The sequence below is a fragment of the Schistocerca serialis genome, chromosome 1 (assembly GCF_023864345.2).
Source record: "Schistocerca serialis cubense isolate TAMUIC-IGC-003099 chromosome 1, iqSchSeri2.2, whole genome shotgun sequence".
Lineage (NCBI taxonomy): Eukaryota > Metazoa > Arthropoda > Insecta > Orthoptera > Acrididae > Schistocerca > Schistocerca serialis.
In genome coordinates, this window is record NC_064638.1 from 38,366,046 (window position 1) to 38,654,403 (window position 288,358).

A 288,358-nucleotide genomic window follows, 5' to 3' on the forward strand; every position below is an offset into this window, starting at 1 on the left:
TCCCATTTCATCTTCATCTACATCCTCTTCCATTTCCATAATATTGTCCTCAAGTACATCGCCCTTGTATAGACCCTCTATATACTCCTTCCACCTTTCTGCTTTCCCTTCTTTGCTTAGAACTAGAGCTCTTGATATTCATACAAGTGGTTCTCTTTTCTCCAAAGGTCTCTTTAATTTTCCTGTAGGCAGTATCTACCTTACCCCTAGTGAGATAAGCCTCTCCATCCTTACATTTGTCCTCTAGCCATCCCTGCTTAGCCATTTTGCACTTCCTGTCGATCTCATTTTTGAGACGTCTGTATTCCTTTTTGCCTGCTTCATTTACTGCATTTTTATATTTCCTCCTTTCGTCAATTAAGTTCAATATTTCTTCTGTTACCCAAGGTGTTCTACTAGCCCTCGCCTTTTTACCTACTTGATCCTCTGCTGCCTTCACTACTTTATCCCTCAGAGCTACCCATTCTTCTTCTACTGTATTTCTTTCCCCCATTCCTGTCAATTGCTCCCTTATGCTCTTCCTGAAACTCTGTACAACCTCTGGTTCTTTCAGTTTATCCAGGTCCCATCTCCTTAAATTCCCACCTTTTCGCAGTTTCTTCAGTTTTAATCTACAGTTCATAACCAATAGATTGTGGTCAGAGTCCACATCTGCTCCTGGAAATGTCTTACAATTTAAAATCTGGTTCCTAAATCTCTGTCTTACGTTTACCTTCTAGTATCAGTTACTGTTACAAACGGTAGTTACTGTTATTCTGAAGAAGGTTGGGTTATCCCGACTGAAACCTAGGTAAATTGTAGGTAAACGGTGCAACTGAGGCTGTTGACTATTAAAATTAAAATTTTAATAAATCAAACGCAGAAATAATCCTTAGAATGTGATCTATAATTACCAATATTCATTTTCCCACTTGATCCCCAGTTAATTGTATACATTCCTGCCAACGATGAAGTCGACGATTCGCCTCCTCTACTATCGTCCTTACGTGCTCTTTCCATTCCATATCGCTCCGCAGCGATACGTCCGGACACTGACCCGACGTGACTGTCAAGCAGCACACGAGTGACACTGTACATGGACATCGTGGGATTGCCTTTCCTACTCGCCTACATTAACTTACATTTTTCTACATTCAGAGGAAGCTCCCATTCATCACACTTCTAGAAATTACCTCTGAGTCACTTTGGATCCTCCTACAGTCCTACAACGGCGGCTCCTTCCCGCACCCCACAGCGTCACCAGCAAACAGCCGCAGGTTGCTGCTCGCCCTGTCCGTTAGATCGTTTATGTAGTACACTGAGGATAAGAGCAGGCCCGTCACACTTCATGGGACACTTCTGACGCTACCCTTGCCTATAACCATACAGAACAACGTACCGGTTTCTATTAGTTAAGAAGTCTTCGAGGCACTCACATATTTTTCGAATCTATTCCGTACGTTTGTACTTTCCTCTGGGCACGCTTATCCCAAGTAGAGTCAAAGACATTAACACCGGCCGTGGATTCCTACATATTTAAGCTCTCCGTGTGTCAGGTTATCTTCTTTGGCAGGTTCTGGTAAAACCACTTATGCTACGTCCTCCTAAGTGGAGCCAATGACCAAGGTTGTTTTTCCTTAAAAACATCTCCTGCCAGAAAATATCCTCAGACCACTGAAATGTAGTTCATGGTGTGGGTTCCTGTTGTCATGTCCTAGTTCATGAACCACGGGCAACGTACGAGTGGCCAAGTAAGTGGTCCCGACAGTCGGGATACCAGTTACTTTGGAATAAGGCTGGGTATCTCGGACATATTCTGAGTCGTGGTCACCTTTGTGCTCATACGGCAACTGTCAAACCAGGGAGTCCTAAGATACAACTTGGCAAACAAATGGTAATGAGATGGGGAGCTATTAATATCAAAGGGGGCTACTCTGGGAAGACGGTAGAGCAGGCAGAGGCTGCAAGTAAGATGGGGCTGGACGTTTTAGCTGTTAGTGACATTCGGGTAAGGGGTGAGAAAGAAGAGGAAGTGGGAGAATACAAGGTCTACCTGTCAGGAGTCAAAGCAGAAATAGCACAATGCGGTGTAGGGCTTTACATCAGGAAAGAAATGGAACCCAGTGTAGTTGCAATAAGGTATGTAAACGAACGGCTGATGTGGATAGATTTGACAGTGTCTAGCAAGAAAATTAGGATTGTGTCAGTATATTCGCATTGTGAAGGGACAGATCAAGATAAGATGGATAGTTTTTATGATGCACTCAGTGATGTAGTTGTTAGAGTAAAGGACAAGGACAGTGTTCTGCTCATGGGTGATTTTAATGCCAGGATTGGAAATCGAACAGAAGGGTATGAAAAGGTTATGGGTAAATTTGGAGAGGATATGGAGGCCAACAGGAACGGGAAACAACTCTTGGATTTCTGTGCCAGTATGGGCTTAATAATCACAAACTCCTTTTTTAAACATAAGAACATTCACCGGTATACTTGGGAAGGCAGGGGAACCAGATCTGTCATTGACTATATAATAACAGATCAGGAATTCAGGAAGGCTGTGAGGGACACACGTGTATTCAGGGGATTCTTTGATTACACTGATCATTATTTAATCTGCAGTGAAATTGGTATTGTGAGGCCGAAAGTGCAGGAGGTCAGGTCCATATGTAGGAGGATAAGAGTGGAGAAACTTCAAGATAAGGAAATCAGGCACAAGTACAAAACAGTGATCTCAGAAAGGTACCAGTTAATTGAATGTAATCAATTTCAGTCATTGGTAAAGGAATGGACAAGGTACAGGGACACAGTACAAGAAGTGGCTAAAGAATGTCTTGGAACAGTAGTGTGTAAAGGTAGGATGAAGCAAACAGCTTGGTGGAATGACACAGTCAAGGCAGCCTGTAAAAGGAAAAAGAAGGCGTATCAAAAATGGCTACATACTAGAACTCAGATAGACAGAGAAAGTTATGTTGAAGAAAGAAACAAAGCCAAACAGATAATTGCAGCATCCAAGAAGAAATCTTGGGAAGACTTTGGAAACAGGTTGGAGACTTTGGGTCAAGCTGCTGGAAAACCATTCTGGAGTGTAATTAGCAGTCTTCGAAACGGAGGTAAGAAGGAAATGACAAGTATTTTGGACAGGTCAGGAAAACTGCTGGTGAATCCTGTTGATGCCTTGGACAGATGGAGGGAATATTTTGAAGAGTTACTCAATGTAGGTGAAAATACGATCAGTAATGTTTCAGATTTCGATGTACAATGGGATAGGAATGACGATGGAAATAGGATCACATTTGAGGAAGTGGAGAAAATGGTCAATAGATGGCAGTGCAATAAAGCGGCTGGGGTGGATGAAATTAAGTCGGAACTAATCAAATACAGTGGAATGTCAGGTCTTAAATGGCTACACAGGATAACTGAAATGGCGTGGGAGTCGGGACAGGTTCCATCAGACTGGACGAAAGCAGTAATCACACCAATCTTTAAACATGGAAACAGAAAAGATTGTAACAACTACAGAGGTATCTCTTTAATCAGCGTTGTGGGTAAAATCTTCTCAGGTATTGTTGAAAGGAAAGTGCGAGTATTGGTTGAGGACCAATTGGATGAAAATCAGTGTGGGTTTAGGCCTCTTAGAGGTTGTCAGGACCAGATCTTTAGCTTACGGCAAATAATGGAGAAGTGTTACGAGTGGAACAGGGAATTGTATCTATGCTTTATAGATCTAGAAAAGGCATATGGCCGGGTTCCTAGGAGGAAGTTATTGTCTGTTCTACGAGATTATGGAATAGGAGGCAAACTTTTGCAAGCAATTAAAGGTCTTTATATGAATAGTCAGGCAGCAGTTAGAGTTGACGGTAAATTGAGTTCATGGTTCAGAGTAGTTTCAGGGGTGAGACAAGGCTGCAACATGTCTCCACTGTTGTTCATATTATTTATGGATCATATGTTGAAAACAATAGACTGGCTGGGTGAGATTAAGATATGTGAACACAAAATAAGCAGTCTTACATATGCGGATGACTTAGTTGTGATGGCAGATTCGATTGAAAGTTTGCAAAGTAATATTTCAGAGCTAGATCAGAAATGTAAGGACTATGGTATGAGGATTAGCATCTCCAAAACGAAAGTAATGTCAGTGGGAAAGAGATATAAACGAATTGAGTGCCAAATAGGAGGAACAAAGTTAGATCAGGTGGACGGTTTCAAGTACTTAGGATGCATATTCTCACAGGATGGCAACATAGTGAAAGAACTGGAAGCGAGGTGTAGCAAAGCTAATGCAGTGAGTGCTCAGCTACGATCTACTCTCTTCTGCAAGAAGGAAGTCAGTACCAAGACTAAGTTATCTGTGCACCGTTCAATCTTTGTTGTATGAGAGCGAAAGCTGGGTGGATTCAGGTTACCTTATCAATAAGGTTGAGGTTACGGATATGAAAGTAGCCAGGATGATTGCAGGTACTAGTAGATGGGAACAATGGCAGGAGGGTGTCCACAATGAGGAAATCAAAGAAAAATTGGGAATGAACTCTATAGATGTAGCAGTCAGGGCGAGCAGGCTTAGATGGTGGGGTCATGTTACACGCATGGGAGAAGCAAGGTTACCCAAGAGACTCATGGGTTCAGCAGTAGAGGGTAGGAGGAGTCAGGGCAGACCAAGGAGAAGGTACCTGGATTCGGTTAAGAATGATTTTGAAGTAATAGGCTTAACATCAGAAGAGGCACCAATGTTAGCGCTGAATAGGGGATCATGGAGGAATTTTATAAGGGGGACTATGCTCCAGACTGAACGATGAAAGGCATAATCAGTCTTAAATGATAATGATGATGATGATGACCACTGAAATGCGAGACAATTTCTTCCTCTTAGAAATGCGAGGCATGATACAACTGTGAGTTACGAAGCTGTTGAAGCTGGCATGGTTTAGGCATGTTTACGCCGAGTAGATAAAAGATGGAACAAATTTTCGAGCTACAATGGTTAATAAAATTAGGACAGTTAACTTGTTTAATGCAGTTCGCAGAAATGCTAGGTCACTCTGCACAACATGTGTACGTGATTTTGTTTACGATGTCTAGAAAAACTTTTGGAAAGTATGGACATTACAAGCGTAATCGCAATCTGATTTATAGTTGTTGCCCATACCTGTATGTGGTGATATATGGGTCCAGAAGAAAGCCAGTTGGAGGAAAGGTGATGGTGTCGGTGAATCTGCTCAGAATATAGCTCTCAACCAGGAATTGATGTCGGTTTGGAAGAAACAGTGGATATACTATTGGAGGCAGTATTTAGCAAAGCTTTGAAAGAACTGCTCACGAACGAGGCGGACCGAATACATAACATACCTACGGAAATTCTTAAATCATTGGGGTAAGTGGCAGCCAATCGATTTTCAGATAACGGTGTACAATCCATAAGACTGGAGATGTACCATCCAGCTTGTGAAAGACTATCATTCGGACAATCCCGAAGATACCAAATCTCGATATGCGACAAGTACCGCATAATCTACTTAACAACTAATACATTCAGGTTTATGACAAACATAAAATACAGAAGGATGTAAAACAAAAATGAGGATCTGCCAGATGAGGAGCGCTTTGGCCTTAATAAACATAAAACCAGTTCTGACGTTGTGCTTCATAAAATAAGTAAGACTTAAGAAAAACCAAGACACATTTGTGGATTTGTTGACCAACAAAAAACCTTTCAACATAAAACGGTACAAGATGTTGGAAATTCTCAGAAAACTAGGCATAAGCATAAATAAAGAGGGAACAACAAGAATGAAGACCAAGAGAAGAGTGCTTGGATAGAAAAGAGCGTAAGGCAGGAATACAATCTTTGAACCTATACATCGAGGACGCAATTACGGAAATAAGGAGTGGAAGCAATAAATTTGAGAGAAAAGGACATCAACGTAAGATTCACTGATGATACTGGCATACTTAGTGAAAATGAGGGTAAACTACAAGAGCTTTTGAATAAAACGAACAATGTAACGAGTAGAACACAGGGGCTGACAATGAAAGTAAATCGAAGAAAGACGAAAGTAATGAGTAAGTAAAAAAAAGGAGTTTAGCGACAAACTTACAATCAAAATTAGGGACCACGAAGTGGACAAAGTAAATGAATTCTGCTACCTCGGAAGCGAAATAGTGCAAGACAGACGCAACAAGGGCATAAAAAGCAGACTAACATAGCACAGACAAAGGCGGTATTCCTCTCTAAAAAAGCTTGATAGATCACACATTGGACTTAATATCAGGAAGAGGTTTCTGAGAGTGCCCTGCTTGAGACAGTATTGTATGGAAGTGAATTGTGGATGCGGGAAAACCGAAAATGCAAAAAATCGAAGCGTTTAACATGTTGTGTTGCTGAAAATTAAGTAGACTGATAAAGTAAGAAATAAGGTGATCCACCAGAGAGTGAAAAAAGAAGTTGTGGAAAACAGAAACTAGAAGATGAGACGGTGTGATAGGACCAGCAGGGAATAATATCCACGGTATCAGAGGAAAACTGTACTTAAATGCAGACGCCAACACAGTCATAGTGGCCCACGTGAGACCAGCCTGAAGACTGAGGAAACGGAAACAAAACAATAATACTAATCCAAGACTACAGCCCAGGAGACATGACATTTAGTTCAAAGGCTACAGATGTTAAATGAATCTCATTTTTGCCACATGATGGAGAACGGCAAAACAATGACCTGAGTGGAAAGACCACACGCCTCGACAAAGTTGCTAGTATTACATTATTGAAGCGGACGTAACTATACACAGAGGAGACGAGCGGAGACGTTCGACACCTGGATTGACCGAGAGACTATGGCTAAACAGCTAAGTTGACCATTCCTCCTCACTGCTGCACACCTAAATTTGAAGAACCATTCCGCACAGTGGTTTTCTTAATTTTCTGCTATCGTATTAAAACACGATTATCAGTTACGATGACATTTCATTTGTGCATCAGTTTCCAAATCCTATCTCTGTATATGGAACTGCAGAATAAAAGCCATTTCATAAAACATAAATATATACAAAGAAAGCAGACTCCCGAGGCCGAGGTTGTCAGCGGCACGCGGTCCAGAATAAGCCAGTTCGAACCTAGGTGGTGCGAAAATTTTTTATTACCAGTATTTGGCCAGCAAGGGCAGTGAAGGTGGAGGAGTAAAGTTCCTGGTCATCACGCTTTTATTTATTTATTTACTTATTTATTGCTCTTAAAAGCCGGCCGAAGTGGCCGTGCGGTTAAAGGCGCTACAGTCTGGATCCGCAAGACCGCTACGGTCGCAGGTTCGAATCCTGCCTCGGGCATGGATGTTTGTGATGTCCTTAGGTTAGTTAGGTTTAACTAGTTCTAAGTTCTACGGGACTAATGACCTCAGCAGTTGAGTCCCATAGTGCTCAGAGCCATTTGAGCCAGCTCTTAAAAACTGGATATACAATTTTTATGCCTAATGGAGCTTGTTAATGCAAATTGTACTTGTTCCAAATGATATAACGTGTTCAAAAAATTATATATAAGTGTTGAATTTCTTGTTTACAATTAAAACAATATATTCAAAAGCCGAACAATCTAACCCTTTAAAACTAAATATCAGATTTGGATAATTTAAGTAGATATGCCTTGCTACACAGAAATTATGACGTGGTATTTCTGGAAATGTGCTGCTCCAGCGCTCAGATTCTGTACTAACCATTTCAAAGGTGACCAAGTAGAGCTACTCACCATAGCTACAGACTACATTACAGCAAAGAGACTACTGTAGAATTTCGCTCATCCATTTTATATCAATGAATCCGCTGGACGTTATTCTTTCTTTCCTTGAGTGTGAGATGACTACCATCTCAATAGGAAAACTATCCTCCTATCACATCGGTGGCACGACACCATCAGAGTGCCTCCCGAGTCTATCAGAGAGGTGTGGTGTGAGAATCGAATACCGCATCCTCACCGGACCCACCAGGAGACATCTCATTTCTCTTGGAATGCAGAGGAGATCGCAGCATTGGACGCAAGGCTACCGCCCTCTCAGTTAAGTCCAAAAGATTCGTTTTCTGTCATTGCCTCTGCTCTTCCGTTTGCACTTCGTTGCTAGTATCGTCTGAAAGGCCACGTCTTCATCTTGGCATACCTCCTATCGACGTTTGTCCATCTTGCTCAGCTTTCATCTCTAGTCAACTGTTCTGACAGCTCCGACTTCACTTGGCTGCTCTACATTACTCATGTACTCTGATACTCGTCTAATTAAGCTTTGGATATATTGTTCCCTGGAGTATCCAGCTGCTGCCTCTTCTCCTCATTCTAAATTATGACATACACCCTGCCATATAGTGTCCACTCCTTGTGTAAATTCACTACATATGTCGCATTTAAACAATGTATGTCCACCAGAGGTTGAAAATACCGCTTCAGTTGTAAAGTTCTTTTACTATCACACGACCGGGTTCAAAATGGCTCTGAGCACTATGGGACTTAACATCTGAGGTCATCAGTCCCCTAGAACTTAGAACTACTTAAACCTAACTAACCTAAGAACCTCACACACATCCATGCCCGAGGCAGGATTCTAACCTGCGACCGTAGCAGTCGCGCGGTTCCGGACTGAAGCGCCTAGAACCGCTCGGCCACCGTGGCCGGCCACACACGACCGGTTTCAGGCTCTTATAAGCCCATCTTCGGGTTTCGTAACTTTCGTAACTTGGTGCTGTGGCCCCCGAGCGCTCGGGGGCTACAGCACCAAGTTACTACACCTGAAGATGGGCTTATAAGAGCCCGAAATCGGTCGTGCGATAGTAAAAGAACTTTACAACTGAAGCGGTATTTTCAACCCCTGGTATAATGCACAGTTGCGCATCTCCCTCCAACAGGATTGTTTGTAATGTTTGTTCAGGTGTGCCTACCAATCCACAGTTGCATTCCACTGTGCTAATATTATGTATTACACATACACATGCGTAATGTTGACGGCGTACACTACCTAATCAAAAGCATCCAGCCACCTATTAGTGGAGTTTAGTATGGGGCGTGTACACACTTTGCCTTTATGCTTGAACTCTGCTGGAGACACTTTCAATGAGGCGTCTGAATATCTGTAGAGGGATGGCAGCCCATTCTTCCACTGGAACCGAAACCAGAGGAGGTAATGACGTGGGACGCTGGGGTGTGAAGCAAAGTCAGCATTCTAACTCATTCCAAAGGTGTTCCATTGCGTTCGAGTCACGGCTCTGGGCAGGTCAGTCCATTTGAGGGATGTTATTGTCCACAAACAACTGCCCTGCAGATGCTGCTTTATGACAGGGTGCATGATAATGCTGATATAAACACTCATCGTGTATGAACTGTTCCTCTACTGTGTGCTTGCCACTATGCTGTAAATGTGTCCATATTCTTCAACATTTAGCGCTTTCTTAAGCAGAGTAGTGGAACCACACTCTAACCATGAAGAACACCACATCATTGCAACATTACCTCCTCTGTGCTTCAGTGATGGCACTACAAAGGCACTTCCATCGGATTGCCACATTGTACAGCGTATTTCATATCTCCAAATGGCTCGTTTCCAGTCATGCACTGTCCAGTGCTGTACCACCTCAAACGTTGCCTAGCACTGGCTATAGAAAACTGTGGAGTGCGTACTGTAAGACCTTCGGTACACACACCATCAGGTTATTTGACTTGTCGCTGTAACGAAGTAGGCGAGTGTCAGCAATATGTCTCGTGGTCTTATCGTGGCGTGTTCATCTTCTGCCATTAGGTCAGACGATAGAAATGCCACTCGCACGCTTAGGGTAGCAGATTGACGGTGACCAACTTTAAACAGAACTTGATTAATTTTCACACGCATTTATTAAAATAATAAAAATCATAGAAATTACTTAACTTGATTCTGGATGCTGTTTACAATTGACAATATGAAGTTCCTTTGGTCTTGGTACGTTAATCTTATTCTCACATATCTCTGATACTTGACAAAGTGTCTGTACATTTTTCTTCGTGGCTATGTACAGGAATATGATAATCTTATTAGGCGCAGACTGAAACTGGACTATAGACTAATGCAGACTGACTAATCGGAGGTCTGTACACTCGTTATAATACCTCGAGCGTTCAGGTATCACTGCACGAGTGTGATCCGCGAGGAGAAAAGGTTCTACGTTAGCAGCAATCTCATTGGCTGCGAGACATATTAATACGCAGATCGGCGGAAGCAGAATTTGGTCCGTCTCTAAGGCAGCGCCATCTCGTAGTGCGGAGACGGACGAGCGCTGCGCCTGCGCTGTTGTGCTTAGCGGGACGCGCTCTAGTGGGAAAGTTGTGTACGCGCTGACTACGCGGAACTATGTACACAACAAAAACTGTGGCTTATGTAACTCTCTACGCATAGTCATTGTGCTAATTGGACTGCTGATAATATTTATTTCACCGATTTTACGCGATTTTTACAATCGCCCTTTGCAATGCTATCGTCCCCTGTCTGTCAGTACATTAGGTGTGTCTGGTCTTCGTTTAGCTGATGTTGTTCCATCGCGTTTCCACTTAACAATGACACCAGCGACAGTCAGGCAGCTTTATAAGGGTTAGAATGTCCCTCATGGATTTGTCACTCAGGTGACATCCAATGAGTAGTCCATGATCAAAGTTACTAATCTCTCTTCACCACCACGTTCTGTTGTCACAGCTTCTGTACTGACAACATAATACTGCCTGCCTCGTTTCTGGACGCTTTTGATCAAATAAAATTCCGTTAAAGTATTTGTATGGAGTGTAGCCATGTATGGAAGTGAAACATGGACGATAACCAGTTTGGACAAGATGAGAATAGAAGCTTTCGAAATGTGGTGCTACAGAAGAATGCTGAAGATAAGGTGGGTAGATCACATGACTAATGAGGAGGTATTGAATAGGATTGGGGAGAAGAGAAGTTTGTGGCACAACTTGACTAGAAGAAGGGATCGGTTGGTAGGACATGTTTTGAGGCATCAAGGGATCACAAATTTAGCATTGGAGGGCAGCGTGGAGGGTAAAAATCGTAGAGGGAGACCAAGAGATGAATACACTAAGCAGATTCAGAAGGATGTAGGTTGCAGTAGTTACTGGGAGATGAAGAAGCTTGCACAGGATAGAGTAGCATGGAGAGCTGCATCAAACCAGTCTCAGGACTGAAGACCACAACAACAACAATATACCGTTAAAAATACGCATTTTTCGTTTGGAATGATTTATATAATTGAACTGGAATACTTCATTGACATTTGGAAAAAAAATGTCTACTCGCTGTGCTGTGTTTCTAGCGTCTCAGTCACATCGTCATTCAGCAAACATTAATTCGAATTTCTTGTGAGTCATGTTCTGGCAGTAAAGTCTTGTATGATCCCGAATGTATCTAATGTTACTCTCGTTTTCATTATGCATTGTGTGAGATCTTTCTTGTTACATTGGCTTGAAATGTGAATTGTAAATGTTGTAACATCATAGATGTCACATTTATTGCAGCGTGTTCCTTTGAAATGTTGTAATTGTATCATAATGTATTTGGATGAGGTAGGTATCTAGAGGAAGTATTATATAAAACTGACATGCAATGTAAAAATTAGGAGATGTGTATGGGTTGACTTAGGCAGGAAGAGGATGGATTGGGGCCTTCAATGAGGGTGGGACATTCAGAGTGCAGTACAGTTGGTAGGAATGATAGATATTAGGGATCATGTTGGTTGGTTGGTTGATTGATTTGGGGGAGGAGACCAAACAGCGAGGTCATCAGTCTAATTGGATTGGGGAAGTATGGTGATGGAAGTCAGCTGAGCTCTTTCAACGAAACCATGCTGGCATTTCCCTGAAGCAATATAAGGAAATCACCAGGTGCCGGTTTGAACCATCTTCCCCTCAAATGTGGGTCTAGTGTGCCACCTCACTCGGTAGGGATCATGTCATGGCTTGGGAGAGAGAGAAAGGATGTGAAGTGTTAGAGTGAAATGTGCCGATATGCTAGCAAAGCACCCCAGGTTTTCGTGCATAGGGCTGCAGTGGGGTGTTGGGATTAAAGAATTCTGTAGGCATAGGCGAATTTGTTCTAGGTCTGTGACGAGATGTCGAACTCTTATGAGCTAGTACAGTGTATGGGAAGAAGAAAGTAGTCAGGTATGGGAAGGAGTGTGGAGTTTGGGATGATGATGATGATGATGATGATGTTTGGTTTGTGGCGTGATCAACTGCACAGTATCAGCACCCATACAAAGTCCCAATGATTACACGGTACAATTTTTTCACAATCCAATGTAGCCACCGTCATAAATGATAATGATGATGATGAAATGAGAAGGACAACACAAACACCCAGTCCCCAGGTAGAGAAAAAATCCTTCAACCCGGCTGGCAATCGGACTCGGGACCCCGTGATCCAGAGGCAGCAACATTAGGGAGTTTGGGAGGAGCAGAGATCCATATGGGGATAGATAGGGTTGTGGTGCAGTAACCTTGCACAGGTAGATGGACGGTCTTTGGGTCTACATAGCATCTTCAGCCTGTTTTTAGTTTCAGAATATTGTGGGCTTTCTTTTCCAAGATTTCTAGTTAGCTTTGAACGAGTGGTTTTCCTAGGCAGTTATCTTTTTATTTCGGTGTATTGGTAGGCTTTTTTTTTGTTTGCCAAAGGTATCTGAGGTGGAAGTATCACCTGGTTTTTTGCATTAATCACTGAAATGTACCATGAGTTATATTCGGATATCAAACAGTTGAGATGGAGGTACCATTTGGATGAATTAAGGATGGGACTAGGTGGCAAGAAAGGCAGTATTGTCAGTATTCTGAATTATGTGGTACACAGGTGGGGAGGGTTTGTGAATGTCAGCTGTGTGTAGGGGATAGGATGGAGCCTCAAGCACACCGGCAGTTGGTTGGGAAATGTGAGAGAGTGTGTGTGTGTCGTTTGCATTGTAATTTGTCTTGTTAGTGTGGCCGTGCTGGTCGACTGGTAGTTCTGTGTGCCGGCAGACCAGCTGCGCACGCTGCAGTCGGCAGAGCGGCGGCTGGTGCCGCGGCTCAAGAGCAGCGACGACCTGGAGAAGCTGAGCGCCGCACTGCGTCGGGCCAAGCTCAACAACCTGCTGCCGCCGGGCGACCCGGCGCTCTGCACGCACGGCACCCACCGCTGCCACCACGCCGCCCACGCCTACACCGGCGTGCCCTGCGCCGCCTACAGTGAGTCTGTCCTCTCTCCGTCACAGCCGGCCACCTATATGGGGTGATCTTATCCGCCGTGTGCGAACTCTGGGGGTTGGTCGATGAGAGGATACGGAACAAAGAAGGTCAATGCGTCGTGTCCATGCTACAGACCATTTATGCAATCCTACTTTGCTGCATGCCACACTAGCACATACTGCAAGTAGTAGGGCAACCTATATGTCAGCTCACTCTGCATTGTTGCCAAATTTATTCAAAATGGCGGTGATGACGTCACCCAAGATGGCGGCGTATAGACTTGGCAACAGCGCATGACGTCATCCAAGATGGCAGATTTGGCGAGAAAATAGGCCAATTAGGCTATGTCCATTAACCTAATACTCGAGAAAAAATGGCGGGGATTTTGAATTTTGGCGGGAAAATAGACCAATTGGGTTACATCCACTAACCTAAGCCTTCATAAAAATAGGCGCCAAATTCAAATTCCAACAGGATAACCCATGCAAAACTGTACTTGTCTTTATTATTATTCATTATTATTGATTATCATTTATTAACAGTCATTATCATTCATTATCATTTATTATAATTTATTATTGTTTATTATTATTTATTATTATTGACCTGCCTCAACTAGAAAATTCCCTCCAAATTCAAATTCCAGCACGCTAATGGCTGCAAAACCTTACTTTTCTTTATTATTATTCATTATTATTCATTATCATTTATTAACATTCATTATCATGCATTGTCATTTATTATCATTTATTATTATTATTTATTATTATAGGCCTACCTCCACTACAAAATTGCGCCAAATTCAAATTCCAACACGATAATGTCTCGAAAACTGTACTTTATTTATTATTATCATTTATTATTTATTCAAGATGTCCCATTTTCTCGGCGAGAAAGCCATTTTCCTTGCATCCATAACAAAAATCTATCACAGTTCAAATCCGAGCAATCGATCGCATGTACGAACTTTCTCTTTCACTTATCCTTTTTCACTGGTAACCTATCAGAATCATATGTATGACTTCTGCTTGGAATTAGGTTTGTCTATTTGTTCTACCTGCATACTAATATATGCTTAGAAAGGGAGAATGTTTTTTATTATTAAGTGAGTTTTGGCAGGAGTGAATAAGCTTTTATATATGAGAGCGCTTAAGATTTGTGAGTGGAAATTGTCAGTGCAGCGTGAATCACGTTGGGTTCGCTGGCTGGGGGAGAGACAGTGTTTACATGTCGAGTTGGAGATGCAGGGGAGGATAGAGATCTGCGATATTCAGGAATCCATTTGTGCAGTGTATGTGGTTAGACAATAGCTGGAGAGCAGGTATCGAGAGAGCCCACTTCGGCATGCTGGTCCTGGGGCTGAGTGGACGGCTGTTTAGATGGACAGATATGTGGCTTTGACATGCCGCCGCCGGCGCTTGAATTTCAGGCGAATGGCCAAGACAAGGTCCTGTTGCAGTAACTGAGGTCATTCTGCTTGTAGACAGGCTGCAGAAGGTAACTGATATGTCTTTCTCCGACTTAAATTGCATATATCAGATGCGCAAAGATCTGGAAATGGGATCAGCTAAACGATGTGTAGGGTGTGACTAAAGCCAAGTTGGAATTTTACTGTAGCATGCAGGTTGGGGAAAAGTGAGACGTTTCACACTGGGTGCAGCCATCTTGAATAATGGTAATTGCGTAATCAACTGACGTGATGACAGAGCGCTCTGGTGATTGTGGTAGGAGCTAAACACAGTTGAACTTGGAGCAAATTTTGTTAGGTAAACGAATTGTATGAAGCGATCGCCGAAATTGTGGAACAATTGTGAGAGGGGCTGATTACCGCTGAGTGTCACGTGTGTAGAAAGAAAGAGTAGATTCACAGCGCTTCCTTAGGAATGGAGCGCATTGGGGCATATAGTCGGTGTTGTAAAATTACTGTGGCTTACATTGTGTAGGGTTTGCATATAATGGATTGTAAAGTTAGTATTACTGATATTATGGAATGAGTAGAGAGGATGACCGTGTGTGTGTGTGTGTGTGTGTGTGTGTGTGTGTGTGTGTGTGTGTGTGTGTGTGTAGATTGAGGGGGCTGTGGAGGTAATTTAGCGATCTCTGTAAAAGTAAGCTCAGAAAGAAAAGCAGTATGGTACTTCGATAACAGGTCCTTAGGAAATTAGACCTGTAAATTCGATAGGAAGGAATAAGAATGATTAATCGGTTGTTCTGGGATATAGGAGGATTGAGAACATTTGTGTATGTTGAGAGCTGGAAGGGTAGGAGGTTAGGAGCGCATTCAGTGTTATTTTCGTAAACAAGTTCTGTTAGGGTAAGAATTTGAATTTACAAATAAGCTGAGAAAACACGAAAGCGAGCATTAACAATTTCTGGGGGGGCAATATACAATTTTGGAGAGGTTGACTGGGCTCTTATTTTTTTTTTACATAGTATGATGATCGTTTTAAATTGTGAGGGTAGGGCAGCACTGGGATGTGTGTGGACGGTGCGTGTGTGTGAACTCGCTCTCGGCTATTCTGACAACAGGTGTGAAGGTGGAGATGCGTCGCAAATAGGCCGGCAAGCAATGGAATGCGGCCTTAACATGTGTGCTGGACCGCACTGAGTTAGGACGGTGACAGACGACGCGCGCGGCCTGGCTTGGATAGTCGTGTTCGGCGTGTAGGTGATATGAATTTCTCAGGTGTTAAGTGTGAATGCGGCTGTCATCAAGTCATGTTTGAGGGGTCGAACAGAGACTTTGGAGTGAATTGAGAGCTGTTGGACGTGTGACTTAGTGTGGGAAAGGTTCAATGCGTGCGTCTGTTGAGTTATTTTGCTATGCGTTATTTGGACAGATTAAGAGTACTGATGATGTTTAGAGTTATGTGTACTGCATTATTTAGGAGCAGTTCGATATTGTGCACTGAAATTAGGAGCTGTTTGCGTGTCTGCCGACTGTGCAACATGACACCAGGTACATCAGGGCGAGTGTTTTTTTGTTTGAGAGTGATAGATATACTCGATGCCAAATAAAATGTACGTTGAGTATTTGTGGGACGATATAGAATATGAGAGAGTTCGAGTTGGTTATTATTTTTTCTACTTGGAGGTTTTGTTACATCGAATTGCTATGGCAAGTAGCTACGAGAGTGCGAGGGATGTGATTGCAGCATATCTCCGTCTCTCGACGGTTAACTACAGGTGGGGCGAGCGATGTTCTTGGCTTAGGTACTGGGGGTGTGCTCTGGCCATGTCCTAGACCGTGTGGATTGAACAACAGTATTCGGGTCATAATTTAGCTAGAATATTTACAGAGGAGTATGTCCGACACGAGTATAAAGGTTCACGCTGTGACGTGGGCGGTCTCGCGCTCGTGGCGTGTGAAAGAGGCAAAGCCGACGATTTTGAATCATCACAGGTGACATAGTGGCTTCGTTTGCCACAATTTTCTTGTGTTGGTAGCGAAACACGAACTGACCATCAGAAGTCAAAGTTGGCTTATTTGTATAGAAAAATGTGATATACGTTAATGTAGGTTGGTGCACGTTAGTAAACGGCAGTACACTTTAGTACATGTTAGCCGACGAACGTGGGTCGGTAAGGGGCCGTGGTGGTCGGTAGGAACGTTAACTATTTCATTCCAAGTCCAGGTGGGTGTGGCACTGGTGGAATATTGATTCCCGCTCTAGGTGGACTTGGCAGTTTTCCGCATCAGAGAGGTTAATTAATTGATCAATTTAATTAAGTAGTCACGGGAACTTTGTTACATTCACTTGAGGAGATACTAAGCTCAGCGTGCGTGAAGGCTCACGTGCACGGGCGTGTGTTTTCGTGACGATCTTCGATTAGGTAAGTGCAGAATGTGGAATGAATAATGAGAGTCGGTTGATCAATTAACTTAGCAAGGGACATCGTGGCGAGCACATGTGCTGGACCACCTGTGTGACGTCATGGCGGATTCCACTCTCGAGCAAACTTTAGCGTCAATCGTGCGGCAGGGCATTCTTTGTCAACCAGGTGCTGGATCAACCGACCGACCGTTATGAAATCGGCAGGTTCCAACCTGTGCAGCGAACAGCTTTGGCGCCAACTGGTCGGTGGGGGTGGACTCCACTGTCCACGAAAACATGTTTACATCGCTGGACCAACGCGGGCCTGTGAAGCGAGTCGGCGGCACGTGAGGAGACCGCTCGCTTGCCGGTGGCGCCCGGTCCAGTGCGGGTCGGCGGCGACCATATGAACTAATTCAGTTGTACTGGGGACCTCATTGCGGCTGGACTGCGATCTCTAGAATGTGTACTAACTCTGTTGGAGAACAAGTGATGACGGTACTGTTTGAAATAAAGACTTCATTCCCTTTCCCCCTGCAAAATCAAAGGGTGTGACTTAGGTTGGTATAAGTGCACTTTATTATTTGACGCGATTCTGATAGGTTACCAGTGAAAAAAGATAAGTGACAGAGAAAGTTCGTACATGTGATCGATTGTTGGGATTTGAACTTGTGATAGATTTTTGTTATGGATGTAAGGAAAATGGCTTTCTCGCCGAGAAAATGGGACATCTTGAATAAATAATAAATGATAATAATAAATAGAAGTACAGTTTTCGAGTCATTATCGAGTTGGAATTTGAATTTGGCGCAATTTTCTAGTGGAGGTAGGCCTATAATAATAAATAATAAATAATAATAATAAATTATAATAAATAACAATGAATGATAATGAATGTTAATAAATGATAATGAATAATAATGAATAATAATAAAGAAAAGTAAGGTTTTGCAGCCATTAGCGTGTTGGAATTTGAATTTGGAGGGAATTTTCTAGTGGAGGCAGGTCAATAATAATAAATGATAATAAACAATAATAAATGATAATAAACAATAATAAATGATAATAAATGATAATGAATTATACTGAATGTTAATATATGATAATCAATGATAATAAAGACAAGTACAGTTTTGCATGCATTATCCTGTTGGAATTTGAATTTGGCGCCTATTTTTTCTGGAGGCTTAGGATAGTGGATGTAGCCAATTGGTCTATTTTCCCGCCAAAATTCAAAATCCCCGCCATTTTTTCTCAAGGGTTAGGTTAGTGGACGTAGCCCAATTGGCCTATTTTCCCGCCAAATCCGCCATCTTGGATGACGTCATGTGCAGTGGCCAAGTCTACATGCCGCCATGTTGGATGACGTCATCGACGCCATCTTGAATAAATTTGGCAACAATGCAGAGTGAGCTGACACATAGGTTGCCCTACTACCACCGCAGTAGTACAAGTTGATATGCCAACTGGCTCCATAGATGATGAAGGGATTGAAGAAATGTATGACGTTATAAGAGAAATTATTCAGAGAGTGAAAGGAGATGAAAATTTAATAGTCATGGGGGACTGGAATTCGATAGTAGGAAAAGGAAGAGAAGGAAAAGTAGTAGGTGAATATGGACTGGGAGTAAAGAATGAAAGAGAAAGCCGCCTGGTAGAATTTTGCACAGGACGTAACTTAATCATAGCCAACACTTGGTTTAGGATTCACGGAAGGAGGGTTGTATGCGCGGAAGAGGTCTGGGGACACCGGGAGGTTTAGATAGATTATATAATGGTATGACGGAGATTGGGAACCAGATTTTAAGTGTAGGATATTTCCAGTGGCAGATGTGGACTCTGGCCACAATTTATTGGTTATGAACTGTAGATCAAAACTGAAAAAACTGCAAAGAGGTGGGCGTTTAAGGAGATGGCACTCGAAACAAGCAGAGGTTGTAGAAACCTTCAGGGAGAGCATTAGGGAACGATTTACAAGGGCGGGGGAAAGAAATACAGTAGAAGAAGAATTGGTAGCTTTGAGAGATGAAACAGTGAAGGCAGCAGAGGATCAAGTAGGTGAAAAAACGAGGGCTAGCAGAAATCGTAGGGTAACACAAGAGATATTGAATTCAGTTGCTGAAAGGAAAATATAAAAATGCAGTAAATGAAGCAGGCGAAAAGGTATACAAACGTCTCAAAAATGAGATCGACCGAAAGTGCAAAATGGATATGCAGACATCGCTAGAGGACAAATATGAGTATGTAGAAGCACATATCAATAGGTGTAAGATACATACTGCTTACAGGAAAATCAATGAGACCTTTGGAGAAAAAGGGAACCACCTGTAAGAACATAAAGAGCTAAGATGGAAAACCAGTTCTAAGCAAAGAAGGGAAAGCAGAAAGATGGAAACTGGCAGGTGTGGCCGAGCAGTTCTAGGCGCTTCAGTCTGGAACCGCGCGGCCGCTACTCTCGCAGGTTCGAATCCTGCCTCGGGCATGGATGTGTGTGATGTCCTTAGGTTAGTTAGGTTTAAGTAGTTCTAAGTTCCAGGGGACTAATGACCTCAGATTTAAGTCCCATAGTGCTTAGAGCCAGAAAGGTGGAAGGAATATATAGAGGGTCTGTAAAAGGGCGATGTACTCGAGGATAATATTATGGAAATGGAAGAGGACCTAGATGAAGATGAAATAGGAGATATGATACTGCGTGAAGAATTTGACAGAGCACTGAAAGACCTAAGTCGGAACAAGGCTCCAGGAAGACAACATTCCATTAGAACTACTGATAGCCTTGGGAGAGACAGTCCTGACAAAACTCTACCATCTGGTGAGCAAGATGCATGAGACAGGAGAAACATCCTCAGACTTCGAGAAGAATATAATTCTAATCCCTAAGAAATCGGGTGTTGACAAGTGTGAAAATTACCGAACTATCAGTTTAATAAGTCACGGCTGCAAAATACTAACACGAATTCTTTACAGACAAATGGAAAAAATGGTAGCAGCCGACCTCGGGAAACATCAGTTTGGATTGCGTAGAAATGTTGGAACACGCGAGGCAATACTGACCCTACGACTTATCTTAGAAGAAAGATTAAGAAAAGGCAAACCTACGTTTCTAACATTTGTAGACTTAGAGAAAGCTTTTGACAATGTTAACTGGAATACTCTCTTTCAAATTCTGAAGGTGGCAGGGGTAAAATACAGGGAGCGAAAGGCTATTTACAATTTGTACAGAAACCAGATGGCAGTTATAAGAATCGATGGGCATGAAAGGGAAGCAGTGGTTGAGAAGGGAGTGAGACAGGGTTGTAGCCTATCCCCGACGTTATTCAGTCTGTATATTGAGCAAGCAGTAAAGAGGACAAAAGAAAAATTTGAAGTATGAATTAAAATCACGGAAGAAGAAATACAGACTTTAAAGTTTGCCGATTACGTTGTAATTCTTTCAGAGTCAGCAAAGGACCTGGAAGGGCAGTTCAACGAAATAGACAGTGTCTTGAAAGGAGGATATAAGATGAACATCAACAAAAGCAAAACGAGGATAATGGTTCAAATGGCTCTGAGCACTATGGGACTTAACATCTATGGTCATTAGTCCCTTAGAACTTAGAGCTACTTAAACCTAACTAACCTAAGGACATCACACAACATCCAGTCATCACGAAGCAGAGAAAATCCCTGACCCCGCCGGGCGAGGATAATGGAATGTCGTCGAATTAAGTCGGGTGATGCTGAGGGAATTAGATTAGTAAATGAGACACTTAGAGTAGTAAAGGAGTTTTGCTATTTGGGGAGCAAAATAACTGATGAGGGTCGGAGTGGAGAAGATATAGAATGTAGACTGGCAATGGCAAGGAAATCGTTTCTGAGGAAGAGAAATTTGTTAACATCGAGTATAGATTTAAGTGTCAAGAAGTCGTTTCTGAAACTATTTGTATGGAGTGTAGCCATGTATGGAAATGAAACATGGACGATAAATAGTTTGGACAAGAAGAGAATAGATGCCTTCGAAATGTAGTGCTACAGAAGAATGCTGAAGATTAGATGGATAGATCACGTAACTAAAGAGGAGGTATTGCATAGAATTGGAGAGAAGAGAAATTTGTGGCACAGCTTGACTAGAAGGAGGAATCGGTTGGTAGGACACGCTCTGAAGCTTCAAGGGATCACCAATTTAGTATTGGAGGGAAGCGTGGAACGTAGAAATCGAGAGGGAGATCAAGAGATGAATGCACTAAGCAGATTCAGGTTGCAGTAGTTGCTCGGGGGCGAAGAAGCTTGCACGGGATAGAGTATCATGGAGAGGTGCATCAAACCCGTCTCTGGACTGCAGACCACAGCAACAACAACAACAACTTTGCTGCACAGACTGCCGTCTAATACGTTCACATCAGCCAGGGTGCATCCGGACAGTGTCAAAGGCAGTGGGAATACGTTGCTCCAGTGTCGCCACGTCCGGAATGTGCTCTGCATACACGATACATTTGAGATGGTCCCATAACGAAGAATCACAGGGGTTGAGATCCATCGAACGAACAGGCCTTTCAACTAGGCCCCCTTGTCCGATTCATCAAGCAGGAAAGACACAACTGAGATGCATCCAGACGTTAACGGTGAAGTGGGCTGGAGCACCGTCGTGTAGCAGCCACATAACCTTTCGAATCATCAATGCCACTTCTTCCAGTAGGTGAGGTGAAGTCATCCGCAAGAAACGGTGATAGTTCCAGCCTGTTAGGCGACGTGGAGGAAGGACTGGTCCCAAAATATAGTCGCCAGTTATCCCGGCCCACACATTCCGGCTGCACCGATACTGGTGATTCGCTCGTTGTCATCATACCGTAGGGGGTTCTGCATACTATCCCACAGATGACTGTTTTGAAAGTTCGAAATACCACTCCGTGTAAAGGTGGCCTTCGGATATATAAATGGTGTAGTAGAAAGCATCAGATGCCCTTTAAGGCTACTCACAGATGATGCAGTTGCCTACACCAAACTAGCAACGCCAGAAGATAGTAAGAATTTGCAGTACGACCATCAGAGAATTGATGAATGATGCAGGCTCTGGTAGGTGACTCTGAACTTAAATAAATGTAACATATTGCGCATACATAGGAAAAGAAATCCACTACTGTATATTTGCATTGTTGATGACAATCAGCTGGAGACAGCGTCTGCCGTAAAATATCCAGGCGTAGCTATCCAGAGCGACCTTAAGTGGAATGACCGTATAAAACAGTCTCAGATTCATCGGAAGAATCTTAAGGAAATGTAACTCATCCACGAAAGTAGTGGCTTATAAGGCGCTTGTTCGCCTGATTGTTGAGTATTATTAATCTAACTGGGACCCCATCAGGTAGGACTGATAGAGATATAGAGAAGATTCAATGAAGAGCAGCGCGTTTCGTCACGGTATCGTTTAGCTGGCGAGAGAGCGTTACAGAGATACTAAACAAACTCCACTGGCAGACGTTACAAGAGAGGCGTTATGAATCACAGATGGAGTTACTATTGAAATTTCGGTTCAGCACTTTTCAGCATGAGTCGGACAAAATATTACTTCCCCCCACATACATCTCGCGTATTGACCACGAGGAGAAAATTCGAGCCAATACAGAGGCTTACCGACAATATTTCTTCCATTGGACTATTCGCGATTGGAACAGGGTTACAGGGATCAGATAGTTGTACCGAAAGTACCCTCCGCCACACACCATCAGATGGCTTGTGGAATATGATGTAGATGTAGCTGACACAGAGCCCGGAATCGTTGTTGCCTGGTGTAGAAACCAGTGACAAAACTGAAAAGTTTGTCGCTAGTAATCCCTGCACACGCTATAAGTGATGAGAGTAGTAACAATTGTCACGAAGAATATTCCACACGGATGTCTGGCTTACCCTGTACTGGCGGGCCAACTGCCTGGTACTGACACAGCGGTCGCCTTTCACAGTGTTAATCACATTATCCTCCAGGTATGGTGTCCGAACGTTTCGGGTACATCCTTCATGATTTCCTGCTTCCTGAAACGACCCTGTGTCAGACAAGCGGCGAAAAACTGATGCAAACATTGAATGCTGTGCTTGCTGTCGGCGAGGATAGGGCTCGTGATCCAACCGTGTTGGCCGCCGCCCGTTGCCATTTGCCTTTCCGTGTCGGCAAGCTCTCCATTCGAATACAGAACCACTGTGTACTGTGTACACGGTGAGTCAGCAAGAGAGGTGAATCGGACACAACATTACCAATTACTATGGCAAGAGAGGGCGCTAGGGCATGACGTATGAGGAACAGTTCCACCCTCTAGGAGGAAATCATGCATACCTCTGCATGGTACAGCGCGTGTTAGACCGCTGTCTGTGTAACAAAGTATGGTTGAATAAATGGTCTCTAGCATGGAAACCATCGTTTCCGGACATAAGTTTATTACACCTTTTTTTGTTCCGTATCCTCACATCGATCACTACTTAGTACACGGTTGAAAAAAATCACCCTATATAAACACCACAGGCGCCGCCATATTAGATGCCAATTGCATACTTAGCCGCCACGTTTTGCAAGGTCATGTCGAGTGGTACTGATCGTCTACTGGTAGAGAATTGTATAGCTTTGTTTGTTATACAAAGGGTCCCACATAAAGGCGGTACGCCACACGTACTTGTTAATCGTCTCTGGTCGAGCTGCTTGTGAAGCGGGTACAGTGTCTCGGAAGTTGGCTACACTGCATTTTATAGAAAAGTTGAGGGCAGTTGTACGTTCGTGTGTCAATTATTCTGAGAAGCTAGTACTGTTGAGTTGTTACAGGAATGTGGCAGTTTGCATTAGAACAGTGAACTGATATAGTAAAATGTTACATAAAGAAAGGCTCCATCGAGGAATGTTAAGAAATGTTAGAAGCGAAGTATTCCGGTAGAAAACTCCTCACGACCAGCACAATTCAAGATCTGTACAGAAAATGGATGGCTGCAGGATCCGTTTGGAATGTGCAGAAGAAAAGGCGACCGACAGAGAGGGCCCTTGAAACTACAGGCAGAAGTCCCGAGGGCATTACGAGAAGTCCCTGCAAGTCAGTAAGGAGTTTATTGCAGTAGGTTGGTGTACCTTGTACAACGTGTGCTGAAACACCTATCGTGTGTGTGTGGTGCAAAACTGAAATTTGAGGACCAAGAAGTTCATTATTGTAACTGGCTGTTAATATCAATTACTAACAGCTACTTGAACCCCTCGCTTTACTTCATACCAGATGAGGCGTGGTTTCATTTGTCAGCTTATGTATACTCCCTGGACTGTAGTACCAGTCGCAGGACAACCTAGGTATCTTGCATGAAGAACCTCTCCACTCAGAGAAGACAGGCGTTTAGTGTGCGTTGATCGGCATGCACATTAGTGGCTCCATATTTTTCTATTACACCTTAAACAGTACCAGATATCTAGAGATCTTTGACTCTTTCCATGCATAGTTAACAGATGCAGAAAAGCTGTATGTAATATTCCAACAAGAAGGAGCGACCGTTCATACATCGACCAAAGTACGGCCCACATCACCAACGTGGTCCCTGAAGACAATCTTGTCAGTAGAGACCTCTGGACCCCTCGGTCCCCGGACTTAACATCACGTGATTTTTATTTATGGCTCACACTAAAAAGCAAAGTGTATTTTGACAATCCTCGCATAACAGAAATCTTCAACGGAGCATTACTACAGAAATTAACAATATCACGTCCGCAGAATTACAGCATGTTGTTGGTAACATCGTCACATGAAATCAGCGATGCCTGGATGCCCACGGATACAACTGCCAGAATCTCTTATAAACAGGCAACTACGTATTTCTTTAGTATCTCTATTATTTATTCGTTTTTAGTTCGTTCAATGTTACTTGAATTTCCGGCGTGAGGTGTACCTGTTTTATGTGGAACGCCCCGTACAACAGCATTTGCTGCTGCTAGTGGCGATTTTTCCTTATTTCTTGCCCGCACAAAGTGTTTCAGGAAATAATTTCCAATAAGAAGCGCGTTTTTCCTGTATTATGGCTTATCGAGCGTGATGTTTGCAGTGCGCGAGTTGCTACGTCATTCTGATGACTTTAATGTAAGCACGCGCATTTGTGTTGCTATTGGCGACTTTCGTTATAATTTTGCTTACAGTTATTACACGTTTCACTTGAATGACATTTTGCGTATTTCAGGCTAGAGAAGTTCTGTCTTACGTATTTATCAAAGAGACATTTTTTTATAGATTGTTGATATTTATAAAGGGAGCAAACAATAGTAGACTTATATATCAATAAATAATTCAAAACTTGATTCGAAGGCTTAATTATCGTTGCGTTAGAGAGAATTCCAAATATGTGGGCTAAGAGTTTTTCGTTCTTGTGTAGCTTTCGGCAGTTCTAATCAAAGACGGCACTATCATGTGTGGTGTCACATTGAGTTCGGATTTTTATTTCTCCAAAAAGAGCAATTACCAGAACATCGAAGATAAGAAGAGCACGTATAATTATATTATGTATACCACCACTTGTTCACAGCTTATATATGTTACTCACCTTTGTGTTGGCTAGTAATTTTTCAGAGGAATTCAGCAGTAAAAATTAGGAGTAGCTTGAAGAGTTTATACGCATACATAGCCCTTATGCCTATTGTAGTTGTTATTTAACAAGTAATTTTACTCTGGACAAACGATGCACTGAGCTGCATCAAATGCAGTCGAGATATGTATTTTAATAAAGTCGTCTACCTGAGATCCAACATGCCTATCAAAATCTGAAAAATACGATGTAGAAATTTGGCATACACGACAGGTACGTACAAGAAATTTTAAAAGTGAAAACATGCTAATACTTACGTAATCATTACTATGATTAATACAGTACAATTGTACTCTGAACACACACTAGATGTGATGTATGACCAACAAAATAATTTTTAAATTATATTTCAATTGTAAACACATGTGATTTTCCAGCAGCTATTACATCTGTCCAGCTTCAGTATTTCGTATGTCTGGCGTTACAAAATATGGCGACCAGTGTTGTTTGTATCTGCCACCCAGAGCGCTGTAATGCATAGATACTCTCAATGAGGTTAGAATAAGAGTCCTAGAATCTTTTTCCCCATTAAAACCCTGTGTTATACATATCTTTTTGGCGTTAAGCACTTAATTGACAGTCAGTTCTGAGTATTTACTTTGAAACAATACACTTTTGTGGATGAATACTCATCATCAGAGAGTTAAAATCAATTTGTAATGCCAATTCTCAATCGTCGAGCAAGGCGCACATCGCAGCAAAACAACCAAACGTTTTGTTGCTGTTTTACTCGCAAATGAATGCAAGAGCAGCACAGCAATACCAGCACTCTAAAGACTCACCAAAATATGGCGGAGACAGGTTTCACTTTTTCGTTGTAAGGGCGACTCCCTTTCTCCTCTTTGGTCACAACCATTCCAGTACTCCTCCAGTTTACTCTTTGTACAGGGTGTCCCAAAAGTAACGATTCATTTCCATGAAAAAACGTATATCTCTACAACAAGGGTACATATGAAGTATCAAAAATTTTTAATGATCAATGTGGCCACGCTGCATGTCAACGCAGACAGACCGCCTTTCCACCGTATTCCAGAACACGTTCCGTATTTGATTATACCCGATTCAGATTAATAAAGTGATTGCTGTCTGGCTGCTCACAGGGCTGCAATAATAGAACGCTGTTGGACGCGCTCCTATTCCGTCCACCGTTGTCAAATCTCTCTGCTAGTGCAGGTAGCGGCTAGAGATGGGCCGTTCGCGAACTAACGGGTCCAAAGGAACGGTTCATCAACGGAACGAGCGAGGAACGAATTCAAAGGAACGGTCTTTCATAGTTCACTTCGGTGGCTGCTTTCTACTTATAGTTTCCGGTAACAGGAAACGGCCGGTCTCGTTCCCGCAACTGCACGTCGGCCAGTCTCGTTCCAGCCTCGATTCCGTTCTCGTCTCTGTCTCTGTCTCTGTCTCGGTTTCGGTTTCGGTCTCTCTCGGCCGGACTCGTCCTTCTTCGCGTGGCCACTCGTCGCAGTTCCACTGCCGAGAGCTCATAGTTCAGTATCGAGTTGTTCGTTTCGTACGTTGCACACGCCCATTCTAGGTCTGTTTCAAACCTTTTTTGAACTCTCAACTTCTGGTTCTGTTCGTGGTATTCTATTCAGAGTCGACGACTGGTAATTAAAATGCATTTTATAATTACGTTAATTACATAAAATTACGTTGTATGTAATACATACACCTTTTCAGGTAACAAAACGGCATATCAGCTTACTTCACTATTTAGATAAATAGCAGAAAAAATATTTGTAAAAAGGCAACATTTTTTTTGTTATTACACATGCAAAGGAAGTCGGCACGGCACACACCAGTGGCCATTTTCCGTCTTTTTATGATCCAAGGTAAAGGAGCATGTTCATTGTTGTGGAAGGCAGACCGACTTACAACCGAATGAAGTCCGCGCTCCATAATTGAGTGCCTGGTGTCACATTTTCTAAAGAAAATATCATAACTTCTTCAATATTATTTCCGTGGTACAGCGTGGCGCACGGAAAATCGGCCCCGAGTACTAGACTGCTCTTTGTCACCCACTAATCGTCATCTATTGTTTCGAAGTTGTTGTTTGCATTAGCTTATTTGTTATTTCTTCACTGCCTAATTGTTACATGTTTATCTATTCTGCTCGTAGCGGTCAACAAATCCTGCGTAATTGGCGAGCTGTCTGTACCCGGGACCGGTTTTTCGCGCGCCACCTTGTATTATTTCACTGCGATCAGCCACATAACGCTAGAGTTGGCTAAACGAGAGGTTTTACAGAATCACGAAAATTACAACTTTGTGAGAGTTCTGTTATGAATAAAAATTCCGTACTCCAGGGGGGAGGCAAGTGCCCCCTCTTGGCGCCTTCCATCTTCAGTCACGTATGCTACTAATTTTCAGTTTTTCATAAGAACCATATACCAAGCACAAATGAACGGTGAACGAGTAAATATGAATGGTTCCCAAAAAAGAGCGATCACCAGTGCACTAGTTCCCAAGGATGAACGAGTTCGCCCATCTCGAGTAACAGCTACTGTAGCCACTTGTAGACGACGCCCGCGGCCCGTCACGTAAACAGTTGTGGTCCGTTTCGTCGTGTGCTCTGTTTCTCTGTGCGGCGAATTTATTTTGCGCAACTGGTGCAACTCTGTTGCCTTTAACGAAGGTAGTCGAGAGAACGGCAGACGCCTTGAAGATGCACAAAAATACTGTAGTCAAAATTTGTAAGGAGAAAGGGGGAGAGCCTGGTTCGTCAAAACTGTGGGCACCCGGAAAGGAGAGGAGGACAGACTCACGTGTAACAAACTTTGACTCTTTTCAACAAGATGCTGTTCGTCGCCACATATATGGATATTCCGAGAGAAAAGAACATCCAGCTACCAAGAAACTGTGCGTTACTCTTCGCGAGGCAGAGTTATTCAGTGGCAACAAAACGCCTTTGTTTACGGTTGTCAGAGCCCTCAGTTCTCGCTATAAAATATTAACGACTGAATATTGTAATGGACAGAGGCGACATCGTAGAGTGGCGTTATCGATTTCTTAAGAACTATAGTTAAAGCGCCGTTTGAAGGCAAGAAACCTGGATAAACGCCGGTCATTTTGTCAGAAAAGACAGGCCAGATGGCAGCATATGTGGAAGTTCTGCTGGTCCAGTGCGAAAGGGTGCGAGAATTATTGTCTTGCATGCTGGAACTGCATATGGTTTCGTACCTGCCTCCTGGTTTACAAATCGGGAAAACCAAACACTACCGCGAGGAAATGAAGCACGATACTTTTCTGAAATGGTTCAAGGGGCAACAACTCGAAAACTTAAATGAGCCGTCTTTCACTGTAATGGATAGTCCTCCACACCATTCAATTACTAAAGACAAAGCTCCAACGATGGCAACGTAAAAAGCCGACATTCCAGAATGAGATTTTCACTCTGCAGCGGAGTGTGCGCTGATATGAAACTTATTGGCAGATTAAAACTGTGTGCGGACAGAGACTCCCGCAAGGTTCGCAGGAGAGCTTCTGTGAAGTTTGGAAAGCAGGAGACGAGGTACTGGCGGAAGTAGAGCTGTGAGGACGGGGCGTGAGTCGTGCTTGTGTAGCTCAGATGGTAGAGCACTTGCCCACGAAAGGCAAAGGCAAGTATCGGCCCGGCACACAGTTTTAATCTGCCAGGAAGTTTCAAAGACGACATTGTTGAATGGTTGAAACGCAACAGAACGATTTATTTAAGGCGGAGCTCGTGGAAATGGTAAAAACAAAATAAGCCACAGTTTCAGCAGTGTGTTGTGGACGAGGCAGGTAAAGAACATGGCCACGTGGTTCTTAGGCTTCCACCATACCACTGCCACTTTAACGCCACTGAAAATATTTGAGCGCAAATTAAAAATTACGTGGCAACAAATAACAAAAGCATGACTGTGGCAGAAATTCAAGACTGTTAGAGGAAGCTGTGGCAGAAATAACGCCAGAGAAGTGGGGAAATGATGTACGCCACATAGAAACGTTAAAGAAGCGTGGAAAAGTGAAGTGTGTGTCGATAGTAATACACAAAATACAAATATATCCTTGGGCAATTCCTGTGGCTCGTTCACGGACCAGAGCTCAGAAAACGACGTGTCGAGGAAGAAGATGATTCTGAACTAAGTGGCATTTACCCTTTGCCTTAATTCGCCTATAGTTTTGTGTTTGTATTTGTTTTATTGACTGAATGGAGTGTACTCCAGTTGCACGATAAATCTCATCTCATTATTAAGGAATACACCTCCGTACAAATATGACATTCTGCATACACACCACAGTGTAAGAACTCAAGGAGTTTATATTATCTTGATGTTGTTAGTTATTGTATTTACATGAACGATTCAGATCGTTTTTAACACACCTTACGCATCGAATGCAACTACTGAACGTGATTAATTCTGATTATCTTAAAAACCATGCTCTTCCTACCGCTTTTGTTGAGATAGACAAATAACACGAACACGGTATCGTTTTATATAACAGTCCTGTAAAGCGAACTCAATACCGAACAGTAAAGGCGGCGAGAGAAGGCAGTCCAGTAAGAAACTGCCCTGCTGTCGCTGCTACAGCCATCACGCGCACAGAGGCATCGGCGAACAGACATCGCCCCCTTCCACGCTCAACCGTGGTTCGCTGTAAATCACTTGGTTATTGTGATCCTGGTATAGGTGTGATTCTGTTAACCTTCTTCGCAGCTGATGCAGGATACTGATTTTAACCCTGTACACGCAAGGCTTGATTTAGCCGCAAGCGAAGAAGTTTAAGGAGCTAAAGTCAGGCGACTTCGAAGCTCACCGTCAAGAGAACATGAGGTTGAGGTAATCTCGAACAATGGGAGCAAAATGTGGAGGAGCTTGGAGCCTTATCCTGCTGACACACAACGGATTTCAGAATGCCATCAAATTCCGACTGCAGCTCCAGGAGAAGCTTAAGTATTTCAAGATAACTGGTACCTATTACTAATTTCTCTGTAAGAGAGAATGGTCCATACATGTTTCTCATAGTCTCCCCTAGCCATACGTTCATTTTCTGGGTGTTTCTTTCCCATTATTGCACCTCATTAGGATCGCTGTCGGTCTGTATCCAGCATTCACGAAACAGATGTGTAAAATGTGTCCTCGCATGATGAGAAATGGTTATCTAACAGGTTTTCATTTTTCATGGCTCCAAAAGGTCAGCACACATTTCCGTACGGCAGCATAATATTTCTCCTGCAGGTAATACATTGCCAGGATCCAATAGGTCGTCTTCTTCAGCAGAAAACGAAGAGTGCAGCAAACAGTGGACCATGCAGTGTTGCTCGCGGCTCAGCCGACGAATGGAAGCGCGTCTGCTCCTTTCTCTGGCCTCCCCAACGTCCAGACTGCACAGTCAGCTGTTGATTGCCGTCCAGGACGTTAGTCATTGGGCACACTTCCTCTTCGGCTGAATTCATTGACAGAAACTTGATAGTATTCCTTGTTGGTGGCTCCTTCCCATATCTTAGATGTTGCAGCTCACGCACCTTCTCAAATATTTTACAGGCAAATTTCGAAGGAACGTTGACTATTCTTTCTTCTACGGTACGCTAACGACACTGCCTTTCTCGCCCTGTACCCTACCCTCTAGAATATTCTTTCGTCTTAACCACAATCACTTTACCTGCTGGTGTAACCAACGCGTTATCGAGATAAATCGTTTCTAAAGTCTGCCAATAATTATTGGATGAGCTGCCGGCAGCTTCAGCCCAACCATGTATGACCATTTTGTCCTATTAAATAAAAAACTAAAATACCTCAAACTAATCCCCTACTGTAAAGTAACACTGTAGCCCCACCTAACTGTCCAACTAACCGCCTGCAATACACTGTAACTAACTAGTTGGCCGAACACGGGCGCCTGTATCCGTCCATCATTCTGCACATCTGCGAAGACCTGATTCGTCCCACCCTCTCCTGCGGATATCTTAATGAAAAGCCACTCCAGATGCTGATTAGAACTTCATTAAGTCCACGATCTGTTTCGGCCTTCATATTACGGCCATTTTTAAGTGGATCTTAATCTGCCATTGTTAACGCATAGCGTGATGGATAATAAACGTTTTACATAATAGGAGATAGGTACAGTATAAGTACAGAAAGAATATATGACTTAAATTGTGCTGTACAGAAACAACGTTAAGTGAAAGAAAAGTAAAAGTCACGTGGATATAAAAAGGTTATATAGCCATTCTCATGGCGAGAAAAATGGGCGTGCCAACTATGCAGTTCGATGCATTAAAAATATTGGCGTACTTTAGCTTCAAGGAGAATTACATTCGGAGACGTTGGAAATTTAAGTAGCATCTTACCAGTTTTTTGGCAGTGCGGGGGAAGGGGGGGGGGGGGGGAGTACACTCTCCGTCTACCCAGTTACGTCAGAAGGACCACCTGAATCCAGGCAGTTTCACAAGGCTACACCAGTCATTCCGCAGAACGTCTTTTAAATCGGTAGCGACGCAGTAGGCGGAAATGCTCTGGGAGTGTTTATTCTCCACTAAATGTGTAAATTCTGTATGGAATACAGAAATTAGTACCTAATGTAGCTAACATACATGAAATGAATCTTCGTAAATACAGCACGCTGAACTGCACTGCTAGATGGAAAACTGATTACTATATAGTCATCCTTTTTTGGCAGTTATAGTTCAGTGCACTTCCTCTACCATATGCTCTACTCGCTCTTCGGTTCACAGACTGACTTTATTTTATTGACCTTGTCGAGTATTTAACATGTGCCAAAATGTTTCTCCCTTGGCTTATTGTCACTTGTCAGGTACTTCGTTCCAGTGCCTTGAATGTACTATGACTTACGAGAGCAGTTGTGTCGGCCCTTATACAATCTATACCAAGCGCGGCTGGTAGTTAAGGACTCTGAGGGGAGCTGCCCCAAAAATATATTGAAATATATTCGTCAATAATGGATTATAGAATTTAAATTATCAGGACGCATTTCGAATTTAAACAATGACAGTGAATGTTTTTGGAGCTGTTGATAATCACTGACGTTTTTAAAATGATAGTAGATGGTCCTGAGATCGCACCTTGTCTAGTGTCGTTCAACTCTATGAAGTAGAGGTTTGGAGCCGTGACTTCTACGAAGTACGCATCTTATGGACCTCCCAAAGGCTCAGCTCGTTCAGGCTAAAGGTGTTGCTTTAACATCCATACGATTATCACGATTTTCTGTTTTTGTTTTTTTTTTAATCACTGTCTCTGTATATTTATATTATGCTATGATCCCCCATTAATTGACGGTTAATATTAATGCTTTGAAGTGCTGAAAATAATTTTTTGTTTCTGACATTAACTGTTATATAAACTGTAGAAAAGGCATGTGAAGTTTGTAAATGTCTCACCAGAGTCCACTTGGACATCGTAACTAAGTGCCACCACATAGAGAGAGTTTCACGAATGTGTAGAGGAAAAAAGCACGCAAAGCATTTCTTATTATTAAGAATCTCCTTTCCTGTTGACGTTCGTGAGATGAAATTTCTTTTTGTTAAGTGTGTCGTGCCTGGGTTATCGTGAGTTTTATTTTCTTGCAAATGACTACTGTATATCATGAGTCTGAAAACAGTACACTTGTAGTTTAGTGTGTACTTGATTAGTACAAAATTTGACACATGAGCTTAGGATGAAAGTGGAGGAACTTGTTGCGCCTAAACCTGATCTAAACATAAATCAAGACAGTGGCGGCTGGTGCAAAATTTTGTCAGTGTGCTACAATGAAACTTTTGACTTACAATGGTAGGAAACGTAACTTAACTCAGTATATTAATTTTCTGTATATAAATTGAATTGTTTGAATATATTTAGAGCTTATAATTAATAGTTTAACTTTGTGGGGAATAAAATAAAAAGGAAATGTTGGTAACAGCAGGGACCGAACCCGAGTTAGCTAAATGACAGTCAGAGCCCTAGATCACTCAGGCAAAACGCTATTACAAAACAGCTCCTAATAAATCCATCGTACTGTACGCTTCCACAATATGCTACACGCCATTTTTTACTGACCTGGTACTGTGAGCAGCGTATTACTCGTTGTGGCGGAAGGGATGACGTCACTTCAGAGCATGCCCAGGACCACGAGAAAGACGGGCCGCGGCGCGTACGTCACGAAGATAGGCCTGAGCTCGCACGCTCGCTTAACTCAAGCGGGAAAAATGCGTCTCTAAAGCTGTTAACTCGCAGCTGGGTGTGTACGTACTAAAGAGAATTGCTTCTTCTGATGGAATCTGCTGTCATGAAGTCTTACTGATTACTAGTCATACAACCAAATTTAAAATCAATTCTCGACATAAATAGTATAACGGTTTTTTTTAGCATTTAGTCTCTTTCTGCCTAACAGACCTCATTTCATAGAAGATGTGGTGCCTTATGCAACTGATAATCATTTTGGCATGATTTTAATTGTGTTGTACTCCAGAACAGCCGTAACAAATTACTAGTAGGCCTATGAGCTTCCTACCATGGCAGGATTAATAACAGTAAGATACCATGATAGATGCAATTCTCGTTTGTACGTGCACGCCTAGTTACGAGTTAACAGGTGCAGAAACGCAGTTTGTCTGCTGAGCTGAGCGAACGTGGCCTACCTTCGTGACGTACGCGCCACGGTCTGTCTTTCTCGTAAGCCTCGAGGGCAGGCTCAGTCAAAAACAACTGCGTTCCTTATTTGGGTTATCGTACCGTGACTGCGCATCATTCCAGCTCTCGACACTGGTTTCTAGTTAGTGCGGACAGAGTTCTACAAAATATGTTTTTGTGCGTTTCATGTGCAGGTACTTGCGGACACTGCATAACAGACACGCCTACACGCAACGTAACAACAATCTCCAGAGGATGGACGGCGATGCCCTCAGTGACAGCGAAAACAGTGACACTGAAGAGTAACAGGAGGAGGAAGAAGTGACAGTAAATAAGCATAAGGTGCTGGTGATCCAGCCAATCATCATCATTCAACAGTTCCAGTTTCCAGGTACTGGTAATGACCCTCTTCCACTTCGTCCTGTCCAGATACGCCTGTTAACGGAGAACATCATCCACTGTCCATCCTCTGGTCAGTAGATCAGCCTTGATCAAGTCCGTCCATTGAGTTTGAGGTCCTCCTTGAGGTCTTTTCCCATCCACCTGTCTTTCCAAATTTATTTTGGCTGTTCTGGTTGACGCCATTCTCATCACATGCCCGTATCATCGAAATCTAGATGCGCCAATTCGATCTAATAGGGATGTCTTTATTCTGGCTTCTTTCCTCGCCTCCTCATTCCTCATCTTGTCCATCATGGTCTTCTGGTTGGTGGCTCTAAGAAATTTCATCTCTGCTGCGTGCGGCCTTGATGATTCACTTTTTGTGAGGGTGCATGTTTCAATACCACAGGTCAATATTGGTATGAAACAGCTATTAAAAATCAACAGTTTGGCCGGTTTTGGGGTCAAGTCATCCCATAAAAGTCATTTTACTTGTTGGTAGAATTCAGATCCTTTTTTCACTCTGTTGAAGATTGAATTTCTGACCAAGTTATCACCGGAAATTACACTTCCAAGGTAAGGAAAACTGTCCACACACTCTAGATGGTGGTCTTCTACTTTTACACTTGCTGGTTGCCCATCTCTGTTGACTGCCATCACCATGGCCTTGGTGTTGCTGATGTTGAGGTTATATTTCTGGAACTAAGATTTCCATTCATCGAGTCTGATCTGTACTTCCTCTTCAGTTTCACCCCAAATCATGATGTCATCAGCAAAGGCAAATGCATTCAGTTCACCTGACTTCTCCTTGAAGTTCTTCATTATAGTAGCCATAACAGTTATGAACAGTAGAGGGGACAATGCACTTCCTTGCTGAACTCCAGTCTTGGTTTCAAACCATGACGATTGTCCTTCCCCAATTTGTACACAGCTAGTACAGTCTTTGTACAACATCTGAATTTTTTTTGTAAGTCCTTCAGGGACATTCTTTTTCCTCAAGCATTCCCAGATCTTATCTCTTATAACACTCTCATAGGCTTTTTCTAAATCCAGAAATACAATGACCAGGTTCTTGCCTTTCTCCCAGTACTTTTCTATCAACATGCGGGTGCTAAAAATTAGATCTATTGTTGATCTATTACTTCTGAAGCCTTATTTTTCCTCCTCCAGCTGTGGTTCTATGATAATTCTCAGTCTCTTTTCTATGATCTTCTCAAGTATTTTCAGCCCATGAGACAATAGGGTTATTCCTCTATAGTTGGTGGGTTTCCGCCTGCTGCCTTTTTTAAAGAGGGGAATTATTACACCCTTTCTCCAATCCACAGGTATTATGTTATCTCGCCCATATGGCATTGAGTGCTCGGTGCAGAAATTGTATGCCTTGGATACCTGGATACCTGCTGCCTTCATCATGTCTGCGTTCACTTCATCTACACCTGAAGATTTTCCTTTTGGCATAGACTTTAAGGCTGCCTCTGTTTCTGTTCAGGTGGTGGGAGGTTCCTCGCTGTAAGTATAGACTTCCAGTTCTGTATTTGGTTCTTCAACTGATCTATTTAATAGGTGGTCAAAATGGTTTTTCAAGACTTCTCTCATGTCACTTTCTGTCCTAACCAGGTTTCCATTTTCATCTTCAAGTGCTTTTATGGTATTCATTGGTTTCCTTTTACCTCTGATAACCTTATAAAACAGTTTCTTATTTTCTCTGTCGTCCTCCGCCAATTTCTTAATGAATATCTTCCAAGCCTTGGTCTTTCCTTCTGTGACCGTTCTTTTAACTTCCTGTTTCTTGATTCGGTACATTTCTTCGAGGTTTCTGATCTTTGTCTCATATTTGCGATCTAGCCAAGAAATCACCAAATTCTGTACACAGATGAGCAGGGTTAGTAATATATAGGATTAGGAATAAATAGGATTAGGAATACTTTTCTATGCTACTAACCAAACTTTTTTTGCGACTGGTGGTCAACACCTCAAAGAAATAATTGCGAGGTATTCACTGTCACTCACAATCGGAGATGGCGTTAACAAGTCTCTCCACTATCCTAACATGTTTCTATATTCTCCTTAAAAACAACAACATCTTATTTATATTTCAACCTTAAATTACTGTTTCTTTAAAAGGTATTATTCTTTGTAAAATGTTGTAGATAAAAACGAGACAAAACAAAACTGCAAAAAGATGAAAACCGAAAACTGTAAGATCTGTTTTAAAACATCAGGTAACAGGTCTATAATTTGGCAATAAATAAGTAAATAATAATAATAAATGCCAGCATGCATTCGAAGAGAAATAGCGTAATCTTAGTCCAGTTTCAGGCTCGAAGAGAAATGGCATAATTTCGAAATTTTAGTGCAACATCTAAATTGTTCTCCAGCACATTATCACGTGATAACTGGCCACCACTGAATCAAAAACAAAAACAGTGCAAATACACGCACAGATATATAGATAATTTCTACGGGCCAAGGAACATTAATATGTTTAACCACCGCTGTTTATTTTCCCGACACTTTAGCACAACGAAATGTACTGAAAATTATACGTTTTGGAAAGCTCTTTAATTTGGTAAATCACTTAAATTGGATACTTTCGTAATATGCAAGTGCAAATATGAATGCCAACAAATACAGCTTCACAAGTACTTAAAGCAACTTGGGAACTGCCTGTTTACTTTCGTCAGCCAATCACTGAGCCGTGACGTCACGGGATGGTGCCTAAAGTGTTTCGTCGCGTATAGCCGTAGACATGAAGCCAACACATACCGCATTAAAATTCTCTCCAAAACGCGTCGTTTCTAGTACGGTTTGTTGTGGTTGTCTCAAAGAAAGATAACGTCGGCGGCTAAATATGCCAACTATAGAGTCAGTTTTGATGTTATTCAGTAGATATTACGAAAAGCAAAGGAGATACCGTTTGCACACTTTTTATAGAGCCCTGGCACCACATTTACGATCCGCAGTCACGAGCCACGCATGTTTGGCCGGATACTGTTCTGTAACGCTGATGCGAGCTGGAGGTGAGCACTGCACTGGAGTGACGCGTGTAGCCGCGTGTTGCAGTCGCGCCGCGCCTCAACCACCACCAGCTGCCGAAGACGGCGGCGACACCCTTCCTGCCGCGCATCCACACGGGGGCGGCGCCCGGGGGCGGCGGCAGACCAGCGGGGGCGGCCAAGGGGGCGGCGGCGGGGGCGGCGGGGCGCGCGGTGACGCTGGAGCTGGGCGCGGGCGGGCGGCACGTGATCGCGCTGCCGGCGGAGCGCGGCCGAGACAAGCGCTACTACGTGTCCTTCACCATCAAGGGCGGCGGGGGCGGCGCCCCGGGGGCGGTGGCGGCGGCGGCGGGGGCGGCGCCGGACCGGGAGGACGGCCGGCACCGGCACGCCAAGAGTCTCTAGCGGCGGCGGCGCGCGTCGTGCGCTCGCTGGCCAACTCCGTCTACATGTTCCGTCAGCGCGGCACCTGGCAGACACGTGGCGCCGCCACGCGCCGGCCGGCCTCCCCGTGAACTAACGCGCAGGACGCGGAAAACGTTCACCCAAGTTCGCAGACGACGCTGAAGCTGAGCTCTTAGTAACAAACCCTACACTCTACAGCCTGTCCAGGATCTGAGCTAGGAGGGCTGGTTGTACTATATGTACAAATTTTGTGTTAAGAATGATGCGCTACTAGTCACTGTATCCATTATATGTTCCGACTTTCTTCAAAATAAAAATTGAAATATCTGAGTTTCGGAACAGGATTCGACTTTGACTTGTGAAGATCATTCTTTCTATCAGAGCACACCTCTGAACAAGCTCACAACATTGAAATGAGGATTGTAGAATGTACGTTAGATTCGTTTTTTAAACTTTGTAGGAGGATGGAAAAGTGTGTTGTTCCCGGTATACCTTTTAATTGCAGTTTCTAAAATTAAAAATCTGGAAAAACTTGTGTTATTTCTGCACTAAATGTATAACAGTAGGTTGGAGAAGAAAAAGAAAAAAACATTATGCTTGCATAAATTAGATGCATCAAAACATCAGCCAGTCTGTATTTTGTGGATGAAAAATAAACACGGAAACATTACAAAATATGGTACATTTTCAACACTTCTAAGAAAACACTTGACAAAAATAACATCTCATACAAAGCATCTCAGTAATGAGCCACTGGCAGAGATATTTGTAATATCAGTGGAAATTCTGTACAATATCTTCAACAATTTTCTTCAAATCCCTGAATGTCTTTTACTCATTACTCTTACTATCACTAGGACAACACCTTTCACTGGCCATGGCTGGACAGATTATGTCACATCTTATATATCAAAAGAACTACTACAACTAAGATAACAGACAAGAAGCAATACATATCGATGTTGTATACTATGGTCATAAACACCACTTTACAGCTCTTAAATGTTTCCAGTTTGTAGCTTCATATGTGATCCTATCATGTTGACCCATCTACAGTTCCACTTCCAGAGAAAAATTCTTTTACAGAGTGTAGTGGCTGTTGCTTGAGCACACACATGAGTGGCAATATTTGAACATCCGGTGGTAGGTGGTTGAATATCTTCAGAGCTGCCGTGAGAAAACTGTCCAGTGTCTTACTCAGGCGACAGCTTGGAATATCAATGTTGGCCTTATTTCGTGTCATAGTTGGGAATCTTTTGTCGCTTGCAAATGAATCCTCGATTTTCTTTTATATAGACAGGCGAGTTGAAAATGTACTGGCTAAATATTCTCGTTATTCCCAACTGCTTGAAAATGGATATACAGTGGACAAATTTCTTGCTGGAAGATGTTTTCTTACAGCCTTCTTTTGTTGGAAAATATGTTTTTATTTCCAGTAGTGTCCCCTCCAGTAGCCATCCATATGAAACAGTGCATTATAATTAAGTACTGGTCTGTTATCACACATTTGAGCTTCCTGTGTTTGTCCACATCAGCTTATGGTCAATTGTGACTCCTATGAGTTTGACGTTACTGACATTTGTTGAGGGTCCACCGTCACCGAGGCTGCATAATATTTTCTGGGTTTTATCTCCATTTAATTTCATTTTGTTTGCTTTGAACCACTTTTTATGTATTTAAAACAAAGTTTCGGTAACCTTTGTCACTCAGCACAGTTTCTACCCTTAGTCTTTAATGTATCACCTACAAAGAACAGTCTATGACCATCACAACTTAACTCTTTGACAAACATTAAAAGAGCAGAAGGCCAAATACAGAGCCCTGGGTTACACCATGTTCAAGTGGCATTTCATGAGGCGTCACTCCCTGGATACACTCTGCCACCTGTCTCTTAGGTAAGATGACAGGTTCTCAAAAATGACGCCCTTTATACCATGAGGTTTTAATTTTTCCCACATTATATTACGCTTAGATCACAAAGAATTAAAGCCACACAGTTCTGTCTTCAGATGCTTCCATTACTTTGGTTATTATGTCAAGCATTGCAATAAATGTAGATTTCCCACTTCTAAATCCATCTTGGTTATCCAGGAAGAATTTGTTGCCTTCAAAATAATGGAATAGTTGGTTCATCATTATAGTTCCAATCACTTTTACTAGTATAAATATTACAGAAATTGGTCTATAGCTGGATGGATTGTTAGGATCATCTTTTTATACATTGACACTGGCTTTCTCAATTTTAATAAGTCTGTAATAGTACCAACCTGAAGGCATTGGTTAATGACAGCAGTGAAAGGTTCGGCAATATCAGATACAGCATCCTTATCCCCAGAAGGGCACCTAAGATGGTTAGGAAGCCTGATGTTTTGTGGTGGTTGTTGTTTGATACAGAACTACCAGTATTATTTGAGAGTGATAAATCAACGAATATCATCTGCTGTATCCATTGTCTTTCTCAGTGCTAGGCCAGTGGAACAGATTTTCATATATTCATAAAATCAGCAGAAGTTTTGTCATATACATTCAACCACTTTGTTCAAACCCTTCAGTGATTGTTATCCACTTGCGCAGACCCAGAAGGGTAACACATATAACTAGGATTGGGGATTGGGGATTCAAATTACATCTTTTGAAACCCATTGAATTGTTGATTCATTGTGGTTTCTCTTCTAGATCATAAGCACAGACATATTTCCTTAGTTTTCTTTCCTTTTTGTTCCAGAATCTCAGTAATAAATAAGTGGACTTCAGTGACAAACTAATGGATTATCTTGTTGAATACCCACAGTCATATAAAAACAGGACTGAATCATTGCAAAAAAAAGGTAAGATTGGTTACTCCAGAATGTACATACTCATTTATATATGTGAACAACAAGCTGCAAACTTCATTAGCTCCTTTCTTGGTCTTCCCCTTCATGAGTGATGCAAAAAGAAGCCAGATTTTCTGATTCCGTCTACCAACTGGAGCAGAAACCACATGAACTGCTGACTTGTTTCTACAGTCATACCAGATTCCTATGGTCCTACATCTTCTATATAAGACACCAGACTAGTGTACGATCTACACTCATTGTATGCTGACCCTGGACAAGTCAGTTACTGCCATAAAATAAGAAAAGAACAATTCTAGACTTAAGTGATTTCTGCAATCATCAATTCAAATGTTTAACTGACATGCATAGTCATCAGTATTTTCTATACTCCCTGTACATAGAAACAATAACTGCTACAATATGATTAAAATTACTTGTTAGTTGACATGTCAAGCCTTGGAACTTAGTTTCTGAAGTCATAGTTCTCAAAATCATACACAAAATGTCTGCCATTGCTAAATTGCCACAGCGGATTGTCAGTACACTTGCAGTTTTTGAGTAATGCTGAGTGCACACAAAATCTGTTATCGGGCACTGCTGACCACTCATTTAACTATTATTGCAGAGGGTAAGCATGCTTTCTGCTAATGATGGCAATTATTTCCTGTTGTCGGAGCTTTAGTTCAGGCATAGCGGACTGTCAATAGTTAATGCAGTAGCACTAAGTGACACACATGAGCAGCAAATAGTTTGAATCAGAATGTAGTTACATGATGGTGTGTTTGCCTTCACTTGCATATTTAGTAATCTAGTAATGCCCACTTAGCTGCTTAGTGCAGTAGTCCCAAACAGATCTTATTTTGCAATCTGCAGGCTGTACCCTCTCAGAGATCATTGTATCATCTCATACATCCCATCTCAGCATCTTCCACTTCCTGATGACTCCAAAGTCTCTTCAGGAAACTTGCACTAAGCAGGGCTCAGCTTGTTGCCTTATGAATGTATATTTTGGAGAGAAATTATACAAATGTATAATCATATTAATTGTAGTTTCCAGAAGTGTAAATGGTTTGAAAATAGAGAGGGTCTGACACAAATAACCCATAGTCCTGATTAATCAACTTCATGTTCCAGTCCTGTTGCAACAATTATAGTAAACATATCAATAGTGCCAATTGTTCAACGGTATGTTCAGAATTTATGATTTGAATTCACAAAACATTGAAATTATAAATATGTGTACCATAACTGTTTGAAACTTACCTTCATATGTGGTGTATTTTGAAAGCCAGCAATTTGTGACAGAAAAATGAATAAGTTAAGGTTTGAAGCAGTATCAAACTAAAACTGCAGTTAACCTAGACAGGGTTCACATACAAGAGAAATGGTGCATTTAAGATTTCATAAAAGTGTTTCATTTATGACAGGTTAGCTTGCATTTGAACATTGCCATCATGACAATACTTCCCTGTGCAGCTTCAGGTAACAAAGTTACCATGATTAATCTGAGACAGAACTGAATTGTGTAAAGAAGCTTGAAGAGTGACCATGAATTTACTCCAAGGCTCTTGACTGTCACTTGGATATGGAAGGAAAGAAAAACATTTTGCAGCAAAGAAGTAACCATCTCTGTGAAAATAATTCCTTTCAATTTGTAATGTAAATAGAACACCTTCTTTGTTTTGTGTTATCAACTGTGAATCATTCTGTTGTAATATCTCTCTTTCAGTAGCTCATAAGTATCATTCCATTTCTCTGCACATTATAATTCTTTTATCTCAATTTTCAAAATGTTCTTTTATAAAAAAAAGTCATTTACTAAACAATGTGAACATTAATTCCAGATTTTTCTGCAGTTTATTCACTTATTGGATGACTGACTACAACTTATTTTCAAAGTGCACTACTTTTACTCTGTTCATTGGGATCTTATTGTTCAGCATTGACCCATGTGGTAAGATATTATTCTAAAGGATATGAAGGAGTGTAATAATACTTAGGAATATAATTAAAAAGAAGAGACTTCGAAATTGATAAATGTTCACTATTGTACAACTCTGCAAACTCTCTCATTCTAGACTTTGATATACAATTATTTTATTGTTTTCTGGCAGTTATTTGATGTGATAAATGAACAACAAAAATGTGTATTCAACCTCTGTTGATCCATCATGGCCAGGGGACATTGGCTGGTTAATACTATTTGTATGATGTTCCTAACCAAATTCGAGACAGTTAACTCGAGATGTTCACTGTGTTTATAACATGAGGAAAATCAAGAAATGTGCATCAGCTCAATGGTGTGTTGTATATAGAAGATAAATAAACAATAAAGTAATATTGATGTCAACTTTAACATGCTGGAATAATGTAGCCTAGTCCAGACTCTGAATGGTTGTTTATATGGAATCTTAATATTTGGCAGCTTTACTATTGACACACTAATAATGTCACTGAACTATATGGACTCACAAAAATTGAAAAAAACTGTAAAATTAAAAAATAATTGTAAAATAAACTGCTCCATGTGAAGAATTACATATTCTATAGTACAGTCATGCCTTTTAGTTTTAATCAAGATAGACTGTGAGAAATATTTTGTATGTGTAAATATTTGTAAATAAGATTAACCCATCTTTACGTATTAAATAATCACCACTGAACTGAAAACATGAAACTGCCAGTTTGACACTTTTAGTATCTTGTATGCTAATGTTAACAAGGCAATAAATTTTGTTGTATTATGCATGTTATCATTATTCTCAAAACCAGCTACATTCTTTGGAAGAACTACAGCTGATTCATGGTAAAAATCAATGTCGCAGGTGAAGAATTTTTCCCACAATCTTCTCAAGCATGTCTTATTGTTGTTACTGATCTCTAGCTGATTTTTGATAAAGAATGTAGTAGCAGCTTCTTATTAATATCACTTCTTATTAATCTCAGCAGTTCAGCATCACGATATGGTGAAGTCGCAATGACAAGAGGTTACTGTATAACTATATAAAAGTCAAATGACATTAACAGTTCCTACTAGTAACATTAATGACGATTGCATACAGTGTGTGACATGCCACCGCACACAACTCTCTCATTGTTTTCACCATTATCCAAATTGTTAAAATGATGGTATCTGACTTTTCGGGCTAATTTTTGTGACCTGCCTTAATGCTGTTAAACCATTTTATTTCTCAGTATAATAATACATGTGAAGACACGTACACACACAAAGTAGTTACAAAATCAATTTATATAATAAATGTGTAGTTTGTCTCTTGAGGAGGTGGCATTCTCATATGGGATGACTATCCAAAACATCACTTTCTGCTGTATCTCTCCCAGCCCATTGATGTTCATGGCTCTGCAAAGCTTCTGGAATGCCAGGAATTTTTCCAACTGGAGGGTGATGCCCAGCCAGAAGCCAATGGAATATCAAGGCCAGCCTCCCCATCCCTGCACTCCATGTGTTATAGGGACATCACAGTAGCCACCAGGGGTACCAGCCAAGAAGCAGAAGCGTTTTCTGACAGCAGTTCACACACAAGTTTCAAGGGCTTCAAAGGCACCAATTCTGGTACACAATCTTGCTTTGGGCAGGTTATGAAAGAGCTTTCAGTTAATACATTCTATCAAATTATAAAACACCCTATAAAGAAAAGTAACAAACTCCTAATACCAAACAATGCAAAGCCTTGGTTAGAATATCAACAATATTATGAAAAGATTGCTACTCACCATAAAGATTACATGTTGAGATGCAGACAGATGCAACAAAAAGATTGTTAGACACTTAGCTTTCAGCCAAAGCCTTCTTCAGAAAGGAAAATGAGTGCTACCTGACGGAGCATGCAGGGACTAGATGGTCACCAGGCAAGGTTGCTGGGTGTGGTATTGGGAGATTGTGGGGGAGGGCAGGGGAAGAGGAAAACGAGATCAGCAGAGAGGGAAAAGACTGGTGGCAATGACATACAGTGGAGCACAGTGAGTGTGGGAGACATGAATTGGGAGGAGGTGATTGGACAGAGAGGGTGGAAACTGTTGGGAAGAATGTGTGAACACAGTATGCTGAGGCTGTGATTATTTCAGGAGCAGAGAATTTCTTGCATGGATAACCCCCATCTGAGAAGTTCAGAGAAGCTGACAGTGAGGGAGGGAGAGGGAAAGGAGGAGGTGGAGATCCAGGTGGTCCAGGTTACGAAGCAGCCATTGAAATCATGAATGTTATGTTCAACTGCATGTGCCACAGGGTGGCCCACTTTGCTCTTGACCACAGTTTGGCAGTGGCCATTATTCCTGGTAGTCAGCTGGTCGGTAACATACCAATATAAAAAGCTATGATTGCAGCAGAGCTGATATATAACATAGCTGCTTCTGATGGGGTAGGACCCACCTGCAACAGGACTGGAATAGGACACACTGGGTGGATGGATTGGGTAGGTCCACAGGGACATGATCCTTACAGTCAGGGGCTGAGTTTAGGAATGGCGTAGTGATGGACTAGGATGTTGTGGAGGTTGGGTGGGCATCCTGGGTGTTGACCTCCTCCTCCCTGATGGCTCAATTTACACCTCTGTCCACATCAAACCCACGACTGCCAACAGTACCTGCATTTCCATAGCTGTCATCCCTTCCACACCAAAAAAAATATCCCATACAGCCTGGCCACCTGGGAATGGTGTATCTCCAATGACAAGAACTCCCTTGTACAGTATGCTGAAGGTCTCACAAAGGCCTTCACAGACAGACATTATCCCCCAGATGTAGGCCACAAAAAGATTTTCTGTGCCATATTTCCATATCCCCCCCCCCCCCCAATTCCTCCTAACACCCCCAAGAACCAGCTACAAAGGAGTACCCAGTTCATTACCTAATACCACCACGGACTGGAACAGCTGAACTACATTCTTCTCAGATCTTCAATTACCTACTATCATGCCATGAAATGAGGGACATCCTATCCAAGATCCTTCCCGCCCTCCTAACGTGATGTTCTGTCACTGGAATTAAAGTATCTTGTGCTAGGAAAAATTGATAGAAGACAAATTGGAAACAAGAGTATAAACTGCATTGACATAAATATTGCAAACTGTTGAAACTCACTAACAGTAGAGCAGACACATTTTGGTGAAAAAATCCACACAGAACGAATCAAAAGTAATCTTATGCCGTATTAAAAAATTTAAGATGCAAATATCAAAACTGTTGGTCACCAACTTAATTTTCCAACAGTGGTAAAAATACATAGATCTATCAATAAACGAGCAAATACAGATAAGTTACAACTGAGTCGGTGAGTTGGAAAAGGGGTCATGTCCACTTTTTTCTAATTACATTTGCCAGCAGTAACTGATCTTTATATCTGTATAGATTCTTTTGGAGAACAAGGGGTTATATCCCAGCAACAGAAGTGCTTGTTAGATGGGTACTGAGTTAGAGAAGGGGCCATGTCCAGATGAACAACTGTATGGCAGACCTGTTCAAATAGTGAACCTGCTAGCAACCAGCGAAGGATGGACAAGCTAAAGATGAAGTGCACCCACCATTGTTTGCTTTGCTGTGGTTTGATTGTGGCTGTATTTTGGGTACGTTATGAATAATGCTCATAATATGCTCTTTTATTTCTACAATGAATATGAATAATATAAGCTTTCATAATGCAATCCTTCCACTGTAAGCAGAATGCTAGTTGCCTCATCAACATCATCAAGTTTGGAAAAAGCTCACCTCCAGTACATTCATACTGGATCACTGACCACACTTGGTGGCTAAAGTATGTTGTAACTGTATATTTTGCATCACTCTGGAGCCAATTGCTACATGGCAACTTCATGACATCATGCTTAAACCCACTGAGTAGTAAAGCAATTTTTTTGTGTCTCCTGGAAAATTTACTTTCTGGGGCATGACCCTTTTTCCATTTCACCAATTCAGTTACAGTAACAGCAAATATGTCACAGACAGATATTAGTTCAGAAATGCAATCACAAGGTTACAAAAACCTTTAGCTGCTAGAAGAGGCAGTTTTTTTGGTTATGCTGATCTGTTAACTTGAGTCAATAATTCTCTATCCTGAAGAAAGGTAAATATGTTGAAGCAGCGGCCATTGACAAAAATTTTGATAAGCATATGACCTCTAATTATATCTTTTACATTCCTAACTTCTCCTATTATTGAGAATGTAGCCTAAAATGAAGTACTGCCCCACTTTACTGAGAAAATATTGCTAATGTCCTCTTAGTTTGCTTTTGTAAAGCATTTTGTGCAGAAAAAGCATTATATGACCTCAGAAATTAAATCCTGGAAGAACAAACAAAACAGATTATTCTAGTGTTATTTTTTACAACAAACTGCATCACAGGAGTATTATTAAAATCAAAATTGGGGGAGTGTGAAATGTGGAATACCACAAGGCTCAGTATTGGATCGATTCCTATTCTTCAATTATGTGAATAACTTCCAATATACTTCAAATGAGGATGTTCACTAACGACAAGCAGTTTGATAAATGCTAATATGCAACCATTGTTGTTGTTGTTGTGGTCTTCAGTCCTGAGACTGGTTTGATGCAGCTCTCTATGCTACTCTATCCTGTGCAAGCTGCTTCATCTCCCAGTACTTACTGCAACCTACATCCTTCTGAATCTGCTTAGTGTATTCATCTCTTGGTCTCCCTCTACGATTTTTACCCTCCATACTGCCCTCCAATGCTAAATTTGTGATCCCTTGATGCCTCAAAACATGTCCTTCCAACCGGTCCCTTCTTTTTGTCAAGCTGTGCCACAAACTCCTCTTCTTCCCTATTCTATTCAATACCTCCTCATTAGTTATGTGATCTACCCATCTAATCTTCAGCATTCTTCTGTAGCACCACATTTCAAAAGCTTCTATTCTCTTCTTGTCCAAACTATTTATCATCTATGTTTCACTTCCATACATGGCTACACTCCCTACAAATACTTTCAGAAACGACTTCCTGACACTTAAATCTATACTCGATGTTAACAAATTTCTCTTTTTCAGGAACGCTTTCCTTGCCATTGCCAGTATACATTTTATATCCTCTCTACTTCGGCCATCATCAGTTATTTTACTCCCTAAATAGCAAAACTCCTTTACTACTTTAAGTGTCTCATTTCCTAATCTAATTCCCTCAGCATCACCCGATTTAATTTGACTACATTCCATTATCTTCGTTTTGCTTTTGTTGATGTTCATCTTATATCCTCCTTTCAAGACACTGTCCATTCCGTTCAACTGCTCTTCCAAGTCCTTTGCTGTCTCTGACAGAATTACAATGTCATCGGCAAACCTCAAAGTTTTTATTTCTTCTCCATGAATTTTAATACCTACTACAAATTTTTCTTTTGTTTCCTTTACTGCTTGTTCAATATACAGATTGAATAACATCAGGGAGAGGCTACAACGCTGTCTCACTCCCTTCCCAACCACTGTTTCCATCTCATGTCCCTCGACTCTTATAACTGCCATCTGGTTTCTGTACAAATTGTAAATAGTCTTTCGCTCCCTGTATTTTACCCCTGCCACCTTCAGAATTTGAAAGAGAGTATTCCAGTTAACATTGTCAAAAGCTTTCTCTAAGTCTACAAATGTTAGAAACGTAGGTTTGCCTTTTCTTAATCTTTCTTCTAAGATAAGTCGTAAGGTTAGTATTGCCTCACGTGTTCCAACATTTCTACGGAATCCAAACTGATCTTCCCCGAGGTCCGCTTCTACCAATTTTACCATTCGTCTGTAAAGAATTCATGTTAGTACTTTGCAGCTGTGACTTTTTAAACTGATAGTTTGGTAATTTTCACATCTGTCAACACCTGCTTTCTTTGGGATTGGAATTATTACATTCTTCTTGAAGTCTGAGGGTATTTCGCCTGTCTCATACATCTTGCTCACCAGGTGGTAGAGTTTTGTCATGACTGGCTCTCCCAAGGCTGTCAATAGTTCTAAAGGAATGTTGTCTACTCCCGGGGCCTTGTTTTGACTCAGGTCTTTCAGTGCTCTGTCAAACTCTTCATGCAGTATTTTATCTCCCATTTCGTCTTCATCTACTTCCTCTTCCATTTCCATAATATTGTCCTCAAGTAAATTGCCCTTGTATAAACCCTCTATATACTCCTTCCACCATATGAGACCCAATTCAGTTGATAGTTGAACAGGCCTGCAATTGATCATCTCAAATCTCTGGAGATCAAACAATGGAAAATCCAGGATGGAATGTAACAATCGTGACTCAGCACCTCCGCTATATTGTTACAAATCTCTGGAGCCTAATTTCAAATCATAAATTGTGTCTTACTGAAAATACATTGCTTGACAGAAAAGGAAGTTTAGCAGCCAGAAGACATGGTCGGATGTCAATGCCTCTTTGCAGACATATACACTATTGACAGATATACAAATGATTACAGTTTCAGTTCTCTTTGACAGGTACAATGGCCGTCATAGTCCATTGGTTTTTTTCATGTTTACTGTTGTTACCAGGACTGATAGGGTACAGAAGGGGTCTGAAGAGTGTCAAATATTGAGTTATCATTCTGATGGACATGTAGATGCCTCATATGTGTGGGTAACAGCCTTATCAGCACCTGACATAGTTTGTTAAGAGCCTTATTGTGAGTCTCCATTTGGTTAGCTGATTGAATTGTGCAATATCCCAATTGCTGGGGCATTCAGATGTGACAGGGTCCGATGTTGAACTGCACGGGAAAGTGAAGGTAGGCACATTCATCGTCAAGGTTCCAGATGATCACAACTGACCACCACAAGCAAGGACTCCCATATTGTGCACTAAGCATACTGTAACCTCTTCACTTCTGAACCTGCCATCTGAGAACAAGTAATGGAATCCCTGCAAAATTTTATTCCAACCTGCACCACTGAGTGGAGACTAGCAGCCACCAGACTAGGGAATTACTGTGCCACACACAGGCTGCCATTAATACCACAACACAAAAGGCTGCATTTGGAGTGGAGCAATGACAGAGAAGCATGGACTCCTGATGAGTTGCATCGCATTGTGTTCAGGAATAAATCACAGTTCTGTACTGCCCCAGGTGATTGTCATCAGCGAGTAAGTGACCTGTGTCATGGCTGCTAGTCATTGAGGGAACTCTGATCGCATGACAGCACACTGTGGATGCCTGCATCCTCTCAGTCATCTCTCATACAACAGTATCATGGTGCCATTTTTCAATCAAACCATGCTCATCCATACAGCATGTATCTCTATGCTGTCTGTGCGGTGTTGAGGAATGCCCACTGCCAGTCAGATCCCCCGATTTGTCCCTGATGTAACATGTGTAGGAGCGGCTTGGACATCAACTCTAGCACTCTACCAGTATGTCAAGGACCGGTTTCAACAGTTGTGGGCCAGCTTACCTCAGGAGAGGATGCAACAACTTTATGACTCCCTTCTCAAACAAATCAGCACATTCATCCAGGCCACAATTGGTGCAATGTCATATTTACTAGTGGCTTCACACTGCTAAGTTCTTTGTAAATTTGATGCCATTTTGTAATCAGTGAAATAACATCACATACTCTCTCAACACGTGAAGTTTAATTCTTTTCCTCCTCTGCTTCTGGGGTGCATAATTTTTTTGGCAGGCACTGCAGCAATAGATGCTAATAATTTTGTAGTAAATGATACATTACATGCAGAATTTCTAGATTTCTAGCAGGATAAACAGTTAGAATCCACATATAAATTGACAAAGAAGCTCAGTTTGGCAACTTTAGCACTTAGAATTAGCTCCAATTGTGCTCAAAGGATGTAATGTCAGCTTACTTTGCCTATTCATACAGAATTATCATCTGGGGTAATAGAAAGTAAGTACATAAAGTATTTATCCCGCATAAGTGAACTGTAATCTTAGTATAAAGGAGATGATTGCACTTCTTACCCAGATGTTTTCAAGGACATTAGAATAATGTTTCCATTAAATTTACTCCTTAATGGTTTTTGCAGTTAATAATAAAAGTCTGTCCTACATTCTTGAATGATGATGTGATATGATCAGTTCCTGATGGGACATTATTAAATTGTTCAGGCAGTTGGCTTTATTGATACAGTTCATACACTTCATTTATGGTGAAGCTATGTTTACTTTTGGTGTTTACACACAATACTATTAAACAATTTTACTCAGGAGACAAACTGAAACACAAAATTCATATTTGCCTAATTAACAGGATGCTGATTCTTTTTATTTCTTGAGAGAAAGTGGTCCATGCTGAACTGATTCCTGGACACAGCTTTTGAGCAACTTTTGTATTGTGCCTGGTGATGATAATCTACATGAATATAGCGGACTCAGACCAGTCATCAATAGACTCTTTGGTGCATGTGTTATCAATCATTGTGTTTTGAAGAAAACCACTCAAGCACTATTTACAGAAAGTGTGAATTGCATTGCTGTCATTCTATAGCATGGCCCAAATACTAAACTCAAGATTTGCAATTGTTAGGGATGGAGAATTGTTTTATTCATTGAACAATTTACATATCATGCAGTGACCCCAAAATGAGGGACTGGTGTGGATTGTGTCCCTGTATATGTGACCCTTCAGGCTTTCCCAAAAGATCTGTTCAGTATATTGCTCTCAGACCTGTTGGCAGACCACATTTTGTACATCACAGAATATTTCTTCAAGGCAACTGCTCAGCATCATCAGAGCTTTTGGTTACTTCTGACGAGTAGCAACTGCCCGTGCCCACACTGCAATGGTCTTCTTGTGGAGGCCTCATCTGAAAGCTATGTATGCATGACCAAGATGCTTCCCATGGCATGTTAAGAGCCCCCTACTGGAGCAAAGCTGTGGCTTTCCTTCTTATGCCAGATCACTTGTGTTGTTGCCAAGTGTCCACAAGCCAACCAAAATTGGTAGCTAGGTCACGCCTTCACTATGTCACAGTGGAACCATTGTCAAAAAATCTTGTTTTTCTCTCACAAGTGTGGTTCCCGGCTGTACTTATTTGGAAAACTAAGATCCTATTTATTAGGTTATAACTATTTAAGTGCGTATTTCTGTCTTTATCACAGTTCAGAAAGACACAATTTAAAATATAATCTTTGTATTCTTGTACAGCGTGTGGTTCCCTGTACTAAAGCAGTGCTCTGTTATTCCAGTTTCATCCTGTTGGCTCAGACATGTATGACAATGGTATTTAACATGTCTGTCATGCACTTTACAATGTCTGGCCAATATACATCAGCACTCATTTTCTATAACCTTATATACACCTGTTTCCTGAGACTGAGATTGTCAGGCCCCAACAATTCTTCAGTTTAGCTGGAGGATGAAAGACACACACAAGATTGTGTCTGTATTGGACTCTATAGGTACTTAAGGGAGTATGGCCTAAGTATGGCTAGATATGGAGTGCTTCTGTTTTTTCATTTTGTTCCCTTGGATGGACTCATTTTTGCTGGACTGTGCAATGAATTTGCCTTTCAGAATAGCCCTTCTGTCAGAAAGCTGTCCAAAGGTGTCATTCAGATATGACATTACTAATATTTTATCTAGTTTAATGAACATATACTGCTTGTTTTAGTTGTCCTTTGTACTTTGGTAATCATTGTTGCCACAACTGCATCATGGTCACTGATACCAATTTTGATGTGGATGTCCTCAAAGAGGTCAGGTCTATTGGTTTGTGCCATTAGATCCAATATATTTCCATCAAGGTCGCACCCTTTCTAGCCATGCTAAGTAGCTACTACTTACCATTGCTTGGTTAATATTTATAAGAGAATACCAATTTGCATACTGTAAGAACAGAGCACTATTTAAAATGAGCAGTTTTATTTGAAATGTTGCTAACAGCCAATTCCACTCACTGGATATAGTTCATCAGATAATCTGTAGGAATAAGATATGTAAGATATGTTTTTATTTTGGTTACCTCTCAGTGTTCTAACTGTACACTGAGAGTTTTTTCTCCATACTAAAATATTTGATATGTTCTACAGCACCTCCAGCCATTTGCTACTATGACATCACAAGCAATTCTCATAAAATACTACACGATCTAGTAACATTAATGCGACCACCTATCTAAATACTGAATAACTTCTGTGCTGCAAACATGCAAAAAGAGTCAGTGAGGTTCTGCAGAGTACTGACAGGGATGTGAAGCCATGACAACTCTAGTGCCAGGGCCAGTTGTGCTAGGTTCCTCGGTTGAGAATTCATGGCACGAACAGCCCAATCGTGATGGTTCCACAAATTCTTGATTGTGTTTAAAACCGGAGAGTTTGGTGACCTGGGGAGTATTGTAAATTTATCCTGGCACTCTGCAAACCATAAATGTACACTGCAAGCTGTAGCTGTGTGACATGTTGCACTGTTCTGCTGGTAGATGTCATTGTGCCAACGATAAAACATTTTTAGTCCCCAAGGAAAGATGCATACTTGCGTTGACCCACTGTGCCTTCCAGAATGAAGAGATTGCCCAGGGAATGCCAAAAAAGATTCCCCAGACCATATGGTCTCTCCTCTAGCCTGGACCATTCCAACAATTTTAGCAGGACCATACACAGCCATCTGTCTGATGTTGCATAAACCGTGATTCATTTAAAAAGACCATCTGTTGCCAGTCTGTGGGCATACACTTGCAGTATTGGCATGCAAATTCCAGCCTTGCTCTCTATCACCAATGAACAGCAGTCAGCAAGGGTGTATGAACCAGGTGCCTGTTGTGGAGGCCCATATGCTGCAACATTCACTGAACGGTTGTTGAGGAGTCACTGTTGGTAGCCCCTTAGTACATCTGGGTGGTCAGTTGCTCAACAGTTGCATGTTCTGCCCATACACATCTCCGCAGCCATTTTCCATCCCTGTCATCTATGGTCTGTGGTGCAACAGTTGTCTCTGGTTTTGGATAGCACCATTCTGCCATGTTTGGTATACTTCAATCACAGCAGCATGCAATCAGTTCACAAACTTAGCCATTTCATTAATGCTTTCACAGTTGGTCCAAAAGCTAATGATCACGCCCTTTTGAACATTAGATACATAGCCCTGTTTCTGCATTATATGATTGCCCTTTTTTCTGTGTCCCTCCAACACCTTTCATATACCCTTCACTGCTAGACCTTCTGTCTGTGGGTTGTTACTGCACATTGTCATCAAACATAAATTGCGGTCACATTAATTTGACTGGACTGTGTACATTGTTAATGTACATTGCAACTGATGACTGCTTTCCTTTTAAAATTGGATTTACATACATACAAGAACACATGGGCCAATACATTGTTCCATAACAGACACTATAACAATATTATTTAACTTTAGTTCAGCATGTTGTTTATTACAAGTCAATTTATTAGACAGATATTTTCTAAAAAAGTATTTATTGATCATCAAAACAGTGAAAAAATATAACTCATATGAAGGTGCATGTTAACATCAGTACTGAGTCACTTCATTAGACAACACATGCCACAATGCATTTCTTAAATTGTATTTTATGATGCCTATCAATGGAACAATACACTTAACCATGAATAAGCACCACTATAAATGCTATGCAACAGAATACATGCCACAAAATCAAACTCCAACTTCACAGACATTTGCATTTGTACTTTGCAGTTTCTGCTTTGACCTTGGCATCAACATAAATTATAATTTAATTCCCTTATACTCTTCAGATTCCCTTTATTTTGTATCAAAAAGGGTAACTGTAAGTCTGAGAATACATATATTATCAGCCACTGGAGGAACTACACTTTTTTTAACCATTTTAATGATATACTCCTCTCTCTTCTCATAGATTAATTTTAAAAAATTACTAGCCATCAGTCCCTCCTTGAACTATGTTCTAGCTTCTGTTTTCTTTGCTCAGTCATTTATGATGAATTCTGTTGCATTTGACATTGACCTAACACATGAAACAAAATTAATTTTTCTAATGCAAACAATTTTTCAATTTTTACTAGCCAATGATCATCTACATAAAAAGTTTGTTAATTGTTTCTTTGGTGGTGCCTCTCCATTTGGTGCATACAATGGGCATTTTAATCATTTCCTTTGTCTCTGAATTTATGGATGAAATAAAAACTATCTGTATTGTTCAGTACAGTTTTTCATTCTTGGACACATTTTTTCACTCTTAAACATCCAATTTATGTGTAATAGAATGCTGAAAATCACAGTCCACATGTTTATTCTGATTCAGATGTCTTTATACTTCCATTAAGGGTGTCACTGCCATTTGTTACACCACCCTTGTTTGTTATATAGTTCAGAAGATCTATCGGTGTAACAATTCCAATAATTACTTCCCTTGTCTCAACCACATTGCTATTTGTGTCTGAAAGAGAAACAAAAATTAGAAAAATTAACACAGTAGTATCATGCACTTATACAGAAATACTGAGAAATATTTTAGAGAAGCTACTTGTTGTAGGCCTATATACCACTTCTTGTCCTATGCTATAGAGCTCTAGCAATTTGTCATTCTGACTGCACATTGTTTTACTAGTGAAAATGAGTAACAAATTTATAGTACATGTAACATAATATAATCACAGTCAATGATCAGTTCGACATCTTGACTGTATACATGAATGAGCATTTGAGAAACGGGGCTGTGACCTTGAAATTAAATGCAGGAAAATGAAACATAAGTAAATAAAATTTTAAAGTAAAGCATAGCAATAGAACTTCTGTTCTCAAAACAAATACCTTCTCCAACAGAAATTTGTGTTCAACACAGCCGGAGGATTTTCACAAGTTCCAGCAGATACTTACTGCAAACTATTAATATGGTATGGAAAATTCTTGGTGGAATATAAATAATTTATGAGTGCTCTTTATATTATTTCTGACAAACTATAGTTATGAAGGATATCTATGGTATTGTCCACAAATGTAAAGACAACTTGTTCAACTGATACATTGATTAAAAGACAAAGTGCCTTTTATTTATAATAAGAAATTGGTCAAAATGTTTCCAATCTTGGTTACCAACAGTTTTCAAATAGTTTGGAAAATACAGCTCATAGTGAGACCATTCTACAGTTGTTTACATTGCTAGCATCCCCTTTTTATGAAGTGGTTCTATGATGCGAATTTCATCCTTCCTGGGAATATTCCCTGGTACATTACCATATTATGGAAGGCACAACTCTACATCATTTACTAGTTGAGGTTTTCAGTAGCACATCACATATGTATAGAGTACTTCTGAAAAGTGTTTATTCTTTGATGAAGCAATGGTCTTCCTCAGTTCACCATGACTACAAGAGATTGGTAATTTGATCAAAAGTAATGAAAACTTCATTTTTGAGGATATCTACTGCCTCACACACAGCTGACTTGTCGGCTCTGTTACACTAAAAAAATGTTCAGTGAATATCTTGGCAATAATTTGCTTATTACAAATTTCAGAACAACAGCTGAAGCCCTGCTGAAAGTCTCTCCTGGCTCATTTTTACATTTTTATTTTTCCCTCACTTTATTCAGATCACTAAGAGAGATGAAAAGGTAACTGGGATGTGGTTTGGAATTTGATAGTCTGAAAAAGGAAGGAAAGGAAAACTGGTGGGACAAATTAGACTATGGTAAAGAAAAGAAAGGGGAAGCTGACTCGTATAATTCTTCACAGAGTACAATTTGGTCTTTGTTAACACAGTTTAAGAATCATGAAAGAGGGTTGTATATATGAAAGTGGAAGAGATCTGTACACACCATAAGGCTTCAGATAGATTACATAACGATAAGATTTTAAACTGCAAAACATTTTCAGTGCCAAATATGAACTGCAGATTAAAACTGAAGAAAATGCAGAAAGGTAGGGGATTCATCCTATTTATGACCTTTTGGTTCCCTTATGCCCAACAGGAAAAAGGAAATGTGTGACCAGAAATATTGCAAGAAGGATCTCACAAATCACTGAAAGCCCTAAGTCAAAACAAGACCCATGAGAGTAGACAATTACTTAGAACTTTGAGAGAACATACCATAATAAAACTATTCCGCCAGGTGTGCAAGATATATGAAACAAGTGAAATACATGTAGTCTTATAGAAGAAAGCAATAATTTCAATTCAAAAGAAGGTAGGTGGTGACTGGAGTGCATATTACTGAATTATCAGTCACATTAGTCATGACTGCAAAATATTGACACAATGTACTTAGAGAACAATCAAAATATTGGTAGAAGCTAACATAGGGTAGATCAGTTTGGGATCCAAAATGTAGGAACATGCAAGGCAATACTGATCCTGCATCTTAACGTACAAGATAGGTTGAAGAACGGAAAACCTATATTCATAGTATTTGTAAAAGTACAGAAAGCTTTTGAGAATGTTGAATAATGGAAAGCCCAGGATGGAATAACAACAATATGGAAAAGATAGATTGCTATTCACCACAGAGTAGGCATTGAGGTACGCGCGCGCGCGCGCGCACGCGCACGCACACACACACACACACACACACACACACACACACACACACACACACACACACAAGCACATCTCACATAGACATGGCCACTGTCTCTGGACTCATCCCCAGCCCCAGCACCTGAAGACAGTGGCCACGTATTGTTTCAGCTGTATTTGTGTGTGTGTTTTCTACTCTGGGACAAGGACTGTCCAAAAAGCTCACATATTTCACAATGGAAAATCTGGGATGGTATGTAACAGTTTTATGAAAAGGAAAGTTGCTACTCACCATATAGCTGAGATACTGAGTTGAAGATAGTTACAACAAAAACACACACACACACACACACACACACACACACACACACACACACACACACTCACTCACGCAAACGCAACTCACACACACACGTCTGCAGTCTCAGGCTACTGAAACCATACAAATATTTCACTAGGATATTTCATTGTGCCTGTCTGTGACTCAATTCCTCCTCTGTGTAGCAAGTAACAATCTATCCTTTCTATTTTGACAAAGTTGACTGAACTACATTTTTTGTAATTCTTAAGATATCATGGGTAAAATACAAGGAGTGAAAGGTTATTTACAACTTGGACTGAAAGAGGACCATACTTATAAGAGTCAAAGAATACGAAAAGCAAGCAGTAGTTGGGTAAGGAGTGAGACAGGGTTGTAGCCTATCCACAGTGTTATTCAATCAGTACACTGTGCAAGTGTAAAGGAAATCACCACCACCACCACGAACAACAACATCAATTTGTGAATAATATTTCAATACTTTTCAAGGAAGATGAGTTTTTAATAGCTGTTTCATGTCCTAGATTCATTATACAGGCTTGCTTTCTTTTAAGACATATCTTGGTGCTGGTATTTATCCATGGCTTCTTAACACGTTCTTAGAGGTGCATCTTGCTATTTATGCCATATATTAATGACCTGGTAAGCAATATTAGTAGCAACCTCAGACGTTTTTGCGTGTGATTTAGCTATCTATAGTAAAGTACTGTTTGAAAGAAATTCCACAAATATTCCATCAGATTGCAGTATGGTTCAAAGTGGTGCTAAGACTGATAACTCAGAAATGCAAAACTATGCACTTCAAAAAATGTAGAAATGTAGTATTTTATGACTACAACATCAACAAGTCACTACTGTAACCAGTCATTATACAATTAACTGGATTTAACAATTCATAAGAGTATGAAACGGAATTATTATGTAGGCATAATTGTAGGTAAAGCAGGTATCAGACTTCAGTACATTAGTAAGGTACTAGGAAAAGACAGTCAGTCTACAAAGAAGACTGTTTATAAAACACTCATGGGAGCCGTAGTAAAATATTGCTCAAGTGTGCATTGATGATGGGCTGTGAGTGCTAGACCAGTCACCTCAGTTTTATTGTACCAGGGTATGCACTCATTCAATGAAGTGTATGTCTACCATGTTGCATCATACCCCACTCACATCATACCCACAACTGTACCCAACTTCCACACTGATGACCCTAAGATTCGCAATGACTGTGTACAATCTAATTTTTGCATGAATATGGTTGCTACACTAGGACAATGCAACCTCTGTTAACTGATGGGTGCTGAAACTGGCATGTTGTGCCAACAGCTTCTGTTCTGGTCAGTGCAGTGCTTCTCAACTGATTTGTCCACCATCTATAGACATCAGTTATTCAACTGAAGTGCTCAACTACTCTGGTTCAACTTACAATGCCAGTCCTGAACAACTAAATACAACAAACAATCTGCTGTGGGACCTCATCGCCTTAACCTACTTGCAGAAATACTATGCAAAGACTGGACTGCAACATTCTCACTGGATAGATTCAGCACAGACAGCACATCTTCTGCACCACATGAAAATCTGTTCACTTTGCCTTTGTTGACGCCAGTTGCCCGGCTTTCATATGTGACCATGGAACATACCCAGTTTTGTTCAGACCAACCTCAAACCTGGCATACAAATGTGGACAACTTATTTCTAACTAGTGGTGTTGCAAATGAACAATCACATCAAGAATGTTCTGTGGATCACCGCTATGGTATTCACATTGTTGATGACAGTGTTGGCTGTCTTGAACCACAGCAACAGCCTTGGCACGCTTCCCTCCTCATAGGACCCGAGCCAAATCGATTTAACAAAATCGCTTCAGACTCTGGCATCACCACACCTGTCTGGATTGACAGCCTTTGCGCATCAACAAACCCCCACATCCCCGAGACCCGTACCACGCCTGCACAGCACATTCCCATCAGCACCGCACCTGTGCAGAACACTACCAAGCACGCTGCATTCTCACCTACACGAAACATCATCAATACGCAATGCCCGCACAACAGCTTCACACGACAAGTTGAGCCACACCCAGGCAGAACTGCTTTGTCCAGCAGCTTGCATCCCTGCCACAGTTCGACATACAACTGTCGACTAACTTGTGACAAGTCGACAGTGTCTGCAACAGGTTCACCTACCAAGAAGACCATACTAGTCATCTCCATGCTCTGCACAACAACGAATCTTTTCTCACACCACTGACAATGACTGCTACTGGACTTCAAATCTCCGATTGCACACATGAATGTCATCTTCTCATCAACCCAGTTTCTATGAGTATTTCGTGCAGCTTCCACCTCCATTTGTCCTACTTCTGGCAAGCCACTTTTTGGTAGACATCAGCTCTGACATCAAACTGCAACTACTCAATCTTTCATCATCAATGGACAAACCTATGGCATTGCAACCGCACGAAGTTGCCAGTTCGTCAATCGTAGCGCACAGACCCATGACCAAGATCCCATTACAATCACTATCCGACCACCTTATATGGACTTCTCTTTTAAGGAAATCATAAAACCAGACCTAGTGATGGAGCTCTTTATGCCAATTCCACCTCTCCTCAGTCATACAACACAACAACACACCACACTCTTTTACTTCAACAGGGCCCTGCATCCCAGGACCTTTCACCCTGGCGCCTCCAACTCTACCTGGTACATCGACCATTAAAGACAAACAACAGGAAGACAATTGTACATCCATCAACACAGTCAAGTAGTGTGCCCCCTCAGCTGAAGAGTTCTCGGTGATTCACCTACACTATGCTGACTGTTATTCATCATCAGATGCTCTCCATATGGAGAACACATTGGTCCTACAATATAAAGATGACACATCTGCTGCCCTTACCATGGCGGGCAAGCAGCTCATTGCTTTGACACACAACCATCATGATGATGCATGTGTGACCCTGGTCCTGCCAACTGGTCATGCCTACCTGACATCTGAAGTGCTGTCTCCCCACTTCAGGCAACATGTGTGTCAACACCAAACCCAGACATACAACAAAACACACACAATGGAACACTGTGCTTCTCCCTGCCAGCTGGCTACTCCACCACTGGCACCTTCAGGCACACCCTTCCAGCTGTACTACACACTTCCATCACGCCTCTTCCACATGACTCACCGAAATGCACCTCGATCACCATCGCTGCTGATCTTCACATGAAGACACCGACTCCATCGACTGTATTCTTCTGGTTCCACCATTAGATTACCACACACCTATTACAGGTCAACGATGCTCTGCATGCCACATTCAGGACACATCAGAGGAACTGAACACAACACAATGCCATTCTGACCACAGTCAGTTGCACTAATCACTTCGGCACATTTTCCCAACACGAGTTCACACAATAGTGCTGGACTCTACGACTGCATCTCCATCTACACAGACTTCAGCCATGACTCAAAACACATCAGCACTCAGTGTTTTTAACCCCTCTCAGCCTCCAGTCCATCATGGACAGTCACAACACAGGCCATATTCATTGAAGGTCACACCAGCTCAAGTCAATCATACCATTCTCTCAACGTACACCGTCCCTCTGGTACCCACAGCCTCCACATGCCAACATCTTCACCTTGACCACTGACACCCCACCTGGTATCAGCACCTGATGCTTCCCCCATCAGCTATACCGCATGTTAAGTGCTCATGCCATACTGTGAGTGCTATATCTGTGGCTTGACCAGAGACTTAAGTTCAGTATTAGCGTCCATGTTGTACAGTTGTGTGTCTTATGTGTGTATGCATTCATTCGATAAGGTGTATGTCTAGCATAATGTTTCATACCTCATTTATATCATACGTGCACCATATGCGACTTACACCAACCCATACCAGATAGGTCTACTAAGGAATACTGAACATATACTATGACGGGCTGGTAAAATGTTTCTTTGGCCTATGATAAAGCATCACAGAAATACTGAAAAACCTAAAACAACACACATATGATCACAATACACCAATATTGTTAATTTTCACTTGTTGACTATCTAACTGCAATTGAGTGAAACACAGCTTTCATGCCATATGCATTTTGCCTTACTCTCTGTAAGGCATCTTCAGTGGCAGGTTCTATGCACTTGTGATTTGTCTGGATGCTAGCAATGTGTCATCATAATGTGACTCACAGAATATTATGTATTATGTGCATCACCTTTTAGGATTTTACAAACAACCACTAGTTGACAATGTTCAGATGTGACATCACTGTTTGAAAATTTGTCATTTGTTATTGCTAAAACAATGGAAACTCAGAAATAGGAAATATAGTTTTTTTTTACATTTAAAGTTTCAAGAAACAGTGTTAAAAACAAATGGAAATACCATGTGAAGGTTCTTGTTGAGCAGGTTCTTATGATTTTTGTAAAGGCCTAATTCAATAACAACATCTCAAATCACTTCATTCAAATGTTAGTAATAAGTCACCTCCAAAAAAGACTATTTACAATTGGCTTGCAGTATTTCTATACAGTTGTGCTTTCTTCAGAAATTACTTAGGTGAAGATGGACCAAAATCAAATGCTGTTCCAAAAAAACACTGACATCGTGTGAAACATGATTGAAGAGAATCAGCATGTGACACCATGAGGCAGATGCATTCTTAATATATATCAAAGACAACAAAATATTTGACTTTTCATAAAAATATATCTTTGAAAAAGATCTGTTCCCAACAGACCCCACACAATTCGACCAAAGCTCAAAACCAGGCTTGGGTCATTTCGTGCACAGAAATATTCAAAAACCTTGATCAAGGAAATGGAAAATTTGTATAAGACATCATAATCAGATATGAAAATTGGCTATATTTATACAAGCACATAACTAAGCAGCAATTAAATGTTTCAGTCTTCCAAGGTGAACTGGAACCAACAAAAGGGCTTCATTTATTAACATTTGCACGTACAGAAAATTTTGCTTTTCTGGTGTTGGAAGGATTGTCCATTGCCCTTTATTGAAACATTTCCCTGGGATGCTGGAATTTGTAAAAGCTTCCAAGAAAATGATTGTTACTGTGACCATTATTGGTTTTGAGGGTCAAAGAATGATGAATGGTATGCAACAATTTGTTCACCACATGCCATCAATGACATCAGGAAAATGTCCACACAATTCTTCACATGATGATTACGACAGTCACACAGCACAATATTTTTGGCAGAGGAAAACCATAAAATCAATGTCTCATTGTCTACATTCACTCAGTTTATTGTCTAAAAACTTCTTTTTTTCCCCTATGTCAAACAAAAAATTGATGGAAGTAATTTTCAGCTCTATAAGAAAGTGTCAAATCCTTCCCAAACCATTTTTTCAAGGTGCCAACATTAGAAAAGTGGTTCCTCACTAAAAGAAATTTGTGTGTTCTAAGGTAGAGCAACACGATGATAACATATGATATAATGGCGCAGGGGAAATAAAGGGGTAGATGCAACGTAATCTGGTAAGGAAAGGAAGTCACAACTTTCTCTCAAGAACTGCCAGCCCAATTCCCCTGTGCTAGAATAATTTAAATTTACATCTACATTCTGCAAGTCACCTTATGGTGTGTGGCAGAGGGTACTTTGTGTCACTACACCACTTTACTGTTCCATTTGCAAATGGTTTGTGGAAAAAATGATTGTTGGTAGGCCTCTGTCTAAGCGTAAATCTAATTTTACCTTCATGGTCTTTTCTTGAGATACATGCAGGAGGAAGGAATATATTGGTTGTCTCTTCTATGAATGTACACTCTTGGAACTTCAATAGTAAACCACCCTGTCACACAGAACACCACTCTTGCAGTGCCTGCAACTGGAGCATGCTGAGAGTCTCCATGACACTTTTGTGTTTACTAATGAATCTGAAATGAAATATGTTGCCCTTCTTTGGACCATCTCTGTTACCTCTATCAATCCTTTCTGGTATGTATCCCAGACTGACAAGCAATATTCGAGTATTGGTCGAACAAATGTTCTGTAAGCTACCTTGTCTGTGGAAGGACTACAATTTGTGACTTCTTCTTATGGGGCAACTGCAACTGTATCAGTCCATTTTGAAAAATGAAGAAATTGCAGGACAGTTGCTTAATCCACAATTTTTATTGTGTGCACACAGCTGGTTTTAGAACAGTTAAAGTACCATCACCTGGTGTAAACTGTAATAATAAAAATGTTGTTATGCATGAATGGGAGGGGATACTCAAATCTGAAGTATGAGAGAAGGAACTATGTGCCCAAATCTTGTAAATTAAAACAAATGAAAAGAGCAGACAGGATGTTACAAATAAAATCACTTAATGAACTGAGGTCATCATCACCCCAATATTGTCATGAAACCAAAGGTTCCATATCACAAGGATAAAAGGGACAAAAATTAAATAATAAGCATTCCCCAAGGCTGTGTTCCCAGGAACACAAGCAGAAAAACACCTAACAGTTTGGTTTCAAGACAACATTTGCGTGATTTGACCTCAGTTTATTAAGTGATTTTATTTGTGAGTAACATCCTGTTTTCTCTTTTAATTTGTTTTAATTTATAAATTTCTGCCACATAGTTCCTTATCTGGTATTTCAGATTTGAGGATCCTATGCTATATGTATGTTACAGAACATTTTTACTATTACAGACTACATCATATGACAGAACTTTAACAGTTCTGAAACCAATTGTGTGAACAAAATAAAAAACTGTGGATTAAGAAACTGTTCTGCAGTTTCTTTATTTTTCAAAACACAATTCCTGAGCATTCTTCCAATGAATCTCAGGCTGGCATCTTCCTTACCTGTGGTCAGATTAGATTAGATTTACTTTCATTCCAATTGATCCCCTAGTGAGGAGGTCCTCCAGGATGTAGAACATGTCAGAAAAACAATAATACATGACAAATATTTACAACTAAAACAAATAATCATAATGTACCTTCCACAGGTCCCAAGTGGAATGATCATCACCCCCACCCCAAAGTAAACTGCTCCATGTTCATACTACTATATACTTCATGTATATAATTCAGCAACTGTTCTTCAATTGTATAATCATACAATAGAGGGTCTTGCTGCCTGTTTATTCACCTGAGTTTCTCTCAGCATGTACAGTGTTCAAATAATTAACAGGAATGCAGATGGATGACATTGTCGACAACAACCAATATTTGCCTTGAAAATGACAGATTGGTCACCTGTCAAAATGTTGTTGTTGTTGTCTATAATGTCACCTGCCTGCATTCCCATAAGTTATTAATACATTATATTTGTTTATGCTCAGGGTGGACTGCCAATCCCTGCACCAAGTGTCAATGCTCTGCTGGTCCTCCTGCATTTTGGTATAGTTTTCTATCATTGCAGCTTCTCTCTATATAACAATATTATCCACAAAAAGTAATACGGAACTTCTGACATTACCCACTAGATCATTTATATATGGCATAATCCGTGTCACTTCAGGCAGGGGGGTTACCTTCATAGTCTCAGATATTATTGAATTTAGCATATGTTAAAATTCAGTAGTAAGTAAGAAACACATTTTTTTCTCTCCAAAAAAATTCCTGTTCTGTGATACAGGCCACCAAAGATGACAATGCAAACACCATTTTGAAGATGCGAATTTCAGAAAAATTTCTTAAATGTAATCCCTGTAACAGTTCTATATAATACATTGGTAGAGTTTTTTTCATTTGAAAGATAGTTGCATTATGATTGTAATGGTATCCTCCACTTGGACATATCTGTCGAAGTTGGTTGGTAGCCCTGCACAAGGCCGCATGTAAGGAGACAGAGCTCTCGTGAAAGATAAGTAATTTAGCTTGTAATTAATTGTAGTTGAACACTTTTGACTAATTAGATACATTCTTTAGTGTACTCTTCAAGCCCACCATTAAAAGTTTTTCTCTTACTTGTGTAGTGTTCTAGTAATCGCGAAAAGTTCGTTTGTTTACTTATTGCTGCTTAGGCCTAATTTTTCGAGTGTGCATATTTAGCGTTATACCGCAATTGGAAGTGCATTTTCTGTAGTTTAACTGATTAAATACATTCATTAGGGTGCTTTTCATGCTCACCAGTAAAGGTTTTTATTTTATTTGTGTATTGTTCCAGTAATCACGAAAGTTCGTTTTGTTTATATTTCGTGGCTTTGCCTTACTTTCCGAGTGTGCATATTTAGCGTTTTACCACAATCTTAAGTGCATTTGATATAGATTAACTAATTAAATACATTCATTAGTGTGCTCTTCAAGCTTTCCATTAAAGGTTTTTCTTTTATTTACGTATTCTTCCACTTATCGCAAAAAGTTCGTTACATTCGGTTGTTTAGGCCTAATTTTTGATTCTGCATATTTAGCATTATACCACAAATTTAAGTACATTTGGTAATAGTTTACTCACATATTAGTTTCCAAAACATATTTATTGTTCTTTTGCATCTGCATTTAATACATTATCATTATCACTTAGTAAATCTCTTAACTAATTTCCAAACTACCATGGATACTAAGTGTGTGAGCTGAAGTAGGAAAGTTAGTTCAGGAGTTTTGTGCAGCTGTTGTGACAGGTGATTTCAGTGGCGAAATTTTAGCAGTGTGGGAATTGGGGAAGCAAACAAGACTCTTCCATTTGCAGGGTTTGCTCAAGAGATAGGATTATAGCTGAACAGGAGGAGAAAATTAGAGCCCTTCAGGCTGATTTGGACAGAGCGAGGGAGGAACTGAAGAGGTTAAGGGGGGAGGAGGGCAAACAGCAGTGAGAAGTGGCAGCTGGGAACAGGGGCCACAGAAAGAGGACAGTGTCTGACAGTTTCCAAATTGGCACAACCAATAGATTTGCCTTGCTACCACAGTTAAGTAAGGAAGAGGCTCCAGTAGAAGTAGAAGCAGTTAAGATGCAACAGAATCTCACTAGGAAACCAACTGTTTCAAAAAAAGTAGAAAGCAATAGGAAAGTTCTGTTGCTAGGTAGCAGCCATGGAAGAGATGTGGGCCAGATTTTGCAGGAAAAATTAGGTGACAGGTACCAGGTTACAAACTTTTTCAAGCCAAGTGCAAGTCTTAGCCAGGTGGTAGAGGATATAGGTTCCTTGTGCAAGGGATTCACAAAGCAGGATCATGTGATGATAGTGGGTGGAGTGGGAAACAGTATTGATAGGGATCAGGGCTACATTCCTGAGTGTGACCTGGTGAAAATAGCCTTGGCAACGACCCATACCAGTGTTGGGCTGGTGCCTGCTTTCATGCAGCATGATCAGCCCCAGTTGAACCGCTCTGTCAGGAGGGTAAATATGGAGTTGGATCAGATGCGTAGGGTGGCCACTCTGTCAGACATTGGATTCGTTCCTGTCGAGGCTATTGATAGGTGGTATTTCACAAGGCATGGCCTACATCTCAATAGGAAAGGGAAGGGTAAACTGGCAGGGTTGTTAGCGAAATCCATAAGGGGGAACACTAGCACTCATGGGTGTACCTCTTTTTTTAGACTAATTTCAGTGTCCAATGAGAAGTTCAGGCAGGCAATTGCTAAAGAGGTCCAAAACTCACAAAATTCTCACAACAGGGAAGTAAATAATAATGTTACCATATTTAACCAAAATATTGGTGGATTAAAGAAAAAAGTTGATTCTCACAAAAGTAAAGTAAAAAATAATGTTACCATTTTTCACCAAAATATTCCGGGATTGAAGAATAAAGTGAGCTCCTGGTTTGTTTAGATGACATTGAATCTGATAATGTAATAGATATACTATGCCTGTCTGAGCATCACATTGTGTCTGATATGGAAAAGGTAGATATCAGTGGTTATAAACTAGGTAGTTATAAACTAGCTGCACATATGAGTAGAGAGAATAAGGTGGGAGGAGGAGTTGCCATATATGTCAAAAGTTATCACTGTGTAGAAAGCTTAGATACAAAAAAGTTTTGTCTAGAGCAACATATAGAAGCATGTGCCTGTCAACTTAAACTGAAGGAGGGCTCTTTTATAATTGTAACAGTATATAGGTCCCCTTCAGGAAACTTTCATTTATTCCTGGTAAACTTGGATGCCTTGTTGTGCTATCTGTCAGATAGGGGAAAGCAAATTATTATTTGTGGGGACTTCAATGTTGATTCACTGAAAGAGTGTAATAGGAAGAATGACCTGGAAGTCTTGCTCGGTTCTTTCAATTTGACATCTGTCATTAATTTTCCTAGTCGGGTAGTAAAGGACAGCAGCAAATTGATAGATAACACTTTTATAGACCAAGATAGGTTTAAAAACATAAATTCTTGTCCTGTTGAGAATGGCCTTTCTGACCATGATGCTCAGCTAGTTACAGTATATGACATAGCTCCATTCAGTAATTCAAAACTACCCTCCAAAGTTGTGCGTTCAATTAATGACTCAACAATTAGAAATTTCAGAGAAAATCTTCAGCAGTTAGACTGGGATGAGGTGTACAAGGAACCCAATGCTAATTTAAAATATAACTTATTTCATGATACACTTGTAAGAGAATTTGAAAACTGTTTCCCCAAGAAAGTAGTTAAATCTAATTATAAGAAACCATGCAAAAAACCTTGGCTTACTAAAGGAATAAAAATATCTTGTAACCACAAAAGGGAACTGTATCTAACAACAAGAAAGAGTAATGACCCAGAAACAGCCAAATATTATAAAAACTACTGTGCTACATTAAGAAAGGTTATTAAAAAGTCCAGAAGCATGGCATCATGTCTGAGATTAATACCTCTGATAACAAAATCAAAACAATTTGGAATATTATTATAAGGGAGACAGGGCAACCAACAGTACAGGATGACGGCATCACCATCAAAGAAAATGGAAACTTGATAAACAACAAGCCGGAAGTCGAAAATATTTTGAATAATCATTTTTGAAATGTTGTAGACAAAATAGGATCTAAATGTTCATTAGAAGAAGCAAGGCAGTTAATGGAAGAGGTCTTACCCACACCATTTGATACAATTGAAATTCCACCCATCTCTCCTTCTGAAATTAGGAAGATAATAAACTCTCTCAAAAATAAAAGCTCACATGGAATTGATGGCATTTCCAGCAGAATAATAAAAGCTTGTTCCCAAGAAATAAGTGGGATTCTTAGCCACATATGTAATAGCTCTCTGAAGCAGGGTATTTTCCCAGATAGACTAAAGTATGCCATTGTTAAACAACTGCATAAAAAAGGGGATACGTCTGATGTCAACAACTCCCGCCCAATTTCTCTTCTGACTGCCTTATCCAAAATTCTTGAAAAAGTAATGTATTGTAGAGTAGCTTCACACCTTTGTAAACATAAAGTTTTAACAAAATGTCAGTTTGGTTTCCAGAAGGGTTTTTCAATGGAAAATGCTATATATACTTTCACTAATGAAATATTAAATGCTCTGAGAAACCGGAAGTCACCCGTTGGGATTTTTTGTGATCTATCAAAGGCGTTTGATTGTGTAAATCATGGAATACTTCTAGATAAGCTCAAGTACTGTGGTATGAATGGAACAGTGCTCAAATGGTTTAAATCACACCTAACTGGAAGAGTGCAGAAAGCTGAAATAAACAGTTCACATAATATGCAAAAAACTGGTGATTTCTCAAACTGGGGAACAATCAAGAATGGGGTGCCGCAAGGTTCGGTCTTGGGTCCTCTGCTGTTGTTAATATATATTAATGACTTGCCAATCTATATTCACGAAGATGCAAAGCTGGTACTTTTTGCCGATGATATCACACCCAACAGTCAAGAATTAACTGGTGAAATTGTAAATGATGTTTTTTCAGAAAATCATTAAGTGGTTCTCTGCAAATGGGCTCTCATTAAACTTTGACAAAACACAGTATATACAGTTCCACACAGTAAATTGAATGACACTATTAATAAATATAGACTTGAATCAGAAAGCGGTAGCTAAGGTAGAATATTCAAAATTTCTAGGTGTATGCATTGATAAGGGGTTGAACTGGAAAAAACACATTGAGGATCTCCTGAAACGTTTGAGATCAGCTACTTATGCTATTAGGGTCATTGCAAATTTTGGCGATATACATCTGAGTAAATTAGCTTACCACGCCTATTTTCATTCTCTGCTTTCATATGGCATCATATTCTGGGATAACTCATCACTGAGTAAAAGAGTGTTCATTGCACAAAAGCGTTTAATCAGAATAATTGCTGGAGCTCATCCAAGATCATCCTGCAGACACTTATTTAAAGAGCTAGAAATCTTCACTATACCCTCACAATATATATATTAACTTATGAAATTTGTTGTTAACAATCCGAACGAATTCAAAAGTAATAGCAGTGTACATGGCAACAACACTACGAGAAAGGATGATCTTCACTACTCAAGGTTAAATCTAACTTTATCTCAGAAGGGGGTAAATTATGCTGCCACAAAAGCCTTTGGTCACTTACCTAATAGCATCAAAAGTCTGACACATAGCCATATAGCATTTAAAAGGAAATTAAAAGAATTTCTTAATGGCAACTCCTTCTACTCACTAGATGAATTTTTGGATATAGTAAGTGGGTAATTTCCCTACCCCCACAAAAAAAGAAAAAAAAATTGAGTGTCGTGTAATATTTTGTGTAATGTAATATCTTGTATAGACACCTTTTATTAACCTGACACATTCCACATCATCACGAAGTGTTGTATTCATGATCTATGGATCAAGTACTAATCTAATCTAATTTAGTTCTTTTACTGTTGCATTTTGATTTTTTTTTTTTTTTATAATTTACATAAAATTTTTTTTTTCAAAAATGCCGATCCCGAAAAGTTAGATTTTTTTCTGTTCATTAGTACCATGCAGTACTACATTCTCTATAAATGATAGCTTCCACTTTTCAGTTGGAAGGTTTTATTTCAAAAAAATCATTTTTTTTAACTTTCAAGGGCAATATATGTCTTTTGTTTCTTACTAATTTCTTTGTTAAAATGTTTATTTCTATTGTCTTTGTTGCAGTTACTTCTAATCACTCTCTTTGTTGCAGTTACTTCTTATCACTTTTTTTGTTGCAGTTAGTTCTTTTCACTTTCACTGTTGCAGATATTTCTTACACTCTGTTGTAGTTTCTTGTCAGTTTCTTTGTCATAGTTGTTTTTGCATATTTCTGTATTGTACTTGTTCAGTGGTAATTTGTTTACTGAAGAGGCTTCTAAGAATCTGAGACCATCCAGTGAGTTCTGCATTTTCATGAGGAATTTTCCAGGTGACACAGCTGCGGTGTGTTTTGTGAAATGGACTGTTTTGAAACATCTTCTGACTGGGGCCACAGGAGAGCGAAGTGTGCTGACTATTTGCATATCCATAAAAGGGTTATATAACACACAAAAAAAGACTTTGTTCAGGTCGGGAATAAGTGTTCTCATTTGAAGAGTTTGTTTCAAAGTGAAGATGTTTACAGTGATGACTTTTTGTGTTCTAAATGTTTTGACAGAATAACAACAATGATAGTAAATGAACAAGGTGAAGCCTCCCATGGTGCAGATGATGCAGATTTTGCATCACTAGAGGAAGAATTAAATAGCTTGAATCAGTCAACTACAGAGCTAAGTGTTAATCCTCTTAGGAAACTGTGGTCAGTGAAGTCGAGTCATAAGCTCTATGCATCAGGAAAACACAGAGAAATTACTGAAGCTGTGGATGAACACACTACAGCAAAACTGACCACACTCTTCAAAGTAGAAATTCCATATTCAGAAGAAAATGAACCAAAGCACTCTTGCACCCCTTGCCAGGAATGTTTCACAAATATCAATTCAGCTGTTGAAAATTGTGCATCCTAAAGTGAAAAGTTGCAAGTTTTAACTATTATTCCAGAGACATTTTCAAAGAAAACGACTTTGAACCACATTCCATCAGTCTCAAAGTACATGGCAGACAAATCAAGAAATGTGAGGTCTGTAAAAGGAGTCTTTCGAAGATCGGAGCCCTATTATGGTCAGCCTGTAGAAGTAGCTCAACTTCAGACAGTGCAATCATTCTATCTGGAAGATAAGTGGGACTGTTCTCGCCGGAGTGCAAAAAAAAAAAGGACACTATAACTGTCACAGTAGGTCAAAAAGTTGTGAAAGTGAACAGGTACATGACTTGCAGTTTCAAAGGAACTTTTGCAATTTATAAGACCAACTACACAACTACACATTTTGGAAGATCAAAATTTTATGCACAATGAACTGAGTGGGTAGTTCCGCATCCACCTAGAGATGTCTGTTTATGTGTGTAATGCTTGAATTTTGAACTTTGTGTGGTAGCTTTGAAGAACTTACTGGAGCGTGTGACATATGACACCTTGGTTGGGTGCGTGAAATCATTAGTAGTCTGTGATGTAAAGCAAGAGACTTGTTTGTTTCAAGAATGTGATGACTGGAAAGGAAGGACTGTCTTTACAGGCACTTGGCCTGGAAGATGTAACAGGTAACTCTGCAGAAATTACATATGCGACATGGGAGGAAAATAAAATAATTAATAAATCTGTTGCCTTTGACAGTTTCATTGATGAACTTGTTAAGTGGTCAGTGAAAGCAGTAACACACCAGTACCTGAAGAAACTGCAACAACAACACATTGCAAAAGTGAAAGGGTGTGTACAGGCTGAAGAACTATGTTTAGTGCTTTAGTGATTTTGCTGAGAAATGGTCTGTAATTCTCCAACAAGAAGTACAAGGGTATCATTGGAGTAATGACCAGGTTTCAATTTTTACAGGAGTGACATATTTTCAAAACAAGACCACAAGTGTTGCAGTTATAAGTGATGACACAGGACACAACTCAGCACATGCTTTGATAGCAATGCACAAAATTCTTCAACTGCAAACAGGGGCAGAGAAGACCATCATTATTTCTGATGGTGCTCCTAGTCATTTTAAAAATCATTACTAGCCGTTTGAATTGAGTAAGTCGGCTGTGCCAACTGACTGCGTATACTGTGCTACTGGTCACAGGATAGGGCCTTTTGATGATGTAGGAGGCCTGCTGAAGCACCATGCTGCAAAACATAATCTTTCCAGACCAAATACATACAGCTGTGATTCTGAATGCTAAAGATTTTACAAGAGTCATGAATCTTACACACCCACAGCCCTCATTCTTTTATCCAAAGAGGAAATTGAAGAATTCCATGAAATGGAAAAAAAAGAATGGTCCAAAAAAAACTACTCCTGTGAAAGGAATTCAGAAGGCACCTTTTTGGTCACAAAGTGATGGGCAAACTCATATTGCACGCACTTTAAAGAGCAAGAAAGAAGAAAGTTCATTCATTCAGCCAAAATCTCGGAAACAGCTGGATAATATTCAGATTTACAGCCTGAGAAGGGGGATGTTTGTGGCATGCATTTATGACTGTGACTGATGGATGGCAGAGATTATAGACACCAGTTATGAGCTAAATGGAATTGTAGTGAACTTTATGCTACCACACGGACCAGCTGCTGAATATAGGTTTCCAGCTTAAGGACAGCAACAACACCATCAGGGCTCACTTCCTGTTCACAATGTTTTGAAGATGGTAAGTGTTCCAGTTCCTATTGGTTCAACAGGAAAGCATCACTCTATATCAAAGGAAGATTTTTAGTTCATTGACTGGCTAATTTCAGTACAGAACAGAGTGCACAGAAGTTGTATGAATTGAAACCTTTTAGTCTCTGGACCTTTCACATACATTTTGGAACCATTTAAAATGCTTGAAAAATGAGTCTCTTACTCATCTTTCAAAACTAAAATTATGTTAAATAAGGCTGGATTTTGATTTTTATGATACTGTTATGTCATGATGTGGTAATAAAACAGGTTTTACGTATGGCAAAAATTTCAATTGTTTATAAAACCTGTTCAACCTAAAAGTGGAAGCTCTCCTTTTAAGGAAATGTGGAACTATATGGTACTAATCAACAGAAAAAAAAATCAAAATTTTATGGATTGGCATTTCTGGAAAAAAAAAAATTCCATAAATTATAAAAAAGTTCAGAATGCTATAGTAAAAGAACTTTGACAGATATAAGTCCAAATGGAGGATTTCTTTGTAATGATCAAATAGTTATCTTTCAAATAAAAATAGTCCCAACAAAATACCCAGAACTGTTCCAGAGATACAGCAGTTTAAAAATTTTTTCAAAATTCGCATCTTCAAAATGGTATGCGCAGTGTCATCTTTGGGGGGCTGTATCTCAGAGCAGAAATTTTTTTGGAGAAAACAAAAAAAATACATGATCCTTACTTAGCCCCTCATTTTAACATATGCTAAATTCAATAATATCTGAGACTATGAAGGTAAGATTTTTTCCCAGCATGCCTGAATTGATATGGATTATGCCATGTATTGTGAAAAGCAATGGCCCCATAAAACTCTCTTGGGATATGATCAAAGTTAGTTTTACATCTGAAGATTTTTCTGTCTTGGAATGACATGCGGTGTTATATTTGATTGAAACTCTTCAATCCAATCATACAGCTGATCTGATATTCCATATACTCTCATTTTGTTCATTAGGCGGCAATGGGAAATGGTGCCAAACACCATCCAAAAATTAGAGAATATGGGTTCAAGCTGGGGGCCAGTATCTACTGCTTTCTGGGTCTAATGGTTGAACAGAGTGAGGTGGATTTTTGGTCTCCAGAAGTCTCATAATACCATGATATGTATTCAAGACAAGTTGTTATAGTTCTGAACTCTTAAAATGTGTTGTGGCCAAGGTATTAATATAATTTCTTCCTGCAAAACTTGATAATATGGATGAGAAAACAGAAAGTTTCAGTTTCTAAAATAAATAATTGAGGTGTTGAAAAGGCTGGGGGGAACTATTGAAAATAACTGATCTGAGATAATGTTCTGAGTGACACATACACACACACACACACACACACACACACACACACACACACACGAAAATGTATTTCAAATGTTTTATAAGATCCCAGAATGATAGTGTTAAAAGAATAGTCACAGAGACTTGAATAATATATAGATATAGAGTATTACTGTTGGTGTAAATGTGTCTGTTAGACAAGTGATGTACAAATAATGATATACCAAAATAAAACTATTTACTTGACTTACATAGCCTCTGTGAATGAGTGACAAGGACAAAATGATCTCTTTCGAGAAGACGGGATAGCTTGCCCAGTGATGTATCCAGTGTAATCTTCCGAAACTGGCGGTACAACACTTTTTCCACTGGATCAGTGGGTAACGCACGGCTGTTTACGAGACGTGACATCAGATTCCCCATTGTCACCATACCTTGTACACTTCTGTGAAATCAATATACAACACACATTAATGTTTGGTCCAACCAATTTTTCATATGTTCATGGCTATCAATGAAAATATTAAATTCTTGTAACATTTCCTTGCAGTCACTTACTTCTTAAAATTAGTTATTCATATAGCTACAAAAAGTGAAAATTAATTACAAAAATTTTCAATAAATGTAAATTAATACCAACCTACTATAAATATAAAACATAAGGAGCAAAATACAGTTAAGGCACAGTTGCCAAAGCATGCTGCAATAAACATAATGTCTCATTATTATTGGCAAGTCTTCACCTCTCTTTTAAAAGTAATGGGCACTAAAAGTGTACAGCACATGAGAATTAACTCTGCAATAGAATGTAACAAGGGGAGAGAACTAAATTGGTTCAGTACAAAGAGTAAAAACAGAAATTACAAGAAATGGGGTCAAATACTGAATGATAAATTTAACAACTGAATGTTGTTGCACTTAGAAGACTCTAGTACTATTAATTGCAATTTACAGTTTATATGAACACAATATGTGTCATTACTGTTCCTTCAAGAAGTGCAGCTCATGAAAATAACTGAGCTAGTAGAACAACAAACAAGAAATATATTTTTGCTTCATTATCGACACCATGCAATAATTCTGGGCCCAGTAATATCTGGAACGGGCTACACTATTCATACTAACTGAGAAAAATTCAGCTGCTTCAAAACAAGCATGTCATTCTTAGATGGAGACACCTGATAGAGTCTGTGAGCACACATGTAAGTACACATCAAATGAATGTGAAGACTAAAGAAGAGATATGGTGTCTGCTGTTCATGATACGCCTCTTCAAGAGTCAAAGACACATTCGCTCAGGATTTTCACTTGCATAACAGGTTACTAAGACCCCTCAAGCGAAGAACCCCCTGAATTTTGAACAATACTCTACTACTCCTCAAAGAATGGAGCACACTAAAGAAATGTGGCTTACAAACCTCTCAAGATGAAGAAGTATACAAAGAACTTTGGCGCAAAATACATGGCAGCTGCTGAATTGACAAGACACAGTATCTCATCAGTATTTGTAATGACATATAACAACATCAAAAACTAAATTAAACGCATAACCTACTCAAGAAGATAAACAGCATCACTCAAGAGTTCAAACTGCGCATGTGGATGGTAGGAGATATAGATGGCACTATTATTAGTGAAAAGCAATTAGCAATAGCTACGTGGAAGTAACATTGTGAAACACTGTATTGCAAAAGAAACAGCTGCGAAGAAGAGAACATTTGTATGGAATCAAATAAAGAACCTGATATCCTGTACAGTGAAATTGAAAATGCCATCAAGCATCTGAAAAACAAAAAAGCCCCAGGTATAGATGGTATTTCCAGAGAAACGCTGATTGATGGGACAGGAAGGCATGCATTCCCTACATTTAATATGTAATGTGTGGAAAATGGGTGAATGGCTTAAAGACTGGACTCGATCTGCCCTAATTCCTCTGCACGAAAAATGATCAGTTAGGGAGTGTTCCAACTACAGGACCATAGCATTAATATCACATGCTAGTAAAGTCCTCCTGCATATAATAAATCAATGCCTAAAACTTTTTCTGCAGTCTCAGATTTCCGCAGAACATGCGGGTTTCGTGTCAGGTAAAGGTACTCAAGAGGCAGTCTTGAATTTAAGGCAGATAATTGAAAAATGTTATGAGTTCTGTGTCAATGTACATTTGCTTCCTAGATTATAAAAAGGCGTTTGATTATGTCACATGGGACAAGTTGTGGAATGTGCTCAAAGAGTCTGGAGTTCCAAAACACCTGGTATCCTTACTAAAAGGTCTTTATAATAGCCATACTGCAACCATAAAAACAGATGGTGAATATTTGGAATTTTTTGATGTGACAAATGGCATCATACAAGGCTGCATAGTCACCTAAGCTCTACAATATCGTGCATGGAAAAACTGAGGGCAGAAGACCACGTGGGAGAGCAGCAAACAGCTGGTTGGATCAAGCGAAGAAGATTACCAGCCTGTCGCTTCACATCAAATTAAGAAAGGCCGAAGATCGCTGTGGATGGAGACATCTGTCTGAAGTTTCAACTATGTAAGAATGAATGAGGAAATGAGGTCACAACACTCAGCAATGAGTAAAATGCCTAATGATGATGATGATGATGAACACTTCTTTAACTACTGTACGGAAGTATGTGTATTATTCTGCAGCTTACATCTTCAGTGAGCTTCCAGTAGAATTGAAAAACTTAAGTAATAAATCCAAGATTTTTAGTTCTAAACTGAAAAGCTTCATCATGGAACATTAATTTTACTCTGTGTAGGAGTTCCTTGCAACAGTTTTGAGCACTGTACTGTAAAATATTTTTTACTATTTTAGGCCATTAAGGACAACATGAAATAAACTTCTTTCTTTCCAGTAGTTTTTTGTTCTTTCTGTATGTTGTTCTCTTCTTTCTTCAGTCCATTCTGTACCTTTCTCCTTGTTTTCTCCTGGAAGCCTTTGAAACATTTTACTTTTGCTCTGAAGTTCTCTCTTTCTCCTATTTCTTCCTCCATTATTTCATTTTCTCTCAGCTAACATATCATTTATTGAAAACATTTTTGGTGTTCTTTTTTAATATTATAGTCTTCTTGACTTAAGTTTATTTATTAGCTTCCTATTAAATAATCAGTGACTCCACAACCAAACAGCTTAATTCACATGGACCCACAAAATTTGATGAATTAATCTTAGTTAAATGAAAATTAAAACAACAATGGTCCTCCTGATCCCGGTGAATGTGCACTTGCAGATAACAGCTATGACAAAGAGACTGAATGTTGTTCAACAAATTGGTACATAATTGAGAATGAGTAGCATTGCTTTATGCAGAGTATATGCTTAGAAAATTATTGTGATAAATTAAAGCTATGTATTGGATTAGGATTTGAATACAAATCCTTGCCTTTTGCAGTTGATTGTAAAAAATGAACTGTTACCTAACAGAGAAGTTTTGACTGCAATGCAGTCCCAATGCAATTATGGTTTTAGTGGTCAAGGCTCAATGACAGTTGCAGATGCATATGATGAAAATACGAGCAACATACTATCTAAAACAGCTATAGGCTTCCTTGGTCTGTGGCTGTATTCAATTAGTACAATAACACTGAGTGATCAGTGGCAGCCATGTAATCCTTCCATTCAATTTGGTGATTGCAGTATACTGAGCTACATTATTTGTATGCACAACAGTTGGCTGACTGTAACATCCCAACTGTCCAACTTTACCGATAACTTGCACAGTACATGCAGCACCTAACAGTACAATAAATCAGCTAGTCACTTTTGTAATCCCTCATCACCAATTTTGTAAAGGCCTCATCGCTACTGCTGAGGAAGCCGAGTTTCAACTGTTGTTATGGGAGGCCATGTTTGTGCGTTGGTGAAACAGCTTCTGGTGCAGTACACCACTAAGATAATTTCTCCCTACCACTATTACACAGATATGTCACAGGGTCAGGTAACAGGGTAGAAAAACAAAGGTCCTACAACACTCTAACAAATTAATAACAAAGTCACACAAATGAGTTTAAAATGTTTACTTACCTTTGTGACTTGTCTAATAATGAAGTCTGCAACATTGCATATAATATAACACAAAGAATGTCCTAAACTGCTAAATGCAAGTAATCATAGATGTATTTCACAGTACATAGCAAATGCAATTTACAACAACTGTAAAGAGTTTTAATAATTTAATTGGATAGATAAAAAAATCTACTCAAAAAATGGCGGCAGAACACATACGTAAAAGAAGTTTATAATTAGGCAAGTTTTGGTAGCCAGTGGCTCCTTCTTCAGGTAGAAGGGTTGAAGGGGAAGGAAGAGGGGTGAAGGAAAAGGCCTGGAGATGTCTAAGAAAAGGTGTAGGTTTCAGGAAAGTCACCCAGAACCGCGGGTCAGGGGAGATTTACCACATGGGATGAGAAGGAAAGACTCATTGTTGGGGACTGCATCAGACGAGATTGGAAAACATCTTTTTCAAATCTCATCCAAAACAGCCCCAGCAATCAGTCTTTCCTTCTCATCCTGTGTGGTAAGTCTCCCCTGACCCCCAGTTCTGGTTGACTTTCCTGAAATCTACCCCATTTCTTATATCTCTCCAGTCCTTTTGCTTCACCTTTCTTCCTTCCCCTTCAACCCTTCTGCCTGAAGAAGGAGCCACTGGTTCCCAAAGCTTGCCTCATTATAACCTCCTTTTATGTGTGTGTTCTGCCACTGCTTGGTGAGTAGATTTTAAAGCACCAAAATAAAACTGGCCCAGGAAATGTTTATACATCTGACACGAAAAGTTACTCCACTTAATGAACAAGAGAGTTAATCTATATAAAAGATGTTAGAAATAGTAATAACTGAGACTGATTCATGACCTCTTTGCTTTTTAGATTACATTGTCACAAAACAGCAAAGATGCTTTTAAGCCAAGTTTTATTTTGCCGTTCTATAAATATAGTCTGTAAGTGCCACAGAATTAAGTCTAAGTACTAATGTGATTCAGAGGGAAGAAATCGTGATCTACTTCTTTTGAGAATATGGCCAGTGCAATCTGACTTCTTGTATAACATAGTAATTCTAAACATTACTTCGGTGGAGCACTGCATTATCAGAACTCTCAGACTATGATATAAGAAGCATTATTTTTGACTCACCCTGATTCATCCACTACTGGCAGCTGGTCATAACCTTCCTTCCTCAGTATGTCAACTGCCTCTTGGCAAGTTACAGATGGTAGTACAGTTAGAGGTGCTTTCAAGCCGAGACTAGAAACAGTTAGATTCCACCACCTAAAACACAGAAAACATGACTGTACTATGTAGTGCACAGACTACTATTACTCTGTAGCTTTTTTTATAGGCTTAAAATTATTTGTCCCTTCTCATCTGATAGGCTGCAGTTTGTCTGTTATTTGCAGTCTTCTGCACGAACAAACATACTGCAAGATGACAAGAATCTATTCACAACTGACAGCTCACATAGATTATTGGTATCAGAAATACCCCTACTGAAACTGTTTTAGTTGTAGAGGACTATCAGGCAGAACACAAGAATCTCTTTCTTTTCCTTGTGCTTATCTCTTAATCTTCTATCTTTGGCATGTTATTCTGGATTTGATAATGTTAGTGGTACACAGTGGCCAAGTTCCCCCCCCCCCCCCCCCCCCCCTCGGCTCGCAATTTGTATACCCCATCTGCCTGCACCTAGTGATATCCATGATAAAGGATGAGAAGACTTTCACAATGTTGAGAATATGTAACTGAGGCAGCACTTCAGGTCAGACAGAACACAAGAATATTAATTTAAAATATGTACATACTGAAGACCATAGTCATAAATCACAGAAAAATTTCAATACCTGTTGTCAAAAATCCTATTTTCCAGTGACAAGGGAATCTTGGAGTAGCTTTATTTCAATACAGCTTTAAAGAAAGTAAGAAAGATTAGGGTTTGATGCTGTACCATAATAACTACGAGAAGGACATGCTGAAGATGAAAGTGACTGACAGATGTAGCGTATGGAGTCAGGAGGCAAATCAATTGAACATATAATGGCTGATTACCCTCCATTTTCAGAAGCCGTGTACCTGTGTAGTTATAACAAGTTATTAAAATTAATACTTCAGCACATAGGTAATAGCAATGTACTATGGAGAGAGGGCATACCACTATATCATAAGTATACACCCACTTCTGTTTTGGAATACAATCATCATCCGCTGCATTAGGCCTGACCAGTGCTGACTGATAAGACCACTGATTTCAACAAACCAGATATACTGACACATGGCCATTTCTGCTTACAGTCATAAGTGGAAATAACCATGTGAGACCTGAGTTTCTCCTGACATATACAACTTTCAAATAATTTCCGGGAATTCAGCCAGGTAACACTGAAAGTGTTACCTGGCTGAATTCCCGGAAATTATTTGAAAGGAAATAACCATGTTCAATGATTACATGATGGCTATGGATCCATCAACATTAAACTAGGAATGATTATCAGAACAAAATAAGACTGGTAAAGTTACTGATATTGCTCTTACTCCAACACACAGTACAGAGAACGAAATGAAAAAAGTGAGAAAATTTGAGGAACTGGCAAATCAAATGAAAGATATATGGAATTTGCATGATTTTTAAACATAGAACATGATCATTGCAGTTGACAGAGTGGTTGCAAGGTTCTGCAAGACAAATATCAAGATCTTAAAGAGTGCAGTTTTTCCATGCACGATATTGTAGAGCTTAGGTGACTATGCAGCCTTGTATGATGCACATTTGAAAGTAGAGTAGCTTACTTATTGCCTTTATAGCACTGTATCACTGTAATTTAGGCATTATATAACAATCAATTCATTCGTGTCATGGACAAGGATTGTGCTAGAAATTGGTAAAACCTTTTAGAAGTAACCATCCTGGCACTGTCTCAAATGATTTAACAAAGCCACAGAAAACTAAATTTAAAGAGCTATACAGGAGCTTAATCACACTCCTTCCAGAAAGCACTCGCTCAGCCTCATCATCTCTGTCATTGCTTTTAAAACTGCAATACAAAAGCATATCAATAAGCAACACACAGTAATTCTTTAAAGAACACATTTGTTAGGCAAGACCAAAGAAATTATAGGTGATGAATACTTCTTCAACTATTTTTCAAAATACAAGGAAAATTGAGAACGAATATTTCACTTTGGATTGTTTCATGTGCCCACCTACAACAGGTATCAATAGTAGCAGTGACTCAGAGATGCTGCAAGTCATTTTAGGAGTGCCAATGCAGCCAGCTGCAAGGGACAAGGCAAGGCATGGGCAGTGCCACGAATACAGGTGTAAGCTAGCTAGCTGTAATGTCCTCAAGAAGTGAAGCTGTTTAACTACACAATGATGCAAAGCCATGAGCGGAGTAAAGGCTACTGCATTATTAAGATTATATGTTAAAGAATTTCCCACTTTCATACAAAAATGAAAATCCTTACAAACAGCTCACTCTCTCTCATTCTGGCAGCAACAGCAGACAGGCATATTGTTGAGTACTAGTGCTACATGTTGTTGTTGTTGTTGTGGTCTTCAGTCCTGAGACTGGTTTGATGCAGCTCTCCATGCTACTCTATCCTGTGCAAGCTTCTTCATCTCCCAGTACTTACTGCAATCTACATCCTTCTGAATCTGCTTAGTGTATTCATCTCTTGGTCTTCCTCTACAATTTTTACCCTCCACGCTGCCCTCCAATACTAAATTGGTAATCCCTTGATGCCTCAGAACATGTCCTACCAACTGATCCCGTCTTCTGGTCAAGTTGTGCCACAAACTTCTCTTCTCCCCAATCCTGTTCCATACTTCCTCATTAGTTATGTGATCTACCCATCTAATCTTCAGCATTCTTCTGTAACACCACATTTCGAATGCTTCTATTCTCTTCTTGTCCAAACTATTTATCATCCATGTTTCACTTCCATACATGGCTACACTCCATACAAATACTTTCAGAAATGATTTCCTGACACTTAAATCTATACTCGATGTTAACAAATTTCTCTTCTTCAGAAAAGCTTTCCTTGCCATTGCCAGTCTACATTTTATATCCTCTCTACTTCAACCATCATCAGTTATTTTGCTCCCCAAATAGCAAAACTCCTTTACTACTTTAAGTGTCTCATTTCCTAATCTAATTCCCTCAGCATCACCCGAGTTAATTCGACTACATTCCATTATCCTCATTTTGCTTTTGTTGATGTTCATCTTATATCCTCCTTTCAAGACACTGTCCATTCCATTCAACTGCTCTTCCAAGTCCTTTGCTGTCTCTGACAGAATTACAAAATTTACTGCTTGCTCAATATACAGATTGAACAACATCGGGGAGAGGCTACAACCCTGTCTTACTCCCTTCCCAACCACTGCTTCCCTTTCATGTCCCTCAACTCTTATAACTGCCATCTGGTTTCTGTACAAATTGTAAATAGCCTTTCGCTCCCTGTATTTTACCCCTGCCACCTTTAGAATTTGAAAGAGAGTATTCCAGTCAACATTGTCAAAAGCTTTCTCTAAGTCTACCAATGCTAGAAACGTAGGTTTGCCTTTCCTTAATCTTTCTTCTAAGATAAGTCGTAAGGTCAGTATTGCCTCACGTGTTCCAGTGTTTCTACGGAATCCAAACTGATCTTCCCCGAGGTTGGCTTCTACTAGTTTTTCCATTCGTCTGTAAAGAATTCGTGTTAGTATTTTGCAGCTGTGACTTATTAAACTGATAGTTCGATAATTTTCACATCTGTCAACACCTGCTTTCTTTGGGATTGGAATTATTATATTCCTCTTGAAGTCTGAGGGTATTTCGCCTGTTTCATACATCTTGCTCACCAGATGCTAGAGTTTTGTCAGGACTGGCTCTCCCAAGGCCATCAGTAGTTCCAATGGAATGTTCTCTACTCCGGTGGCCTTGTTTCGACTCAGGTCTTTCAGTGCTCTGTCAAACTCTTCACGCAGTATCGTATCTCCCATTTCATCTTCATCTACATCCTCTTCCATTTCCATAATATTGTCCTCAAGCACATCGCCCTTGTATAGACCCTCTATATACTCCTTCCACCTTTCTGCTTTCCCTTCTTTGCTTAGAACTGGGTTTCCATCTGAGCTCTTGATATTCATACAAGTCGTTCTCTTATATCCAAAGTTATCTTTAATTTTCCTGTAGGCAGTATCTATCTTACCCCTAGTGAGATAAGCCTCTACATCCTTACATTTGTCCTCTAGCCATCCCTGCTTAGCCATTTTGCACTTCCTGTCGATCTCATTTTTGAGACGTTTGTATTCCTTTTTGCCTGCTTCATTTACTGCATTTTTATATTTTCTCCTTTCATCAATTAAGTTCAATATTTCTTCTGTTACCCAAGGATTTCTACCAGCCCTCGTCTTTTTACCTACTTGATCCTCTGCTGCCTTCACTACTTCATCCCTCAAAGCTACCCATTCTTCTTCTACCATATTTCTTTCCCCCATTCCTGTCAACTGCTCCCTTATGCTCTACCTGAAACTCTGTGCAACCTCTGGTTCTTTCAGTTTATCCAGGTCCCATCTCCTTAAGTTCCCACCTTTTTGCAGTTTCTTCAGTTTTAATCTACAGGTCATAACCAATAGATTGTGGTCAGAGTCCACATCTGCCCCTGGAAATGTCTTACAGTTTAAAACCTGGTTCCTAAATCTCTGTCTTACCATTATATAATCTATCTGATACCTTTTAGTATCTCCAGGGTTCTTCCATGTATACAACCTTCTTTCATGATTCTTAAACCAAGTGTTAGCTATGATTATGTTGTGCTCTGTGCAAAATTCTACCAGGCGGCTTCCTCTTTCATTTCTTAGCCCCAATCCATATTCACCGACTATGTTTCCTTCTCTCCCTTTTCCTACACTCGAATTCCAGTCACCCATGACTATTAAATTTTCGTCTCCCGTCACTATCTGAATAATTTCTTTTATTTCATCATACATTTCTTCAATTTCTTCGTCATCTGCAGAGCTAGTTGGCATATAAACTTGTACTACTGTAGTAGGTGTGGGCTTCATATCTATCTTGGCCACAATAATGCGTTCACTATGCTGTTTGTAGTAGCTTATCCGCATTCCTATTTTCCTATTCATTATTAAACCTACTCCTGCATTACCCCTATTTGATTTTGTGTTTATAACCCTGTAGTCACCTGACCAGAAGTCTTGTTCCTCCTGCCACCGAACTTCACTAATTCCCACTATATCTAACTTCAACCTATCCATTTCCCTTTTTAAATTTTCTAACCTACCTACCCGATTAAGGGATCTGACATTCCACGCTCCGATCCGTAGAACGCCAGTTTTCTTTCTCCTGATAACGACATCCTCCTGAGTAGTCCCCGCCCGGAGATCCGAATGGGGGACTATTTTACCTCCGGAATATTTTATGCCATCATCATTTAATCATACAGTAAAGCTGCATGCCCTTGGGAAAAATTACGGCTGTAGTTTCCCCTTGCTTTCAGCCGTTCGCAGTACCAGCACAGCAAGGCCGTTTTGGTTATTGTTACAAGGCCAGATCAGTCAATCATCCAGACTGTTGCCCTTGCAACTACTGAAAAGGCTGCTGCCCCTCTTCAGGAACCACACGTTTGTCTGGCCTCTCAACAGATACCCCTCCATTGTGGTTGCACCTACGGTACGGCTATCTGTATCGCTGTATTATTATTGTGAGGAAGTATCTTTAAAACTTCAAATCAATCAGGTGATGGCATCATAATTTTATTATTTAATTATGATAGTATGAATCACAAACTAAATGAAATTCTGTAACCCCTAAGGCTTTAGCATCAACCTAGAGTAGACCCTGATTGGATGTTTCCTGCTAAGTAGGGGCCGACAACAACAAAGCAAGAGGTAAAACTTCAATTAATTTCCACTGAAGTTCATGAAGACTAGGAATCTTGAGCCCCCAGTAAAAGGAACATGAGATTTGGTCATCATGCTCCAGGACAAAACAACTTTGTTGAAATCTTTGAATCTGTATGAGAAGACCACATAATTGTGAGAAAAATATAAACGAAATATCAACTGTGACTTAAAACTGACTACATGACATTGGGAAAAAACGTATAAGAAGTTTGTGCTGAGTTAGACTTTAAGAGAGCTGAAGACACACACAACAGAAATTAAAAATTTAATACCACCAATTAGTGCATGCCAAAGAGCTTTTTCGGTAGACTTTTGTATAAAAATATCAATGAGTAGAAGCTTTGAGTGTAATGGCTGACAACAACTACAAGACAAGCATTGAGCATTGCTGAGCATCAATGGCTGAGGAAAGGAGCCATTAAGGAAAGTGTATGGAATCTTTTAATTTCAGAATTGGTGAAGGATAATTTATTTGATGCATTTATAATAATAAATTTGTGTTTTTCTGTGTTTTGAGAAAAAGATTTCAAGAATGGCTGCTACACAAGCTGACATTACTGCAAAGCTCAATGATCTTTTTCTTTTTTTTAAAAAAAAAAAAAGAAAAAAAAACTGAGTTAGTGTCTACTGAAGTGGCAAAATAAATTCAGTTTCGGAAGAAGTTAGAAAAATGAAATACAGTTCGGAAGAAGTTAGCAAAATTAAAGATATTTCAAAAGTTTATAAGACCAAGGACATACAGGAAGTGACCAATATTTTTACAGAGGTGGTAGGTAGGTTGAAGAAATGGACACAAGAATAGAACAAACATATGGAAGTAATGGACACAAAATTTACTGAATGGAAGATCGTACAAAACACACATTTGGAAAAGGCTATTGAGAAGGCATTTAAGCAGTACAAAGCAGAAACAGATCAAATCTAGAAGAATTATAGTTCAGAAATTTGAAGAATATGAAAGCAACCCCCAACACCAAGATCAGTAAAACTGAAGTCAAGGTAAATGACATAGCACATGCAACAGAAACAAAACTGAAAAACACGAGTTCATTTATAGCTTATAAAGTGAAAGCTATATCAAATTCCATGGGACAAATGAAGATTGGCATTCAGTCTACGCAAAGTAAATTAGACGAACTAAAGAGTAGACAGAAAAGTGAATGGCAACCTAGTTCCACAGAATGTATTTTCAATGGACACATGCCCAGATGTCATGCCACAACAGTCCGCCCCAAGTAGCTGAGTGGCCAGCGAGACGGAATATCATACCTAATGGCCCTGGTTCGATTCCCGGCTGGGTTGGAGATTTTCTCCCCTCAGGGACTGGGTGTTATGTCGCCCTTATCATCATCATTTCATCCCCATTGACATGCAAGTCACTGAAGAGGCGTCAACTTGAAAGACTTGCAGCAGACAAATGGTCTACCTGACGGGAGGCCCTAGCCACATGGCATTTACATTTATTTTTTACGCCACAACAGAATAGATACAACTTCATTCATCCACATACATGACCAGAGTCAACTTTGTTTCAGTCACTGATATGAGGGATTGAAGGTCCTAAACAAACTACTTACTTAATGGAGGACAGAATGCTAAGGTACTGGCACTTTGCAATATTCATATTAGAAAGGAAAGATGTACATCCAATCTTGTTAATAAAAGAATTTTATGGACTACCTACTCAGAGCTGAGTGACAGCCACAAAATTAAATTTTTGTGTGGATTTATGCAAGGAGATGCTGCATTATGGGCTGCTGAAGTTGCAGATATTTACAATAGATACGAGTTTGAGAAAGCGTGTCTACAAAAATACTCGCCAAAGGGAATACAGGAGAGATTAAGCGAGGAAGTATTGAATCTAGAACTACTTAATCTACATCACGGCAGTCACGAGCACTATTCTGAAAAAACATTTGAATAAGGTTAAATACTGAGAACAGGAGATTCCACAGAGCATCAATTTGAAAATTTTAAAGAACCAGCTCTCCATAGAGATCACAGGGAAACTCTTAACAATACTTGACAAAAATACTAGAACATTCTTCTCATTTAGATTCTTTGGATATGTTAGAAGATGATCAGACATACCACGGAATACCAGCAGCAGCCAACATATTATTATTGTGAAGGAACACCTTTTAGCACTTCAAGTAAAACAGCTGACTGCATCAGATGTTTGTTATAAAATTACCCATATTATGAATCATGAACTAAATGAAATTCTGTAGCCCTAAAGCTTTAGCAACAACAAAGGGTAGAGCCTGACTGGTTGTTTCCTGCTAAGAAGAATGCACACAACAATAAGAAAGTGGTAAGAGTTTGTGGCGACGTCATTTATCCACTGCGCCAAAAACAGCGGGTGAAAGCTGCAACTGATAGATATTTATCTTTGCCATAGTCGGCTTGGTTAAGAGTTGTTTATTCTTGTTAGTTTTTGATCTGTGCTTGAAAAATAAAATGTTTTCTCATTTCACGAAAAAGCTGTTACTTCCTAAAATACACTCCTGTAAATTGAAATAAGAACACCGTGAATTCATTGTCCCAGGAAGGGGAAACTTTATTGACACATTCCTGGGGTCAGATACATCACATGATCACACTGACAGAACCACAGGCACATAGACACAGGCAACAGAGCATGCACAATGTCGGCACTAGTACAGTGTATATCCACCTTTCGCAGCAATGCAGGCTGCTATTCTCCCATGGAGACGATCGTAGAGATGCTGGATGTAGTCCTGTGGAACGGCTTGCCATGCCATTTCCACCTGGCGCCTCAGTTGGACCAGCGTTCGTGCTGGACGTGCAGACCGCGTGAGACGACGCTTCATCCAGTCCCAAACATGCTTAATGGGGGACAGATCTGGAGATCTTGCTGGCCAGGGTAGTTGACTTACACCTTCTAGAGCACGTTGGGTGGCACGGGATACATGCGGACGTGCATTGTCCTGTTGCAACAGCAAGTTCCCTTGCCGGTCTAGGAATGGTAGAACGATGGGTTCGATGACGGTTTGGATGTACCGTGCACTATTCAGTGTCCCCTAGACGATCACCAGTGGTGTACGGCCAGTGTAGGAGATCGCTCCCCACACCATGATGCCGGATGTTGGCCCTGTGTGCCTCGGTTGTATGCAGTCCTGATTGTGGCGCTCACCTGCACGGCGCCAAACACGCATACGACCATCATTGGCACCAAGGCAGAAGCGACTCTCATCGCTGAAGACGACACGTCTCCATTTGTCCCTCCATTCACGCCTGTCGCGACACCACTGGAGGCGGGCTGCACGATGTTGGGGCGTGAGCGGAAGACGGCCTAACGGTGTGCGGGACCGTAGCCCAGCTTCATGGAGACGGTTGCGAATGGTCCTCGCCGATACCCCAGGAGCAACAGTGTCCCTAATTTGCTGGGAAGTGGCGGTGCGGTCCCCTACGGCACTGCGTAGGATCCTACGGTCTTGGTGTGCATCGTGTGCGTCGCTGCGGTCCGGTCCCAGGTCGACGGGCACGTGCACCTTCCGCCGACCACTGGCGACAACATCGATGTATTGTGGAGACCTCATGCCCCACGTGTTGAGCAATTCGGCGGTACGTCCACCCGGCCTACCGCATGCCCACTATACGCCCTCGCTCAAAGTCAGTCAACTGCACATACGGTTCACGTCCACGCTGTCGCGGCATGCTACCAGTGTTAAAGACTGCGATGGAGCTCCGTATGCCACGGCAAACTGGCTGACACTGACGGCGGCGGTGCACAAATGCTGCGCAGCTAGCACCATTTGACGGCCAACACCGCGGTTCCTGGTGTGTCCGCTGTGCCGTGCGTGTGATCATTGCTTGTACAGCCCTCTCGGAGTGTCCGGAGCAAGTATGGTGGGTCTGACACACCGGTGTCAATGTGTTCTTTTTTCCATTTCCAGGAGTGTATGAAGGCTCCCATAGTGGTGACCCCGAAAAATCGTAGCAGAAGCATAAAGAAAATATATATACCAACGAGCATAATAAATTCAGAGACAAAAGCATGGGGCAGTGGAATCAAGATTGAAGACTACAGTCTGTTCGACCAATGATTGCGGTCCACGCCCTTTGATTTGCCACAAAACGGAACGACAGATGGGAGTACCTACGCGCGACACGGAAATGTTAAGCTTTCCGCGTTCTGGCCGACACGCCCCCAGCTTTGGTTTACACAGGCTGAATGCATATTTCGGCAGCGTGGAGTGTCTAACAACATTGACAAATTTAATATAGTGGTTTCACATCTACATTTAGAAGTGATAGAGCAAGTAGAAGAAACCTTGTCACAACAAAATTACTTTGTGCTAAAGGAAGCTCTCACACAGCATTATACGTTGTCACCAGATTTGCGACTACAAAAAATTTTTGCATACGAAGATTTGGGCAACAAGACTCCGTCACAAGTACTCAAAGCCTTACGTACATTAGCCGGCCCGGAACTCCTACCTGAAGAGTCTTTACGTCTAATATGGCTTCGTAAACTTCCTGCCAACATCCATGCCGTCATTGCAGAAGAAACAGACTTACCATTGCAAGTCTTAGCAAAAAAGGCAGACACCATCGCAAACACCTTAACCGAAGTTTCTGCGTGTTCCGAATTCAACTACAGCCAGGATAGAGGCCCAAGAACGTGTAGTGTGATGGAAACTGACGTCAGTGAGCCAGGAACATGCAATAATACTTCCCAACAGCAGTGCTCATCGACCGAACCCACCATACAGCAACTGGCAGCAAAAGTGGCAAAACTCAACGTGCAAGTAACTTCACAACACCAGCAGCTACGAAGTCGCAGTTGGAAAAGACGAAGAAATACTATCCAACAGGATTTGACAGATCAATGGTGCTGGTACCACAGATGCTTCGGTAACACTGCCCGTCAATGTATTCAACCTTGCAGCTACCCAAACTTAAAAGGCGGGCGTTAAAGGGCTCTAACGTTCGTCAACAACAACATAGGCGCCCGAGTCATAGCGTGATTCAAAGAGGTGAAAACACCACGGTATCTCCAGTCAACCAATCACACCGATTGTTCATGTGGGACCTCTCTTCAGGTGAGAAGTTTCTGATTGACGCAGGTTCAGAAGTCAGTGTTTATCCAAGAAAGAGAGGTGATATACTCACGACAACAATGCAACATGTGCTGACTGTGGCAAACAATTCCAGAATATCTACCTATGGTGAGAAACAGTTGGCATTACATCTGAATTCCAACTTCCATCCAAAATGGACTTTTGTGGTTGCTGATGTGCCGAGTCCTATAATTGGAGCGGACTTTTGACGGAAATGCCGACTTATGCCCGACCTGGTTAATCATCGTTTGGTGACAGTTCCCACAGAAGGGATATTGCCTACTGCGTCTTCTGCGTCGGTTCAAGTGCAGTGCGATGTGCCCGTGTCTTTCCGCACGAAGGTTTCCGGCTCCTCTACCGCGTCATCCGCGTCGGGATATTGTGATACGATTTCGTACCCGCAACTAAGCGGGGCGCACACGTGTGCGTCATGCAAGAAGACACCCGACAGTCGTAATGATTCGTATACTGTAGGCAATATCAGAGCACTGTCGGAGGAATCACTTTTTTGTAAACTGCTTCAAGACTTTCCAGCACTTACCGAACCCATCAACGCAACCAGGAAATGCAGACACAATACTCAACACCACATCAGCACGACACAAGGTCAACACGTTGCCTTCTGCCTGCAGCGTCTGCCTCCAGAGAAGCTGCTCGCGGCGCGATCTGAGTTCGACAGACTTCTAAAAACAGGTATTGTAAGTAGGTCTGATAGTTCATGGGCATCTCCAATTCACATGGTCCTAAAAAAGTATGTGGAGACTACAGGGCGCTTAATGCCCGCACAATTCCCGACCGCTACCCAGTACCCAATGTGACTGATTTTAACAGTACGATTAGCAATGCCAAAATATTTAGTGTGATTGATTGCGCCAAAGCATTTTCCCAGATTCCCATGGCTCCATCTGACATTAAAAAAACAGCAGTTATCACACCATTCGGTTTGTATGAGTACAATTTTATGCCATTTGGCCTCAGAAACGCTGCCCAAACATGGCAAAGATTCATGCATGAGGTGCTTCGAGAATTACCATTCGTATTTTGTTATATGGACGATATTTTAGTATTCTCTGGTTCTGTAATCGGCATGTTGAACATCTGCGGCAGCTTTTCCGCCGTCTGACAGAGTAGGGCATAATTATTAACGAAACAAAGTGCACGTTTGGAAAACGCGAGGTTAAGTTCCTGGGATATTTGGTTTTAGCAGCATGCCTGTCACCTTTGCCTGAGCGGGTTGAAGCAGTACAACAGATGCCCCTCCCCACAACTTACAAAGGACTTGCAGATTTTTAGGCATGCTCATCTATTACAGACATCACTTACCTATATTAGCTGCCGCCCAAGAGCCACTCACAACGTTACTTGCAGGTAAAACTACAACAGGAAATCGTAAAATTCCATGGAGTCCAGATGCTGAAGCAGCTTTCCATGACTTAAAGAAATGTCTTTCTTGGGCAACACTACTTGGACATCCAAGATTGAGTGCTCCTTTAGCGCTCATGGTTGATGCGAGCCAAACAGCAGTGGGTGCAGCGCTACAGCAAGAAGTTGATGGCAGATGGCAGCCGCTTGCATTTTTCTCTAAAAACCTGACTCGACAGCAGCAAAAATGGAGTGCTATTGACCGTGAGTTGCTTGCTATTTACTTAGCCATAAAGCATTTTTGCACGTTTGTCGAAGGGAGGCACTTTGCAATTTTTACCAATCACAAGCCATTAGTAGCTATATTTCAACGAGACACAGAGTTCAATTCACCACGTCAGTGCAGGCAAGTCAAGTACATTGCACAGTTCACAACTGGCGTGCGTCACATTTCAGGAAAAGACAACCTGGTCGCAGATTGCCTGTCTAGGAATTGTGCCAGTTTAAATTCAATTCATTTGACCGAGTTAGCGTCTAAACAACGAGAAGATCCTTTCTTGCGCCGTCTAATAGAGGAACAGAGAACTGCGCTGCAGCTCAGACGTGTGTCTGTCCCAAATGTTCCAGACGGAATTTGGTGTGATGTAGCAAAAGGAAAGGAGCGACCTTACATACCAGAACAATATCGTCGCGAGATTTATAGTGCATTACATAACCTATCACATCCAGGAGTACGAGCTACAGCCAAGTTAGTTTCCTCCAAAGTAGTGTGGCCTGGAATACAAAAAGATTGTCGTGCATGGGCGCGTGCATGCCTAACATACCAGCGTAATAAAATCAGCAGACATGTCTTTGCACCTATTGCTGACTTCCCGACACCATCTGCCAGATTTTCACATATACATGTGGACATTGTGGGCCCGCTATCATGCTCTTCAGATCAACGCTATTTGCTCACAATCATTGATTGTTTTACCAGGTGGCCAGAAGTAGTTGTAATACAAGACATTTCTGCGGAGTCGGTTGCAAAAGCACTGTTGCATTCATGGTTCTCCAGGTTTGGCGTTCCGCAAAACATAACCACAGATCGCGGAAGGCAGTTTGAAAGCCAACTTTTCAATCAACTTTTACTACTGTGCGGGTGCAACCACCTACGCACCACAAGCTATCATCCATCTAGTATTGGAATGGTGGAATGACTACACCGCACGCTCAAAGCTGCATTAATGTGTAGTTCCACTTCATGGCCTGAAGCACTACCGCTAGTCCTACTCGGATTGAGAATGGCCATGAAGGAGGACTTACAATGCTCTTCCGGAGAACTGGTTTATGGCGAGCAATTGAGGGTTCCTGGAGAATTTATCGTTCCCGCATCTACACAGCCTTTCGCCCCTGAGCTATGCGTGCAATTCGCGAGACAACTCAGCGTCAGAATGAGAAACATCAAACCCACTAACCCTGTCAGACATGGAGACCGGAGAGTGTTTGTACATAAAGACCTGCAAGCAACGTCCCACGTGTGGCTTAGGGATGATACGGTGCGCCCGCCGCTTGTTTCGCCTTACTCTGGACCATACAGGATAATCACAAGAGGAAGCCACAGCTTCAAAATCGATAAGGATGGTAAAGAAGAGACAGTCTCAATTGAGCGGCTTAAACCTGCTTACACCGAAGAGGGTACACTCCTTCCTTGGTCTACAAAATCACCCTCAAACGTGGAGGCCAAAGAAACAGCAGATAGTCTCGCCGAGCCCTCGGTTTCAGAAGAGGACAACGAAGCAGCAAGTGCAGAACAGGAGCAGCCATTGCCTGCACCAGATGTTTTCATGAGAGCTGGTAGAAAAATCAAGTGCAAGTTTCCCCACATACCTGGTGCACCCGGTTTCAAAAGGAGGGGGGCTGATGTGGCGACGTCATTTACCCACTGTGCCAAAAACAGCGGGTGAAAGCTGCAGCTGATAGATATTTATCTTTGCCGTAGTCGGCTTGGTTACGAGTTGTTTATTCTTGTTAGTTTTTTATCTGTGCTTGAAAAATAAAATGTTTTCTCATATCATGAAAAAGCTGTTACTTCCTAAAATATAAAGGCTCCCATAAGTTTCATCAATATCCACTGAAGTTCATGCATTATAGGAATATTGAGCACCTAGCAACAAGGAACATGAGACAGCAGACAACATCAGCACTTGTTCTGTGGTGTATGAAGGATACAGTCAGTTGTCAGACAGCTACACCTACAATGACCCTGCTTTGTTTTTAGACTGTCTGGTTTTTGCTATTAATATACATGCAGTGTACAACTAACAACTCTGGCTATGTTTACCAGGACTGGACTGAAAACTTGAGTCGAGGACTTTACCTACCATGCATTCACACCTACCTCTACATCTACATGATTTCTAGCAATCCACACTTAAGTGCTTAACAGAGGATTCATCGAACCACTGTCAGACTGTTTCTCCGCCATTCCATTGCTGAACAGAATGTGGGAAAAATGAACACCTAAATCTTTCCGTGTGAGCTCTGATTTCTCTTACTTTATTATGATGAACATTTCTCCCTATTCAGGTGGTCATCAACAAAATATTTTTGCATTCAGGGGGGAAAGTTGTTGATTGAAATTTTGTGAAAGGATCTCGCCACAAGAAAAAAACAGCTTGTTTTAATGACTTATTACTCCAACTTTGGTGAAGGAATTTTGAGTAACCGCATTTAATAACTCTGCTATAGTGGCACTGTCATACATCACATCACTGTAGCTATTTTACAGAGAAGATAGTGATTGTGTCTTGGCTGCTGGTGTACTTTGCATATGAACAGAATCTCTTTAGATATTCTGCCAAAGTCTCATGATGTATCATGCAGCGTAACTTGCTGTGACAGTGCGAGAGAGAGACAAAGATATTGTTTATTACTCTGTGGTGGTCAGCGCTCACATAATTATTCTTAGGATATAGAGTTTTATGTTCTTGTTAAGAGTAATTTTAGGAGAGGAGAGCCATTCTTGTGATGCAAAAAATCGACACCATTGCGAGTTTTTGATTCACATTGTAAAATATAAGTGTATATGGAAGGAAATCAGTTAATATAACAATAAAGTCTTGTTCATTTCAAGAAGGTACGTCTTATTATACACCTAGCGATATACTGCTATTGTGATTTACTAATAAACACCAGCTTGAGAACAGTTCCGATGGGACCGTTCAGTTTTAGTGAAATAGTTCAATGTTTTCTTCGGAAAAGAAGTCACTTCATGGATCACTCAAATCCACAATAGTAACTGGACATTTATCAGAACTGAAAGCAATCTGATTGCTATGCAACAGAGCCTGAAGAATATTTCTCCGTACTTTGGTTACCGCTTTCAGCTCAACACGGTATCTGCAGCATCTGGAGCAGATTTCTACAACAGCAGAAGCATGTAATCGCTATCAGTTTCACACACCACCCTGTGTACGCTGTATGTATTTACCCACAACAGTGAACATACAGTTACTCACACATATAGCCCAGCCTCTCCTACTATGCCTGAGACCTCACATACCCACGGTCTGACAACAACAAAGGAGCATTCCTCTTGTAACTCACTATCACCCAGGACTGGAGCAACTGAATCACAGTCTCTGACAGGGTCTTGACTATGTCTCGTCATACCCTGAAATCAGAAATACCTTACCACTATCCTCCCCCACCCTCCTAACAGAAATATTCTGCCTTACACCAAACCCCCACAATACCCTTGTCTAACCCTACTTCATCCCCACTCCCAACCTCTTGCGTCATGGACCATATCCCTGCAATAGACCCAAATACAAGACTTTTTCCATACATTCTCCCATTTTCACCTACTCCAGTCTTCAGTCATGTCACAGGCATCTCACACCTGTGAAAGCAACCAAGTAATCTACAAACTAAACTGCAACCACTGTGCTGCTTTCTACGTGAGCATGATGACTAACAAGCTGTCTGTCCATTTGAATGGCCACCACCTAGCTGTGGCCAAGAGAGAGCTGGATCACCCAGTTGCTGAACATTATGCCCAACACGATGTGCTTCACTTCAATAACTGCTTAACAGCCTGCACTATCTGGATCATTGGATCATTCCTATCACCACCAGGTTTTCTGAATTGCACAGGTGGGAACTCTCCCTACAACATATCCTTCCTTCCTGTAACCCCCCTGGCCTCAACCTCTGCTAGTTCGTGTACTCCACCTATCTACCTCCTTACCTGCTCCCACTCCAGCACTACAAATGCCGTCTATTCTGCCAATGCATCTAAAGTCTTTTCCCCTTCTCTACTTCTCCCCCCCCCTCCCCCCCTCCCCCCCTCTTGCACATGCACAGCCTTTCCCAACTCTCCACCTAGGAGCCCTATTCTGAACCCACCACATTCCTGCACACTCTAACAGACAGCACAACATCTTCCCTTACACCTATCCTAATAACCCTCCCCTTCCCATTCCCATCCTGTGCCTCCTCATTACTCCACCACCCACCCCAGGTTGCCGCTCACATTAGACGCAATCAGAGCCCACACTCGGGCCACGGCAGCTGGAGACAGTAGCCATGAGTGTGCGACTTGTGCTTATATATCTCTCTCTCTTTGTGTGTGTGTGTGTGTGTGTGTGTGTGTGTGTGTGTGTGTGTGTGTGTGTGTGTGTTTGTGTGTTATTTCTGAATTCTGAAGGAGGACTTTTTGTCCTAAATCTTAAATATTTAGCAGTTTTTTCATTGCACCTGTCTGCAACTCAATGCCTCCTCTATGTGGCGAGTAGCAGTCTACCCTTTTCGTAATACTCTTAAATCCAATAACAAGTTAGAATTAACATACAGTCCTGTATTTTAACACTCTTATACAAATCCACTCGACAAATTTCTGGAGGTATGCAGACTGAAAATAAAATGTTAATAAGAAGTACATGCATGGTCCTTCTTAACAAAACAGGTGAAATTATTTGAGAGATAAATAAGGCAAACTGTGTGTTAATGACTACTCACTAATTTAGTAACCAAAGGCTCCTTTCCAGAAAACAGGATGAGAGAAGAAGCTAGTAATGTTTATTGTGAGGGTTATCTACAAAGTAAAGACAAATCAGTGAAAATTAACTATTGTTATTCATTCTTTTATGTGTACAATTTCACAAGTCACAAGATCTGTGCTGTGACACTGTCATGTTGGAAATAATACCAAGAAAATAACAGGGGACTACCAGGATGGTATTTTGGAAACTGAGATCAACAATAGATAGCATATTTTACATTAAGACCAGCAACAAAAAGTATGGGAATGCAACAACCACATCCATTACCTGTTCATTGACCATAAGAAAGCCTACAATGTAGTGCACAAAGCAATGGCATAAAAAACATAACAAATACAGAATCCCTAAGAAACTCACCAGGCTGGTAAAAATTTGTACGGAGAATGATAACTGTGGCTCATTATCGGACTGTTTTGAGAACAAAACTGGACTGGAGCAAGCTAATGCACTATCCCCACTTATCTTCAACCTCATCATGGAGAAAGCAGTAAGAGAAACCAAGCAAGCACCATCACAATAACCAACAACACATACTGGCCAATGCAGATGAGAGTTTTAATATGGAAAAACAGTGGTGAAACTGAAGTACTGTTCAAGAACTAAATTAAACCACTATGAAAATTTGCATATAAAAATTAATGAAGAAAAGACAAAATACATAACCAGACAAAGGGAAAAAATTAGTACAAAACAATGTAATGATCTTCATACAGAAAACTACACTTTCAAGAACACACTGAACTTCAAATACCTTGTTGTAAATATAAATAATGCAGCAGAAGTCAAATGCCAAATTATACTATGGAATGCAAACAAAGTTTACTTTTTGCTCCAGACACTTCTGTCCTCCACCTCCTGACAAGTAAAACTAAGCAAAAACTCTACAACACAATCACCAGACCTGTACTGCTATACGGAGTGGAATCATGGAGCATGAACAAAAGAGAAGGGCACCAACTCTCAGTATCTGAAAACAAAGCGCGCAGAAAAAGTTTTTGGCCAGCATTTGACCAGGTGACACAAAGATGGATTTGGAGATCCCACGATGAACTAGTTAAACTAGCCTGCCAATTTTTGGAAGCAAACATCAGCAAAAAGAGCCATTTGCAATAGACAAGCCTTGTTGTCAGAATCGACCTTGGCAGAATAGTCCCTCAAATATATGGCAGGAAGATGGATGATCAAGAAGTAGAGGCAAGGTGAGGCCAAGTGATAGGTACCACTGAATGGAAGGAAGTGGCAAGAGACATGAAGAACTAGAGGTAGATAGTATGACCGGCACAGAATGGTCGTGTCCCAAAGAAGCAATAGAGTGACCGAGTTCACGCCCAATCTCACAACATTTATAGACACATAATTAGATGTGGAAAAATGACTAAAAGTACACTCTGAACATACAACAATAAAAAATATAATTTTTTACCTATAATTTCTATACTTTTCCTCTCCTTTTTGAGTCTACCTATAGAAGTAGACAATTTACATTATTTTCACATGGAAGATAAATGCCAATTTTTATGAGACCTAGACTGTAGTCCATCAATATTGTGTCTGTGTATGTTGTCAAAACCCAATAATAAAAGTATAAATAAAAAATTCAGAGGAAGTATCAATATCTATTCTTCTTCATCCTCATTGTGTCATATTTAAGGAGGGTTAATCTTGGTCAATATATCCACATCACAAGGAAACATCATACATGGCAAATTGCTGGTAATTAATTATAATAAATTTTGTTACAATAATGGTCACACACAATATTTGCAATAACATGAGGAAGAAGAAACCAAATCAAAATATTCCATAAAAGATAATCCATCACACTTAAAATTCATATCACACTTAAAATGCAAAAGAGTTAAATGGTATAGAAAACAGTCTACTACCTAGATTTTGGAAAATTTGTCAAGAAAAATTCATTCCAGATATTTAATCAATCTGGTCTAGACTCTAATACACCTTTATGTAATTTGCACAATGTGTAAATACATAAAATATTTACACAGATGGAACTGTTACAACTGCTTACCAATGCTGACTGGAGCCATCATCTTCAAAAAATTCTCTTGCCTGCATCCACTGGTCACTAACAAACTTTGTCATATAATTTCGTAGCCCATCAGGAAGTAGTACCACACACCGCTGGCCTTCCTTTAATGAAGCAGCAGCCTTCAGAGCCCCTGACATTGCTGAACCACTGCTCCCACCTACAGCAAATGAGTTTAGTACATTCAGATGATCAAATAAAATTGACTCTACAGTGAAAAATTCATTGATAATGTGCCTTAAACAAGACAGTATTCTACCAGACAAGTACACCTTTGTCTTTCATCTACGTATGCACCATCTGGCCAATTGTGGGATGGATCTCACATCCTCTCCTTCCCTCTTTCCTGACGAAGCAACCGTTGGTTGCGAAAGCTTGAATTTTGTGTGATGTTTGTGTTTGTTTGTGTGTCTATCGACCTGCCAGCACTTTCGTTTGGTAAGTCACATCATCTTTGTTTTTAGATATATCTTTCCCACATGAAATGTTTCCTCTATTATATTCATACCATTAATTTGAACCCAACAATTACATTTGTTATTGTCACTGTTGCATTTCGAAATCTTTTCTGTCGTCTTATTTTCTCTTTCTGTTTTTGCCAGTAGTTTAACTTTGTATTCAGCTTCTCCTTTTTACCGGAATCTACTATACAATTTTATCCCGCCTATATATACTCAATAATACGTAACCCACTTCCAAACCATAAGCAAAAAAATTTTTTTCCGCTTTCAACACTACCGTTTCTAGTTCACAAACAGTTCCCTTCACCTATTAAACAACAATTTCGGCTAGTTCTAATAACTTTCGCTTTATTTCCATTTCCGTTTTTCCCACATCACTGATAATTTTTAGCCACATCACACAGGTTTTAACGTCATTATTTCTTCGTCAGACAATTGTTAGCCTCATTTTCATAATCTGCCATCACAAAACCACTCCTTTTAATACACTCCTGGAAATTGAAATAAGAACACCGTGAATTCATTGTCCCAGGAAGGGGAAACTTTATTGACACATTCCTGGGGTCAGATACATCACATGATCACACTGACAGAACCACAGGCACATAGACACAGGCAACAGAGCATGCACAACGTCGGCACTAGTACAGTGTATATCCACCTTTCGCAGCAATGCCGGCTGCTATTCTCCCATGGAGACGATCGTAGAGATGCTGGATGTAGTCCTGTGGAACGGTTTGCCATGCCATTTCCACCTGGCGCCTCAGTTGGACCAGCGTTCGTGCTGGACGTGCAGACCGCGTGAGACGACGCTTCATCCAGTCCCAAACATACTCAATGGGGGACAGATCCGGAGATCTTGCTGGCCAGGGTAGTTGACTTACACCTTCTAGAGCACGTTGGGTGGCACGGGATACATGCAGACGTGCATTGTCCTGTTGGAACAGCAAGTTCCCTTGCCGGTCTAGGAATGGTAGAACGATGAGTTCGATGACGGTTTGGATGTACCGTGCACTATTCAGTGTCCCCTCGACGATCACCAGTGGTGTACGGCCAGTGTAGGAGATCGCTCCCCACACCATGATGCCGTGTGTTGGCCCTGTGTGCCTCGGTCGTGTGCAGTCCTGATTGTGGCGCTCACCTGCACGGCGCCAAACACGCATACGACCATCATTGGCACCAAGGCAGAAGCGACTCTCATCGCTGAAGACGACACGTCTCCATTTGTCCCTCCATTCACGCCTGTCGCGACACCACTGGAGGCGGGCTGCACGATTTTGGGGCGTGAGCGGAAGACGGCCTAACGGTGTGCGGGACCGTAGCCCAGCTTCATGGAGATGGTTACGAATGGTCCTCCCCGATACCCCAGGAGCAACAGTGTCCCTAATTTGCTGGGAAGTGGCGGTGCGGTCCCCTACGGCACTGCGTAGGATCCTACGGTCTTGGCGTGCATCCGTGCGTCGCTGCGGTCCGGTCCCAGGTCGACGGGCACGTGCACCTTCTGCCGACCACTGGCGACAACATCGATGTACTGTGGAGACCTCACGCCCCACGTGTTGAGCAATTCGGCGGTACGTCCACCCGGCCTCCCGCATGCCCACTATACGCCCTCGCTCAAAGTCCGTCAACTGCACATACGGTTCACGTCCACGCTGTCGCGGCATGTTACCAGTGTTAAAGACTGCGATGGAGCTCCGTATGCCACGGCAAACTGGCTGACACTGACGGCGGCGGTGCACAAATGCTGCGCAGCTAGCGCCATTCGACGGCCAACACCGTGGTTCCTGGTGTGTCCGCTGTGCCGTGCGTGTGATCATTGCTTGTACAGCCCTCTCGCAGTGTCCGGAGCAAGTATGGTGGGTCTGACACACCGGTGTCAATGTGTTCTTTTTTCCATTTCCAGGAGTGTACATTTACACGCAGTTTTTTCGAAATTTTCCTGAATTTCTCCACCGTTTAACGTGTTTTGGTGGCAACACAACCACCTAACCTTTGTGCACATCGTTGTCTACCAATCCAAGTTCACCACAGGATCAACATAGCCCAGCTTTAACCAACACTTTTTCGCCTTTTTTCACACCAGATCTCCAGTTACTTTCTAGTTCACCTATATCTCTCCCCATATATTTTTATTTTCATTTTCATTTCAGCCTCATGTTACACCTTCCACCTTCTAATACCATGTCACCCTCACAACACCCCGCAATGACCCCATTAAGTTTTATTTACATTCCCTCCGCAAACATGCCTTCGCCCTAGCCAGATTACGCTCGCATATTTTATTTTCTCAGGCTTGTCTGACATTTGGCATTACCCCCACAGGCCTCACACTTAAAGTTCCCATCTCTGGCTGCAACCCTTCTTTCCATCAGTCCCTATACCAGTTCCAAACTGAACAATCCATTGCCCTCACCCACTTAAGCCTTCACCTACACATCAACTCAGCCAATGAACACACCCGTCAACTCCTATCCTTAATAGAAGTCCTCAATCTTTCCTCTCCCACATCCACACCGGCTGTTCAGAGCATCCTCCTACAGGCCAACAGCAAATTAGAACAGCATGCCACCCTCCACCTCAAAAAACTATCCAATCTCCTGGTTTCCCACCTACGGAAAGGCAACTCACTGACCCTTCACAACCTTTCCAGCAAACCTCAACCTCCTCTCACTGCACACAAACCCAGTCTCTCCCGTATACTCAATCTCCCACTTCCAGCTCCACTCCCTCCAAAACCTCAAAATTCCAATCAACACAATCTGGAACCATGACACCCTAATTCAGTAGTTAACCTTTCCTCCAAACCTCTCTCCCAATCTGAAACCTCAGTCCTATCCAAAGGCCTCACCTTCAGCCCCACTCCCAGATTCAACCAAACAGTCCTCGTCAAAGATTTACTGTCCTACACTCGTACTCTCTGCTGGAAATATCACTTTGCCACAAAGAAAAGTGATCCTAATCCTACTCCTAATAATCCAACTTCCCAAGACACTATCCAAATTGAACCCTGCCTGGAACAGTTCCGTCCTCCGTCACAGCGGGACCCACCTCCTCTTCCTCAAAATCACCCTCTCCAAACCTTCCAGGAATTTCTGACTTCCAGCCTTGCCTCTCAATCCTTCTTTAAAAACCTTAATCCTACTCCCAACATCACTACTGCTGACGAGCAGGCTATCCGTGATCTGAAGGCTGACCGATCCATCGTCACTCTTCCGGCGGACAAGGATTCCACGACCCTGGTACTTGATCGTCGGGAGTATGTGGCTGAGGGACTGCATCAGCTTTCGGACAACACCACATACAAAGTTTGCCAAGGTAATCCCATTCCTGATGTCCAGGCGGAGCTTCAAGCAATCCTCAGAACATTAGGCCCCCTACAAAACCTTTCACCTGACTCCATCAACCTCCTGACCCCATCGACACCCCGCACCCCTACCTTCTACCTTCTTCCTAAAATTCACAAACCCAATCATCCCGGCCGCCCCATTGTAGCTGGTTACCAAGCCCCCACAGAACGTATCTCTGCCTACGTAGATCAACACCTTCAACGCCTGGAATCCTTACCCGATCTGTTACCCCCGGAAACCATCCTTGTAACCATTGATGCCACTTCCTTATACACAAATATTCCGCACGTCCAGGGCCTCGCTGGATGGAGCACTTCCTTTCACGCCGATCACCTGCCACCCTACCTAAAACCTCTTTCCTCATTATCTTAGCCAGCTTCATCCTGACCCACAACTTCTTCACTTTTGAAGGCCAGACATACCAACAATTAAAGGGAACAGCCATGGGTACCAGGATGGCCCCCTCGTATGCCAACCTATTCATGGGTCACTTAGAGGAAGCCTTCTTGGTTACCCAGGCCTGCCAACCCAAAGTTTGGTACAGATTTATTGATGACATCTTGACATCTTCATGATCTGGACTCACAGTGAAGAAGAACTCCAGAATTTCCTCTCCAACCTGAAATATGGCTTCCCGGCTATTACACAAGTTGAAAATATGGTCACTATTTTTTATAAACTTAAATTTGCCATATTTCGTGACAGTACCTTTTCCATTAGACGTTTGCAAGCAAATATAAGTCTTGGCTTCAGTTGTCTAAGTATGATTCCACAATGCATCGTTGTCGGCTGCAGAAAATGACGTGGTTCAACGTGTTTCTCTCATTTTGGTGTTTCAAATACAGTTTCTTCAAATGTAGTTTCTTCTTTTTAGATAATACAAAAATAATAGTTAACATAATTCAAAATTATTTATGACTGCGACCTTCACATTGTTCTTCCGTCAACACACACCAAGAGTTAGCTTCCGACTCGGACTGACTATAGTCAAAGACTACTCCAACGTCAAAGATATTTTACACAATCAGTTTCTTTGCTATTCTTCGATACATTTTCTAATAGTAATCAATATGCTTTTACTCTCAAAAACAGAAGTAAATTAACATATAATAAGACAAATTATAATAAATTCTGACAAAAATATAAGAAAACATTTTCAATTCAGTATCGACAAATACGGTAAAAAAAATAACATCTCCCAGATCCATTACAAACCTCAGCTCCTTTGGTTCCATCAGATTCACCTGGTCCTACTCCAAATCCCACGCCACTTTCCTTGACGTTGACCTCCATCTGTCCAATGGCCAGCTTCACACGTCCGTCCACATCAAACCCACCAACAAGCAACAGTACCTCCATTATGACAGCTGCCACCCATTCCACATCAAACGGTCCCTTTCCTACAGCCTAGGTCTTCGTGGCAAACAAATCTGCTCCAGTCTGGAATCCCTGAACCATTACACCAACAACCTGGAAACAGCTTTCGCATCCTGCAACTACCCTCCCGACCTGGTACAGAAGCAAATAACCAGAGCCACTTCCTCATCCCCTCAAACCCAGAACCTCCCACAGAAGAACCACACAAGTGCCCCACTTGTGACAGGATACTTTCCGGGACTGGATCAGACTCTGAATGTGGCTCTCCAGCAGGGATACGGCTTCCTCAAATCCTGCCCTGAAATGAGATCCATCCTTCATGAAATCCTCCCCACTCCACCAAGAGTGTCTTTCCGCCGTCCACCTAACCTTCGTAACCTCTTAGTTCATCCCTATGAAATCCCCAAACCACCTTCCCTACCCTCTGGCTCCTACCCCTGTAACCGCCCCCAGTGTAAAACCTGTCCCATGCACCCTCCCACCACCACCTACTCCAGTCCTGTAAGCCGGAAGGTGTACACGATCAAAGGCAGAGCAAAGTGTGAAATCACCCATGTGATTTACCAACTGACCTGCCTACACTGTGACGCATTCTATGTGGGAATGACCAGCAACAAACTGTCCATTCACAAGAATGGACATAGGCACACAGTGTTTGTTGGTAATGACGATCACCCTGTGGGTAAACATGCCTTAGTGCATGGCCAGCACATCTTGGCACAGTGTTACACCGTCCGGGTTATCTGGATACTTCCCACTAACACCAACCTATCCGAACTCTGGAGATGGGAACTTGCCCTTCAATATATCCTCTCTTCCCGTTATCCACCAGGCCTCAATCTCCGCTAATTTCAAGTTGCCGCCACTCATACCTCACCTGTCATTCAACATCATCTTTGCCTCTGCACTTCCGCCTCGACTGACATCTCTGCCCAAACTCTTTGCCTTTGAATATGTCTGCTTGTGTCTGTATATGTATGGATGGATATGTGTGTGTGTGCGAGTGTATACCTGCCCTTTTTCCCCCCTAAGGTAAGTCTTTCCGCTCCCGGGATTGGAATGGCTCCTTACCCTCTCCTTAAAACCCACATCCTTTCGTCTTTCCTTCTCCTTCCCTCTTTCCTGACGAAGTAACCGTTGGTTGCGAAAGCTTGAATTTTGTGTGATGTTTGTGTTTGTTTGTGTGTCTATCGACCTGCCAGCGCTTTTGTTTGGTAAGTCACATCATCTTTGTTATTAGATATACATACACACATACATACATACACATCCAGTAGCCACAGTCCCTGCAGACCACATGTACCTTCCACGAACAACCTCCATTCCTTTCTGTTTCACGCTCAGTTCGGCCAGATCTCTTCAGTCTTCAGGGCTGCCAGGTCCTTCACCAGATTGTCCATCCAGCCACGTCTTTGTCATCCTGTGGGGTGCCTAGTGTTCAGTTTCCCCTCAAATGCTTTCTTTGTCTGTCTTTCTTCTGGCATGTTGGCTACATTGTCTGCCCACTGGATTCTTTTGCTCTTTGGCTTCTGTAGTATTGCTGATTGCTGCATCAAGAGGAGGGTTTCCTCATTCCTCCTCCTTCTCCATTCTCCTTTATCTAAGATTGGTCTCCATATTTTCCTTTCAAATATTAATAGTTTTTCCTCTTTGTGTTTTGTCAGGCTCCAGGTTTGTGAATCATATATGATTGTGTTATAGTTTCTCATCTTAGTAACATCAGACCACCTACCTCAAGAAATTCTTGTTGCGCTTGTCTTCTTCCTAATTGCATGAACTCAATTATACCTTGATTCACTCTTAGCCCAACCTTCTGTGCATAGTTGTCCATTTCCTGGGAGATTTCTTTGAACTGATGGATTGATTCACTTAGGACTAATATATCATCTGAATATGCAAAACAATTTAGATTACCATCCATCTGCATTCCAGCCCATTCCTGTTTCCTGCATTTCCTTACTACTTTCTGTAAGATGATATTGAATAGAACACATGAGAGACCTGTCTCAGTCTCTAACTTTTCTGAGGTGACCCTTTAGAAACACATAGCTGACATTGATCCATTCATACAAGTTTACATCGTTCTCACTAGCTTCTCAAGGCTTCTGAAGTCACACAGGGCATTGTAGAGACTATTCCTGTGGCACTGTTGTACGCATGTTGAAAAATCAACAAACAGACTACAAATATTTTATCATATTCCCAATGTTTTTCAGACAATATTCTTAGGATGAAAATGTGATCTACAGTCAACTGGCTGGGTCAAAAGCCAGCATTCTCTAGGCATGTTTGTAATTACAACAATGATAGACTGTACCTTGTAGATTACATTCAGAAAGCTTACACCTCTGTAGTTATCCCATTCCATTTTGCTTCCCTTCTTGTATATTGGGCATATTATGGTCAGTTTCTATTCTCTTGGCTGTGTCTCATTTACATCAACTGGATAAGTTTATATCTTTCTAAGTGCAAGCTTTCCCCTCCTCCTCTGATTAATACTCTTCCCTGGGGCCTTGTTGTTTCTGAGTTTTTTTATTACAGTCACTTCTTATTATTCTTCATCTTTGTTGGCATCAGACCCCAAGAACACTGTAACCAAGACAGAAGTTAAAAAAACCTATTCAAAACTGCCCTAACATACTGTCCCTGTTGGTCACTCTTGTGTCGTCCCCACAAGCACTGATCACTGATGAATGCTCCAAAAGTAGAGTGGCTCAGACACATTAAGAAGCTGGAGAAGGTTATGTGCAGCTGATTACATAGATATTTCCAGTGATTTTGACATCATGGAAATCAACAGATCCTTCGTGTGTTGGCTTACATTCACAGAAAATCGTATACAGAAAGAAGTATTTTTCTATTTAGCAGTATTTTCCAATAACAAAATTTTACAGTGGGAGGTCTATGTCTAATGCTTGTTATGCTAAGGAACCGTCTTTGATGCTGTGATACAGTTTTTGTGTGTGTGTGTGTGTGTGTGTGTGTGTGTGTGTGTGTGTGTGTGTAATTGAATTTATCATTCCATAACCTCATTCAATGAATTGTTAATATATTAATTCAACAGACTGTCTTGATTTGTAGCAGTACTCGTCATCAGAGAAACCAAATCTCAAATAGGAATTAATATTGCAAGTATACATAATTCCTGCAGAAACTGTTATCTTTGCTTGGTCACTATTACAACTTCATACAACACTCCTAGTGGAATTACAGCTGCTCTGTAGGTTGCAAGCATTAGACCAAATGTGGGGATCCACTTGTATGTACTAGTCATTAAAAGTTATTTTGTGTCCGAGCACTACTCACCACAAAGTAAGCCTTCTTCTTTAATCAGCTGCCTTGCCATGACAAGTGATTCCTTATCATTTGATTTGACCCATTTATCCACCACACTTCGATCTGAAATGATATTCCAGTCAGCAAAATAACAAACAAAAGCACAAGTGATAAAGTACCTTTCATCAGCTTTAAAATATATACATATACATATTTGTACCCAATACTGTGGGAATGAAATCGTATCCAATTCCTTCCACTTCATAGAAGGTAACATCAGTCTTGTTCAGTTCAGCTGGTTCAGCTAGGATGGAGCCTTCAGGATCAACTCCAACAACAATGCAGTTGGGACATTTCTCCTTCAGCTTACGTCCGACACCTGAGATCGTGCCTCCAGTTCCTGCCCCCATTACTACCATATCAACTTTTCCATCACATTGTTGCAGAATCTCTTCTGCTGTCAGATCATAATGTGCTAAAGGATTTCCTGCATTCCTGTACTGCAAAGATATTATTTAAAAATTACTGTTCAAAAATTTAAAAATTCTGCAGATACGTTTATAACTGTATACTTGATGTGTTACAGAGCCTAATGCACATTCAAACTGTCTATAATCTAAAACTGTGTAAATGAATGTGCAACAGCTCATTAATAGTTATACAGTTTTCTGTAGGCTCAGTGACACATCATAGCAACTGATATGCATGCACATTTTATTCTGCCACTAGAGTAAAATGCTCACAACAAGAAAATGCAGCTATGAAAATAGTTAACATGTAATGACTTTTTAATGAAAATTGAATTAACTCTATTTTGAAGAGACTGGCGTACTGTGAACAACAAATAGAAATGCTCAAAAATAATCATAAAACTGAAAGCTGTCCACAAATTAAGATGAAAGTAAAGTATAAAATCAAGACACAGTTCCCATTTGGGAATTCGTTGGTCATATTAATGTGCTGTAGTAGAAAGGGCCTACATATCAATTGGCAAATGGCGAAGAACCTTTCACATTCAGCACTATCCTTCAGAGTACCTGTTTATACCATGTAGACAAGTATGCAGGGTATAGTAAGCAGCATAATTCAGCTGGATATATGTAATGTCGGTCACAGTTGCCACTGTCTGCTGCATGTATTGTGATGTTTCGTATACTGTTCAGTTCATCTATCATGTTGTATGATTGACTGCGACTCGGAATATCAATAATAAACTGATGCTGTAAGTTATAAGGATTCACTTGCATTAGTAATTAACAAAATGAAATTAATGACTGCCCAAAAGCTCATTGCTCTTATTTACCTTTCCTAAACAGAAAGTTAAAAATGCAGTTTACTTGATTACTCCTCATGTTTGAGCAAAACAATACAGACTTGAAAGGTATTGTTATACCGGAGCCAAGGTAGCCCCTGAGGGGTGGCAACCCATATTACACCACAGAGGATGAGGTTGTCTATGCCCAAGGCGTACCAAAAGCACCATGGTAAACACCAACTATTTACATATAAGATAATGGAAACAGACATTCTGAGCACAAGAGTCCAGCCGAACTGCTCCATGGCCGCCAGCCTCGGACCCTACTCTATCTCCTCCTGCCGCAGGTTGGACCTCGCGCCCTGCCAGGTGCTTCCCGATATTCATCTGCCTCCAAGGTATGGGCGCGCAGTTTTGGGCCCCAGCTCAGCTGGCTTCCAGGGGGTCATTATACAGCCCCCTGGTCAACAAATGTTAGACATACACCTGGACGACAAGGTAGTTTCATGTCACTGCACCCAACTGTGTCTTCGTTTCCTCGAGCAGCCGCAGCCCCAAACGCCGGCTCCTCTCTCACTCCTATCACCGGTCCCTTCCATGGGGCCTATGTTGATGCCCTCCTCAGTTGGTGGATGATCTTCCTGGAGATAGCCAGCAGATGCCTACTGCTACCACTGCGTCGCCGCATACTCCAGACCCGGGACAGCTCCGAGACCTTCCCCTGAACCCACTTCCTGGCCCTTCTTTGGCACTGGCTCGGTTGGATAACACAGACGTCCCCATGCCACTTGCCCAGCCTGACGTCACCTCACAACCGCCACTGCTGCGGCTGCGGCTGCGGCTGCGGCTTTCCAGCCGCCTCGTGCGGAAAGTGGTGCCCTACTCTCCGGCGGCCGGGCACCATCACCTCCTTCAAGAGGACTTAGCTGCAGATCAGCCTATGGCACCGAGCTATATTGGTACTCTCTCCCCCACAGTCGCCCGTGCCACACCAGCTTTTCCAAGGGGTTATGGGTGTTATACCGGAGCCAAGGTAGCCACAGAGGGCCGGCAACCCATATTACACTACACAAGATGAGGTTGTCTATGGCCAAGGCATACCTTTGCACCATGGTAAACACCGACTATTTAGATACAAGATAATGGAAACAGACATTCCGAGCACTACTTCCTGCAGGGGGAGCTCAAGCTACAGCCTGCAGGAAGTATCACTACGCCAAAACCTGATTGGTTGGATACAGCTATTTAGGGGCTAGAACCAGCCCCAAAGTTCAGTTCATGCTGGACGCCGACTTTGTGTACTGCGACCACTGAAGATTATGTCTTTGTCTCTGAATTGGACTGTTACTAGTACGTGTGTGTGTGTGTGTGTGTGTGTGTGTGTGTGTGTGTGTGTGTGTGGTTTGTTACCACGAACCTTTGTGGAAAATCAAAAGTGAAATTTTGTTTGCCTCAATTAGGAGACTTTTACTGGCATCATTGTTGTTACCTTTCATTTGTTGTTCAGTCATCAACCTTGTGAACTTACATCAATCAAAGTTGTGTTTGTGAAAAATTGCGAATTGTCAGTCACAACAGCTATCTCATTTCATAGCATAGTGCTCAGTAACAGCTAAAAAAAAAAAAAAAAAAAAAAAAGGAGAAGGATTATAACTCTCAAACAGAATCCAAATTGCTTTATTTTTTTTTCCTCACCTGATCCAAAATAATAGAATTTGGTATTTCTTTATTCAGTCTTTGTGCAACAGCAATCAGACCCTCAGGTGAGTCAAAAGATGCAGCTGTTGGAGTTCTTATAATTTCTGCACCAAGAGCTCTCAAGGCATCCACTTTTTCATTTGACATTTTTTCAGGCATTACTATTATGCACCGATAACCTTTTACAGCTGATGCCATTGCCAAACCAATTCCTGCAAACAAATTCAAAGTGTCACAATCTTATACAACTGTTCACAGTATCCGACATGAAACTTCAGAAAATTTTAAAAATTCAGTGACTTCATTTCTATCATAGTTTAATAATGTGTAGATCACTTATGTACACATATCACAAGTATAACACAGTCTGCATTAAAATGGCCTAATTCTTCTCAAAATCTCACAGATATTCTGTAAACTGGTGTGGCTGGAAATTCCAGAAGCCTTTTTTAGTCGAAATACATTACAAGTATCCCAATCTGTGCATCTCAAAAAGTGGCTGCTTCCTATTTTTCAGTGCTGTATAGCTAAAACTAAATATGTCACAACATATAGGCATCAGTATGTCATATGACAGCTTTGATTCAGTATTTATATTCAGGTCTTGTTGGGTATCATCGCTTGAAACATCACTAACTGATCACCCCCAACCACCCGAGTCGACTATCACAGCTGTAACAGGTTCTTATTGCGCTGAATAATCCTGCACACAATAATCTCCTGAGCCAGTTCCCAAGCTGACAAAAAATTTCAACATTCAATTTTTGTGGTTTTCTTAATCACACTGTCACAGAAACAACTCATCAGACATTTTTAAATAAGAAGACTATTACCACTGGAGTATCTACACATCTTGTTGAACAACATGAATTAAATAAATCTGGTGCATAATGGAGACGACAGAGTATTAATTGTAAGTTACTGAGAAGTCTATCAATAAATGGTAATAATGACACCCCACTAGAAGAAAAGTAAATCACTTTTCAAACAGACCATATGCTAATCATATTTATACAATTGGGAAACTAATAAAATCTGCTATGTAAACACCTCTTAGCCATAGAAATCTTCCACTTCAAAAGTAAATTTTCATTAATAATACTACTTAAGTCTGAGAATGCAAATGTAATTTCTTGTGAAGAATATTCCATCATATCTCTGTTCTTTTTTGTTATATTCCACATCTGCATTTACATATCTACTCCGCAAGCCATGTTACAGTGTATAACAGTAAATGAATTAAAGTGCTGGAATGGTAATTCTGTATTGAGGCATTACTGCCTCTGAGGTGAAGTTTTCACTTCTCAAGGGGATTGTGGAACTAAATTGGGTGGTGGTGGTAGGAGGGCAGCGGAGGGTGGCATAGCAGTGAAAAGGGAGCTTTGGTATAGGCATTCTGTGTTTTCATTAGTCATGTTCATAGCTATTAACAGACAAAAATTAACATGAATTTAATTTCGTAGGTGTATGTACGGTAATGCAATACACCTGACACTAACACAAGGTGTACAGTGACAATGGTAAGTAGCGGTTGAAAGAAACAGATCGCAGATGTCAGGCAGTTAGCTTGGACAACGGTCAACATAAACTCACTCAGACATTAGTCAATTGGTGTCTGCATCATAAAGTTGTTCTTGATTGAAAATGTCAGTTTACGAGCCTAATTCTAGTCATTTGTGGGAGATGTTACTGTTTGGTTTCAATATGAAAAAAACAGCAGCTGAGTCTCATCGAATGCTCTCACGTATGTATGGTAAGGACGCTATTAGTGAAAGCACATATTGTGAGTGGTTTCAACATTTCAAGAACAGTGATTTTAATGTTGTAAACTGGCATAGTGGTGGAAGACAGAATGTTTTCGAAGACAGAGAAGCCGGCTGCTGTAGCTGAGCGGTTCTAGGAGCTTCAGTACGGAAACACACTGCTGCTGTGGTCACAGGTTCAAATCCTGCCTTGGGCATGGATGTGTGTGATGTCCTTAGCTTAGTTAGGTTTAAGTAGCTCTAAGTCTAGGGGACTGATGAAATTAGATGTTGTCCCATAGTGCTTAGAGCCATTTGAACAATTTTTTTGAAGATGCAGAGATGGAGACACTGCTGAGTGAAGACTCGGTCAAACTCAAGACGAATTGGCATGATTAGGGGGAGTGACACAGCAAGCCATTCCAAAATGTTTCAAGGCTATGGGCATGATTCAGAAAGAAGGAACTTGGGCCTTGTGTGAGTTGAAATCAAGAGACGTTGAATGGTGTCTGTGAACAGCTGCTTCAGAAGCAACAACGGAAGGGATTTCTGCATCGCATTGTGACTGGGGATGAAAAATGGGTTCATTATGATAACCCTAAATGCAAAAAATCATGGGGATATACCGGCAATGCTTCCACATCAATGGCCAAACCAAATATTCATGGCTCCAAGATCATGCTCTGCATTTGGTGGGACCACCTCGGCATCATGTACTATGAGGTGTTAAAACCTAGTGAAACACTCACAGGTGCTTGTTATCGAACACAATTAATGCGTCTGAGCAGAGCATTACAAGACAAACAGCCGCAGTACAGCGAGAGGCATGATAAAGTGATTTTGCAGCATGACAACGCTCAACCCCACGTTGCAACAAAGATCAAAACATACTTGGAAACTTTAAAATGGGAAGTCCTACCCCACACGCCATATTCTCCAGACATTTCACCCTCTGACTATCACCTGTTTATATCAATGGTGCATGGCCTGGCTGACCAACAGTTCCGATCTCATGAAGAAGTCACAAATTGGATCAATTTGTGGATCGCTTCAAAAGATTAACAATTTTTTCGACACAGGATTCGTACACTGCCTGAAAGATGGGAGAAAGTAGTGGCCAGTGATGGAAAATACTTTGAATGATACATGTGTAACCAATTTGTTTCATTAAAGCCTCAAATGTTGGGGAAAAAAGGTGGAGCCAAAGTTGTACACCTTGTAACATTGATTAAAGTGATATTTCTATTGCCAGCTGGTTTAAAAATGAGACCAATATAGCTTTTAAGATGTACAAGTACTAAATGCTTTTTATTTTTCTAACATTTATTTCATGTTGGTCAATAGCCAAGTGTCAGTCTTTCAATTGAATGCCACTTCGATGAGTTGCCCGTCCTTAATATACTCCAGTTGTTCAACCAGAAAAATGGAAGCTACAGTTTAGTATGGAATCTAAACCACGTATTATTACTGGCAACTCTTCACATGATTGAGAGTTGAAGGCCAATTTAAAGGTAGACTGAAAATTCCCATGATCTGGCCGGAATTGGATCCTGCAACCTCTCAGTTTGTAAGCATATACTTTACTGCTACACCAGCAGGCCCAATTTTCTAACAGTTAATACTTCATCTTCCACAAGCTGCTGTAACATCAGCAAGTGTTCTGTCTAGGATGTTGTATGAGTGCACAAAGTGGAGTAGCTGGGACTAAGACAAAGCTGTAACAAAGAAGTCATGAAAACCAATTTCACAGTGTCCATTTCTTTAGCAGCAGCAAATCCCCAGTACTTGCACTACTGAGGCAGCATGTGTATTGTGGTATGTTGGGCCCATATTTGGTGGAGTCCAGTGAAAATATTTGACATCCCATTAGTGGTATAAGGCCGGTTCCCACTAGAGCGCGGCAGCGCGTCGTGCGGCAACGGCAGCGGCAAGCGTTTTCTGCTTTGACGCGGCGGCTCGCGGAATTGGCGTTCCCACCTGGAAGCGGCAGACGCTAGCGGTAGCCAATGACGGACAGCCACTGAGGTACAGGGTGGGAACCACTGAAACGCCCGGTGCGTTTGATTAACTGTATCTTACACCTACATGAAGGAAAGATGAAGTTGGGTGAAGACATACCAATTTTTCATTTTCTGTACAATGTACTCTTTCACATATTTCATTATTCAAGTTTTCTCATTTCACCATAAACAGATTTCAGGACTACCGTTCATGATTGTTCACTATCTCCTAACACATTGAAACAATGTACGACAAAAGATAATTCAGATGGTTAAGTGAGACGAAAAATTAAAATGTGATATGGTAGCATGTACAGGAAAACAGTAAGAACACAAAGGCTTGGGGGAAGGGATGAAAGTGGAAGCCACCTGATAGAATTTCGCACAGAGCATAATGTAATCATCGCCAGCACCTTGCTTAAGAATCATGAAAGAATAATACATATTTGGAACAAAGTTTTCGAAACCAGATTTTAAATTATAAGACATTTCCCGGTGCAGACGCTAACCTACAATAATTTATTGGTTACGAGCTGCAGTTTACAACTAAAGAGACAGTAAACGGTAGCAAATTAAGGAAATGGAACTTGAATAAGTCAAGACCCACAGTTTTTCGATAATCTTAAAGTTACCGTAATGCAACGACTGACTGAAACAAAGGAAGGAATCCGCTAGAATACGAATGGATATCTTTGAGAGAAGAAGTGGTGAATGCAGCAGAGTATGTGAACGGGAAGAGGGTACAGTAGAAATCGTTAGATAAAACGTGATATATTAAATTTGACAAGAGGGAAAAATATAAAAATGCAGCAAATAAAGTAGGCCATGGGAAATAGAAATGTCTAAACATGACGTTGACAGAAAGTCCACAATCGCAACGCGATTTTGTACTTGGAAAACATAGGGCAATGAAAATGAGAGCAAAGAAAACTTTGCTCAAAGGACAAGCAACTGTCAAGAACTCATTTGGCAAGCCAGAACTAAGCAAATAAGAGAAGGCTAGAAAGTGGAAGGAATATATAGAGAGGAGAGGTGGAGGGGTTGTACAAACTAACGTAAGCACAATGTTAGATTCCTGTGATATGTCTGAACACGCAAGGCAATACTGGTCCTACCACTTACCTAAGTAGACAGACTGAAGAACTGCAAAACTGTGTTTACAGCATTTGCATGTTTAGAGAAAAGTTTTGACAACCTTAATTAAAACATTCTTTGAAGCTCTGGAGATGTCATCGATAAAACACAGGGCCACAAGATTATCTACAACTTGTACAGAAACCAAACTGCATTTCTAAGACTTCAATGACTTTGTTCACATCGAATATAAATTCTAATGATTGGGTACAATTTTACAAAGGTATTTGTGTGGAGTGCAGCCTTGTATGTAAGTGAAACGTGGGCTATGAACAGTTCTGTCAAGAAGACAATGGACACTTTCAAAACGTGGTGATCAATAAGAATGCTGAAGATTAGATATGAGGAGCGTGTAACTAAAGAAGAGGAACGGAATTAGAGCAAGAAGAGGAAGAGGAAATTACGGCACAACTTTGACTACAAGAGGGGTAAGTTGACAGGACATATTATGAGGCGTCAAAGATTGAGGACAAAGGGGTTGGGTGATAGTATTCTGATAATAATCATCTGTTGAAATGCTATTCTGCTATTTTATCGATTAATGTAAGCAGTGAATTTACTATTCCATGCACTTCTCCACGAAACATTTAAACCAGAACTGAAATCAGCTGAACACCAAATCTTTCAACCACTGTCTGACTACTACTGCATTCTCTTTCAACTTTCTATAACAATCACTGGCTAGCCATACACACATAAAGATATAAGGAGGACAGAAATAAACAAACATTAGTTTTCAGCATATAATTCTTTAGATTGGCAACATGCACATAAACAAACCAAACAAGAAGGGACATGAGGTGAACACACTGTAGTTATGACTTCAAATCAGTGTTTTCGGTAAAATGTCTACAGCTAGTGACAGAAGAAAAAAGAGCGAACATGAAAATGTGCTTATGTTCCATAATCTAAGTTTTAGTTCAACCTCCAGCATGTGACCAGGTGAGGGGAAACGCAGATGTCCGCCAAAAACTCGATTCACTGTAAGTAATCAGTTGTTGTTGTTGTGGTCTTCAGTCCTGAGACTGGTTTGATGCAGCTCTCCCTGCTACTCAATCCTGTGCAAGCTTCTTCATCTCCCAGTACCTACTGCAGCCTACATCCTTCTGAATCTGCTTAGTGTATTTACTCTTGGTCTCCCTCTACGAGTTTTACCCTCCATGCTGCCCTCCAATACTAAATTGGTGATCCCTCGATGTCTCAGAACATGTCCTACCAACCGATCCCTTCTTCTAGTCAAGTTGTCCCACAAACTTCTCTTCTCCCCAATTCTATTCAATATCTCCTCATTAGTTATGTGATCTACCCATCTAATCTTCAGCATTCTTCTGTAACACCACATTTCGAAAGCTTCTATTCTCTTCTTGTCTAAACTATTTATCGTCCACGTTTCACTTCCATACATGGCTACACTCCATACAAGTACTTTCAGAAACGACTTCCTGACATTTAAATCTATACTCGATGTTAACAAATTTTTCTTCTTCGGAAACGCTTTCCTTGCCATTGCCAGTCTACTTTTATATCCTCTCTACTTCGACCATCGTCAGTTATTTTGCTCCCCAAATAGCAAAACTCCTTTACTACCTTAAGTGTCTCATTTCCTAATCTAATTCCATCAGCATCACCTGATTTAATTCCACTACATTCCATTATCCTCGATTTGCTTTTGTTGATGTTCATCTTATATCCTCCTTTCAAGACACTGTCCATTCCGTTCAGAGTAATCAGTTATTCACGTAAAAAAAGATGTGAACTGTTTTATAATCAGCAAGTATCACATATCAAAACAAAACTGAATCATTCTAGATTCCACCAAAGATGCCTTAAAGTAAAAGGCGAAACGCGTCTTGAGCCAATAAAGTACACTGGATAAAGAAAAAAACGTTTGTTACTTCCAAAGGAAATAATCAATAGCTGTAGATAATTAGCAAATTATGTCTTATGACATACCAGCAAATTAGTCTCGGTTTAACTTCTCATTACACATGCTATTAAATGCTGTTTAAAAAAATTCATCTATCCCTTCCGAAAAAACTGTAGTTTCTTTCATATCTTGGTAGGTAAACAGATTTTGGATATTTATCATGCGACGAAATACATCAGTTTTTACAAGTTATCGTTTGCAAAAAAACACGTTTCGATTTCTTGAACCGTTTACGAAATTTGCAGTTGATACAACCACATGGTTTACGACGAGCAGGACGAAAGTATCGGTCGCGTCGCAAGCGACCCGCACGCGGTCACCGCACAGCCCGTCCGCCGACATATCATTCAATATCTCGAGAATGGTGATAGCTATCGTTCTGCTCTCAGCTTTAAAAACAATTTCGATATGTTGACTAAATTTCATACGCAATAATGTATTACCTAAAATGAACTGTACGCAAAGTCCACGCAATGCGTTTTTACCTCTGCACACTCATTCAAATTTCGTGTAAAGGTTTACGTAAATGCGATACAGCAAGTAACCACGACGAATAACGAAAAGAAATTCGGTCCTTATCGAGAGAAGATATCAGGCTGTAACATGCCCAAGAATCAAATTTTTCTACCGAATAGTTTCCTTGGATCGGATGATAAGTATTTCATAGCTGCCGCCGCGTCCGCGCCAGGGGTTCGGCGAAAGTTCGTGTGGCCCGGGAGTCCGTACCTGACGTCACGCTCAGCGCGTTCTGTGATTGGCGGCGCGCACCTGGAGCGCGGCATGCGGCAGCGGAAGCGGTTCGACATGGTCAAACCGCGACGCAGAGCCCGCCGCGCCTTGCCATTTCCATGGCAACCACGCCGCTGACGCGCCGTTTTGACGCGCGGCAGCCCTAGTGGGAACCGGCCTATAACCAACACACTTTGAAGCATATTTTCTCATAGTGGCTAAGAAATAAAAGTGTCATACATATTCAAACACTACTTAAAATATGGATTCAAATGGACAACTTCCTTTGTGTTCACTTGTGAAAAATCATTTTCAAATGAAGCTGCAGAACATTCTAGAGGAAGTGGTCACTGAGGAAAACTGCCGTCTAACAAAGTGAGTCAGTTTATTTCATTTTTCCATGCTTTAAAATCTAAGTTTGAAAAAGGCAAGATTGTAGCAAATTATGTGAATAATCTACTCTCAGCACTGACAAAGGCACCCTTACTTCCATGAAACTTCATTATTAATAGCGGAATGAAGCGATTCACTTACCAACACTTATATTACCCACAGTTAAAAGCATTGTCAATAATATGCTGGTGCCTGATGCATATCCCATAATTTATATCAATTTCTTTGAGTAATGAAACTGTTTTGAGAACAATGGCATTTGATTGGTAGTAAAGACTTTTTAAAAACAGAATTTGCAATAAAAATTTATGTATGAATAGCTACTGACACAAAGCATTGCTGTCAAGGAATTGTCAAGTAATGGTAACACTGTCATTTGTCAGAAATTTGACCACTAAGGTGAAAGAGATTTTCCTAAGGAAGAATATGGAAGTTTTTTTCAAAGGGAAAAGAAATATTCCATTACCAAACAAACTGCATGAACAACTGATGGAGCTGCATCCATGAGGGGTTGATAAATTGGATTTTTAGTCTGTTTAAAATCTGCTATACTTGAAATTATTATAACAATATCATAAAAAAGATAGTTCCTACTCACCATATAGCAGTCACAGATAGGCACAACAAGAAGACTGTAACAAAATAAGCTTTTGGCCAACAAGGCTTTTGCCAAAAATAGACGAACCACACACACACACACACACACACGCTTCGGCTACCACAGACTATGGTCACGTGCGTGCGTGTGTGTGTGTGTGTGTGTGTGTGTGTGTGTGTGTGTGTGTGTGTGTGCGTTCCATTTGCATGAGTGTGGGTGTGTGTCTGTCACCTATTTTTGACAAAGGCCTTGTTGGCCGAAAGCTTATTTTGTGACAGTCTTTTTGTTGTGTCTATCTGCGACTCAACATCTTCGCTATACGGTGAGTAGCAACTATCCTCTTCATAAATTGTTACATTCCATCCTGGATTTCCAATTGTATGATTGTGTCAAAGGGTAGATTGTTAAGATTGTTACGACCTAGCACATAGGAATTAGTATCTCAGAAATGTGGAGTTCAGAGGTTTGTCCCATCTTAAAGCAGAATAGACAAAGTTCTGTGACAGATCTGATGACAGGGTACAATGCTGGTATACACACAAGTGTTTCAGAGTACACCATGCAATACAAATTGTGGAATATGAGAATCCACAGCAGATGGGCCATGTGTGTTCTCCCACTGATCCAACAACATCATCAATTATGATTACAGTGAGTATGGGATCACTGAGATTGGGTCATCGATCAATGGAAAATCGTTTCCTGGTCGGAAGAATCCTGATCCTTGCTACCTGTATACACAGTCATCCAGTGAATAGCTGCTCAAAATAGGCACCATGCCAGGAACACATAATGACTGAGTTAAAAACATGAGTTTCAATCAGGAAAACGGTGGAACTGTGATCTCCCTCACTATTTTCTACACATATGTTGCCCATGTTACATTTCTGCCACTCCCTTCCTCCTACATCAATTCTCTCACTGCTCTTTCAGTTCAACTCCTTCTCACATACATATTCCAAGATATACTTCCACTAATGTTACATTAAGAGTCTCTTATGTGAGATTATCTGTTGCAGCCTCAGGTGTTGCAAATGACTGTGGACCTGAAAAATTCACATTTGTGGTAAACATGAATATAGATGTGATTCTTGAGTTTCTCCCGGCATATTTGATAATCAAAATAACCACAGGTGTACTGCCGGTCTACAGTGTCCAATGGGCACAATATTACGGCGATCATACATGTTGCTATCATCAGGTGAACTGACGGACTGAGCTCCTGCGAAAGTGCCGGCATGGAGATCCATACGCTATGGCTGCTCAGAGGGAACTGGGTTCGGTCGCAGCGGTGGCCGATTTAAATACCCTCCACCTGCGGCGCGCTCCCTCTGCTGTCCGCGCCCCGCGCCACGGTCACGCGGTGGAACAGATTGCGACGGCATCTGAGATGACGTCAGAGTGATGGCTCTGTCCACCATGGTCGTCACAACTATACGTTTGCTCGATTTACTCTTGATTAACCCAATTGCTGGTTCCCAAGCCTTTCTAAGATTATAGCCACAGTCACGGTTTGTGAGGTCGTCATTGGTGCAAATTTCTATGGTCTCTCTAACAACGCTGTCCCAGTATCTCGACGTCTGTACCAGAATCCTCGTGCGTTCATACTCCATAGTGTGATTCTCCGATAAACAATGTTCAGCGACTGCCGACTTGCTCGGATACATCAGTCGAGTGTGCCTCTGGTGTTCACGGCATCGATCCTCGACGGTATGCATTGTCTGACCAATATACGACTTGCCACATTGACACGGAATCTGGTACACGCCGGCCTTCCTCAAACTGAGGTCATCTTTGGCACTCCCCACCAGTGCACAAGTTTTATTCGGAGGACAAAACACAGTTCCGACCCAGTGTTTCTTCAAAATGCGGGTGATTTTCCCTGAGAATGCACCTGTATATGGAATAAACGCATTGCCTACCTCCTCCCTCGTGATTTCATCCATCTCCACAGGTTGTGCTGTAGTGGTTGGGCGGAGAGCATGTAGAATCTGCCACTCTGAGTACCCATTTTTTCGAAATACAGTTCTCAGATGTTCCAATTCCTGGGGTAGACTCTCTGCATCAGAAATAGTGCGCGCCCTATGTACTAGGGTTTTAAGTACCCCATTCCTCTGTGAAGGGTGGTGGCAGCTGTCTGCGTGCAAACACAGGTCAGTGTGCGTTGTCTTCCGATACACCCCATGACCTAGGGTGCCGTCAGCCCTTCTCTTGACCAAGACGTCAAGGAAAGGTAATTGACCCTCCGTTTCAGTCTCCATAGTGAATTTGATGTTGGGGTGTATGGAGTTTAGATGTGTAAGGACGTCAAGGAATTTATCCATACCATGTGGCCAGATGACGAACGTGTCGTCCACGTAACGGAAAAAGCAAGTAGGTTTCCATTCGGATGACGACAGGGCTTCCTCCTCGAAGTTATCCACGTACAAATTCACTGCCACCGGTGACAGTGGGCTACCCATGGCGACTCCCTCTGTTTGTTCGTAGTATTCTCCATTAAATGCCTTGATAGCTTCAGGTTGGATGACTCAGATATCATGGTGAGTTTTGACGTCGTTTCCTTGTTTACAAGGGTAACCCTGTGAGAGTCACTAGAATTGATTAGTCATAAGTTAGACGAGAAGACCACTGAACTTTTTAGGCATGTCTTGACTTCCACGTATTTTCTTTTTAATGGAGAAAAGTTCTTGTTTATTTATGTTCACGGTGACCAGCGATGTTACAATCTCCACACTACAATGACCATGTTGAGAGCCTGCCTGTAAATTTCAATTATTTTTTGATTCTACTACTCCTTTAGAGTACCTTGTCAGTTCTATCTGTAGTATTATCACGTATGTATTACACACACATGAGAGGGTTCTGCAATATACTAATCAGGGCTTACATGCTACAGATTTGAAATCAGTGTTCTGCAGATTTTGTAAGAAAAGAAAGATAATGTCGAGAAACACCTAAAATCAGAGGCATTCTGCTCACCAATGCTAAAATAATGTTACTTCTCAACAGAAACATTTACTGAAACACAACTGCAGAAAAAAAGCTTTTGAAGTTTCTGCAGAAGTAAATATTCTACTCAAAAAGCTCTAGTTATATAGAATAAATACTATACTATTTTATTATTATTTTATCTATGATTACTGCTTTTTCAATTTTTAGTTTTTTATTATTTTTCTTTCTTTGTAATCAATTTTGAGTTCATGAATATAGTGAGCGAAAGTTTTAAATTTGCACATCAAATTATTTACAAAAATAGATGCTTGTTTTGTCAAAAACAAATACTATTTTCACCATACATAGATGCTAATTTTGCTACAAACAGATGACACATTTTCAGGTTCCTACAAATGACATTCAAAATATGAAGCTATCCGTTAAGAAAGGAAGACTAAGGATTAATGTTGCACCAATAACAATGTCATTTATGACAGAACTCAAGTTCATGGTGGACAATGATTAGACAAGAAATTGGCCATGGGCTTTTGAAAACAAAAATATCCTGGCACTCACTTAAATTGACTCAGGGAAACCATGGAAAGTTTAAATCTGAATAGCTGGATGGGGTCTTGAATCCTGTTCCTGGAATGTTTACTACTCTTTCACTTCTCTAATTTTAAATAACAGAGATCATAATTACAAAGAAATAATAAAAATTACCAGTGTTTCCTGACGTTGGTTCAATAAGAACATCTCCTGGCTTGAGAATTCCCTTTTTTTCAGCATCTTCTATCATTCTGTAAGCTATTCTGTCCTTTACACTTCCTCCAGGGTTAAAAAATTCACATTTAACCACTGTAAAAAAAGAATATATATTGAAAGGCTCACACAAAAACTTTAATTTTTTTTAAAATCTAAGGCAAGTAATGTAGCTATCAAAAACACACAAATTTAGATAGTAAAAATAGTTATATATGACCTCCTTTAGTAAGAGAAGGTTAATCAATATTCCTGTAGTTTCCTCTAAAGCATAAAGTTATCTACTATTATATGTCATATTTTGTTTTCTTAAGCACTCTTACCTACACTAAAGCATCACAGAGTTCTTTACGCTATTTTTTAGTGTTATAAACTACAATCCAGCATGTTAACATCATGACAAATAACACTGGTTTTGATATCTTATTTCACCTAACAGTGCTTAAAGTTTCCATACCTCATGTTGTAGAGATCTCTTGTTCATCTCATTTTTACAGTTGGTTAAAACACTTATGATTTCTCTTAACAAATAGTCTTCAAAGGCAATATTTGTTTTTTTTCTTTGGTGTCTTTCAGCTGTTTTCTCTGAGTCTCACTTTGAGCCTGAACAGTCAGCCCTAACAAATTAATGTTTTTGATTGGATGTAAGGAACGTTTCCCTTTTGACACCTTACAAACAAACCTGGAGATTTATGAGCCATACTGCCCACAATTCCTCCCAATTTGAATAACAGTAGACAATTTGTCTCAGAGAAAAACAGATATTATCTCTTCAGAGAAAGTAGTATTGGTGCACCATAGGATTCTGTCCTCAGCATTTTTTTTTTCCATTATGGCGGTCAGTGATCTGTCCTGTTACATATCTGAGTCTGTCATCTATTATACTGATGATACAACCATGCTTACACTGATGATACAACATCTCGTAACATCTCTGGCCTTGAAGAAATAATAATCACTTGACTGCATTGGGTTGGTTTCCAGCCAATAAGTTGATTTGCAACACGAAAAAGTCAACTGTTTCTATTAGGTTTGACTGGATTTTAGAAATTCCTAAAGAATTAATTCTTAACTGAAAAGAACATACTATGCAGTCATGCAAAAAGATCTCAGAGATTGTTTATCACATGTGGAAAATTTGAGGTGTGGTTTGTAACAATTATCTCTCCAAAACATTTTTCAGACTCTTCCATTCACGTATTTCATGCGGTTTACTCATATGGGGACATTCTTCTTGCATCATCAGCATTATTATAATATAAAGAAAAGTGCTGTAAGTAGGGTGTCTAAGATTGGTTATATGGAACACAGCCCTTGTTCTGAGTATTAACAGTTTTCAACCGGTATATTTAATTTTGTTCTTAAACTAGAAATTCAGTCAAAGTGAATGCTCTCAGAATGTTTACTGCATCACCTCTCTTCTCTCCACTCAGTCAAGGCCATTGAAAACTTTTAAAATAAAATTATATAATTGGCTGTCAGCCAATTAATTTTTCAATTTAACTGAACTGAACGTGTAAAACTAGCTGTACTCTTTGCCTATGACAAAGCATGTTTGTGATCAGTGGCAAAAAAAGAACCTCGACTCTTAACCAGACTCTGCACTGGAGAAAGTGCATCATATCAGTATTTTTCACTCACATTTCTATTTCATTCTTGAACTGAGTATAGAAAATGGTTGTCTGCAAGTCAAAATCTCTATTCATATTTCTGTAACCCTTGTATGACCACTTCTGAGCATCTTCATAACACTTTTCATCTTTTCCAGATATAAGACTGAACAACTAATAAAATTAGTACACACAGACATGCACTAGCTTTACAGGTTGTGAAAGAATGAAGGGAAGGAAGGAAAAAATGTTGCTTGTGCAGAATCAAAAAATGAAATGAATGTGGAACAGGCAACTGACAGCAGATGGTTTAAATAATTATAATGTTCTCTGTTTGACAAAGCAATCAAATGCAATAAATGCCTCTGATGCATGACAATCACTACAAACAGTATAAAATATGCACTGAAGAAAATATGGACTCTTTACAATGGCAATGAAAGGGGCAGCAGAAGCAACCCCTCCTGCCTGCATTATTATTAAATAATTGCTCACAGTTATATACTATAGTGAAGGCAGCAGAGGATCAAGTAGGTAAAAAGACAAGGTATAGTAGAAATCCCTGGGTAACAGAAGAGATATTGAATTTAATTGATGAAAGGAGAAAATATAAAAATGCAGTAAATGAAGCAGGTGCACAGGAATACAAATGTCTCAAAAATAAGAGTGGCAGGAAGTGCAAAATGGCTAAACAGGGAATGCTAGAGGACAAATGTAAGGATGTGGAGGCATATATCACGAGGAGTGAGATAGATACAGCCTACAGGAAAATATAAGGAGAAAAGTGAACTACCTGTATGAATATCAAGGGCTCATGTGGAAAACCAGTTCTAAGCAAAGAAGGGAAAGCGGAAAGGTGGAAGGAGTATATAGACGGTCTATACAAGGGTGATGTATTTGAGGGTAATATAATGAAATGGAAGAGGATGTAGATGAAGATGAAATGGGAGATATGATACTGCGTGAAGAATTTGACAGAACACTGAAAGATCTAAGTCGAAACAAGGCCCTGGCCGTAGACAACATTCCATTAGAACTACTGATAGCCTTGGGAGAGCCAACCATGACAAAACTCTACCATCTGGTGAGCAAGATGTATGAGACAGGCGAAGTACTCTCAAACTTCAAGGAGAATATAATAATTCCAATCCCAAAGAAAGCAAGTGTTGACAGGTGTGAAAATTACCAAACTATCAGTTTAATAAGTCATGGCTGCAAAATACTGACACGAATTCTATACAGATGAATGGAAAAATTGGCAGAAGCCGACCTCGGGGAAGATCAGTTTGGATTCAGTCGGAATGTTGAAACACGTGATGCAATACTGACCCTACCACTTATCTTAGAAGATAGATTAAGGAAAGGCAAACCTACATTTCTAGCATTTGTAGACATAGAGAAAGCATTTGATAATCTTGGCTGGAGCAGCCTCTTTCAGATTCTGAAGGTGGCAGGGGTAAAACACAGGGAGCGAAAGGCTATTTACAATTTGTACAGAAACCAGATGGCAGTTATAAGAGTTGAGGGACACGAAATGGAAGCAGTGGTTGGGAAGGGAGTGAGACAGGGTTGTAGCCTCTCCCCAATGTTATTCAATTTGTATATTGAGCAAGCAGTACAGGAAACAAAAGAAAAATTCAGAGTAGGAATTAAAATCCACGGAGAAGAAATAAAAACTTTGAGGTTTTCCGATGACATTGTAATTCTGTCAGAGACAGCAAAATATCTGGAAGAGCAGCTGAACAGAATGGACAGTGTCTTGAAAGAAAGATATAAGGTGAACATCAACAAAAACAAAACAAGGATAGTGGAATATAGTCGCATTAAATCAGTTGATGGTGAGGGAATTAGATTAGGAAATGAGACACTTAAAGCAGTAGATGAGTTTTGCTATTTGGGGAGCAAAATAACTGATTACTGTCAAAGTAGGAGAGGATATAAAATGTAGACTGGCACTGGCAAGGAAAGCTTTATTCAAGAAGAGAAATTTGTCAACATCGAGTATAGATTTAAGTTGGGTTGGGTTGTTTGGGCAAGGAGACCAGACAGCGAGGTCATCGGTCTCATCGAATTGGGGAAGGACGGGGAAGGAAGTCGGCTGTGCCCTTTGAAAGGAACCATCCCAGCATTTGCCTGGAGCTATTTAGGGAAATCACGGAAAACCTAAATCAGGATGGCCGGACGCGGGATTGAACCGTCGTCCTCCCGAATGCGAGTCCAGTGTCTTACCAATGCGCCACCTCGCTCGGTCTATAGATTTAAGTGTCAGGAAATCCTTTCTGAGAGTATTTGTATGGAGTGTAGCCATGTGTGGAAGTGAAACATGGACGATAAATACAAGAAGACAATAGATGGTTTCGAAATGTGGTGCTACAGAAGAATGCTGAAGATTAGATGGGTGGATCATGTAACTAATGAGAAGGTACTGAATAGAATTGAGGAGAAGAGTAATTTGGCGCACAACTTGACTAGAAGAAGGCATCAAAGGATCACCAATTTACTATTGGAAGGAAGCGTGGAGGGTAAAAATCGCAAAGGGAGACCAAGGGATGAATACACTAAGCAGATTCAGAAGGATGTAGGTTGCAGTAGTTACTCAGAGATGAAGACCCTTGCACAGGATAGAGTAGCAAGGAGGGCTGCATCAAACCAGTCTCTGGACTGAAGACCACAACAACAACAACAACAACAACAACAACAACAACATATACTTCTCCTTCCCTGTTTTCCTTTTACTCATTCACTTCATTGTCCCAGTTTCATTTTTTGTACTTAATATATACATAACACACTATATAGCAGAAGACGAATGTTTTGTACCACTCTCATTATTAACAATTAAAATTCAATCTGGAATGATTATTAATCTAAAAATTTATGATTCTGTCTACTATTTTACTTATAAAAGAAAACTTAATCTCTACTTCTCTTCAAGTCAGACTTACACATTTCACATTTGATGCCACGAGACTTTGGAATGTTATTCAGACGGATCATTGGTGTGTTTCCAATTACATGGAGAACATTTGGCATAATCTTCTTTGGAGGTGTTCTAGATAAACAAATACACACACCAGTTTTATAGGCATAAAGAAGATAAATAAATGCAGTAGATAGGATCATGTAGTCCTAAAATTAAAATGTAGGTTTTAACTAAAAGTAATATCTTGAAACATAGTAAGCTACTATTGATGTAAGCATATATGCCACAAAATGTACAAAATGGAAAACAGCAAACACACATTTCTAGTCAAGAAATTCCAGTTTATCATCTACAAGGAAGTGTTGCCATATGACACAGAAAACTATTTAATAAATGATAGTATTACATTGTAGAGGGGGGGGGGAGGGGGGGGGGGGAATGAAAGCCACTCAGGGGAAATAAATTTAGCAGCTTGAACATTATTACATCTTGGGGAGGAAATACTCCTCTTTGAGTAATATGTGCTCTGTTCACCAACTGTAACAATTTAAAATGTATGCTGGACAATGACGCATCATGGCATGCCTAGCAGGCAGAATCAGAACTTTTCTGGCTGTTCTTCAGGCCCTCTCTAATGAGCTCATCATCTTCCTCTGCTTCTTCCTTCTTCTCCAGATGCTGGTCCATCATGCTGCAGAAATTGCACCTCATGGTGGAAGTTACAGCTATGAATCCATGGTTAAATGAGTCTTCTCACAGTAGTACAGTAAAAGGAGCTAGACTGGTGCCCTTGTAAGTGAGACAATTTACATTGTTGCACTATCACTATTAGCTTCACTGACCACAGCTTCTTGTCCCTCAATGTCAGCCACAGTTTCTTCCTTTGGTGCATGGTCTAGTTAAGCAGTGAGATAGCAGCCCATAGAAGAGTGGCACATTCTTCAATCCTAAGGCCTCCTAGACTTCAGTATCAGCTTCCTCATTTTCCTTTACTCAGATGTGTTCTGATTTGCTGAGTGCAAAATTTACACTGCACGGGAAGTCGCAATGTGTCACTGGTGCAGTCAGGTTGGAGCTGTGAGGTCTGCGTCGACATGGCTCGCCGACCATTGCCGGCACGCATCACTTGAGTCGGGCCACAGTCTTGGTGGATCGTCAGTCGTTCGTCCTACTGGACAACGCGTTTTGGCTCACCGATCGTTCATGAGTTAGCTGTGTGTGTGTGCGCATCGACTCCCGACTTGTCTTCGTGTGTGCTTAGTTACTGTTGGGTATCGTTCAGGTCTTGGTGCAAGAGTTTGTCAGGTTGTGTGTGTAGTTACTGTTGTTTCCACTAACAATGATTTTAGATGTTGTCGGCATTCTGCGGGAGTCGGTCGGTTGCTGCAGACCAGGGAAGTTATCCCTGCGCGGTGCAGTCAGCTGGGTCCTCTGGTAGTCCCTGCACAGTGTGGAGCATGTGTGGAGCTGTCCGATTGCTACGAGCTTCATGGTTCACCAACCCAGGATGTGAAGGTTGAGTGGTTTTGAGCATTACGTTGTTTGTACCAGTGTTGCTGTTGTGGAGGTTTTCCTGTGAGCAACAAGGAGTGAAGCGTTCGAGATAGCCGCCGTCAGGTGGAATTGATCAAATTAATTTTCCATAGTGAAGTACACCGCAGGATTTTCTGCCTTGTGGCCGTTAGTATTCTGGTTACCTGCCCTGGCCGCTAACGTAGTTTTTAGGCAGTCTTTTCCTCACCTGTTGTTGTTGCCCAACATGGTGTGTAGTTTTGGTAGCTCAGTTCACATACGCATTTGTTTGGGGATAGTGATACTTGTAACTTTTTTTGGGGTGCCTTTAATTCTCATGTACTTCATCGTGGCAAGCAAGCAGTTGGTCGGTCGGTCCATGACTGTCCCTTGGTTGGGTTCGCGCGAATTAAGTGTAGTTGGACTCACCACCTGTCTTGCCTAAGTGAATGAGTGCCATTCTCTTAATTATCCTTTTGGCAGTGTTAATGTTGTTTTAATTTAACTGTATTTTATATTTTTAATTTGGCAAGGTTAGTTGTGGGCCTTCAGCCCTGGAAACATGTTCTCAGAGTTTCCTTCAAGTTCCAACATTATCGCCTTCTGCTCTTGGAAGGTTATTGTAATTTTCTCTGAAAGATTTATAAGTTGTTGTGGACCTTCCGCCGTTGGTGTTGCAAAAAGGAAATTTTTAAACAATGTATTGTTTTACCGATTGTTGCAATATATATTTCCTTAATTTGCAGATTTGAACTTTGCAGCCTTCAGCCATCTTATTGCATTTGTTTATCTTTTTCTGTGCAACTTGTGGGCTATAAGCCCTGTTAGCATCTTAAAACACTGTGGCCTTCTACCTTCAGTAATCATCATAGCATATTTGGACTTTTGAAGATTTAATCCAGCGGCCTTCAGACACCCTCCATGCTGATCTCACATATGTATAAGATTTATCTAATTCATAAATTTAACTGTGTGTCATGTATTTTCAAAATTGAACTTATTCTAAAGCATCTGTTTGGAGGCCTTCACCTGCAGAGAAAATTTAATTCTTTCAAAAGTGTATTTGTGAACTAAATGATAATAAATTACAATTGTGAAATGAATACAATTGCAACTCCCTTGGCCCTTTCCACAATCCTAATTACCTGTTAGCCCTGCGTGATTTAGTGGGCGTTTCAGAGTAGTCACTATTTTAAAAACAAAAAGCAACGGCTATGTAACTACAGCCAGAGTAATAAAAAACTTCACATACAAAATTTAGCATATCTGTGCATACTGTTGTCGTATTTTAATAGTATTAATAAAACAGTAGGTGGCAATCACATGGTTGGATGATTACAGAATTAATAGGATGAGTCATCCAACCAAAACACATTAAACTGGGCAGTAGCTCAGACTGTCATGTTATGCATATTTAGACAAGCTAATCAGCCACCCATAATTGCTATGAGGTAAGGTGTATTTGACGTACAGCTGAATGCTAACAGGCCTGGAGCTCAGAGCAGGCCACAGCCCAGGGTCAAGACCAGATGTGGGTAAATCCCAATATAGTGGAGATGGACAATGGTCACTCACTTAGCAGAATGCAGAATGACCAGCACTGGTGGACTTTAAGAGAAGCTGAAGATTGTATCTTACAGCTCTTTGATGGTCTATAACAACTTACAATCAAATATTAATGCAAAGCTGAATACACATCTGCGATCTCACACCCAGTGACACAACAGTATTTCAGTATCTTCAAAGCTACACAAGTTAATAAAGGGTGTACATAAAGTCTGGGAACATTTTCAATTATTTATTTCACAAGAACTAAACATTGTACAGATATCATACATATTGCATTTTAAAGAGAAACTCTGAAAGTATTTTTTTTTTACAAACATTTGATGTGTGAACCATGAGTGACCTGCCACCAATTTCTTTGGACTCCTTATGATATGTCTTTTGTACATGCTCCAAATTCACTTCACTCACACTGGGACGTCCACTTCTCTTTGACAGGCACAAGCAACCCGTCTTAACAAATTTGTTGTGCCAGTGGTAAATGACCTTCCTTGTTGGTGGCTTCTTATCGTACTTGGTTCTAAACATTCGTTGAATAGCTGTAGCACACTTGTTTTGGCAAATTACCAAACTACGCTGTGGCAGTATACATGAAAAAAAACTTTCATGGTTTCTCTTCAAAATGACATATGTATGATATCTGTACAATGTTTGGTTCTTGTGCAATAAATAATTGAAAGTGTTCCTCAACTTTATGTATGCCCTTTATTTCACAGCGAATAAATATTTTCACAATGAATCTCTCAATTAATAACTTTTAAACACTTCATGTGATTTCAGTATATAATATCTCAGATGATATCATTGCACTATAGCTATCATCTCTGAAAACTACATATCAGTATCTGTTTTATTTATTGATTTATTATGTCTTTTATATATATATATTTTTTTTATTACATGAATGTTTGTCAGAAGTTTGTATTCTCCATATTTATACAGTGAATGAAAACATCATCAGTATTTCGTATTTTGTCATACTTATGTTTTTATTTAATAAACAGTTTACTGTTACTATATTTAAACATTGGCTGCAAATGCTACTAAAAGAACTGTGCTAATTTGAAAGTGGTCAGTCAAATGTGTTAGCGGACATCACAATTGAAAAGAGAACCAAAAGACACTTCTGTCAAGAAACCATAAATAATTGTTTAAAAAATATTTAACAACAATCTGTTGTAATTTATCATGAGTACACTTGCACCAAACATGCTGGGTTATTTATTTACGAACTAATTATTACTTACATGTACGGTACATGATCTTAGTCCAAATGAGTGTTTATAACATTTCATTTATTTAAATATTGTTGTAATATATTAGTTTAGTGTAGGAAAGTGGTCATGTTTGTGGCATGTAAGAACAATGATTTATGGTGGGGATGGCCTTCAGTCTATGGAAAAGCAGATAAAAGTGGAACACTACAGGAGTCAAGCGGAGACTGGGACTTTTTCAGTGAAGAGTTCAAGGGAACCATTATGGATGCTTTATGTTGAGTTCTTGAAGAACACAGACCTGCCTGCGGTAACGTGCATCGTTTGATTGTGGGGGTGTTTGATTCTGGGTGGTGAACGGCCACTGCCATACTTCTGAAGGGATTTTATAATTCCGAATGTGCTCCAGGTCTCTTAACTATTTCTGCTTGAATTACAGAACTGAGAATAGACAGAGTATGAGTTGCCATTCTTTGTATAGCGTGTGTTAATTTGTTAATCATCATGTTGGATTCTAAACTGTTTTGAGCTGGTGTACGTTTCATGTATTGTGAGTGTGAAATGGACGTAGTTTTTGCATAGATTTGATAGCTATTTAGTTTGGGGATTTTGCTACTAGTCTCATAATGCTCTCAGTGTAACTTTAGCATTTGATAAGGGTATTTTTGTCTGTATTTTAAATGAAATCATAGGACCACTTCCCATTTATTTGAGATGTCCTTTCTCAAATAACCATTATTCAACATAATTATCTGTGAATTACATCAATTACAGACTTTAGAATAGAGCCCTTGTTACTAAATTTAAATTATTCATTTAACTTTTATTTTGTATTTCTGTGTATTTTATTAACTCGCAATTCTAGCCAATGCACAGGCTATCTGAATGCAGGATCACAGCTACTGATTATTATTTGCAACAAATTAGCTGTTGGGCATGACAGCAGATGTGTGTGGCTCGACCCTATGACTGCATTGAGCTATTCTTTTGAAACAGAGCCGGGTATAACCCAAGTACCCAAACTATGAGTAACCACAGGTTACAGCTGGTTTGCTTGTTGGGACTGTTTGCAATTTTGCTGCAGTTACTGCAAGGTACCATCACAGGACGCCACATAAAATGTCAACAATTTTCTTGGTATTGTTTCATCATCACCTTAACTGAGGGCTAGTCCCTCAGTAGACCAAAGGCTTCCCTCCTTGCAGCATACAAAACACACAACATTAAAACATTGTGCACCATGAGTAGAATGTTGGAAACATTGTATTCCAGTGGATCTTTATGCCGCAAGAGATAAGTGCGCATCATTAGACAGCGTCCAATAAGAAGACTAATGAGTACCAATGTGCTCCTTGTCCTAGTTCAGAAGGAGGTCCCACATTTCCAACATTACATTTCTATCACTGGCAATGAAGTTCCTTGTCCGCAGTGTACATTTCCATTATTGGCAAAGCCATTTCCATGCTGCATGGTGACATTTTCATCATTGATAGTAATGTTTCAGATTTGCCGTGTTACATTCTCTGTCATTAATGTCGAAGTTTTCAGACAATTTGGACAGCTCCCTGAGTAGACAGTGCATTTTTTTTTCAGTGCTCTTTCTACATCCACATCCATGTTTGTGAAACATGCCAATGGGGCTCTCCTCATTTTGGTTTCCTTGCAATACCTGCAGAAGGTATGGCTAACCTAGCAGTGGATTGTTTTTGTAACAAACCATGTGTGCCTCAACCTAGTCGTCTCTCTGGGATTCCTGAAGCTTCAACAACTGCCATCACAGCACCGGAGGTGTCCAACCCCATTCCTGGAGTGTGTCCAGCATCCACCATCTCCAGATGACACTGCTGCAACTCTCCATTTCTGGAATGGCACTAGGTTTGGACTCCTCTCTGGGCCCTGCTCGTCTCCTTTGCTCCCTACAGAAGCCTTCAGTCCTTAGCCCCTATCCAAGGACCACTTCTCTTTGTGATCCTATGCACAGTCTGGTGGCTTTGTGCACAACAGACTCTTCCTCCTGTTCCTCCACATCGGCTGCTCCAGTAACACATAACAGACTCCTCTGGTGTTCTGCACTCTTTCTCTCATCCTCCTCCACATCGGATCCTCCAGATGCTATGCACATTCCTCCGGTGCTATGCTCTTGTCCCTCTGTGCTCCTTCCTTGCAGCTCCACTCTCACCTTCCATGGCTCTATGTCACTGGTCTTGCTGCAGTGAGATTTGCTACACCTGTTTTGTCTTTTCGGTTAAGCTCCCCGCACTCCACTGCTCACAACTGTGCCTCAGCCATCTACGCGCTCATCAGACACTGCCTCTCAACCATAAGCTGCCATGAGACCCCCACATCATCCCCTACCTAAGTCCAGGGGAGGCACCTCTCCCATGTGGACTCCCATTGGCACTGCGTTTTCCAGCATTGGGTTAGCACTGCTGTCTCTCCCCGTGGGGGGAGAGAGAAAATGGTTCTGCAACCAGCACCATGACATGCCAGTGGCACAATGAGCCTGCCATATTTCCCCCTAGGGGAAAGGGGAGGAATATCTTCAGCTATTATCGAAATGGCTCCGCCATCTTATCTTTATGGGGGAAGAGACAGCTGTTTGGTGACTATTTCTGCAACCAAACATAAACCCAAGTCCAGTGGGTTGTCGGGCTCCAATCATCCACCAAAACCAGCCTAATGTCCACCACTTGCTCCACAAGTACACAAACTTTGCAGAGAATGACCAAAACAAGGTGGTTTCTCGTCCTTGGTATCTCCCGCAGCCACCAAATGAGGTGGCAGTCTTGCCGCCTGCCGAGTGCACCACATACGACTGTGGTGCTGCAATCACATCACTTGCTCTGAATGGAAATTCTCCCGCCTACATGAGATGCCATTCAATAACTAGTAGGCAACATCTGCTTATGCTATGAATTTGCAGAGCCCATTCCTGGCAGCCCAGCATTCAGAGAATAACCACTGACCCAGTATCTGTTGCAGGCTCTACGGTGGCTGCGCCCAGAGGCTCACCAGCTGGAACACATGCTCACCATTCAGCATTAGCACAGCATATTCTCAGCTATATGTTGGCCACATCCAGGGGCCCAATGAACAGAGCACACACTGAGTTTATGGTAGCCATTCCACAACAACCCAGACACCAGTTCAGACTTGTGGGCTAACAGACAATTACCAGCCAAGTGTTAGCTCCTCCTGACATCACAAAAGAAAACAGCAAAGTACAAGTAGTTGCTGGCCAGTGTCAACTGTTGACTGCATCATTAAAAATAAACCTTGTTCTTTGTCTACTTGGAAGCCAATATTTTCTTTGTGCACCGCATTCTGCTCACTACTAGAGTGAATACAGCATTACTAGCCCTGTGAAGTCTACTACTATGAACCACACAGAGCCCAGAAAGGGGCTCCACGTGAATGTTGTCCCAGAGGTGACAGGGAATAGGGTGGTGCCATGGGGGGGGGGGGGGGGGGGGGGGGGGGAGTTATAGTTGGGGGGGAGCAAGGGGGGGGTGGCAAAGGTTGTGGTGGACCAGCCTGGTGTCGGGCACAAGTGGAATAGTAGCTCATCATGGCTTCCATGTCTTTCTTCAGCCTCGACCAGTAGGCATCTCGCCACGCGAAGGATTTCAGCCTGTGGATGATGGAGGTGTTATAAAACTGGAAGCCACAGAGCATTTGGGATGATGACAAAGTGAGTGCCTGTCTCATTGTGAAGTAGGAGATCACTGGTTACAACTGAAACATGGTGGGAGACATGAGCCCAGTCCCAGAGCTCCAGACAGGCATTTTAAAAAAGTGTGTAGTCCACCCAAGGAGCATGTGGCACATGATACACCATAAGAAAGGGTTGTGGTGCATGTCTGCAGTGATTCAAGCAGCCATAATGGAAAACCTTGTCCAAGGAGTGTTTACACAAAAGATTCCCTGCTGGTCAAAGGCCAGGCCTGGTCCCAAGGGTAGGCATGGTAAAGTGTCTGCATTTGCATTTTGTACTGCGAGCAGTATTTAATCTATACCATTATATACAGACAGGCATCTTGAAAAGTTCTTGACCAATTTACTTCAAATTTTTAATTGATACTCTGATAAACATTCAGACCAACAAAGTTTTTAAAAATATAAGTGGTATATAAATATATACAAACTGTATAAAGTGGAACTGTTGGCAAAAATCTCAAAAAGTTTTTACCAATTTACTTCAAACTGTTACATGACACTATAGACATTCTGACAGACATGGGCTATAAATTTTCTTAAGCAGTAATGTACAGGTTTTCTGCTAAAACCGACTGTGAGAAAGAAAATGGTGTGCTACGAAAATGTTCAGTTTTGTTTCCTCTCTCAGTCAGTTGGTAACATGATAATGGGGCATATAAAACATTAGACAAATTGTTTCTTCCACACATGTTGTTTTTTCTTATATATACTTCCAAACAAAAATTGTGTACATGACAATGTGTTGGATCCCCCTCCCCCTCCCCCCTTCCTTGGAGTCAGTTTTAACAGAAAACAGGGAAGTTGTATTTATGGCTTATCAGCTTATCAGGAAATGAGACACTTAAAGTAGTAAAGGAGTTTTGCTATTTGGGGAGCAAAATAACTGATAATGGTCGAAGTAGAGAGGATATAAAATGTAGACTGGCAATGGGAAGGAAAGCATTTCTGAAGACGAGAAATTTGTTAACATCGAGTATAGATTTAAGTGTCAGGAAGTCGCTTCTGAAAGTACTTGTATGGAGTGTAGCCATGTATGGAAGTGAAACATGGACGATAAATAGTTTAGACAAGAAGAGAATAGAAGCTTTCGAAATGTGCTGCTACAGAAGAATGCTGAAGATTGGATGGGTAGATCACATAATTAATGAGGAGGTATTGAATAGAATAGGGGAGAAGAGGAGTTTGTGGCACAACTTGACCAGAAGAAGGGATCGGTTGGTAGGACATGTTCTGAGGCATCAAGGTATCACCAATTTAGTATTGGAGGGCAGCGTGGAGGGTAAAAATCGTAGAGGGAGACCAAGAGATGAATACACCAAGCAGATTCAGAAGGATGTAGGTTGCAGTAGGTACTGGGAGATGAAGAAGCTTGTACAGGATAGAGTAGCATGGAGAGTTGCATCAAACCAGTCTCAGGACTGAGGACCACAACAACAACAACAACAGCTTATGTTTAGAATACTATTACACAATCTCAATTGTCTGGAACTTTGTAATGATTCATGTTTGCAGATTTAAAAAACATGTGAAATACTGTGACAGACCCAACAAAAAGGTCAGGTCTCTCTTGCCCCATATAACAATGAACCCAACAGATTTATCAATTAATTTTAAGCAACTTCAGTTGCCAATCAAGTTTTCATTGGCAATAACAGTAAACAAGGCTCAAGTTCAAAAGGGGTGAGAGGGGAGGGGGAAGAGGAGATGGATAAAGAGGGTGTGGGGTGTGAGCAGGAAATGGATGTAGAGAGGGGGAAGGAGGAAGTGAAGAGAGATAGGGGGATGAGAAGATGGACACAGAAAGGTGGAAGGAGGATCTTAACAGAAAGCTGGGGAGTAGGAGGAGATGGGCAAAGAAAAGGGGAGGAGAATATGGACAAGAGAGAGAGAGAGAGAGAGAGAGAGAGAGAGAGAGAGAGGAAGATTAGGACATATAGACAATTCCCATATGTATTTAGTTATTGTGAAGCATCGCTGGCCAGGGTGGCCGAGCGGTTCTCAGCGCTACAGTCTGGAACCATGCGACCGCTAAGGTCACAGGTTCGAATCCTGCCTCGGGCATGGGTGTGTGTGATGTCCTTAGGTTAGTTAGGTTTAAGTAGTTCTAAGTTCTACGGGACTGATGACCTCAGAAGTTAAGTCCCATAGTGCTCAGAGCCATTTGAAGCATTGTGAAGGATCACCATGTTTGCTAGTTGGTATAATAAATTTCGCAACTTTCGCAGCTGGAGCTGTTACAATGCCGACTCTGGAAGACGGGAGACAGCCTGAGTAGCACTACCAGTGGTTTGTGGTCTGTAATGAGTGTAAACTTAGTCCCAAATATCTCCCTAAGGGTATTGCCTCCTGCGGGCATGGAAGTTTGTATGTTCGCTAGAAGCTGAGGGCTATGCTGGCTGTATCACAGGTGTTGGCAATGTCTCCCATACCACCCTGGCAGTTGAACCAGACAAAGAATGTCCCACAATGCCCCATCTCTCCTAGCCATTCCCAACGCCCTTCCTCAATTCCCCAGATACTTAACCCAAGGTGTGATGTGATCTGTGCCAAAGGGTACATGGGACAGAGGAAAATGTGTCACTAACAGAGCCTCAGGGATACCAGGTGACCTTCCTAAGTAACCAGCCTTGCAACAGGTTGGGTTTCTCTGTTGTTGATGAGATAAAACCCTTATTCTCATGGGACCTAAATGGAGAACAAGTAACGAAGTAACACAAAAACTAAGGGACTTGATGAGACATCGAACACCTAAGTGTAGGGGTTGAAACCAATGGAACTGTTTTCGCAATTGGGTCAAGTGACAGACCAGTCCAAGAAGTGGAAACTATCACTGAGATATTGGGCTAGGTCAAGATCAAATCCAGAAACCCTACAGATATAAAGGGAGTATTTCAGGCACCAAGAAGAATAGGAGGTATGTTGATTTATGCTTGGAATCTAAAGAACTCTGGAACATGCATTTATGTTATAAGAATGCCATTTCATTCGTGCTGACAAGAGGACTTTTGTTCCATGGACTTAGTGACCATCAGAATGAAACAATATGAGAAAGGAAGCAGAATAGTACTTCTTCTTCCCAGGAAGTGAGGAGACTAATAGTTAGCTGCTCACAGCAGAATAGATAACTTTTGCTTGGCTGTGATGTCAGTGTCCACAACCTGGCATGGGGAAGCAGTTACGCCAACAGGTGAGGCGATCACCTTTTCAAATATCTACTAGAAAGTAATATGGAAATCTTGAGTAGGGGTAGGGAACCTATGTTCAGGAACAGAAGAATGGAAAAGTAACTGACATGTCTTTCGGGTCCACTCTAATGAGCAGTTATATCCAATAATGGCAAGTAGCAATGGAGCCATCCTTAGATGACCAAGTCTATATTAAGTTTGAGGTTGAAACAGGTCTTAAACAGACTAGGACATATATGAATCCCAGGAAAACAAGCTGGAACTCATATCGGAAAGACTTAAACTTATGATTTTGTGATGGCAGTACTTCGATAAGAGAACGAGTAGGTTTTGAGGAAATGGTAGATGCAGTGACATGTGTCATTACAACCTCATACTGATAAAACTGCACAAACAGAAATGTACCTTAGTGGAACAAAAATACGGACTTGCAAAGAAAGCAGGTAAGAAGACTTTCAACCTTGCAAAAAAGAAAGGACAGTGGGTAAAATATCAGGAGGATCCTATCAGATACAATCTTGTGATCAAGCAAACACAGCTATCATCCTTAAAGGTACTCTATGAGGAAATGGAAAGCACAGCTCCTTGTGCTAGACTTCATCATCATGTACTCACTAGAATACCAAATAATCCAGGAGGTACTCTAAGGAAGGAGGAGATCGAGTGTACAAGGACAGAAAATGAGAAGCTGGATGTGCTCCTCAAAACTCAGTCCCCTAAATGCACTCTGGCAGATACAACAGACCAAAAATCAGTCCTTCAGAAGCACTAGTTCACAGGTAATCAAAGGGAAAACTGAAAATCTGCTGGAGAATGCGTTGATTTCAAAAATATCCAGTGGACGATGAGAACGTTTCAACCAGTGGAGTCACTATGCCCATATGGTACCTTCAGCTCTGCTGCAACAAGCAAGAGAAGATTTAATTAGATTCCTTTGTAGTCTGCTTATGGTCAGCTTAGCATGCTTGGAAGACAGTGTGGGTTGTTTTTATCCCAAAGGATTGATCATACCAAAGCTGAGGATATGAGACCGATCAGCCTGTACTCTTGTAATGTCATTAGAAAAACTCGTTAACTTGCACATTAGGGAAAGGAGTTTAACTGAGATTCCTATACATATAAATCAATTTACGTATCAACCAGGCAAATTGCCAACTTTTTGGGAAGGTGGGAAAATTTCTACACTTTCAGGAAATTGCTCTCTGAACCTTCTTCGATATAGAGAGGGTTTTTAGCAATACAACTTTGGAATCCATGGTTAGAGCTATCAAAGAGCATGATTCTGAGACAACCATACATATGTGGATTAAGACCACGCTAAGTAGAAGAAAGGCAGAAGCCACCTTGACAGATGAGAAAATGGTGATCAATACCACAAGGGACATCCACAAGATGGTGTTTTGTTCCCACTACAGTGGAACTTAATGGTGAATGAACTCATTGAGGACTTAAATGGCTACTTTTGCCATGGAAATGCAGACAAATTAGTCATAGTAATAGCTGGAAAATTTGATAGTACTGTTAGAAGAATGGCACAATATGTACTAAACACTGTGCAAAAATGGTGCAGAAAACAGGATCTACGCATCAGTCTCAAGAAAGCTGTTATAGTACCATTTACAAGGAAGCATATCCTGCACGCATCCTGGACTCAAACTCAAACTCCTCGGTGAAACTCTAATCAGTAGAGGACATGCCCTAACAGGCAGAATTAGCAGCACACCCACTGCTGGGGTGGAGACCACTCCTGTGGTTTACAATGGATGCAGCAGCAGAGGCATACAAGTTAAAAACTGGATGTGTGCAGTATATCCAGACTCTCACAACAATATAGGGAATGTGGTAAATATAGGGATGGACAGGGAAATGCTGGCTGACAATACAATAACTTCCAGTTGCTTCAGTAAACCTTTCAGTGTAACAGTTGGAAGTGGAGAGCAGCAGAAGACCAAACCATGACACCATTCAGAAGACACTAAGGTTTACTGATGGGTTGAAAACAGCTGAACGCACTGGGGCCAGAGTACAGTCTAGACCGGTGAGAGCAATGTCTCTATGGAAGCTGGCTACAATATTCTAGACAGAAATATGCACAATCAGAGTGTGTGTGTGAAGGAGAATTTGTGTAGGTGCTACAAGGATCATGGCATCTACATTTATTCAGTCAGCCAAGCAGCTCTGATATCTCTATCAGTCCCAGCAATAATATCATAGAATGTTGCAGAATGCCATGAAGCCCTTGTGAAACTGCAGGAAATCAACAGGGTATACCTGAATGAGATTTTCACTCTGCAGCAGAGTGTGCACTGATATGAAACTTCGTGGCAGATTAAAATCTCATTCTGGAAACATCCCCCAGGCTGTGGCTAAACCATGTCTTTGCAATATCCTTTCTTTCAGGAGTGCTAGTTCTGCAAGGTTCGCAGAAGAGCTTCTGTGAAATTTGGAAGGTAGGAAATGAGGTACTGGCAGAATTGAAGCTGTGAGGATGGGTCATGAGTCGTGCTTGGGTAGGTCAGTTGGTAGAGCACTTGCCTGTGAAAGGCAAAGGTCCCGAGTTCAAGTCTCGGTCCGACACACGGTTTTAATCTGCCAGGAAGTTTCAGGGTATAACTGCTGTGGGTCGCTGGTCACTCAGGAATTATTGGCAATGAACAAGCTGAAAGACTGGCCACAACAGGCACAGTGATTCAATTTATTGCACTGGAACCTGTCCTAACCATCACAAAGGCAACGGTAAAATCAAAATTGCATAGCTGGGTCAGAGAACAGCATGCAAAATATTGGACTATGATCCAAAAACAAAAATATGGTGAGCTAATGATGCCACAGCCATCTTTTAAGAGAAATTCTGTAATCCTGGACTTTAACAGGATACAGATTAAACTCATGGTAGGACTTACGACTGACCATGGGGACTTTAAGGAAAACCTATGTACAATGGCATAGAGGAAGAAGCCCCAAAGTGTAGATTATGTGGTGAGGAGGATGAAACCACACCACACCTAATCTTCCAATGCGAAGTGCTGGAAGGTAAAAGATACAGAATACTCTGGTCATTAAGTCCTGAAGAAATTTTGTCTAACAAGGAACTAGTAAAAGGACTCCAATTACTTTTTAAAAGTAACAGTTGGCTAGAATCACAGGTAACAAAATTGCACAATACATTCAGTTTTGGTGTGGGCGACAGTGGATTAAGACCATTGTTGTTTATGTCTCCTTGTGTTAATCAAATCAAATGAAATAGTGTCCCAAATAGGTAAAAACGGAACTTCTTAACTGGAAAGATTTATGTAAGCAACATAGTTAAGAGGGAGTGAAGGTTGTGTAGGTGGTACTGGCACTCAGTGCCCGTGATAATTAAGTCATTGAGATAGTGCAAGCAGGTAGCTGCTAAGGGGTTTGGCAAAGTGCAGAGACCGGCCTCCTAAGCCACAACGGGCAGAATTATCAGCACACCCAGTGCTGCGATGGAGACAATTCCAGGTATCTCTGGAAGATTAATGGGGTGGAAGAGACCCCAATAGGCATGCACTTGTATTTATGTAAGCCAAAGGAAGTACTGATAACCATGATGCTTTGCAACTTCTCATCCAGTGGGACCTGCAAATATGGACCTTAGAAGGAGACCACAGAGCAATGAGATTTTTGTAATTTTTTATGTATATGGTACTGAAATTCACAACTCTAGTATCAATCATTCAAGGCAGTTCAACGCAACTCTCAAAAGTTGTCAAGAAAATCAACTTTGAACTTTTCTGATGATCTTTGATCTGCTAAATCTAGGATGATTTTTCGATAGGCCACTTGGATCTGTTGTAGAATGTTGGCCTGACACATGGGTAGCACAGGTTCAGTTCCTAGCCGAAGCAAATTTTTAAACAAATATACAAAAGCATTTCCGTAAAGTGTAAGAAAGGAAAGATATATAAAATAACTTGTAATGATTTTTTAATTTAAACAATCTTCATTAACAATGTTTATAAGACACTGGTAATTAAGACTTTATATATGCAATGAAAACTGGAATTTTATGTGTGATATGTACTTAGAAACAAGAAGATGTGCATTTTTCATAAAAAAGTGACAATTAGATATGTATTCACTAGCATATATCTGATGAATTTTATATTTGAGTGGTATAGATATTTGAACCGAGTGAAAAAAAAAAAAATTGAAACAAACATAGATGTAGATGTGAGCAAAACAAGTCTCAAACCAGCAATCTAGCAGTTATCAGCCTCAAGCACTACCTATTTATTTTTCATCTTTGTGTATTTTATGCATCACGGAAATACTTGCAAAACTAATACCTTTGTTTAAAGGTTTGCACTGGCCAGAAATCAAACCCAGACCCCTGACATGGCAGGCCAGCATTCTACCACAGAGCCACACTTCCTGTCTAAATACTGTACTTATTTTATGGTGTTAAACACTTTCAGTAAACTTCAAAGTCGATTTTCTCAAGATTTTTTTTTTTTTTTAGTTGCATTGAACTGCTTTGAGTGACATACTTTAGTTGTGAACTTCACAAACCATAAACATAAAAAACTTAGTCTAATTGCCATATGGTCTCCTTGTTAGAAAGACATACACCAGACTAGTTTTGTGAGGGACATGGTATGTTTTAGGTTTCCACTTGTTCCTGATCATTGATCTGAAGTCAATGCATAGTCACAGGGAGCAACTGGGTTTCTTGACCATCAGCAGGGAAGTGGTCCAAGTGCTGCTTTTAACAGGTTCATCACATCATCCTCATGGAGGTAATCTATTTCCTGCTTGGCGACCATCAGCAAGGAAAATGGAATGGGTCATGCCCGTCAGAAATTAGGCACTACATCTGGACACAAGGAGATACAAGGCTGGAAACTTGTGGCACACTCCAGGGAAGCCAGATGAGCTTAATTTAGGAGATTTATCAAGGAAATGGTAGTTGCCATGACCACCTAGAAATGGACATCTTAGTTTACAATTGTGAGACTGATTAACAACTTGTAAGTGAAAGGATCAACCTGGGGAACAATTACTTGAAGTTCATTCACAGCTCCTTGGTGTCCAACTGTCTTGACAATTTACAGTAGACAGTTTGGAGGTGGCCATCTTTTTCACAATGGGTGCAGTGCATGCCCAGCAATCTGGACAGCCCACATGTGTGTGCACTGTGAAGCAGCTGGGGTATGATGCAGCTGTTGGGAGTGTCATTACTTCTGAGCCATTTTCTGACTGAGGGATTTCAAAAGAGATTGTGATTTTCGAAACATTTTCCAAGCAATTGTTGCCCAAATTGAAAGCTGCCGTGTATGTTCCTGTATCAGGAGCCAACTGGAGCACACATCTTGAATTAAGAAGTCAGCAATAGAAGTCTCAAATGCCATTTTTGCACAAGTGAAATTGCATCAGTGACTCAATCCTTGTAAATCAGTCACTCACAAGTGGTATGACAGACCAGGTTGCTTGAGATATTAATGAAATCTGAAACGCAGTGCAACTGCATGTGACAACTGCGAGTAACAATTCGAAATCAATGTGTACATTTTGACTGTGATTGCAACATGATTTCAGAGGGAGGACCAATCCCACAAAAAGTAAAGTGAAAACTGGAGAGCATCACCAGAGACCCAAAAGGTAGGAAAAGTGCTGTTTTGGCCACTTTAATCACATGTTCCAATTCTTTTTCGCATCGCTAAAAAGTGGATATGTGGGTAGGTGGCTCTCCACCTGGCAACTGGTGACTGCCCATTTTTGGTGGCCACCAATCTGCATTTGATCCTTTCAAAGCTAAATTTCTTATGTTAACAGAATCTTCCGTCGGTTCTTGGTAGTACAACATTATAATAAATGAAAAGCACCAGTTTCCTTTTGTTCTACAATATTACTTTTATTTGTTTTTGGCTTACAAGGCCATCTTCAGACATTTACCAAGTATTATCACCAAAGAAGTTACAATGCTTGCAAACAACATTGGAAGAGAAGTAAAACGTCTAGACTTCCTAATCAAGCCAAAAACCGGTTGACAATAAAAGTAATATTGTAGAACAAAAGAAAACTGTTGCTTTTTATTTATTATTGCTAAATTTCTTGTTGAAGCAACTCAGTTTTCTGCCGCTGTTATCTGCTGTTGGAACTGATGTTGGAATTGCTATTGCAGGAGCAGCTGTTGCTGTCGCTTTTCTGAAAGTTGCACGAGCTTTGGGTCCATGGGACACTGCTAACCTTTTACTTCATCACCAATGACTGTGATCAGAATCCAAAAAAGATTAGGAATAACTCAAAGAACTTGCAGAGACTGGCTGAACAATCAGGAGCCATCTACAGAAGTTCATACAGTATGAACAAAAGGACAGCTCTAATAGGAAAACTGACAACAGAAAACATGGAAGAATAATAAAGTCCAAACAAGAAATTCAAGAGCAAAAACCTAAGGTACAGTTAAATCTAAAAACAAACCAATGGTGTGTAACACATGCAATATGAGAGCACAGAAAATACACAACTAAAGGTCAAGCAGTGATGCATAGCTATATAATGTGGCTGTGAGCACTAATTAGCTGCCTAGGTGGGTGTGGCCCTGCAAGACTGGTGCAGCCAGTGTTGCAGTGGCGATACTATTCACAGATGTAGCAGTGGTGTCTAGTAGAGTCCTGCATGACCAAGTAAGCGAGCACAAGATAAGAGATGGGGCGAGCACACCCTAACTGGATAGGCTGCCCACACTAGTTCTAGTGACCGAGCATAGCCGTGACCAAATACGTAGCACTTAGCCTCAAACACATTACACATGTCATTATCCGTGTGAGACTGCAGCCAGTACGGGTTTCTCATTTGTGGTGTCTCTCTCTCTGTAATCATGCAATGCGAGGAAGCCAGTGCAGTAAGATGTAAGATTGAAACCAATGTTTACACATTGAAGAAACGGGAAGGTCTAAAAAGCCAAGTATGGAGTACATTTCCGTTGGTTGTAGACGAAAACAGTGCATCTACTGGGTGCATATCGTGCATAAACTGCTCCACATTATTGTGTTTCCAGTTGGGAACCACTCATTTAAAGAAACACAGTTGCAAGAAACCTCACAAACAGAGCTCCTTCAGGGACACCGGCAGTAATAAAAAATAGTATTACAGCAAAGTGTGTTGCACTGTGTGCTAAAGATATGAGACCTTTTAATGCTGTTTCCGGGGAAGGTTTCAGAGAACTAAGCCAAAAATTAATACTTCTAGGTGAGCACTATGGAGAAGCTAACGTGGCAGATGTCATGCCACATCCCTCTACTATAAGCAGACATGTCAAAGAACAAGCTGATGCAATGCGAAACAGCAAAATGCCTTCAGTTATTGCGGAAGGTATTAATAAAACATGTGCTGCAACAGTTGATATGTGGACTGATTCGCATAATCAGGTGCACTATTTGACGCTTACAACACATTACATTAACACAGATTGGTCTCTTGTGAACAATGTTTTATTTACAACAAAATGCCCAGACGTTAAGAAGACAGGAGTAAATATTATGAAAGAAATTGAAGAGAGGATGGCTGACTGGGACATTTCACTGGACATGCAAAGTCTTGTTTTTGTCTCCGATTAGGGTGCCAATGTAATAAAGGCTTTGGAAAATCATTAAAGGATCATTGTAAAAACACAGCACTTAGCCATATTTTCGATGATGCTAACTTCTTGTTAAATCATGCCCCAAACATCGCATCAACAATAAATACTGCAAAATGCATTGTAAGGTACATTAAGAAAAGTGGCCTCTGCTCGTCTTTGAAATCATCATTGAAACAAGAGGTCTGCACATGCTGGAACAGCTTTTACACTATGCTGGAATCCTTACACACTCAGTGTAATGAAGTTGCTGCTTTGCTGACGGCAAAGGACTCCGCTTACAGATTGCAAGGATATGATAATGAGCTTGCAGGAAAAATTCCACATTTTCTGAGACCATTTAAAGAGCCCACAGATGAATTAGAAGGCAAAAAAGAACCGACAAGCCAGTTAGTTCTTCTTTGGTTTCACGAACTGCAACAAATTTGCAGTGTCAATGACACTGACTGTCAGATGAGTAATTACTGCAGTTAAAAGCACTGTTTCATTATGATATGCAATGGATTTATAATTAACTAGCACAATTGATGTGTACTAACAGATATGTATTTTTTAACAGGAGGTACAAAGGATTAAAAATCGAGCCTTGGCTTTTGTTTGCGAGAAGATTGTGATCACTTCCAAACATAAAATTGCTACGTTTCTTTGGCCATATTTTCATAATCTTAGTAGGCTTGAAATAAATGGAAAGCAGGAAATTCTTAGCAATGTGCAACAAATGTGTCCTACTTATGCAGGTACAACATACAGTCATTAACATAATCATTTTTGCATAGTTAGTGGATACTGTATTATAGAGAAATAGGAATGTTATAATTCGTACAATATTTCATTAATGTAAAACACATCATTTTTACAGGAACATTTCGATGATTTCCACATCAGTTCTGAATTACTTGTCTCTTTTGTTTATTATCATAGATCCTTCAAGTACTATGTCATCACCACCCAGAAAGAGAGGTCATTTCAAGGAATGGAGGAACAACAGATCATCCACAGCAGATGAAGTAGATCTCTATATTTTAATGCACCCCGGAGATGATGATGATGATGACATCTTAAAGTGGTGAAGCAGACATGAAACAGAGATGTCAGGCCTCATTGCAGTTGCAAGATGTATTTCATGTATCCTAGCAACAAGCACACTCAGTGAAAGATGCTTAGTAAAGCCGGCATGTTACTAACAAATCGCCACAGCCAATTAAATCTGGATGTGTTAGTGGTTCATTGCTGATCAACAATAACTATCATTTTGTTTCTGTTGCAAACAAGTGAAAAGTATGACAGGTTATGTCTGTAAATGTTTAATGTTCTTTGTATGTTTTCTTTATGAAGATGGTTGTCTTCTACATTACAGGGAAAATTAATGAAAGGAAAAATATATCTTCTGTTTGGAAATGAGACTCATCTTCTATCCACGATTGTATTGAAATATCATTTTACTTTCCAGGTGCTTCATAAATTTAGCTGTGTCACGTACCCGTTCTTGGAAATGTTACTTTTGTATTAAAAGACAGATAGACAGAGAAAAATACATTTTGTGTGTGTGTGTGTGTGTGTGTGTGTGTGTGTGTGAGAGAGAGAGAGAGAGAGAGAGAGAGAGAGAGAGAGAGAGAGAGAGAGAGTGGCGTTGGATTTGTACAGCACAGAGCAGCGAGCTGGGGCGAGGCGAGGTGAGACGTCAGCGGTGACCAGTCATGCTCGGTTATCCGCGTGTCCGGAATCCAGACAACAGGTGAATATGTGACCAAGCTGAGTCGTGTGGCGCAGGACACAAGCAGCTCAGGCCACCCGTCAACAGGCGAGCCGTGACCGGTCAAACATTGACTGTTGCAGCACTCTATAGTGTCTAGCATCAATCGCCAAGTTCCATGCCCTCCAGCTGGTTTTCAAAATAGCTGGACCAGGATACCATAATAAATTTTATTTCAGTAAATTTCCAAATCAGTCAGTTGGAACCAGTACAGTAATTAAGCAATTTATGTGACCAATGACTGAAATAAAATGATGCTGTATCTGTGCTGAAATATAGTCAGGTGAGTGTGTGACTGTCTGCCTTCTTTTACTTTTTCGTTGCAATTCACAGTTGTTTACTTTCACTTTTCAACCCCCCCCATACACATTTGCAATGGCCTTGCCGCAGTGGATACACTGGTTCCCGTGAGATCACCGAAGTTAAGTGCTGTCGGGTATGGCCGGGACTTGGATGGGTGACCATCCAGCCGCCATGTGCTGTTGCCATTTTTCGGGGTGCACTCAGCCCCGTGAAGCCAACTGAGGAGCTACTCGACCGAATAGTAGCGGCTCCGGTCAAAGAAAACCATCATAACGACCGGGAGAGTGGTGTGCTGACCACACGCCCCTCCTATCCGCATCCTCACCTGAGGATGACACGGCGGTCGGATGGTCCCGATGGGCCACTTGTGCCCTGAAGACAGAGTGCTCTCTATATACACATTTAATATGGCCAGTGCACTATCATTTAACTTTTGATAAGCCTCATTAATAGTTTGCAGGCAAACCTCTGCATACTGCTACAATAGTTTATTATTGAACAGCTACAAGCAGTAAAGACCTAACCACAAAGTTCACAGTTCTTGAAGAAAAAAAAGGTATGAATGGAGCAGACACTGTCGCTGTTTTAACACACGGCCTAATTGTGTAACACTTATTTCATAGTTAAGCTGAAGCATTGTTGTTGTTCTAATGAACGCAGGTTTCTCGTCTGAAACTCGGCCGTGAACTTACTGTCTCGGGACCAACAATTGGCCCTTATATATCCTCACAATAATAGGTACTGAAACTATACATTGTTCAAAGTTGAAGTTACAGAAATTATAATTAAAACTTAACTCATTAAATTAAATGAATACATCAAAAAATTCATTCTTTTTAACAGTTTCTTCTACCACAAGGTTTAGACCGAATTATTTGTTTAAGTGATGAAATTAACAGATATCATTATGCAAACAATACTTTTGACAAAACTGTTAATTACTTTGGAATTAATTACGAGCTGGCTTTGCTAACATGTTTTTGAATAAGAAAAATAGAGCCTTTAAGAACACTATTAGTTGTTCCTCCAAATGTTTATAATTAGTACAGAATTTATATTTGTTTATATGTCAACAATAGAAGTTAATTTACAAAACAATTACCGATTTCACGCTGTAACAAAAGATACTAACTACGCACAATTGAAATAAATTATAAAATCAATTACATACATAAAACTGAGCCCAAATTTAGGTCATGTTTATGAACATGAAAAAAGTCAATCCATAAATTTAAGTAAACACAATCAACAATACAACAAGAATCAGCTTAATTTTTCAAGGAACTCTTCGACAAAATAGAAGGAGTGACCCATGAGGAAACACTTCAGTTTTGATTTGAAAGCATGTGAATTACTGCTAAGGTTTTTGAATTCGAGTGTAGATTATCGAAAATGGATGCAGCAGAATACTGCATACCTTTCTGCACAAGAGTTAAGGAATTATGATCCAAATGCAGGTTTGATTTTTGCCGAGTATTAACTGAGTGAAAGCTGCTTATTCTTGGGAATAAGCTAATATCGTTAACAAGAAATGACAGTAAGGAATATGTACATTGAGAGGCCAATGTCAAAATACCTAGACTCATGAACAGGGGTCACAAGAGGTCCGTGAACTTAACACCTCTTATTGCTCGAACCGCCTGTTTCTCAGCCAAAAATATTCTTTTAGAATGGGAAGAGTTACCCCAAAATATAATACCATTCAACATAAGCAAATGAAAATAAGCAAAGTAGACTAATTTTTGTGTTGAACGATCACTCACTTCAGACACTGTTCGAATAGTAAAAATGGCAGCATTAAGTCTTTGAACAAGATCCTGAACGTGGGCTTTCCACAACAGTTTACTATCTATCTGAGCACCCAGAAATTTGAACTGTTCAGTTTCCTATCCTGGTTTCAGAAGACACAGGCTTCTGAAGACTTGTGATTCTAAACAGCTCCACCCTGGGCCTAGGTACCCAAAGAGCATAACTGCAAATGCGACAAATTAAACTTCCCACACAGGAGGAATGGGCAGGTAGAGCCTTATTGTCTGGGGCATCACCTGGAGTCAGGTTGAGAGAATTGACACATACACATCAGCAAAAACTATTTGTAAGGTGTTGTTGAGGGGGCTAGGCAAGTCTTCATATGCATTTTTTAAGATGGGCACAACTTGATCCCTCTTCCATATGAAGTAATCCCTTCTTTGCATACTTTAACACAGAACTGCCTAACTCTTTACATTGGGTCTTATGAAGACACATGCACAGAAATCTCACTTGCGCTCAAAGTCACAGTTCCTCCGACTGTTTCTGAACTGTAGCCATCTTGTCCTTTCTCCCTGTCATTCTGCCAAGTGGGTAGCTTGTAATGAGGGGAGGGAGGGAAAGCACTTTAGAGGCTTCTTGGTTCTCTTGAGCAGCGCTGTTTGAGTTTTCTTTGCCTGCAATCTTGGCTGCAACACTGACAAAGAAACATTCCCAAGTGTAAATAAAAGATCTTGATTAAAATTGGCAGGTGGCTAGAGGGGGCAAAAAATGCAAAACCTTTTTTTGTGACTAATTTCATTTTCAAGGAATAAAACTAACCCTGAAAGGTAATTTTGCATCTTCAAAACAATGATACGTCAAAAATGTTTGTTTTTTTTTTGCATAAATGTTGAAAATGGTATAATCAATTTTTAATACTCTAAAATTTTTCAAAATACCTCTCACCATTAATTAATTTTTAAAAATGAAAACGTTTGTAATAACATGGGTTAAAGACGCCTTTAAGTCACCTACATCTGTCTGAAATACCACTTTTGTAAAATGAACTGTATATAATGTGCTGTCAGACAGTCCACAATGTATTTCAAATGGTGGCACTCACACAAATCATCTGTGGGGTTAACTGTCACTCTCAAGGCATCTTAGAAAGAAAATTTTGACTTTCACATATGGACAATGTGTCACCTTCTAATATCAGAAGTTAAATTCTCATAATGCTCACTCATGTTGTGGTAGTGGATTGTGTGACTTCCTAATCTTTATTTTATTGCTTCTTTTGTCTTTATGAGACATTGCAAAGGTTTCATGAAGACTCGGATATTTTTACTATTAGTATTTGTCCACAAAATACACTGAATATATGAAAGTAAATAATAATCTAGGTTTTCTGATACCTGGAACGATATAATCTATGTTGTGCATTGGTAAGGGTGTAACAGATAGTACTTTTCATTGAAAATGCTTCTTTGTAACAGTAAAGAAAACAGCTCTATTGAAGGGAAATATACAGTTTTTTGACACTATATGTCACTCAAAAAGAAAACAAGACATGAAGGAGAAAGTAAAAAGGTGCTATGTATTGCCTTTTAAGCATTTTTAAAATATGTGTATGCATGTATCTTGTCAATTAAATGTTGTGTTGAAATGTTTGGTTGACACTTTTCATATTCTTTCATGTGGGAAAGTTACTAACTGCTGTCAATAAAATTCGTTATGAATTTTTGCTTGCCCATTAATGAACTCTCTCACTATTTATAGCTCCTTAATGTTGATGCTATGGCATATTGTAACACAGGTTGTGTCTCATAGCATCACTTTCGATATTCTGTATTGTCCTAAGTGGCAAGATGATATGTCAGTTTTCTGTCAAGTGTGAAGACGGTAGTCCGGTCCGTTACATTGACATTCATTGTGAACTGACCTTTGTATGCTTCAGAAAAAGTGATATATTTTGAAGACTTTTTCACCCTACAAATACTGTGTGGTCAACAGTGCAGTTAATACAGTATATTGAAGATGAACACAATGTTTCTCCTTTGTGGCCTGTTCTCAATTAAAACTCACTTGGTTTTAACATTACGTGCAAGTGTGACTGAAATAGTGACTTTTAAAACATTTTAAAAGGAAGTGTAGGGAAGATGAACGCTGCTGTGGTAAATTCTCAAGCTAGAGTCTTCAACTTTATTACAAATCCTGCTGCCTTCTGAAGCTCACTTTTTATGTCCTTCATAACGGTTTTAACATAAATGACACCTGCCAACTTCCATTTTTGTAAAAACAACATTCCATTTGAGAGATGATGGATGACTTATTATAAGGAATTATTTGACACAGCCACTTCTTTTATAATATAATCATAACCAGTTTCAGCCTAGAAGGGCCTTCTTCAGACGCTATGAGCAGAATTTGGTGAAGAAGTGTTAATGCAGTGTTAACTCAAACATGACAACACATCAAATGCCATCCACAGTATCTGAAGATTACCATTGTAGGCTGAAATAGAAAAGAACTGTGTCAAAAATAAAAATACTATCTCATCAGCTCATTTTTGTTTTAGCACATTCTGCCTTTGTCATAATTGTATGTGTGTGCGCAGAAAGGTGATATTGTTTCCAACATATCTTCTTGTTCTCACTGGATGGTTAAAATCATACTAAGGAAATTACAAATATTCCACTACTGCCTCCATAGATGACTTATCTTTAATCAGATCACCTACCAGAACCCATTTCTTAGGTTGGGTGTTAGTGCTGCCACAATTACCAATCCATATTGCTGTTTTTGTGTAAATTAATAGGGCAATTTTGTTCATTCATGCTATAAATACAAAAAAAAGTAGGACGACAATCAGGATTTACGATTTTGTGGTCACTAGAAATAAAACCTGTTACAATAGGGCAATGAAGGAAAAGGAAATCATTCATGGTCTCTTTAAAGAAATCATTCTCACATTTGACTTAATCAAGTTAGAGAAACAATGAAGAGCCTAAACATGGTGGCCAGATGGGGATTTGAAACTTACACTCACTAGATGCAAGATGAGTCTCTATTCACAACTACACCACTCTAACCGGTGCTAGGTCACCTTAAGCAGAATCTCACACACCTAAACAAGCTGAATATGACAAGTACAGCTGATGCCATACAGGTTGCTTACTAATGATTGTTTCACGTCAACAGTCACCCGCCCCATCAATATATAGGCTAGCACACACTGGGGTTAGGATATTTTTTTACTGTAGATGTTTGTACCATTCTTGTAATTTTGACAGTTAGACCAAGATTGGAGAGTAAGATTTTTTATATATAGATATTTGTACCATTCTTTTAATTTTGACACTTAGGTCAAGACTTGTTTCAGGTGACATGGTGTGTGCCACTATCATATTGCACAATAGTCAGTGAAGCATGTAGAGAACTTATAGATGACCACTCCCCAGTTAAGGAACTTCAGGTTCACCAAACCTACACATGACCACAAATTGCCAAGTTCCCCGAGGTGCTTTCCATTTCATAACTCAGATGTATGGGGCTTTCAGAAAGAGATTATTGTATGGCATTATTGGCCACAAGACTCCATATTAGGTTGTTCAGCTGGCTGGTGCACGACTATTTGGTGCCACTTTGGTGACGTGAACATTAATGAAGATGAGATGAAATAATTCAGTAAACATAAACAGTAGTCTCTGAGTGAAGAAAATATCCAACCCACCTGGGAATCAAGCCCACTGTGATCCATAGGCAGCAATGCTAGCTACTAGACTGTGAGCTGTGTTATTAATTACCATGGAGCATAACCCTCTCAAGAAGCTAAAGCTTTTAGTCAGTCATGCAGCATGTTTGGATACACACTACCAGTTAAAGGCTGGTACCCAGTTTAAAACCCATTCGAGTATACTGTCTAAAACTGTCACACATAAGCAATACAAAAGATGATACTCTTAATTTATGAAGTCATGACTTACAATTTCTCCAAAGAGTGTGGTGTTGTTTTCCCATCAGCACCGAGATGCCAGGTACAACGACTCGGCATATTTGGCGGAACAAAACTTATCTTCTCTGCTGCATGGCCTTGTTTCAAAACCACTGGAGCTGGTGGTATATTTGATGCCATCTTTGGAGATCCTGCAAAAACAACACGTAATTTTAATTACAAAAGTAAGAGAAATTAAACTGTAGGACTATGCTTTAGGCACATGTTAGTAGATTACACTGGCTATCACTGACATAATTAAGAGAAAATAAAGTCATATGCAATGTTTTGCACAAATACTGAAGAATAATTTATCAAAGAATGCGTAGGAAGAAAAAATATATTTTACAGAATCATCCTGAAATTACAAAGAACATCAGTAAATACTCTCAACCAAAAAATAACCATGCACAATCTACTTAATAACATAGTTTATGCCATTAGCTACACTGATACAAACAGAAATAGCTGCAACTCAAGATTTCAATTTTTATGTCCTCCTAAAGCTATTAATCAATACTGTAAGTCCCCCAAAAGTTATAACTTTTTTTTAACGAAGTGTTTGGGAGAAGTCACATGAATCCTACCACAGTGTTATCCATATGTGACTAAATGCAAGTGGAATTCTGTCATCAGAACAATTACTACAACATCAAAAAAGCATCATCTATGAAAAACATGATTTTACAAGAGGAATTGTGTTATGTTCTCAGTATGACTGATGAGCTGCACTGTTCATATCACAATTTCTTGTAACTAGCCTTACAACTACTCATTGTCTGTCTAGGATGATGAGCCTGCATTCTTGCAGTCATAAGCTCAGGTCATGTTATATGATTTGTGACAGCCAGCCATGTTTGTGGATAATTTTGAAAATTGTTCAAATAACTACTCTTTCTACAATTTTCCCTAAATTCTTTATTAAACACAATACAATCATAAACTAAACTCCATGCAGTCATGATGCCATACAACACAACACCCTTACATCACGGGTCAAAGCCGACAGGTGGGATCAGACGCCTCCGTTGCAGGACACTACTTATTTTAATTTTTAAGAGATTATTACACGCCATGGTAAACTGGTTATTATGCAGGCATATTGTATTAATGCTACAGAAGCTTCATAGGTTTTTTTTTTTTTTCATGGCTTTGTGTCTAATGATATCCACATTTTCTTGTAAGCAGCCATGATGGCAAGTAAAAAAATTAAACAGAATCAGATGGAAAGCTAGGAGTTTTATTTGATTATGAATCAAAATTTCTCAAGTTAAGTCTTCCATCAATTGTCTTACATGCAATCTTTCAAACAGTGAAGGAGTGTCTGATCCCCAATTGAGTCACCTGAAAATATTTTCTGTCCCTCAACATATCTATGTTATTCATCATGTAGAATTTGTCAGAATACTGGTTTTCTGTTTCTGATTTTGTTCCGCCAGAATTTATTACCATAACGCTACTACCTTCTTAATGTAATGTGCATTATTAGGCAATGTCAAGGTGGGATTCTCTGGACGGTGTTATCGACATTGTATGTGGTAACATCTAAATGAAAAAACAAACACATCTAGGCAATAGGCATACGCACTACAAGTCAACACATGCATATGCAGACTACAAGTCAACACATGCATATGCAGTACAGGTGAAACCTGTGCCACTTTAAAAGGTATCCCTTATTAGGGCAGTACTCCTTATCAACATTTTTTTGAAACTTTAGAAAGCCCTGTTTCCACTCAGTAATTATTTTTGTCTCGTTCTAACGGGCAAAAATGCTGATGCAGCACATATCTCAAAATGCTTTTTATATGAGACTCCACAAAATACTTTCTGTAAGTGTTTTTGCTATTATATGGCAGAGTAAAAAATGGGGGGGGGGGGGGGGGGGATTGGATGCTGAGCAGTGCAGTAAATGCATTCCTCTTTTCTGCACGACATTTAATGTCCTTCCTACGAGGAAGTAATTAGGAACGGAACATAAACCAACATAATTTCAAGTTAAGAGAAGGGGGGCGCGGTAACAGATAAACAGGAACCTACTGCCAAAATAAACGCTGACAATGTAAAAGCTGCCTCACTTCTTTCTATCAGTAGCAGATCAATAACGTCCAGTTGTGTATCTATTACAGCCTATTCTCCTACATACGGTAAATGAAGCAATACTTTTAAATAAAATAATTGCCTCTATGCCATAGCTGTTTAAAAAATTACGTCACGCTCAGTTCAGCGGGTATCATACTTATCTGCAAAGCTTTTTTTTTACGGCTCTGCGAGTGGCCTTGAGTTTTTGTTCGCTGCTGTATGCGAGGGGGAAAGGCGAGTAGATTAAAGATGGCGTACCCATACAAGTTTGCGAAGGGTCGATACAAGAGCTGTGCGTGCGCCGGAGCTAAAAGCCACACACAGCAACATGCCTCGAGCGACTGCGCCCACGACCCTTACCAGGACGCCACAAATCTAAACCGCACTCTTTCTACTCGCCTACATGTTGGCTACGTGACACTATCATCTATGACACCCAGCCTCCTGCCTTTGTTAATTTTTACCTGGAATAGTTTACAGAAAAGGGAAAGAGAAATCGACAGACTACACCTGCCCTTTAATACTGGCACGAATTGTTACCGATGTTATTGCCCGGCAGTAATAGCGCCATGTTTTGTATCATTAGTAGTCGCTGTGGATTTTCATTCAGCATGGAGACAAATGTAAATTTACAAGTAAAAATCAACAAAACAATTGTGGATATATAATTTACCATGTTTAAAGTTTAATGGCAGTTCGGACTCACAAGTGTTCTGAAACAGACTGATAAGACACAGGTGCAGAAAATCTCTTTGTCCAGTGCAAATGTCTGGGCTAGCGGCAAGAATTACGAAAGGACCGGTAGCTCAAACGTTCAGTACGGAATAAAATATGACCACATGCAATCGGCGAGTGTGTCTTGCGCATTTGTAGACAGCACACAACTTGGCACATATATCTACACGTCGTTTCGTCTTATTGTACACATCTATCATTACTGCTTTGCCCATCGGCACTGTCATCATGGTCGGTATAGGATACAAGTACACTATTTTTCCTTTCTTAAGAATAAATGGTACATGAGTGCAATAATTTTTGAAGGCAAACTTGAACCCTCTGGACGCTTACTTGACTTCGTGAACTCAAGGGGCAATTTCGGGCGGCAAAAATACCCGAGTATAAATAGAACAATAAAATGACTCGTACCTAACAAAACAATCTAACTAACAGGAAGTAACACCGCAATAATAAGAAATCCCTAGAGAATAAAGTATGACATGGCTACAATGGCTTCCCTTTTTCTGTTTCTCCCAAACGCGAAGATGCAAATTATATCGAACGCCGCTGCTCACTCGGCAGTTCTTGACCATCACCTCCGCTGCTCTAGTCAAAATGAAACAGAGCAGTAACGGAGTACTCGGGTTATGTGATTTCTTGACTCGAAGAGATGAAAAGGAAAGAAAAAAAATACATTCCTGCGGACTGTTAGTCCCCGTGCGACCACTGCTTTTCAAAATTCAGAATTCACATTTATAATAACGCCTTTATTCATCACAAACATACGAAGACAAAGAAAAATACTTCTCCGGAGGCGAATGTTGTTTCTTCTTAAACCTCAAAACGGAAAGACAGAGAAGACGCTTTGCAACGGGCGCAGCCGAGAATCCTCCCGCGGTCAGAAAAATGGTACGGAATCTTCTCATCCCCGCAAGGGTCTGAAAAACAATGGAGCCGAATCCTCCCGTTTGAAGCATGTAGCAGTTCTAAACGTTATGTCCAAGCAGGCAAAGGAAAGCATATGAAGCTACAGTAGAAGATGTTAAAATTTTTTGCGGGTATTGTATGTTTAAAAGTTTTATCTTATTTAGATATTTATTTTTAGAAACTGGAATCATTTACAGCCTTGATTTCTTCACAATTAATTTACTAAAATAGCAAATCGTGATTTCGCTATACATATTCTATCTCAGTGTTCATTTCACGAATTTCGGTTACATTTCCAGCAAATCTATACGTACAACAAATTGATAAGTGTCCGATGTCTGAATATAGGAGATGGCTAAGAAAACTTTTTGAATGGTCTATAGAAGCGCAACAGACGGCAAAAAATATTTTTATAATTTCTTCTGCGTACCTGTTTGTACTCGCATTACGCTAAAAGTAATGCACGAAGTTGGATGCTGTTTTGACACATATTTTTGCGGGTCTAATGTAAAATCTGGTACATATTTCTTGTTTATAAGCAGCCTGGAAGCAAAGTATTCAAGTTTTACCAGAAGACCGAGCGCGGATGCCAGAGTCGTAGCTACGGGTTGGCCAGACTTGGAACCCACAGCCAGCACACCGCTGTGGCACACAAGCACAAAATTATTGTGGATTGAACACGATATTGCAAAAGGCATAAATGTTGACCTTGTAATTGATAAATTATAGCTCAGAAAAAGCCCGAATACTGTAGGCCTACTTCGATGAAAGCTCCTAGTTCTTGGAAATAAACTTACATTCATCAACAACGTTTTGAAATACATACTGGTACGACGAAGTTTTCTTGTCGTTCAATAAAGAGAAGACCAATGGAATGTAATGGCCATTAACTAATCCGAGTATTGTAAACAACTGACAAAAAAACTTTGGTCAGCACTTGAACGTACCATCAACATACACTCCTGGAAATTGAAATAAGAACACCGTGAATTCATTGTCCCAGGAAGGGGAAACTTTATTGACACATTCCTGGGGTCAGATACATCACATGATCACACTGACAGAACCACAGGCACATAGACACAGGCAACAGAGCATGCACAATGTCGGCACTAGTACAGTGTATATCCACCTTTCGCAGCAATGCAAGCTGCTATTCTCCCATGGAGACGATCGTAGAGATGCTGGATGTAGTCCTGTGGAACGGCTTGCCATGCCATTTCCACCTGGCGCCTCAGCTGGACCAGCGTTCGTGCTGGACGTGCAGACCGCGTGAGACAACGCTTCATCCAGTCCCAAACATGCTCAATGGGGGACAGATCCGGAGATCTTGCTGGCCAGGGTACTTGACTTACACCTTCTAGAGCACGTTGGGTGGCACGGGATACATGCGGACGTGCATTGTCCTGTTGGAACAGCAAGTTCCCTTGCCGGTCTAGGAATGGTAGAACGATGGGTCCGATGACGGTTTGGATGTACCGTGCACTATTCAGTGTCCTCTCGACGATCACCAGTGGTGTACGGCCAGTGTAGGAGATCGCTCCCCACACCATGATGCCGGGTGTTGGCCCTGTGTGCCTTGGTCGTATGCAGTCCTGACTGTGGCGCTCACCTGCACGCCGCCAAACACGCATATGACCATCATTGGCACCAAGGCAGAAGCGACTCTCATCGCTGAAGACGACACGTCTCCATTCGTCCCTCCATTCACGCCTGTCGCGACACCACTGGAGGCGGGCTGCACGATGTTGGGGCGTGAGCGGAAGACGGCCTAACGGTGTGCGGGACCGTAGCCCAGCTTCATGGAGACGGTTGCGAATGGTCCTCGCCGATACCCCAGGAGCAACAGTGTCCCTAATTTCCTGGGAAGTGGCGGTGCGGTCCCCTACGACACTGCGTAGGATCCTACGGTCTTGGCGTGCATCCGTGGTTCGCTGCGGTCCGGTCCCAGGTCGAAGGGCACGTGCACCTTCCGCCGACCACTGGCGACAACATCGATGTACTGTGGAGACCTCACGCCCCACGTGTTGAGCAATTCGGCAGTACGTCCACCCGGCCTCCCGCATGCCCACTATACGCCCTCGCTCAAAGTCCGTCAACTGCACATACGGTTCACGTCCACCCTGTCGCGGCATGCTACCAGTGTTAAAGACTGCGATGGAGCTCCGTATGCCATGGCAAACTGGCTGACACTGACGGCGGCGGTGCACAAATGCTGCGCAGCTAGCGCCATTCGACGGCCAACACCGCGGTTCCTGGTGTGTCCGCTGTGCCGTGCGTGTGATCATTGCTTGTACAGCCCTCTCGCAGTGTCCGGAGCAAGTATGGTGGGTCTGACACACCGGTGTCAATGTGTTCTTTTTTCCATTTCCAGGAGTGTATATAGATTCACACTGCGTTAATGTTTTAAGGTTTGCCGAGTCACAAAATATGATCACTTTTTTCTCGGTGTTATTTTCTAATAAACACTTCGTCCTGTCTGTGGTTTCCACATTCAGCGAGTTGATAACATCATGGACATCTGCAGCATTCGTGAGCAGTTTTGGCAGAATTTTGCGCCTAGCTTTGTAAACAGATTTACAAAAATTGTTGACATCTCTCGCAGTTATATCTTGCGTATATTCTCCTTTTAACTTCTGGTAAATTATTTTTCACGGTCTCTCACAAATATATTCTATGGCTTTTATGTTTAGGTCAGAAATGATTTCTTGCCTCTGAATTCTGTTATGAGGCATTTATTCATGATTGTGCTCTTGTCACTCCACGACATCCTGCTCCTCAATAGAAATAGTATTAACAAAACTTCTGCAACCATTAATGCTGCACTTCCACCGCGCTAGACCACCTTTCAGCAGTTTTTGACAACCGAAGGCGTTACCTTTCAAAACCATTTTCCTTCCCTTCAGCTGGCCGGTGTGGCCGAGCGGTTCTAGTCGCTTCAGTCTGAAACTGCGCAACCACTACGGTCGCAGGTTCTAATCCCGCCTCGAGCATGGATGTGTGTGATGTCCTTAGGTTAGTTACGTTTAAGTAGTTCTAGTGGACTGATGACCTCAGATGTTAAGTTCCATAGTGCTCAAAGGCATCTGAACCTTAACTTCCTACTTACTGAAACTGTAAGCTCGTCTGAGGACATGTTCAGTCTACAACGATCTGCCGCGAACTGCGAAATGGCCGCAGGTAGCTGTGGTCATTAGCGCACACAATGCTCTGTCGCTTTGTGTCAGTTTGGGAGGATTCGCATTCGGTCCTGTTACCTGCTTAACCTGCCTGGTTTCGGGAGGATTCGGGGCTGCGCCCTTTGCAACATAGCTTTCAGACTTAACAGTCTCAAAAATCTTGTCGCTATTGTAGTTGGTATTACAATACAGAGATTTAGAAAACACATCCGTTTACTCTAGAGATACTTGTTTTGTAAATAAAACCGCCTTTTATTGCTGCAACTTAATTATTTTTCCCAGATGCGTTTCGCCTTTTCCTTACTCAAAGGCATCTTCAGTGGGATCTAGATCGATACAGTTTTATTATTTTTAGATTGTCAAATAATTCACGTCGCGTTTTAATGTAAATAAGTATCTACAAAACAAGTACACTACTGGCTATTAAAATTGCTACACCACGAAGATGACGTGCTACAAAAGCGAAATTTACCAACAGGAAGAAGATGCTGTGATATGCAAATGATTAGTTTTTCAGAGAATTCACACAAGGTTGGCGCCGGTGGCGACTCCTACAACGTGCTGACATGAGGAAAGTTTACAACCGATTTCTCATACACAAACAGCAGTTGAACGGCGTTGCCTGGTGAAACGTTGTGGTGACTCGTGTAAGGAGGATAAATGCGTACCATCACGTTTCCGACTTTGATAAAGGTCGGATTGTAGCCTATCGCGATTGCGCTTTATCGTATCGCGACATTGCTGCTCGCGTTGGTCGAGATCCAATAACTGTTAGCAGAATATGGAATCGGTGGGTTCAGGAGGGTAATACGGAACGCCGTGCTGGATCCCAACGGCCTCGTATCAGTAGCAGTCGAGATGACAGGCATCTTATCCGCGTGGCTGTAACGGATCGTGCAGCCATGTATCGATCCCTGAGTCAACAGATGGGGACGTTTGCAAGACAACAACCATCTACACGAACAGGTCGACGACGTTTGCAGCAGCATGGACTATCAGCTCGGAGACCGTGGCTGCGGTTACGCTTGACGCTGCATCGCAGACAGGAGCGCCTGCGATGGTGTACTCAACGACGAACCTGGGTGCACGAATGGCAAAACGTCATGTTTGCAACATCATGATGGTCGCATCCGTGTTTGGCGACATCGCGGTGAACGCACATTGGAAGCGTGTATTCGTCATCGCCATACTGGCGTATCACCCGGCGTGCTGGTATGGGGTGCCATTGGTTACACGTCTCGGTCACCTCTTGTTCGCATTGACGGCACTTTGGACAGTGGGCGTGGCTCTACCCTTCATTCGACCCTGCGAAACCCTACATTTCAGCAGGATAATGCACTACCGTATGATGTAGGTCCTGCACGGGCCTTTCTGGATACAGAAAATGTTCGACTGCTGCCCTGGCCAGCACATTCTCCAGATCTCTCGCCTATTGAAAACGTCTGGTCAATGGTGGCCGAGCAACTGGCTCGTCACAATAGGCCAGTCACTGCTCTTGATGAACTGTGGTATTGTGTTGAAGCCGCATGAGCACCTGTACCTGTACACGCCATCCAAGCTATGTTTGACTCAATGCCCAGGCGTATCAAGGCCGTTATTCTGGGTACTGATTTCTCAGGATCTATGCACCCAAATTGCGTGAAAATGCAACCACATGTCAGTTGTATTATAATATATTTTTCCAATGAATACCCGTTTATCATCTGAATTCCCTTTGGTGTAGCAATTTTAATGGCCAGTAGTGTATTTCTATGCTGCTGCGGAGGACGGCCACGCAAACCAACTTGTTACTCTAGAGAATTTGGAGACGGAACGATGATACAAAATTCGTATGAGCTCAGTCCCCCCCCCCCCCCCCCTCCGACCAAAACCCTGGATTCGACTCTGTTTCTGTCTCCTCTAATTCCACAGCTGTCTCCTTCCACAACTTAGAAGTAATATTCCTCGTCCGATACTGAGATGTCTTTTAGTACCACAAGCATTTAGTTCCTGTATCTGGCTGATTAGCTTGTCGCCATCCATTTAACTCTTTTCACCGTAGAGGTCTAGTGGTGTAAATAACAGCAGATGACGGAAAGAGAAGCAACTTTTAGATAGCTATACAAAATTAAGAATGCAATTCAGAAATCACAGAAAAAAATCCGGCAATCTAAACTGGAACACTAAACTGCCATATCAAAAGCGACTGAAGGACGATATGAAAAAAAAACACACTACTTCTGAAACAATAACGTACTTAAATCGTAGCTACTCTCGGCAGTACGTTCAAAGCACACAGACACAATTCTTGACAATTAAAAATCCTCGGTCTGCTAATGAAAGCGGGGTCAGGGATTTTCTCTGCCTCGTGATGACTGGGTGTTGTGCAATGTTCAAAAATGGTTCAAATGGCTCTGAGCACTATGGGACTTAACTTCTGAGGTCATCACTCCCCTAGAACTTAGAACTACTTAAACCTAACTAACCTAAGAACATGACACACATCCATGCCCGAGACAGGATTCGAACCTGCGACCGTAGCGGTCGCGCGGTTCCAAACTGTAGCGCCTAGAACCGCTCGGCCACCCCGGCCGGCTTGTGTGATGTCCTTAGGTTAGTTAGGTTTAAGCAGTTCTAAGTTCTAGGGGACTGATGGCCATATATGTTAAGTCCCATAGTGCTCAGAGCCATTTGAACCATTTGCTAATGAAAGACTGTGTTTTATCTTTAAGTATGTATTTATTTTCCTACGTAGTCAAATGGTTCAAATGGCTCTGAGCACTATGGGACTTAACATCTGTGGTCATCAGTCCCCTAGAACTTCGAACTACTTAAACCTAACTAACCTAAGGACATGATACACATCCATGCCCGAGGCAGGATTCGAACCTGCGACCGTAGCGGTCGCGCGGCTCCGGACTGAGCGCCTAGAACCGCTAGACCACCGCGGCCGGCCCTACGTAGTCCCTTTTAAGTAAACATACTTTGTACATCGTTTCTCCAGTTAGCAGACTGTCCAGCATTTTTCCTGTTAATAGATTTTAAAGCCTGAAATGAGGTTCTTGAAAATCTACTGTAGTTCCATGGCCGGCCTAGTGGCCTTGCAGTTCTAGGCGCTACAGTCTGGAACCGAGTGGCCGCTACGGTCGCAGGTTCGAATCCTGCCTCGGGCATGGATGTGTGTGATGTCCTTAGGTTAATTAGGTTTAATTAGTTCTAAGTTCTAGGTGACTGATGACTTCAGAAGTTAAGTCGCATAGTGCTCAGAGCCATTTGAACCATTTGAACAGTTGCACGGCGTGAAAACGTTTCCCTCCACAAATTTCTCTAGATGTAAGAACAGCTAAAATTCAGAAGGTGGCAAGTCCGGTATACATGTTTCAACTGGTTCGGGAGACTTGCGATCCATTGATCAATTACTGATTCATCTTTGTAAAGTAATGACTAGTACTATCCGTTTTGGTGGAAACAAATCGGCGCACAAAACGCATGTGGGTCATATTCACAAGGAAATGGGACTGATTGGATTATTAAGAACTGCCTTATTATTAAATTGTTGTCCCATTCGAGCATCAGTTGATTTTCAGCTGAAACTTTTCTTCCTTGTTTAAAGAAAGGAATAAATCACTATTTAGGAAACGGAAGAAAGAATACGTAGCAAAATATTATCTAGTTTCTCAAAAATACTAGGAAATTTCCCAAATGAGCCTATCACCTCTTTTCCACTGCACAATATAGCTTCAGAAAAATAAATGATGGACTGACACTTGCCATTTTTAAATTTAAGTTACACCCCTGGGTACGTAATACCATTTATATATGCAGTGACCTATCCAAGGCTATTTATATCATTGATCAGAATATATTAACTTACGAAATCCACAACATAAGAATCAGTGGCACACACACACACTAAAGGTTAAAATACAATTTTATGAAAATAGCGTTTCAAATAAACATTGTTCTGATTATCAAGAGATTAATTACGTTGTAGCAGAAGGACCTGTATATGGGCCCATTTTATATCTGTAGGATGTAAATGATTCAACATCAAATACAAACTGGCGAAATAATACACAGTTTTCAGACGGCGGAAGTGTGTTGATCAGTGGTAATACACTTACCCAGGTATCCTTTGCTGTTGTTGTTATGGTTTTCAGTCTGGAGACTGGTTCGATGCAGCTCTCAAAACTTTTGCGTAGGCCTCTTCGTCTCTGCGTGCCTAGTGCAACGTATATCCATTTTAATCGGCTTGCGGTAGTCGAGCCTTGGTCCCTGCTACAATCTTTACCCCTAACATTTCTCTCCATTATCACATTGACGACCCCTTGAAGCCTCAGAATGTGTCTTTACCATTCGATCCCTTCCTTTAGTCACGTTGTGCCATAATTTTGCTTTTTCCTCAGTTTGATACATTACCTCTTCATTAGTTATCCGATCTAGTCCTCTTCAGTACTCTTCTATAGCGCTACTTTTCAAAAGCCTCCTTTCTGTTCAAATGGTTCAAATGGCTCTGAGCATTATGGGACTTGACATCTGAGGTCATCAGTCCCCTAGAACTTAGAACTACTTAAATCTAACTAACCTAAGGACATCACACACATCCATGCCCGAGGCAGGATTCGAATCTGCGACCGTAGCGTTCGCGTGGTTCCAGACTGAAGGGCCTAGAACCGCTCAGCCACACCGGCCGGCTCTTTTCTGTTCTTGTCTGAACTATTTACAGTTAACATTTCACTTCCGTACATGGCTACACTTCAGACAAATACTTTCGTAAAAAAACTTCTGACCACTTGTATTTATATTCGATATTAACAAATTATGTGGTGCTACAGAAGAATGCTGAAGATTAGATGGGTAGGTCACATAACTAATGAGGAGGTATTGAATAGAATTGGCGAGACGAGGAGTTTGTGGCACAACTTGACTAGAAGAAGGGATCGGTTGGTAGGACATGTTCTGAGGCATCAAGGGATCACCAATTTAGTATTGGAGGGCAGCGTGGAGGGTAAAAATCGTAGAGGGAGACCAAGAGATGAATATACACTAAGCAGATTCAGAAGGATGTAGGCTGCAGTAGGTAGTGGGAGATGAAGAGGCTTGCACGGGATAGAGTAGCATGGAGAGCTGCATCAGACCAGTCTCAGAACTGAAGACCACAACAACAACAACTAACAAATTTCTCTGCTTGAATAATGATTCTCGTTACTGCCAGTCTGCATTTTAAATGATCTCTGTTTCATCCGCCGTCGGTTATTTTGCTGCCCGAGTGGAAAAAGTCATTTATTACTTTCGGAGCTTCGTTTCCTAATTTAATTCCCCCAACACTGGCTAATTTAATTCGACTACATTTCATTATCCTTGTTTTACTTTTAATGATATTTATCTTACAATCTCTTTTCAGAACACTGTCCATTCTGCTCAACTAAATTTCCAACACCTTTCCCGTTCCTGACAAAATTGCAATGTGATCGTCAAAACCGCGCGATGCATTTAGTTTTACTCCCTGAACTGTAACTGCCTTTCCGAATTTCTCCTTGGTTTGCTCAATGTACGAACTGAAAAGTACCGGAGATAAACTACAGCCCTGCCTCACTCCCTTCTCAATTACTGCCTAACTTTTGATATGCTTCGACTCTTATAACTGCAGTCTGGCTTCTTGTACAAGTTGCAAACAACCTTTCATATACTGTATTTTATCCCTGCTTCCCTCACAATTTCAAAGAGCGTATTCCGGTCAACATTGTCAAAAACTTCCTCTACAAAATGCAGATGTTACAAATAAAGGCTTTCTGTTACTCAGTCTATCATCTAAGACAAGTCGTTCGAGAATGTGACACTCAGTTCTGCAGTGACTTTTGCAGCAGGCGTCCCCTAATTTTTCCATCACAATCCACTTGCGCCACGTCACTCCACACACGCTTTCGTCCGCGTCGTGACTTAGCGGACGACGTTTTTCTGCTTTTTCTGCACGGGGTACAAATATTAGATACGGTGCCTCTTGAAACACCAAACACTTCGTCTACCTTAGTTACGGAAGCGCCCACCACACGAGCGCTAACGGTTTCTCCACGTTCAAATTCGCTTAGCTCCGCCATGATACACTCGCAGCTACACAGAACACTGTTCTGTTCTGTTCTGGCCACCTCTGACACCGCACACACAGGTGCCGTTCCTCTTCAAACACAACGGCTCATCCGGTGGCTTGGCTAGCATCTACATTTAAGTTCAAGGAAGCGTTTCCCGCGATGTTTCGATATTTTTGTCCAACCCCTGTATCTTGCAGACGAGGTGGAATGGTTTTTTCAGTATATGTTGTCCCAGGGATATTGTTTACTCTTCGTGCCCTACTTTAACTAAGCTCTTTCAGAACTCAGATTTTTCTTCCGGTATTGCCACCTTTTTCTTCATCCATCACTGGGCACGCATTTTGTTTTTGTTTCACATAACAGAACAGAAATAAATCGTTAGGTGAGAAATAAGGTGTATACGACAACAACACAGTAATTTGATATTTTTTTTACACAAAAACGTGCCCACCTACGAAAGCATTATGTAAAGTTGTTGCATGTTACGTACCTTCGTTAAATTCACAGTGAAGAATACGATAATACCAAACAAATAATACAGTAGATTCTATTTCTTAAAGCGGTACAAATGAAACAACTTGTTAACAGCATATGATACATTCCGAAACACAGCAGACACCGTGATCAGACAATTTCTGGGCGTTAACACTTTCTTTCGCAGACCCCTTCAATTATTATACAGACGTGCTGTGTGAGGACTCGCATTGTCACTATGTGACATTTTCGGTTGTTTTTCCTAGCCCGCCGGGGTGGCCGAGCGGTTCTAGGCGCTACAGTCCGGAACCGCGCGACCGCTGCGATCGCAGGTTCGAATCCTGCCTCGGGCATGGATGTGTGTGATGTCCTTAGGTTAGTTAGGTTTAAGTAGTTCTAAGTTATAGGGGACTGATGACCTCAGAAGCTGAGTCCCATAGTGCTCAGAGCCATTTGAACCATTTTTTCCTAATTTCAACGGCGACTCGTGGCAAGCAATTGCTGTATACCATTCAGCATCAACCGTTCACGGTCGCGACTAGTATAGCGTAACCAAAGAAATAGGCGATCGTTTTCTTCGAAGTGCTTCACGAACGAACCACTTTCGTTAGTTTCAGTGGGTCTTGAATCACCAAAACAGTTGACTGCTGCTTAGTTTCTGGCTCGTCTGCTGTTACGAGGCTGTAAACGGATTTTTCATTTCGCGCCGGCCGGAGTGGCTGAGCGGTTCTAGGCGCTACAGTCTGGAACCGCGCGACTCAGCAGTTAAGTCCCATAGTGCTCAGAGCCATTTGCCCCATTTTTTTCATTTCGCGGTCGAATTTTCTCAGCATTCATTTACACCAACTGACAGGAACCTACTTTTTTAACTTCAGTCCAATTGTGGGGAATCCCCCCGTAAGAGAAAAATTTAACAACTAAACGTTGGCGTAAAATCGAATGTAATCCAGTGTTCGATATGACTACGGATGCGTCGATCAGAGGGGAAAATCACACATCGGTTCCCGTAAGTCGTGTTTGTCTCAGTACATTTGGACCTAATACCCCTAGTATCATATTGGGGACAGAAATATTGCAATTAAAGACAAAGCTTTCAGCAAAATTTCAAGGCTTGGGTGAAAAGTGGAGAAGGCTCTATCAAAACCTATTCTTTTCATGTTGTAACCTTAGCAATTTTCAGATATTGTCATTACACATTTTATTTACTTATCTCAACTCTTTCTTTTATTTTTAATTTGCATTCACAAAGTTTACATTTAATGACTACCAAGCTTTATGGGATGGCCAGTGCTGTAGGGCCAAAACTAAGTGGTGATAAGACAAAAACAATGAGGATCAAAAGTAGAAATGTATCTACTCAACTTCTGGTGCAACAGTAGGTACTACAAGATGTTTACCTATTTCCATAACTCGGCAGCCGTACCAATAATGACAAGGACTTAAGAGGCAGACAGCAGCAGCACAACTGCGAAAGTTTTTCAGTCATCGAACGAATGCGTCCTGTATGGCAGTTGGACTACAAGGATGTCCAATAGAGCTTCGGCAGTACTTCTCCATCATCCTACCAATTATCATGTACGCGTGTGAGGCCGGGAAAATGCCACTAAACTCAGCACACAAGCTCATGTTTTTTAGCAACATTGCTTGAGGCGAATTTTGAAGATCAGTTATCGTGAGCAGTTTCAAATGATGAAGTTCTGACAAGCAGTGGTCTACGCAGCCTGCACAAAATCGTTGCTGAAAGAAAACTGAAACTTGCAGGATATGTTCTAAGCATGAAATACGGAAGAATTCACAAATCAACATTGTTGTGGAAACGAACGGTTGGGTGCACGAGCTAAAGTGGAGCTAAAGAACTTTTGCACAAGATCTTCAGGGCATGGGCATGAACTTGGAGAACTTGAAACCTGGCAGCTAATCTAGTTCGCTGGAGGACACTTGTTTCCCGATATGCTACCTAGCATTCGAGGAACTAAGTCTAAGTAAGTCCAGTGTTGCCGTACGCATGATTCAGCACTTCTGAGCTGATTCTTGTCCGTAAGTGAGACACCGACAGTCACAGTCACAGTCGGGGATCGATACGCGTCCTGCGATGCTACGCCGGTAGCGCACCAATGGTAGCATCAAATTTGTAAACACTGGCTTCGCTCTTGTAGTTCTCGACTGGAAGCGGCGGAACATTTCTTCGTTATTTCGGTACGGTTCGATTTCCATCGGATACAAAGAGGACGCTTCTTCTGACGACTTCCTGGCAGCTGACGTCAAATCGTGTCGGAATACACACAGCGCCGCGAGGAGAAATCGGACGCTGCACGCCTAGCTACGATTAAAGTGGCCAATTTATTAAGAGTATCGCGTTGCGACAGCACATACCGAATTGAGTACAAGGGCGTTACGTAAAGAGGAGCGAGGTCGAAAGTGCAAGACGACAGATTGTGGACACGAATAAGAAAAAAACAGTGTTGCCAAAGTGACGTCTTCCCATTGGAAAAATATCATCTCTGCTTTACGGTCTTCTTAATTTAAACACAATTTTCTTGCTCTTCCATTCTTATTGCTGGAGCTTCTTTTTCGTATTCATTGTGTATTACCTGTCTTTGCTTTTAATCTGTACCTATTTTACTGACGTCTTGCACCACTTTACATTATCGGACGCTTTTTCTGGTCAGCAAATAGTAAGGAGCTTCCTCTATTTTTCCTCAGTCATACTTCCATGTCGAGAACAGCCTCTCTGGTACCTTTATCTTTTCTCCAGATAAACCGATCGTGTAATAACACATCTTCAATTTTCTTTTCCATTCGTTTGTATGGTGTTCTGTTCTGCAACTTTGATGCACGAACCGTCAAGCTGACGGTTCCATAGCTACAGTGCTCTATTTTACGTTTAACGCTTTCCCAATGTCGACAAATCCTTTGGAAGTGTCTAATGGTCCTATGGCGATAAATCCTACGAAAGTGCCTTGAATCTTAATAAGTCTTGCCTCCAACATCGAGCGCAACTTCAGAACTGCCTCTCTAGTGGTTTCATTTTTCCTGCAGTCAAACCGATCGTCATTTAACAGATCTTCAACTTTATTCTCCTTTCTGCTGTGTATTACTCTTGTTAGCTATTTGAATGCATGAGTTGTTACTCTTCCTTTCTCCTCTATTTCTCCTGTAATCCTACCTAGTTAAGAGTCCCAAATTGAGGACCAACACTCAAGAACTATCATAAAAAAAGAGTTTCGTGAGCAAATTTATTTGTCGGTGAATCACATTTCCTTAGAATTCTGGCAGTGAGTTTCCCCTTGGCGTATGCTTTTGTTACGGCTGATTTTACGCGCTCATTCCTCCTAAGTAGCTCCTGGAGCATATTACGAGACCTTGCACAGTTACGGCTGTTTCCAGTAATCGACTACCAATCGCGTAACGGAGCTTCCTATTCATTTAAGAGCAGTACGTTACTGGTAGTTTCATTTATGCTGACGGTCAACTTATAGCCTCCGCACGAGGCATCGATCCTCCTGCATTTGGTCACGATTTCCTCGCGCCAGAACTTTCCTATATACAACAGCATCATTCAGGAAATCCTAACGCAGCTGCCGACGTTGCTCACCTGATCAATTATTTATGTTGCGAGCACGTGTGCACCTACAAGACTCCCTTGTGGCACGCATCATGTTTTATTATGTTTTTATCTTGGGAGGCCGACTAGTATTTCACAACAAATGCTATTACTACAGATTGAGTTTTTCATTCGAATACGAGTACAGTTGGATCACTCACCTCACTGCCATAGAAACAGATGGAATTATAGACAGTAAGACTTTCACCATCAGCTACGAATAGGAAAGTTGAATGTTTCAACGCAAGCTGCAGCAAGCAAGGGAACTTGAGTCTACCGTAACATAAGTTCAAGGGAACAACTACAAACTATCGCAACTGTTATTGGATTTTTGCGTTTACTGAACAAGCTGGAGTTGTTTGGAAGTTGTGCTGACATGTGAGCAAGGTCAGTGATTCTGTAAAGCGCGAACAGCGTATGCACTGAAATGAAGTGCTACTATTCCACGTGGGAAATGTCAGATTTGGTACCGTGCTGTGGTTTGGAGAATGTCATTAGTCTAAAGAACGTGATAGGTATTTTCCAAATGATATCCTTAACGCTAACGTTACGGCTAATAATGGAAGCAAGGCTAAAGAAAAATCAAGACACTTTCATAGGATTTGTCGACCTGGAAAAAGCGTTCGACAATATAAAATGGTGCAAGCTGTTCGAGATTCTGAAAAAAGTAGGGATAAGCTATAGCGAGAGACGGGTCATATACAATATGTACAACAACCAAGAGGGAATAATAGGAGTGGACGATCAAGAACGAAGTGCTCGTATTAAGAAGGGTGTAAGACAAGGCTGTAGCCTTTCGCCCCTACTCTTCAATCTGTACATCGAGGAAGCAATGATGGAAATAAAAGAAAGGTTCAGGAGTGGAATTAAAGTACAAGGTGAAAGGATATCAATGATACGATTCGCTGATGACATTGCTATCCTGAGTGAAAGTGAAGAAGAACTAAATGATCTGCTGAACGGAATGAACAGTCTAATGAGTACACAGTATGGTTTGAGAGTAAATCGGAGAAAGACGAAGGTAATGAGAAGTAGTAGAAATGAGAACAGCGAGAAACTTAACATCAGGATTGATGGTCACGAAGTCAATGAAGTTAAGGAATTCTGCTACCTAGGCAGTAAAATAACCAATGACGGACGGAGCAAGGAGGTCATCAAAAGCAGACTCGCTATGGCAAAAAAGGCATTTCTGGCCAAGAGAAGTCTACTAATATCAAATACCGGCCTTAATTTGAGGAAGACATTTCTGAGGATGTACGTCTGGAGTACAGCATTGTATGGTAGTGAAACATGGACTGTGTGAAAACCGGAACAGAAGAGAATCGAAGCATTTGAGATGTGGTGCTATAAACGAATGTTGAAAATTAGATGGACTGATAAGGTAAGGAATGAGGAGGTTCTACGCAGAATCGGAGAGGAAAAAGAATATGTGGAAAACACTGATAAGGAGAAGGGACAGGATGACAGGACATCTGCAAAGACATCAGGGAATGACTTCCATGGTACTAGAGGGAGCTGTAGAGGGCAAAAACTGTAGATGGAGACAGAGATTGGAATACGTCAAGCAAATAACTGAGGACGTAGGTTGCAAGTGCTGCTCTGAGATGAAGAAGTTAGCACAGGAAAGGAATTCGTGGCGGGCCGCATCAAACCAGTCAGTAGACTGATGACCAAAAAAAAAACATCCTTAACGCCTCATAGCTTCACAAGAAAATATTCGGCATGTTCTTCCAATGACCTGCACACCCAGGAACGTGGCATCGAGGGCAAGAGACCGCGGCAGGCCACGCACACTGCACACGTCGCGTATAGCGGAGCGAGTTTTGCGAGCAGAATATGATCGCCAAAGTAGTGTGTGAGATGCTGGGGCTGCTGAACGCGTAAACCACGCTCTTCCGTGTTGAGTTCTGCACCAGCAGTTGCTTATTTGCAGGTCACTTTGTAAAGTGTCTGTAGTTATCAACTTCAATATCCTTTCTAATGGGGAGGCCCACATCGCCCTTCACAATGGCGTTTTATAAACACACACAGGAGGATTATCATAAATTTCCTTGAGACAGAAAAGGTTCCGTTCTAATACCAGTACAGAATTAGATAGCATCGCTCTTGTGAAACGCAGCTTGCCCTTTTTTTTACGTCATGATATCCCATGAACCATGGATGAATGGCAACAAGCAAATTCCGTATTCTTAGATTTCTGGAATCGCACAGTGCCCCACTGCAGATTGTTAACGAAGATCCGACTATAAGGAATAGGTTCCAAAGTAAGGAGTGAGTCGTAGACTTCTTAAGTACATTACTGGCCATTAAAATTGCTACACCACGGAGATGACGTGCTACAAAAGCGAAATTTAGCCGATAGGAAGAAGATGCTGTGATATGCAAATGATTAGCTATTCAGAGCATTCACACAAGGTTGGCGCCGGTGGCGACTCCTACAACGTGCTGACATGAGGAAAGTTTCCAACCGATTTCTCATACACAAACAGCAGTTGACCGGCGTTGCCTGGTGAAACGTTGTTGTGATGCCTCGTGTAAGGAGGAGAAATGCGTACCATCACGTTTCCGACTTTGATAAAGGTCGGATTGTAGCCTATCGCGATTGCGCTTTATCGTATCGCGACGTTGGTCGAGAGCCAATGACTGTAAGCAGAATATGGAATCGGCGGGTTCAGGAGGGTTATACGGAACGCCGTCCTGGATCCCATCGGCCTCGTATCACTAGCAGTCGAGATGAGAGGCATCTTATCCACATGGCTGTAACGGATCGTGCAGACACGTCTCAATCCCTGAATCAACACATGGGGACGTTTGCAAGACAAGAACCAACTGCACGAACAGTTCGACGACGTTTGCAGCAGCATGGACTATCAGCTCGGAGACCACGGTTGCGGTTACCCTTGACGCTGCATCACAGACAGGAGCGCCTGCGATGGTGTACTCAACGACGAACCTGGGTGCAGCAATGCCAAAACTTCATTTTTTCGGATGAATCCAGGTTCTGTTTGCAACATCATGATGGTCGCATCCGTGTTTGGCGACATCGCGGTGAACGCACATTGGAAGCGTGTATTCGTCATCGCCATACTGGCGTATCACCCGGCGTGCTCGTATGGGGTGCCATTGGTTACACGTCTCGGTCACCTCTTGTTCGCATTGACGGCACTTTGGACAGTGGACGTGGCTCTACCCTTTATTCGACCCTGCGAAACCCTACATTTCAGCAGGATAATGCACTACCGTATGATGTAGGTCCTACACGGGCCGTTCTGGATACAGAAAATGTTCGACTGCTGCCCTGGCCAGCACATTCTCCAGATCTCTCACCAATTGAAAACGTCTGTTCAGTGGTGGCCGAGCAACTGGCTCGTCACAATACGTCAGTCACTAATCTTGATGAACTGTGGTATCGTGTTGAAGCTGCATGGGCAGCTGTACCTGTACACGCCATCCAAGCTCTGTTTAACTCAACGTCCAGGCGTATCAAGGCCGTTATTCCGGCCACAGGTGGTTGTTCTGGATACTGATTTGTCAGGATCTATCCACCCAAATTGCGTGAAAATGTAATGAAATGTCAGTTCTAGTATAATATATTTGTCCAATGAATACCTGTTTATCATCCGCATTTCTTATTGGTGTAGCAATTTTAATGGCCAGTAGTGTAATAGAAGACAGTACGTTGTAATGGAAAACGAGTATTTATCGGTGACAAAGCTATCCTCAGAAGTGCGCCAGGAAGGTGTTATAGAATCGCTCTTATTGTCTGTACACAGGGTGTTTCTGAATGAGAGTGCAAAAATGTAACAGGATATAGAGGATGCTCCACTGAACAATTTGAGGTACGGAAGCTGAGGTCGGGGACGCCTGCAACAGGAATAAAATCCCAATACTGTGTGCCTTTTTATTTGCGTTAGTTACAGTTAACTGCAAATACCATCACTGATACGATGAAGGTACCGTTTGTACTGCATCTTACTACATGTTGTGAAACTGACTGCTATCAATCTCAATGCACGCAGGACGTCGGTTAACAAGATTCTGACGCACCATGAGAAATATTCCTGGTGTGTTTCGAATCACATCACCGGTACATACAATTCTGGCAACTAATTCCATCTCCGTATCCACTGGGGTCCCATACACAAGTGACTTTAGATATCACCATACGAAATAATCAAGGGGATTCAGGTCAGGTGACCTCGCAGGCCATGGAATAGGAGCTCCCCTTCTAATCCAGCGGCCAGGAAATACAGCACAGAGATGGTTGCGGACATGCACGCTGAAGTGAGGCGGTGCACCGTCATATTGTATCCATTCACAAACAGCCAAGGTTACATTCTCCAGCAACTCAGGTAGAACTCTTTGCTCGAAGCTCAAGTACAGGTGGCCATTCAGACTGGATATGGGCCAATGAGATTGTCGCCTGCAATGGCGGCTCAGATATTCACAGCAAAACGTACTTGATGGTGTGACTCTACTACAGTGTGAGGGTGCTCCTCATCCCACACGTGGCTATTCCTATTGTTGAAATACCATCACGATCAAACGAGGTCTCGTCAGTAAACAGCACGATATTGAGGAAATTTTGTCTATCAGTCCGTTACTGGAGCAAGCACTGACACAGTGCGACCCTTGGTGCAAAGTCAGAAAGTCAGTCACAAGCATTGGATGCACTCGTTATGGGTGATATGGGTGTAATTGTTTTTCGTGCAGTACTCGCCACACGCTAGTGCGTGCAGCGCCAATTTCACGTGCAATACGGGTCCGCTGCAACACGTTCCAGCACCTCCTCTTCAAAATTGGGTTGTGCGAGTGGTCCTCATGTTGCCAGGTGCCTCGTTTCTTCTTTCCAAAGAACCAATCTTCCGCGTTTGTTGATCGAGAGAAATAAACACTCGTCGTGACAGACGATGCCTCTTAGGGAATCGTTCGCTGTATAGCCTTTCAGCAGCGAGAGCATCGCAACGTATTTTCCCCAATAAAGAAGGTGTATGTCAGTGAGTTCTGCGAAACTGTGCCGGTACTGCGCCATAGTCGCTGAATACCATTGAGTAATAAATGGGTCTGTTGTTGTTTCATAGTGCGTTCTGTCACGGGACAGTGTAAATACTATACAATAGAGCCCCCTTATGAACAAGGAAAGTAAACAAAACCTACATCATGACTTCCTAGTAATCGTCCTCCTTGTTCCCTTCCAGGAAAATGGTTCAAATGGCTCTAAGCACTATTGGAGTTAACATCTGAGGTCATCAGTCCCCTAGACTTAGAACTACTTAAACCTAACTAACCGAAGGACATCACACACATCCACGCCCGAGGCAGGCTTCGAACCTGCGACCGTAGCAGCAGCACGGTTCCGAACTGAAGCGCCTAGAACCGCTCGGTCACAACGGCCGGCTCCTTGCAGGAAATAAATAATGTACACGTAAACTTTTAGGCATATTAGTTGTAAATAAGCTGGAAAACACTTATGATATACAATGGGGTAGACAAGTTTAGTTCCATATCTCCTTAAGCTGGCTTCTCCGACCACAGGTTCCCTACCTCAAATTGTTCAGTGCAGCTTTCTCTATGTCCTGTTACATTTTTGTATGCCCTGTTACATTTTTGCATGCTCTTACGGAAACACCCTGCACAAAAATGGACTAATGGAGAGGGTGCGCAGCAATCTGCGACTGTTTGTTGATGATAATATAGTGTTCGGGAAAAGTGTACTGGTTGAGTGAGTGCAGGACAACACAGGATGACTGAAACTACTTCTACTTGGTGTAATGAATGGGAGTTTGTTCTGAGAGTAGAAAAACGTAAGGATGAGTAGGAAAAACAGTTCCGCAATGTTTAATACAGTATGAGTAATGTGTTGCTTAACACAGTCAAGTCGATGAAGTATCTAGGTGTGATGTTGCAAGGCGATATGAAATGGTGTATATCTGCACAATGAAGCGACGAATGAAAATCTGTACCTTGGCCGGGATTCGAACCTGGTCTCCTGCTAATTAGGGAGATGCGCCAAGCAGCAGGCCACCCTGGCACAGTAGTTCTGCACAACTGCACGGACTACACCTGGACGGCTCTCTCCTCAATCCGACTCCTGGTCACGCCTCGGACCATTTGGTACTCTCCTTAAACATCGAACAGTCTGCATAGAAACATCGCAGATGTTTGAGACCGGGCATGAAATTGAATGAACACGTAAGAACGATAATAGGGAAGGCAAATGGTGTACCGCTGTTTATTGCAAGAAATTTTAGGAAAGTGAAGTTCATGGGCAAGGAAGAACACGTATACAATAATAGTGCGTCTCATTCTTGAGTACTGGTCGAGTGTTCGTACTCCCCACGAGGTCGGATTAATGGGAGACGTCGAAGCAATTCAGAGACGAACTGCTAGATTTATTACCGGCAGTGACCAACAAAAGCGATCGACCGCACGCGATATTTGAATGCGCCACATTGCAGTTACAAGCAGCCGCAGCATCGGGCGACTGGTTCATGTGTCTGCGTGTGAGCGATAAATCTCCCCCTCAAGCTACAAGAAGAACCAACCACCTGTTTCATAAAGTGGCGCGCCTAACCGTGGAGTGTTGTTGCTCGAGAAGATGGTAGCAAAATTAATTTTATTTAGGAAAATAAAGCGAAAATTGAGTGTTGTGCATGAAATTTACAAAGACGGGAATCTTAATGGAGAATTCCATAATTTTTATAATCAGCTGCGAAAATCACCAGCCTAATTCCTCGAGCATACAAGGATGAGCATAGATATCATTAATTAAAACTTCCGGGCTAAGAGGCCGTGGTCGAACAGTAGAAATTTTTCGTTCTGACGTTTCATTGCCAACTGCGGGCAACAACTTCTGAAGAGAGTCGGCAGGAGGAAGAATGTATACTGCTCCACCACGGCCTCTTAGCCTGGAAGTTTTAACTAATGAAGACGTCGGTTCTGAAAGCCTACAAGAGCGTAGATATATTCGACTACCTCCTCAATCAATTAAAGGTGTTTCTTAAGTGACGAATTTTGAACAGATGATAAGCGTGCAACAATGACTTACCATTGGATAGTCGGGACTTTAGTTTAGGGATAGCGTCTTTGGCTAGTAATCCAAATTGTCGTGGGTCCTGGGTTAAATTTTAGATGACTCCACTACAATACTATCGCCTCTTATGTGTACCAAGTTTTGTACATACTCTTTATATTGTATTTCAAAGTAAGATCTTTCAGTCCCTGTGTTATTCCGAATTACGATTCAACGTTCCTTCGGACACGCGTGTATGTCCAAAGGAACAGGCACTGCGGCGACTACAGCGATTATCGACAACTATCAGTTGTACAATGGAATAACGAAAATGAAAATTTGTGCCGGACCGGGTCTCGAACTCAGCCTTCCGGCTTATCGCGAGCGGTCGCCCCACCATTTGTCTATCCAAACTTCCATACGCCGTTAACCACGTGACTACAGCCTGCACCTGCACATCCACTACATTTTACTTGAAAGTCGCAGCCCGCACGGCCGTCCCAGCACTTCACCGAAAAGTCTCACACCTGTTACTGAGACGTGTGCTCCAGCGACAAGGTTCAAACACGTTTTAATTCAAATATCGCCAGTTACAGCGGACGAAACCAACGACATGGATGTCGCCAGTCTAGCAGACTTCCGCAGCTGTACCTGCGGTCGTGTTCTGTTGCCTGAAGAGTGCGTGAACTGTGGCCGTAGCGCCGAGAGAGACTTCGCCAGACACTGGCGAAACTTCGTGGACAGGGCAAGAACGAAAGTTTCAACTCAAACTTTTCGTTGTGTCACTCTCACTCACCTTTATAATAAAATAATCTTGAGCCGAAACACTACACTAAACAAAACAAAAAAAATTGGTGTTAATTACTGAAGTCGCCTACAATCAGTGTTGGGGAAAACTGAACGAAAACAATCGATTGAGTCAGATGTTGGAAAGTAATCAGCTCATTAGATTGCAGTTTTACGTTTTAATTAATTTATTCATTCATTCTTTGAGTGAAAACAGTCTCTGGGAGCAAACAAATAAAAACAATCGATTCGGTAGCTTGGACTAGCAATTCCTTGTTTTGAGTGAAACCAGTCTACGGGTGCAACGCTATGAAAACAGTCGAGTGTTTTCTTAATAGTGATCTTTGTGTTTTGTACTCTCAGTGGCGTGGGAATGAAAGAGATCGCTGAATAAAATTGCTCGATAAAAAATTATCCTCAAGATGAATTCAATGCGATATACAGGACCTGCAAGTGTGATTCACATTTTGAAACGATATGAAGTAAAGAGATTCAAAGATAATTCACGAATGATGACAAGTATTTCTTACAAAAAAAGCAACTGATTAAGTGACCAAACAACAAAAACGTTGATTATATGTTTTCTGTTCACCTCACCTCTGAATTATTAGTCATTGGTACATACCAGTGAGAAGGAAAAAACAGGTTAAATAAATTTAAATAAAAATAATCGTTCATTTATTTAAATATAAATTTATAATGTAGCACCAGTTATTAAACTTTTGAAAGCAATCAAAAATCGACGTTTAATGCCAGAAATACGAAAAATTCGTGTTTAAGTACATAAATAAGTAAATTTTGGAAATATTTCATTTTCAGTAATATACTTTTAATTCAACTCTCCCTGAAATAAGGGGCGTTATTTGTATCTAAAAATGTTGGCAATCGTAGTCATGATTCATGCATAGCTGAAAAATCTCAAACAGTATGTAAATGAAATTGATCAAACCTGGAGACAAGTGAAAACATTCATATAACTGCCGTAGCTGTCACCGACATGTGTGTGTCGGTTGTTTTACATTAAGCGAAACCACTCAAACCCAGAGAGTGCGTCAAAACATTCACATAGCTGACATTGCCGTTGACACTGAGATTACATACATTCGGTTGATTCATTTTACTAAAAAAAAAAACTGAACGGAAAAACAATCCACAGCTAATCGATTTGTTCGTTCCCATTTAATTATATCATGCGCTGTCTCAGCTACAGTAAAGAGAAGATGATAATGCAAAAAGGCAATAACGTCACATAGCGTTGTTGGCTAGTATTTTCCTGAACGAGTCAGGTGCATACATCGGAAAGGCGCCTCTTTTATTTGCACCAATTACGAATTTTTCCTTTGCATAATGTGTTATGTCTTCAATGTGACTGTTTAATGCAGGTGCCTACTAATGGGTGCACGTGGAAGGTAATTTCGGGTCTGCATTATTGTTGTTGTTGAAAGAATTGTCAGCTAATCGTATCTGGGTTCTTCGAAAAGAGGCAAGGCCGCAGCTTCCGTACGTGGAACCATTATCGCTGGTTTCATTTTCGAGAGGTTGCGTAAAGCCTCTCAGATGGCGTCAAAACATATTTCAGTTTGTGATGTTTCCAGACGTTCCACGTGCGACCTTCGATGTCTGATAATGATGAAGGTTAGGCAGTTGCGAAAACAGAATGAAAGGGAGCAACCTAAGAATATTAAGAAAAATTGGACAGCTTGACTCTCCCTTCTTGTACGGAACTTTTCAATGCGCGCATGCAAACTTCCATGTATTGTATTTTACTTCCAGTTTTAAGTGAGTGTTCTAGCAGACGAGTGTTGTCCTTCTGAGCTTTTAAATACATAGCTCAGAGAATTACTTTTTCTGTTTCGCTAAATCCTGAAGACTAGAAACAAGCGGTAAAGCTGCTCCTTGCAAGTGTTTGTGGTGTCATTTGTGAGTCTGCAGACTTGGTTTCAGACCTGTGAAAACTTTTTTTGTTTTAAATAAAATGCTTTTTTTACACAAAGTAATCAGCATTCCAATACTTTGAGGCTGAACTGCCAATGCTGATTGTGTCACTCACTTGATACAGCACTTGGTGCAGCAAAACCGAGTGTTTTTGCCAAAACAAATTCACTCGATCGCCAGCGGAGCCCAGAAAACTTATGTTACAGCATAAAATACTAACTGGAAATGCGAAGGGCTTCAAACAGTAAGTTACTATGGCAGGTCAAGTAATTTTTTATTGAATGCTGCAATATACAGAGTGAGTCAAAAGTCGCAGTACACCCTCTCATGTCAAAAACCCTGCAAGAATGGGGAAATCTGAATATTCCAGTAAGGTACGGGTGAGGTGGTCTATCTTTTACGGTATGTACCGAACATCGGCGCCATCTTGAAATCGATAATCTTGAATCCAAGTCAATTTTTTAAATGGAATGGGAGTCGTGTGATAGATAAGATATCATTAACATTTTCCGACAAATTCATCTTGTGAACAGATTCGAAGTAGCAATTATGGTTCGAAAGTTATAACACTTTTTTTGTTGCAGGTACCTGAAGAGATGGCTTTGACCAACGAGAAGAGAACTGAGGTCATTTTGATGTCTAGAGAACGGAGCTTGCGTGTCATTGCGGCAGATTTTAGCAACCGGCAACCAGAAAGACGACATTTTATTTTGTTCTGAAAGTAACCAGTTTCGGCAATTCATTTTGCCATCTTCAGGCCCCATACACCTTTTTCAGACTGACGAACTTATCGTATGAAGCCATAAAACTGGATATCGTGAATTCCAATTGTTGTACAGATGCTTCATACGAAGACGTGACAGCAAAGTTTGCCTCATCAATGAAAAAGATACCTTGTGGAAAAGAGGGATCTTGTTGAAAAAGGCCCCCATGCAAAAATGCTTACGCCTGTCTGGGTCACGGTAACGTAGAAGTTGCTGTCACGTCTCCGTATGACGCATCTGTACAACGATTGGAATTCATGATATCCTGTTTTATGGCGCTATACGATAAGTTCGTTGATTTGAAAAAAAGCTTATGGGGCCTGAAGATGGCAAAGTGAGTTGCGGAAACTGGTTGCTTCCAGAATAAAATAAAAGCTCTTAAAGTGTATGCTGTTCGTAACGTTTATTGACATTGAAAAGTACGTACCAGCCGATGTCCCCTGGCCGTGATGGACCAACAGATAAGGCACGAATTGGTCGTCCAACAAGTGCTACTGACGAGACAACCTCAACAATGGTTTTGGTGTCCTTCGTGGAGAGCCCACACCGCAGCACACTAAGTTTGTCAGGAGAATTTGGAATGAGCCAGTCATCGCTCGTACAAATCCTTCATGCTTATCAATGGCATCCACTCAAGACTCAGCTACTCGAGCAAATAGCACGGGATGACCCAGAAAGACTTATGCAGCTTTGCATGGGGGCCCTTTTCAACAAGTTCCCTCTTTTGCACGAGGTATCTTTTTCAGTGATGAGGCCAACTTTTTTGTCAGTGGTGAAGTCAACTGTCACAACAACAGACGCTGGAGTGCCTAGCATCCACAATGGATGAAACCTTCCAACGTAGATAGTGACGTAAAGGTTATGGTGTGGTGTGGAATATGGGGTACCCACGTAATTGGATCCATTTTCAGTGACCAGAACCGAGCTACCTGGAAATGCTGCAAGAAGTGGTGATTCCCTTAGTTCTGAACGAAGATGGCAGCTTTCCTTCTTACACTCAACAGTATGGGGCTCAACCACGTTGCACAGCTGTTGTTCACCTGTGATTAGATGGTCAATTTCCTGGTCATTGGATTGGCCGACGTGGGTCTGTAGAATGGCCATCCACGTCACCTGATCTCACACCACTTGTCTTATCTGTGGTGTCATTTAAAGCAACTCGTATGTGCAGAGAAAATAAGAAACGGACACCATCTCGAGCAACGCATTGACGAAGCTTGTGCCAGCATTTCGGGGGATATCCTCCTGCAAATGCATGACGATTAGATTCAGCGCCTTCAAATGTGCGTTGACCGAGATGGACACTATGTTGAACATATTAAACGTGAATGGAGAACTATCCAGCCTGTAATTCCAACCAAAATCTAACTTTTGAACCATAGCTGCTTGTTCGAATCTGTTTACAGCAACTAACTTGTCAGAAAATGCTATTTTTTAAAAAAAACTGAAATATATATACAAGATCGCGCCCGTTTTCGGGTACATACCGTAAAAGATAGACCACCTCCCCCACATCTTACTGAAATACTCAAGTTTCCCCCAATCCTGCAGGAGTTTTGACATAACAGGGTGTACTGCGACTTTTTACTCACTCTGTACTTCAGAGCGACACAGATACATGAAATTTTTTTTTTAAATAGTCACGAATTCTCTGTACTTTCTACTAATCGTTCATTTCCTCGACGGCAGAAATCTGCTCCTTCATCACGGATCCGTTCGAAAGTACTGTGCTGAACGTCTTCCATCGACGAGAAAGCTCTTTTACCCCAGATGTTCTTCCTCGATTGTCGTGGATGTTGTCGATTGCGGTCGATGTTCGATGGCCTTCCTCCCCGATCAGGGTCAACCACATCTGTGCAGCCTTGGTCAAATTGTTGGCATATTCCACTACGGTGAGACGCTATACTGCATTTGGGCCTGTGAAAGTTCACAGTGCGTCTGTGTGAAATTTAGTCGTTTCACCCACAAAATTGGTACTGTACCGACTGATTCAACTTTGTGGAGATCATTTTCAGCTGCCGCACCATATTTACCGCAGCAGAACTTTGCCTGCAGGAACCCTGAAAAATTTGCACACCTGTGACAACGGGCCACACTCGTTGCGGAATGGTCTTGCAGTGGGACGACGTGTGTAACATACTTTCCGAAGTCTCTACGTAAAATAATCACATGAATTCTGTTAATATTTTCTATTTACAACGAACAAAACTAAACTGTTTATGGTATTGGAAATGCTGATTATTTTGTGAAAAAAGTACACGAGAAGGAAGATTGTCAAAATCACTACTTACTTAGATACGAGTCTGCAGATCCGAAGAATAATGAATTGACAACGTGCCGGCACAGTCGCTTTGCCAAATGGTTGCAATTATGTCAGCTTACACGACACAGAAATATATGTCTATGTTCTTCCAATGACGGAAGTCTATTTCATCTGAATCCCTGATTCACAATTGACCAGCTTCCCCTTGAGAGATCTATTGGCCCGCAGGGAAACCGACTGTCGTCGGAAAAACGGATTCACTCGATAAGGAAACTACGATAGGTGCAGAAATGGGAGTCATCTCAAACAGCCTTTATTTTTATCGTTATCTTGTTAATGATTACGTGTTAGTTTGGGCGCACGACGGTAAGGCCTTTAACGCAGTTCTTATTGTTACGGTCTTCAGTTCGGAGACTGGTTATATGCAGCTGTCCACGTTGGTCTATCCTGTGTGAGAATGTTCATGCATGAATAGCTACGAGGCCTCAAGATGTGTCGTACCAACCCCTTCAGTTAGGTTCTCCCCAATTCTTTTCAGTACCTCTCTAACCATCTAATCTGCAGCACCACATTTCAAAAGCTTCTATTCTCTTCTTGTCTGAACTGCTTATCGTCAACCTTTCAGTTCCACATAAGATTTCATAAAATATTTCCTAACACTTAAATTTATACTGGATGTTGACACTGGTTTTCATTGCTATCGCCAACCTGTATTTAATTTGATTTCTAATTTTTTGCGCATAATTTAACGTATAATATTTTCTGGATAAAACCGCAATCAGAGCAGAGTTATGTACCTCATGTTGTATCATGGTTAATTATTTTCTTTTATTATATCTACAGATCTAAAGATGGTTCGATGGAACAGAAACTGGCTATAACATTATAAAGACACACAGTGCACACGGACAGTAAAAGATAATGCGTTACATCCTTGACCGAGAAAAACCTGTTCGGATACTCAATCGATAAAAATTGTTCCTTACTGTGACTGTTATTCCACACGACTGGAATCTTTTTGTATTCTCTCACATGAATCCACACATAAAATACTGTAGGTTTACAAAGTATTGGACGATTCAGATGGCGTAGCAGTGTTCTAATTATGAGCCAATAAACCGTAAATACAACTTTCCATTTTTATGGTTCAAATGGCTCTGAGCACTATGGGATTTATCCGACCAGAGTGGCCGTGCGGTTCTAGGCGCCACAGTCTGGAACCGAGCGACCGCTACGGTCGCAGGTTCGAATCCTGCCTCGGGCATGCATGTGTGTGATGTCCTTAGGTTGGTTAGGTTTAATTAGTTCTAAGTTATAGGCGACTGATGACCTCAGAAGTTAAGTCGCATAGTGCTCAGAGCCAACCACTATGGGACTTAACATCTGAGGTCATCAGTCCCCTAGAACTTAGAACTACTTATACTTAACTAACGTATTGACATCACACACATCCATGCCCGAGGCAGGATTCGAACCTGCGACCGTAGCAGTTGCGCGGTTCCGGACTGAAGCGCCCAGAACCGCTCAGCCACCGCGGCCGCCCAATTTTTGTGTTAAAACCTACTGCGAGGCAGAAAAAAAACAGCAAATTGTTGTGAATATTTTTTAAACGTTAAATATCTGGAGAAAGAATTTGTCCAATGATTTATATGCTGTGCTGCCATAGAGAAAGAAAATTAAACAGCACATATTCACAGCACGGCAAATGTATGTGAAATCTTATGGGACTGAACTGCTAAGGTCATCAGTCCCTAACTTACACACTACTTAACCTAAATTATCCTACGGACAAACAAACACACCCATGCCCGAAGGAGGGCTCGAACCTCCGCCGGAACCAGCCACATAGTCCAGGACTGTAGCGCCTTAGACCGCTTCTTTTTTTTTTTTTTTCTTTTAATCTCATTTTGTTCGTTGCATCTGCTCGGGGCGGACGTCTAAGACATCCGTTTAAGTTCGTTGTTGATCGATTAACTCAGTTTTTTTTTTTATTACAGAGGGCAGCTAACCCTCTGACCGAACGCGCTGTGCACACAGCACAGCAGAGTACAGCATTTTCTTTTTTGCAGTCAGGTGTAACAGAAAACATGTAAATAGTTGATTTTTTTTAATGTATAGGCTAAGTCAATCCTAATGTTGTTTAGAACATCGTGTAAAATTTGAAGTAAATCGGTTACGAGCTTTTCGAGTTTTTTGTAACAACGTTAAATAAACAACGTCTTGGTTTTATATACACTGGTGTCTGAAACTAAAGCAAACCGTTATTTCCCCGTAGTGTGTCTAATTCACGATATAATCATAGAAACTGTCCACGGATGTCTGTATGATCGTTGACACGGCCCCGCAGGCTGGGACTGACCCCGGGGAAAACATCAGACAACGACCGAAGGCCAATGCTTTGAGTACGTGGAAAGTTGTGGGGAGTACCGGCGGGCACCGTTTCTCCAATAAAAGTTTTTTTTTTTTTTACTTTTAGAATTTTACAACTTTATGAACTTGATTTGAAAACAGAACATGAACATTCGTTATCATGAACAGCAAGATCCTCAATATAGTTTCTTAATAAAAGTTCCTGAAGCATTATTTTAACAGATCAAGGAACAGCTCTCAGAATCAATTTACAACGCTTAAAACTCAAAATCCCTTTTGAAGCAGAGAAAAAAATGCAAGGTTAAATAAAATATTCTAACGCCATATGCCAATACCAAAATTTTCCTAGATATCACCTGTGATTTCTAAGGGCAATAAAATATTGATCACAAACTTTTAATTAAAATAACAACTTAAATGCAAACCCGTAGCCTCTACGACGCGCACCGTATCACAAAATATTTTCCTTCATTTTAAACACTTTACACCATAAACCTCCCGACATGTGATGCATCCTACACCCAACGAATTATGAGAAGTAATTAAGCATAGATGTTACAATTAACCAGATATGTAAATCTTTTCCTTTCAAAATAAATAAACAAACACACAAATCAACTCTTAAGCTCAGTGGTTACATTCGTTAAAAATGTATACAATGCATATCTTTTGATTTCGTCGTGGTCATGCGCTGTTGTGCGCCGTGCTCTCTTTAAGGATCATGTACGGCACGGGAAAGATTTCCTACGATGTACAAAACGTTAACAGGGCGCAACCAACTTACACAAATTGCATACTGGGATTATACGTCGATATGGATGCGTCTCGCAAATCCTAAAACGGGCAAGGGAGTAGATACGGTACTATTCAACACTTCGACTGTACCGCACCGCACCAAACAGCACTACGGTGGGTTAGGCAAGAGGCAAATGAACAGCTGTTGCAAGGCAACCTCAGCAAAGACTGTAAGAAAATATTTGGGGTTTTAAACTCTTGGAAGGGCCACACCAAGCCACAGAATGATGTCCCAAGCTAATTTATGAAAATACTATCGGCGATTTCGCCACGACAAATATAACCGTAAAATACCGTAAGAAGTGAACTGCAATTGACATGATTCATACGCGTCCGACTGAAAACCTCGACACGCAACCTTTCCCTTAGTACAAACACTTAACAGTACCTCCAAAGTTCACTCCCGGACACTACCAGAGTTATACTACTCGTTATATCTGCAGAAAACAGTTTAACACGCTGGTGCCGACTTAGGTTTCTTAATAAGACAAGCAATGATTCGATCCCTCACTTGGATCCACCTGCCAAAACAGTCATTTACTTTAAAGCAGCTAAATAGATGACAATGCCGATATCAACGCTCTCCTCCGAAGCGGCGCTCAAACTGGAGACCGCAGTACCGAAGCAAAGCTTACACCACTCACAAGTCTGATATACGCGCCACCAACGTGCACCCTTTTAGAATTCTAAGTTCACCTCATACACCAAACTTGCCGTAATTCTTCGTCGGAATCCAGGGGCAGAATCTAGAAATCACTGCTCAGCCCTTGGATGACCACAAGATGACGGCCATCGGGACAACACGGCCCTCCACCCTGGGATCTTCGAGCCCTCGGCGTTCCGTCCCCTACCGACTGCTTCCGCGGGGCCCACCGACCAAGCGGCCTTGACCTCCGACACCGGCGTCGCTCCTCACGCACAGTCCAGAGAACACCCTTCTTCGTCTTTCTGTCGCCTCGAGGCGCGCGGGAAGCCAACTCGCCAGAGATATGCGGCGACCAGAGACTCCAATCCGATCCCCATATTGACATCGGTACGAGTACTGAGAAGGCGGGTCGTTTCAAAAAGAAAACAAATTAAATAGCGAGCCGTACCAGCTCAGTCGTCTTCTGCACGGAAGATAGCATCCCAGTCTACCGAAAACCACGCCAACGGCAATGTCAGGACACCTACCAAATGGGGTAGTGTTTGCCGTGTAGCCCCACATCCACAATCGCTGTCCACGTAGTCACAGACGGTGCAGTGTGGCACAGAGAAGACGCCTACCAGGCTCTCTGCAGTGGAGGGTCGTAGGAAGACTGAAAGTAGCACTGTCGCAAACTGATGAGACCCGAGGGCTTAATATGAATTTCTCAGATGTGGCGATAGCTTATAGAGGCCGAAACTTTACCCCGAAGATCACTGGCGGGCCGACTACGTTTGAGACCACAAAGAAAGGTCCGTTATTTGGCTGTAAGGGCGCAAGAGTACCGCCCAGTACTGCATGGCAACTGGGATGTGACTGTGATATCACCGCCAGACACCACACGTGCTAGGTGGTAGCCTTTAAATCGGCCGCGGTCCGTTAGTATACGTCGGACCCACGTGTCGCCACTATCAGTGATTGCAGACCGAGCGCCGCCACACGGCAGGTCTAGAGAGACTTCCTAGCACTCGCCCCAGTTGTACAGCCGACTTTGCTAGCGATGGTTCACTGACAAATTACGCTCTCATTGGCCGAGCCTTCAGCTACGTCATTTGCTACGACCTAGCAAGGCGCCATTACCAGTCACTATTGATGCTGTAAAACATGTACCGTCAAGAGCGATGTTCACCAATTATGGATTAAAGTTAAGTATTCCAGCAGCTGCGTACAGAAGGCTTCTGCAGAGTGGCCTTTATTGTTGGAGACCTGCTGTATGTGCACCTCTGATGCGTCTTCACAGAAGGGAACGCCTAGAGCGGTGTCTTCAACTTGCCACCTGGACGGTCGAACAGTGGACCAATGTTCTTTTCACAGATGGGTCCCGACTTGGTCTCGAGAGTGGTTCTCGACGGATTCGAATCTGCAGGGAACGTGGTACAATATTTCGGAATCTAAACATTGTGGAAACAGACCGATATCGAGGAGAATGCCTCATCGTATGGTTCAAATGGCTCTGAGCACTATGGGACTTAACATCTGAGGTCATCAGTCCCCTAGAACTTAGAACTACTTAAACCTAACTAACCTAAGGACATCACACACATCCATGCCCGAGGCAGGATTGGAAACTGCGACCGTAGCAGTCGCGCGGTTCCGGACTGAAGCGCCTACAACAGCTCGGCCACCGCGCTCATGGTATGGGGATTATGTCGACAACTCGAACCCATATTCATGAAATTGTACGGGTGAATCGGCAAGGTTTAACTGCTGTCAGGTATCGTGACGAGATCATGTAATCTAATGTGCTGTGGGCTCAGACTCCGTATTGATAAGCGATAATGCTCAACCTCAACCAGCACAGATGGCTGAGGTTTTCTTGCAGACAGAGAAGATATAGCACGCATGGCGTGCTCTGCTCGCTCTCTCGACTTGAATCCCATAGAGCATGTCTGGGATACACTAGGGAGACGGGATGCATCGCGTGAGCATCCACGAACCGCTCTCCAAGAGTTGCGAACAGGTGTGCAGGAAGAGTGGGCGTTATTGCCTCACCGTGAGATGGATGACATCACTCAGAGCATGCCCCGTCGTTGTCAGGCCTGTATTGTTGTCACACGTGATTAGAACCCATACTGAGCACATTACCTGTTGTCGGAATGTGAGTAAAAATCCGTTAAGTTGAAAAAAAAAGAGAATTTTTGTCTACCGTTACGCTTCTTGAAGTTGTTCACGTTCTGGGTTCTTTACATTGTTTTTACTTTACTATTACCTGTTTATAATGTTTTGTGACAAAATAAACGGAACCTTGCAAAATCTCCGTTTGTTGCTTTAATTTTGGACAGCAGTGTAGATCGTAGTAAGCGTACATGATCTGTGGGTATACGAAATTGAGAACACAGAGCTGTGGCCTCTTGTGGCTACAAAGATTCTAACCCCGCTGAGCATCAAGTCGAACTGAGTTCGCATCGTAGATATGGATGCGTCATGACGTGCTGCATCAACTCTCTGCCACAGGTTCTTAATAATCGTAGTATCTGTCACATGGTGGTGTGCCAGATATTTTCACTGGGTGAGAAATCTGGACAACGTCCCGGCAAGGGGAACAACACCCTCTGTATAGAACTAAGTTTGGAGAGCGTGGGTAAGGCAACGCCTTGTGTTATCTTTGAGCCGGCCGGGGTGGCCGAGCGGTTCTAGGCGCTACAGTCTGGAACCGCGCGACAGCTACTGTCGCAGGTTCGAATCCTGCCTCGGGGATAGATGTGTGTGATGTCCTTAGGTTAGTTAGGTTTAAGTAGTTCTAAGTTCTAGGGGACTGATGACCTCAGATGTTAAGTCCCATAGTGCTCAGAGCCATTTGAACCATATCTTGTGGAAAGACAACGTCACCGTGTCTTGGAAAGTGGGCACAGCTGTCTTAACATGGCACTAATATAATGCTTACTTTCCAAACCAGAGGCTAACGTTTTGCATATCCAATGGCATCGCAGAACGTCATGTCTGGCCATTATGACGAATGCAATCTGGCAACATCGTTCTCTCTGGTGCCGTCGTGCACGGGTATTATCCATCGCGATGCTGCCTGCAGCACCGGGACTCGTCTGAAAATACCACGTGGTGCCCCTAATGTGTCCAGTCCTGTCGCTGATGCTGTCGTGTCAAGGCAATGTTTGCCATCTTGACAGTCGCTGATGCTCCAGACATTGTCGCATTGTCTGTACGGATACTTGTCTTGTCGCAAACAAATCCATTTCCTGATTCAAGGTATGTGACGTTGGTGTATGAGCCTGTACGTCAGAGTGAACAATATGTCAGCCCTCTCGGGCGCTAGACGCGTGGGGGCATTAAGATCCTGAAGGCGCTCAGTATAGCTCTCCTGAACCCATCGATTACACATCTACCTGACAGCAGTGGGATTCCGCCGATCAAAGCGAGCAGCAGTATCGCGGAACGATAAGCCACAGCCTGAACAGGCCACCAAACCACCGCTACCAAATTCCAACACGTTATCGAGGACGTTTCTCTGTGTTACACGATGTGTAAGACGGTCTCATCACAAACAAACAATATTTAAATGCGATTTCTGAACGAGAAATCCCCTGAGTAATGTTTCCTCATACAAAGTATGTAGAGAGCACCACTGCTGTCTACTTTACACTGAGACGCTAATACACTGTCCAGTCACATGTCAAAAGCCTGAAGAACCATCTTTCCCAGCACATACCGCTGCGGGACGTGCAGGAAGAGAACCAGTGAGGCTCTGGAAGGTACAGACAGGGATGTGGTGCCATGCCGGCCAACTGCGACACTTCTCCATTGTGGATCCATGACCCATACAGCCCAATCGAGGTGGTCCCATAGATTCTCGTTTGGCTTCAAATCCGGGGAGTTCGATGGCTAGGGGAGTGCAATGAACTCATGCTAATGCTCTTCGAACCATGCACGTACACTGCGAACTGTGTGACACGTTGCATTGTCCTGCTCGTGGATGTCATCGTGCCGAGGGGGAAAAAAACTGCATGTAGGAGTAGAAATGGTGCCCCAGGACAGATGAATACTTGTGTCGATCCACTGTACCATCCAGAATGACGAGAGCACACAGGGAATGCCAAGAAAACAATCTCCAGATCATAACGCTCCCTCCTCCGGCCTGGACCCAGCCGACAATTGTTGTAGGTTGTTTGCTTTCAGTCGTTTCAAGCCGTACACGCCAAAGGCCACATGTCCGATAGAGCACAAAAGGTGTTTCACATCAAAAGACCATCTGTCACCACTCATTGGACGTCCAGCAGTCAACATGGGTGAGTGAACCACACGCCTGCTGAGGAGGTCCATACGCAGCGACGTTCGCTCTTGGTAGCCCCCTGGTTCATCTGGGCGGTTTGTAGTTACCGTGCAGCCGTTTTGGAAAAGCTTCCAGTCTTGGCCCGAAAGCTAACGATCATGCCCGCCTGGACGTCACATCAATCGCTCCATTTCCCCATTACGACGACTACATTGTTTACTGCGTCTCCCGCGACACAGTCGATATACCCTCCACTGCTAGCGCTGCCACCTGCCGTCTGTGAACGGGTGACGTCGAGCACAGGCGGTGGTCACAATCACGTGACTGGACCGTGTTAGCTGCGTGTAACGTACTTTATGCTAATTTGACGTTAGTGCAGGCCGCAGTCACGACGCTGCAATTTTATTGGCTAACAGTGTATTTACACACCGCGCGGCAAAATTACCATTACCATATAAATAAAAGCTTATAGTGTCACAACAACAGAAGAAAATTACTGTACATCTCTCTACAGCGTTTTTCTATGTGAAGGCATTGCCACCCGCGCCGCCCCCGCCAGTCAGCTCGTACGCTATTCGTTCGTTTCTTTCGGCAGTCGCCTCGACTGAATCGAGTTATAGAGTAGTTGTGCTTTCCTATGTAGCACGCGCGTCCGCGTCATCGTATTTTATACGTTCCTGTCTGGCACATAGATAGCTAACACATATCTACAAGAAAAGTCGCGGCCATTCTACTGATGCAGGTACGTTATTCTGTCTGGCATATGTTCGAGAAAAGTTGCGAATATTCTACTGTTTACTTCTACAGAGAACCTTCGATATCGGTTTAAATAAAACTTCCTTAAACTTCGCATGTGACTTGATTATTTTTTATTACGGTAAAATCCATGGAGAAGACATAAAAACTTTGAGGTTAGCCGATGACATTGTAATTCTGTCAGAGACAGCAACAGACTTGGAAGAGCAGTTGAACGGAATGGACAGTGTCTTGAAAGGAGGATATGAGATATACATCAACAAACCAAAACGAGGATAATGGAATGTAGTCGAATTAAGTCGGGTGATGCTGAGGGAATTAGATTAGGATATGAGACACTTAAAGTAGTAAAGGAGTTTTGCTATTTGGGGAGCAAAATAACTGATGATGGTCGAAGTAGAGACGATATAAAATGTAGCCTGGCAATGGCAAGCCAAAGCTTTTCTGAAGAAGAGAAATTTGTTAACATTGAGTATAGAGTTAAGTGTCTGGAAGTCGTTTCTGAAAGTATTTGTATGGAGTGTAGCCATGTATGCAAGTGAAACATGGACGATAAATAGTTTGGACAAGAAGAGAATAGAAGCTTTCGAAATGTGGTGCTACAGAAGAATGCTGAAGATTAGATGGGTAGATCACATAACTAATGAGGAGGTATTGAATGGAATTGGGGAGAAGAGGAGTTTGTGGCACAACTTGACTAGAAGGAGGGAACGGTTGGTAGAACAGGTTCTGAGGCATCAAGGGATCACCAATTTAGTATTGGAGGGCATCGTGGAGGGTAAAAATCGTAGAGGGATACCAAGAGATGAATACACTAAGCAGATTCAGATGGATGTAGGTTGCAGTAGGTACTGGGAGATGAAGAAGCTTGCACAGGATAGAGTAGCGTGGGGGGCTGCATCAAACCAGTCTCTGCACTGAAGACCACAACAACAACGGTAAAAGTAAAGCTAGCTCAAGATATCTTTAGTGTCCCCTCCTTGAGGTTTTTCTGCATCCGCCGCTGCCGCTACACCACACAAGTGTTGCAGCCGCAGTCAGCTACTGCTATCCTTACGAAGCAGCGGCGGGCCGCTAGTTAATCTGTAACTGGCAAAGTTGTCGTGAGACGAATAAAACACGTCTTCGGTATGCTCTTACACGCGTCCCTGAAGCATCGCCTACTAGCCTGCATCAGAGTGGGGAGTTCCTTGACACTTCCTGCCACAGAGATAGAGTATCGTTTGAAGGCCGTGTTTCGTGCTTAAGGCGCCATAGCACTTTTATGAGCTGGAAAAAGAACCTGAAACACCAGCCACGAAGACAATATGATGCACGTTACGTGAGTGCATGCTGTCGGAACTGAAGGCGACCATTAGAGACAAAACTGAGTTAATGGTAAGTAGAATAACGGCAAAATCTTTTATGGCTGACATTACCAATTATTTGAATTCATTAGGTCTCTTAATGCAAAGGGAGAATCATTTGGTAACAGACATGGCGTACAAGGTGGATACTATTAAAAAGAAACAGTACTCCACTGGAAAAATCAGCTTCAAGTTCACGACAGAGGTCATTTTCCAGAACTCGGGGCAGTCACTTGCGGACTAGAGGCAATTGAAACGTTACATCGTGGACTCTCAAAGACATACCAAGACTTTACACGACTGAAGACTGATTTCGATTTATTTGTCAGATCGTTCTCTGGCTGCTGACGCACTTCATTACTTTCAACTTGAGCTCACACACGTACTGTGTAGCATCCGTTCCTCGATGTGTTTTGTTCACAACACTTTGATAAAAGTTTATGCCAAGAGCAGTACCCTCGATTGCACACACAAGCCGCTTAAGTTCTTCAACGTTTGGTTAAAGACACGTGTGTGCCGGTTTCCTGTTATTATGTTCACAGATTCCTGCCAACGTTTCGGTTTAATAGATTTTAATATGGGTACCTCTTGGTGTTTGTGTCACAAGCCACAGTTACAGATATAGGGTGGGGCAAATAAAAGTGGCCCAGACGTTCGGCGCGTTATATTGCCAACATTTCGAAACCGTTTGTGGCAACAGTAACGGAGGACGAAAAGATCTACCGTCACTTCCAACAGCACGGAGCGACTGCCCATACAGCAGGTCGAACCTTGGAGCACATTTACACAATATTCACGCCTGACAGAGTGGTTAGCCCTAGCTGCCCACCCAGGTCAGCTGATCTGTCAGTGTGCAGTTACTTTGTGTGGGGAGCCCTCAAGTCTAAGGTGTATCGCAACAATCCTCATAGTCTTCAAGAACTGCAGCAGAACATTTCGGATGAGAGTGCAGCAATTCTAGCAGTCCAGCTTCGATCTGCCTTCAGCAACTTACTGACCATGGCCCAAAAGTGCCAACAGATGTATGGTGGTCACTTTCAATATTTGCTGTAATTAGTTTAGTACCGTATTTCCTTTCCTCTGCTGTGTTTCTTTGCACCACGGAACTCTGTTCTCTGAGCCACATTTATTGTCGCACCCTATATGTTGTATATTCTAAAAATTTATAAACATCGCAACTTAATGTTAAACGCCTGCATGTAAACTTTTAGTTCAATAAAAATGGTTTGTTGTTCGCTTCATCATATCAACACTATCTAATTTCTTTAAGAAACAGATTTATTGCTTAGGCAAAAAAACAAAAAGTTGAAAAGAAACACTAGTGATAAAAGCTCTGCTCAGAAAACTACGCTGCAATATACGCGCCTTACACGTAGTCGCACTCTCTTTGTAAACTAGCCTTCCCACGTTTCCCAAGTGCGCAGTCTTCTTCGTCAACCGTTCAGTGGCTCAAATCTTGGTCAGCCAAGGTTTATGTTCTATTTCACTTACGGTGAGTATGAATTATCTTTGTCTATGTATCGTAAATAGAATATAACATTTCGCATTCAAGAGACAACACTCGAACAAAAGAAAAAGTCTGCGTGCAACTTTCGCAATGAACCAAAACACAATGTAAGAAATAAAAATATATATTAAGACGCCACGAAAATGGGGAAACCACAAACGTTACACGAGTCGACAGATTCAATCAATACCGAATGTTGGCACACTTCGGGCCAGCATTGGATTAGTCACGTGACGTCACCGCATCATCAACGGCAAAATTTTCTCGCGAAGAATCCTTGACGCGGTGTGACACAGCTTGACGTTAAGCTCGCGTTAAGGCTTCGTTCCGTCAACGGGTGGTGCGAATTCCGCTATTTGAAATACGTTAGGAACGTTCCGACAGGACGTGACGTAACATCCAGTGTCAATAGAATTACAGGGCGGCTTTAGGAACAAATCCAGAGCGTCGGATAGTGAGTGCTACGTAAGAGAGATCTTACTGCAATTGAACGACTTGTTAGATGACGGATCACTTTGGCTTTACGAGAGGAAATGCTACGAGAGAGGCAGCTCTGACGTTCCCCTTGATAAGCAAGTAAGACTGTAAGATATCAAGGCACCTGCGACGAATCTGTCGCCATAGAAAAAGTGAAATGCGTTCGAAAGTCTGATAAAAATCGGAATAAGCTCTAGGGGAAGACAGGTAATATACAATATGTACAACAACCAAGAGGGAGGGAACAATAAGAACGGAAGACCAACAACGAAGTGCTTGGATTAAAAAGGGTGTAAGACATGCGTGCACTCTTTCGTCCCTACTGTTCGGTTTATACACCGAAGAAGCAATGACGGCAATAAAAGAAAAATTCAAGATTGGGATCCAAATTCAAGTTGAAAGGATATCAATGATAAGATCTATTGACGACATAGTTATCCTCCCTGAAAGTGAAGAAGAACTATAGAATTTGCTGAATTAAATTAATAGTCTAATGCATACAGAATATGGATCGAGAGAAAACCGAAGAAAAACGAAAATAATAAGGAGAAGCAGAAATCAGATTTCCAATGAACTCGGCACAAAATTGGTGACCACGAAGTAGAGGAAGCTATCTGGGAAGCAAAATAACGTACGGAGGTCGAAACACGGACGAACTAAAAAGCAGACCAGCAAAGGCCAAGAAGGCATTCATTGCCACGAGAAGTCTCTTAATATGAAACATAGGTCTTAATTTAGGAAGAAATGTCTGAGAAAGTACGTCTGCATTACAGTATTGTATGGTAGCGAATTATGACTCTGAGAAAACTGGACCAGAAAAAAATTCAAGCGTTTGAGACATAGTGCTGAAGAAAGATATTTAAAATTTGGTGCACAAATAAGATAAGAAATGGGAAAGTTTTCTGCGGAGTTTGCTATAAGCGGAACATATGGAAAACACTGACAAGAGGTAGGGACAGGATGATAGGACATGAGTTTAGACATCAGAGAATCAGAGGGAGCTGCAGAGTGTAGTAACAGTAGTGGAAGACAGAGTTAGGAATACATCCAGCAAATAATTGAGGACGTGAGGTGCAGGCGCTACTCTTGAGACTAACAGGTCGGCACAAGAAAGGAATTCGTGGCGCCCAGCACCAAGCCGTTAAGAATACTGGTGACTTGGAAAATAAAACTGGAGTCCAGCATAACACGTGCAAGTACCCGCCTCGTGGCAGTACTGTAGCTGTTGAAGCCCTAAACGTTAATCGTGTTTTTATGTCGTCGTTACTCATCTGTGTCAAATACGTTAAGATGTTCTGAGGATTCCTTCGCGCTATTTCCTTTTCCTTTTTTCTCAACTTTTGGCCAGAAATGTACATAAGTATGCATGAACATACACGTAACATTGCTTCATGAATCTACAGTTGACGAACCACCGTTCCGCACTATTCATATCTCCACGAGAATCAACGAAGAGAATACAAGCCATAGTCTTTGATGAATATTTTTCGAGCTGTATACACTTATTTGGCTTGTACCATACAGAGTAGGTCAGCCGCAGTAAAATATATGGTGAAATCAAATGAATTTCAAGTGCCCCTGAAGCCAACAAGTGGAAAACAAGATCGTTTTTAGCAGTCAGTGTCCCACTACTAGAAGAAAAGCTCTCCCAGTTACATTTCGCGCTATAGATGACCAAGATGGTTTCCGGATTTTCACAATTCATATCGCCATCTTCTTCCCCCTTTTGTCCGTCTCTTTCTTCCTTCCCTGTGGCACTCAATCTTGGATAAATTTGATCCATCATTCACCGGATCTTCTCGTGATACGTGCAAGCGAGTGCCAGTTCCTCGCCTTAAGGGCTCGGTTACACAATACGAGTTGCTGACCTGACAGTGGACAGCTACAAATCGCATTGCACGGCCGCACGAGTGCGAGTTGCTGACGTGGACACCTAAAACACGCGTGTACCCGCATCTTTTCAGTAGCAATATCTGGTGTAATGTCGTCGCAAAATGCACGACTGATCACAGTTCATACCATAATGAAAGGAGTTACGAAAATACTTTGTGCTAGAATACTTCGAGCTGAAAGTGTAATGAAAAAAATTTAAAAAAGAAACGATTTGGGTTAGGAACTAGATGCAAAGGAAAAAGGCTACGCATATAACATTTAAAGAACTACATAATGAAGGTCCGCGAGAATATAAAACAGTAATGATAGTGACACCTACACAAGAGGAAACGCTCTTAAATTTAATTGCTCTAAAAATTGCACGTGAAGGTACACACATAAGCGATGCAAAAGTGAAGTTGGAAACAAAACTACTATTCCTTTCTTCTGGGATATCGTATAGATTACTGTCGATTTATCAGAATTTCAAAAGCATCCGTAATCAAAATAATATCAAAAGTGTGTGATGCTATAAGTGAAAGCCTGAACAATTTTATCAAAGCAAGTAATTTTCATTATTCATAATCAAATTCATAACTCGTTTGTTAATTTTTTTGTGTACATTACAAATGAACCTTGCATAGTTATACAATACTTCACAGCTTAGTTTATTACATTAGAGAACGTCGTTGCTGCATGAAGTACATCACTAGCGAGTATTGATTGCGAAAATTGTTCCAATTGTGCAGAGTGTACGTACACTAAACGTTCATCAGGCTGATAATAAGCTGGCCTTGTTGGTGTAGAGGTTAGTGACCTCCGAGTAGCATGCATGCTGCTGACGGTGGCATGGTGGGGGAGAGGAGAGGCTATTAAAACCAAAATATGTGTTAGTTACTCGGATGCGAGGTACTGATCGGCTCGCACTTGACAATAACTCGTATGAGTAGCTGCACTGCACTGAATGAGTAGGCCAGCTCGGATGCTGGCTCGCACTGTGTAACCACGCCTCCCATCTGCATATACATCTACATGGATAGTCTGCAAAACACGCTTAAGTGCCTGGAAGAGCGTTCATCGAACCACAAGTCTTCGTCGACAGTGTTCCTCACAACAGACTGCTTTTTAAAATCCGCGTCCACCACTGCCCGGCTACCGACCTATTTGCCTTCAGAGATACGTCAGTAACGCGTCTCTATTAGGTACAGTTATTAACGCCACCAGTTATCGATCATGGGGAGCGTGATGCGTCAGACGCTACGGCTGATGTCCCGTTTAGTGAGGATTTCATCATTTGTTGTTCGCTCCATAGCTGTAGCGTAACGTTCGCGCCTCGTTTCAAAATATCTAAGTAATGTTGTCATCAGTGGAACAACACAGAGCTTTGCCAGGAAAGGATATGCAGCGGGTGGCCTGCTGTGGCCTTCCTCCAACCTGGAACTCACTTAGCGGGTACGGAGGAACGTAAGTAATGATTAATGCAGAACTCAAACAATGGAGCAACTCGTCGCTTTTTGCACAAACTGATATAAGAGATATGACTTTGCTCTCCGCTGTGAGATCTCTGTATTCAGACCTTGCGTAGGTAGGTCGGTATGGCAAGCGACAACAGTTCAGTGTCCCACTGCTGTCTGCGCCGTCTCCAGACATTTCTTTGCTGTTCATCGTGGCTCAGTTCAAAGCAGGACTCATCACAGAAGACAATTATACTCCAGTAAATGAGATTCCGGGCAGAAGAAGTGTTTGCAGACGCCCCCGAAAGCGGTGGGATACCAATCTAATTGTCGCCGCCGTACCGTACGACAACCAGTACGGGTGGTTTGTGGTGACAACTGTTTTCGTAGCAAGACCTCTTCGCTTGTCATCTGCAGCACCCTTACAGCACAGCGGCGCGTCGATGATATTCTACTGCCCATTGTGATGCCTTTCATCACATGCTTGCCTGGAATTACATTTCAGCAAGATAACGCCCGCCTGCGCGCGAGGAGTCTACTGCTCGTCTTCGCACTTGCCGAACCCTATCTTGGCGAGTAAGGTCGCCGGATCTCTGCCCAACTGAGAACGTTTGGAGCATTATAGGCAGGGACCTCCAACCAGCTCGGGATTTTGAAGATCTAACGCGCCACTTGGACGACTCTGGCACGATATCCCTCAGGAGGACATACAACAACTCTTAATCAACGCCAAACCGAGCAACTGCTTGTATAAGGGACAGAGGTAACTCTTGAACAAATCATCCTATTTATCTGAAAAATCATTTGTTTGTCCGTACATGTGGATCACGTCTACCGATTTCCGTGCCATTCGGATAATTCCTTCGTGGTACGGGTTTTTTTTTCTTTTTATGTTTTAGAGTGTATCTGCATACAGAAACAAAAGGAACAACCCAGCCGTAGCAGAGAGAATATCAAAACACGATAACCTGAAGACGACCGTATGCCGTCTGGGAAACTAATCTCGCCTACTAGTAGTCAACAACGGTCATCAGTACGCTCTCCCCAGATAAACTGAACGAGCGAGGTGGTGCAGTGGTAAGAGACTCGAGTCGCATTTGAGAGAACTGTGGTTCAGATCCAGTATAAGGTATCTAGATTTACGTTCTTCTACGTTTCCATAAATCACTCCAGGCAAATTCCTTTGGTAAGAACGTAAGCAATTTCCTACCCCAATCGGAGCTTGCAGCATGTTTTTGATGACCTCATAGTCGACGGGACGTGAAACCCGAATTCTTCTTCCTTCTTAAAACATTTTACGAGCAAGAGGATAAACACTCTTGAAATGAAGTTGCTTCGACCTTTCGAGGAAACGCGTAGTCGTTAACAATCGGCAGTTCACTTAACGACTTGGCGTCGTCTGTGCTGCTGCCTCATAAGCTAACACATTTACTTGTTTTACTCTTTGTAGGTAACAGGTTCATTGTCACAAATTCTGAAATACTTTTATTTTCCTCCTGTAGGTCTGAGCATGGCTTTAAAGCCGAACCGGATTATCTGTTCAAATAAAATAAAATGACAGCAAGGCTATGAACTCAATGATTTATTTAAATAGACGTTATGCTCTAAGTTTACCTATTAACAGTACGTATGAAGTCAACACTGCATAATCTCAGTCTGCTCTGTGTTATGCCAGAAACAGGCTAGCAGATGTTGATCAAGCAGGATTTTGAAAACAGGGCGTAAATCATTTACAGCACTTTGAGTAGCAGCATTGCTGAGGAGGAGACATAATGAAGCAGTTGGGAACCTGGTAAGACGAGGCAGCTGTTTGCATTAGGCCAATTTTGTACACGTGCATGTATGACAGCTCTGAATCTTCATGGATATTTTTTATTTCCTCCTGTGCTTCCATATTTTTTTCTAAACATGGACCGTCAATCACGGTAATAATTTATTGGCAGTTCCCAACTGCCTAACTACGCCTTCACTAGTTTGTGAAACTGGCTGAAAAACCGTTTCAGAGTCGTTGTTGTTATGCACCTCAAATGTATAAATGCGAAACCCATATCGATCGCATAATTCTTCACAACTTTTGTAGGTGAAGCGGTGCGAACTGACGTCATACTGATGCAAACCTAGGAAAAAGTACGACATTACACACAGCCACCATATTTTGCAATTAATTCCTACATAGTTCAGTGCATTCGGCTTTCTTCTGTTCTTGTCGGCTCAGCGCAAGACAAGGAAATCCACTAAAGATGCTCTCCGAGTGTCTATAGTACAGCAGCTGGTTTTCGTAACTCAACACATTACATAACTGCATGTTTATCTGTTCGTCCAGCAACAAGTTATTTTTGTATCATGTATAGATGACACACTACTGGAGTGAAAACATCGACCTCGCATCACAAAATTGCTCTCTTACGAGACTTTTTAAAACAAAATATACCTGGTCATCTTAAAATTTAGCATCATAAAAATGTCGTTGATTGCAGATGCGAGGAAAGAGCCTTAGGCCGGTAAGACTCTTTTTTTTCTGACTGCCGTTATTCAAGCCTCCAGTTTACTTGGCAACTCAAAATGCGAGGGCACTCGATACACTAAAGCCACTTAGAATATGATGATCGAAATAGTTTTTGTCGCCGCACTTTGTCCAACAAGCTGAAGTGCAGTAGCGGGTTACAGGCTTTAATCACCGTTCGTCTGTGCGCTAGCTTCTAGTGTCTTACAGAGTCAACTGTCAATGATGAGAAATCTGTCAAACGAAAGCGCGAAATTCGATATTCTTAAGGCAGTATTTTGAGCATACTGTGGTTTGTGGCAGCATCGATTTTCAGCCTTTCGTTCCCTTAAATTCGACATGCTACGACAGCAACACGAACATAATATAGCAGATCTTCTGTTCTCTGAGCCATAAATCGTTCGTTCCATTCAACCATTTAAAATATCGGCTGCAGCCAATTTTATAAACACATGGCGCACCATGTTCCACAAGTGTCTCTTCCGGGAACCGGCATAGTATGCCCAAATTACGACCAAAACCCATTAACGAAAACGGAGGTTTTTTTTCATATTGTCGGTTTACTTTCTTAGTCGAGGTTTAATGAAAGTTAAAAAACGGGCGGTATTACGCATGGTGGCCTTCACTTCGATCAGCAAACATCAAAAAAAGTTTTGCATCACCCCGGTTCCCAGAACTCCTAAAGGTAGACATTGACTGTGGATGTTATATCATAGACACAGTCCTTTTGGCTGTTCAGAGATGTAACTAAACCCGCCCAAAGATGTAAACAACCATGCACGAGCAGCGCCTATTAGATGGAGGGGGTCCGACAGCCGATCAGTCCCAGTCAGTGCACCAGGGAGGAGGTACACGGCTCGTGTTGTCTGTAGTTCAACCATGCCTAGACAGTCAATACGGCACGTCGATCGCGTCCGCATTGTTATTTGGTGCAAGCAAGGGCTCTCAACAAGGGAAATGTCCAGGCGTCTCGGAGTGAACCAAAGCGATGTTGTTCGGACATGGAGGAGACACAGAGAGACGGCAACTGTCGATGACATGCCTCGCTCAGGCCGCCCTAGAGCTACTACTGCAGTGGATGACCGCTACCTGCGGAATATGGCTCGGAGGAATCCTGACAGCAACGCCACCATGTTGAATAATGAGTTTCGTGCAGCCACAGGACGTCGTGTTACGACTCAAACTGTGCACAATAGACTGCATGATGCGCAACTTCACTCCCGACGTCCATGGGGAGGACCATCTTTGCAACCACGACACCATGCAGCGCGGTAGGGATGGGCCCAACAACATGCCGAATGGACCGCTCAGGAGTGGCATCACGTTCTCTTCACCGATGAGAGTCGTATATACCTTCAACCACACAATCGTCGAAGACGTGTTTGAAGGCAACCCGGTCAGGCTGAACGCCTTAGACACATTGTCCAACGAGTGCAGCAAGGTGAAGGTCCCCTACTGTTTTGGGGTGGCATTATGTGGGGCCGACATACGCCGCTGGCGGTCATGGAAGGCGTCGTAACGACTGTACGATACGTGAATGCCATCCTCCGACCGAAAGTGCAACCATATCGGCAGCATATTGGCGAGGCATTCGTCTTCATGGACGACAATTCGCGCTCCCATCGTGCACATCTTGTGAATGACTTCCTTCAGCATAACGACATTGCTCGACTAGAGTGGCGAGCATGTTCTCCAGACAGGAACCCAATTGAACATGCCTGGGATGGATTGAAAACGGCTGTTTAATCGGAGAATGCTCAAGAAGCAAAGACAGTTGCACTCGCGGTACAAGAAAGATCGGGAGAATGAGGACAGGCAAAAGTTAGTAGAGATTCGTGCTGCTGTAAAAAGAGCGATGAGCGAAGCATTCAACCACTACCACCGTCATACCTTAGCAAAAGATCTTAAATTAAGCATTTGAGAAATCTTTCACGCAGGAGGATCGTACAAACATACTGCCGTTTGAGTCTCGTACAGATTCCCGTATGGAGGACATAGTGATAGACATCCCTGTGGTTGTGAAGCAGCTGAATGGGTTGAAAATAAATAAATCGCCAATTCGGTTTTACAGAGAGTACTCTACTGCATTGGCTCCTTACTTAGCTTGCATTTATCGCGAATCTCTTGCCCAACGTAAAGTCCCGAACGACTGGAAAAAAGCGCAGGTGACACCTGTATATAAGAAGAGTACAAGGACGGATCCTCAAAATTACAGACCAATATCCTTAACATCGGTTTGTTGCAGGATTCTCGAACATTTTCTCAGTTGGAATATAATGAATTTCCTTGAGACAGAGAAGTTGCTGTCCATGCATCAGCACGGCTTTAGAAAGCATCGCTCCTGTGAAACGCAAGTCGCCCTTTTTTCACATGATATCTTGCGAACCATGGATGAAGGGTATCAGACAGATCCCATATTCCTTGACTTCCGGAAAGAGTTTGACTCGGTGCCCCACTGCAGACGCCTAACGAGGGTACGAGCATATGGGATTGGTTCCCAAATGTGTGAGTGGCTCGAAGACTTCTTAAGCAATAGAACCCAGTACGTTGTCCTCGATGGTGAATGTTCATCGGAGGTGAGGGTATCATCTGGAGTGCCCCAGGGAAGTGTGGTAGATCCCCTGTTGTTTTCTACCTACATAAATGATCTTTTGGAGAGGGTGGATAGCAATGTGCGGATGTTTGCTGATGATGCTGTGGTGTAAGGGAGGGTGTCGTCGTTGAGTGACTTTAGGAGGATACAAGATGACTTGGACAGGATTTGTGATTGGTGTAAAGAATGGCAGCTAACTCTAAATATAGATAAATGTCAATTAATGCAGATGAATAGGAAAAAGAATCCCGTAATGTTTGAATACTCTATTAGTAGTGTAACGCTTGACACAGTCACGTCGATTAAATATTTGGGCGTAACATTGCAGAGCGATATGAAGTGGGACAAGCATGTAATGGCAGTTGTGGGGAAGGCGGATGGTCTTCCGTTCATTGGTAGAATTTTGGGATGATGTGGTTCATCTGTAAAGGAGACCGCTTATAAAACACTAATACGACCTATTCTTGAGTACTGCTCGAACGTTTGGGATCCCTATCAGGTCGGATTGAGGAAGGACATAAAGCAATTCAGAGGTGGGCTGCCAGGTTTGTTACTGGTAGGTTTGATCATCAGGCGAGTGTTACGGAAATGCTTCAGGGACTCGGGTGGGAGTCTCTAAAGGAGAGGAGGCGTTCTTTTCGTGAATCGCTACTGAGGAAATTTAGAGAACCAGCATTTGAGGCTGACTGCAATACAATTTTACTGCCGCCAACGTATATTTCGCGGAAAGACCACAAAGATAAGATACGAGAGATTAAGGCTCGTACAGAGGCATTTTAGGCAGTCTTTTTTCCCTCGTTCTGTTTGGGAGTGGAACAGGGAGAGAAGACGCTAGTTGTGATACGAGGTACCTTCCGCCACGCACCGTATGGTGGATTGTGGAATATGTATGTAGATGTAGACGTGACCCACCAGTCACTCTGAGGGATGCACGCCGAATCGCCGTTGGACCAACAGTACCTTGATGAACTTGTGGGTGGTATGCCATGACGAATACAGGCATGAGCAATGCAAGAGGACGTGCTACCGGGTATCACAGGTACCGGTGTGTACAGCGAGGTCTCACTGTATGGTGGTAGAACATGCAATGTGTGGTTTTCATGAGCTATAAAAACGGCGGAAATGATGTTTATGTTGATCTCTATTCCAGTTTTCTGTACGGGTTCCGGAAGTCTCGGAACTGAGGTGATGCAAAACTTTTTTTGATGTGTGTAGATCCACATCTACATACTGTACACAGGGTGATTCACGAAGGTACGCAAATATTTTTATATGTTATTCTACAAGTATAACTAAAGAAAAAAGTTGATATAAACATAGGTCCGCACACGTTTAGCTACGGAGTTAGGGCTAATAAAAGATTCTGCCTGAAATTTAGCAGCTTCGCTAATATGAAGCCATCGCAAAACTGTACAAGGTTGAAGCAAAGTACGATTTCAACTTATTTTGTTGTTATTGGTCTGGCGAATCTATTAAAACATGTCCAAGACGAGCATCTGCAGTAGTTTTCCAGAACATTCAGAGAAGCAAAGATTATTATACGAGTAAATTTGTTTACTTTCCATTAAGAATGTAGAAACGTTTATGTCATTATTAGCAACCGTTAGTGAGTTGTTTCAGTAGTTTCCTAACCTTGAAAACATGTATCTTCGTGAATCACCCAGTGTACAGGGGTTGGACAAAAGTATACAAATATCCGATAAACGCATGTTTGAGCATAAATCCAGATGCTAGCTTAGCTTGCAGGTTACGCTGTTGAATTTTGGCCACGAACGGCGCCTGCGCAGTGTCCTCGTGTATGTTGCAAGCGCCAGTCGTGGTCAGAACAGAGTCCTGTGTAGCTGGGAGTGCGTCACGGTATCTCGGAGCTAGGCGAATCTGAACGTGGGCAGATTGTTCGGGCTCGCGTGCTTCACTAACCAAGGGAGTCGGAGTGTGTAGTATTTGAAGAGGCACCGAATCGAAGATTATACCGCACACAGGGAGTGCTGGAAAACTTGTCCACTGCGTCACAGTGCAGACGAAAGTGTGTGTTGAGTGATCGTGACAGATGGTCATCGAAAAGGATGGTGACCATAAATAAGATCACGTTAGCTGCAAAAGTCACTGCAGAACTGAACGTCGCCTTCACGATCGCTGTCAGCTCTCAAACAACGCGAAGGGAGCTCCATAAGGGGGAATTGTAGGGCGAGATGCAGTTCCAACAACACTCAGCAGTGATGCACAGGGGCAATGGAAGAAAGTTATTTGGTCGGACGAGTCAGCTTTCACACTGCTTCCAACTTCTGGCCGGTGTCACGTCCCAAGAGTGAAACATGGCAGGGGTCGTCGATGATTTGGCCATTTTGTGAGCACAAGGATGAATTGTCGCATATTCCACGACAGTGGCCATATGTCATTATTACTGAACCTTACTGATGTATTTTGGAGAGAAGGGTGCGTGATCCTTACTGACCTCCATCACCGTTTCCTGAACTTGACACTCTTTGCCAGAAAGAGTCATACAAGATTCTCTTGAAAACCATACATGCCTTGTATTTATCCATTCCGAGACGATTTGAACCTGTCTTGAACCCCACGGCTTTGCTACATCGTATTACACACAGTAATGTGCTGTGTTTATGGTCTTCCCACATTTGCGTTCACCCCCTATAACCACTCCGCGAGCCACTGTACAGAGCAGTGCGACATTATCGATTTTCTCTCCTACTCGCGTATCGAACGAGGAGAAAATGGCTGTCCGTACGCCCCCGTACTCGCCCTAATCTCCCTTATCTTTCTCATGATCCTCACGCTAGATATTGGGTGGTGGCCTCAGAATGGTGCCCAAACTCCCTTTCGAATTCAGTATGTCTAAATCTACCTAACAGGTTTCCACAAGCACTGCGTCATCTTTCTTTCAAGCATTACTTTTTGATTCTTCATTTGTGTGGCCATATTGTCCTTAGTTACTTTTTTATTGAAGGTGTAAAAAAATGTTAACAGGATCTTCCGTCGGTTCTTGGTGGAACAACATCGTAATAAATGAAAAGCACCAGTTTGCTTTTGTTCTACAATATTGTAGAACAAAAGCAAACTGGTGCTTTTCGACTAAAAAAATCTTTTCCTTTGTCACCCCTCATTTTCTATCACTCTACCTCTCGCCCATTTATTTCCTCCAGCGAACTCTCAGCTCCACTACTTTGCATCCGAAAAATGTCCTGGTTGCCGCTTTCAACTGCTAGTAAAATCTTTACTTAAACAAGAACTTGCAGCTGACTGACAATCATCTGGTTCCTCTAGACCAAATGAAAACAGTAGCATTAAACATTAACCTGTCACAAGTCTGTTAACTGATATGAATGGAAACGACAACGCACATACTCACTTAAAACCTTTTACAGCATAGTATTAGATGGATATAAAATCATTCACATCAAATAATAGAACCATGAATCTGTCACTGAAAATAGTATGACACAGACAGTGATGCGTCGCATTATGAACAATCATAACACAAAAACATTACCTGTTGTCACATCGTAATATAAATTACATCGTCAATACGCGGACTATGCTAGGCAGTCCACTCTTTCACGTTACATCAGCAATCGGCTTTCGATGGATGCATAGCACACAGAGGCGACTGCATGGCTGATCACTGTTTACTGGTAGAACCAAAGTAGATCATAGAGATCTTCCTTCATATACCGATGGTGACTAGTAGCTTACGATTATACAAGCCGCGAGTCGTATGATATGATAAGCAAACGTGCCAGTCGTAACAGATAGTCTGCATATTGCATCTAAGAGCAACATACGCGTGTTACATACCTAGTTGCGGCGACGGAAATAAATGCATAAAAGTAACAACTTACATACCCGCAAAGACGCTAATGTGAAGCACATAACATTTAGTAAACCTCGTTAGGTGTTCACTTCATATAACCGTTTTAATTCCGCATTGTCTGAATATATACTGGCGGGAAAAAACTCGCAACACCAGCAAGCAGCTGTGCAACATAAACGAAAGTTGGTAGGCGTGTTTCCACAAATGCAAGATAACGTCTATTCAAATTGGCGCCAGTCGCAGAGAGTGGCGCTAGCATCGCCACGACGACGATGCACAACACGCTTTGCTTTAAATACGCGCTGGCGCTGTAACGGTCGTCAACGTTGAGACTGCAAGTGGAAAGTTGATGTTAACCGAGAATGCCTGTAAGGCGACAAAGAGGCCATTTATCGACACTTCAGTGACTTTAAACGAGGTTGTGTAATAGAGTTACGAGAAGATTGACGTTCCCTCTGCGACACCGCAGAAAACTTGGCAGAAATGTAGCCCCTGTACATGATTGTTGGCAGCGGCGGTGACGACAATGTACCATCACAAGAAGTCTGCATTCCGGACGGCCGCGTGGCGCTGCCGAGAAGAAAGACCATCGTGTTTGGCGTGACACAACGAACTGCTGGTACAAATCGGTTACCTTAAGGCCAGCTCCAAGCCACATGCCATGTAGGTGCATTCCACTGGCCCCAAACCACAGCCGTTTCCGACTTCCGTGGTGTCAAGCGAGAACTCATTGGAGGGCAGGGTGGAGGTCTACGACTACGTCCACGTGATTACTCAGCTGTTCACACTCTGCCAGGCGGCAGAGGGTTCAGTGAACCACCTTCAAGCTGTCTCTCTACCGTTCCACTCTCGAAAGGCGCGCGGGAAAAACAAACACTCAAATTCTCCTGTGCGAGCCCTGAGTTCTCTTATTTTATCATGATGATCATTACTCCTTACTTAGGTGGGTGTAAACAGAATGTTTTCGCAACCGGAGGAGAAAACTAGTGATTGAAATTTCATAAGAAGATCCCGTCGCAACTAAAAACGCTTTTGTTTTCAGCACTATTCCAATTCACATATCATGTCTGTGGCTCTATCTCCCCTATTTCGCGGTAACACAAAACCAGCTGCACCTCCTCCGAAGTTTTTCGATGTCATCCGTCAGTCCCACCTTATGCGGATCGCACACCGCACAGCAATACTCTAGAATGGGCGGACAAGAGTGGTGTAAGCAGTCTCTTTAGTGGACCTGCAGCACCTTCTAAGTGTTCTGCCAATGAATCGCAGTCTTTGGTTTGCTCTGCCCACAATATTACCTATCTGATCGTTCCAATTTAGTTTATTAGTAATTGTAATCCCTAAGTGTTTAGTTCAATTTACAGCCGTCAGATTTGTTTGGCTTATCGCGTAATCGAAATTTAGCGGATTTCTTTTAGTACTCATGTGAATAACTTCATAATTTTCTTTATTCAGGGTCAATTGCCACTTCTCACACCATACAGATATCTAATCTAAATCATTTTGCAATTCGTGTTGGTCATCTGGTGATTTTACAAGACGGTAAATGACAGCATCATCTACAAACAATCTAACAAGGGAACCTCCCCATCGCACCCCCCTCAGATTTAGTTATAAGTTGGCACAGTGGATAGGCCTTGAAAAACTGAACACAGATCAATCGAGAAAACAGGAAGAAGTTGTATGGAACTGAAGAAAATAAGCAAAATATACAAACTGAGTAGTCGATGCGAAAGATGGGCAACATCGAGGACATCGTGAGGTCAGGCGCACCCTGGTCCCGTGGTTAGCGTGAGCAACTACGGAACGAGAGGTCCTTGGTTCAAGTCTTCTCGAGTGTGAAAAGTTTAAATTTTTATTTTCAGACAATTATTATCCGTCCGTGCGATGCGAGGTAACTGCGCCGTAGTATGGGGCGCTACACCTACACAAACATCGAAACACACGACGTCACTCGACTACAGCGCACGGAAGAGACAGTATTCCTGCTAACGAGGCTCCCTGGCTGGCAGTTGACTGTTCGCTACTTTGGACGAGAGTGCATTAAATACGTGAGGTGTATTCCGTGGGCAATATGAATCCAGCAAATATAGCTCGCGACTTCAATAACAATCGCACGGTTCTGCGGTGCGGTCGCAAAACACAGACGCTAAACTTATTACAGTGAACAGAGACGTCAATGAACGAACGAACAGATCATAACTTTGTGAAAATAAAGACAGTAAAATTTTCGCTCGAGTGAAGACTTGAACCAAGGACCTCTCGTTCCGCAGCTGCTCACGCTAACCACGGGACCACGGCGTTCCTGAGCACATATTTTCCTTGATGTTGCCTATCTTGTGGATGTACTACTCAGTTTGTATATTTTGCTTATTTTTTTTCATAGTTCCACACGACTTCTTCCTGTTTTCTCGATTGATCTGTGTTCAGTTTTTCAAGGCCTATCCACTGTGCCAACTTATAACTAAATCTGAGGGGGCTGCGATGGGGAGGTTACCTTGTAAGAGGGCTACTCAGATTGTCTCCTATGTCGTTAATATAGATCAGGAACAACAGAGGACCTATAACACTAGCTTGGGGGACGCCGGATATTACTTCTGTTTTACTCGATGACTTTCCGTCTACTACTACGAACTGCGGCCTTTCTGACAGGAAATCACGAATCCAGTCGCACAACTGAGGCGATACTCCGCAGGCACGCGGTTTGGTTAGAAGATGCTTGTGAGGAACAGTGTCGAAAGCCTTCTGGAAATCTAAAAATATGGAATCAATTTGACATCATCTGTCGGTAGCCACTCTTTACTTGATGAGTATAAAAAGCTAGTTGTGTTTCACAAGAACGATATTTTCTGAATCCGTGCTGTCTGTGAATAAATCGTTCCAGGTAATTCATAATCTTCGAACACAGTATATGTTCGAAAGTCCTATTGCAAATCGACGTTAGTAATATGGGCCTGTAATTCAGCGGATTACTCCTATTTCCCTTTTTGGGTATTGGTGTGACTTGAGCAATTTTCCAGTCTTTAGGTACGGATATTTCTATGAGCGAGCGGTTGTATATAATTGCTAAATATGGAGCTATTGTATCAGCATACTTTGATAGGAATCTGACTGGTATACAATCTGGACCAGAGGTCTTGCTTTAATTAAGTGATTTAAGCTGCTTTGCTACACCGAGTATATCTCATCTTGTCAGAGGTTCTTGATTGGAATTCAGGAATATTTACTTCGTCTTCTTCGTTGAAGGAATTTCGGAAAACCGTGTTCAATAACTCTGCTTTAGTGGCACTGCCATCAGTGACTTCACCGTTGTTATCGCGCAGTGATTGTATTGCCACTGGTGTGCTCCATGTATGACCAGAATCTCTTTGGGTTTTCTGCCAGATTCCGAGTTTCGTTGTGGAAATTATTAAAAAAATCTCGCATTGAAGCAAGCGCTATGTTTCGAACTTCTGCAAAACTTTGCCAATCTTGGGGATTTTATGTTCTTTTAAATTTGGTATGCTTTTTTCGTTGCTTCTGCAACAGCGATCTGACCCGTTTTGGGTACCATGGGGAGCAGTACCATCACTTGTTAATTTATGTGACATATATCTCTCAACTGCCGTCGGTACTACTTCGTTGAAATAATTCCATATTTTTTATAGGGTTACATGATCAGACCGAAAGGAGTGGAGGCTGTCTCTTAAAAAGGCGTTAAGAACATTTTTATCAGCTTTTTTAAATAGATGTACTTTTCGTTTCTTTTTGATGGTTGTGGGTGTTCGGTATTGAGCCTAGCAGCAACTGCCTTGTGGTAGGTAATCCCTGTATCCGTCTATTTGTCCAGGATTATTTGTTGACAAGAGGTCAGGTATGCTTTCGCAACCATTTATGCTACGAGTAGGTTCATGAACTAATTGTTCAAAATAATTTTCTTTGAAAGCATTCAGTACAATTTCGGAAGACGTTTTACGCCTGCCGCCGGCTTTTAACGTACACTTTTTCTGTTGTGTTTTCTGATGGAAACTGGTTCTGCCTCAGAACCAGTGATGGCCGTGTATTGGGTAGGAGAAGGCAAGAGTAGGGAACGCAGCCAACGTGTCTACATGCTAGACACACTGGGCCTCCTGTACATTTGGAATTATAGTTCGGCGTGCGACTTCGTATGACTGCAGGAGCACTCTTGTTGTTATTCCACGCCCTCTGACTGCAAATATGTACGTCAATCTAGTCCTTCGACCTCTTGTGCTGCCATTCGTGACCAGCACGCCAAGGGGTGTTTTCCAACAGGATAATGCTGGCTCACATACCACTGTTGTAACCCAACATGCTGTACATTGTACAGAGTGTCGACATGTGGCCTCGGCCTGGTCGATCACCAGATCTGTCTTAAATCGAGCACCTATGGGACATCACTGGACGATAGTTCCAAACAGCATTAACCGTCCCTGTATTGACCGACCAAGTGCAACAGTCATGGAACTCCATCCCACAAACTGACACCCGGCACCTGCAACGTAGTGCATGAATGTTTGCATGCGTGCATTCAACATTTTGACGGCCACACCGGTCATTAACGTACCAGCAGCTCACATTTGCAATGGATTATCTCGCGCTTACGTTAACCTGTGATCTTGCAACATTACTTAAACATGTAACCTAGATAAATGCATTCCCGAAATGTCATTACTCTACATTAATTATTTTTTGGTGTTGTGATTTTTTCCGCCAGTGTATCACAGTGCAACACGTCTGATTTCATAGACAATAACTTCGATTAACATCTCGCGTTAAAAACCTAAAGCGACAGTTGCGTCAAATGTATGACGAATAAAATTTTATGCAGTGTCTTTTACTGTATAAAATTTTAACTCCTCATACAAGAGACGCAACTGCTGCTTTAGTGTGTTATATGAGATGTTAATCGAAGTTATTGTCTACGAAATCGAACGTGTTGCATACGTTATACTGTAATATATACAGAAAATTCGCTTACGAAAACATTTTATGTATCTGTACGGCCTGCGCCTTAAAAGTCAGTGTACGAGTAAAGCAGTGCACATGTGGAATGTGGCTGTAGATTGTTTCGCATTAGCGTTTATGTGTCTATGTAAATTCTTACATTTTTGCATTTATTTCTCTCACCGCAACTAAGATTGTAACACGCGTAAGTGGCTACTATATAGTAGCAACATACTATCTGTTATGACGGTCTCATTTATTTTGTCGTAGCTTACGACACACATGTTGTATAATCGTAAGATACTAGTCACTATCGATGTATAAAGACCTCTATGACATCTTTGGTTCTACCAGTAAACAGCGACCAGCTGTGTAATCGACTGTGTGGCACGCACTCGTTCATAGCGTTAACGCCGATTGCTGAAGTAACCTGAAAGAGCGCACTGCCTAGCGCAGTTTATAAAGGGTGTTTCCGTAAGAGAGTGTAAATATGTAACAGGACAGAGAGAATGCTACACTGAACAATTTGAGGTAGGAAACCCGGGGTCGGAGATATGGAAGTAAACTTGTCTAACATAACGGTTTTCCAGCTTTTTATAACTAATATAGGTACAAGTTTACACGTACTGTGCTGTCTATTTACATATATGTTCATTATTTCCTGCAAGGAAACAAGGAGGACGAGCCTGAATACTAGGAAGTCATGATGAAGGTTTTTTCCTTTTACTTTACTTGCCCATAAGGTGGCTCTGTTGTCTCGTTGGTTTGGTTGTTTGGGGAAGGAGACCAGACAGCGTGGTCATCGGTCTCATCGGATTAGGGAAGGAAGTCAGCCGTGCCCTTTCAGAGGAATCATCCCGGCATTTGGCTGGAGTGATTTAGGGAAATCACGGAAAACCTAAATCAGGATGGCCGGACGCGGGATTTTTACATTGTCCCATGACAGAACGTGCTACGACTCAACGACAGACCCTCTCATTACTCGGTGCTATTCACAGACGTATAGTACAATGCGGTGGAGCGGTACCGGTACAGTTTCGCAGAACTCACTGACATGCACCTTGTGCACGGGGAAGTACGTTGCAATGTTCTCGCTGCTGAAAAAAGGGAACGATTTCTTAACAGGCATCATCCGTCTCTACCAGTGTTTATTTCTCTCGACCGACAATTGCAAGGGACTGGTTCACTGGTTGCTAGAATTGTTGCTGTCTGTGATGTGATTCGAAAGACACGAGGAACATTTGTCAGAATCTTGTTCGCCGATGTCACTTTTGCATTGAGGTTGATGGCCGCCAGTTTCAACACATTTTGTAGGATACGAAACTTCCTGGCAGATTAAAACTGTGTGCCAGACCGAGACTCGACCTCGGGACCTTTGCCTTTCGCGGGCAAGTGCTCTACCATCTGAGCCACCCAAGCACGACTCACGCCCCATCCTCACAGCTTTAGTTCCGCCAGTACCTCGTCTCCTACCTTCCAAACTTTATAGAAGCTGTAGGATTGCAAATGGTACGTTCATTGTATCAGTGGTAGAATTTGCAGTTAGTAACGAATGTAATGAAAAAGTACGCAGGTTCCCTACCTCAAACTGTTCAGTGGAGCATCCTCTTATGTCCTGTTAAATTTTTGCACGCTGTTACGGAAACACCCTGTATACTGACGATGAAATTTATATTACGATGTAACAACAATGGTTTTATTAGCCGATGTCTATTATTTTATATTCAAAAATGGCTCTGAGCACTATGGGACTTAACATCTGTGGTCATCAGTCCCCTAGAACTTAGAACTACTTAAACCTAACTAACCTAAGGACATGGCACACATCCATGCCCGAGGCAGGATTCGAACCTGCGACCGTAGCAGTCACGCGGTTCCGGACTGAAGCGCCCAGAACCGCTGTGTCATAGCAACCGGCTATTTTATATTCGCCTCATATGATGCTGTAAATGCTTTTAAGTGAGTACGTGACATTTTGTTAAGTGTGTGTTGTCGTTACCATTTACGTGAGTTAACAGATTTGTGACGGTTCAATCTTGTAGTGCTAATTGTGTGTTATTTCAGTTTGGTTTACAGGAACCTGATGGTCAGCCGAGCGAAACTGGTTGTTTAAATACAGTTCTCATCAGCAGCACATTGCTGTAAGCATGATATTTTTCAAATACCCACGAGCCGTGGGGTATCATCTGCTGAAAATATACTCTGCATTCATTATACAATCATCTACCCGCCCCTGCCCTGTCAAACCATCCCCCCAGCACCGTCATCTAATCGCTAAACCTTCAACTCCATGGCGACACCATAATTTCTCTTGCACATTATATAAATACATAATAACACAATTAAATGACATTACACTAGCAGTAAAATTCGTAACAATACATAAAACACTTGAAGCATATGTTGTCAGAAAGATACAAGATTCACGTCGCGAAATGCATCGTCTGGCAAAGCAATATGGGATTAGACCAGAATCAACAGCTGCAGAAGGAGGAATAACTCGTAATCGCGCAAGCAGACGGCGTTTCCTGATGTGAGTGCCGGCCGGGGTGGCCAAGCGGTTCTAGGCGCTGCAGTCTGGAACCGCACGACCGCTACGGTCGCAGGTTCGAATCCTGCCTCGGGCATGGATGTGTGTGATGTCCTTAGGTTAGTTAGGTTTACGTAGTTCTAAGTTCTAGGGGACTGATGACCTCAGAAGTTAAGTGCCACAGTGCTCAGAGCCATTTGAACCATCTGATGTGAGCGAAAACCAGGCACGACGTGTTGTTAAGTACAATGAACATCTTTTAAACGAACTGTTTTTCGATCTAGAAAGGAAGCCAACTTATGAATATATCACATTGTTGACCACTGATCATGTTTTATTTCGATAAAACGAAAGATAACGAAAGATGTCTTTCGACAAAAACACGCACTTTCTTGTCGTTACAAAGACGGGATAAAAATACCTTAAATAATTCCCATTTAAATTCCCTTAGCGTTCGATGTGGGCTATACTGCACTGCTACGATCCCAGCAGAGCGACCCTGAATCCATACGATGCCTACATCCCTGAATCGAAACAATGCCTATTTGCATACCTTCTTGGTAACGACTGCGAACACTGGAACAATATTTTAGAGCTGTAATTCACTAGCATTTCGTACGCTTTTTTTTTACAGTTGCACTGGACTTTCCCAGAATCCTTCCTGAAAAAATAAGTCTTCCATTCGTCTTGCTTAATACTTTTCATTTACTTATTTCATTGTATCAGAAACGCACTATAACTTACAGGTTATCATAAATATTAACAAAAATATCGCACGGACTGAGGTCTGGGGACCTGGGAGGCCAAGCATGACGGAAGTGGCGGCTTAGCACACGATCATCACCAAACGACGCGCGCAAGAGATCTTTCACACGTCTAGCAATATGGGGTGGAGCGCCATCCTGCATAAACGTCGTACGTTCCAGCAGGTGTTTATCAGCCAGGCTGGGGATGATGCGACTCCGTAAGAGATCGGCGTACGTCTCACCCGTCACGTTAGCAGTTACAAAACCAGAATCACACATTTCCTCGAAGAAAAAAGGCCCTTTAAAGATAGATGTGGTAAATCCAACCCATACCGTGACTTTCTCGTCGTGCAATGGAGTTTCCAGGACATTCTAGGATTTTCGGTAGCCTAAATTCTGCAGTTGTGCGCGCTGACAGACCCTCGGAGCGAGAAATGAGCTTCGTCGGTCCACAACACGTTACTCAACCAATCGCCATCTTCCGCCATCTTTTAAAACGCCAACACCGCAAATGCCCTCCGCTTCACTAAATCGCCAGGTAACAGTTCGTGATGTCGATGGATTTTGTACGGATAGGATCGGAGGATACGCCTAAGTGCCAACCAAACAGTAGTGTATGGAATGTCGGTGCGACGTGCGACTGCACGAGCGCTGATTTCCCTGTGCATAGACGAACCCGCTACAGTCTCCACTTCTTCCTGAACTGTCTCAGCAGCATTACGCCTTGTGCTCGGTCGGCCACTACGGGGTCTACCGTCTAAACAAACAACCCGTGGCTTCGAACTTCGAAATCATTCTCGCCACAGCTGCATTTGTCAACGGACCTTTACCCGTTCGAATCCCCTTCCTATGGCGATAGGATCGTAACGCTGAACTAGCACATTCCCCATTCTGATAATACAGCTTCACTAAAAGCGCCTTTTCAGGTAACGTCAAACATCAACATGGTGCGACTGCTGGCGCATCTGATTCTGTCTCATTACAGCTCCTTTTATACACAATTGTCATGCGCAGTCACTGACGTTTTGCTGTCCAGCGCCAACTGTCGGACATTTTGTGAACTTTTTTTTTTTTTTTTTTTTTTTTTTTGTTCTAATAAAACCCCAAGTCATTCCAAGCATGTGTGTCAACTTGTACCTCTCTATCTACATTATTCCGTGATTTATTCCGTTTTCAAATTTATACTGATTTTTTGATCACCCGGTATTCCCGTGGAGTCTATTACGTACCAGACATCCGCAGGACTGTCAGCTGTTATTTATTTATTCCAATGGACGTTAACTTTCCTGCAGTTAATTTTTTTGTTTTATTTTCATGTTCCCTTTATTTTGACCTACGTACAATCGAATGCGACACACAAAAACTCACCTGTATGTGCCTATTCGGCGTGGTACCTGAAGATGGTGCAATATTGTCTTGAAATCGATCGTATTTTACTTCAGAAATACCAAAGTAAAACAAAAAATACCTCTGCGGGGAAACGCGCTCACTGGAATAAATATTGTATCTTAGTTCTCTTACAGTGGCTAATTAGTTACGCTGTGTAAAATATCGCGACTTTCTGTAGAACGAATGGTCCGCTCTTTTCATTTTTAGTACGTACATAGGAACAGAGAACAGACTCATCATATATGGACTCACTGGCGCGCGCACGCCCCCCCCCCCCCCCTTGGCCATTGTTGGGACTCTAAATAGACACAAGTGTCTACACTTCCCAATAGGTATGCAGCCACAGTTATTGGAAGCCATCCAGCTGGACTTACGCAATCCGTGTGGTAGCAACCACAAGCGTTAAGCAGGTGGTGCGGCAAGGGCTCCCGGGAGCTGAGGGTTCCTTCCGCCAAAAATAAAGTAAAAATCTTCTTAAGGAGAATTAAAAGTGGAAAGGAAGAGTAGAAAAAAAGGAAATACGACAAACGTCGATCATTCTTCATGTTGTCGATTTAACTAAATACCTGGGGTTTGCAGTTACGAGCGACTTAAATTGCAACGATAACATAGATAATGTTGTGGGGAAGGCGAATCAAAGAGTGCGTTTTATTCGCAGAACACTTAGAAGATGTAACAGGTCTGCTAAAGAGACTGCCTACACTATACACTTGTCCGTCCTCTGCTAGAGTATGGGATCTTTAGCAGATGGTACTGACGGAGGACATCACAGTACTTTATGTATCATCGGGAAACAGGGGAGAAATTGCTAAGGATACAACACACGAACTGGTGTGGCAAACATTAAAAAAAGACCCTTTTTGAGGCAGTGAGATCTTTTCACAAAATTTCAATCACCATATTTCTCCTCCGAATGCGGAAATATTTTGTTGACTCCCACCTATAAAGGGCAAAATGGCCATAGTAATAAAATAAGAGAAATCAGAGCTCGCAGGGAAAGATTTAAATGTTCGATTTTTCCCACGCCTGATTGGAGAATGGAACGGCCGAGAATCTGAAATTGGTTTTGTGAACCCTCTGTTAAACACTTGGATCTGAATTGCAGACCAGTGGTGTAGATGTAGATTAGATTACTGTACGCAATAATGCACAAAAGAGTACTGCGCCACTGTGTACAAGAAAAACGTTTTAAGTGAAGAGAAAAGTACAATTAAGAAAACGAGTATTTTAATACACAGTGGACTAAACTACACATAACCCATCTAAGGGAAAAGAAAATCATCTTGCAAACTTCACTCAGCCCAACCCCGTTTCTCAACAGTAAATAGTCTTGAATTAAATCTAACTTCCAATTTAACAAGAATACCGGATAAACCCGAAATCCACGGTTAAAATTTCCGTGCCTTTTCAGGGATATTTTCTGATTATTTTGGTGCAAGGGACCCATGATCTCCGGTGTCTCGTTGCTGGGTAATAGAGCAACGAGTTACTCAGTTTGTTTTCCCATTTATCTTAGTTTCCGTGAAAATACCTTTCACGGTAGACAAAAAGCGTGCAATATGTAGTCACAAAAACGTACATCACAAGACACACAGTAATGCAATATTCCTCACATGCACAGCTTCATAGTGGGGTCTCATACGCGAGGTGCATATCGGCCAACTCTTCACAAGTAAACACATCCGTTCTGATACAACTGACACTGCCAGACAGTACTGACAGCCGGCCGAAGTGGCCGTGCGGTTAAAGGCGCTGCAGTCTGGAACCGCAAGACCGCTACGGTCGCAGGTTCGAATCCTGCCTCGGGCATGGATGTTTGTGATGTCCTTAGGTGAGTTAGGTTTAACTAGTTCTAAGTTCTAGGGGACTAATGACCTCAGCAGTTGAGTCCCATAGTGCTCAGAGCCAGTACTGACAGTGAGTGAAGTCTTGTGGATGATTAGTAAAATGGCCATCACTGATGTCGACAGCAAGTAGTCTGTGTGAATGGAACAAGCTTCCTCCCAAAATGATACATGGCGCATACCGTCCATATTTGAACAACCGTGCAGGTATTTTCAGTGCAATCAGACACGTACAGCAATGGCGGCAACAAGTTAAACGACGGACAATTAGTCTATAATGAGCCACAGGATACCATCGGTCCGTTATACCTAAATACTCAGACAATATCGCGTGGATAAAATTGAAATTTTATCAGTGGAGTTTGAGTTCACCCTGCTGAAATGCAACTGAAGTAATACGGATTGTCGTCGTGGCAAACAACTCGTACACAGATAAAAACAACATCACCAACTGTCCCAGCGTCAGGAAAAGGGATTCCACTAACGTCTCCCATGCTATACCAGATGGTTCACTTCGTGTGTTTATTATTATAGCTGTCAGAGGAAGTGCTCGAAATATTGAGTTGGGCAGTGATACAAGCAGTTGCGCACCGACAACACTGCCCGTTGAATTTCATATGGACGCTATGGGCATCCGTAGTTGTCGGTGTTTCCCTGTAGACCTTGCTTCAGTTTTCCGCACAGTTAAAAGTCCTGGGGTGTTACATCTGGCAGTACTTCTGTCACAGAACCGCCACGTTGTAATTACGGCCATCGTACTAAGGTGACTAATGTCTGCCCATTTTGTACAGGTAATTATTAATTAATTTTTGGTAATTATTAGCACAAAATGGACTGCACGCTCACCAGAGTTAACGCCTCTGGTCTTATACATGGAGACAGAGAGAAACAAGATGTCTTACAAGGAAAGACGGACCACTTCAGAATTCAAATGCAGTATAACACTGGCCTGTGGGCAGCTAACAGTACAGACGAAATTCAGTGTGCAGTACTGTCTTCTAAAACCGCATTACGGTATGTACCAGAGCTGAAGATCTACATTTCGAGCTTCGATTACATTTGGTAGACGTTTCTGGGCTCCTTCTCCTGCAACGCTGTTGCCTTGTTACTATAATTGAGCAAATCCCACGGATGTTACCTAGCTGAAGTCCTCTTCGAGGGCTCTTTGCAATGCTACAGAAAAAGGTATATAGTTACTTTAAAATAAAATAGTTGGTGTCATAAGTCAGCAGCTATAAACGTTCAAAATTTCTTGCCTATGTCAGAAAATTCGTCACATTGTCCGATACAGCTCAGACAGCGCTGCATCTTGATATGTTTACGCCTTCTGGACATATTTGGTGACTGGTTGGCTCTGAGCACTATGGGACTCAATATCTGAGGTCACCAGTCCCCTAGAACTTAGAACTACTTAAACCTAACTAACCTAAGGACATCACACACATCCATGCCCGAGGCAGGATTCGAACGTGGGGTGACTGGTCCTTGCTGCTTCACCCTGTAAGTGTAATGTGCATATCTTCTGCCAGCGATCATGTTTGGCGATATCATGATATGAAATGAAATGTCGTGTGCACAACTCCATCACCGTATCGTCTTCGTTAACCCGAACTGTGTAATCCAATCTTTTTGAAGCCCTATTGTATGTTTAGTCTACCGATCCTTCTACGGATAAGATTGTGGCAAGTGTCCCTATATCATGTTTTTCCTTCTTTGAAATTCCCCCATATAATTGTGTCTTAAGTCTGTTCTATACAGCAACCTTCAAACCGTAATTCGCTCGCAGGTTTAGTTCCTGAAGTATGCGCTTTGCATCGCAAGACGAATGATTTATTTCTTTTATCTAGTTTTCCCACCGCCCACGATTTGCTGAATTAACAAGTACCAGTACGCCCAAACGCAAACTTTCAGAAACGCTTTCGTCATTGCCAAGTTAATCACCAGCACACGAAAGCACAAATACGAACATCGTCTAGCACGCTGCCAAGCACGCTGCAATCTGCGCCAATTGAGAACAGATGTTTTTGCGCAGCTCGATGCCAGAGGTGATTGGCAGCTGTCGCCGAAAGTGGCGCCGCCAACAGAGAAGACTGTTTCGGAAATTGAAGGTCGCGCTACCAAATGCCACGAAGGTCGCCCGCCAGAAATGACAACGTGGTCCGAGCCAAAGAGACCATCGTTCACCAGTGCCATCGTCATCTTCAGTGTTTGTGCTTCGTGTCAACGGTTTGTCTTGTGGATTGTCATCGAGTGTGAACGGCTTCATGTTTTTTTTATGTTCATGTGTCTCCTGTTTTTTCCCGCCGTTTTTCCAAGTCATGTATCTTCTCTGTTTATATCATTGTGCTATCTTTGGCTGAAGAGCCGCGGATTGTGCTGCTGCCAGCCTACCTGTTCTCCAGGTTTTAAAATCACAATAAAGAAAAAAAAAGAGCCAAAGAGACACTTAGCTTATTTTCGTTAATCAGGACGCGTGATTGGCGTTGTTTATTTTCGCTTAAGGTCTGCATCACGAACAGATAACTGTTTCGATATTTTTTGTTTCTCCTCAGATAGAAAAACATCAACAGTTCTTCATGAGTTTGTTTTGGTTTCTATGAAGCAGACATCATCACATCGCCCGACAGTGTGGTTTCCTCAATCAATCTTTTCCCCGGAGCTACATCACTTGAAGGGCTTGTGTTGACAATTATTAAATCTGGACGTTCGAGACGACAAACAAAACAGTAACACACGTTTCGTTGAATCGGTGAAATTAGAGAGTACTGCCACAGAAGACGTACTTACCGGCCATGAGTTAATTTTCGTTTTCTATCTCTTGCTCGGCCTCCCGGGAGGAATACCTTACGCTCTCCATTGAGCTTTACTCACAACATAAAATGAAGTGAGACACAAATTTTGGAATCTTTAATACAAAACACCATTCCCCTCCTTAATCTGTAGTTGTATTGAGTCACTAACTAAGCTTGCTTCAGTAGCCACAGAACCCTGCACACATTTAAGAAACTACCATTCCCGGAGCTACTTGCTTTAAATGACATTGCAGCTATCGGTACTAGATCCTTTAAATGACATTGAAGCTGTCGGTAACTGATGCTTTAAATGACATGAATTAAATGCGGAAAACAGTTGTTTAATGTGAACGACGTTCCCGGAGGGCTTTCAAAGTTGTCAATGGCAGCTGTGTTTTTCATGTTATCCGTACAGAAATACACTATCTGCATTGTCTTTGGTTACAGCGCTATTATCCGAAATTACCACTTTGATACGGCAAACGAAATAGGGCATTAATGTTTAAATAGGTCGTTTCCACCCTCGTTTTTTTTAACGTAAGGCGACACCATCCCAAGAATCTTTCACCACAAGGAGAAATAAAGAACCAAAACTTACGTAAGCTTCAACAAATGTGCATCTTGTGAGCAGCCGTTCGACACTACTTACGCAAATAAATTGCATTGTCAATACCGTCTGGTTGCTGAGTTATTCTTTGAAAGAATCAGCCCACAAGAGAAAACGCTAAATATTCGTACATGCTGAGGCAGCAAGAAATAAAATATAAACGTTGGAACTGGATGTTGCCGAATAAGCGATGGCAAAACAGCTGACTTCTTTGTTCCGAATGATATACATGCAATAAATGAATTAATATAACAAAAGTGAGAATAAGACTTGCACATACATCGTATGTTTTATATTTGCGTTATAATACTGAGAACAGCGTGGTGTTACGATACACCAAAAAAGCTACGCTCTGCTACTATTTGACAGTGTTTCCGTATGGCAACAAAACAATAATTTATTCATAGAGCTGGAGATTTTGCAGGTTTTTCTCACACGTTCACCACGCTATCTGTAAATCGTTCAACATCGCTAGAGCAAAATCACGAAAACACATCGAAGAGCGAATCTCCAAGAACGACAACAACACTGCCAACAAAAACAACACTCATACGCAAAATCAAGGAAAAGGAAGCTATTCCTTTTCGTACGCCAGTGATAATCAAAGTTATTACAAAACAGAGTGCAAAGAGAACTCATTGTTTCTTTTTCAGCGATATGCACCACGGAAAGCAAAGACAAACGACTCGCGACTCATGTAACAAAACACGATGCTTGTCCAACCCAAGTAACTAACAAGGAATACAGCGTCAATGTGCTGTAAAACTTACTTTATGTGAGGCTGCCTGAAGACGCCAATGCCACCGATAGAAATGTGACACGGGTACGGAAATCGCAGAACGGTTATCGCTTATCCGTTACGTAGCAGAATTCAAGAGCTGCTGACGCACCGCACAACTGAAACGACTAGATCGTAAACACTGCTCCAACAGACCGCGCAAAGCTGCAATCGTGTGTTCAGACATCGATCACTTGAGTATCCAAACAGATAAAGCGCACTCATAGGAACACTATACAGTGAGTTACGGTAATGTCGTCCATGTACATACCCTAACTGACAATGGACAATAGTTGTGCTGAGTCAAAAGTGATGTTATTGTTCTTTTTGAAGGAGAAGGGATGTCACTTAAGAGCAAGAGCGTCACACGGGATGTCGGAGCACCGTGTTGTACGAGCACCTGGCACAACACGTGCGCCATTAAGGTAGCGGGCTTGGCGGCAGGCCAGGAATTTCTCGCGTGTACTTACTCTCCATTGTGTACGGTGCCCCGTCTCTTGCTGTGGGATGCCGGGTGGTACTGTAGCTTTCCACGCTGGCGAATCTGCCCGGCGCGGTAGCCTACGCACAATGGTGGGGGGTGGAGGGGGTTCGCCCATGGCGGCCGTTGGTGGGGAGGAGAGGGGGCAGCGTCCTTGGCAGTGGGCGAGCCGGACCTATCCTGACCTGCCGCGCGAAATCCTGTGCTGCGTTCTTGCGGTAAACGACGCACTCTCTTCCTGTCCGCCGAAACACGGCTCGCAGCCCCTGTAGTATTCTGCGAACTAGATGTAACATTAGGCAGCAGGGGGCAACATATGTCCGATCCTCTATTTCGCCAATATTTTATGTGAAGTGTTTCTAACTTCTTTATAAATAAGTATTTTTTATGGGTAGGGGCAATGAATAAAAAAAATAGGAGCGCGGTAAGCTACAACAAAAGCTTAGTGAATTCATTATTGTGGCCAAGATAGACACGAAGCCCACGCCTACCACAGTACTACAAGTTTATAGCCGGCCGAAGTGGCCGAGCCGTTCTAGGCGCTACAGTCTCGAACCGCGCGACCGCGACGGTCGCAGGTTCGAATCCTCCCTCGGACATGGATGTGTGTGATGTTCTTATGTTAGTTAGGTTTAAGTAGTCCTAAGTTCTAGGGGACTGATGACCTCAGAAGTTAAGTCCCATAGTGCTCAGAGTCATTTGAACAAGTTTATATGCCAACTAGCTCCGCAGATGACGAAGTGATTGATGAAATGTTTGATGGGATAAAAGAAATTATTCAGATAGTGAAGGGAGGCGAAAATTTTATAGTCATGGGTGACTGGAATTCGGTAGCAGGAAAAGGAAGAGAAGGAAACGTAGTAGGTGAATATGGAATGGGGGTAAGAAATGAAAGAGGAAGCCATCTGGTAGAATTTTGCACAGAGCATAACTTAATCATAGCTAACACTTGGTTCAAGGATCGTAAAAGGAGGTTGTATACATGGAACAGGCCTGGAGATACTGGAAGGTTTCAGATAGATTATATAATAGTAGGACAGAGATTTAGCAACCAAGTTTTAAATTGTAAGACATTTCCAGGGGCAGATGTGGACTCTGACCACAATCTATTGGTTATGAAATGTAGATTAAAACTGCAGAAACTGCAAAAAGGTGGGAATTCAAGGAGATGGGATCTGGATAAACTGACAGAACCAGAGGCTGTAGAGAGTTTCAGGGAGAGCATTAGGGAACGATTCAGAGGAATGGGGGAAAGAAATACAGTAGAAGAAGAATGGGTAACTCTGAGGGATAAAATAGGGAAGGAAGCAGAGGATCAAGTAGGCAAAAAGACGAGGGCTAGTAGAAATCCTTGGGTAACAGAAGAGATAATGAATTTAATTGATGAAAGGAGAAAATACAAAAACGCAGCAAGTGAAGAATACAAACGTCTCAAAAATGAGATCGACAGGAAGTGCAAAATGGCTAAGCAGGGATGGCTAGAGGACAAATGTAAGGATGCAGAGGCTTATCTCATGAGGGGTAAGATAGATACTGCCTACAGGAAAATTAAAGACACCTTTGGAGAAAAGAGAACCACTTTTATGAATATCAAGAGCTCAGATGGAAACCCAGTTCTAAGCAAAGAAGAGAAAGCAGAAAGGTGGAAGGAGTATATAGAACGTCTGTACGAGAGTGATGTACTTGAGGACAATATTATGGAAATGGAAGAGAATGTAGATGAAGATGAAATGGGAGATATGATACTGCGTGAAGAGTTTGACAGAGCACTGAAAGACCTGAGTCGAAACAAGGCCCCGGGAATAGACAACATTCCATTAGAACTACTCATAGCCTTGGGAGAGCCAGCCCTGACAAAACTCTACCATCTGGTGGGCAAGATGTATGAGACAGGCGAAACACCCTCAGACATCAAGAAGAATATAATAATTCCAATGCCAAAGAGAGCAGGTGTTGAGAGGTGTGAAAATTACGGAACTATCAGTTTAATTAGCTATATATGACGGTAGTATCTGTTCCCAAAAGAACAGCTACCGTTGATAACCATGCTGCTTTTGCTAGAATGAAATGATAATTAAATGGACACCCTAGCTGCAAACAGGTGTTGATATACTTCATTGGGGACATGTTGGAAATGTGTGCCCCGACCGGGACTCGAACCCAGGATCTCTTGCTTACATGGCAGACGCTCTATCCATCTGAGCCACCGAGGGCACAGAGGATAGTGCGACTGCACGGACTTATCCGTTGCACGCTTCCCGTGAGACCCACATTCCCAACATCTCCACACCATTACTTTCGTAGTGCGCCTAATAGATGTTTGCCCATCATACTCATTACTCGTGGCAGATTAATCTACCAAGTCCCGTATCAGCTAGGATGTCCATTTAACTATCATTTCATTCTAGCAAAGCTGCATGGTCTTCAACGGTAACTGTTCTTTCGGGAACAGATACTACCGTCATATATAGTTAAAATCTTCCCGGCCATTGACCTTCTTGTGCGAACGCACACGCTATCCCCGAACTCGTACGGGACTTCCAGCAAAAGAAGTCACCCTCATTTAGCCAATGGCCTTGTTAAAGAAGGCGGAGGAGCGGACAGAGGTTCAGGGCACTCTCTTTCCCTTGAGGAGGGAAGCTGCCCCTAAGGGTGGAAGAAACAGCTATGATTAACGACATGAGGATTCAGAAGGCAATGGAAACCACTGCATTAAAGACACATAATGTGTATCCACAGGACATGTGGCGTGTAATTGAAAAAGTGTCATGGATCTCCAGGTGGGGACTGCCTAGTGGGAGGTGACCATGAGAAAAATATTGAATAATCAACGGAAGGTTTTCGTTCTATGAGTAGATGCACAGAATGTCGAAAGTTTGATAGTGGTAGGGAAGCCAGAAAATCTGAAAAGGAAAAAGCTAAGGCTCAGTCTAGATATACTGGGGATCAGTGAAGTGAAATGGAAAGAAGACAAGGATTTCTGATCAGAGTAGTATACAATAATATCAACAGCAGCAGAAAATGGTATAAAGAGGTGTGATTTGTTATGAATAGCAAGGTAAGGCAGAGAGTGAGCTACTGTGAACAGTTCAGTGACAGGGTTTTCTCATCAGAATGAACAGCAAAACAGCATCGACAGCGATAATCCAGGTGTACATGCTGATGTTGCAAGCTGAAGATGAAGAGACAGAGAAAGTATTTTAGGATATTGAAGAGGTAACACTACGTGAAGGGAGATGAAAATCTAATAGTAATGGGGGACTGGAATGATGATGGACTTCGTACTAGGAATGAGAAAGGCTAATAGAGTTTTGCAATAAATTTCCGCTAATAACAGCAAATACTTTGTTCAAGAAGTATAAGGGGAGGAGATATACTTGGAAAAGGCCGAGAGATACGGGAAGATTTCGGTTAGATTACATGATGATCAGGCAGAGATTCCGATATCAGCTAGTGGACTGTATCAACTACAGAGAGACTGCGAGGACAAGATTAGAATAATTACAGCACACACAGACGCATCCAGACAGTCATTCTTCCTGCATTCCATACGCGTATGGATCGGGATGAAATCCTAATAATTGGTACAATGTGACGTACCCTCTGCCATGCACTTCACAGTGATTTGCAGAGTATCCATTTAGATGTAGATGTAGATGTAAGATGTACGCAGGAGCAGATATAGACTCAGACAACAATTTAGTCGTGATTAAGAGTATGCCGAAATTTTTAGAGATTAGTCAGGAAGAATCAACGTGCAAAAAAGTGGTATACAGAGGTGCTAGGGAATGAAGAGATACACCTGAAGTTTGCTGAGGCTATAGATACTCCCATAAGGAGTAGGTAAATATGCAGTTCAGTTGAAGAGGAATGAACATCTCTGAAAAGTGCAATCACAGGTGCTGAAAAAAAACAAAGAAGGTAACTGCAAAGAAACCATGGGTAACAGAAGAAATACTTCACTTTACCAATGCAGAAAGGAAGTACAAAAATGTTTAGGGGAATTCAGGATGACAGAAATACAAATCACTTAGGAATGAAATAAATGGTAATTGTAGGGAAGCTAAGGTGAATTGGATTCATGAAAAAGTAAAGAAATTAAAAAAGAAATGATTGTGGAAAGGGCTGACTCAGCGTATAGGGAAATCAAAACAACCTTAGGTGAAATTAAAAGTAAGGGCTGTAACATTAAAAGTGCAATGGGAAATCCACTGTTAAATGCAGAGGAGAGAGCGGTTAGATGGAAAGAGTACACTGAAGGCCTCTGTGAGGGGAAAAACTTGTCTGGTGACGTGACAGAAGAAGAAACGTAAGTCGATGTGGAATAAATAGGACATCCAGTATTAGAATCAGAATTTAAAAGAGCTTTGGAAGACTTAAGATCGAATAAGGCAGAATGGATGTTATCTAACATTCCATCGGAATTTCTAAAATCATTGGAGGATGTGGCAATAAAACGACAATTCACGTTGGTGTGCAGAATGTATGAGCCTAGCGATATACTATCAGACTTTCCGAAAAACATCATTCACACAGTTTTGAAGACTACGAGCGAGAATTATCGCATAATCAGCTTAACGGGTCTGCATCCAAGTATCTGAAAAGAATAATGTACAGAAGAATGGAAAAGAAAATTGAGCATATGTTAGATGACGATCAGTTTGGCTTTAGGGGAGATAAAAGCACCAGAGAGGCAGTTCTGACGTTGTGGCTGATATTAATGGAAGCAAGACTGAAGAAAAATAAACCGGGAAAAAGCTTTCGACAATGTCAAATGGTGCTGGATGCTTGAAATTCTGAAAAAAACGGGGGGGGGGGGGGGGGGGGGGGGAAGCCAGAGGGAAAGACGGGTAATAAATAATATGTACAAGAAACAAGAGGAAACAATAAGATTGGATGACCAAGAATGAAGTGTTCGGATTAAAATGAGTGTATGACAGAGATGTAGCCTTTCACTCCTGCTGTTCGAAGAAGCAGTGATAGAAAGAAAAGAAAGGTTCAAGAGCGGAATTAAAATTCGGGGTGAGAGGATATCAACAATGAGATTCGCTGATGGCATTGAGAGGCACCCACATGCCTTGCTCATACTGTGGCATCAAGCAGTCAGGCCGGCAAGATGAGTGGTCTGCCAAGCGAGTGGATTCATTCTTATTTATCGAGTAACATAAACTCTAGTACTCACACTTAAGTTACAAGTTATCCTCCTATATGATTAATATGCAACGGAAACACGCATCTGACTGTCAGTAATTTACAGAACGCTGACTGTACACTACGCACTGGCAATACCACATTTTCTTTTTGTCTTTTATTTAACGGCTTTTATCAACACGTGGCCACCGCACTGAATATGAATGGCGCACACATTATAAATTCGGGACATTATTACAACATACAATTCGAAGGAAAAGTCCACCAATCTTTTTCTTTTCACTATCTTATTTATTCCGATAAATTCTCTAACCTAAACACACAAATTCTATAACCTACAACAATAACACATGAGAAATTCCGCCCAGTGGGCATGGCTTTACAATGGTGAATCTCTATATTATGGTCTCGTAATTATTTTTAACGCTACAGTGCACTTTCTGGACAGGATGGTGGATCTTTTATTATACCTCACACTTCGACTCTCACAATCATCATCACTAAACTTTCCTCCAGACCGAGCGGTACTGAAGGAACAAGCATAACCCACTAATCTTTTGAAACTACTTCGCTACTCTCCCATGCAAACCACACATACCCAAATTACATGACATACACCACACTACAACATGAAATACTACACAGAGAATAGTCACAACATTATCACTTTCAGCTTTCCCACTTCAATTAATATTTATCCCAGTTTCACACGACACAGCCCCACTTCGTAATTCTACTTTCCTACTACACTCCTGGAAATTGAAATAAGAACACCGTGAATTCATTGTCCCAGGAAGGGGAAACTTTATTGACACATTCCTGGGGTCAGATACATCACATGATCACACTGACAGAACCACAGGCACATAGACACAGGCAACAGAGCATGCACAATGTCGGCACTAGTACAGTGTATATCCACCTTTCGCAGCAATGCAGGCTGCTATTCTCCCATGGAGACGATCGTAGAGATGCTGGATGTAGTCCTGTGGAACGTCTTGCCATGCCATTTCCACCTGGCGCCTCAGTTGGACCAGCGTTCGTGCTGGACGTGCAGACCGCGTGAGACGACGCTTCATCCAGTCCCAAACATGCTCAATGGGGGACAGATCCGGAGATCTTGCTGGCCAGGGTAGTTGACTTATACCTTCTAGAGCACGTTGGGTGGCACGGGATACATGCGGACGTGCATTGTCCTGTTGGAACAGCAAGTTCCCTTGCCGGTCTAGGAATGGTAGAACGATGGGTTCGATGACGGTTTGGATGTACCGTGCACTATTCAGTGTCCCCTCGACGATCACCAGTGGTGTACGGCCAGTGTAGGAGATCGCTCCCCACACCATGATGCCGGGTGTTGGCCCTGTGTGCCTCGGTCGTATGCAGTCCTGATTGTGGCGCTCACCTGCACGGCGCCAAACACGCATACGACCATCATTGGCACCAAGGCAGAAGCGACTCTCATCGCTGAAGACGACACGTCTCCATTCGTCCCTCCATTCACGCCTGTCGCGACACCACTGGAGGCGGGCTGCACGATGTTGGGGCGTGAGCGGAAGACGGCCTAACGGTGTGCGGGACCGTAGCCCAGCTTCATGGAGACGGTTGCGAATGGTCCTCGCCGATACCCCAGGAGCAACAGTGTCCCTAATTTGCTGGGAAGTGGCGGTGCGGTCCCCTACGGCACTGCGTAGGATCCTACGGTCTTGGCGTGCATCCGTGCGTCGCTGCGGTCCGGTCCCAGGTCGACGGGCACGTGCACCTTCCGCCGACCACTGGCGACATCATCGATGTACTGTGGAGACCTCACGCCCCACGTGTTGAGCAATTCGGCGGTACGTCCACCCGGCCTCCCGCATGCCCACTATACGCCCTCGCTCAAAGTCCGTCAACTGCACATACGGTTCACGTCCACGCTGTCGCGGCATGCTACCAGTGTTAAAGACTGCGATGGAGCTCCGTATGCCACGGCAAACTGGCTGACACTGACGGCGGCGGTGCACAAATGCTGCGCAGCTAGCGCCATTCGACGGCCAACACCGCGGTTCCTGGTGTGTCCGCTGTGCCGTACGTGTGATCATTGCTTGTACAGCCCTCTCGCAGTGTCCGGAGCAAGTATGGTGGGTCTGACACACCGGTGTCAATGTGTTCTTTTTTCCATTTCCAGGAGTGTATGAACTCTGGAGATATTTCCACGTCTTCCTGTGCAATGCAAGCCAAGTGGCGTTGCTGGATAGACGGCCGACTCACCTTGATTCTCTCTCAGAGTTTAAATCTAGCGTCACACGGAATCATATCACGCAAAGTAACATTAAGAACATATTCATCACACACGCGAATCCTCAACTGATACCATGGACGAGTACTTCTCTTTATCCTGTGTCTCATACACAGATTGAGACTCACACAGTACTCACCACGTTTAATTATTCAATGTTTAAAAAAATTATTCAATGTTTAAGCTCTTTCAGCCTTTCAATATGTACATCATTTTGATGTTTGCTGTCCTTTACAACATATTTTTCTTCAGTTAACAGATACGGTCACAAGCCAACACACACTACTAAATACATACATCGCTTACCACTCATCAACTAACAATGTATCAGACTGTGCAGAGGCAAAGATTGTGCCACAACAAGACCAAAGATTGTTTAACGGTAACATAACTTGCTCTCTCTCTGACGTGCACATCGATAATTTATAAAAATCAAAAATGACATGTCCACCTTACATAGGTGCTAATCTGATATGAAAAGGAGGAATTCACGGCGGGCCGCATCAAACCAGTCAGAAGACTGTTATTCAATCTGCCAATCTAATCTATTCTTCAGCATTCTTTCACAGCACCCCATTTTTAAAGTTGTGGTCTCTTCTTGTTTGAACTGCTTATTGTGTACGTTTCACTTCCATATACGACTACAATACAAAGACCTTTACAATTGTAGGACTCATTATATTCATTGTAATTATATGAGAAAGAATAATTACAAACCGTTCAATCATATTTAGAGCTTACACTGATATTTTATGCCAACAAATTCCTCTTTAAGCCACTGGAGCAGAGTCGAAGGCCTCGGGAAAAATATTGCGGCTATATTTTCCCCTTACTTTCTGCCGGTCGCAGTACCAGCACAGCAAGGCCAAATCAGTCAGATATCCTGACTGTTGTCTCTGTAACTCCTGAAAATTCTGCTGCCCCTCCTCAGGAATCATAGTTGTCTGGTGTGTCCGCAGATAACACCCCCCCCCCCCCCCCCCCCCCCCCCGTTGTTGTTGGGCCGCCGGTTCTTGAATTTATTATTTTCAAAGTGAAAAGATCTCAGCAATAACATTATGGAACATTTTCAAAAGAATAATTCTTATAATTCTTAAAATGAACTCATTGGTGTCCTTATGAACACTTTCATTTCACTTTCACAACACGTTGTTGTCATTCACACTCCAACGCAGAATTCAGTCCTTTCATTTACCTTGCTTTGCGTGAAATTTACTTCTCTTTCTTGTTTAGCGAATATAGTGGAGTTGTGTTCATACGCCTGGAACACATTCTTGACTCTAGGTATACCTTTGAAATATTTTTATCCACTTCAGGGCCAAAAGCGTCTTTGGAACGCAAGTTCAAGTAGATGATGTTGCTAGAATTAGTGAAACCAGCATCAGGTAGTGGTGAACCTGAATTTTTGTCCTTTAGTGAACACGCTAGATGGTTGCAGTGCTTGTTAACGATTTTTTTTTTTTTAAACCGGTAGAGTGCATTTAGTTTTTTCTTTAGTGGGACAAAACGAAAGGCGTATTTGTAGATATTGAAATGTAGGGTCAGGGAAGTTGCAGGGGGTGGACAGAAACGTGGAAACACCAAAAACACAGCTCATTATCTTCCCTAATGCGATGTAGGAAAACCCGCTGGAATTCAAAACAGCTTCCAGTCGTCTCGGAATGGAAAAATAAGGTCCTGTATGGTTTTCGAGGGAATTTTATACCATTCTTCCTGCAAAATGACGGAGGTGGATAGCGGCCACGTGCCCTTGTCTCACTAGTAGAGCACAAACGCTCAATAATATCGCCAACTGGTGACTGTTGTGGTCAGGGGGGATGCGACATTTCATCCTCGTGCTCACAAAACGAGTCGTGGACGATGCGAGCTGTGTGAACAGGGGCCCCGATGTCTTGGAATGCAGCATCAACATTGGGGAACAAACATTGTACCATGAGATAGACTTGATCTGCCAGAATGGTGACATAATCCTTGACAGTAATGCGACGTTGCAGAGTAACCTCGGGGCCCACGGAATACCACGGTATGGCTACCGCACCCCTGCCATGTTTCGTTCTTGGGACGTAAATTCGGCCAGAAACTGGAAACAATATCAAACAACACTCATCTTAACTAATGACTTTCCTCCATTACTCTGTAGTCCAGGTATCATGGATTTGGCATCACGTTTTGGTGTTTCTGACATTTGCGGCAAAGATTTTGGAACTTTAGTGCGCCCTGTAATTCCCAGCTTATGGTTTTCCCTCCGTTCGTGTTGTTTTAGTGCTGACGGAGTTCGCGACGTTCACTTCTGCAGTACTTTTTGCAGCTGTCGTCCTCTTACTTTACGTCACAATCCTCTGCACTGACACACTGTCACAATCATTCAACACACTTTCGTCCGCGTTGTGACTTAGCGGATAATGTTTTTCCGCTTTCCTTATATGGGTATACATCTTCGATACGGTGCCTCTCGAAACTCCAAACATTCCGGCTGCCTTGGTTCCAGTAGCGTCCACCACACGAACACCAACAAATTGCCCTCCTTCCAACTGACTTGTAACGCACTCACAACTACGTGGTACACTGTTCTGACCATGAGCGACACTTGCGACGTACTGAGGACATTCCACAAGTGTCGTTAGTGGTCAAGTGCAGTAGCGCCATCTGCAGTCTTGGCTAGTATGTACATTTATGCTCAAGCATGCTTTCTCGCTGTGTTTCCGTATTTTGTCCAAAAAATAGCTCCATGCGTTTCATACCTGCCAGGTCGGTATTTGCGTTATTTGTTCCTCACCTCACCCCACTCTCACCTCTCGCTTTTCCCTTCGGTGATCATCACAAGCTTCGGCCCTCTACAGGGTGTCTCGATTTCCCTTGGAAAATCTTACGTACATCAGCGTACATACGGTGCCTCTAGCTAGCAAAATAGCTATCTACCTGTCCTCGGCTCACACAAACTCCGCAACTTTTACCTGCTCCACACACGAAATTCACAGTTTGTCCAAAACTGCCCCTACCGCCGCTACACGACTTCCAAACTGTACTCCGTTCGTCATAAGAGTAAACCTCATGTGAGCATTACACTACGTATACTTCTGCGTTTGCTAGAACCTCATTGGATTTCGTTGTACGTGGAGCGGAAGTCAAGTTTACTCGAGTACAGCCAAGTACGGTTGTTTTACGTGGAGCGGAAGTCAAGTTTTCTCGAGTACAGCCAAGTACGGTTATGAAGATACGTTTTATGCTGTGCGTAACGCGTACATCCACTCAGCCATAATACGGTACAACGGCTTTATCGGTGCGTTTAACTTGGACGACACTGGCCAGCCACGTGGTACAACTTAACCTGCCGCGATGTGAAGTTGCAGTAAAGATGTAAAAAGAGACGAGCAGAGAACAACATAGCCTTGAATGTCATTTAATTTTTGAACAGAAGGAAATAATGGCAAAACTCAGCTGATACGTTTCTTAGGTGATTTGATGGAAAGCATAACATGCTCTCGTATCTGCTAACATAGTATTGTAATTAAAATCAGTCCGCAGCTCGTGGTCTTGCGGTAGCGTTCGCGCTTCTCGCGGACGGAGTCACGGGTTCGATTCCTGGCAGTGTCAGAGATTCTTTTCCTGCCTCGAGATGATTGGGTGTTGTTGTGCCGTCTTCATCATCAACATTCATCTCCATTACGGTCGGAGGAAAGCAATGGCAAATCACCTCCGCTAGGACCTTGCCTAGTACGGCAGTGCGGGTCTCCCGCATCGTCCCCTACGTTCCTCGGATTATGGGACCTCATCACCATCAATTAAAAACAAGAGTGATGGAATCCTTGATTTTTAACAGGGGCAATTTTTCTGCATGAGCTATGTGCGGCGTAAAAGTGCACTGCTGGCATTTCGCCACATAGTTGAATATTGAAGCCATTGAAGGTATCGCATTCAGTCGTCTGGTAATCTTTGAACTCCTTCCATATCAGACTCTGAGGAATGCGGTATACTTCAGTACTGCCACGCTGATCACGAGGCGATCAACAGAATCCTAAGCCACCAAAAAGTCCACATTTCCTCCTCCTCCCCTTTTATGACGGGCTCTTCTGCACTTCACCATCGTTTGACAGTGGCGTGTCACAAAGATTCGTGCATTAGTTCCAGTACGTTTGGCAGCTTAAATGTCTTTTTGTGTCTCGCGACGAATCCCTTAACTTGGCTCCAGATCAATTCTGCTGGGTTCAGACAGCAGTGGCGCTGTGACAGCTGTAATTATGCTGCATTTGTACAGTGTGTTCGACGCCGTGAAAATTGTTTTCCGTGTTTCTACGAAGCTGGATCACTCTGGCTCGTGTGAGACATCAGTCCTGCAAAGCAATGGGCATATCAAACAAAGGGGTACTTGATTTTTCATGTTCCTCTAAAAAATTTGTTGTTTAATGTTCTCTTAACTTCAACAATCTTTTATAAAACAGCAATAATTAACAATGCGTATTTGCAACGAAAACCAGAATTTTGCGTGTGACATGTAATTCAAAATTAGAAGACGTGCAGTTTTCTTGAAGAAATGATGCTTAAGTAAGAGTTAATTCCCATACATTTGATGAATTTCGTATTTAAATGATTTAGGTATTGAAACCGAAAAAAATTGTAGATCACAACATGTTTCGAATCGCCGCCTGCCAGCCCACTCGATTAACAAGCTCGGACGCTACCAGTGACGCTACGGGTAAAATTCAGAGACAATCGTTTATACTTATTACGTACTGTTTCTCGAAAAACGTCAAAGCTCATTTTTATCTGTAACCTTGTGAAAAATATCAAGAACAATTTGTTTCTAGCCATAGAGGGTGTTCCGCGCGCATGTTTCACCACGAAACAGAAAACAGTGTCATCCATTTTCGTGGATCGTATGAACAGAGAGACAATCAGAGCACAAGTAGCGCTTAAAGACACTGTGACTATACGCGATTTTACAAATAAAAATTTCCTAGCCAAAGTATGATTAAGAAAAACGTTGATGGCTATTAATACATGAGAATGTCTTAAAGTTTCACTTACAGTGACATAGTAGTAAGACAGTTAATACATAGGTTGGACTTACTTCCAGGAGCGGATCAACAACAGTGTACGCAGAGCTACGACTGCTGACCAATCATAGCGTTTGTGTTTGTTTACATAAGGTTTATTCTTACGATGAACAAAGTGTAGTAGCCAGCCTGAATTTTTCTTTTGACCACTCCGTGATAGACATCATCAAGCCATAGCGTAGACGTGTAGCAATGTCAATCTAAATTTTACAAAATTTGAAATGAAGGTAAGTTATTATCTTAAATACCCCAACTGGAAGGATGACGAAAAAGAGTTTAAAGAAAAGAAAACATATAATAATGAGCTGTAATTGCAAGTATTTTCACTCAGCACATACTTTTAAGTTTACGATAATACCTGAGCTTTGTACAAAATAAACTTCAATAAATGCATTTGCCCGTTTCACCACTTTGCCATTGTGTGAATAAATACATGTCTTTCTTTAGTTCTTGCTGTGTCGTTCGAACAAGACAGAGCCAGGACAAAAGCGCCACAGGCGCAAAGATGCGAGCTGGTGCCTGTTGTGCCTTAGGGACTCGGCATTCGCGCGAGTTCCACCAGCACCGTGGGCGGCGCCGGGGATGAAGACATCGACTTCGCCTCGGCCTATGGCCGGCCGAGCACAATGCACGAATGACCGGACGACAACGGACAGAAGCCTACTCGGAAGATAGAAGAGTAATTTTCGCCCACTCGGTTACAGATCATCGTCCAGGGCTGACTTAGACAGGGAACGACGTTTAGTGAACTCTTAGAACTGAACAGAGAATTACTGTAAATTTCATTTGCTATGTACTGTCAAGTTTACCTGCGATTATTTGCACTTACCCATTGAGGGCCTATTTTTGTATTAATCTTCGTTGGTCCATTATGGATCGTGGGACGACGGCTGGCATCAACTTCTTGATGCAATAATTCACCAACAGCCGTATGTATTGTAGAAATTTATTTTATGAACTTCTATATGCTACCAGCTTCGGCATTACATTGATGCCATCTTCAGGCCCCACTCGCCATAGTCGTAAAATCGCTATACACGGAAGGAGCCATATAATTGGATCCGTGAATCAATCGTTATGCAACAGCTCTTGGTGGCCATGCGACTCAGTGTGTGTAGCCTGGCCACCAAGAGCTGTTGCATAACGATTGATTCACGGATCCAATTATATGGCTCCTTCCGTGTATAGCGATTTTACGACTATGGCGAGTGGGGCCTGAAGATGGCATCAATGTAATGCCGAAGCTGGTAGCATATAGAAGTTCATAAAATAAATTTCTACAATACATACGGCTGTTGGTGAATTATTGCATCAAGAAATTTTTGTATTATGTTACAAGCAGTGTTGCTGACTACATTGTTCAACTAATCACAAACATAAGTAAACCTTTTAACTGATTTGTGTGACTTTGTTACCAATTTGTTGGACTGTTGTAGGACCTCCGTTCCCCTATCCTGCACCTGACCCTGGGGCACAACTGTGTAATAGTGGCAGGGAGAAATTGTCTTAGCGGTGTACCGCACCAGAAACCGTTTCACGAACTCGCATACTCGGCCTACCGTAACAACAATGGCAACTCGGCCTCCATAGCAGTAGCGACGAAGCCTTTACGAAACTGGCGTCGAGTGTTAACAAAAGTTTTCATATGGTACTACAGCCGACTTTATTTACCCCAATGTAAGAGTGTTTGTACTCTTAATAAGCTACTCACAAAATCGTACTTTCCAAATTAGCCGATTCAGACAAGGAATTGAGATGAGACTGAAAACTGCCGCACGCATTTTTCATTCTCCAAAGCGCAGAAGACTCTTCGCCCCAAATAGAGACCGTCCCACGCTGTGAAACAAGTATCTTCTACTGTCCTTTGCTTTCCGTATTTTGAGAGGTCTTAGTATGAACTACAATTAGAATAAGAGTCCGGTAAGCATGGATCCTGAAGCGCACACATTAAGAGCGGTGAGCGCTTGTCCATCTTTGCTACCGTGAAAGATCTCTTTTACTGAATACTGACCACTCCTCATAGGAGCATTGTACAGTATATGTACACTCTCTTCTGCCGTGGGTGAGCCGCTGTACTTACCGAACTTCTCGGTTTTCGGATGTGTATTCGACTCCTTTTTCATCTCTAGAACAGAATTCTCGATTTCGTAGAGTTCTCGTTTCTGTCCCTCTCTATTCAGAGCGACGGCTCCTGAGTAAGCTTCCGACCTCAAAAAGTAGGTCTCTTGCCAACTGCTGAGAAAGGCGGTGACGAATTTTTACCTGCTGAGAAATAGAAAAAAGACAATGCCTTTGTTCCTCAGAGGTCCCCCATCCTGCCTTGACGCAAACCAACGCAACGCAACGATGCACGTATCTCGTACCAAGGCGCCTCTCTGAAGAAGAAAAAGAAGCTATTCAAATTTTTAGCGGTTTTTAACGGTCACGACCGTTTTAATGAAAATAGTAACTTCTCTCATAATGATCGTATCAGAGATAATATTCGGATATACTGGTCTCTAGTAGGTAAGCAATCTGGCTATCACTGTCACCTTTCTCTCCGCCGGCCGGTGCGGCCGTGCGGTTCTAGGCACTTCAGTCTGGAACCGCGTGACCGCTACGGTCGCAGGTTCGAATCCTGCCTCGGACACGGATGTGTGTGATGTCCTTAGGTTAGTTAGGTTTAAGTATTTCTAAGTTCTGGGGGACTGATGACCACAGATGTTAAGTCCCATAGTGCTCAGAGTCAATTTTTTGAACCTTTCTCTCCGATTTTTCTCTCAGGGAGAAATTTGCGTATAGAGTTATGCAAACATGGAAATAAAATTAATATAAAAAACTGAAGTACACCAGCGGTCTAAATACAAAGATATATTCGTAGTTCGAAGGAATATGAAAGTAATTTTAAGTAACCCTTCCTATACTACTGCTCGAGTGAGATTCGGGCACCTTCACCAACGTGTTAACTGGGGGTCCGTCTCTGCTAATTGGCCTCGGGCGACTGCGCGTGTCAGCGTCTCGACAGCCAGCGTGAATGGCTCAAGTTCTTATCCACAGAAAGCGTTAGGAAACACGTGGCGTTAGTGTGTTATAACCACAACTTTTGTTTCCTGGTGAACAGTAGTCGATACTTTGTGTACGGGTCTGTAAACGGCGTATTTTATTTCTATAGATGATACAAGTGTGATTTACATAGGGAGAGAAACAAGTCTCTCTGCGATGCTCCATGGTTTTTTTTTAAAAAAAAAACTCTAGTTAACTACCACGCACGTACAGCCTTAAAACCTGCGTGATTCGAAAGAATCATCCTTTGTATGCTTCAAAGAAGCAGTATCCAGTTAAAAGTGAAAAACACGAAGCGTCTCTTCAAAGCAAGAGAAAGTCAGTTATAGAGGGAGAGCAATTAAGAGAAAGAAAAAAGTGCCAGTGATCACACATACGTACGACTTCTCATCGTCCTCGACATCGGTTGAGTAAACGCTGCTAGCAGTCAAGAAATTTAGCTCCAATAAGTTTTCGCGCATTGAGAAATCGCATCTTATCTAATGTAGTAGTTATTTGCACATACTGTAAGTAGGCTGTTTAGGTTTTTTTATTGGTAACGCCACCTCTGTATGAAAATCACTGGCTGTGCTGTGTGCAGTCTGTGTCTAGTTTGCATTGTTGTCTGCCATTGTAGTGTTAGGCAGCTGGCTGTGAACAGCGCGTAGCGTTGCGCAGTTGGAGGTGAGCCGCCAGCAGTGGTGGATGTGGGGAGAGAGATGGCGGAGTTTTGAAATTTGTCATGAACTGCTATATTTATATATGATGATATCAAGGTAAATACATTGTTTGTTCTCTATTAATATCTTTCATTTGCTAACTATCCCTATCAGTAGTTAGTGCCTTCCATAGTTTGAATCTTTTATTTAGCTGGCAGTAGTGGCGCTCGCTGTATTGCAGTAGCTGGAGCAGCGAAGATTTTTGTGAGGTAAGTGATTTGTGAAAGGTATAGTTTAATGTTAGTCAGGGCCATTCTTTTGTAGGGAATTTTGAAAGTCAGATTGCGTTGCGCTAACAAAATATTGTGTGTCAGGTTAAGCACAGTCTTGTATAATTGTTCAAAGGGGAAGTTTCAATACTTCGAAACAAATTGTGACAAAAAAGTAAAGAAAGAAAGATTAATTCAATATCGAGATCATTCGGACACAAGCTAGATTTCGACTAGTGTAGGGTAGGAACCATCCCAGCATTCGCTTAAGTTTAACTTGGGAAACCTATACCGGCTTGGAGAAGGTGGATTTGAATCCCACCTACCACGAATACGAATTCATTGTCTTAAACACTGAACCAAGTCTCTTAGCACACAACAGCAGACGGTAGGTTGCAGTAGATTAAGTAGTGTTAACCGCCACCTTTTGGGTTGTGCTTCTCCGTACTTCTTTACATGTGTTTCACAAGTTTTCTTCGCGTTGCAGAGCAGAATGTTACGCTATTGTGGAACCTGGAAGATAGCCTTGGAGCAGGCGTGTCCCGAGGCGAAGCACCGAGTGAATGTGTTTACTCGTATTCTGCGACAGACACGTTCGGAGACAGTCACTACCTTTTTACTGGTGTTACACGAGATCTTACGTCATTATCGCGTGTTTTTCACTAGTACACTAGTCTGCTTTTAATTTTTCGTCTTGCGTGTTTATGTGCCAGATCTAAGCGGAAAAGCCACCAAGGTGGGACATTATATAACCGACGAGTTGGTTCATACTCTGGAGGGCTATGAATAAATCTCTACCTGGTGCCCTTCAGTTAGTTCCATAGGTTGCCAGGTCGTGGTGAAGCCCGAGCCACAGTCCGATGGTTCGAATCCTGGTGGTTTGAGAATGTTTTTTGTCACCAAATTTGGGTGGGGGGGAAGGGGCCACGGTACGGGTCAGGCTACAGTTCCAAACTACCAGACAACAAGCGCATACGACACTGGAGGATGATTCGTTCTATGTCTGGTGGGGATATCAGGTATGAAGGTATCTCGACATACTGGGACATAGTTTCCAGCAGTATGAATCCAAGTACGTACAATAGGCTCTTCCACACATCACGCGAGAATGGCCGTATTATCTAGCACAAAGGCAGCAATCAGCTTGCGTAAAAATAAAATCTACGCCCACAATGTACAACCAAATGAACCGCTCGTGTAGTTAGCATTACGGTTGGATTCCAATAGCGCTAAGATAAAAAAAAGAGGTAAACACACGCAAAATGTAAGCTTGCGAGTGCAACTTATAGTGTAGTCGATCTTTAATATAGTCGATATCATATGGTTTGTAAAACGTTTACCCACAACTGACGAATGTGAACAAATGTGATCGATGTATATAAGTAATATAAAAGTAACGAAACGAGTGTAAACATGCTGGAAAATTAAAAGTAGGTAATGTCTACATACATAAGTACATGCACATCTAATGATACTGACACCTCATATGGTAAAAATGAAATGGTTTGTCTAGTCAGAGGAAACTACGCCTCAAAACACGGACGTTAAAAGGGTTTAGAATCCTAACTGTAAAGTTAAAGCATGTGACATACAGTCGCACATGAGTGCAGTAGTCTACAAGCAGACACTAATTATGAACTACAGTAGCATAGCCAAGAATATTTACCAACATCTCCAACACACAAATTCCAGCCGTATATAAAGCCGCGGTCTTATAAGATTTTCCAGAAGTAGTCTAATGAAGTCATATTTTTGAGGTCAATCTAGTCATTCAAGATACCTAAATGCACTACAATATTTCTTTTAGCGCTATTGTAATCCAGTCACCACGTTGGCTATACGTGCGGTTCATTTTGGTGTACGGTGGTGCCATAGTTTTTATTTTTATACAAGCTGTTACTTTGCTTGCCACACTGCTCGTGCTTGCATGGTGTGTGGAAGAGCGGCCATACTTATACCACCATTCGTATTTGGATTCAGACTGCTGCGAACTGTGTCCCGACATGTCGTAGTTTCACGTTGCATAATGGGTCTTGACATCCTACGAAAGTACCGTTATATTTTCAATTGTAGTCCCGTTACTTCATTTTTAACTCCAGCGTATTTCATTTGGTGACTTCGCTCTCACAATACTTGACAATGACAAAATTTCGATATTGTAATCACAAATATTTTTAAAAGCCATATACGAAATGATTATTTTCAATAAGGAAATTCTCTTTCGGCGTACGAGTAACTAGAAAAATTCCCGCAGCTTACGGAGGTACAAGATCGTATGTGTTTCCTTCCGGTTAAACAGCACCATAGCTCCTTCGAGAAATTCCGTAGCCAATTACTTCCACTTTAGTAACGGAACTAAACTAGGCAGCATAAACCTGTAAACGTTAAGTGCTTCTTTAATGTTTACTCACATCTCATTAACGTTATGTTCAACGAACATCACACGATTTTCTCCGTCGTGTGCTCGGAGGTAGTGGTGACCATGACGGCGTGTTCAAGAGAGGGAAAATGGCTTGCTACATAATTACTATATTTCTTTTTTCCTATTTAACCAACTCGTTTGTAGGGCATCCCTCGTAGTAAGGTTACTTGCGTTAAGTCAGATACGGTACGGTGAGTAGTACCTGCAGTCGATTTTGTGTCGCTGCTGTTATAAGAGTCTGCTGCGTAGTGAAACCGGTTGAGATTTGCATAAACATTTGTTCCGATTACAAAGTGATGTTCAACTCGTCTCTTTCAAATATATAAATTGTGGTTAAAGGTTATCAAATCCGATTTGTTTCGCTATGAAGTCGATCACCACAACTGGATTTTAAGATATCAGAAGCTGTTTGGCAGCGTTTCACTGACGGACACTCGAGTAGCTGCAACTATTTTATTACCTATAAATATTCACGTAAGACGTTATAGATATTATCAATTTGCTGGCATTTACTCGTACTTCCGAAGTTATACGAACCGCCCATGAATATAACGATCTATTCCGCAACTTCAGTGAAAGAAATTCGCACACCTAAAAAACTCTAAATGGAAGACACATGTTTAAAAAAACTGCGGTGTACATGAAGGAGTTTAACACAAATGAATCGAAGTTAACAGGTGCTCTATTCCATGAGAGGATAGGATGCAGATCGGATCTCTCTGACATAAAACTCAGCAGGTGAATTCACTGGTAGCGTGAATTAATTGAAAACAATGGTGACCATAGTGAATAGTATATCTGTTTGGGAGAATTTCAGGTTACAGGCGGTTTAATTTATATCCATTCAGAAATTACTTTCCGGCTTGTCTTCCAGCGCATTTTCTATCTCTGATGGTTCACAGTATTCGTTTTAATGTGTCGCATTGTACAACGGTTATTCACAAGGGACGTTTGTCGGCTCCAACAGCAATTTGTATTTAAATATTTGTACACCGACCATCGGCGTGTAATTGAGTTTCTCTTGGTTCTTACACAGTTTTGGAAGAGGACAGCGGCGGGAGGTTAACACGCGAGTCAGTCAGTTACCTCAGCAAGGAGTTGACATGTTTAGTATACGTGTGACAGTACTGCCATCCATATACAGCATAAGTGAACGAAATCAGTAATGTCTGGAACGTTTTAAATACTGTGGCACCCAAGGGCGTAATCAAGCGTGACACGGTGTAGGAGAGGATGATGACAATTTTGCAATGTTTTTGATGGGTCTGATTATTCAAAAACATGAATATTCAGTTGACTGCTCAACTGAAGTTACATTGGATAAGATACTGGATGAAGAAAATGACTTCACAGACGGTAACGCGATTAAAAATGTTCAAGTTGTAGTGCTGGTAGCAGTGGCGGAAACAGTGCTCCTCGACGAGAAGCTAACAATTCTGGTGGCTATGAACTTTCACCAGACAAGAAATGCAAAACTGTTAGTATTTTAACAAAATTTTCGGAAGGAACCCTTAAACAGATTTATGATGATTACCACACACCTCCACTTAGAGTTGCGCCCACAACTCGTTATTGAAGAGACAGCCATCTATAAAAAGCACATCGAATATGTGGCAATGATCATCCACTTCGAGGAAACGAGGCAATCAAAGAACTGGAGATAAACAATACATTCTATTCCAAATTGACATAGCAGGGAATGAAGTAAAATGTGTCCATTACTGGCACCAGAAATTTGGGCAATGCAAAAAGCAAGACAAATTGGGCTCATAAATTTTAAATGTTCTGTAGCTTTCACAGCACGTCTCAAGGAAGAAAACAAATTTTGCAATAGACACATCACTGCTTTCATGACAGCTATGCCGGCCGTTGTGGCCGTGCGGTTCTAGGCGCTTCAGTCTGGAAGCGCGTGACCACTACGGTCGCAGGTTCGAATCCTGCCTCGGGCACGGATGTGTGTGATGTCCTTAGGTTAGTTAGGTTTAAGTAGTTCTGAGTTCTACGGGACTGATGACCACAGATGTTAAGTCCCATAGTGCTCAGAGCCATTTTTTTTGACAGCTATGTATAGGAAGACCAAGATATTCTCCAGTCTGGGGCCCGCTTCATCGGAGGGGACGACCAGGGAACTGAAAATTTTCCAACACAGCCACACAGCATTTGGAACACTGATAGAAGTGGATTTAATTATGAACTAACTTCTGGTGTGACATTATCTATAAAGCGGAAAAATCAACAGTTACCTTGAGTGAATCTGCACACAACACAGCTCATAGTTATCCAATAGATGAGGGATTGCCAATGAGTGGACACCTAACAAAAAAACTACATTTGTCTTCAGGAAAAAAACTTTCAGCGCAAAACTCAGAAGACTGTTGAAGACAGTTTTCCACCAAACATACATCTGGAGGCTAGCACACGTGGGAAAATGTGAAAAGAGCATTTAATATTTTTTTCGTGAATGTTGTTAAAGACGATATTACAAATGACCAGACGTGTATACTACTTTGAGATCCTTGGAGTGATCACAAGAACACGACAATGGTAAATGATTCATTTGTGGATGAAGACAATGAATGCATGATCATTCCCCAAACACAATGAAATACGTACAGCCTTTGAATGTATATTTCTTGCGGCAGTATAAAATTTATGCAAGAAGGATAGCAAACTCTATAAGTGACTTCGACACTAAATTAGGAAAGAGAATTTTCATAATGAAAATTCATTCTATTATTCATCACCAGCTGTCTGCTCCAAGGCATCAGCTTATACTTCAATATTCCAGGCAGGAGGCTGAATACTCCCGCGCATGCTATTGAATTCAACTCGATTTTGCAGCTGAAGAATGTAATTTTGAGGACTGTCCAGATATTGCTTTCGACGAACAACCCTAGTGTAGTTCTGCATATTGTTTCATGCATTTTGTCGAGGAATGTCATGCACATTTTTAAAGTCGGATAGTGGGCAAACTAAGGGTAACACAATCGAACGCTGTCACTATCCTAATCACAGCGGCCGCGAAGCTTCTAAGTACAAGTAAAACACCGAAGTCCTATACGAGCCGACGTCCCTTGTCGGTATCTATTTCTCTAATTTACGTCTATTGTTCTTCTCTCAGATAACCTCTAGGGCATGACCTCTTCTTCTTTAATGGACCTCATACCCGCCGTTGGCTGTAGAAATTATTCATTTCACAACTGCAGTTTACTGGAAAAATTTACGCTCCAGCACATGTCAGACTTTAAAACTCTCCCGTCAGAAATAAGCCTTGACGGAGGATTTTGAAGTCTGACATGCGCTGAAGCATAATCTTTTGCGGTACCACTTGAAAAGGACGAAACTGCAATTGTGAAATGAGTAGTTTCTACAGTCAACGTCGAATATGAGGTCCTTAAAAAATTCTGTATAACTGTGAACGCCGACCATGAGAAGTTAATGACATCTTGTCTCACAAAATCAAGAACGTTTGCAGTTGGGTAGAGAGCCCGGCGCCTATTGCTCGATTCCTACTTCTCGCCGTCGTTGGCAGCAACGAATGTGTGTACACTCTCAGCTGATGTTACCAGTTTCCTCTTTGCCGTCTTCTTTTTTCCGTCCAGCGGCGTCCATTGTGATGTACATTTCCTCCGTCTCTCATTCGCTATTTCCCTGAGACGTCCAACCATTGACTGAGCTTCAATTGTGTTTTTATTTCCAGTCCTGCATCCACACCGTACATTTAGGTTTCTTTTCAATGGTCTCGTCAATTTGATTTTTTTCCAGCTTTTGATACGGTATCCAGGTTCGAAAATGTAAAATTTAGAGTTTGTTTTGTAAGTGGTTTTCAAAGAAAAATGGTTCAAATGGCTCTGAGCACTATGGGACTCAACTGCTGAGGTCATTAGTCCCCTAGAACTTAGAACTAGTTAAACCTAACTAACCTAAGGACATCACAAACATCCATGCCCGAGGCAGGATTCGAACCTGCGACCGTAGCGGTCTTGCGGTTCCAGACTGCAGCGCCTTTAACCGCACGGCCACTTCGGCCGGCTAAGTGGTTTTCCTTCGAGTATCAAATTCCAATTGTTGAGTTACGCTGTGGTTAAAATCTGTTGAATTATCCGCTCTTTTTGACAGTATATGATCTACATGTAACTAATCATTTCAAATGGAATGCTCTTTGTTCAGTACGAACAGAATTTGCTTGTAACAAAAGTTGGTTATGATGTTACGTTTTACACACTTGCGGCTATAACAAAAAATCGCTTAAAATTATCCGTCTCTTTTCTTAACAGCTCGCTTGTGTATAATTAAATGGTTCAAATGGCTCTGAGCACTATGGGACTCAACTGCTGAGGTCATTAGTCCCCTAGAACTTAGAACTAGTTAAACCTAACTAACCTAAGGACATCACAAACATCCATGCCCGAGGCAGGATTCGAACCTGCGACCGTAGCGGTCTTGCGGTTCCAGACTGCAGCGCCTTTAACCGCACGGCCACTTCGGCCGGCCGTGTATAATTACTCTATAAGCCGTGTGAGTAGCTTTTCGCTTTTGGTTTCCTGTTTAGATGTTGTCACCAACATTACTATCATTTTTTTTTTGAAAGTCAGAACCTCATCTTCTACATCTACAGCCACATAATATTCCGTAAGCGACCGTAAGGAACACGGCAGGGGGTACCTTGTATCACTATTAATTTCCTTTCCACTCGGAAATAGAGGGAGGGAAAAACGACCGTCTTTAAGCCTCCGTGCGAGCCGTGACTTCTCTTATCTCGTCTTCGTGGTCCTACGCGAGATGTACTCGTATGTTGGTGTAGGATGATTCTGTGCTCTGTCTCTGGAGTTTCCCAACAGTTTTCCGAAAAGAACGTCCTCTTTCTTCCAGGGATTGCCATTTGAGTTCACGGAGCATTTGCGTAATGTTATTAGTTTCTCCTTGTTCAGAGCGACAAGTTGTTCGGCAGCTGCACTCTACAGGAACCAACTGCTCGGAGGGGGAAGGGGCAGTAAATTTTAAAAGTTTGTGTTAAGAATTTCCATTCCCTTGCTACGAGCTGAGACGCTGTGTTCACAACCCACCCACGGCTTCAGCACATGGTGCTGACCTGTTGTTGTCCGACAAAGGAAGGGTTGCTGACCGGGGTACATCTTGAATGGACTTCGTTCACACCCCCTGGACGATGGGGCTGCGACAGGGGATCATGTGGTGCTCCGGAAGCTGTCAGACAGGGTTAGGACAGCGGTCGCTTAGCTCTCTTGCTCGCCTGCCCTGATAACAAGTCTCTCTTCCACTCTCCCACGCCATCCTCGGGACTGTGGCACTATTGGCTACTTTTCCAAGCTGTTGGTTTTTTTCTCCAGGTGTCTCAAATGCATACCCGTCTTCCACGTATAAAACCTCTGGGACTCTTTTTGGAATTCGTTGCTTTATTACTTCAATTGACGATTCTGGTCAGAATACCCGCATCAAAACCGTTCCTGCTGCACTGCGCGGTATATTCAATTACTGAAAGCCGCTCCCAGTTACTGATCATTACTTTGTTTAATGCGATGTCGGTTGTCGGTACTCACGACTCCAGAGACTACCGCACCAGAATCGACGAGCCGCGCTCGGAACACTGGTAGCGCAGCAGCAGCAGTTGGCAGTACTGACTATACCGAGGTCCTCCAGGGGCCACAGCTGCCAACCCACGGACATCACGTGTGTGGATAGCGATTGGTCGATGCCTCGTTAAACACCGGAGCTCTGAGCTACGGTGGGCAGTTCTCTTCAGTGCGCCGAGTCGTGTGCAGCTTCCAGTTACCGCCGAGTCTACAAGCTGTAGTGTTCGCCCGTCGTCTCCGGAATTTAGGCTCCAAAAGCATCATAGGCCACTTCTGGACTCTACATGGGCATCACTCAGAGGCACAGTGACAGGACTTTAATATTTAAGAGGACGTAATAATTTCAAACGCGTAATTTTGCTGGGCATTTCACAAGAAGAAGCATAATTCAACTTGATTATTTCTTCACATTTAATGAAATCGATTTTATTACTAATTGTTGGGAATCTTCCTGATCGAAGATAACCTACGCCGTCTTACTACATTCTCAAAAATTGACCCACACCTGCTTTCGGCGTCGACATCCAGGCGATACTCAAGTCGATTTGTAACTGGTTAATAAATAAGATAATGAATATGCAGGGTGTTTCATAAATCCCGTTACAGGCTCCTAGCGGCTGTAGAGGAGACTTACTTAATACACTTGTGATAAGGAAGCCATGCCTGGAAAATCAAATTCAAGATGGGATCACTTTGAAGTCTCCCACTTCACACTACGCATTCAGCAGAGAAAATGACCTCTGACATGTGTGCTCTACAAGAGCAAAGGACATGGACTGTGAATGCAGGACGCAAAATCTGTTTCTTTTCTACGTGGTGAAGGATGTCCGTAGAGCACCACAGTCAACCCTCCTAGATGCGAACGTACCAAGTCCTTCTTGCAGCCGTTGCTGTAGTAGGACAAAAATAGTTTGCGATGTCATATTTACAACAGAGATTGATGGCGGCGTTCTCTTCTTGGTTTGTGTGCGTGCGGTGAACTGCCTGGTTTGAAAGCGGTCCAACCTCCCTTCAGATAGATCGTTTTACCTAAAGATACCACGTCTTCATTACTTTTAAATATTTAAAACATAAATGGAAATACACCATAATTTTCGAAATACTTTGCCCAAACAAAATTCAATTTCACATTTGTATTGCCTAATGAGACGCAACAATTTGACATTTGAATGAATAAAGACACTCTGGATCATTATTTACTTTATTCACGTTTACCGTTTTCGGTCTGCCTAGCACATCATCTTCAGATCTGAGCTGAGAAAGGAAAAAAAGGGGGCAGCTGTATAAAAATTACGTAAGTGTAACATTACAAACAATATCATAAAAGATACGACAAATACAATGAAGAACCAAAGAAATTGGTACACCTGCCTAATATCGTGTAGCACCCAGCGAGAAGGCAGAAGTGCCGCAACACGACGTGGCATGAACTCTACTAATGTCTGAAATAGTGCTGGAGGAAACTGACACCATGAATCCTGCAAGGGGGTGGAGATCTCTGCTGAACAACAGGTTGTAAGGCAGCCCAGATGTGCTCAATAATGTTCATGTCCGGAGTGTTTGGTGGCCAGCGCTTAAGGTCAGAGGACTCTTCCTGGAGCCACTCAGTAGCAATTCTGGTATTGTGGGGTGTCACATTGTCCTGCTAGAGTTGCCCAAGTCCGTCGGAATGCACAATGGACATGAATGGATGCAGGTGATCAGACGGGATGCCTACGTACGTGTCACCTGTCAGAGCCGTATGTAGACGTATCAGGGGTCCCATATCATTCCAACTGCACACGCCCCACAGCATTACAGAGCCTCCACCAGCTTGAACAGTCCCCTGCTGACATGCAGGCTCCATGGATTCATGAGGTTGTCTCCATACCCTTACAGGTCCATCCGCTCGATACAATTTGAAACGAGAATCGTCCGATCAGGTAACATGTTTACAGTCATCAACAGTCCAATGTTGGTGTAGACGGGCCCAGGCGAGACGTAAAGCTTTGTGTCGTGCAGTCATCGAGGATACACGAGTTCGTCTACGGCTCCGAAAGCCCAAATCGATGATGTTTCGTTGAATGGTTCGCACGCTGACACTTGTTGATGGCCCAGCAATGAAATCTGCAGCAATTTGCGGAAGGGTTGCACTTCTGTCGCGTTGAACGATTCTCATTGTTCCCGTTCTTGCAGCATTTTTTCCGGCCTGTGCGATGTCGGAGATTTGATGTTTTATCGGATACCTGATATTCACGGTACACCACATTGAAACTCACTTAACCCTTTCGGTCACGAATTATTTTTTTCCTGAAAAAAATCATTGTTTTGCTATCCCGTCCTTCGAATTATGATTTTTCAGATGTGTAAAATATTCCATGCATTTACACATGCATTATCAGTTGCATGAGATGACGTGCGAAGCGTCCACTTTCGCGGTCTGATGAATGTGCGGTAAGTTGCGATCAGAAATTCCATCTTGTGGACCCCTCCCGTATGTTGATTGTAAACTTGAATAACTTCTGGCCGATCGATTTCAACCTATATCCCCAGACCCTATAATAAAAGTTGCTATTACGAAAACAAAAACTCATAAAAGACGTACATCTGAGTAACCCAGATGGAAAAGCCGCTAATTTCATTTTATGTCGATTTTGAGGTGGACACACGGCGCTATAGATTTTTTCAGCGCCTACATTATGGAATATGTTCCAGGTTGCAAAACTGGCTGTAAACCGTTGAAAATAGCTGTTGAAAATGGTGTTGGGTTTCAGAAGTAGCTAACTTCATGTTGTCTTCGGGTGCAAATGGTTCAAATGGCTCTGAGCACTATGGGACTTAACATCTGAGGTCATCATTCCCCTAGAACTTAGAACTACTTAAACCTAACTAACCTATGGACATCACAGATATCCATACCCGAGGCAGAATTCGAACCTGCTACCATAGCAAACGTGCGGCTCCGGACTGAAGCGCTTGGAACCGCTCGGCCACAGCGGCCGGTTCGTCTTCGGGTGCAAAGCCCGTTAAATGGCCAACAGGCGTGGCTGTCGCCCTGCTATGTCCGGATGCAAAGCACGTGAACAGACATCAGGGTGGACATTCAAAGCTACCTTTCGGTCTGTTACGATTATAATGGATATTTTTCTTATTCAGGTTTAGGTTGGCTGTTCTGTAACAAATTCGTAGGCAACAATATCGTTCCCGCTGCCATTGCGTAGTCGTTTGGACGGGACGAGTGTTTCATGATTATCTGAGAGTCACTTATCATGCAGTTAGCTGGCTTTGCGTCTAGGCTACTCAGCTTACAATATACCGTATGATATAAAACGTCTAAAATTACCTCCATCATAGTCCTTTGTTCAAAATTATCACCAGGATCATCGGATAACCGTCAGTTTCAAATCAATGAAGGAGCTCTATAACTTCTTCTTCTGTACGTGGCCTTTGTCTATCTTGGACTCGGGGCACTGTGAAATCACCATAAGATGACTAAAAACACAGTGAAATATTGTCCTAAATTTTATGCTATTACAATCTTTCAATCACAAGTGTCCTCATTTGGAGACATGTATAAAGTTATAAATATGTCACTTACCTTTCGTTCTGAAAGACAAATTTAGTTTTCATCTTCAAGAATGCAACTATCTACGCACAAATAATTTTGTTTACCTAAACTCAGATGATGGGAGGTACAAAGATTACTGGGAAGCGCCCATGTGACTGCCCACAAGCTGACAGGAGGTGTCGACACTGTTCTCAAATAAACTTTCTGCTTGTGACAATAAGAGAAAACAATCACAAATGGTAAATGTAATGAATTTTAATATACTAAACATTTACTTAGTATGTCCTTATATGAGGACGCCATGACCGAAAGGGTTAAATTTTGATAACCTGCCTTTGCAGCAGCAGTAACCGATCTAACAACTGTGCCAGAAACTGGTCTTATATAGGCATTGCCAATCGCAGCACTGCCGGACCTGGGGGTTGCACCCCTCTACCACCCTCCACACCTACAAATCCTTAATCTGTCCCATCCTCTGTTATACCAGTCCCACCTGGATATCCCCCCCCCCCTCAAATTCTATAAGTCCCTCCAGATCCTCGAGCGCCATGCACTCGGCCTCGCCTTCCGTATACACCTCCCGTCCCCCATGTGGATCCTCTACGACCTCATTCCTTTCCCCCATCTGTTCCTATTCCTTGAACATATCCCCATACTCTACACCTCCCACCGCCTTGATCCCCCTCACCCCCTGGTTGCTCCTCTCCTTTCCCGTCCCCGCCCCCTGCCATGCCTTCACTGTTGTGTCCCCCCTACCCTCCATCTCTACACCCTTCATCTCCTTTCCCAAGGTGGCTTCTGCCAACTCCCCCTCCCGGATGACCCCCTCTCTCCCTCCATTTATCCCTCCTATCAACTCTGATCCTCACCCCCCAATCCTTTCCTCTCTCCTTTCTCCGGGCTCCCTCTCCCCCCTCCCCCTTCCATCCTGTTTTCTCCCCGCCTAACCTCTCTCTGCCTCCCTTCTCCCCCTCCCCCCCCTGAGTGCTTTTGTATTCCCCTCCTCTGCCTTTCCCCTTCCCTGTCGTGTCTGTCAAGCATCCCTCCCCCCTTCTTATGGGTCCTTGTCCTCCATCGGCTCCTTTCCCCCCTCCCCCCACTTCGTTTTTTCCTCTCCTTCCCCCCCTTTTCCTTCTCATCATCTGTCCAGGTTCTCCCCGTCTGCCCTCGGCTGTGGTATGTCACATTTGTGCCAACTTTTTAGTCCAGTGTTCAAGTGAATGTTCAGTGTTGTTCGTCTTTCCAAAGTGTCGTGAACAGAAATCATGCTGTCACTGAGTGTGAATTTTATATCTGTTGCGAACAGAAACCAGACTGTCACCGTGTTTTTTAATTGTCTGTCTATTATTTTACCTGTCTGCTTCATATGTATTTTATTAAAATCATCAACCCTTTGTTTTATGTTTTAAACTCCACGATTTTCCGCCATTTTACCATTTAAGTCACCGATTTTATCGCCTGCTTTTATTATTTATTATTTTCATCTTTTTAAAACAAACTCTGTAGGCTGAAAAGCGGCGTACTAAGCTACTGCCAGCTCCCTTCGGGGGAAATCGAAATTCAATAAAGAAAAAAAAAAAAAAACCGCTGCGCTGTATTTTGCCTGTTTACATATCTCTGTATTTGAATATGCATGTCTGTAGCAGTTTTTTTGAAGCTTCATTTTACCATAGAAACATCAAGAACCCACACATACCCAGCGCTGCAAGAAGCAGTTTGTAAACAATCTATCTACAACACTCCAAAGCGGCCATTCGGCCATATCGAGGGGTGAGTAATATTTTGTCCAGTGAGCTTGTTGTTGTTGTCGTCGTCGTCGTCTTCTGTCCGAAGACTATTCTGATCTAGCTCTCCGCGGAAATCTATCTGTGCAATGCTCTTCATGTCTGAATGATTATTGTAATCCACATACTGCGCCGAGACTGCAGGGCGTTAACTTTCTCGTAGTCGCGGACCGTTGTTTACTTCTGTTTGCGTGTCTAGTGTCACTCAGCCACTTGTGCTCGTGGTACGTGCGTGAGGAAGACCTAAATTCTTCTGGTTGCGACACGCTGATAGCGTGCAATAGTTAGCCCAGGAGCTACATAAAGTTATTCTCAACATGGACAGCGGGCCGCACGGGGAAGGCTGCTACCCGGCCCTTATGCCTGCGGCCGTGCGACATTTGACAGCAGACCAGCAGCCACTATCCTAAGCGGTCGCGAAGGCTTTGGAAGTTGTCAGTTATTATCCCAGCAATGACACCATCACCTCATCCGCTACCGGTGCTTCCAGTGGCGTACTGGAGCACGAGGGAGAACGGAAAAGCGACAAACTAGCAGCACTCGCCGCGGAGCAGTGCGAAAACCAAACAAGGGAAGAAGCCAGCTTGTCGCAACAGCGCGTAGATCAAGCTTTGCCATCAGGGAGCCCCTCAGCTGTAGACCCATCCCTGACTCTGCACTTCCTAAACTCTTCTAATGGTGCACCAACTCGTGATACAAACAATGCTCTTCCCTCCGATCGGTCAGCTTATACAGTGAATGAAAATAACCGGTATCGATACAATGATATTTGCCCTTTCTGTATATAAGTGGAAGGACGTTCAGGAACGTTGGTAGGCTGCATCCGATGCCATTTGGAAAGCTCGTGTACACAACGAATTTGCAGTGCAGGCAAGACCAAGACATAACAGTCTGCAGTTCCTTCTCTAAATCCTCGCACAAACGAAAAAATGGCTGACATTAAAATAATTGTCCTAGAAAAGCAACTGAAATCACTCAACAGAGGAAAGTCCACTGGACCTGACGCGATACCAATTCGATTCCACACGAAAGAAAGATTCTACGCGAAAGAATTTGCCCCCCTTCTAACAACCGTGTACCGCAAGTCTCAAGTCTCTAGAGGAACAGAAGGTTCCAAATGATTGGAAAAGAGCACAGGTGGTCCCAGTTTTCAAGAACGGTCGTCGAGCAGATGCGCAAAACTATAGGCCTATAACTCTGACTTCGATCTGTTGTAGAATTTTGGACCACGTTTTTTGCTCGCGTATCATGTCATTTCTGGAAACCCAGAATCTACTCTGTAGGAATCAGCATGGATTCCGGAAACAGCGATCGTGTGAGACTCAATTCGCTTTATTTGTTCATGAGACCCAGAAAATATTAGATACAGGCTCCCAAGTAGATACCATTTTCCTTGACTTCAGGTAGGCGTTCGATACAGTTCCGCACTGTCGCCTGATAAACAAAGTAAAAGCCTACGGAATATCAGACCAGCTGTGTGGCTGGATTGAAGAGTTTTTAGCAAACAGAACACAGCATGTTTTTCTCAATGGAGAGACGTCTACAGACGTTAAAGTAACCTCTAGCGTGCCACAGGGGAGTGTTATGGGACAATTGCTTTTCACAATATATATAAATGACCTAGTAGATAGTGTCGGAAGTTCCATGCGGCTTTTCGCGGATGATGCTGTAGTATACGAGAAGTTGCAGCATTAGAAAATTGTAGCGAAATGCAGGAAGATCTGCAGCGGATAGGCACTTGGTGGAGGGAGTGGCAACTGACCCTTAACGTAGACAAATGTAATGTATTGCGAATACATAGAAAGAAGGGTCCTTTATTGTATGATTATATGATAGCGGAACAATCATTGGTAGCAGTTACTTCTGTAAAATATCTGGGAGTATGCGTACGGAACGATCTGAAGTGGAATGATCATATAAAATTAATTGTTGGTAAGGCGGGTACCAGGTTGAGATTCATTGCGAGAGTCCATAGAAAATGCAGTCCATCAACAAAGGAGGTGGCTTACAAAACACTCGTTCGACCTATACTTGAGTATTGCTCATCAGTGTGGAATCTGTACCAGGTCGGGTTGATAGAGAAGATCCAAAGAAGAGCGGTGCGTTTCGTCACAGGGTTTTTTGGTGAGAGTGATAGCGTTACGGAGATATTTAGCAAACTCAAGTGGCAGACTCTGCAAGAGAGGCGCTCTGCATCGCGGTGTAGCTTGCTGTCCAGGTTTCGAGAGGGTGCGTTTCTGGATGAGGTATCGAAAATATTGTTTCCCTCTACTTATACCTCCCGAGGAGATCGCCACTGAGTGGCTTGCGGAGTATAAACGTAGATGTAGATATCTTATCAATAGGACGCAACAGAACCAAAATTGAACTTAACTTTCCCAGAGCAGCTAACTTACTAGTAGAGTCCCCGGTTGGTTGACTGATTTGGGGGAGCGGACCAAACAACGGCGTCATCGGACCCGTCGGGTTAGGAAAGGATGGGGAAGGAAGTCGGCCGCGCCCTTTCAAAGAAACCATCCCAGGATTTGCCTGAAACGATTTAGTGGAATCATGGAAAACCTCAATAAGAATGGCCGGACGTGGGTTTGAGCCGTCGTTCTCCAGAATGTGAGTCCAGTGTGCCAACCACTGCGCCACCTCGCTCCTTAGTCCCCGGTATTTTCAGATCATCATCTGGGGGCCTACATACCACGTCGCGTCATTACGCGCCAGGGTGTAATCAGAAGAGTTGATACCAGATTAAAAGAGGGAGAACTCCTGCATGCGATAGTTCCACCCTATATAGTCTTTCGTGTCAGGCCCATGTCGAGAATGGTGATGGTGAGTGTTCATCGGAGGTGAGGGTATCATCTGGAGTGCTCCATGGAAGTGTGGTAGGTCCACTGTTGTTTTCTATCTACATAAATGATATTTTAGATAGGGTGGATAGGAATGTGCGGCTGTTTGCTGATGATGCTTTGGTATACGGGGGAATGTCGTCGTTGAGTGACTGTAGGAGGATACAAGATGACTTGGACAGGATTTGTGATTGGTGTAAAGAATGGCAGCTAACTCTGAATATAGATAAATGTAAATTAATGCAGATGAATAGGAAAAAGAATCCCGTAATGTTTGGTTCAAATGGTTCAAATGGCTCTGAGCACTATGGGACTCAACTGCTGTGGTCATAAGTCCCCTAGAACTTAGAACTACTTAAACCTAACTAACCTAAGGACAACACTCACATCCATGCCCGAGGCAGGATTCGAACCTGCGACCGTAGCGGTCGTGCAGTTCCAGACTGTAGCGCCTTTAACCGTTCGGCCACTCCGGCCGGCCGTAATGTTTGAATACTCCATTGGTAGTGTAGCGCTTGACACAGTCACGTCGATTAAATATTTGGGTGTAACAGTGCAGAGCGATATGAAGTGGGAAAAGCATGTGATGGCAGTTGTGGGGAAGGCGGATAGTCGTCTTCGGTTCATTGGTAGAATTTTGGGAAGATGTGGTTCATCTGTAAAGGAGACCGCTTATAAAACACTAATACGACCTATTCTTGAGTACTGCTTGAGCGTTTGGGGTCCCTATCAGGTCGGATTGAGGGAGGCCATAGAAGCAATTCCAAGGCGGGCTGCTAGATTTGTTACTGGTAGGTTTGATCATCACGCGAGTGTTACGGAAATGCTTCAGGAACTCGGGGTGGTAGTCTCTAGAGGAAAGGAGGCGTTCTTTTCGTGAATCGCTACTGAGGAAATTTAGAGAACCAGCATTTGAGGTTGACTGCAGTACAATTTTATTGCCGCCAACTTACATTTCGCGGAAGGACCACAAAGATAAGAGAGATTAGGGCTCGTGCAGAGGCATATAGGCAGTCATTTATCCCTCGTTCTGTTTGGGAGTGGAACAGAGAGAGAAGATGCTAGTTGTGGTACGAGGTACCCTCCGCCACGCACCGTATGGTGGATTGCGGAGTATGTATGTAGATGTAGATGATGTAGATGTAGAAGGGCGAATTACCACTACGCCGCCATTTGGCACGTGTGCGGTTCAGTTTGCCTAACAATTACTGCCAGCTTTTGATTCAATTTATTAGATCCGTTGCCTGGTGGATGTATATGTACCTTCTGTACGACATTGTTTTAACTGTCTCAAATTTAACCATATTAGCAGCCAGTGCTGCTCTGCCCTAAGATGCGCCACATGTGGAAATTATGCGCGAGCCGACTCCGCGGCGTGTACACTGCAATCATGCGCACGAGGTTATAAACCGGGAGTGTCCAGAGTACGTGCGGCAAAGTAAGTTAAGTCGCTATTAGGCAAGGCGTCACTTTCGTGGAAGTCGAAATGGCTGTATCACATGGGCCGTATGCCGAAGCAGTGCAGTCTCCTCCGCCCCTCCACGATGAACCCGTCTTCCCATCTCTGGCGTCTCAGCCGCACAGATACGCAGTCACGAAACAGCGACACCACGCCGCCCGCCCTTCGCCCACAACCCCGATGAACGCTACGACCTCCTCTGCACCCAAACACCCTGTCACTGGGACCGAACCGCAGCAACCCGAACCCAGCGCAACACCAAGTCTCCATATGGGAGTGCATAGTTTGACGGCGATATGCACTAATAATTCTCGGGCTTCCACGTAAAGTGGTGTGAAATCCACAAGCTTTCGGCCGAGCACTCCTTGGCCATTGTCAAGTGGTGACTGTCTTGTGGTTGCTGCTGCCGTCCTTGTATGGCAGCACTGTTTTCCGTGACGTCACTAGCACCCACTCCAGCACCATACATGGTAATGTTTGCGTTGTCTTGATGGGAGAAGAACACAGCCGACTTCATTAGCCGAATCAAATGCTTGCGTCTTGGAGAGGGGGATATTATGGTCAGCTCTGATGTAGTGTCATTGTTCACGCGTGTTCCCATTAAAGAATCTTTAGATCTGCTCTCCTAGTTATTTGATGACAGTGTTGTGGATTTATTCATGAATACTCTGAGGTCATCATATTTCTTGTATGATGGAGAATATTTCAACTAGACGGACGGCTCTGGGATGGGAAGCCCATTAGCTCCAGTTGTAGCCAATCTGTTCATGGAGTACTTTGAAAACATCGCCCTAGACACGGCTCCTGAAGAGCCTATTTGCTTTTATCGTTACGTGGACGACACGTTCGTTGTCTGGTCTCACGGACGTTAAAAGCTGGGCGAATTCTTGGACCCCATCAACAACACCCACGACAACATCAAGTTCACGATGGAGATAGAGACAGATGATGCCTGCCGTTCCTTGATGTCCTCGTCCGCCGCGAAGTAAATGGGTGTCTCAGCCACAACGTTTACCGGAAACTCACCCACACAGACCGATATATGCACGCTGACAGCTATCACCATCCGTCGCAGAAACGTTCTCTTCTGAGGACCTTACTGCATCGAGCCGAAACCATCTCAGATTCTGAAAACTTGCCGAAGGAATTGAGCCACTTACAGAAAGTATTCAAGGAAAACAGCTACAAGAACCGCCAGAATTCGTAAGTTATCTTTCCGAAAATGGCAGCGGCTTTGCCGCAGTGGATACACCGGTTCCCGTGGGATCACCGAAGTTAAGCGCTGTCGGGCGTGGTCGGCGCTTGGATGGGTGACCATCCAGGCCGCCATGCGCTGTTGCCATTTTTCAGGGTGCACTCAGCTTCGTGATGCCAATTGAGGAGCTACTTAACCGAACAGTAGCGGCTTCGGTCAAGAATACCATCCTAAAGACCGGGAGAACGGTGTGCTGACCACACGCCCCTCCTATCCGCATCCTCAACTTAGGATGACACCGCGGCCGAATGGTCCCGATGGGCCACTTGTGACCTGAAGACGGAGTGCTTTTTATCTTTCCGAAAATACGGTAGCAGAAAGACTCCGAGGAGGACTCGAAAAAGTTTGCGTCCTTGCCGTTCTGTGGCGCAATAACAGGAAAGATAAGCCGGCTCCTAAAGAGGCATAAAATCGATTCGGTCTTCAGGGCTCCGGCAAAAATTCGACGACTCTTGCGGCCTGTGAAAGACAACGTAGGCCTCAGAACGTCAGGAATATATAAAATACCACGTGGGTGTGGACAGTTCTATATCGGACAGACTGTGCGTACCATTGAAAGGCGCTGTGTAGAAGACGAGAGATGTTTTCGTCTACGGTATCCAGAGAAGTCAGCGGTAGCAGAGCATGCATTAGAAAACTGTCATCGTATTGCATTCGACAAGACATCTATTATCACACGGACTACAGCTTCTGGGATATCATAATAAAAGAAGCGATCGAAATAAAAATTTGTGACAACACGCTCAATATATGGTGCTGGAGCGGGTACCAGTGGCATCACGGAATACAGTGCTGCTATATAAAGATGGCAGCAGCAACCAGTAGACAGTCACCACTTGACAATGGCCGAGGAGAACTCGGCCGAAAGCTCGTGGATTTCAAACCACTTGAAGTGGCTGGAAGCCCGAGAAACGTTTACTATTACCAAGTCTCCAAGTCGGTCAACAATTCCGAAGTAGGAAACAGGCAGACTGTCCGTTCCGGCATCACTCACATTGCAAGACAAACTTTTTAATCTTATCATGCAGGTCATTCCCGAAATCCAGACGACACTACAAGGACCAGTCAACTCCTCAGCGATACGCCAGATGTTATTGGAAATTAGAATTCAGGAGATTAGAATTCGACAATGGAATACCATGTCTACCATTTCAGCAGAGCGACCCTGCAAAGAGAATTACTTTTACAAGACTTACACATTGCTGCTATCTCAGAAAATTGGTTTACACCATATTCAATTTCTCGCTCCCAGGCTTCCACATTTTACGGAAAGACAGACACGACGGAAAAGGCGGAGCTGCGCTGTTTGTTCGATCCTCAGTTCCCAATTCTGCTAGATACGTCGTCCCCACGTACGTAATAGTCTTTCAGCCTGTTGAGGTGCGACCGAGCGAGGTGGCGCAGTGGTTAGCACACTGGACTCGCATTCGGGAGGACGACGGTTCAATCCCGTCTCCGGCCATCCTGATTTAGGTTTTCCGTGATTTCCCTAAATCGCTTCAGGCAAATGCCGGGATGGTTCCTTTGAAAGGGCACGGCCGATTTCCTTCCCCATCCTTCCCTCACCCGAGCTTGCGCTCCGTCTCTAATGACCTCGTTATCGACGGGACGTTAAACACTAATATCCTCCTCCTCCTCCTCCTCCTGTTGAGGTGCGCACTCGCTACAAAACTTCAGACCTCTCCAAGAACCAAAATCGAAACTGATGAGTAGCATACGTTAGTTAATCAGTTTTATCCCCCCCCCCTCCCTCTTTCCTGTCTTGTGGATACTTAAATGCGGACCATACGTCATGGGGATGCTAGATAAACCATCGGTATCGAGGAGCTAGTTTGGACATCGTAGGTGAATTCAGTTTATATTCTGAAGTACCGCTGCCCAGACATCACCCTGCGTTCTTCGAATATATCCCAAGAACTTAAGTGGGAGGTTTGTCCCTACCCGCTTGGGTGTGATCATTTTGCTATTCGAATAACGATGGTAAATGAGAGTGATCGAGGTCCATACCTGTCGTCATCAAAATGGAACATGCACAAAACAATCTGGGAGGCGTATAAAACATATATCAAGGTACACCTTCACGCATGTGTATTGCAAGGGCCCGCAGACGAACGTTACAAACTGTTCATTTCCCTGATAAATGAGGCGGCCGTATTTTCCAAATGTCAAGTCAAACCGATCCGGAGGCCAAAAATCTTTCAGTTCCATGGTGGAATCAGGACTGCTCGAGACAAGTTGCTAACAGAAAACTATCCTACAGAATCGATAAACGAGAACGCACCTGGGCGAATTTTCTCAAATACACACAGCTGGCCGCCGCTACCAAACTGTTTATGAAGCAGCGAAAGAAACAATCTTGGGAGCAGTTTTGTGAGACACTCACCAGAGAAACTCCGTTGTCATCGGTTTCGTCCACCACATGCAAATTCCGAAACAGGTCCGCACTGAGTAAAGCCTTACATGGCTGGCTGGATGACTTGGCACAAATCGTCGCGCCCACATCGGTCATCTCTTGAGTCACTGCCAACTTCGTGTGCTGCTTCTCCTTCGTCTCTGGGATCGACGCAATCTTCACTGACTCCTTTCCAATTCTCACAACTGTGGAACACCTTAAAAGGTACCAGCAATGCTGCTCCGGGTATTACAACATCCACTACAAAATGCTGGCCAATTTGCCGGACGAAGTCTTATACATATTCCTCGACACGTATAGGAACGATTGGTGCACATACGTAGTCGTTCCCATAATTAATCCCGGCAAAGATGCTATTTGGGCAGTTCGTACCGTCCCATCGCTCTTTGTTTAAAGCATTAGAAAGGATCACGAAGCGCCGTTTGGGATGGTGGGTTGTGAGGATGTCCCTTTGGCCCTCTCTCAATACGGATTCCGAAAAAGAAGAGGCACCATAGATTGCCTAAGTCTCTTAACTACCGACATAGAACCTATTTATGCTTCTAGTGGTTCTTGACGACACTGTGTTTCCGGTGTGCGTGGCAGTGCGGACGTGAACATCCTGATACGGAAGCTCCAGTCAATGGGTGTGCCAGACCTCATTGCCTTCAACCTTTACTCTCTCCTACGGCAACGTGTAATCTGTGTCAGACAACAGGACAATATTTTGCATGGTCCACAGACGACTGCCGCAAGGCTGCAGTTTAAGTCCTGTTCTTTACGCTGTGTGCTCGTCAGAGCTTAGCCCACTTTGTGGTCCTTCAGTAAAAGTTCTAATGCACGCCGATGACATCTGCATGTACACGTTTTCTCTCAGCTTGACGGTGACGCTAAGGTGGTTGGTCGAGTGGCGTATGTACTGTATTCGTGGACGTGCAGAACTGGAATGAATCTGTCAGATACCACATCTTCGGCGGTTGTCTTTACACGGCAGAGATGGACGTCAACAACGCCCAAGATACGATTAGAGCCTTTTACTATTCCAGTAAGGAGCTTAATCAAATGGCTTGGACTCTTTGTCGACAGAAGAACGACGTGGGCAAGCCATACGGAATATTTGGTTTCCAAGACCGGTCTATCGCTCAAAATCCTACAATCGGTGTCTCGCGTATGGTGGGGAGCTGATGTTACATTCCTACTCTCTCTGTACAGTGGCATGATTCGGTCTATACTGGATTATGGGCGCACGTTACAAGGCAGTGCTTCGACATCTCTTCTAAGAAATATCATTACGCTATAGTACCGTGCCATAAGCATCTGTCTACATCTACATCTACATCTACATTCATACTACGCAAGCCACCCAACGATGTGTGGCGGAGGGCACTTTACGTGCCACTGTCATTACCTCCCTTTCCTGTTCCAGTCGCGTATGGTTCGCGGGAAGAACGACTGCCGGAAAGCCTCCGTGCGCGCTCGAATATCTCTAATTTTACATTCGTGATCTCCTCTACGCACCCTCTTGAAACCTGGACAGCAAGCTACACCGCGATGCATAGCGCCTCTCTTGCAGAGTCTGCCACTTGAGTTTGCTAAATATCTCCGTAACGATATCACAATTACCAAATAACCCTGTGACGAAACGCGCCGCTCTTCTTTGGATCTTCTCTAACTCCTCTGTCAACCCGACCTGGTACGGATCCTACGCTCATGAGCAATACTCAAGTATAGGTCGAACGAGTGTTTTGTAAGCCACCTCCTTTGTTGATGGACTACAATATCTAAGGACTCTCCCAATGAATTTCAACCTCGCACCCGCCTTACCAACAATTAATTTTATATGATCATTCCACTTCAAATCGTTCCGTACGCATACTCCCAGATATTTTACAGAAGTTACTGCTACCAGTGTTTGTTTCGCTATGATATAATCATACAATAAAGGATTCTTCTTTCTATGTATTCGCAATACGTTACATTTGTCTGTGTTAAGGGTCAGTTGCCACTCCCTGCACCAAGTGCCTATCCGCTGCAAATCTTCCTGCATTTCGCTGCAATTTTTTAATGCTGTGTACTACAGCATCATCTGCGAAAAGCCGCATGGAACTTCCGACACTATCTACTAGGTCATTTATATATATTGTGAAAAGTAATGGTCCCATAACACTCCCCTGTGGCACGCCAGAGTTACTTTAACGTCTGTAGACGTCTCTCCATTGAGGACAACATGCTGTGTTCTGTTTGCTAAAAACTCTTCAATCCAGCCACACAGCTGGTCTGATATTCCGTAGGCTCTTACTTTGTTTATCAGGTGACAGTGCGGTACTGTATCGAATGCCTTCCGGAAGTTAAGGAAAATGGCAGCTACCTGGGAGCCTGTATCTAATATTTTCTGGGTCTCATGAACAAATACAGCGAGTTGGGTCTCACACAATCGCTGTTTCCGGAATCCATGTTGATTCCTACAGAATAGATTCTGGGTTTCCAGAAATGACATGATACGCGAGCAGAAAACATGTTCCAAAATTCTACAATAGATCGACTCAGAGATATAGGTCTATAGTTTTGCGCATCTGCTCGACGACTCTTCTTGAAGACTGGGACTATCTGTGCTCTTTTCCAAACATTTGGAACCTTCCGTTCCTCTAGAGATTTGCGCTACACGGCTGTTAGAAGGGGGGCAAGTTCTTTCGCGTACTCTGTGGAGAATCGAATTACGCCATTATCATCCCAGAGTGTCTGGATATGCTGTTTCGATCCACTTACTAATTTAACGTAAGACCAGAACTTCTTAGGATTTTCTGTCAAGTCGGTGCATAGAATTTCATTTTCGAATTCACTGAACGCTTCACACATAGCCCTCCTCCTTACGCTAACTGTCTTGGGGAAATGAATTCTACACTCGTGAATGCGCTTTTGATGGAAGAAAGGGAGATGCCTCTTCTGTTTTGGAGGACTATCTTGGCTCTGAAATTCATCCTTAGTGGAGCAGCGCAAACACCTCACCCTCTTCTCCAAAATCTTAACTGATTCATTGAGGACAACGGGTGCGTCGATAGGATTCGAAGGAGGAGAGTATCCCCCCTGGTTCAGAGTTTCAGCCAGCAAAGAAATTTGATACCCCTGGTCCTAAACGACTCTTTTCCTCGTGGATTTAGTTTGGAATATGACTTATTAAACTACTTACTGACCTTCTGTCAGCTCAGAGGATCGGATCGAAACTACACTACTTCTACTGGCGTTTCCCATTTGATTGCACCCTAAACAAGAGAGGACACCGACTTCGCTTACTTCTGTGAAGATCCACTACCTTGGAATGTGTATTGAAAAACGTGGAAAAGGATCAATGGGGCTCCAACACTAACCGGCATGTACGCGGTGTAATTAAGTTACTCTGCCAGTGTGAAAGTCAACATAAACGTGTCCAGTTACTATGGATCAAGTGGTATTCCGGTATGTCATGAAATGAGGCGGCGGACCACCTGGCAAAACACCGAGTGACTGATGACCAGCCTTTCTACACTTGCCATCCACATACAGATTTTGTTGCTGGCATGAAGAAAAAGGCTCATCAAGAATGATCGCAAATGTGGGAGATCTCGCAACAGTCCAAAGGAAGACACTATGCCGCAGTACAACCGAGTATTCCGCGAAGAACCTGGTTGTCCCAAATAGAGCTATTTATACGTCATAGCACTACAGATTTTGTTGCTGGCATGAAGAAAAAGGCTCATCAAGAATGATCGCAAATGTGGGAGATCTCGCAACAGTCCAAAGGAAGACACTATGCCGCAGTACAACCGAGCATTCCGCGAAAAACCTGGTTGTCCCAAATAGAGCTATTTATACGTCATAGCACTACCGTAATGAATGTCCGGCTGGGTCACGGCTGTTATTCTTCACATCTTTATACGCTGAAATGTCAGCCATCTCCATACTGCGAAGACCGCCCAGCTAAAATTGCAGAATTCAATCATGTGATACTAAAATTTTCACGCTATGACACACAAAGCCGCAAGTTTCTTAAGGCCTTGATCAGAGAAGGAATTCCTAATCGTATGTCTGTGACGGACCTGTTTCGACAGCTGACCACAACGGACTGTGGCACCGTTCAAAATGGTTCAAATGGCTCTGAGCACTATGGGACTCAACTGCTGAGGTCATTAGTCCCCTAGAACTTAGAACTAGTTAAACCTAACTAACCTAAGGACATCACAAACATCCATGCCCGAGGCAGGATTCGAACCTGCGACCGTAGCGGCCGCGCGGTTCTGGTGCTGCAGTCTCGGCCGGCTTTTAGCTGTTCACAGTACCAACATAGCAAGGCCACTTCGGTCAATTTTAAATTGTCAGATCAGTCAGACAACCACATGTCACTGCAAGTACACTACTAGCCATTAAAATTGCTACACCAAGAAGAAATGCAGATGATAAACGGGTATACATTGGACAAATATATTATACTAGAACTGAAATGTGATTACATTTTCACGCAATTTGGGTCCATAGATCCTGAGAAATCAGTACCCAGAACAACCACCTCTGGCCGTAATAACGGCCTTGATTCGCCTGGGCATTGAGTCAAACAGAGCTTGGATGGCGTGTACAGGTACAGCTGCCATTGCAGCTTCAACGCGATACCACAGTTCATCAAGATTAGTGACTGGCGTATTGTGACGAGCCAGTTGCTCGGCCACCATTCACCAGACGTTTTCAATTGGTAACAGATCCGCAGAATGTGCCGGCCAGGGCAGCAGTCGAACATTTTCTGTATCCAGAAAGGCCCGTACAGGATCTGCAACATGCGGTCGTGCATTATCCTGCTGAAATGTAGGGTTTCGCAGGGATCGAATGAAGGGTAGAGCCACGAGTCGTAACACATCTGAAATGTAACGTCCACTGTTCAAAGTGCCGTCTATGCGAACAGGATGTGACCGAGACGTGTAACCAATGGCACCCCATACCATCACGCCGGGTGATACGCCAGTATGGCGATGACGAATAGACGCTTGCAATGTGCGTTCACCGCGATGTCGCCAAACACGGATGCGACCATCATGATGTTGTAAACAGAACCTGGATTCATCCGAAAAAATGACGTTTTGCCATTCGTGCACCCAGGTTCGTCGTTGACTACACCGTCGCAGGCGGTCCTGTCTGTGATGCAGCGAGGAGCGTAACCGCAGCCATGGTCTCCGAGCTGATAGTCCATGCTGCTGCAAACGTCGTCGACCTGTTCGTGTAGATGGTTGTTGTCTTGCAAACGTCCCCATCTGTTGACTCAGGGATCGAGACGTGGCTGCACGACCCGTTACAGACATGCGGATAAGATGCCTGTCATCTCGACTGCTAGTGATACGAGGCCGTTGGGATCCAGCACGGCGTTCCATATTACCCTCCTGAACCCACCGATTCCATATTCTGCTAACGGTAATTGGATCCCGACCAACGCGAGCAGCATGTTGAGATACGTTAAACCGCAATCACGATAGGCTACAATCCAACCTTTATCAAAGTCGGAAACGTGATGGTACAAATTTCTCCTCCTTGCACGAGGCATCACAACAACGTTTCACTGGGCAACGCCGGTCAACTGCTGTTTGTATATGAGAAATCGGTTGGAAACTTTCCTCATGTCAGCACGTTGTAGGTGTCACCACCGGCGCCAACCTTGTGTGAATGCTCTGAATAGCTAATCATTTGCATATCACAGCATTTTGTTCCTGTCGGTTTAATTTCGCGTCTATAGCACTCATCTTCGTGGTGTAGCAATTTTAATGGCTAGTAGTGTATGAAAAGGCAGCTGCCGCCCTTCAGGAGCAACATGTTTGTCTAGCGTCTCAACACATACCCCTCCTACTGCACGGCAGTCTGCGTTGCAAAGGCCAGCAAGCCACCCCGCCTCGGCCAGGTCCACGGTCCATTGAGGTGAGCGTACTTACAATGAATCTGTGTATTCTCTGTGGTCGCCTGTGCAGGCGAACGGATCTGTGAAGCTTCGTTACGCACACGTTCCCAGCGCGCAAACCTTTCACGCCACCTGTACAGGGTTATTACAAATGATTGAAGCGATTTCACAGCTCTACAATAGCTTTATTATTTGAGATATTTTCACAATGCTTTGCACACAGCCGATAATCAAGTTCCTCCCACACTCGGCGCAGCATGTCCCCATCAATGAGTTCGAAAGCATTGTTGATGCGAGCTAGCCGTTCTGGCACGTTTCTTGGTAGAGGAGGTTTAAACACTGAATCTTTCACATAACCCCACAGAAAGAAATTGCATGGGGTTAAGTCGGGAGAGCGTGGAGGCCATGACATGAATTGCTGAACATGATCTCCACCACGACCGATCCATCGGTTTTCCAATCTCCTGTTTAAGAAATGCCGAACATCATGATGGAAGTGCGGTGGAGCACCATCCTGTTGAAAGATGAAGTCGGCACTTTCGGTCTCCAGTTGAGGCATGAGCCAATTTTCCAGCATGTCCAGATACACGTGTCCTGTAACGTTTTTTTCGCGGAAGAAAAAGTGGCCGTAAACTTTAAACCGTGAGATTGCACAAAACACAGTAACTTTTGGTGAATTACGAATTTGCTGCACGAATGCGTGAGGATTCTGTACCGCCCAGATTCGCACATTGTATCTGTTCACTTCACCATTAAGAAAAAATGTTGCTTCATCACTGAAAACAAGTTTCGCACTGAATGCATCGTCTTCCATGAGCTGTTGCAACCGCGCCGAAAATTCAAAGCGTTTGACTTTGTCATCGGGTGTCAGGGCTTGTAGCAATTGTAAACGGTAAGGCTTCTGCTTTAGTCTTTTCCGTAAGATTTTCCAAACCGTCGGCTATGGTACGTTTAGCTCCCTGCTTGCTTTATTCGTCGACTTCCGCGGGCTACGCGTGAAACTTGCCCGCACGCGTTCAACCGTTTCTTCGCTCACTGCAGGCCCACCCGTTGATTTCCCCTTACAGAGGCATCCAGGAGCTTTAAACTGCGCGTACCATCGCCGAATGGAGTTAGCAGTTGGTGGATCTTTGTTGAACTTCGTCCTGAAGTGTCGTTGCACTGTTATGACTGACTGATGTGAGTGCATTTCAAGCACGACATACGCTTTCTCGGCTCCTGTCGCCATTTTGTCTCACTGCGCTCTCGAGCGCTCTGGCGGCAGAAACCTGAAGTGCGGCTTCAGCCGAACAAAACTTTATGGGTTTTTCTACGTATCTGTAGTGTGTCGTGACCATATGTCAATGAATGGAGCTACAGTGAATTTATGAAATCGCTTCAATCATTTGTAATAGCCCCGTACGTGTGTGGCACTCCTAAGGTGAGGACGATGAGTCGGTTAGCCTCCCGCCCTGCCAACACAAACAAGAAGGCAACGTTCGGCCGGCCGTTCTGTCTCTGTGACCACCATTAGCGCTACTATGTCAAATCGGTGAAACGCGTAAATGATTTCGAGCGGCGTTTCATTGCATAACAGGCGTGATGCTTAGGGAAAGGCAGATCTGGGTGTGGGCAGGGCCTTACTCAGTTACCGTTGGTTGCTCAGTTTAAAAAAAAGTCACGTCCACTATATTTGGAACCAATTGCATACAAGTTGACAATAAGGAACAATTATCAAATTTGACTGTTAAGACAATATCTAATTAAAAATTCTTTAGACAAATTGCATTCACAGCTGAAAGCCTTATTCACAACAAATTCAAATTATTTGTCAGCTGAAGGCCCCAATAGTAATTACTCAAATCAATTTGACGGCTGAAGGCCTAGATAGCAAATTCTTACTAAAATATTATAAAAAGAAAAGGGACCACCATATTAAGAGACAGTCTCTAATAAAAATTTTTAAGACAAATTGCATTCACGGCTGAAGGTTTATTGACAAGAAATTCAAATTATTTGTCAGCTGAAGGCCCCAATAGTAATTACGCAAAAAGAATTTGACGACTGAAAGCCTAGATAGCAAATTCTTACTAAAATGTTATAAAAAACAAAAGGACAACCATATTAAGAGACAATATCTAATTAAAATTCTTAAGACAAATGCATTCACGGCTGAAGGCCTTATTGACAATCACCACAGTCTGACCAAATCAAGAGAGAAGTGGGCCTCAGACAGTGCTCCAAGGATCGACCTGGGAAAGTCGCTCAACTTCGTAAACGATGAGACAGGCAGCCAAGAGTTTGAAACACGTATGTAACGCAGCAGCGATGGCGAGGCATTGTAGCATCTGTGACCAGAGAGTATGCGCTTGACCGCGCGAGTGTTGCGAGCGGTTCTCAGTCAGTAGTAGTCTTTGCGAGTTAGTTGTCGCTATGCAGAGTAGCAGTCAGTCAGTCGTTGCGAGTCTGTAGCTCTGTCTAGTTGAGAGCAGTACTCAGTCTGTAGTCGTCATGCAGAGCGGTCGGTCAGTAGTAGCAGCCCAGTGCGGTTGTGTGATGTAGGCGCTCGGCAACAATGGTCAAGATGAGGAATAAGGTATACTGTTAATTAATATAATCATTAGATAATGAAAAATTTTATTTATTGTAATTATTCTCCAACAAGTCTCCCAATAATAATTTTTTATTTCAAAAGCATTTTCTCAAAAATTTAATTTTTTATTGAACTCAAGATTTCGTTGCACTTCCCATTTCATTGCACTTCTTTTGAAGAAAAATTCCAGTAAAATCACAAAAAAAAAGAGAATATTATTATTTGCAATGCAGTTCCTCCAAGCGGTGCGCAACAACAAGAGCAGATATGTGACATCCATTTATTCTGAGGTAAGACTTTAATTCTGATTGTTTTACACAGGGCCAAAGACCGATATTTCGGTTTAATTGAATTTTCTTGTCACTGAATGGACTTTAATTTTTTGTAGGATTTATATTTGAGTCAGATTGCGAATTTCACATTTTTGTTCCCATTGTCAGTACATTTGATTGTGGGCAGGTTACGGATAGAGCAATGTCGATCAGCATTTCTAATTAGTATCGTCCTTTTTGTTTTAAAATTTTTGTGGGGAGGTTACACTTGGCGACACCCAGTCCAGGATCGTATTTCGTTGAGAGTCTTTTGAGCGACAGTCAGATATCTGCTCTTATTTGCTTAGATAATTAGGATTTGGCGCAACGCTTTTAATAATATTGTGACTTTCTTTCTACAGGTCAACGGCAATTTGCTGCTTTGTTGTATTTGTGTGTTGCTTTTGCATTGTGCTTATTTGCTTTGTGAAAAATTTTGACTATTGTAAAAATGCCGCGAAAGACTGTGAATAGTGTATCGCGAAGTATTGTGAATGAAATTACCGACTTAAACAACGTGACCGATAGTAATTGTGATACGCAACGTAATGATGACAATCCTGCGTTCACTAACAATCAGTGCATTCCAACCACTAATGATGACTTTCACCTTAATGATGAACAAACGAACTCAATTGTCTCGTCTGTTAACTTGACGACAATTGATGACGCAGAATGCTCTATGGTAATGAGCGCTGTAGAGCTTAACACACCCGATTCGGAAAACTCAAGTAATGTACAGACAAATCTGTCTAATGAAAATGAACAGATCACACAAAGTAGGACAGATTTATTTAATTCCGAAACAATGACTGATAATGTACATTTGACTGGCAAACCTTTTTCTAAAATGCAGAATGACCAAATGGTCGCACAGAACGTGACAATTGCACATATACCACCACACAGTACTGAGAATGCAACAGCTACTTTTGGGTGGGATCAAGTTATGGCATTTTTACGACAAATGGCTGAAAAACAGGATAATGACAACAAACACTTAAATGAAAAACTTGACAATAATGACGAAAATTTCAAACAACTTAGTGAACAAATTACAGCCGTTGCCGCGCAGTGCCATGACACTAAGGAACAGTTGCGCGTGGAAATTGAGGCTTGTTCACAAAAAAATAGCGAAGAAATAAAGTCGGTTGCGCAAGAATTAAGGGAAATGCAAACAGCCGCGACAGATACACTCAGAGACGAAATTAGCGGAGTCGCCAAACAGTGCTCTGAAAAAGCTACACAATTACGGGACGAGTTTAGAGCAATGACGGTAGAACTTTCGCGCACTATGGACGCAAAGATAGACGCGAAATTCGAACAGCAGAACACTCAGATTAACGAGCGCTTTAATCAGCACATACAGAACAGTGATACGCGTTTCCGCAGATTTATTCAGGATCAAAACAAAGTAAAACGACAAGTCATGGAAACAATCACTGCACAAAGACAAGAGGACAAACGTAAAATGTTCGCGAAAGCGAAGACGTATGTAGACAATAATATTACTACAGTGTCCGACAAAATTAACACCATAGCACAGTTGAACGCGGAATTACGGGATGAAATTTCTGATCTTAAAGCAAAAACAGATACACACACAGTAAATATTCAAACAGTGACAGATAGATTCGAACAACTAGATCTAACACAGGATTGTGATGTTATCAAAGGTGATGTTAAAAAACTGAGCGAAACTACGCGCAAGTTGCAAAAACAGATTAATGCGTCTGATTCTAAAACCGATGATCAGGTTAAAATACTGACTGAAAAATGTGATGAATTGGCCAGTCGTATTGATGCTATCGAAAATACTAATGACAATAAATCAGACGATACTGCACCGGTTTCTTTTATCCAAACACCTGAATTTCAAAATTTACAGCAGACAATTAATGAAATCGATTCATCTAACAACACGTTACGTAGGAAGTTATCAAATTTACAACAAGAAGTAACAGAAATGAAAAACACTTCTGTTAATAATACACAACAGACGCCACTTTATGAACATGTGTCAGACTCACGCAGCGCGTATAATTTGGGTAATCTGCAGAGAGTACGGGACTTAGATTCCGAACAACCACAGTTCAATAGATACTCTTACGATCCTGAACCTGTTCCATCATGCAGAGATGATAACTTCGACTACAAACATTTTCTGTCAGTGAGAAAGTTTAAGGTTTTCAAAAATGATAGAACGCAGATTCACCCACTGGATTGGATTCAACAGTTTAGTTTTGCTCTTCCACCGACTTGGCCTGTAACACATAAACTTGAATTTATTTGCAGTTTTTTGGAAGGCGAACCGGCAACTCGCATGAGACCGATCGCGAGACAGTGTTACTCGGTAGAGGAATTTCAGAATGCTTTTCTGTCAGCGTACTGGTCGAAGACGACACAGCGCGGAGTTAAAGATCAACTAATTAGTTTGCCAAACTATGAAAACTCAAATTTTCCCAGTGTAACGCAATTCTTTGAGCACATGGTACAACAAAACCAGTACCTAAGTGAACCGTACAGTGAATCCGCACTTATACAACTATGCATCTCTAAATTACCACGGTCATTACGAGTGTCACTTCTAACGGGCCAGCAAAAAGAAAACATTTCAGCATTCAGAGATCTTTTACAGCTCTTGGAAGTACAGCAATCCGATTATTCTTTTGTAAACAAAAACTTTTCGAGTAACAACCAAGGTCAACAACAGTACTGCAATTATGATCAGGGACGTAATTTCAATCGGAAAGATAACAGACGCTTTAGGAACGATAACTACCAGAGATTTAATAACAGGCAAAATTCTAATTATCAATACCGTCAAAATTTTCAGCAACAGGAACAACACTTTAGTAACAATAGAGGTGTTTCACAACAACAACATCAAAACCAGCCGGTTAGGATACCTAACCAACAATGGAATACACAAGGTCAACCAGGCTTTAATGTTTCGCCGCGTGGACGCATAGTCCCTGGTCCAACAAATAGTAACGTACGTCAGCAAGGAAACAACTACGTACAAAGAAGACAGTATTTCAATTCCTATCGTAATGCACCGTATAGGAATGACTATTACGACAGACGTAAAAATAATGAAGACAATTTTCAGCGAACATCTAGCAACAGTCGGTCATACCAACAGCAAAATCATACGCAAGAACATATTCTCATGAATGAACCCGACAGTAGGTACCATCCAGAGCGTAACACGCCTGGAAGAAGTAATAGGACAGTTCAAATAGTCGAAATGCCACAGAATCCTCCTAATAATAATAACACGTCAGATAGAATCTGACTAGATAATGTACAGGACGCATCTTGCAATAATACAAGCACTACCTTAGACACGCAAAATGTTGTTCACGAAAATGTAATTACTTTTGACGACATCAGAGACACTCTTTTACAGGAAAGACCAGTTATTCAGAAAACCATTTCACATCCTGTTATCGAAATTAAAATTGGTTCATCGAAATTCTCAGCAGTAATTGATTCCGGATCACCTATATCAGTAATAAATGAGGAGACTTTTAATGAGTGCAACAAAGAGAATACTTATCCGACATTACCTTGAGGCAAAACAAAAGTGAAAGGAGCAGTATCGAGTAAAGGAGTAGACGTTAAATTACAGACACATTTATCATTTTGTATCGCAGGTCACACGTTTCACTCTAATTTTTGGATTGTTCCTTTATTGACAACAGACGTTATTTTAGGCACGAATTTTCTGGTACAACACGAAGCAGTCATTGATTTTCAGAATTCTTATTTAATGTTAAAGGATGAAAATGTACAACTTGCTTTAGAATTTCAGCACTCATTATCTGCGGAAGAACAAACAATTAACCGCACAGAGGTCATTTCCGCAACACGTGACATAGACTGTAATCCCACATTGTTAACGGATACGTACGTACACAACTATAATACTCCAGACGAAATGGACTACGACGTAATACAAATGATTTCCGATAAAGTTAAAGAGAGTAGTGCAATTACATACGACGAACGAACGCAATTACACAAAATTCTTTTACAGCAAGCTCCAGTTTTTGACAACATTCCTGGTACTATGTCCGGCTTTATGTATGAATTTCAAGTCAAACCGCATGACACATTTAAAGCAAAGCATTATCCTATTCCATACATTCACAGAGAACAGGTTAAAAAAGAATTGCAGGATATGCTCGACCAAGGAATTATAGAACCAGCAGTTAGTCCGTACATAAACCCGCTACATATTGTTAAGAAAAAAGATGGCTCACTTCGCCTTGTACTTGATTCACGTCACATTAATGACATTATTATTAATGAAACAGATCGACCACAGACATTAGAGGAACTTTTACAGAAATTTCACGGTACAGCTATTTATTCCACATTAGATTTGAAATCGGGATTTTGGCAAATTCAACTTCATCCGAATTGTAGAAAATATACAGCTTTTCTCTGTTTCGGCGACTGTTATCAATTTTGCAAACTACCGTTCGGCTTAACTATTTCTTCTGCAGCTTTTATTCGCGGTTTGAACACAATACTTCCGACAGAACTTAAAGACAGAATTACGACGTATGTAGACGATATTCTTATCGCAGAAGCTAACTGGTCCGAACACAATCTGATTCTTGAACAACTGCTGCAAACTTTTCATGTACAAGGACTTACAGTTAACCTCAGTAAATCGCACTTTGGCAAAACTTCTATAAAATTTCTTGGACACGTAATTTCAGCAGAAGGCATTGCACCTGATCCGGAAAAACTTCAAGCTCTACGTGACATTACTGTTCCTACGACGAAGAAGCAATTACGCAGTTTTTTGGGCTTAATTAACTTTTTTCGTAAATTTATTCATCATTCTGCTTTAGACACGCCTAGACTATGCCAATTAACAGGTAAAAACAGTATTTGGTCTTGGGATAAGCAAGCACACTCTGAATTTGTGAACCTGAAACATGCTTTGTTGAATGCTCCACTTTTATCGCACCCAGATCTTACCAGAAATTTTTCCATTGCCACCGACAGTTCCAATACCGCTTTAGGCGTACACATTTTTCAGGAAATTGAAGAAGATGGTTCAATAGTAATCAAAAACATCGCATTTGCAAGTCGCATTTTGTCACCTGCTGAGCGAAATTATTCTGTTACAGAACTTGAAACATTATGTGTTGTATGGGCTTTCACGAGATTTAGGCATTTTCTTTATGGCAGACACACCACCGTTTACACTGACCATAGAGCCATACAATTTTTGCTTTCAGCCAAATTCACTCACGATAGATTAAGTAGATGGAAGCTGTATTTACAAGAATTTAATTTTACAATAGTTCACATTCCCGGCACACAAAATGTTATAGCAGACGCACTATCGCGTTCTCTCGGCAACAATCAGCAAGACATAGCAACCAACTTCTGCAAAACAAATTTCAGTGTCATGTACATTCAGCAAGTTGCATTTGAAAATTTTATTTCATCGTCATTACAGGACATAGCACAAGAACAAAATAAGGACAATGTATGGAAAGAAATTAAACACCTTTGGCAAGATAGGAAAAATGTTACGATTAGGAACCACTACACTGTACGCAATGACATTCTGTTTCGCCGCTCTCATCCTGACAGCAACATTTGGTTATTATGCATTCCTGACGAACTGGTTAACAAACTAATTTGGTACACTCATTTAAGTTACGCACATTACGGAGCACGAAAATGTTTTCTTATACTGAGACAGAACTGTTATTTTGCCAACATGGAGAAACGTATACGACGAGTTTTAGCGTCTTGTAAAATTTGCCAGAAAGCTAAATCAGACACCACTTCACATATTCCTCCTTTATATCCCATTATACCTGTGAAATTAAGACACATGGCCGCAGTAGATATTTTTGGTCCGATTCCGAGAACTAACAGAGGTTTTTGCTACATTTTTGTCGCTGTTGAGCTCACTTCAAAATTTGTTACTTTCACTCCGTTACGCAAAGCTACTGCTAAAACTGTTTCGAAAGCATTTGTAAAACATTTTCTATTTCATGTAGGGCATGTAATGAAAGTAATTTCTGATAATGGATCTCAATTTCGTAGTAGTGTATGGACACGCATGTTACGAGCTAGAAACATTTCTCCGATCTATATATCCAAGTACCACGCTTCTTCGAACCCTTGTGAAAGATTAATGAAGGAAATTGGTAAGCTGTGCAGAATATACTGCCACAAAAGACATATTGATTGGGATACACACATACTCTCATTCCAAGATGTAATTAATTCCATTCCAAATGAATCCACTATGCTATCTCCGACTGTTATACTGAAAAACGTTGAACCACCGAACAAAATTAAAGAATTAATAGAATTCCCCAAAAATCGTCGCCTACGACACCACGAAATAATTGACATTGCGCTGAACAACATCAAACGTGCCGCAGAGCGCCGGAGAAGACAGCAAAAACAGGTTTGTACACGCCGCGACTTTCACGTTGGACAGAAGATATTAGTACGTACACACTATTTATCCAGCAAATTAAAAGGTAAGTGCAGTAAATTTGAACTTCTATACGCAGGTCCGTATCGGATTCGCAGCATCCCTCACCCCAATGTTGTACACGTCGAAACTTTGAGAACCAGAAAATCGAAAGGCAATCACCATATCTCAAACATTAAACCGTTTATTGAGTGAAACCACTGTATGATTCAACACACTATGATGCCATTTACTAATGCAATTAATTCACCTGACTACTTATTGATGATTATCGTATTTTTTTTCTTGGCAAGTGCCCGGCAAGGTAAGGTTAGCAGGTCGCTTTTCTTGTCGTTACACATCAGACCGTGCACATTTTCCATTTTTTTGTGTATATGACTGTACTCCAGTTTTGTTTGTATGCACTATGAAATAGTTAAGATATAACACACACCAGTCGACTTTGACATTTATTTTTTTTGCCTTATGACATCTCAACATCGTGACTGTTTCACATTTTTTTGCTACTGCATTGTATTATTCTGTGTACATTTTTTCGCATCCGAACACTGTCAATGTCTTGGACATATTACGTTTTCTGTCATGTTATGCTGTATGGTTAATTGTGTCACCATAAACCAGTCATTATTTAGTGGGTATAGGATTTAAATGCAAGACATTAATCTTTATTCATCAATTTCAGAAAGGAATGATGATTCTAAGAAATAAATTTAACATAAATGGGAATTTCACCTACGGAATAAACGAAAGGAGATGCAATAACTTTATGAGGAAGAGTAAAGGGATCAGGATTAACAAGCATTAACAAGACTATACTATACTCATCACAGAATAGCAGTCTTAACTAATTTTTTCTTTCAGAATACAAGGTGATTGATGCAGGCTGTCAGAGAGAACTACACATCTTAGTTTTAGTGATGAAATATGCTAGAGATAAGGAATAGTTATGAAATGAGTAATGAAGTGATTTTTTGCAGATGATAATGAATACTGATGAATAATGATGAAGGATATGCTGTTATGAATAATGAAGTTTTTCTTTACAGGTGGTGATAATAATGAAGTTATGATAATATGGATAATGAAGTGATGGATAATGAAGTTTTTTCTTTACAGATGAGGATAATGTTGAAGTTATGTATTTATGCTACGTAGTTATTTAAGTATTTGTTGCAGTTTGCTTTGACAGCAGGTGTTACATTGCATAGTAGGATGACGGAAAGTTTTGGAAAGGACAGCTATGGAACACATTTTATACACATTTCACTACTTGTTAATTCGAAGTTCACTACTTTTCAGCATAGTGTGCGTTTCTTCTTTCAGGTCAATAATCCGTTTTTGTATTTTTTCCAGGAGAAGTTTTTCATGACACTTACTAAACCTGTTACTTATTATACCTGTTCTAGTACTTGCATTTTTATATTTTTTTTTTACCCATTTGTGTTTATCATTTATAAATGTGATCACATGTACTGCCTTGTTACATAATCTTGCTACAGCTGACTCATGACGAATGACGTTACCTATCCTCATTTACAGCAATAGGTCAAAAGCAAAAAGTATTATGCCTCGGCAATTAATTATCGATCCCAACGCAATGCATTGCTACCAAAAAAAATGTATTACAAGTCCCACATAATGTCACTAGTTTATGATAATTCTGAATAATACTGATCAACTCTGAATAGCATGTCACTCGAGTAATGACCTCTTAATGAGACTATATTCAAAATAATGCTTTGTCACCAGCTAATAACTGCCACTGTTTATTGTAATGCCTGTGATTACTAATGATTTGACTGTAATTAACTGATTTTTAATAATGACTTTGTAATGATCTGAATAATACTGAATGATGAACTATGTTTTATTCTATTCAATACTTGATGGCCACTGAGTGCCAATAATTAATGTCAATCAACGAAATTGTTATTAATTATGCCATTAATTAACTCTTGTTCTCAATGTTCATACTTTGTTGTTGGAAATGAATGTGACTGTTTCATAATGCCTTGTAATTAGGAAAAGACTAATGATTCTTAATAGATTGGAATGACACATAATTAATTAACTATGGTACTGTTTAATAATGCTTTGTAATTAATTAAGGCTAATAATTCTTAGTATATTGAAATGATTAATTAATTAACTGTAATTAGACAAATGATTAATTAACGACAAATGATTAATTAACTGTAATTAGACAAATGATTAATTAACGACAAATGATTAATTAACTGTAATTATACAAATGATTAATTAACTGTAATTAGACAAATGATTAATTAAAGACAAATGATTAATTAACTGTAATTAGGAGAAGGTTAATGATTCTTGATTATACTCTGTAACTGAAAAGAATGCGATTATTTCATAATGCTTTGTAACCAGGAAAAGAAGGCTACTGATTCTATGTAAAACAATTAATGAACATTTTTCTGTAATACTATATACTTGGTACAGAAATGTTCAATAACTGGGCTATGAATGCCACGAACTATCAATGAAGACTGTAATTGTCAATATTATGTGACTTGATGTCCTTCACCTCATAAGCTGACTACCCTGAATTACTGCAATGTCCATTTGTCCTGTTTATCCCAGTGATCATGGAGCACTATATTTGGTTTTGCACTAATTCTACGTTGGTGTGCCTTGTAAGAGTGTGGTGTTGACACGACATGCTGTCCACCACCATGAGCGATGAAGACATTATTATGGTCCCACTGTTTGGTGTACCTAATGTACTGCCAAAATGAAAACATGGAACATTACTAAGACAGTTCAGTGTCTTGGCTACACTGATAAATTCTGATGGGAAAAGAACTTCAAGTTGTGTCACTTGGTGTTGTACTACTGTGGAAAGATATGGACTTTCAGAGCAGCTGTGTGCAATCTAAAGTGCTACAACCATGATACAATCCTTCCCTTTCCTATCCTGATTCTTGTCACATAAAGGAAAAAATTTTTTTTTTGGTAACATCATTTATGTTCATAGGTTATACATTTTTCGATTCGCTAAACTCCAGTGTGAGTACACTTATGTCACTGGTCGACATGATGTTTGCCATTATGTTTATTTGTTGTGAAAATACTAAAGACATTTTTCAGTGCATGTGCACTTTGGACATGAATTTTTTTGCCATTATGTTTATTTGTTGTGAAAATACTAAAGACATTTTTCAGTGCATGTGCACTTTGGACATGAATTTTTTTTTTGCCATTATGTTTATTTGTTGTGAAAATACTAAAGACATTTTTCAGTGCATGTGCACTTTGGACATGAATTTTTTTTTTTTTTGCCATTATGTTTATTTGTTGTGAAAATGCTAAAGACATTTTTCAGTGCATGTACACTTGTCAACATAATATTTTTTGCCAGTCTGTTTATTTATTCTGAATATGCTAAAGAATTTTTTCAGTGCCTGTGCACTTTGTTATCTGTCAAATAATTTGTATATACTTTTCTGATTTGCTACTATGTTTTGTACTCACATTTTGTCTTTGATATATTTTGTACTTAGTGCGTGTGCACAACATTTAAATATTCTGTAAGTTGTAGGATTTTGTTAATTAAAGAAAAATTTTGCCGCGCTTGGCAAGTCCAAATGACTCACCATCGCTGCCAAATTTTTGCCCCCCGAGTGGAGGGTTATGAAACACGTATGTAACGCAGCAGCGATGGCGAGGCATTGTAGCATCTGTGACCAGAGAGTATGCGCTTGACCGCGCGAGTGTTGCGAGCGGTTCTCAGTCAGTAGTAGTCTTTGCGAGTTAGTTGTCGCTATGCAGAGTAGCAGTCAGTCAGTCGTTGCGAGTCTGTAGCTCTGTCTAGTTGAGAGCAGTACTCAGTCTGTAGTCGTCATGCAGAGCGGTCGGTCAGTAGTAGCAGCCCAGTGCGGTTGTGTGATGTAGGCGCTCGGCAACAATGGTCAAGATGAGGAATAAGGTATACTGTTAATTAATATAATCATTAGATAATGAAAAATTTTATTTATTGTAATTATTCTCCAACAAGTCTCCCAATAATAATTTTTTATTTCAAAAGCATTTTCTCAAAAATTTAATTTTTTATTGAACTCAAGATTTCGTTGCACTTCCCATTTCATTGCACTTCTTTTGAAGAAAAATTCCAGTAAAATCACAAAAAAAAGAGAATATTATTATTTGCAATGCAGTTCCTCCAAGCGGTGCGCAACAACAAGAGCAGATATGTGACATCCATTTATTCTGAGGTAAGACTTTAATTCTGATTGTTTTACACAGGGCCAAAGACCGATATTTCGGTTTAATTGAATTTTCTTGTCACTGAATGGACTTTAATTTTTTGTAGGATTTATATTTGAGTCAGATTGCGAATTTCACATTTTTGTTCCCATTGTCAGTACATTTGATTGTGGGCAGGTTACGGATAGAGCAATGTCGATCAGCATTTCTAATTAGTATCGTCCTTTTTGTTTTAAAATTTTTGTGGGGAGGTTACAAGTTGTATTCACTTAACGGTGTCGTGGGGTTTCCTACCGGGTGGTTTCCTACGAGCAGGGGCGCACTAAACCTGTCAGAGGCCCGGGCCGGCAAAACAAATCGAGGCTCCCCTTGCTGCCCCCTCCCACCCTCCTCACCACACAGGAGTTCCAAACGCAAACGGAAGGAAGTCCCACATTGCTTATTATCTTCATTTTGTGTCGTGATAATTTGCAAGGTATAACGTTATTTTACGTAACACTGAAAGTGACTGCTCTCGTCGTTGCTATTATTTAATAGCTATGTTGCCCCTTATACGACAGAAATCATTACAAGATTTCTGTTGTTCGAATCTATTATTTATGTTTCGCAACTAAGTCGGCGTAAAGCGAGCAGGGTGTATAAAAATGAATCCCTATTTCTCAAACCAAGTGGAAGGTCACTGTCTACATAAAACCTCGTTCAGTGCATGGTGGAGGGTACTTTACTTACGGATTTCAACAAAATCCACAGTGCTGCTCCGATCTTGTTGAAAATTTATACATTTGATCTTCAAAACAAGGGGAACCTCACCATCTACGTGCGGAGGGTATCTTACAACAGAATTACACACCGTTTGACTGATCAGCTTGGGAGTTGGCTCATGTATGTATGTTTTCGTGGTGAAGGCATTTATATATGCTGGATAGCTGAGGGTTGCCCTACCTTTAAATAAATTCAACATCGTTTCGTCAATGAGAATGAAGTTGGCATATATACGTATTTTTTCATTGATGGGGAAAGAGGATGTGGTGTCACCGCCAGACACCACACTTGCTGGGTGGTAGCCTATAAATCGGCCGCGGTCCGTTAGTATGCGTCGGACACGCGTGTCGCCACTATCAGTGATTGCAGACCGAGCGCCGCCACACGGCAGGTCTAGAGAGACTTCCTAGCACTCGCCCCGGTTGTACAACCGACTTTGCTAGCGATGGTTCACTGACAAAATACGCTCTCATTTGCCGAGACGATAGTTAGCATAGCCTTCAGCTACGTCGTTTGCTACGACCTAGCAAGGCGCCATTACCAGTTACTATTGATGCTGTAAAACATGTACCGTCAAGAGCGACGCTCATCATTAATGGATTAAAGTTAAGTATTCCACCAGCTACGTCCGTTTTTCTAAATTCTAATTTCCTTGTCCTGTTCCAGACCTCACGCCAGCCTGCGTGAGCTAAAACGCGTGCCTTTCGGCTTCCTCTAGTACCCGGTGTTGGCTCTCCTGCCAACCCACAACAGAGGAGATGGCATGACGGAGGCGGAGGAGGAGATATACGGAGAGAGGAAAATGTGATGGGGGCGGGGAGGGGGGAGGAGGTGCATCCAGAGAAGTCAGAGAAGCAGATTAAAAGAAAGGGGGAGCAGCAGGTAAACAGAGAAAGGGGGAAGGTGGTGAATGACTAATGGAACACTGTAATAAATACATAAATTAGTTGTGTTATTGAGAATTTGATGTACTGCTAGAAAAAGCGGAGGAGGAGGTGGACAGAGATGGATGGAAAAGGAGAGGAGGATGAAGTGTTGTGAGAGAGGGGGGCAGATGGAGGAGATGGAAAGAGAGACGGATGAGCGGAAGGAGGAGATGGATGGAGAGACGAGATAGGACTAATGGACAAGAGAGATGAGGGAAGAGGGGATGAACTGACATAAAACTGGGATGAATAAATATCCAGGCAACGCTGGGTTTACTATTAGTAATTAGATAAAGATTTACGCGACAATGGGCGTGTTCATCTGAAAGAAATTACAAATTGTTCAAATGGCTCTGAGCACTATGGGACTTAACTTCTGAGGTCATCAGTCCCCTAGAACTTAGAACTACTTAAACCTAACTAACCTAAGGACATCACACACATCCATGCCCGAGGCAGGATTCGAACCTGCGACCGTAGCGGTCACGCGGTTCCAGACTGAAGCGCCTAGAACCGCGCGGCCACACCGGCCGGCAAAGAAATTACAGAATATTTCCCTATAGTTAGATGCGGCGCATAAAGTCTCCATAACTAGAGTGTTGTTCTTGATGTCTACAGATGATAAAATTTAGTTGCTTAATATACACTCCTGGAAATTGAAATAAGAACACCGTGAATTCATTGTCCCAGGAAGGGGAAACTTTATTGACACATTCCTGGGGTCAGATACATCACATGATCACACTGACAGAACCACAGGCACATAGACACAGGCAACAGAGCATGCACAATGTCGGCACTAGTACAGTGTATATCCACCTTTCGCAGCAATGCAGGCTGCTATTCTCCCATGGAGACGATCGTAGAGATGCTGGATGTAGTCCTGTGGAACGGCTTGCCATGCCATTTCCACCTGGCGCCTCAGTTGGACCAGCGTTCGTGCTGGACGTGCAGACCGCGTGAGACGACGCTTCATCCGGTCCCAAACATGCTCAATGGGGGACAGATCCGGAGATCTTGCTGGCCAGGGTAGTTGACTTACACCTTCTAGAGTACGTTGGGTGGCACGGGATACATGCGGACGTGCATTGTCCTGTTGGAACAGCAAGATCCCTTGCCGGTCTAGGAATGGTAGAACGATGGGTTCGATGACGGTTTGGATGTACCGTGCACTATTCAGTGTCCCCTCGACGATCACCAGTGGTGTATGGCCAGTGTAGGAGATCGCTCCCCACACCATGATGCCGGGTGTTGGCCCTGTGTGCCTCGGTCGTATGCAGTCCTGATTGTGGCGCTCACCTGCACGGCGCCAAACACGCATACGACCATCATTGGCACCAAGGAAGAAGCGACTCTCATCGCTGAAGACGACACGTCTCCATTCGTCCCTCCATTCACGCCTGTCGCGACACCACTGGAGGCGGGCTGCACGATGTTGGGGCATGAGCGGAAGGCGGCCTAACGGTGTGCGGGACTGTAGCCCAGCTTCATGGAGACGGTTGCGAATGGTCCTCGCCGATACCCCAGGAGCAACAGTGTCCCTAATTTGCTGGGAAGTGGCAGTGCGGTCCCCTATGGCACTGCGTAGGATCCTACGGTCTTGGCGTGCATCCGTGCGTCGCTGCGGTCCGGTCCCAGGTCGACGGGCACGTGCACCTTCCGCCGACCACTGGCGACAACATCGATGTACTGTGGAGACCTCACGCCCCACGTGTTGAGCAATTCGGCGGTACGTCCACCCGGCCTCCCGCATGCCCACTATACGCCCTCGCTCAAAGTCCGTCAACTGCACATACGGTTCACGTCCACGCTGTCGCGGCATGCTACCAGTGTTAAAGACTGCGATGGAGCTCCGTATGCCACGGCAAACTGGCTGACACTGACGGCGGCGGTGCACAAATGCTGCGCAGCTAGCGCCATTCGACGGCCAACACCGTGGTTCCTGGTGTGTACGCTGTGCCGTGCGTGTGATCATTGCTTGTACAGCCCTCTCGAAGTGTCCGGAGCAAGTATGGTGGGTCTGACACACCGGTGTCAATGTGTTCTTTTTTCCATTTCCAGGAGTGTAGATGACTCCACGAATGTTACTCTAGTTGGAATTTCATCTTTATAAAATGAACTGCATAATAATCAGCTGAAAAATGCTCCTGTTGGAGCACAATAAAGGCAAATACGATCGTGTTTAAAAGTCTCTGGCAGAAAAGTGGGCAACCAGCTGTCTGAGTCCTCATTCTGCCTTCCGCACCAAAAATTCTGGAAGCTTCACAGGACGAGTGACCATTTTATGTAAGAAATTTACCAAGTAAAATTTCAGTATAAAAATTCAATAAATAGCAGATTGTGTATTAGAACTTTAAAAATACCGTTAAAAGCGTACTTTTGTGAATGAGATCTGCCAAATACAATAATTAGTTTCGTACGACATGTATGACGAAACCCAGAATCGGCAAGTTAACTTTGCGAAATTATTGATTAAGGTAAAATGTGTGCTGTATTTACACAAACCGTTTTGAAACAACAATATTTTTAAGGCCCAAAGCAAATCTCAAAATTTTTCACACAGAACATCACGGTAAATATTTTGTCATCCAACTTTTCGAATCTCTAGACCCCCTCTTTGGTGACGCTCGTGTTTCCGACTACAAATAAATATCGTAACCGTGAACTTTCCGACTGACGTGAAAATAGGAACATCCCTTCACATTTTATCCAGGCTTAGGACTGGCTATGCACGTAGTACATAGGCATGTTTAATTTTTTTTCATTTTATTTATTTTTTGTTGTTTCTGTTGTTGCTCATCATTACAGTAGAAAATTGATAACCTTTTTTCTTATCAATCGTAATTTCTTATTCAATTTTTTGTGAAAAGGCTAGAGATTTTAAACACCTTTTTAAATCTTCAGAGTCTTCATATGTTTTCATAATGTCTTTCAATCTTTTGTCAAGATCTATGTACCTTTTCTTTCTTTTTCGGAGAGGTAGGCCAATGGAATCTTTTTTTAATTTCAATAATAGCATTCACTGCCTCCTCTTTCAGCTTTTGAATCAGAAAGTACACATTTATTGAGGAGTTCAGTTTTCTATGCCAACCTTCGACACAATTGTTGGAAAGCTAACAGGTGGGTTTGAACCTCTCTAATTTTACCTTCTGTGTCGTTGGTTGAAAACATTCCACATTTCAATAGGTATATTAGGATTTTCCATCCACTGATCAACCATATAGTCTGCAAATGCTGTGATCTTCTCTCCACTGGGTATTTGTTCCATTATTAAAATCCACACTTCATCGACAGTGTTATGTGGAAGATGTGCCACTGCAGCACACATGCGACAAAACAATCGGACTTCCTCCCTATCCCTGCAGTCTTCCGTTAACCCCAGTTCCTGTATCTTCTTCCACAGACACTGGTTAATGTGAAAATTACAACCGGAAAGTTGTGTTTCAGGGAACACTGAATTCATTGCTTTAATTGTAGCCATTTCAAAATCTAGCACTGCAGTTTTTGGTGACTGCCCAGGCATCTTAGATTTCAATCCAGAAAAAAGTCTTTCATATGAATTTTGACTTTTGTCTGGCAGCAAACAAAATAAAACAGGAAATATCTTAGTTGCCTCTTCCGTACTTCCGATGTCGACATGGATTATGTACAATTGTTTGAACTGTTTCAATTGTTTGAACTGTTTCGAACAGCTGTCAAATGTCCCATCCATAATCACAGTTCCATTGTCACAAAGGATTTTCTCTGCTTCTTCACAAGCAAATACTAGAAGTCTCTTGCCTCGAACAGAGCCATCATAAATCTTCAAAAAACTATTACCTTCCGTTAATTTCAAAAGGCCTTCGGTAAGGTGAATTTCCAAAATAGAGCCAGGGTTCTGGGTTGTCCCAATAGCTCCTCTTCTCGCCTTACACAATTGAGTCTTGGAACTGTCGTAATTCGGGATATATGCCACGAATTCTAATCCTTTATCTTTCAAATCTTGAAATTCCTGCTTAAAAATTTGGGCTATGGGCACTGTTCTTTCTTCACAAACTCCTTTTCTGCAATTATGTAGTCTTTTCTCTATCTCCACATCATTTTTGTCAGGTAGACAAGAATGTTGCTGTTGAGCAACGATTTCACCATTTGCAATTTTTAAACGGCCTTTGCACCTACTCCGTTCATAATTGACGCACATTCAGTTCGTATATTCTTCATTTTTCCTATAAATACGGCAGCGATGACCATACTTGATAAGACACAGCCTCCCTTTCGTTGTTGTTATCACTTCCATCGTGTACACTGCATAGAACAGAAGTCGTATAGGGAAACGCACGGAACGAAAGCTATCGACGACGACACTGTCTGAGAAACGGTGACAACACCTGCACTGAGGGTGAGCGACTGGGGTAGAAAAGCAGTGGGGGAGGCTCAGTTCGCAAACACCTCGTTAGGGAACCTGTTGCTCGGGACAGCTTCGCTACCTGCTGCACCCTTGTAGGAAACCCCACGGTAGGAAACCCCACGTAGCCCTCTTAACTGGATGGCAACTCAAACTAGTGACAGTTTAAACGCCGGCCAACACTCTTGCAACATCTACCTAACGTCTGATGACCAACACAACGATGGAATAACCCAGGCAAGGCGGAACTGGCAGACAGCACTTCGTCTTCTGAATCCAGTGTTTAGAACATCCGGAAGCAGAAGGATGCACTACGACCAAAGTAGTCCAAAGGGACGAAATATCCGAACCACAATCAAGGAGGCTGTCGATCTACACGCCTTACCGGACAGCAGCGGCAAGGAGAGGAAAGGTACACTGCCGCGAAAATACGCTAACCTCCATCGCAGGTAAATGGGGCGTTAGCGGCCACTAGGCAGAAAAATACCGCTGGTTGAACTTCATCAATAAACACAAGGAATTCGATGATTAATAATAAAAGGTGGAGGACGGCTAATTAATTTCGCCAACTCCAAACACCCCACTCGTTACTCTTCATCTCAGCGACCTTGTGAGCAACAACGCGCGATTTTTCTCAACTAAAACGTCCTGGGTACGGTGGGGAAAGAGGTTGTCGCCCTCGCAGCCACAATCCCTCAATCCGGCAGCGCCTGCGTGCCTTCAGCAGTCCCGGCATGTCCCTGCTCTGCCGGACCTCACTGCTGCTCCCTCCCAACCAAACTACCCGACACACTCCGACCCGGAAAACACTTGACGTCCCTCCAAAGATAGTACCACCGTACTAGATATCGATAACCGCTGCTGCCGCCACTCGAGAACAGACAACGCTAGCAAACGTCATGGCGCGTGTATAGACAAGAAGAAAACCGACGCCACCATCCCTATTACACGATGCCAACCTACCAACGGCACCAACGTGAGCCGCAACTCGGCTCAATGCCATTCATTTACTAATCTCCCTGTTCTTCCTCTTCATTTTCCGACACGAGAAATGTTAGCGTTTGGTAAAACGCCATGAGCATGGAAACAGCAAAAAAATTCTTTTACATGCTATTGGTGGTGTATCAAGGCTTCTTCCCGTTCCATTCACGTATGGAACGCGGAAAAATATATCCGTGCGCGAAAATATCTCTGTGCGCG

General features: G+C 42.1%; 1 protein-coding gene across 2 annotated transcripts; it reads right to left on the reverse strand.

Annotated features, from left to right (window-relative positions):
* Positions 1-54,123: 54,123 nt before the first annotated feature.
* Positions 54,124-223,966, reverse strand: LOC126461372 (cystathionine beta-synthase). 2 transcript variants are annotated; one of them, XM_050095991.1, is made up of 11 exons: positions 223,858-223,966; positions 153,527-153,686; positions 126,976-127,082; positions 122,382-122,516; positions 110,199-110,413; positions 107,469-107,748; positions 107,279-107,371; positions 98,770-98,947; positions 79,480-79,614; positions 74,591-74,784; positions 54,124-55,102 (listed from the first exon to the last, which is right to left on the reverse strand). In XM_050095991.1, exons 1-11 carry the CDS (start codon positions 223,862-223,864, stop codon positions 54,954-54,956), a joined length of 1,653 nt encoding a protein of 550 aa, XP_049951948.1. In that variant the 5' UTR covers positions 223,865-223,966; the 3' UTR covers positions 54,124-54,953. The 2 variants fall into 2 exon arrangements, with proteins under 2 accessions (XP_049951948.1, XP_049951949.1); XM_050095992.1 differs by lacking the exon at positions 223,858-223,966 and adding an exon at positions 223,380-223,484.
* Positions 223,967-288,358: the final 64,392 nt, after the last annotated feature.

What these genes read in the sequence shown, in the direction of transcription:
- LOC126461372 (XM_050095991.1), bottom strand. An exon ending in ATTCTATTATTTTGGATCAG is followed by an intron (nt 107,749 to 110,198) that starts GTGAGGAAAAAA and finishes ATATCTTTGCAG; the next exon opens with TACAGGAATGCAGGAAATCC. An exon ending in AGAAGAAGGCTTACTTTGTG is followed by an intron (nt 98,948 to 107,278) that starts GTGAGTAGTGCT and finishes CATTTGCTGTAG; the next exon opens with GTGGGAGCAGTGGTTCAGCA.